The sequence below is a fragment of the Prionailurus viverrinus genome, chromosome A3, assembly GCF_022837055.1.
Source record: "Prionailurus viverrinus isolate Anna chromosome A3, UM_Priviv_1.0, whole genome shotgun sequence".
Taxonomy (NCBI): Eukaryota; Metazoa; Chordata; class Mammalia; order Carnivora; family Felidae; genus Prionailurus; species Prionailurus viverrinus.
In genome coordinates, this window is record NC_062563.1 from 11227787 (window position 1) to 11512971 (window position 285185).

At 50.5% G+C, this 285185-nt stretch overlaps 3 protein-coding genes and 2 long non-coding RNA genes across 13 annotated transcripts; 1 reads left to right on the forward strand and 4 right to left on the reverse strand.

Annotated features, from left to right (window-relative positions):
• Positions 1-4793: 4793 nt before the first annotated feature.
• On the reverse strand, positions 4794-20179 carry PARD6B (par-6 family cell polarity regulator beta). Its single transcript, XM_047853966.1, has 3 exons — positions 19795-20179; positions 15149-15371; positions 4794-7246 (listed from the first exon to the last, which is right to left on the reverse strand). The coding sequence occupies exons 1-3, from the start codon at positions 19858-19860 to the stop codon at positions 6423-6425; spliced, it is 1113 nt and encodes a 370-aa protein (XP_047709922.1). The 5' UTR covers positions 19861-20179; the 3' UTR covers positions 4794-6422.
• A 1824-nt stretch (positions 20180-22003) lies between these two features.
• LOC125162155 (uncharacterized) lies at positions 22004-36733 on the reverse strand. Its single transcript, XR_007150912.1, has 3 exons — positions 36614-36733; positions 22453-22618; positions 22004-22133 (listed from the first exon to the last, which is right to left on the reverse strand). It is a non-coding gene; the product is annotated as an uncharacterized LOC125162155 (long non-coding RNA).
• An 11952-nt stretch (positions 36734-48685) lies between these two features.
• On the forward strand, positions 48686-124910 carry RIPOR3 (RIPOR family member 3). 7 transcript variants are annotated; one of them, XM_047852786.1, is made up of 22 exons: positions 48689-49239; positions 92929-93047; positions 102129-102275; positions 105629-105707; positions 107273-107296; positions 107565-107618; positions 108213-108362; positions 108537-108600; positions 108956-108999; positions 109189-109314; positions 109392-109537; positions 111025-111154; positions 112484-113056; positions 116252-116382; positions 117302-117425; positions 118054-118189; positions 118827-118988; positions 119587-119748; positions 120254-120456; positions 121610-121693; positions 123317-123407; positions 123824-124910. In XM_047852786.1, exons 1-22 carry the CDS (start codon positions 49237-49239, stop codon positions 123925-123927), a joined length of 2856 nt encoding a protein of 951 aa, XP_047708742.1. In that variant the 5' UTR covers positions 48689-49236; the 3' UTR covers positions 123928-124910. The 7 variants fall into 7 exon arrangements, 6 of the variants coding, with proteins under 6 accessions (XP_047708742.1, XP_047708747.1, XP_047708744.1 ...); XR_007150910.1 differs by lacking the exon at positions 123824-124910 and having other exon boundaries at positions 48686-49239; positions 120254-121043; positions 123317-123344; XM_047852791.1 differs by lacking the exon at positions 92929-93047 and having other exon boundaries at positions 49217-49239.
• LOC125162154 (uncharacterized) lies at positions 84438-104552 on the reverse strand. Its single transcript, XR_007150911.1, has 4 exons — positions 104222-104552; positions 99150-99241; positions 91782-91992; positions 84438-88866 (listed from the first exon to the last, which is right to left on the reverse strand). It is a non-coding gene; the product is annotated as an uncharacterized LOC125162154 (long non-coding RNA).
• A 1028-nt stretch (positions 124911-125938) lies between the features above and the next one.
• Positions 125939-195771, reverse strand: PTPN1 (protein tyrosine phosphatase non-receptor type 1). Of its 3 annotated transcripts, none has more exons than XM_047852792.1 (10): positions 195558-195771; positions 150491-150581; positions 146892-146992; positions 141956-142054; positions 136404-136541; positions 133013-133222; positions 132437-132598; positions 131836-132059; positions 129331-129502; positions 125939-128065 (listed from the first exon to the last, which is right to left on the reverse strand). In XM_047852792.1, the coding sequence occupies exons 1-10, from the start codon at positions 195618-195620 to the stop codon at positions 128042-128044; spliced, it is 1284 nt and encodes a 427-aa protein (XP_047708748.1). In that variant the 5' UTR covers positions 195621-195771; the 3' UTR covers positions 125939-128041. The 3 variants fall into 3 exon arrangements, with proteins under 3 accessions (XP_047708748.1, XP_047708750.1, XP_047708749.1); XM_047852794.1 differs by having other exon boundaries at positions 150511-150581; positions 195558-195662; XM_047852793.1 differs by lacking the exon at positions 141956-142054.
• Between the last annotated feature and the right edge of the window lie 89414 nt (positions 195772-285185).

The following is a 285185-nucleotide window of genomic DNA, read 5'->3' on the forward strand; positions in this document are numbered from 1 at the left end:
GGGATACAGGTGTGCTGTTTCAAAGGGGCACATGCACCCTAATGTTTATAGCAGCACTTTCAACAATACCCAAATATGGGAAGAGCCCGAATGTCCCTTGACGGATGAATGGGTAAAGAAGATGTGGTATATCTATACGATGGAGTATTACTTGGCAGTCAAAAAGAATGAAATCTGGCCATTTGCAACCATGTGGATGGAACTGGAGGGAATTATGCTAAACGGAATTAGAGAAAGATAAATATCATGACTTCACTCATATGAGGACTTTAAGATACAAAACAGATGCACATAAGGGAAGGGAAGCAAAAAGAATATAAAAACAAGAAAGGGGACAAAACATAAGAGACTCATAGATATGGAGAACCAACAGAGGGTTCCTGGAGGAGGTGCGGGGGGGATGGGCTAAATAGGTGAGGGGCACTAAGGAATCTACTCCTGAAATCATTGTTGCATTATATGCTAATTTGGATGTAAATTTAAAAAATAAAAATAAAATTAAAAAATAAATTACATGAACTTAAAAATTCAGCATGTTGGCTGCATTCGGCACACGTCAAATGTGCAGTAGTCACGTGTGGGCTAGCGAGGACTGTTTGGAAGGAGCAAATATAGGACATTCCCATCAATGCAGGAAGTTTTATCAGGCAGCACGGCTAGATCATATCTGTGCCGAAGTTCCAGTCTTGACTTTTCAGCTATGTAGCCACTAAGTCTTGGTATTCCAGCAATTGGAGTTGTGTCGATTCATAATTCACAGAATCCAAAGGCAGAAGCCTCCAATTAGCATTGTCCAGACGCGTGTGACTTAGGTTTCATTGGGGGTGTTTTCTTTCCGTTCGGGTCAGTGCCAGAAAACAGAATCCCTGGGTCCAGAAATGTAGTCGGGCACAGGACACTCAGGGATACTCAGGCCATTTCATGTTTCTATCGTTTTTTTTTCAATTAGAAACAATCCAAGATGTACAGCAAACAGATGTTGAAAGCAGAGGTCTCTCCTAAGTACCCGTTCATGTTTATCAGCATAAGAATTATTAGAAGGAGGGCAACACAAGAATGTGAGCAGCTTCTCCCATTAGAAAGTGTTTTGGGGCGCCTGGCTGGCTTGGTCAGCAGAGCTTGCTTACTCTTGACCTTGGGGTTGTAAGACTGAGCCCTATGTAGGGTGTAGAGATTACTAAAAAAAACAAAAAAAAAAGTTTTTACGTCTGCAGTGTTGAAATCAACGGACATGTGCCTCCTGACGCGGTACGATGAAGCTGTAATATCATATACGCGGTTTTCTCGCCCAAAACACATACCGTGGATCTAATGATGAGGAAACAGACAAGCCCAAATTGAGGGACAATCTGCAAAAACAGTTTGTCTTTACTTTTCAAAAAAGTCAACATTACGAAAGACCAAGAAAAGCTGAGGAACTGTTTTGGATGAAAGGAGAGAGAAGAGATGTGTCATCTAAGCAGGATGCAGGATTCTGGACTGGATCCTGATCAAGGGAAATTTTCTGTAAAGGTTGTTTGGAGGACAATTGGTGAGATTCTAGAATGGCTCGTGTATTAGATATTGTTGTATCACTCTTACATGTTTCGAATTTGATAAATGGACTTTGGTTGTATAAAGGAATGTGTAAGAGAATATCCATGTTTTGGAGAGGGATGTGTTTGTCTTTAAGGAGTTAAGGGGCTGTGATGTCTGCAACCAAATCTCGGATGTTTCAGGAGAAACTACAGAGAGATAAAGCAAATGTGGGTGTACTCTGGGTGAAGGGTATAAGCCATATTTTCATGCAGCTCTTGCCCACGCCTGAAATTATTTCAAAATATAAAAGCGAGCAATACAATGCTCCTGCCAACTCCCTTAAGAAGAATACTAGTATTTTCTATGGCAAATCTCTTTAAGTGGAAAGCAACGTGCTTCACAAGTATTTTTCAAACTAGCGCATTCTGAAATTGTTTGGGGAGGTCCCAACAAACATTTTAAAGAATGGAATAGGAAATCAGAGCATTTTTCACGTAATGAAGTTTTACTTTGTGACACTTGCAATTATATATTTGTGCGATCACAAAAATCAATGCATTTCTTACTGTTACAGGTTTAAAAAAATGTTTGAAAGCCATCCTACTGTAGTATCTTTAATAGGGTGACTCACGTTACAATTTACCTGGGACACCTCCGGTTCACCCCTATCGCCCTGTCCATAGAGTTGATAGCACACTCAGTCACTCACGTGTCCCTATCTGGATTATAAATTATAGTCACTTAGGTTTTTTTTTTTAATGTTTATTTGTTTTTGAGAGAGAGAGAGAGAGAGAGAGAGAGAGAGAGAGAGCACGAGCAGGGGAGGGGCAGCAAGGGGGACACAGGATCTAAAGCGGGCTCTCTGCTGTCACAAACCATGAGATCATGACCTGAGCTGAAGTTGGCTGCTTAACGGACTGAGCCACCCAGGCGCCCTTAGAGTCACTTATTTTAAATGCTTGAAATCCTTTTTTATAACAAAGTATAGGATAGATAAGTATGCTTAGTGGCCAGAAAGGAACTTCAGCTTTTTTTTACAATAAGGAGAATGAATTTACCTATTATTCGTAAAATGAAAAAAAATTTTTTGAAGTTACCTTTGCTAACACTGTATTAAGTAACTCTGTTATCCATTCCTTGGGATTATAAGGAACTAATAATAAAGTAGAAAATAATTATTTCCTATTACATGAAGAACACTCACTGGTGTTGTAATGAATACCATTTCCAAAAGAGAGCTTCCTAAAATGGGAAAGCTAAATACGGATTGTCAATAAAATATGAACTCCACTAAATTTTAATATTAATTTATAAAATACACAAATTTTATACAATAACATTTAGGAAAAACATTATCTTTTAAAATGTTATCTAAATCTTAATGTTTTTTAGGGAACTAAAAGCTATATACTTGTTAGGACTTTGAAGTTATTGAATCTAACAAATTAGTTTTCTATTTACCTTCTAGTAGACAGTCAGACATCCAGCCAATTATAGCTCTTCGGTAGCACATACGTGATCTCACCGGAACCAGGAGGCACCAGTTACCCACAGGTAACAGCACCATCACTAAATGATACACTGTCACAAATACAAAGTCAAGACTTTCAATGTCTTCTAAGTAAGCACTCTGTTTGGGAGCTCAGCTGCCAAATCACGACATACACACTCTCAAAGCTTCATCACCCACAATTAAACTTCATCAATCCAAAAGATGGGAAAACCAAATAACCAGTTGTCGCTAACCATTAGCTCCAGCAACTTAACACACGCAATCAGAACAGAGGGGCTAATTTTTCCTTGCAAACTTCTATGTTTTTCCTTCGAACTCAATTCTTTACCCAGAACTAGAAACTTGGAAGGGATTTAAGAACCAACAGCACCGGGGTCATATTTTGGGGGGTTAAAGGGGTATTTTAGTTCCACACCATTGTTTCATGGACACGGACACCCAGAGATAAACATCACACATTGAATGAAATCAATCTGTACCAATCTGTAGCAATCAACGACGTGAGGAGATCTATGTATATGATTATTGAGTTTTTACTCAGAGGATTTTCAATGTTTTTAAGTCGAGGGAAGGAATCAGAAGGATGATACTCGCCACTGGTTGGCAGAGTTAGCACACATGATCAGCTAAGCTAATGACAGTGATGAATTTGGGATCAGAAAGGGCTCAGGAGGAGGGTCTGACTTATCTCAGGGTTCTTCCATGGTCCAGTTTAAACTGGAATGAATCCAATCTGTACAGGCAGTGGCATGCAGGGTGGTAATAAAAAGCGTAACTAAGTGAATTTCAATCTCAGAAGATAAACTGTCCCATTACAAACTACTTTTGTCTTGTTTCAAATAATCTCTAACAATCCAAATGATGACTCTGAATGAGTATCACAATCTCTCACACAATCCGAATACTACACTTTAAATGCTATCTTCCTATACATAATCATATGCTGACATGGTTGCGGTCAATGTGTATACAATTTGGTGTTTATCTTTTAAACATTAGAAGTTCAGGAAGCCAGAATACTGTTATTAAGCTTAGCATTTTTCTTCCTATTCATTTTATATAGTGAGTGCTTGGTAAATATTTGTTGGGGGACTATTCATATATTTGCAAACAAGAAAGTATCCTTTATACAAGTCTATCTTTATTTGTAAAAAATAATATACAACTAAAACTAATTTGATTTTTAAAATCAAAGTTCATTTAGTGATAATGTACATTTTATAATAAAATTGTAGTAAAATACTGACATTTGATAGTTTAAACAAAGTATCATTCATGTAAAAATCATGTTGCATGTAAAATTTAATTAGAAAATTCATAGTTCACAAAAGTACATATATTTTTGTTGATAGCTCATGAGAACATCATAAATTTACTCAAGATACAGAACAAAATTCACAGTTAGGCTTGACATTTAGTACTACAAAATTTTATGTGGAGTCCACTGGTATTTTTGTTAATAAGGTACACCTGAAATAATTGAGACTGCCAATGATTTGACATTTTATTGTATAACCAAGGTCTATACTGGCTTTACAATACGTCTAGTAATCAATTATGTCACCAACGATTTAAATGAGAAATCTAGCTAAAAACACCACTCATATATACCCTTAGCAGGATAATTAAAATAAAAAGCACTAGCAGCTTTGATTTCCATTTTCGTGAATACATACAAGACAAATCTGTACTTTATAGTTAAAATGTGTACAAAAAGTCAAGCCCTGAAGTATTTTTCCCAGGAGAGAAGTTCTGATGTTAAAAAAAAAAAAAAAAAAAAGGAGAGAGAGGTAGTGTGTGAAAGGATTTCTACTTAAAATGTTAAACCCCTGCACCGCTTAAAATATGCATGAAATTTAACCTATGTGTTAACATTTTCCCATTCGAGAGTCAAATTTATATCAACTCACAGAATGTTAAAGCTGGAATGCCGTTAAAAAATAGTGGTACAGAAGTGGAAGAACTTGGGTGACTTCAACGAAAAAGTAGTGTCACATAATGTTGTGCGGTTGTCAGTTTAGTGGTGCCGCGAGCAAAATACATGAAGTGTTCTGAGTCCAGCCACCTTCATCTAATCCAGACTTCTTCATATGTTTTTACCAGAGAGAAAATATCCTTCAAAACGGAGCCATTTAATTCTTCATTGTTTCAATAGCACACAATTGTTATAAAGGTATCCATCTGTCCTGGCCCTACCATAAAATTAATAATAAATAACTCAGAGAGGAAAATCCGTAAGCCACAGGGAACGTGTGCGCGCCCCACACTCTTCTTAGTTTCTATATACAAGCGGTGCTTGTGCACGTTGTCCAGTGGAATCAGGCGAGGGTTGGGAGCTAGCAGCCTTACCTTCAACTTGTCCTAAGTGGGTGCATCGGAAAATAATAAATAGCCTCATAAAATTAATAGCAATAAATGCTACCTGTCCAAGGTGAATACTATATTATTTCTCATAAAGTGTAGGCAGTGTCCCTAGAAATCCCAGTAAGGAAAACCCACGTATCTCATACAAAAAGTGCACAAGTTTGTCCTGTGTGTAAAAATCTCTTAATTTGGGTGCATTTTTTAATCCAAAATGATTCATACTACTCAAATACGTGAAAAGAGTATAAAAGCACGCCAACAAAACACTAACGACAAAAGGAATGATTTCAATGAGATGGGAATGAGACAGAAGAGATTAAGGGGGTCTCAAGTATCACCAGTTGATGGAACTGCCTTTTACAACGTTAAGTCATACACACAGGAAAGCTATAGGATGAACAAACTTTTAACCTGGACAACTGTTACAGTTTCTTAATTCAAGACCATGGCTTCAATGCTTTATGACCTAGGAAGCAATTCCTAAAAACAGTCAATTGGTTCGATCTCTTAGAAATTAGGGGGGAAAGAAGGCATTTGAAAAAATTACTTGTAACAATTAGCAACGGAAGAATAACATTAAAAAATCAAGATAAAATACAAGAAACATAGGAGCTGAGGTCCCCAAGGTACCAAGGGACAGAATCGGACTTCTTCACATTAGAATTAAAAAAATACATAGTTAAAAGAAAAAGCTAACTGGGCTCTGCACAGCAGGTTAAATACACAACCACTTTGAACGGAAATGATCTGGCCCTCTCGTAGTTCTGAGAACGTGCCCTAACATCCAGTTCTCTGTAGACAAAATAGCAAAAGCACATACTTTCATTAGCAAAGGCCCCTTTTAGACTTAAACTCACCTCTGACAAACCAAAGTTTGTATTAACAATTATCAAACTACTATTTTAATAACATTTTAAGCTTGCAATATTATTTTTCTCATGCCTACTCCAGGTCACTGGTTCAGAGGTATGTATGCTTTAAACTAGCCGAATTTACAAGTCCCTATGGTGACATTCAGACAAAGGTTTCATAGCGTTATGATCGTTCCGTCTTCTTCTAAGAGTTTTTGATCTGGAGCACGTGTTTCTGTACCTGTGCCACTTGCGACGGGGGCTAAGCTCACTTCATTAGAAGGAATAAAACCATTCTGTCCAGATTCAAAATTGAGTTCTATTTGCGTTAGTGATTCCAGGCTCTCGGTAGTGGGAACAGCTTTCGGAATCTGCTGCGGCACTCCGTTACCTTCAATAATAATGTCGTCCTCATCACTGTCTTCATCCTCTGGCTCAAAGCTCGGTTCTGCCTGCTGGGGATAGCCCAGAAGGCTGTTATCAGTGGACTGGCCAGAGCTGCCAGAAGTCCGACTGTTCCGGACAACATTGTTCCTCTGGTTTGCTGGTCTCACCGTGATGATGAGGTTGCGGCTGTTGGCGATCATCATGTCTGTTACTTGATCAAGACTCTTCCCTGAAACTTCTATGCCGTTGACTTCTAAGACTTCATCATTCACAGCTAACAGTCCTGTGCTTTGAGCCAGGCCTCCGGGGACAAGTCTGGATATAAAGATCCCTGGGACCTTCTCTAAGCCATGAGGTGTTACCCTGACACTGGAGCCATCCCGGATGTAGAATCCTAAGGGTTTCTCAGTGCCGTACTTGTAAAGACGAACCCTACGATGTGTTTCTGGGAGAATATCCACGTCTATAATAGAAGACACGGGTCTGAAGTCTTGGGGCATGCTAATGACTATATGTGGCTTTTTTCTATGGTTGTCAGGACGCAATACGTTGGTTAAAACATTCTTCTTCTTTATTAGTGTGTCTGTACCAAAGGCACTGTAGTCTGCTTCTTCTGTTTAAAAACAAAATACGATAATTATAGAGATACTGTAAAAACACCCATTTATCTACAGTTGAATCTATACAGAAGGGAGAACTCACATGCATTTGGTACACAAACAATTTAAATATTAGCTTCTAATCAGATCAAAATGTAGTGCAGTGGTAAGACTGCTGTACCAGAAGGAAACCACTAGGTGGCCCTCTCAAGTACACATCATAAAAGAAGCAAATGCTGAAGTTAAATCTGAGCAAGCTCAAAGGCAAGCATTAAGCATTAATTAAGCAAGCATTAAGAGGGCAAACACGATTCTGGTAAGTCTTACAAACCATTCTTAACCATCATTTCAGGGGCGCCTGGGTGGCTCAGTCGGTTAAGCGGCCGACTTCAGCTCAGGTCATGATCTCGGGGTCTGCAAGTTCGAGCCCCGCGTCGGGCTCTGTGCTGACAGCTCAGAGCCTGGAACCTGTTTCAGATTCTGTGTCTCCCTCTCTCTGACCCTCCCCCGTTCATGCTCTGTCTCTCTCTGTCTCAAAAAAAAATAAACGTTAAAAAAATTTTTTTTTTAAACATCATTTCAAATGCGTTACATAAAATGTATTTTCCCTTCATTTAAGAACCTCCAGTTTGCATATTTCTGATTCTCCTCGATGTAAAATGCGACACTTTTGAATCCCAAGGTAAATCAAGAGAATGAACCTGTATGAGAGGCTGACTGGGCAGATAATATGCATTAAATGATAATGTAATAAGAGGAATATAGATCTAGAACGTAGGGATTTTGGTCTTCTGCAAATGTTCTCTTCCAGCTTTCCAGGGGGTAATTCTTCATCTCCCATTTTCCCACTTTGAAAGACGCTGAAGTGTAAGATTGTTAACTTTTTTCTTCACCGTGTGTGAAACAACGGGGGGGGGGGGGCAAAGGAACCTGTCTGGGTGGTGGGGACACAACCGGCGGGAGGGAGGACCCTGGCAGCCCCGAGCTGCTGCTGCCTCATTTAACGTGTGCGGCACGGCCCCCTTGCTGCAGGCATCTTTCTTCCACTAAAGAAATCTGTGTGGCCAAATCCAATTTGCCACGGAGCCTTGTTTTTTTAGGTAAAAAATTTCTCATTTTTAAATGCTGATACCCAATTAAATAACAACAAAAACCAGCTTGAGCCAAATAACATCCGCGGGCTTGAATTCATTCTTCCAGCCAGCAATCTAGAATTCTGATGTAAACTAAGGGAAAACGCGGCGCCTAAAACCAGATAGGGATTCTTAAATCACACTGTTGAAGGAAGGCATCTACAAACAAAACATCTCATCAGAGAATGAGGTAGAAAAGGAAATGAGATTGACCACAGGTACGAAACTTGAAATCATGTTTCAAAAATAACCAATGAGAAGAAATTAAACAATCTTAGCCTCAGCTCCCGCTACAGAGAAGAGTATCACTGTACTGTGTGGGACAGGGCTTAGCCTCCATTCTTTCCCTGCACTCTCACCTTCTATTGATAAATATTTCCATCTTTACTCTATAAACCAGGAAATCAAGGGCACAAAATAACCATTAAGAGTACAAAATACAGAGAAAGACTGGACCTGGATTTTCTTATCTGGCCAATACCTTACGCATTCACATAATGAGTATTAAGTGTCAGGTGTGGGTCTGAATATGGAGAACTTGGGTATTTTTTTCTCATGTTGCTTGAACATTCTTTAAAAGCTAGCTGCAGAGGGGCGCCTGGGTGGCGAGTTGGTTAAGCGTCCAACTTAGTTAGGCACAGGTCATGATCTCGCAGTTCATGAGGTCGAGCCCCACACCGGGCTCTCTGATGTCAGTGCAGAACGCGCTTCAGATCCTGTCTGTCTCTCTCTCAAAAATAAACAAACATTAAAAAAAAAAAAAAAGGCTAGTTGCAGATAAATGTACAAGACCAGGGGTACCTTAATTTTTGGCATTTTTCCCCCTGGGGCAAATTCTGTCTTCATTTATAAAATATGCATACTATGTTCCTACAGAGACAAATTTATTTATAATTTGGCTTTGGAAATTAACCCAGTGACACAAGAATCTTTTTGGCAACACTTGGGAAAGACTATCAACAATAGTCTTCTACTGAATGTATTTTCTCAAAAGTATCTTTTCATTTTAAAACAATCAATTTTAAAAAACGTACATAATATTTATAAGGAAAATTCCACACTGTACACACTGGAACAAAATTAAGTTGCCTACATGGGAAACCTGACCCCCGCCCTCCCCCCAAAAAAGAAAAAACAATCCTAAATCTGCATAATTTGGCATTGCATCCAGACTGTTTGAATGCTCTCTGCTAAATTCTCAAAAGCAATATGCCCCAGTACAAAGGCACCTTTGTTCTCCCATCTAGCTAATCAGTTTCTAGCCACTGGGAAAAGAAATATTTTGGCAGGAAGCCAGGGTGCAGAGTGTTAGTTTAAAGTGTAAAGGTGACTGTCCACTGGGAACCGGGAGTTCATTTGCTACCTGAGTCTGTGTATCAAAGCACTGAACTCAGAATGAGATGGAAAGTTTGCAAACTTGGTTCACAGCAACCTCCCCGCCCCCACACCGTAAAAACCCGGGCTTAGGCAACAGTACATGATATAGGCTCAACACCTCCCTTATCCCAAGCCTGTCTCTCAGCCACAGCCTCAGCTAACTGCGATCATCACGGATCCACTTGGAATGCCTGCCAGGAGCCAAACTGCGGGTCTCCCTTCCTTACAGAAAGTTCCTGTGCTTTACTTAGAGAGGAGCCTTGCAGCCACTCCCCGGGACCTCTTACTCTTCCAACAGTTAATTCCGAAAGGCCTGGCTGTCTCATTCCTTAACGGACATTGAGTCGTGAGTCACAGATTCAGAACAGGGGGTAAGGGTCCACTAGTGACCTAGGGCAGGCACAGATACATGAAATAAAAGCCTAGGGTGTTAAAGCAAATCTGGGGGATAAAAAACCCAAACCCTCCTATAAACCCCATCAGCATCCCTGTAGAGTAAACACAGTAACAGTTCACAGTAATCAAGAAAGTTCACGATGACCCATCTGAAGTTCGATGAGAAGACAGGGAAGAAGGAAATAATTTCTGAAATTATCCTACGCCAGGGTTGACAAACTTTTCCCCAAAAGAGCTCTGGAGTAAGTATTTTAGGTGTTGCAGGTCATATAGTCGCTGCTGCAAAAGCCACGATCAGTACGTAAAGGAATGAGTGTGGCCGTGTTCCAAGAAAACTTTATTTACAAAAACAGCCAGCAAGCCTTGTTTGCCAACCTTTGTTCTAATCCAAAATGGTTAAATGAACTAGATCTGGCAGCTTTAAAAGGATTAAATATCACCTAAAGCAACATTCAAAACATGCAAATCCCTTCACTTCCTAATATAAGCAAACCAATCACCAAACACCGAAGCTGCACTAGGATGTAGCCAGGCGGATCCCGTGACCAAGAGAAGGTGGGGGCTTGTTCTCATGGTGCTTGCACTCCACAAGAGGGGACTCCACAAGAGGGGCCGGCAACCCGAATTTCAAACAATTACGTTATTAGAAGGAGCCAAGAACTGTGGTTTGTCTACAGTGCACCGTAGGAGCCTGGCCTGGTTTGCAGGGAGACACAAGGCTTCTCCAGGGAAGAGAGGTTTGTGCTGAGACTGGAAAAGAAGCCAGTAGCTAATCAGGTAGAAGGGAGGGAAGAATGTTCCAGGCACAGGATCCAACGAATATAGAGAAGGGCTGGATGGGGCAGACGAAGAAGTCCAAAAGAGAGAGGGGGGGAGGGGAGGGGAAGGAGCCAAGAGCCCAGTTAGAGGCAGCAGGGGCCCTGCAGACAAACAGGGCCTGGGGCGGGGGGGGGGGGGGGGGGTTGTTAAGGATTATGGACTTCAGCCTAAGGGCAATGGGAAGAAAACCAAAGGTTTGGGCTTTTCTACTAAGCTCACCCAGGCTGTAAACTGGAGAATGGCCCTGAGGGAGAAAACGGGGAGCCTCCGAAGTGATTTTGGATGGCCCCTGGCCTGGAGCAGAGGTAGTGCTGATGGGGAAACGAACGTGAAAAATAATTAGAACAGTTTTAATACTAATAGGCTCGGTGCCTGAGCAAAAGAGAGGCATGTGTCAAAGGTGACACCCAGGTTTCTGTCATGAGCAACTCGTGTCACAATTTCTTTTTATTTTATTTGACCTTATTTCTTGGGCCACACCTTTAAACCATTTTTTACAATTTACAATTAAAATGCATATCCTTTAGAGCATTTTTAAGTCAAACCCTGACTCACTGAAATGGAGTCTTAAAGTACATCTGCAGAATAATGTCGAGTGCACAGTTTTAAGAGATGAATGGGGTGCCTGACCAGGTGTCTGGGCCACAAGACCACGTCTTAAGTGAGAGAGTGTATAAAGGGAGGCCCTTCTAGTGTTTCCAGCAGACTCTTCTGAATAAATCCAAGATAAAAATGCATTTGTCTGAGATCATACAAAAACTGATGGTAATAGACCACGAAGTTGTGGTGTGGATATTCTGATCAGATCTGGGGAGGAGTCTGAGCACCACAACAGATCCCAGACTTGGCTGCCTGTCATGCGAGCTGGGAGGCTTTTAAACTCCAATAGGGGAAGGGGGTTGACAAAAGATCTGGCAATCTTCTCTGTGAATACAACTTTTAAGACACCAGAGACTTTATCTTCTTTTGGTTCTGCTTCCGATGATAATAGCCCTAGAGACGGGGTCTTTCTTCTAACAACAAATTATTACAAAACATAAAACCTTTCAAGATATGTAACAATAGTTTATGCATTCAACTGTGACCTTTCAATTCAAAGAAACTCTTAGTGGAAGCATCAGATTTTCAATTAAAGATGTACTGTAAAAGACACAGTTTTAAAATTTTAAATGGTTCTGAAGTTTGTTTTTTAAAATCACTTGGTACCATATCGAATGTAATCGCTGCCCTAACGATTCCTAAACTGGGATCAACAAGCCAAGAAAACAGAAAATGTGTTGTCATTAAGCAGTGAAATGTTACTATACGTAATGTCATGCTTTATATTAGTTTCCTGACTTTAATGCCGATTATCATTTACATAAAATCAGCTTTCTACTTATGCATCTGTTGATCTTTAAAAGAAAAAAAGGTATCACCGTGAATCACCGGGCACTGAGTAAGTCTGTAAGACAGTAAAGATAACTAACTTGCCCTTACATAAGGTGACTTCAGGTCTGATAAAGGTGGGAGGGTCAGGGGGCTTTGGCTAGGGTGGTCCAAAGAGACCCTTAGGAGAAAGTTATGTGTGTTAAGATCTGAATGATGAGGAGGGAGCCATGGGAGGAGCAAGGAAAAGGGGGAAAGAACAGCAGAAACACGGAGCAACGAGCTTTCCAAGTCGGAGCCAGAAAGCAAGCCAGCCTGGTGGGCTGTGATGAGGGAGTAGGGGAAGGGAGAAAGATGACGTTGTAAAGTCCAAGGCAGGAAGGATGTTATTCTGGGTAGAGTGGGAAGGGAGAGGGGGGGTTATGAAGCAGGAATGACTCGACCAGCTTACTTTTCTGCTTTCCTTAAGTCCTATTTGCATTACACTTGCATTTTTATTTATTTTAATTTTAATTTTAATGTTTATTTATTTTTGAGACAGAGACAGGATGCGAGTGGGTTAGGGGCAGAGAGAGAGAGAGAGAGAGAGAGAGAGGGAGAGCGAGCCCGAAGCAGGCTCCAGGTTCCAAGCTATCAGCACAGAGCCCGACGCGGGGCTCGAAATTACCAGCTGTGAGATCATGACCTGAGTCGAAGTCGGACGCTCAACCGACTGAGCCACCCAGGCGCCCCAAATTACACTTGTATTTTTAAAAGCAAAAATGTTCTGTTCAATGCACTACCTATTTCTAAATCAAATTCTAAGAGCTGTTCACTATATTGGACATTTACTTCTAGGGCAAAGAAAACTTTTGTTCACATAGAAACATATTTAAAAAGCAAATAGCAGAACATAACCACCCTTACCAGACATCAGGATTAATCCCACAATCGTTAAGTGTCACTATTCCAGTAATAAGCACACGTAGTGGTACAATCCAACTCCTAAAATCTAGCAAAAAGGATAATCCAACAAAATTTTGTCGGATGGCAGGAGTTTAAACATAGTCACTCCTCACTCAAATACACATTCCGAACAGCAATGAAGTTTTTAATGAAAATCACAATGGCTAACAAGGAAGGCCTACCACTCAACGATTCAGCTTCTTCTGCTTAACACAAGTTCCACTTGAATGTTTTGTCTTCTCTCCTCTACTGCCGTTCCTTCCTCTCCAACAGTCTCTACACAACCAGACAAAGGCCCACTCCTGTCTTCATCCCTGCGAGACCTGATGTCCACTCTCAAGAATTTCAACGATCACTTTTCCAGACTTTCAATCTTCTCTGACTAGCCTCTAGATTTCGATCATAAGTTCCAGTCTACTACTTCCAATTTCCTATATGACACAGTTAAAACTCATCAGCCAAATAAGCCCCCCCCCCCTTTTTTAATGTTTAGTCTATTTTTGAGAGAGAGACAGACAGACAGACAGAGCACGAATGGGGAGGGGCAGAGAGAGAAGGAGACACAGAACCCAAAACAAGCTCCAGGCTCCGAGTTGTCAGCACAGAGCCCGACGTGGGGCTTAACCCCACAAACCGCAAGATCATGACCTGAGACGAAGTCAGCACTTGACCAGGCACCCCCCCCAAATAAGCCTTTTTTGTTCCAAAACCAAATCCATTTTCTTTCCAAGTCAATGTCCCTCTTCCAAATTCTGCTTGTTTATGGCACTGTCCCGGCCATCAGACTCAAATCCAGAAACCCATTTATTCTGTTTGAGTCCTCTTCACGTCCCCACCATGCAGTGGGGAGCAGTGACTCTCAAGTACCAGATACGCCCCTTTCCTCACCTGCCTCCTCCACCGGGGCAGCTTCCCGGCTGTCTCTTCATGCCAGCTACTTGTCCTCTCCTCTAAGACTGCTGCTCACTCCATCTCATCCCCAGCAGCCAAATTAATCTTCCTAGGCTAATACTCTAATTGTACTACACCACTGTTAGGTATCTACGCAATCCATCTCAGGGGTCTCTGGGAAAATTAACGTGTGTGCTTCTAAGTATTTTGCGAACAGCGTAAATGTGACCCTCGGAGGTTTGTTGGTGGACTTCAGTTCCTCCAAACCTAGAAAAGCACAGCTACAAGACCAGTGCAGTCCCAAAGCCCTGGGAGTGGTCCAAGGCTTATCAACCGATTGGAAATAAAGTTTCACCTTCAAGGGTAAACCCCACCCATTCTCTCAAACTGCTCTCTGGGTTGGTTTATAAACATAGAAAGGCTCTCATTATCCCGCCAATACTGAGCCTGCTGCTGTCACACTGGCTTTCTAAACCTCTTCATTTACCAAAGACAAAGGAATAAACCCCACACATCAGGCCCATGTGCAGACAGGCAGACACACAGACAAGGAGGAGGCCGTAAGGTTTAAAAAAAAAAAGTTTTAAAACTCAAAGTACATTTGAAAATGCTTGTCCCACAGAATGGTTATTTCAAATGTTCTTTTGCAAGACTAATATCAGTGTTTAAATTCCTCCAAAATAATGGCTTCCTCTCTAATTTTCCAGATAACTAACTGACATTATTTCTGTGAAAAACATCCTAAATAAGTAACTTTCCTTCAGGTATCTATTAAGTAGTAAACACAGCATCTGAGAGTTCATTGCCACCAAAAAAAAAAAAAAAATTAGAATGTTTCTCTGATTTCAAAGTCATAGCCTTTGCAAAACATCTTTCTGAATGAACAAAACTCTATTCACCAAAGTGAATATTCAATGCATATCCTATCAATGAGGAAAATAAACTACTTCTGTTTCTAAAACAATTCTTCTACACAGTGGTACTTACCCTTTTTTTGTATAAAAATCCTAAGTAGTGGGTTGGCCGTTGAAACAGCTTTGTGATAATTATCGTCATTGTTTATAGGTAGTAAGTCTCCATGGATGTCTGCATAGCCTACTAAAACGTCAACATTGGGTATCTTATGAACATGTTGCAGTAATCCATAAAACTCCTCAAATTTTCCAGGTTTGGATCTTTCCAGTGAAAACCGACGAAATTCAGCTCCAAACTATAAATACAATGAACACATTAATTAAAAACAAAATAAGTAACAGGACCCGATTTGAAAATGCACGCCACAGGAAAATTAACAGGCATGGTACTTCCCTTAATAAACAAGATAGTGGCAGTGACACAGTCCTTGGTCGGAACCCTCACTATCTGGAGATAAAACAGCATAAGAAAGGCACAGGAATGTGCCTTCTCACCGCTGCATCTCTGAGGGGCACTCCCTTCAGGAGATGCAGGCTCACTTCAACCCCTGGGGTACGCAGGCCTCACTGGGGACTGTCCTGCAACGGTGACTCAGCTCAAACCGGTCTGGAGCCCAGATCTCAACCGGCAGTACTCTCCCCACTCAGGCCGTGCGTTAACAAAGATGCGCCCAAGTCTTTATTTTGGCCATTAGCAAAAAGTACCTAAGTTTCTTCCCTTATAAAAGGGATTATTACTTCGCAGGAAGTGTAAGAATTAACAGAAACATATAAAAAAGGGGCTTTGAGTTTCTTGGCATTAAGCTACCATACAAATAGAGGTATATAAGAAATAGGTCTAGAGATAAGGAGTATCTTCCCTATGATAATGCTGGAAAAAAGAAGCTTTATTAATACATAAAATGTATATCCTACAACCACCCACATAACACAAGAAGTGGTTATGTGCTTGGCACAGTGCTGAGCCCTATAGATGGGCTGGGAGCAGGAGCTCACCCATTAGTGGGTAAAGAGGACAATGACATCAGCAAGGTCTTAAGGGATCAAAGAAACACCTCTATCAGACCCAATATTTACCTTCACAATTCTGATTTTCAGGTATGTTTCCCTACTCTAGAATCACATCTCTGCTCTCCAAATGCCAGATGATTAAAGTGGCTGTTATTGAACACTAAGGACTGGCTTCATCTAGTCCCTGATAAACAGGATCTATGACTTAATATGGGACTACCTTCCTCAATGTGGAAACCTAGGAAAGGTTCATCAGCCTTCCTCAAAAAGTGTCCTGGCCACAGAAGTCTAGAAATGCTATGTAACTATAATCACACTCTTAAGGAATCACTGTGGAGACCGGATATTACAGACCCAGTTCAGTCCTACAGTTGATTTTTTTTTTTTTTTAATTTTAAACAAATGTTTGCCAAATATGTTCTACCACTGAACTTATTTTTCCTCTAAATATCTACTATTAACAAGAAAGATTAATGTATTCTAATGTAATGTAATGTAATGCTAACACAGCCTTAAGCATCATGCAGAGAAAGTCACCATCAGAATAATTTGAGAGGTTACAAATGTGTCAATTCATCTTCCCAAGGACCTATGGGATATCTGAAGTCACTGTCCTTATTGTATTTAAGAAGTTCATCTGCCTTACTAATACCCACACTGCTCACTAGTTTTAAATTAAGTTAAAAACTCCCTAAAGCTGACTCTTACCTCTAATAAATAATTTAAAAAGTTTCCAAAACACATTCTTGAAACACAAACACCAACATTTGTCAAGAATATAAGGTGACTCATACCTAAAACTCTCAAAAAGTTTAGTCACACCTTCATGTTTCAAGGTAAATAAAAACTGGGCAACACCCTTCATATCAGAGCTAGTCTTACGATGTTATCAAAAGTCACAGTTTCTCCTCCATTTTCTTTCTTCTGGTATCATAAGGCAGAGTTGCTAGTGTTTTCTGATTCATGCCAGGGTTATCACTTCTCCTGGTACATGTGTAAGAGCAACATCTAACAACTGAACATTTTAGGGCTCCAATGTCTTTGCTTTTGCTAAAGCTTTTGGGTGAAAAGCTTCTGCTTAACATTTTTTCTCTTCCTTAAATGTTATGATAAAAACAATGAAAAACTGTATGGCTTCACGGCAGCTGTGCCCTTTTGCAAATGTTAGCAGAAAACAAAACCAAACAAGAGAAACTGTTATGCTTGTTGCAGAAAAACAGGATCAAGAGAACGTTTGACTACATGAAGAAAAATACTAAGAGAGAAAATCAAGACCCACTCAACAACTATCCACTATGTGAACCATTTATAACTCTTTTTTAGCCCAGTCTACTTTGTCCTGGCCACACAGAATTTGGCCTTCTCCCCTGGGAGAATGGACACCTTCTCTCAGCATCTGTTGGTACATCCGAGAAAAGCAAAGTTAATTTTGATATTGTCTGCCCACGAATAACAATCAGAAAATGTACAGCTCAGGAGTTGTCCCAAGGTTATTAAAGGATACCACCTTCAATATTGATTAAGAACTTTCCTAGGTCCGCAAAGATAATAAAGTTGACACACTGTTTTCTCCGCAGAAGTAAGAGAGATCCCAAACGTGGATCTGCACATCACCTGGTCCTGGCTGCAACCTCTTGAGGATCAGTTTTGTAAAAAGCTCTGACATCACCAAAGCAGTGACAAAGGGAAATACTGTTTCAAACATCTGTCCAAATATTTTTTAAATGATAAGGAGGACAAGTGTTTAATTTAATCCACTAAAAATAAGCGTGTCAACAATATCTATTTAAAACACAAGGTGTCACAGACACATTAAAAACAGGACCTAATGCTCTGTCTATTCATCGACAGCTAGAACAATGACGGAGCCACACTTCACTTGGTGCGGGTTCTCAGAATGCCTTGACTCTAGTTAAGAGAGGAGGTTCACTAACAGGGCAGCCTGGCAGGTCAAATATGGAACATGTAGTAGACATACGTGTGGGAAAGATTCACAGATCAGCTGACAGCAGAGAAGGGGCAGAAAGCCTGAAATTCCAGTCCCCAAATGCTCCAGGTTTCTAGTCCAAGAGATAAATTACCACTTCACTGTATTTATCAGTGCACCTAGAATCTCGACTCATTTTTCCTAGGATAAGAAAATTAAAGACTTGCTACCAAGATTAGGACCACAAACTGAATTTTAAAATTATGCAATATAGTTAAGTGTTTTTCTTTTCTTAACCTCAACTCCCACAGGCGCAACCTAGATTTATAACAGGAATGCCTGAGAAAGTTCAACCACTGGGCACAGAACCACTACTGCCCCTATGCAGCTCAGGAAAAATGTCTGTATATCTGGAGTCATCTTAACCCTTAGCTTAAGCATGTCCCTCCAATTTGCTATGACAGTTCCATGGAGGACACAGGAAGAGTGTATTCCTTAAATTGCCGTAATTGCATTTCTGTTCCTATTAAACAACGGTTTCTGCAACTAGTGCCTATCCTGATACAGAAGTTAAGTCACAAACAGCATTGTTAAATGATGTTGAAAAAAATTCATGCCAATATTCTTGATGTCAGGATCTCAGTTACAGCAACCTACACAACTCTGCTTATCAACTCTAGATAATAAAACCATTCTATCCACAGGCTCCCTGATTTTGTATTTGCCCTAAGTAGCCTTACATTCAATGACGTTTCATTATTTTTTAAGTGGATACGTGCTGTACTGTTCTCCCAGGCTTGTACGCGCGTTTTGGTTTTCTCAACTCTATTTTAAACGTTCTCATAAACATTTGTATTCTATGGAGCGTAGACGTTACTCTGTAAAAAGGCTTTCAGGTTTTGTCATGAAAGCAGAGCTTGGCGAAGTCATCATCACCTTTCTGAGCCCTCTGTTTTCTCAGAGAAGCAAACTAGATTAAGCTCTTTTGACTCTTCAACTCATGGAAATGGTTTTGCTTGAAAATGTGGTTGCCGAACACCTCCAGGTTCCAGCTCGAAACCCCCTTTTGGAAAGCATGCTCTAACTAATCCCTACAGACTACCCTGCTCAGGGAGCCTTGCCGATTTAGGAATTCAGTGGACAGGGACGGAATCCTCAGCAGACTGGGCATACCGCTCGGTCAGGAATGAAAACACTTGATGTGAAAAGGTAGCACGATGGAATGAAAAGCGCATCCAGCCTCAAACTGTAAAGTGCTACTCAAACGAAAGGTGATAGTGTTAATTTTGTAGATTAAACGCCTACCAAAGTTAGTGCTGGAAAAATCCCTAGCAGGAAGCAAAGCTAACTTTAAAAGGGCTCTTGACTTCACTGGGCTCTCCCTTTCACCAACTCGATGCACCCTTGAACCGCATAAAGGGGTAACATTTTGTGGCCCCGCGGGTTCCAAATACTTTGGACTCACAGACCAGGAGCTAGAATTTCCCCCACAAAGATTTCCTACCACCCCGCGCTCCCATCCCCGAAGAGGAATGAGATTTAAGGAACGAGATTAAGTGCTCCACTGGTCTTCCCACCTGGGCTAGGGGCAAACCCAAGCCCCACCTTCGCCCCCTTCTCACCAAGTTTTCGCTCCGCTACCTCCTGCCTCCAAATCCCACTGCCGCACCCCCCCCCCCCCGCGGTTGCAGACAACGGGCAGCCCCCTCAGGCCGCCCCGGCCGCCCCCCTTCCCCTGGCCCCCATCGGCCGGCGGCTCCGCCCAGCCCGGCCCCGCGCACCTTGCTCTTCACCTCCATGGTGCCCAGGCAGCCGCTGCCCGCTCCGTGCCGGTGACTGCGGTTCATGCTGAGGCCGGGCCCCGCGGCGGCCTCCTCCGGCCGGGCCGCCCCTCGGGAGCGCAGGGAGCGAGTGCGCGGCCGGCGGGCTAGGGACGCGGCTGCGGCCCGGGCGCTTCCTCACAGGCACCTGCAGAGGGGGCGGCCGCGGCCCGGGTCTCCGCGCAGAGCTCCGCTCGGCTGGCTCCTCACGCGGCGAGACCAAGGGTCCGACTGGCGGCGCGGCGGGCGGGGACGCGACTCCCTCCCTCCGGGCCTCGGCGGCGGCCGCGACGGCGGAGAAGGAGGAGGAGGGGGCGGAGCAGAGGCGACAGGCGCCGCAGTCTCACTCTCGGCCGCCTCCCCCGCACGCCCGCGCGCGCGCACCCGAGCCTGGCCGGAGCGGCGGCGCGTGAGCGCGCTCACCTGCAGTCGCCGCAGAAGCCTCGGCGGCTCGCGCTCCGCCCACACCCAATAGGAAGCGCGCACCTGCGCCCGCGCCGCCAACCAATCGATAGCCGCCTCGCGAAGCGCGTGGGCGGACCGCCTTCTCGAAAATCCCGCCCACCGCCCTGCGATTGGCCCCGCGCTGCGAGGGAGGGGCGGGATCACCTGAAGCTTTGGGCCTCCTCCCCGGACCTAGCAGGACATCCATTAAGCGCATGCGCGGGCTCCGGCGTTTCCGCCTCGGGAAGGCCGGCCGGAAGCGCGAGCGCACCTGGAGAGGAGCTGGGGCGGGTGGGCCTTTTGCGCAAGCGCAGGCACGCGCCTGATCGCCCAGTCCCGGCGAGAGCGCGCCCGGCGCGGGGGTGTGCTGCGCGGCCCAGCGGGCTGCAGGAGTGGGGTGGGGCTGCTCGGTTCCCGCCGTCCCCCGCCCCTCGTCCGCTTTGGGATGCTGCACCCTGCAGCAGCGTCCCTCCACCAGCCGGTTGGGTCGTTTCGGCGTCCAGCTGCAAGTCTGGTTACAAAATAAAAGTTTTCTCGCCTCTGCAACAGTTACTAGGGGAGAGCATCAGGGCTCTTCAGGCTTGGTTTTGTCCGTAGAGATTTTTTCCTGCAATCCGTCAGGTCCCACGAGGTCGAGAGGGCGCCGTGAGGGAGGGAAAGAGAGTTGAGGACCAGGATGGCTCCCCTCCGGTGCGGCTTCCCTGAGGACTTCCAGACCGGCCTTCCAGGGCTTTCTTTTTTCCTTTGCTTATTTTGTACTTGTTTATTTTTAACCTCTGAAGTCTTTCTCTCCCTCCTCCAGCCGTTTCTTGGCCATTCGCTCTTTGCGCCAATGACAGCCTCTGGACAATGTCCTTTTCTCCCACCGGAGTGATAGAGCTGTGTCCCTGGTAAAAGACTGAACCCTTCTCTCCAAATGCCCCAGAGCAGGTTTCTTCTCAAAGCGACGCTGTTAAGCACTGGCCATGCCCAGGAAGTGGGGAGAAGACCCTCAATCCCCCCCCCCCCCCCCCCCCCCGCAGAAGGACCCACGGGGACCCGCTCACAAAGAGCTGTTGACCCCTCCCCTGCGCCCACCTGGGGCTGGGGGCAGGAACGTTGCCTAACCGTGGCCAGGACGAATTGCTTAGGGTGCTTGGTTCCACCCGAGTCCTCAGGGCCTTCCCCTCATCATCTACCTACCTCAGATCCCGTCTGACACCTTGTACATCCTTGCCAGCACGTGTGTGGCAGGTTTCGGGTTTTTTTCATGTTTTGGGAGTAATCTGGCCCCGCCCCAGGACGAAAGCAGTGAGGAGGCAGGGACCACATCAACCACGTCAACTCACTGTTGAGCAGGTAGCATGGTACCTGACCCAGATAGGTCTTTGCCCCGGGCCGGAGTGGAGGGAGTGTGGTTTCCCCGTGCTAACTTTGCCCCACCTGGGCTCAAAGGTGAGAAGCCGGTCTTTCCCCCTGGCGGTGGGGGAGGGGGTTCGGTTCACCATGTGTCCGTGAGGGAATTTAAGGTTTTTATGGTCACTTTGGGTAGAAGAAGGGATGGAAAGGATTCCAGCCCAAGCAGAATAGTAATAAGGCCTGCCACCTCTAATCTGTTCAGAAGCACCTGCTATGTGACTCAACGTGCGCTGGAAGTGAGGTGCGATGTTGTGCTGGGGCAGCTCCACAGTTTGGTCTCAAGACCCATTAACACTCTTAAAAATTATAGAGGCCCCCAAGCATTTTGTTTATGTGTGTCACGTCTTTTACTGTTCATCGATGTCCAAACACAGGAACACAAAAGCACACCTTCCAACAGTCATCAGGGTGATAATCATCACATGTCATGCCCCTTCAGAAAACACCACTGTATATACCTGTGAGACAACGAGGGTGACAAGAGGAAGTGACTGTGTTAGTATTGTGAAAATCGTGTTAGGTTTGAGAAATCCCCTAAAAAGGTCTCAGGGACACCCAGGGAACCCACTTTAAGACCGCTGAATAGAAAAACCTGTCACAGCCTTTAGGAACCTTTATTCTCAGCTGTCACCCTCCTCTCCCCAGTCGCCATGCCCTGGAAACCAGGGCCCCAGTTCAATGTGAGCGATTATTGGGTGGCTGGCTGAGCTTTACTCCTGTTATCCGTGCTGATTTATCAGGCCCTTTTCAAAAGGAAGTTCGTGGATGCCAACACACCTGCGTGGGCTCTGCATTCCCGGAGGTATTGTCACGTCCTCTCTCCCCTCCTCTGGGTGTGGCATCCCTCTTGGACTTTCCTTTCTAGAAGGGAGGGCCAGGCCAGAGCTTCCTGGAGCTCCTGAGCGGAATTTGCTCTGAGGCTTGCGTCATAGGTGCGCCTGAGCTGTGTAAGGAAGGAATGTGGAGGATAGTTTGAATTTGATAAACGTGTTGTGGAGGAGGGGGACCCCTTTCATTCCAAGAGCTGCTGTGGCCACAAGTGTGTTGTCAGGGCCTGCATTTCAGCCTTACTTGAGAAGCACGAAGCCCAGAGAAACAGCACAGAGGGTTTATATTTCTGTTTCTTTAGTTCCAAGACCGAACCCTAATCTCATTTCTCTCCATCATCCCTCCCCACCCCCAAATCCTCAAGCCAAAGCTGCTCAAGACTTACGTGTGGAATAAAAGCTAGTCCCATGCCTCGGAGAATTAGTACCCAGTGAGTTAGCAAGACAAGTAAGGTATGACACAAACTCGATAAATTATAGGTTCTCAAAATCATTCGTTGGCAATCGGCTACCGCTGATAATCACAGCCACACACTGTCGTGTCCTTCCAGCCCGTCTCTGCCCTCTGGAAAAACCAATGAGGGTTACATCTCTGTTGCATCTTCCTTTTCAGTACTTTCTGTCTTTAAGTCCGTCTCCAACTTAACACGACTGTTTTCTCTTGGAACCTACCTTGTGAGGTGGAAAGAGTCTGTACTTTTCCACGATTAGTTTTATTGATTCATGTTTTATACAGTAACACTTCTTTCTTTCCTTCATCCTCCAACTCTTAGGTGTGGGGGGGGGGGGAGAGGTGCCAAGAAATCATATATACTGGTGTTAAGATTTTATTCAGGGGGCGCCTAGGTGGCTCAGTCAGTTGAGCGTCCGGCTTCGGCTCAGGTCATGATCTCACAGTTTGTGGGTTCGAGCCCTGCGTCGGGCTCTGTGCTGACAGCTTAGAGCCTGGAGCCTGCTACTGATTCTGTGTCTCCCTGTCTCTCTGCTCCTCCCCCACTCATGCTCTGTCTCTCTCTCTCCTTCAAAAATAAATTTAAAAAAATTTTTTTAAATAAAAAAAAAGATTTTATTCAAGACGTTTCTCTTGCCAGCTCTTTTTCTCCTTGATTGCTCAAGTTCCAGTTTTGATGGAGAGGGAGCTGGTTAATAATTCTCTGAGAAAGAGTTGAAGTGTATGTTTATGAATCTCAGACTACTCACCAAAGCATTTTAAGCCTTTTAGCAGAGGTGGAATTAAGTCACATGATCGGTTTTCTGGTTACTAGCTTCTAACACTTTGGTACTTTGTGTGGGGGTGGGGTGGATGTGCTCAAAGCTCAGGAAACTGATGAATTATCTCCTGTAGCCTTTAAGAAGCTAGATGCCCTTCTCTTCAGTAAAAGCCCATCTTTGTGGGAGGTGCTATGTGCCAGGCACAGTGCAAGAGCCCTGCTCTTGAGAAGTTTGCCCTCTGACTTTTTCCCTCTCTAGGACTCAATTTCTCCATCTGTGAATGCAGGCACTGGATGAGCTCATCTCCACAATCCCTTCCAGCTCTTAACATTCTATGGCACCCCAGGGATAATGGAGATTGATCATCATTTCAACATTACCAGGGATGAACTAGAATGAAAAGTGTAATCTTTCCATCAGGCTCAACAGGCAGGCTGCAGTCATCAGCTAAAATATTCCAGTTCCTAGGAGGTGTTGAGAAGATGATCAAAATTAACATTTATGAGGGTCCTACCTGGTTCCAGGAGCCGTGCCCAGTGCTTTCCCGTGGATTATCTTATTGACTTTTAAGTAACACCGGAAGAGATTTCTATTTGGAAACACTCAAGTCCTCAGTTTTTCAAGTGATAGATGTTAACTTGAGCCCTTGCTCTGCTCCTCACCGGCTGGGTGACCTTGGCCTTCTTCCTTTAACCGCTCAGAGCCTTAGATTCCTCTTCTATGAGAGGAGACGGCAGTGGCCACCTCATCACATTGTTGTAGGGATCAGATGAGAAACTGTACGTGAACTCTGCCAACCATCAAATACAACATGTATACTGGTGGTTACTACTTAGCAAGTGATGATGCCTACCTACCAAAGCTTTTGGAGGAATTTCAAGAAATCCCTTGAAATAAAACAGAAATGTGTAATAAGCCACTCCTGTTTTCACACAGGGTAGCCTTTTCATGGATCTCTCTTAGAGAGGCTGGGATGCGGCCTAGAGTAGCTAAGCACGTGACTCCTAGGTGCCAACACTCAGATCCTACACTCCGCTATGTCCTAGCTGTGTGGCCTCGGGCCAAGTTCTTAACCTCTCTGAGCTTCCATTTCCTGATCTGTGAAATGAGGATCATAAGAGAGTTAGTTAATTGTCTTCATTCCTGTGCCTTTGTACACTTAGGACAGGGCCTAGCACAGACTAAGGGCTTCATAAATGTTGCCTATTATTGTCATTATTGCTAATTACTTTTACTACCTATGGCCATAACACAATTCATTAGTGCAATAAGGAAAGCCTCTATGTATAGGACACTGCTTCTCGCGTGGAGATAAAGGATAAAAAGTGAAGATACGATTCCTACCATCTAGCATTTCACAGTTCACGTACGGATTGGTTCAGCAAACATCCTTGGGCACCAACCACAGACCAGGCAAGGAAACACAAATATGAAACTCTTGCCTTGCCTCCAAGGACAAGGCAAGAGTTCCAAGGACAAGGCAAGAACTCCAAGGCAAGAGTTCTTGCCTCCACGTCTAACCGAGAAGTCAGAGATGGAGAGAGGTCTTCAGGAAGTGGTGGCCACGGCAGCTAAGGGCGGTGGTCGGCTGTTGGGCGTGGACCACCCAGAGATCACATTCGGCTCAGCCACCAACCCTCTGTGGGACTCACCTCGATCTCTGTAAAGGCCACTCCCCTTGGAAATAAACCGAAGATAGTCATAAGATCTACCCTCTTTGAATAAGTATTTATTGAGTGGCTATGATGTGCCAGGCACTGATTCTAGGCGGTAGGCATGCAGTCGTAAAGGAGACACGATAAAGTCCCTGCCCTCCTGGAGCTGACATTCCACGGGGTAGAGACAGAATACACAAATTAATTAATCAAAATGTGTGTGTGTTAGTGAGAGGAGTCAGGGAGAAAATTAAAGCAGGGAAGGGAGATGGGGAGGCCTGGGGGTGGGGTAAGGTGTGGAAAGAGAAAGAAAATTTAACATGGGGTGGCAGGGATGGCCTCTCAAGGAAGCTGGAGGGAAGAAAGTGATCCCCTGTGTCTGGGGGGGGGGGGCGCTGTAGGGGCAGGGGGGTAGGGGGGAGGCTTCCTTCCAGGCAGGGGCTCAGCATGAGCGTGAGGATTAAAAGCGATAAAGCTCACTCTGTGCCTGGCACACGGCAGGCACTCGGAAGACACCAGCTGCTATTTTGAGCCATTACTCACGGCTAAGGCCAGGGTATGAAAGAGGTGGGGGGGGGGGGGACAGAAAAGACTGAGTGACTAAGTCAGCCTGGGGGGCTCTGGAGTGTTTCACGGTGAGGTGACTTTGGTTAGAGCTAGGGCAGAAGAATGAGTAGGAGTTTGCTAGAGGCATGGGTGGGGGGGCGGGTGTGGGACGGGGGAGGAGGCATTCCAGGGAAAGGGAGCTTTCGCTGCAGGGTTGTGGGGGTGGGGAAAGAGCATGGTGTGTTCCCTGAGCCATTGCATGGGGTGTGGGCGTACTGGGTGATGGCCCTCTCGTGAGGTGGGGGCTGGAGAAGTAGGTGGAAACCAGATGAGAAGGGCCTCAGATGCCTCCGTGACAGCGGCAAGTTTATGCTTTCTCCAGTTGGTGCTGGGAGACTCCTCAAAAGTTTACAACTGGGCGATGAAAGGACCAGATTTGTGTTTTCATAAGCTCTATGGAGGAGGGAGGCACCGGGGGCAGCAAATTAATGAGTGATGCAGGGAAGGGGATAATTAAATGGCGAAATGAATGGTATGGCTTATGGGACACAGGGAGGAGGCAGGGCATCCATCCATTCATTTACCCATTTAATCAGTCGACGTCTAGTGAGGTCCAGCTAGGTGTCGGGCACGGGCGAGACGCTGGGGCTGCACCGGGGAATAAAGCCATCTCTCTCCACAAGGCAGACAGATGATAAGCAAGCGAGCCCAACTTGGGAGGGGGGCAAGGAAGTGTCGCAAAGGCGGTTGTTTGTGTCCCAGGCAGGTAACTGAACGCAGTGCAGGGCCTGGGCAGGCTTGCAGAGGCCTCCTGCTCCAGCAAAGGGCTCACCTCCACTCTGTGTGGCTGTGGGGGAAGGCGGGTTCTGTACGGGCAGCTCTGCCAATTCTTTAAGAGGCTGGACATTTTTATGTGAAACTTCCTGATTTTTGTTTTGTTTCGTTTTTTAATGAGAGAGAGAGAGAGAGAGAGAGAGAGAGAGAGAGAGAATGCATAAGAGAGAGAGAGAGAGAGAGTATGCATAAGCAGGGGAGGGGCAGAGAGAGCCTGACACGGGGCTCTAACTCATGAACCACAAGATCACGACCTGAGCGGAAACCGAGTTGGATGCTTAACTGACTGAGCCACCCAGGTGCCCCTGAAACTTCCTGATTTTTAGGTGTTGGCCATTGACTGAACAGAGTGTGGTGACTGAGAGTAAATGAAATGTGTGTGTGTGTGTGTGTGTGTGTGTGTGTGTGTGTGTATTCTACCTAGGATGTGTTGTAGGGAAAGCTCTGAGGGGGTGATATTTAAGTAGTATAAGGTGTTGGTCACGGGAAAAAGAGCATGTGTCAAGGATCCAGGCGGGGAAAAACGTGGTGTGTCTGAGGAATTACAGGGAAGCCCGTGCCTGGAACTTCATGGCCAAAGGAGAAGGCTCCTAATGAGACCGAAGGCCGGAGTTGGGCCGGGCCGCATCCCTGCAGGATGCAGAGTCTGGGTTTTACCCCGAGTTCACTGGAAGGCTGCCTTCGAATAATCAGAGACAACTTTTAAGGTCTGTGGCATCATTCAGGTTCTAGATTCTAGACTTAGAAGCGGGAGGAAATGCAGAGCAGTTTTAGGGAGGAAAGTGGCGAGGCCAGAGTCGTTCTCGAGGTACGGAAGCATCCTTGTGTAGGGGATGATGAGCAAGCTGGCCCATGAGGCACGCCGCACAGATGGCCTGGAAGGCCTTGGGAAGTGACATTCGGATAGGAGGTTGGTGCCATGGTGTGGAAATCGCTGAACCAAGATCCTTGATCTCATCTGGGTTTTATCTTGTGGGCCAGCCTGCCCCCAGTTGTGCCTGAGGTTAAGAATCATCTCGGGTGTTTATTAAAGATGCAGATTCCTGAGGCTCCCTTTCTGCAAGCCCATTTCTGGAGGTCTGGAGCCGGGCCAGGGAACCTGGAATTTTAACTACCATCTGTGGGATTCTGACCCTCAAATAAGTTCGGGAAGTGTGCTCGAGGCATTGGGTGTCGTTAGGTGTTTCTGACCCGGGAGTCGGAAGCTGGTGGGGTTTTTTTGGTTTTGCTTTAAAGATTTTGTTTTTCAGTAACCTCCATGCCCAAAGTGGGGCTCGAATTTACAACCCTGGGATCAAGCGTCGCACGCTCCACCGACTGCGCCAGCCGGGTGCCCCAGAAGCTGGTGTTTTGAGCCAGCCTTGTGGGAAGACAGACGGCAGGCAGGGAGACCAGTGAAGGGCAGGCAGGCCCTTGCATTTGTCAGGACACGAGCCTGTGAAGGTCTGGCCTTGGCTTGTGAAGTCCCAGGGCTGCCGTAACCAAGTGCCACTGACGAGGGGGCTTCCGCCAACAGAAGTCTGTGCTCTCACGGTTCTGGAGGCCAGAAGTGCAAAATCAAGGTGCTGCCGGGGGTGGTTCCTTCTGGAGGCTGGGAGGGAGAATGGTCCAGGCCTGTCTCCTTAGCTGCCGGTGGCTGCTGGCAATCATTGGGCGTCCCTTGCGTATGGACACGTCACTCCCGTCTCTGCCTCTGTCACCACGGAGCATTTTCTCGATTTTAACCTGCAAGTTAGATGCTGCCTGAGGGTTGAGGGAGATAAAGGTTTGCTAAAAAGCTGCTTGCCTGGCATATGATAAGTTCTCTTGAAGCTTATTCTGCGAACGGCAAGAAGCATTTACTGGGGACTTGGGGGGTGTGGTATCAGAGGTGTTGTAGGCACACAGAAGGCCCCTACAGAGCGGCTAATAAATAAACGAGGACCGTGGCAGCCGTGGCTGGAGGCAGCCGTGAACAGAAACTACTGGGCAGCCAAGACTATGGGGCAGCAAACGTGCAAGAGTTTGTTCCTAAGGCATTTAGACTGTACTCTCATTTCATCCTGGGGTGATCAACTCACCCTGGTCTGCCTGGGACTTCCCCGGTTTTATCCCTGAGGGTTCTGGGAAGGCCTCTCGGTCTCTGGTAAACCCTATTTTGTCTTCACGGAAACATGGGTTTAGGCACTGTTACTGTTATCACCCACGTTTTACAGATGAGCAAACGGAGTTACAGGGAAGTTAAGTAACTTGCCCAGAATCACACAGACAAGGGGCAGAAATGGTAGTTGGGTTCTGGGGCTCTCACCCTTCTCTGTGGCCTTCCTTCTATAGGGTCAAGTGAATTTCAACTGTTGGCCCAAAAATCTCTCTTCTTTTATGAAATACATAATTATGCTTGGAAGCAGAAAGCATGCCTGTGTCCTTTTCCCCTTGCCCTGAGATAATCCAACAGGTAAAAAGTCACTTAAGAGTCAGGTTGCAAGACTTGTTGCCTTCTAGGAGCCTTCTAGAAACTTGATACTCCCCAGGGGATCTGCCCCACAGCCCCGGCATCTGATCAGAATTCCTCATGGGATTTTTTTCAGCAGAGGGAGAGTGGTTCACTATGGAGAGGAGTTTCCAAAATGAAAATAAACCAACAAACAACTCAACTTGTTAATGGAGATCCAGTGACTTTGCCTTATTAAATTCAGCATTAAGAAGAGAACTAAATCATTGATCGAAACCTTCCCTGCCCCACGCCCCGGGGACATTTAAGAACTGAACATATTTTTTTAAAAAATTCAAGGGAATGCCAAGTTTTTGTAAAATCATACCAACGATGAAGGCTTGAGAACAACAACAAAGCCAGCCAAAGCCGATGCCCACGATCTCATCCCCAGGAAGTCAAGGGCATGAGAGCTGGGTGATGATCGGGAGCCTAGCTGGGGAGGAGCCTGGTTCAGTTCCTGCCTGGCTGCCTCTGGGCTGGTGGAGCTGGGCCAGTGGACCCTACAGCTGTCCAAGTCCCGAGTCCCCGTCTCTAAAAGGGGATACTGAGTAGCTACCTCGGAAGTTGTACCAAGAATCCCACCAGACCGTAAACGTGTCACTTGACATTGTTTCTGGCCCAGGGCCAGGGTTGAATAAATGGCACCTGTCACTGCCCAAGACTCTTTTGGGCTTGCACTTCGGTCTGTGATTAGAGAGAGCCCCGAGCTAGTGTTGAAGACTCGCGCCATGTCAGGCCTGAGCAAACTGCGCTACACACATTCTCTTATTTACTCCTCGCGTTAACTCGGGTCCTGTGATCATTCCATTCGCACATGGGGAGACCGAGGTGAGCTGGGGAAGATAAGGGTCTGTCTAAACATTGGCACCCACAGAGGAAGGGCTTAGGGCTCGGGGCCATTCTGACTCTGCTCTCTGCTGCACGAGCAGATGCCATTTTTCTTAAAAAAGTTTTTTTTTAATGTTTTTATTTATTTATTTATTTATTTTTTCAACGTTTATTTATTTTTGGGACAGAGAGAGACAGAGCATGAACGGGGGAGGGGCAGAGAGAGAGGGAGACACAGAATCGGAAACAGGCTCCAGGCTCCGAGCCATCAGCCCAGAGCCTGACGCGGGGCTCGAACTCCCGGACCGCGAGATCGTGACCTGGCTGAAGTCGGACGCTTAACCGACTGCGCCAGCCAGGCGCCCCAGAATGTTTTTATTTATTTTGGAGACAGAGAGAGACAGAGCACGAGCAGGGGAGGGTCAGAGAGAGAGGGAGACGCAGAATCGGAAGCAGGCTCCTGGCTCTGAGCTGTTAGCACAGAGCCCAACGCGGGGCTTGAACTCACGGACTGCGAGATCATGACCTGAGCTGAAGTTGGGCGCTCAACCGACTGAGCCACCCAGGCGCCCCCAGATGTCATTTTTCTAGTTTCAGGTCTCTAAAGAGAGTATAATGAAGATCTGTTTGTTTCTGGAGAGCGCCTGTGGGAAATTTCAAAATGGAGCAAGGTGTACCCGGCAGCCTTCTGGACTGGGCAGTTTTTGCCCATGTTCTGAAGCAAAAACTTCAGGCTGAAGTCGTTTCCCTCACAGTTGAGCCTGTGCCCCAGGGTGGCACCCTGCCCACTCCTCAATTTCTTTGCCCTGAGGTAAATGGTCCAAAAGTTTCCTCTTAAACAGCAGTGCTTAAAATAAGAGTTTTGTGCATGTGGCTTGTGTTTCCTGTTACTTGTTCAGGCTGGTAAGGAGAATGTTTACCTTAGTCTGCAAACTTCGTCTGACTTTATAATCATGAGCAGTGAATGCTGCTTTTTATTTGTGCGTGGCCCTCGCCTTACTTTTCCCTGGTGGGTCATTTCCATGCCCTGGGGAAAAAGATCTCCCAGCTCCATATTTAAAGTCAGGAGAGTGAGGGGCGCCTGGGTGGCTCAGTCAGTTGGGCATCCGACTTCGGCTCAGGTCATGATCTCACGGTTCGTGAGTTCGAGCCCCGTGTCGGGCTCTGTGCTGACAGCTCAGGGCCTGGAGCCCGCTTCGGATTCTGTGTCTCCCTCTCTCTCTCTCTCTCTCTGCCCCTCCCCGGCTCACGCTGTCTCTCTCAAAAATAAATAAACATTAAAAAAACAATTCAAGTCAGAAGAGTGAGCATTTAGTGATGCTCCTATCAAGTCTGGCCATGACCTTGAAGTCCTAAGCTCTCACCCTCTGCATGGTCCTCTGCATGGCCCTAAATGAGAAACCGAGATTCTGGGCATTTTCTTCCCTGTGCCTTATTATTGCTCATTCACACACACGTTCACTCAGCGATTTGCTCATTCAGATGCCAAACATGGAAATGCCTGTGACGGTGCGGACAACTCTCTTCTCTCCAGCAGCCCGGTGCTTCTCAGAGATATTGCCGAAGGATCAGCTTTAAAAAAATTTTTTTTCATGTTTATTTACTTATTTTGAGGTGGGGAGAAGGGGAGAGAGAGGGAGAGAGAGAGAGAGAGAGAGAGAGAGAGAGAGAGAGAGAATCCTAAGCAGACTCCTCGGGGCTTGAACTCACGAACCGCGAGATCATGACCTGAACCAAAATCAAGACTTAGATGCTTAACCGACTGAGCCACCCAGATGCCCCTAGAAGGACCAGGTTTTAAAGAATTTTCCAATCACTGCAGATGCATATTTTTGTAAAATATAATAAAAATGAATTGCCGGAAAAAGAATGAAATTAAAAAATCCCAAAGACCTATAAAATGTAAGCCCCAATTTTTTAGTTAAGGTTCGGCAGAGGCCCCCTTTTGAAGAGTGTTGCCCTTGAGCCCATGATTACCATACAGTCTGCTAAGTGTCCTCCTGGGGATGAGACCCCGAAAGATGGGAACATAAATGGGTTTGTAGGAATCCAAAGGGTGCAGAGTCCTGTGTGCAGTAGAAAGAGCCTCAAAAATCAGTCTGCAAATCCCCCCCTTCCCCACCTGTCAAAGAGGCCACCCCTCAGGTTGGCGGCTGTAGCTGATTCGTAAGGCACTGGGCACACACCTGAATCTGTGCAACACTGCAGATCTCTCCTCATCGGGTTATTCTGGTAGTTCAAGAACTTGAACGCTCACATGAGTCCATATGAGACTTCCCTTTTATTACATACACTACTCTACTGAGTAAAATATTTTAAAATAATTTTTATTATGAAAGTAAAGCATTCCAGGGGCGCCTGGGTGGCTCAGTTGGTTAAGCGTCTGACTTCGGCTCAGGTCATGATCTTGCAGTGTGTGAGTTCGAGCCCCGCATCGGGCTCTGTGCTGACAGCTTGGAGCCTGGAGCCTGGTTCGGATTCTGGGTCTCCCTCTCTGTCTGCCCCTCCCCTGCTCATGCCTCTGTCTCTCTTTCTCTCAAAAGTAAATAAACATAAAAAAAATTTAAAAATAAAAGAAAGTAAAGCATTCTGTAGGTGAAAAATAAGTTTCCCCTTTGCTCTCTTCCTAGATCTTTCGTTACACCAATGTGCACATACCATATTTTTTTGGACAAATCTTTCTTGTTTCACTCATGAATATATCATGGTGACACTTCATTATTACTTACATTCCTTCTTCCTTTTTTTCCAGGCTGCGTTGCCATCCAAGGTGTAGGTATGCTGTAACTCGTTTAGACAGTCTTGTGATGGTGGACACTTAAGTCATCATTACTCAGTGTTTCAGTGAACATCCTAAGCATCTGTCTCGTGCACTTCTGTGTGTATTTCTTAGACCCGTTTCAAGAAATCAGTGGGTGTGCACATTTAAATGTGTAGGGACTGCCAAAGTTGTCCTCCTGAGGGATAGTGCCCATCGTCATCAGGTTTTAAAGGCAGAAAGTGACCTGTTGAACTTACCCCCTCCTTTTGCTGATCAACAGGCCGAACCAGGGAAGAGCTTGCTGGAAGTCACACGTGAGTTCAAGACGAGGCCAAGAACATGGCTTCCTGACTCTCTGTCCAGCGAGGTCCCCAGGTTTTTTATCAGCCTCTAACGGCATTACAGTTTTTTGCCTTGACTGGTCTCGGGCCCTGCCCAGAACCAGGAGCAGAGGCTTTGAACAAGCGTATTTATCCTCAGAGTTGAACCTCGGTCCTCAAGACTGGGTCTTAAGTCGCGTAAGAAAGGGACTGTGACTTGGGTGCCTTGGCGGCCCCTTTGGGAGGAACGTCCGGTCCCATGTGACCAAGTCATTCTTGTCACCTCCAGGGGCAGCTGAGTCTAGTGAGTGAAGCACAGAACCTGGCCTCCAAGCTTAGCTCTGCTCCGACTGAGAATTGGGGCACGGTGCTCAGCCTCTCTGTGCCTCCGTTTCCCCACCTTGGAAACAGGAGTCTCTCACAGAGCGATCGCGAAAGTAGTCCGTTTTCCCGTTTTCCTTCTCTCGTGGAGTTCAGGGACCAGGACGTGCAGCTGAGGCGTCCATCAGAGGGCAGTCTGAGCTGGAAGTGTGCGGTCTGTCCACCCAGAGGAGCACTCGCCAGCCGCTCCCGGGGTGCTAATTTGTTCTCAGAGTTGAGATTTAATTGAGGTCAGAGTCATTTGTACTTATCGCTGGTGAGCTGCTCTGAAGAGGTGGTTTAAGGACAAGAGGTGGCCGCATCCCAAAATTCCTCGGACACTCCCTTTGCTCTCATTTCTCTCGGAATTCCTCGTCTCCTAAACACGATCATCTGTCTTCGCTTCTCTGACTTCGGCGCGCTCCGTTTCCATTCATGGCATCACTACCCTCTCTGGCCATCCGAGGCCATAAGTCTGCTGTGAACCCTGTCTCCCCGTCACTCCCCACCTCTACACGGCTGCCTCATTCAGGACGAGTAGCTAGAGGGGTAACCCCCAGGGCAGACCTTCTGGACAGCCTGCAGGCACTAAGCACCACACCCAGGCAGGTCTGGGAAGGCCCAGTCTGAGGGCTGCAGGGGTGGAGTCATCTGATCTGTTCCTCTGCAGCCCCGGGGCCAGAGACACCCCTCCCCTTCCTTCACACAGCACCAGGGCTCTCCGCCCAGCCCCGCAGACCCTCTGCCTTCTGTTCCCACAATAATGGCGGCCATTCAGGGAGCGTTGACTGTGTAAAGCCAAGGCCTCCGTAGGCCTGATGTCATTTCCTTCTGAGGAGGTGGCTAGGAACCCTTAGTGTCTCCCGTTTGTGGACCAGGAAATTGAGAGCCCGCTGAGTGCAGGGACCTGTCTCTAGTCCCACAGCCAGGAAGTGGTGACACAGGTCTGGAGCCCCGTGTGTCTTAACGCTTTCCCACACAGGGGGCCCTCACCCAGCCCAGGGGTGCATTACGAGGGTCCCATGAAATGTCAAAGATGCCAATGGCCATCTGTCCCAAATTCTACTTTAAAAAGAGGAGTAATTGTTTTTAAATTTCCCTTAAAAGATGAGTCCGTGTGGGACCTTCCACCTGCCCGGCGAGCACAGAAGTAACGGGCATGCGCACGGCCCGGCCCCTTGCTGCGTTCTAGTGACGCTTGGGTGACTGGCCCCCATTTCTAAATGCTGAGACCCCCAGGGCTCAGGCCTTGGACCTCTTCTCCTTAGGACTCTTCCAGGTCAGCCCTCAACGTCACGGCTCTAAACACCACCTACGCACTCGTGGCCTTCACGCTGTTATCTCCCCGTCTCTCCCCTGAACCCATACATGTATTTACTTGCCTGCCCGGTCCCTTCATCATTTCTATCTACTAGGCATCTCGAACTCCTGATCTCTCCACACGCCTTCTCATCAAGGTTTGTCCGCCCGTGCTTTTGGAGCTTCCAGGTGACTACTGCTGGCATCATCCTTGACTCCTCTGCTTCTCTCACACCCACATCCCATCCCATCGGCCTGACGTCCAAAACATCTCCGGAAGCCAACTGCTTCCCACCACTTTCCTATCTCCTCCCCTGGACCAACTCGCCGCCATCTCTTGGCTGGACTATTGCAGGAGCCTCCTCCCTGCTCTCTCTGCTTCTCCTCTTGCCCCTCTATAGTCTATTCTTGACTCTAAGCCGGAAAGCTTCCGGAACAACCTGGGACCACGTCCCGTGGCCGGTGGCAGCCCCCTGAAAGCTTCTTATCTCGCTTAGAGCCAATGCAAACTTCTCTCAATAGCCTCCAGAGAGCCTCTATCTTTCCTCCTTTCCCTAACCTTATCTACCAACACCCTTCCCCTCATTCAGGGCCTTTGACGGTCCCTCTGCCACTCCCTCCCTTCTTCCAGCTCTGCTTCCAGTAAGAAAGGATCAGACAGATTCTGGACCTATCTATTGGCTTTGTTTATTACTTGCCTCCCCTGTGACAGTGTGAGCTCCATGTAGGCGCGGACTGCGTTTTTCCTACTTTAATTCCGCAATCCAGAACAGTTCTGGCCCAGAGTGAGCGCTCACGGGGAAACGAGGGTGATCAATCAAAATCTATGTACAGTTGACCCTTGAACGATGTGGGAGTTGGGGGCACCGGCCCTGCGCAGCTGGAAATTCACGGATAGCTTCTGCCTCTCAAAAAGTTAACTACTAATAACCTACTGTTGACTGGAAACCCTTACCAATACCACAAACAGTGGGTTAATACGTATCTTTGCACGTTACAGGTATTATATATTGTATCGTAACAATGAAGTCAGCTAGAGAAAAGAAAACGTGATTAAGAAAACCGTAAGGAAGAGGGGCACCTGGGAGGCTCTGTCGGTTAAGCACCCCAGTCTTGGTTTCGGCTCAGGACATGATCTCACGGTTCGTGGGATGGAGCCCCGTGTCTGACTCTGTGCTGACAGAGCGGAACCTATGTGGGACTCTCTCTCTAAATAAATAAATAAATACACATTAAAAAGAAAAGAAAATCCCAAGGAAGAGAAATAAACTTGCAGTACTGTGCTATATTTGTTGAAGAAAAAAAATCCACGTTTAAGTGGCCCCATGCATGTTGCTGAAGGGCCAAGCTCAGTTCTCAGAGGCGGTGACCATCTCAGACTGAACCCAAGCATACAAACGCTACTCCCCCTGGTGAAGGGTCGGCCAACGGGATGGCACCGGCAGTGTCACCAACGCATGAAACGGGTGCGATGTACTGATTAAGGTTCGATCAAGATGCAGACTGGATTCTGCAGGGACTGCCACCACTGGGCACCTCTTTTTTTTTTTTTTTTTTTCAACATTTTTATTTATTTTTGGGACAGAGAGAGACAGAGCATGACGGGGGAGGGGCAGAGAGAGAGGGAGACACAGAATCGGAAACAGGCTCCAGGCTCTGAGCCGTCAGCCCAGAGCCTGACGCGGGGCTCGAACTCACGGACCGCGAGATCGTGACCTGGCTGAAGTCGGACGCTTAACCGACTGCGCCACCCAGGCGCCCCACCACTGGGCACCTCTTGAGATGGAGGTTAGAGAGGGCGACTTTGCAGAGTTGTGCCTTACCTGGAACAGAAAACGGGAGGTAAGCAGGTAACAGTGTGGACCGGGTGCCAGCACGCTGCTAAGCTCATCACCTGAATGCCGATTAAATCTTCACACAGCCCCACGGCTGAGTGCTCTTCCTGTCACTGCTGTAAGATGAAGAAACCGAGGCCCGTGTGAGTTGAGTAACTCGCCCATAATTGCTCAATTAACCGTCTCTCCTGGACATTCTGTCTCACCGGGTTTGGGATGAGGCCCTTAAACCTGCCTTTTTTTTTTTTTAAATTTTTAAGATTTTAAGTAATCTCTACACCCAATGTCGACGCTGTACCCAATGAGCCAGCCGGGCGCCCCAAACCTGCCTTTTTAAAGAGCACCAGTGGCTGTTTTTGCCGAGGCAGGTAGGGAGACACTGCACTTTCTGGAAAAGCACGGACTGACCTTGGAAGGCAATTCTGCTGTTGTTAGTGCCGTCACCCTCTTGTCCACTGCAGTCCCCCGAGGAGTCCTAGGGTCACTCCTGCCCCACAGACAGGCTCCCTCTGGGTGTCCCGGATTGTATAAACGCTCAAAGGGAAAGCAAGCTGATTTTCCTTCCCTTCAGAAGTCCTGGTTGCCTCCAATGAGGTTGGTTTGCACCAGTTCTTAGGTTTTGATAACTGTACCTTCGATCTCTGTCACCTCCCTCCTGCCCCACCTCTTTCCCTTTGAAAATATGTCAAGACTTTTTCCATGGCTGTTAAACCGTAAAGATTTAAGTACCTTTTTTTAAAAAAAAAATGCATCACATAAAAGACACGACTGTATCTCAACACCTGGAATCCAAACAGAATGAAACAGAACTTCAACAAATACGTATTTGTTTTTGGTACCTACTGCTCAGAGCAAAGCCAGGGAGTTTAAGCGGCAGAAGGAACACACGTCTCCTATTTACTATCGGGCAGCTGGCTGGCGTCGGCCCACGGATAGAGCGTTCACAAGCCACGGTTTCTCGGACGCTGAAATATACGTGCTGCACATCCCGGAGTATAGGTGTCCGGAGTCCTCAGGCGTCTCCTGTGCTGCAGCGGGTTACGTTCTCCAAACCACGAGCACAACCTCTCCCTTAAGGACACTCGTTATCAAAAGATTCGAGGGACTGGAATGTGTAATTCAAAACAGACGTGCAAAGACGACGAAGTTTTATGGCTTAAGAAGAGAAAGAATGACTTTATTGCCTATAAAATAAAGTCCACATGCTACAAGTTGGCTTGAACCCACCTTGGGCAGCTTCCCCCCCCCGCCCCCAAACAGACCCGAGATGAAAAGCCAGGCAGCCCCTTCGTAGCCGTGGGACTCGAGGGGTACGTCAACTGTCTGAACCTCAGCCTCCTGAGAGGAGGGAAGTTGGGAGACGTGGCCCGATTGTGCCCCGGAGGGCTGGATCATGTTAGGCAGAATTAGGACTTAGTCATTGTCTTTGTTAGGAAATTAAGCATGGTTTAAGGAGATGCACTTGGCTGTCAGGCTGACACAGAGCAGACTCACGATAAGAGATTTTTGTGTCTGCGTGATGGGGTAAGGGATGCCCAGAGCGCTGGTAAAACATTATTTCTGAGTGTGTCTGTGAGGGTGTTTCTGGAAACGGGGAGCACGCGAATCAGGCTGAGTGAAGATCGCCCTCGCCAGTGCAGGTGGGCACCATCCCATCTGTTTAGGGCCCGCACAGGACAGTAGAGCAAGGGCCCATGTGCTCTCTGCTTGAGCTGGGGTATCCACCTTCCCCTGTCCCCAGACATCGGCTCCCCCGGTTCTCAGGCCTTCGGACTCGGCCTGAATCACATCACTGGCTTTCCTGGTTCCCCAGCTCAGAGAGGGCAGACTGTGGGACTTCTGGATCTCCATCACCTCATGAGTCAATTCCTATAATAAATCTCCTCACATACAGATCTTTATATTTCCTATTGGTTCTGTTTTTCTAGAGAACCCGAATAATTTTCGTCTCCCTTCTTACTTGGCCAGATGCAACCACATTAAACCTTTGCTCATTTGCTTCCTTTTTCCAAGCGGTCCCCTTGAATTTCTGCATGGCCCTAAATCAACCCTACAGAGTTCTGCTCAGATGCTGCCTCTTCCAGAACCTCCTCCCAGATGCCACCTTCCAAAGCCGTTTCTCCCAGCGTGACTGTGCCTGTGACAGCGGTCCTCACACACTGCTTTCGGCACGGCTGCCCTCCACCAGCCTGCTCCAGCCTGGGGCCAGGACCCATTCCATACACTCGCTCTCCCTCGCCCTTCGAGGCCATCCCCTGAACCCACCTCCAGGTCACTCTTCACAGAGAGCTTTCTAAAATGCAAACCCAGGGGCGCCTGGGTGGCGCAGTCGGTTAAGCGTCCGATTTCAGCCAGGTCATGATCTCGCGGTCCGTGAGTTCGAGCCCTGCGTCGGGCTCTGGGCTGATGGCTCGGAGCCTGGAGCCTGTTTCCGATTCTGTGTCTCCCTCTCTCTCTGCCCCTCCCCCGTTCATGCTCTGTCTCTCTCTGTCCCAAAAATAAATAAACGTTGAAAAAAAAAATTAAAAAAAAAAAAAAAATAAAATGCAAACCTGAAGGGGCGCCTGGGTGGCTCAGTTGGTAAAGCGTCCCACTTCGGCTCAGGTCACGATCTTGTGGTCTGTGGGTTCGAGCCCCACATCGGGCTCTGTGCTGACAGCTTGGAGCCTGGAGCCTGCTTCCGATTCTATGTCCCTCTCTGCCTGCCCCTCCCCCATTCGTGCTCTAAGAATAAATGAAGCATTAAAAAAAAAACAACTTAAAATGCACACCCATGTTGCCATGCTGGTGCCCCAAACCTCCCGTTAGTCCGAGGCTGGAGACAGAAACTCCTCAGCGTGGGCCACAGTGCCCTGAATGGTGTGGCCCCATCTATCTCTTCAGCTTCATCTTTTTGTGTGCCTGAAATATAATTCAAATGCCATAAAATTCACCCTTCTAACGTATACAATTTAAGGGCGCACCTGGCTGGCTCAGTTGGTAGAGTATGTGACTCTTGATCTCAGGGTTGTGAGGTCGAGCCCCACCCTGGGGGTAGAGATTACTCAAAAACAAAATCTTTTTTTTTAATTAAAAAAAATTTTTTTTACATTTATTTATTTTTGACACAGTGTGAGCAGGGGAGGGGCAGAGAGGGAAGGAGATACAGAATCCGAAGCAGGCTCCAGGCTCTGAGCAAGTTGTCAACATAGAGCCCGATGTGGGGCTTGAACCCACAAACCGTGAGATCATGACCTGAGCCGAAGTCAGATGCTCAACCGACTGAGCCACCCAGGTGCCCCTACTTAAAAATAAAATCTTGGGGTGCCTGGGTGGCTCAGTCGGTTGAGCGTCCGACTTCGGCTCAGGTCATGATCTCGAGGTCCGTGAGTTCGAGCCCCGCGTCGGGCTCTGTGCGGACAGCTCAGAGCCTGGAGCCTGTTTCGGATTCTGTGTCTCTCTCTTTTTCTGCTCCTCCCCTGCTCATGCTCTGTCTCTCTCTCTCTCAAAAATAAACATTAAAATTTTTAAAAATATATATAATCTTAAAAAAATGTACAATTTAGTGGTTTTTAACATACACACAGAGTTCTGCAAGTCTTACCACTACTTAATTCCAGAACATTTTATTACCCACCAAAGAAACCCCACACCTATTACCAGTCACTGTCCATCTCCCCGCCCACCTTCACCAGCCCCAGGCAACCATGAGTCCGCTTTCTGTCTCTACCCATTTGCCCATTCTGGACATTTTGTATAAATGGAATCATATAATCTGTGGCCTTTTGTGTCTCGATTCTTTCACTCAGCGTCATGTTTTCAAGATTCACCCACCCTGTACTGTGGGTCAGTGCTCTGCTCCTTTTTCATGGCTGAGTAATATTCCACCGCATGGCCAGACCCCATTTGTTCATCCATTCACCAGTTGACGGACACTCTGCTTTCGGCTATGATGAATAATGCTGCTGTGCACATTTGCGTTCAAGTGTTTGTGTGAACATACGTGTTCCTTTTTCTTGGGGATACGCCTCGGAGCAGGATTGCTGGTTCAGATGACGTTCTAGGCTTAACCTTTGTGGAACTGCCAGACCGTTGTCCGTGGCAACCGCACTATTTCACATCCCCACCAGCACCGTATTGAGGATCCCGATTCCCCACCTCCTCCTCTGGCCACATCTTGTATCGCGCAGCCCCTGGCTCTCTGGGCGCTAACCCCACAACTACCAACGTAGTTCTTATGCTGGCCTGCTTCCCTGTCCTCCAGAAGGAAGGTCTTGAAGATGCCTGTGGTTCCCACCTTATCAGACTCAATGCCTCTTTGTCACCCCTGAAATGAAATTTCTCAATAATATAACCTACCTAGCTGTACCAGGAGAACATGTACACGGAATTCTCAAAGTGTAAAGTAAAGGAGAGTAGAGAGTAAGGGATAACAAAATCATTCCTGTCGTAAGGCTGGAAGTCCTGGTGAAGTCTCCAGGCACTGAGCTCACAGGTAGGTACACTGTGATGGTGACAGCTGCAGGTACAGGTGGATCTAGGTGTGGGGTGCTAGCCAGCCACGTGCCATAAGCATGCTGAGTTTGAGCTGTTGCCAGAGCTGTTCCTGCAGAATGGCGGCCAATGTGAATTCCCAGGCAAAGCGAAGTTCAGTCTTCTCTCAATTTACACGGTGAAAGCATCCCAGGAAAGTTCAGGATCATAAAAACCGTGTGAAAAACACTGTTTGTTTGGGGCGCCTGGGTGGCTCAGTCAGTTGAACATCCGGCTCTTGACTTTGGTTCAGGTCATGATCTCGTGGTTCCCGGGTTCGGGCCCCATGTTGGGCTCCGGGCTGACGGCATGGGGCCTGTTTGGGATTCTCTCTCCCCTCCCCTGCTCATGCTTGCTCTCTCTTTCAAAATAAATAAATAAACTAAAAACACAAACAAACCCCACTCTGTGTTTGTATGTAAAACAAAGTTGGGCTCCAGGATTACCTCACTAACCCAGCAAACCTTCTGGGCTTCCTCTCACCAGGCGAGCTCTCTTTCCGGGCTCCCCATGCTACTTCTTCACGGCAACGGACACCATTTGTGCCCATACGCTCACATTTTCTTTTTGTGAAAGTCCGTGGCCCCCGCTAGACAGGGACCCCACGAGGTCTGGGTTTGTGACCTTCTCATCTCTGTGCTCCCAGCCCCAAACGCAGTGCCTGGTACTCAGATGTTTCCTGAACGAATTCCTGTCTGATGGCGTTCTTGTCCACTTCCTCTGTTGTCCTGAAAGTTCTCAGAACACCGTGCCAAACTTATCTGTGTTGCCAGTGCTAATGAGGGTTCCTTTCTCATATGGAAAACAATGATCAAATATTTAAAATGCAGACAGAAGAGAAATTACCACCGGGCTACCAGCGTCCTCGTAAGTGAGCTGAGGACATGTTTCGACACACGCTTCCACGAATCTTCCAGAAACTGCTGTGCTAGAGACATGGTCATGGGAATACACTTTGCAGCTGTGGTTTCAGTAAAGAACTTTCATTTTAACTGTGTTAACAATTATTTCCACTCTAGCTGCTATGTAACAAACTATCCCGAAACTTAGTAGCTTAATGCAACAAGTAAGGTGGTCGTTTCTCCCCGTTCTGTGGGGTGGCGGGCTGGACAGCTGGGCCGCTGGCCTTCCCGGGCTCACTCGCGGGGCTACAGTCATCTGACAACTCGACTGGGGCTGGAGGGGCTGAGGCGGCCTCGCCCACACGTCCAGCAATGGTCTGTCAGCGGAGGTACCGTGATTCCCTTCCACATGGACGGCTGTCTTCCGGGAGGCTAGCCCAGGCCTCTTCGCTATCTGTTGTCTCGAAATTCCAAGCGAGTGAAAGCAAAGGCAGAAAGCACAGGGTGGAGGCCTGGTTCGAAGCTGGCGGACCACGACCTCCGTCTCATTCTGTCAAAGCAAGTCACAGCGCCGCCCAGATTCGAGTGGGTGGAGACACAGGCTTTTAGACGGAGTGGCATCAGTGCCCTGCAAAGGGCAGTGGACCCAGGGAGGCTTCCTCACCGGGGGCCCTTGCTGTCATGACCCACCACGGCGCTCTCCCCGGAGCGCACTCTTCTTGCTCCTGGCTCTGGAATCCGAAGGGCAGCGCTGGCTCTCTTACTGAGGGAGGTCCCCCGGGACGCCGGGTCCCCCCTTGGGACTTGGCACCCCCTTCCCTGGCCCTGGAGACGGAGGTGCAGCAGGTAGAGATGGGGCTGAACGAATTCTTTTCCAGATTTTGCGTGGTTTGATTTGGGGCGCGGGGCCTTATTTTTGCTTTGGTTAGGTCCTGATATCATTTTATTCTCTTGCCACTTGCCTTCTCTTCCAACTCAACGGAAATAAAAAGCTGAGTTAATGGAGCATCCTGGCTAGTGGTTCCGTGGATTTTACGACAAAAGTTACCTACGGGTCGAGAGCTCTGATTCCGGAGCAAGACTCCTCGAGTGTGAACCTTGGCTCTATTACTTGCTGTGGGACCTTGGCAAAGTGACTTCATCTTCCGATGCCCCGGTTTCCTCCTCCCTGACATGGGGATCATGACACCCAGGATGAGGCCGGGGCAAGGGTGGAGTGAGGTAGTCCGTGCAAGCCGCTGGAGAGCACCGGGTCAGGGCCCTTGCGCACAGGTCAGCCTTCTGCCATGGATGGGCTTTTTTGGGGGGGGTGTGGGGGAGGCGGAGGCCTAACTAAAAAAGCCGTTTATAATCTTAGTACGTCCACGAAAGAGTAAAGCCAACATGTGCATGCCTCCTGCTCATAACTGCGCCTCGTTTTAGCCCTATTACGAGGTATTTGTGCTTTCGGTATAAATTATAAATCTAAACACATGCAGGGTTTGTTTTTCCCCCAAAGCAGATTCCAACCAGCATGAAACCAGCCAACCCAAATAAATTGTGCACTTAAGTCCATTGTTTCCAGCAACATGTAAACTGTTGGGTTGTGGAGATTTGCTTTGAAGAGGGTGCCCCATTAGTGCGCCTAGCATCAGGGTTCAATTTAGGCAGCGCATATTTGAAGAGTTTACTAGAAGTTTGTGGCAAAGAAAGACACGCACGGTCGGGGAGGGGGGGCAAGGGGCTCTTATCAAATTGTACAGGATGCATTTAGGCGGTGTTGTCGTAAAAGCACAAAACAAAGCAACAGCCCTGAACTCAAGGAGACTCAGAGAATTCCTCAGCTGGGGAAGTCATTCTGGGAATGCAAAGATCGCTTTCAATGTTATGTTTGTAAGGAAATGACAGTCACCAAGTGGAGAATGTCAGGTCCTCTGAGAAACCCTGTGGGCACTCACGTGCAGAACACTGTTTACTTAACTGGAGTTGGTTCTGAAAATATTTGACTCTGGAGGGTCCCAAAGGGAGTGTGCAGGGTGTCTGGGATTCTCTTTCAGGTCAGGACTCGGCCTTTGCTAATCCCCTCAGCTGATAAAGCTGCAGTCTTCAGGGCGAATCCATTCCTCTGCTGAACCGAGGTTTATGGCCCTGGCCGAGGCCAGAGCAGGACCCTGTCATTCTAAAGGTTTCCCCAGCCAAACAGAGCCGCCGTCGTCGTCTATCTGATGAACTGGTAGTTTGTCACAGTGGAGCAGAGGTGCCTGGAGTGAAGAGGAGTGTGGAGAAGCCAGGGAATGAAGGATCTGGATATTTATCTCCAGGAACCTGACATTCTCATCAGTGCTAAAGGTTGACAGGGCTGACAGAGCAGGGGGATTCTGACGTCACTCTCAGGAAGGTGATGGATTTCACCAAGCAGGATGAGTCTGGGGGTTTGTTCTTTCTGTTAAGCTCACATCCCCACTTCCTGAGCGGGAGACCCTTTCACCACCCCAGATTTTGTCCCTGCTAACTTGCAGGATGCCGGGGCATTGATGGCAGTCATGAGTCCAAAAGGGCTCAGACAGGAGTGAGACCACCTGGGCCCCAGTCTGGCTTCTTCCTGAGACCTGGACAAATGGCTGAATTCAGCCCTGAGTCACTGAGCACCTATGACGCTCTGGGCACTAAGTATGTAACGGCACAATGGCTGTCCTGGTCAGGACGGACCAGGTGGAGAAGGGTGACGAGACCGGCAATCTACACACTTTCCGCATAGTGTCTCAAGCTTCCCAAGTTTAACACGCATGTGAATCACTTTGGGGCCCTGGGAAAACGCAGGATCTGGTTTGGGAGGTCTGGGGCGGGACGTGGGACCCTACTAAGATGCTCTAGTCTGCTGGTCCCTAGACTGCACGTTAGGCAGGAGGTATTATTTCATCTAATCCTTAGAACAACCCACTGAGGCAGTAGTGTTGTTCCCATTTTACAGATGAGGAAATAGAAGCCTGGGGAGGTTGAGTGGCTTGGCCAAGGCCACGTGCACAGCTGGGAACGGAGGAGCCGCGACTGGACCCCAGGGCCTGCGTGCTTCCATAGCTCTGCCAGAAGCCGGTAAGGATGGCACCGGGAGGGGCTCCGCACCCAGAGTGGGGGCTCAGAGAAAGCTCTGGGAGACCGTGCCTCTTGGCTGGGTGCCAGCAGGTAAAGGGTTAAGATACTAACTAGGTGACCACCAAGGAGGGCCGATGAGAGAAGCCCAAGGGGAGAGAGGGCTAGGGGGCTGGGGGAACCCGCAGGACAGGGCTGGCACCTTAAGAACTCTGATGTGTATTCTGTGTATTCAGGCACGGGGGCGAAGCAGGAGAGGGCTAGGAGGCTCTGCGGTGCGGTGCACCTTTTGGCTTTACCCGGAGGGCCCGAGAAGGAAGGTTCTCTGGAAAGATCACGTAACCTTTCTGTTTACTCATCCTTCCCTGGTGACACACTTCCTGGGGGGCATCCCCTTCTTTCTCAAAGGCACTGCCCCGCCCAGCACTTACTACCTGGGCTGAAATTAGCACTTGGCACTTGGGTTTCTATTTACACATCTGCCTCCCGCTAGAACATTTCCTCCTTATTCATCTCTGTCCCCGAAATACTCAGCCTGGCAAGTGGGATGGTAACACCTTGAGGGGAGCACGGACTCCTCGGGACTTGGGTCCGAGATTTTTCTGTAAGTTTACTTTTTCCCCTTTTCAAGTTGATTTATTTATTTTGAGAGAAAGCATGAATGGGGGAGGGGCAGAGAGAGAGAGACAGATAGAGCCAGAGAAAAAGAGAGAGAGAATCCTAAGCAGGCTACCCACTGTCACCACAGAGCCTGATGCAGGGCTCGAACCCATGAACTGTGAGATCATGACCTGAGCCGAAATGAAGACTCGGACACTCAACCGACTGAGCCACCCAGGCATTCCCCCCCCACCCCCCCTCCCCCCGTTCCATATTTTGAGAGAGAGAGACAGACAGTGCGAGCAGGGGAGGGGCAGAGAGAGGGGGAGACACAGAATCCGAAGCAGGCTCCAGGCCCTGAGCTGTCAGCACAGAGCCCGACGCGGGGCTCGAACTCACGGACCGTGAGATCATCACCTGAGCCGAAGTCGGCCGCTTAACCGACTGAGCTGCCCAGGCGCCCCACCATATGTACATTTTTAAAAACAGAATGGCAGAGTCGGGGTGGGGGCAGGCTCCTGGGTGGCTCAATCAGTTAGGCATCTGACTTCAGCTCAGGTCATGATCTCACGGTTTGTGGGTTTGAGCCCCGCGTCGGGCTCTGTGCCGACAGCTCAGGGCCTGGGAGCCTGCTTCGGATTCTGTGTCTCCCGCTCTCTCTGCCCCTCCCCTGCTCATGCTCTAACAATAAATAAACATTAAAAAAAAACCAGCATGAACTTATTTTTATCTGAGCCCATGAAAAATATTTAAATAAACTTAAAAAAATAAACTTTAAAATTTAGGATAGTATTAGATTTATGAAAAGGTTGCAGAGAAAGTACAGAGAACTCTTACCCTGCACCCAACTTCTGATTGTTTCCCTTCTCGCTGACATTCTACGTGACTCTGCCGTACATCTGTTCACAACTAATGGACTAATATTAATACGTTATTATTAACACTACTCCACGTCCTGTTAGGATTTTGCTCGTCTTCCGTTATCACTGGCCGAACACCATTCTAGCTAGATGCTGTTGGCTGCTGAATGACCCGAGCCTGAGGCCTGCCTTCTCTGTTAAAAAGGGAAATCAGTAAATGTTGGAGAGGTGGTCAAAGCTGAGACTTTCTCACAGGCCAGATGGGGTTGGAAGAACACTGCCAGAGGAGTAAAAGGGCTTTCCCACCGTGGGGTTCAGCATCGTGTCCTGCAGACTGTGTGTCTCCTAAAGTCGTCTTGGGCAGCCCCGAGCATGATCTCCCTATGCCACTCACTCTGACAGCCGGAAACGCCACGTCTGAGACCGCGGGGCTCAAACCTGGAGCTTCCTTCTGCACCGGAGGGTGACACCAGGGAGCTGGGTGCCCCTGGCTCGGAGATGGGCAGTACGTCTCACTCGTGTTCTCTGCAGTGACTCTGCTGAGTTCCCACAGCCAGGCAGGCACGTGACGACAATTCCACCACCAGCATGAGAGGTGCTCCCTGCATGGGACATGAGGTCCGCTTGCCTGTCGTGTCCACGAGACGGGGCCCTGCGTGTCATCGGTGATGGGGGAGGCGGCCGTCTTAAATCGACAACTGCCTGCTCAGCAGCCTTTTCTTTCCATAAGGTCTGGATTCATCCCCGTCAGGTGTTTCAAAACGGTTTTCGTGTTTTAGGAGTTGGAGTCGGTGACGTTGTTTCCTGAAGCCAAGTCCACACTTTCGAGTACTTTCCTTTCTAATACGTATCTGCTGTCCTCATTTCCAGGAGACCTAAGCCCCCTCCACACTCACTCAGCTCCTCTGCCCTTAAGGTAAGTCGCTGCTGGCTCAGGGGTCCCCGATCGAACTGGAGGTGATCACACTTGAGTGTTTGCAGAATTGCTGGGTTCGCTCCTCAGCACTGCCGTTCATTTCTCGGCTGGCGCATTATAGAATTTTGAGTTAGTCCAAGGGGGCGCGTGGTTGGATGAAATCTTCTCCGCATGTGGGTGTGGAAGAGGACGCTGCTTGGGACACAAGTAAATACGTGAGTCCCTTTTCACAACCCAGTTTGGTTCAAATCCTTTAAGACTGATTTTCCAGGCTTGCTATGTGTTTCTGTAGTAATCCATTTTCAATTGTTTCCTATGACAAACTTTTTGTTTGTTTGTTTTTTTAACAAACCTCTGCGTGCACGCCTCCGTATGCACCGGCCTAAGTTATGTTCCGGATGGCGGCTGTTTGCTTATTTCTGGTTTTTAAAGGTCTGGGCAAATCCAAATTACTCCTCGGAGTATGTGTGTGTGTTTGTGGGGAGGGGTGGCAGTCCCTGTTCTTCGGGGGCTGTTTACTCCCGGCTCCTCCTCGTCTGCAGTGGCTGCAGGGGGTAGAAAGGAGCCAAGGGGAGGCAGAGAGAAATTCATCTCTAGGTGTTACAGGCTGGATGGTTCCGCAGGGCCAGGCTCCTCTGCAGGGGTGGTCAATGGGGGCTTTGTTCCCGAGTCCATTCTCTGAGCCGAATCCCAAAGCTGATGTGCCAAGGTGACAAAAGGAACCCGCCTGTGTGTCTGTCGTGTTTGGACCCCACCCCCTGACCGGGACACCATCAAGTCTGTAGGAGTCGTATGTACACGTGTAACAGGGGCGGCAGGGGTGGGGGCAAACCCTGAAAATATTAGGCTGGAGGAAAACAAAAAAAGGAAAAAAAGGCAGTAAAAGGAACGGACCGCTAACTCTAAAGACATAAAGGGAAAGGGCCAAGCTAATTTGCACCCTAGGAGAGGCGGGAGGTGCAGAGGGGACAACGGGACACCCGGGAAACAAGGAGCACAGGAAGGGGTGTGTGCAGCATCAGGTCCGACAGACAGAGGGGGTCGCATGGGGAGGAGGGAAGAAAGGAGGAAAAGGAGAGAAGGCGAGGAGGGGACTTGAAAGTGGCAAGGTAAGAAGGGGGGGCAGAGGCAGGGGAGGCAGGGCAAGGCTGCGTCCCTGTCTGTTTGTGATTAGCACACAGCCCCGGCGCAGAACGGAGTAAACAGAAACTTCCAGGCGTCCCCACACCCCCCTCTGAGGCAAAGCAGAAATCAGATGCTCCGTGATTAATCGTGGAGAGTTCAGGACACGACCACAAGCGCTGTGCGGACTTGAAATTAGCTGCCTTTTCCCGTCCCCTTGCCAAGATGGGAGTGGGGGGTGGGACGTGAAGGGGTGGGGGCCCCGCCTGCTGGGGGCCAGCATGGAATCCTCCGTGGCAGAGCTCAGTGACACTGACGGGCAATCGGCTACATCCACGGCAGCAGGCAGCATCCGGGGAGAGCGGCCGGCCGGGGGGGCCCCGGGCGGGCTTCCTGGAACCCCGGCTCCCGCTGCCCGCACCCTGACACGGGCCAGATAAGAGCCGGGCCGTGCTATCGGAGCCCTGCAGCGTGCCGTCCCACGTCCTGCAGCACCACAAGGAAGCCTGGGGGACAGTGGGCTCCTCGGAAGCGACCTTCTGAGTGGCCAGTCTGGACTGGCTTCCCCGAGTCCTAGCTCGACTCTAGTCCTGGATGGGAACCGGCAGCCGACGCTCGCCTGGGCGGCAGAGAAAGCCAGGCTGCCTGGAGGAGGACGCGTGACCGGGCCTGAAAGTCCGTACCTGCTCCATGGTGAGTGCTGGCGTGTGGACCAGACGCTAGAGGGAGGTGAGGTGTGAGGAGGGCGGCCCCCCCTCACACTCCGCCCTGGTGCTCCACCGGGGAAGGGAGGCTGTGAGGAAGAGGCAGGATGGGATTGCAGGGGCCGCTGTGTGGCCTCGGGCAAGTTCTCTCCCTTTCCCGGAGGCGGGCCTCCGTGTGTGTGTCCTGTTGCTGACGCGGAGTGGGTCGACAGCTGACCTTCAAGGGGCTTTCACTAGGACCGTGTCTCTGGTGTTATCTGCCAACGTCAGGCGCCGTGCTTGGCATTTGCGAAGCCCCAGCCCAGGGAATCCCCATGGGCCTCTGGTGCGCCTGGTATTATTGCCCTCAGTTGTACACTGAGCAAAGAGAGGCTCAGAGAAGCGAAGTGACTTGCCCAAGGTCACACGGCTGGTCAGCGGCACAGATCGGAATCAGGTCTCTGTCTTTCTGACTTGCACTTTCTGCTTCCAGTGGGCTGTTTCCTGATCTAGCGTTCTGTGATCTCCCCAGGAAGCAGGGGTGGAGGAGGAGGGGGTGTCAAGGGGAGCATTCCCTGTAGGAGGGGGGCAGGGAAGTCAGAGGAAGCCACAGGCTGAGCAGGCTGTACCTCCGGACGGTATGTCCGCCCAGGGTGGGGGCCCACGTCCTGGGATGGGCAGGGGCCCCCGGCTTGAAGGAAGAGTGCCCGGCACCACCAGGCGTTGTGCCCGCCACCCTGCTCCCCTGCCGTGGGAGGCTCCTGGGGGCAGGACAGGAGGGTTAGTATCAGGCAGGGGTGGAGAGGGCTGGGCGTGGGGAGAGTGGCACATGCCTCTACTGGGTTTTGTTCCAATTTTATTCTGCCTTTCCAAAAATCTGTTTCGAATCATTCTGGGCCCCCACTCCTCCTCTGGACGGAACAGAATTGTGAAACACATTCAGCGCTTTCCACCGCCTCCCCTGGGGGAATCACATATTAATATTATCGGCGGCCATTTGCATAGACATCCCCACAGCTGTGGCAGCGGCAGCCAGAGATAAGACACAGATAAAAGTCTCCGAGCGTCTCCCTGGCACGGAGGGAGGGACGGAGGGACGCATGTTACAGTGACACAGCCGGCAGGTGGGAGATCCCACGGGGAACAGGCCTCCGGGCGGAGCTGGAGATCCCGGCACCGCGATGTGGCCTCCTCTCCTCTCTTCTCTTGGAAAATTCCATCTTGCGGTACCTCTGGCTCAGGCCTCCTTCCTTTCAGCGACTGGCTCAGGCCCTCTGTCTTGGGCTCCAGCTGAGACCTGGGTGGGGGCCCGGCAGTCCCCTCGGTGCTGGGCACACAGGGACGATAGGTCACCCTACCCACTTCTGCCCTGGATTTTTCTTGTAGCCCTGAGCAACTCACGTCCCGTCTCTGGGCCTCTGTCACCTCCCGTCTCTGGGCCTCTGTGTTTCCTCATCTACACAACGAGGGGGTTATTTTAGGAAATCTCTGAAATCTCCTTGCGACTCTAAAACTCTGTGGCTCTGGTTGGAGTGCACTTAAGTGCTCAACAAGCTTCGAGGAGAGGACGGTCCCCCTCAGAGCCCTGCCACCGGGAAGGCGCCGGAGGCTGGCACAAAGGCGGGCCTGAAGAAGAGACCGATGGCGCGAAGTGCCTCGTTACTGACGTCAGCGGTCACAGGCCTTTGGGAGCCGAACGGGTTGCTTTTGTGGGGAGCGATTGAGCCCAGATGCGTGCTGGCTGGGAAGCCGTCACCGACCCTGCAGCGGAAACTCAGCACCGCCCCCAGGACCCCCCAGATCTTTCTGGGGAGCTGCAGAGCGGTGTCTTCACATATGCCCACCGACTGGGCTCTTGCCCTGCTTGTCCTCTCCGGCTTCCTCTTGCCTCTGCCCCCAAGGCCACTGTCCGTCTGAGGTTCCCAGAGCCCCTACCCTTTCCGTACCCAGGCCGCTCTGGGTTCTGGGCAGAGACGGAGGGAAGAGCTTCCTCCCCAAGCCGGGACACTCTCTGCCACGTGCTCCCTACACAGCGGTGTGTTGGAGCCAGCTTGTACCGGCTCTGGAAAGCCAAGTGTCACATTTTCAGAAACCTGGTGAACTCGCCAAACAGAGCCATTATTAAAAATTAAGTTTCACGAGCTTGTAACCAAATAAACGATGCTGCAAAGGGAGGAAGTAATCAAAGCCCATAGCCTTCCGTTTCTGAAAGTACGCGTCGCTGTTAGGAATGTTCCCGCGGTACCTGTCTGCCGCTGCACGTCTGTCCCCAAGGCCGGGCGGAGTGACTTCTAGTCGGCAGCCTGAAATCGGCCACGGCGGGAGTCGTTAGGCCACGGGAACTGGTAACAGTACAACTCAGGGCTCGATCTGTCCATTGTCTAGATTTGAGAAAGGAGACAGGAGACGTTAATGACGCAGATTAGGCATAAAAGTGGCACCTCCGCGGCTGTTTCTTGTGCACTTGCTCCCTTCGCTGACAGAGGAATCAGCTCCGATACACTTCGTTGTATCAGTTTTGTCTTATTCCTTAAGGGGATGGAAGATCCCAACCAGCTTTCCTCATTCATCGGTTGTAACTGGTGAGTGTTTTTCCAGACGTAATTTCCAGAATTGCCCTCACTCATCAGTTGTGACCACGGGCTGATTACAGGTACGAGCGTTGGGGGCAAAAATCAACAAAACCACCCTGGGTGAATCAGTTGAGCGTATGAAGCCCACACATCTTATCTGTATTTGTAAATTGTGTGCGACTCATCCTTTACTTCGGTACAATCTGTAATAAACCTAAGTGTGTATGTGGGTATGTGCATCTATGTGCACACACACGCACACACACACGCACGCACACACACTCGATCTCCCCTGGAGGCTGGGTGTTCACCTTGACCAGCACACCGATGGCCCCGCAGCACATATGCTTGTGCTCAGGGTCTCAGAAATCCTGTCCTGGGCCATCCTCAGCCCTCACTCCGTAAGAGTTAAGACTCCAGACTCAAAGCCAGGACATAAATGCTTCAGCTTCCTCCTCTTGCCTAGAACACACCAACAGTCCAACTCCTCTCCTCTCCTCTGGGCGCTGGAACGGATGCAGAGACTGGGTAGGGTAGAAGGTGTCGTCTACACGGGCAGTGGCAAAGGCCCCGGGCTCCTCGCTGCCTTCATTGGCTCCGCATGTGGGGGCATTTCTGGTGACCCCTCATGGGTTAATTCCATCTGCCTAAGGGCTCGCCCCCACCGCACTTCATTTTCATGCGCAAAGCATGATTCTCTAACAGAAACGGCATCTTGGAACCAGTAGAAGGAACAGCGAAGCCAAACCTATAGGAAAGTTAAGACAACTTTCTATTTTTAGAAACCCTGGGAGCCAGGTGGGCCTTTTCCAGATCTCCCAAGCCAGCAAGGAGAGGAAAGTATTTCTCATTCCAGAGTTCCGTCTCTTACAGTCGAGGCCAAGGAGGAGGCCCAGGTGGGGTCATGGGCTAAGAGAAGCACAGCTCCGATGGCAAGAACAGAGCCATGCTCGGTGCAACTTTTTTTAATGTTTATTTGTTTTTTAGAGAGAGAGAAAGAGAGAGTGAGCAAGTGCGGGGGAGGGGCGGAGAGAGAGGGAGGCACAGAATCCGAAGCAGGCTCCAGGCTCTGAGCTGTCAGCAAAGAGCCCGACGTGGGGCTCGAACCCACGAACTGCGAGATCATGACCTGAGCCGAAGTCGGAAGCCCAACCGACTCAGCCACCCAGGCGCCCCTCACTGCAATTTTAAAGAGAATTAAAAGTGGGTTTTATACTTATTTTGTGTGGTCCGGAGGTCGATCCTGAGCTTAAATCCCAGTGGCCCCCCTTCCAGGTAACCACAGTGGAGAGTCATGTGTCTATTCTTCCAGACCATTCATTCAGCCATTTTCACATCGTTCTTTTTTTTGTAACTTCAATTTTCAAAAATGGGATCTTTCTATATATTCTATTTTGTATCTTCCTTTTCTCACCTGCCAATATATCCCGAGTGTTCATCCACGTTAGCTCATGGAGACCTAAAGCATGCCTTTCAAATTTTCTAAAGTTTATTTATTTTGAGAAAGAGGCAGGAAGGGGCAGAGAGACAGGGAGGGAGAGAATCCCAAGTGGGCTGTACGATGTCAGCACAGAGCCCAACGCGGGGTTCGAACTCATGAATTGTGAGTTTCACGAAACCAAGAGTCCCTCGCCGAAACCAAGAGTCAGATACTTAACCGACTGAGCCACCCAGGCGTCCTTAAAACATTCCTTTCAATGCCTGTGTATCGGAAGCCCCAGGAAGCTGGAAGAAGGGATCCATTTTGATAACCACATCGCAAACTTTCGTGACCCCAAAACACACAAGTAGAACCCAGCTGTTTCCACTTTTCAGTAAAAAAGAAATTCTATTGGCTTTTCCTTTAACCGCTTCCTGTCCCCACTCTGCCCTCACCCTGGTGCAAGAGGCCATTTGTCTCTGGACTCTGGTAGTTACCTCCCCATTGGTGTCTCTGCTTTTCTGGCTTCTCTGACAGTCTATTCTCTACCTGCAGCCGGTGGGGTCCTGTTAAAATGAAATCAGATCCCATCCCTCCTCTGCTCAGAACACCCTATCCCTCTCAGTTCTGGTCCCACCTCACCCAGAGTAAAAGGCCGAGGCCTCGCCATGCCCACAGGGCCCAGCAGGATGTGGGACTTACCCCCCTGCTCTCCTCCTTGCTACACTGAGAACTGTTGTTCTCAGTTGTGCTAGGCACAGTCCTGCCTCAGGACCTTTGCATTGCTTTCCCTTCTGCCTGGGACACTCGTTCTCCATACGGCTCACTCCTTACCACTTATCATCATCTACCATACGATATCATTTTCTTTTCTTAAATGTCCCCTACTGGAATGTGAGTTTCCTGAGGGCACAGGTTTTTGGGGTTTTTTTTTGCCTATTTTGTTCAGTGTTATATTCCAGAGTAGGCACTCAATAAAGGCACTCAATTAATACTTGTGGAAATACCTGCCTTGCTATGTTGCCAAGGGTGACAAGGCAGTCAGATTTTTTGGGAGAACCCTGAATTAGGGTCACCAGGAATCTCTAGTCACACGCTACATTTCATTTATGAATACCACATTCTAATAGCCTGTGCCAACTTATGCAGTGGCCGTTCATTTGCATAACAGTGAGAGTCAGCTGAATTGTACATCACTGGATGTGTTGTCAGACCAACCCCAGCTCACATTCTGGACTCTTCACGAGGCCCCTGTGCTCACCCCTCTCATCTATCTCAGGTGGGCACGGAGGGCCCTGTAAACAACACCATCTCCACACCCGAGTGCGGACATGCTGGGAATCAGGCAGGTTATGGGATTCTGTTGTGGCCAGGGGGCTGTCACCGGGCTATCCCCTGAGCTGGACCCACCATCCCTGCCCCCGTGTGGCTGGGAGCCCCCCTCTGAGGAGCATGCCCAGCACTGCCTTCCAAACGAGTGAGGGGACAGGAATCCCCTGCAGGAGGAAGCATGTGGCATATACATGCCCTCTAAATGCACCACCGGGTGCCCCCACCCACCAGGGACCAAAGAGTCCCACGCCTGGTTCACACCAGAGGGAATGGCTGAAGGCCTTGCTCACTGGTCCAGCAGCCGTTAGATCCCTGGTCCCGAGAGCTTTCCTCGACTTATAAAGCGGACGTCAGGTAGAAGCGAGTTAATCATAACCTTCTCAAGACACACTGAGAGAGGCCCTGGAACGGTCCCACCCCCTTCCATCAAGCAGTCTCACTACATTTATTTATAAAAACCCCTGTATACTGGGGCGCCTGGGTGGCTCAGTCGGTTGAGTGTCCGACTTCAGCTCAGGTCAGGATCTCACAGCTCGTGAGTTTGAGCCCCGCGTCGGGCTCTGTGCTGACAGCTCAGAGCCTGGAGCTGCTTCGGATTCTGTGTCTCCCTCTCTCTCTGCCCCTCCCCCGCTTGCGCTCTGTCTTGCTCTCTCAAAGATAAATAAACATTAAAAAAAAACACACACACAAAAACCCGTGTATAGCCACCATCCAGCCCAGGAACTAGAACTTCCACAACTATTTACATCTGCTTACATGCTCCTTCGCACTGCAGGAGGTATGAGCTTAAATTTTGTGTTTATCTTCCTATGGTTTGTTAAAAAAAGTTGTGGCGGGTCACCCGGGGGGGCTCAGTCGGTTAAGCGTCCGACTCTTGGTTTTGCTCAGGGCACGATCTCACCGTTGTGGATTTGAGCCCCACACTGGGCTCTGTGCTGACAGCTCAGAGCCTGGAGCCCACTTTGGATCCTCTGTCTCCCTCTCTCTCTGCCCCTCCCCTGCTCACACTCTCTCAAATCAACAGTAAAAAGGTTTTCTCAATTAGTGCAAAAATATACATAAAATTTACCACTTGAACCATTTTCAAGTTTATAATGGCATCGAACACACTCTCAGTGTCATACAACCGACACCACTGTCCCCTCGCAGAATGTTTTCATCATCCCGACTTCCCTTGTTTAGAAAAGAATTATATAGCTTCTGCGTTTATACAAAAATGATATATTGACTTTCACTAATTTTAAAGGTTATAAAAAGATATATGTTGTCTCGTGCCACTTATGTTTCCATAAAGCATCTGCCACTAAAATTTACCCCCGTGACGGCACACGGCTCCTCGTTTCTTTCTTTTCTACTGTCGCGTGCTAGGACGCGGCACGTCGCCACTTGTGTTCCCCGTCCGCAGGCATTTGGGGTGCTTCCCACTTGTCTGTCTGCAAAACTGAAAGGCGCTGCTTTGAGCATTCTTGCACCTGTCCCGGGCCGTGCACGCCGGCGTGGGTCTCACGTGCATTCCCAGAAGCGCAACCGCTGGGGTGCAGGGAACGGGAAATAACGTCCTGAACTATTTCCCAGCGTGGCTGCGCCAATTCACGCGAGCCCCCTGCCACAGGGCATTTGTCTGACGTCTTCCTTTTTGCCACGCGACCGGGTGGCACCTCCCCCCGCTCTTTACCACCACCACCGCGGACAGGCCCCGCTGCCACTGACTGTGCATCTCTGGGTCTAAGAATATCCAAAAGCCTCGACCGGGCTGCGGGTTCGTGATGTCTCACACCCTTGCGGTGTGGCTGTTCCTGGAAAGGAGCCGAGCCCGAGAGCCGTGCCACAGGGGGGACATGGCGGAGTAGGGATCACAGACCTTGCCCGGACACCACTGCTCTCGCCTTCCTCCCCTTCTCTAGCCGTCAGTCCGTCTGGCTCTTCCCGTGCGGGGGCAACAGAGTGCCGCGGGGTGGGGACAGATCCTCACTCCGTGACAGGTACGGTTGCTCACACCCTACGTGTACTGCTGTTGATCCATTCAACCCTCAGAGCCCACAGATAGAGGTGCTCTTTTAGGCCCCACTTCACGGATATGGAAACTGAGGTGCAGAGAGGTTAAGTAACTTGCCTGAAATCACACAGGTGGTAAACCGCAGAGATGGGTCTGCGTCCGTCTCGTCTGGCTTCCTCGCGAGGTTACGCCACCTCTTGGTAGAGCCTAGAAGTCAAATGTCAAAAGAACTCCTCAATCCTACAGACCTGGGTTCGTATCCTGGATCTCCTTCGACAATGCTGTGTGCCTCTGGGTAGGTCGCTTCAACCTCTCTGCACCTCTAAAAATGGCAAGAGCTCTCTTTTCTAGAAGCGTCACTAAATATTCCTTTTTGTACCTTATTGTTTCTTATTGGGGTGTGTGCCTATTCCTAAAAATTTCCTGGAATCTGTTCACTGGCTTACACCTACCAGGGCTCAGCCCCGGAGGAGAGAGGGGATGAATTCCACCCAAACCAGCGTCTGCAATCAGGGCATGAGGTATCCCAAAGCCAACTGCTGTTTCTAGGAGGAAGGAAGGGGTACGGGGCAGCAGGGGAGCAAATGTCCACTCCGGGCTGCGCTGGTTTGGGCCACTGGCCTTTGTGACCATCCCGTTGAGAACAAGGCTGACCAGGCTGAGCCACAAGCAGTGCAGGCCGCCTCTGGCCTCGCCTGTGTGAGCCGAAGGGCCGTGCAGTTGCACACAACATGTCTGGAATACCTATTCCAAAGGGTAATTCCCAGGGATCAGGCGTGTTTATACTTTTTGGGGGGAAAAGATTCCATTCCTGTTGCCAATTAGTTCTGCTTGAGAACAGCTTTTCTCAACACCAACACGTTGGCCGCCCAGCCTCGAGTTCCGTTGATTAGCTCAAAAGTGGGGAAAAAAAGTGATTTTTTTCTGTCCTTCCTCCACCCCCAACTGTGAAACCCGGCTGTTAGTGATGAAAGGGGTCCTGTGGCTCGTTTAGTTTTCCTTGTCATGACTCCAGGAAAGGCTATAAAAATAACCAGTGGGCCCCCGCTGGCCATAATTGACTGTGGAGAGAAGCTGGCTACCACCGCGTCCGAGTTATCACAATCTGTTGCAGACGCGGGAGGCTTCAGTCAGGCTCCTCTGGTTACACCTGCTCCCCCAGGCCAGCGTGGGCCGGGAGGGGCTGAAGGTCATCTGTGTGGTTCTCTCCTCTCCCAGGTTCTGGGGAGTTCCCGGCAGAGGGGCCCCTGGGACAGAGGAGCCAGGAGGCCACGTGGCAGGGTGCTTCTGAGCGGGGCTCTGACACGCACCGCCTGCACCAAGCCCAGCTGTGTTGCTCAGAGCCGTGAGCGGTGGGCAGGGGACTCGACCTCTTGGTGCCTCGGTTTCCTCACTTTAAAGTGATAACGGTCTCTCCTCCGGAGATTGACGTAGGGTCAAATGAGTTAACGCACTCGGGAGAGGGTCAAGTCCCTCATAAATGTCAGCTTTTAGGATTTACTCACAAGCCTCCCGCTCTTCCCCCGTGGACACCTGAGTCGTAGGTGATCACGCCAAAGTATCTTAACCTAGTCCCCTGCTGATGGACGTGAGACTGGTTCCAATCTTTTGTGATCGCAAATAATGCTGCATTGAATAACTTGTGGCTTTGTATACCCACCCCTCCCCTAAGGTATGTGACCCCCACGATAACCTTGGCTCTGATTTTCCTTGCTGGGGCCTGCAGAATGAGAGGTCTGTGGGTGAAGGGCCAGCCCTGGCCTGGCATGCAGACAGGCCTGTGGGAGGCGGGGTTAGGTGGGACAGATTCCTCTGCAGTCCCTCAGGGGAGTGAGGCGCCACGAAGTGAGTTTCAGAAGGTTGCGGCTGGGCCATCCAGCTCCCAGGTTCCTGACAGATGCCCTGAGGTGGTCTGGAGACAGGAAATCTGTGCCATGCAGGTTCTGCCCATCCTCTGCAATCCTCTTCCTCCAGGAAGCCTGCCGGGATCTGGATTCCAACACCCTTGTCTGTCTCTGTACTGATTGAGCACCAACGGAATCCAGCTCCCTTGAGGGAGGCAAAAACGAGTAGTGACTGAGAATCCGAGCTGCGGAAGAGGCTGGATTTGGTCCCGACTTTCTAGCACTCCCACCCACACAACCCCCTGGACTTGTGTGTCCTCATCTGTTTAAGCAGGATAATAATAATAATAACGGTAACAACTTCTCAGGAAGGTCTTGGGAGGTCTTAGTGACGTAACACCATGAAGTGTCTGACACTATGTCAGACATGAGAAGTACAAGCTTGTGTTAGGAATGTCTCATTATGGGTGGGTCTCATCGCTGCACTGGGCTGTGGGCGCCTGCAGGCAGTAATGACTCATTTGGAAGCAGGGTAGAAAGGGAGTCCAGACTAACCGTGTGGACTTGGGCAAGTCGCATTCCCTCCGAACGGAGTTTTCTCTCAAAAACCGGGGTTCTGATGACACTGTCTTACAGATGTGCTGCGAGGATTAAGAGAGGCAAAGCACGCAAGGCTTTGGATCTAGCAAATGCTCAATAAACAGTGGCCATTCTGACACTGTTAATCAACAGGGTTGACAACTGTGAATATCCTCCCGGAGACGGGCACGGCATCGTGCATGCAGTTGGGGCTTAGTGGATACATACGGACTGACTGCCAGGGTCCAGGCGGCTTGTTATAAAGTGGGGGCTGGGGGAGGCACTGAGAGAGGGACTCATGTCTCATGCGGTTGACCTCTTTGGGAGAACAAGAGGAAAAGAGCCCAAGAGGACCTTACCTGCAGTGACGACATCTGCTAGAGCTTAACTCAGGTGAGCTCAGGGACCAGGCAGCAGGCATCACCACCTCCATTTTACAGATAAGAAAAGCAGGGCCCAGAGAAAGGGGAGACTCTCTGGCTCCCCTCGGCAAGCGCGCAGCAGGGCGGCACTCGTCCTGACTCTCCCTGCAGGGGTCTTTGCCCTGACCCTCAGCCCCGTGCAGGAAATGGATCTCGGGGGCGAGATGCAGTGTCCCTCTGTGGCCAGAGCCCTTGTGCATTTCTCACATTTTTGTATCCTGGGACAAAGGGTGAACAAACTCACATGAACTGTTCTTGTTTCCTGGTGGAAAAACACTCCTGACCCAGCGTAGGGGATCTTTGCTGTCGGGACGGCACCATAACGTGTGGTCTGGCCTGCATCTCGCCCCGCTCCCCCCCACCCCCCGACCTAGCAGCAGCAATGACAGCAAATCCAGATCGCAGAAATCCAGGGGCGACCTTAGGGGTTGTTTGAGGGTGTCGAACGGGCCAGAAGATGCTGGTCCCGGGTGCCGGCCTCGGCTGCTGTTGGACTTGCCCCGGACGGGTCAACACATGAATAAGCATCGATTCACCGGCTTCACGTGGCCTTCTTCCCCTCCTAAGGACACCAATCATTGGATTTGGGGCCACCTCCATCCAGTGTGACCTCGTCTTTTAACTAACCACATCGGTAAAACTCGACTCCCAAGTAAGGTCACACTCCAGGTCTCTGGGTAGACATGAATTTCTGGCGGGACACTAGTCCTAGTAAACATTAGCTATTACTAACACGTCTCTTACCACACAGTTTGTGCAGCACATACGAGGTGCTGAGCACTTTTCTGTGCCCTTTTCATTCCTTCCCCCGTTTAGCCCGTGTCTACAACCTTGTGAAGTGAGTTCTAGGATTATCCCTGTTTGAGGCCAGAGAGATGAACTGCCTTGCTCAAGGTCACACAGCTGCTAAATAGCAAATCTGGGAGTAAACCTTTTCTTTCTGACTCCAAAGCTGGCAAGGTTCTGAGACCCTCCAACCCCATTCCAAGGGCTTCGAGTCACTGTACTCTCTCTCCCAGCCATCTGAGCTGTGCTGTCTTCTGGCCCACACCTCTCTCCACTCTCTCCAGACACATCTCCCACAAAGAGGCTATAAAAGGCGGGTGGGGGTGGGGGGGGTTGGCTCACGTCTTCACGGCGGCAAACGCGAAGTTGCGTTCTGCCTCACATCGCTAGTGCCCGTCTCTCCTGCGGGTAGGAAGCAGGTAGGAGGCGTGCGACCCTCACGCGTGCAGGAGCGTGCCGGAGGCATCCATTTCATCCTTGACATCTGGTAACATTTTAGGAGTCCTGACTTGGGGTTACAGGTTGAAAAATGGTCCATTAAGGTGTGATTTATTCGTCATCGGGACAATGCTGTTAAATGCTCACAGGGTGATTCACTCTGTCGGGTCCTCAACCCCCGACTTCTTGGGCCGGGCCGGGCCGGGCCGGGCCAGGCCTGGCGAAGGCCTTTGCAGGCAGGATGAAGCTGTTTCTTTGACAGCTAGGGGAGCGCGGGGTCCTGGCAGGGCCGGAATGGGGCCTGCCAGAGACAAACGAGTACACCGCCAGATGATGTAGGACAGTTTACCTTTTAACACGCCTGTGTCACGGCCACAGAAATAACTTGCTTTGGCTAATGGGAGACGGGTGCAATCAGGAGCCCCTCGAAGCCATGAGCTGGGAGCCACGAGGAAGGATTGTAATTTCCAACAATTGGGGCTTTGGGACCGGGAAATAGCCACTCTGTCAGCAGGAAGAGCCAGGAGCCTTCTCTTAGCCAGCAAGAAAGTTGGAGGCCCCTGGGCAGATCAGGGGCTCTCCAAGAACAAAGCCAGACTGCGGGGCTTTGCCGGGGGGGGGGGGGGGGGGTGTGTTAGCAGCTGAGAGAGTGGCTGGCAAGCCTGTAGGAGCCAGCCACATCACAGAGAGCACTGTCCCAAAGCCAGACTGCCTGGGTTCAAATCCTGCCTCTCCCACTGACCAGCTAGGCCTGAGACAGCCCCTCTGTAACACGGATTATAGCAGAACCTACCTTGGGGGCTTATGGGGATTTCTGGAGCTAATGGCACAGAGCAAATTCTCCTCTGCCAATCGCTGTGATGTATAGGACAGCATTGGCAGGGAAGACGCAAAATCAGGACGAGAAGGAAGGAGCCCTGTGCCTTCTGGCTGTGGGTCAGGGCCAGGCTCCTAACTTGCTCATGCACGCTGTGCAGGAGCTTCCTGCTAGTACCTGCCCCTCACTGGGAGACCAGGGCCCATACCCAGCTTGGCCAGAGCCACGTGCCCAGAATCTAAGAAGTGGGATCGGCTTGAGTGGGGAGGACCCGGGAGGAGGGATGGGTCACCACAAGCCACTACCACGGGCTGGCAACCAGTCTCCATGCCTGTGAACGCCAAGGGTCTGATTCGCATCCCCAGCTCAGGAGCGAGAGCAGGACAGACAATGGCCTTGTGGCCTCTGTGCCCCTTCTGCCCAAGTGGCTCCAACCCCAGATGAGATGGGGAACAGACGTACGCATCTCTGGGCACTCAAAACTGGGGTTCAGAGGTGGGTACCATGATGGGCCCAGCTCAGGTCTGGAGGTGACACAGACCTGGGACAGGGAGGGCTGGACATGATATTTGTTAAGACTCCCAGGCCCTGTGACATGTATCCAAGTCTAAAGTCTGTTCTGACTTGGAGTCAGGCATCCGTTGCCATGGGAAGGCTAAAGCCCCTGTCACCCCCAGGACCGATGCCCAGGAGCCGTGGCCAGCTCCTGGGACTCATGCCAGCTGGCTGCGGCTCTCCCACGGGGGTCAGTTTCTAGAGCTATCAGATGCTGTGGCTTGTTTGTCTCCACGGCGCCGAGCCTGGCCAGCTTTTGGGCAACAGCAGCCCCAAGGGGAACATAATCCCCGAAGAAGGGATGGCAGAGCCCAGGGTAGGGATGGCTGGGTGGAGGGCGAAGGATGCTGGGCGCCCCGGCCACAGGCACCCCTGAGCACTGGTCCTTTCGAGCCCCAGGAGAAACCCGCTGGGACAAAGTGAGGGTGGGGGTGGGGCTTCACTTTGGTGACGGACCTTCCTGGGGGCCCAGCTGGGCACTGGGCCTTGTGGCAGCTGCCCGGGGTGGGGGTGGGGGCTCTTTACAGCTTCATTCTGTCCCACCCCTCGGGCTTCATTTCCTGATTGTGTAAACTTACTGCTCCAGCCAGGTGTCCCGTTCATTCATTCATTCATTCATTCTCTTGGTCTTTACAATGAACCTGTAAGGTGGGGGTGCAGTTACGATGCCCCTTTTCGGATCAAGAAACACACATAAGGTTAAGTAGCTGGTTCAGGGGCACAGAGCTAATGAGGGGCTGGATTAGTTATCTACCCTGCGTAACACATGTCCCCACAGCTTAGCGGCTTAAAACAACACGCGTCTACGATCTCACAAGTTTCTGCGGGTCGGGGTGCAGGCGCGGCGGCCGGATCCTCGGCTTCAGGCTTCGTCACAGGCGCCTTGAGGTGTCGGCGGGGCTCCGGGCGTCTCAAGGTTCAGGGCAGGATCTGCCTCCCAGTTCGCTCGGCGGTGCGGGCGGTACTCACTTCTTCTCGGGCGCGTGGCCCTCCGCTCCCCGCCACGGCGTCCCCCGTCTCCAGCGCAGCGAGCCGGCCAGGAGGGCGCGTGCGTGCGCCTGCCCGTGGGCGTGCGTGCGGGTGCAGGTGCGCATGCGCGTGGGTCTGCAGGCGCACGTGGGCGTGCTTAGGGATGTGCACGTGTGTATGCGCCCACGTGGGCACGGTTGAGTCCCCAATGGTGGTGTCGCGTCACTTTTGTCACTTTCCCTCCTTAGAGACAAGTCGGTGGGCCCGCTCGCGCTGAAGAGGAGGGCGAAGGCCAGGCGGCGGGACCCCCTCTACCCCCTTCCCCCAAGGAAGCGAGAAAAGAGTTCCTCCTCCCCCACTCCCAGACACGGGCCACCTGTTGGTCGCCGGTCAGAGTCAGGATTGCATGGCACCCTCACTGATCGAGGGGGTGTTTATGGAACGCCTCCCACCGTTCCGACAGGCGCGGTTCCGCCCCCAGGAGCTGCATCCTGGGGGACTGACGTTGAGGCTGCATCTTAGGCCACTCTATCACGTGCCTCTGCAGAAAAAAAGTGTTCTTTCTTTGTATCCTGTAACTGAGCTGAGATTTCTCACAAACCCCAGTCCCGGGGCAACGAGGAAGAACGCTAGACTTAGTCTAATCTGGTCAATTGAATCTGATCCACTACTTTAGGTCTTTAGGTCATGCTCGCTCTCAGATTTCCTTCTCCATCCTCAGCCCCCCTAAGGTGGCACGGGGTCTGGAGTCCCAGGAGAGTCCCCGAGGCTCCTAGGCGGAGGTGGGGAGGCGAGGTCTCCAGCCACGTCTGTTGCCGGGGATCACTACTGGCCCTTCTGGCCCTTGAGGCTGAAGCTGGCGGCTGGAAGAACACACGGTCTAGGCCCCGAGCCCTGCCTGGCTGACTTGTCCCTTCCCTGGCTCAGAGCCCTCACCTCCACCGCATCTGGACCCTGCGGGGCTGCCCACGACCCTAACAAAGCGTCTCCCCCATGAAAAGGAACATCCCGAGTCCCAGCCCGGCCACGGGAGGACTCGTGTAGCCAGCGAAAGTGCAACGCTGGGGAAGGCTTCCCTCCTTGCAACTTACAGCATTTTCATGATCTCCCAAATTAAGCTGGTGGGCAGTGGCCTCCCCGCGACTTCCTCCTCCAGCCCCCAGAGGATCAGTGCAAAGCTCTGCCTTTGGAGCTGGCTCTACTTACATTAAACAAAGAAATAGAATAAGTAAATAAATAATAAAGAAGTAGCTGATACTTAGAAGCATTATATATCAGAGTCTATACTAAGCAGTAACTCATTAGATATGCCTAGCAACACTGTGAGGAAGTAGCCTGTGTCCTGTTTTATACCCTTGATCTTAGCCAAAAGGCCGAGAAGCGACGTGTCCCGTTTTATAGATGAGGAGACTGAGGCACGGAGAAGTGAAATAATTTGTTCCTGGTCACAGAGCTCTTGGATGGCGGAGCTGGGATTTGAGCCCCAGTAGCCCCTGTGTCCATACCCTGTGCCACCACCCTCCTACGTGCCTCTGCACTCGCTGGGCTGAAGCTGAGAAGGAAGCTGAGATGAAGTCCTTCATCCGTGTGTGTGCTCCTTCTGCGTAGGGAGCAAGCCTGGGGGCATAGGTAAAGGGAGACCTCTATTCTCTTGACAGTCTGGGAAAGTACTGTGCCTTTGCTATGCTAGTTGGTACCTAAAGGACATTCAATAAATGTTTTCTCACTGTGGTGGCCTTTAAGTCTACTGTCTTGTGGCAAAATCTGTTTTGATTTGTAAGCGACTGAATATCGCCACGATCCTGCTTTTTGTCCTCTGTATGGATGCACATCTTCCCCAGGCAGATGGATAGCTGAGGACAAAGGGGAAGGACTGTTTACCCAAAGAGGCAAAGAGGAAAGCACAGTCCCATTTCTCAAACTGTTACCTGTTATAGAAACTATCACACACTTAAGTCGTCAGACTTGTGGCAAATGTGCCGAAGGAGAAGCATTCAGAGCAGTGAGTGACAATTGTCTTAGTCTGTTCGGGTGCCGTGTGACAAAGTACCATGGAGTCGGTGGTCAGAGCCTCTGTCACATCTCAGTCCCTGTCTGTAGACTCCGGGACCTCAGATGCCTCCTGGGGAACAAAGATCAATCCCTCGCTTTTGAAAGAATGGGGCAGATAGATCTCCAAGGGTGACCAGGCGGAAAATGGAGAGTCTCAAACCGGGGTGGCTGAATGCTGCGGAAGTTGCTTGCCATCAGTCCCCGTCTCTCTGTGTCTCTCTCTCCCCTCCATCCTTCTTCATTTCTGCCCTGAGCCAATCTTGTTCCTGGTCACAGATCTCTCATATGGCAGAGCTGGGATTTGAACCCAGCGGAACCCACAGGAAGATGTGCATCCACACAGAGGAACAAAAATCGTGAGAATGCCACGACTACTAATACAAGCGCTCCCGTTGACGTTGACTATGTCAGGCTGTGCAAGCGTTAGAATGTCGAATTCTCCGAAACAGCCCTCCATAGCAGGTGGTATTATCATCCCCATTGTGCAGAAAGTTGAGGCTCAGAGAGGTTAAGCAACTTGTCCATGATGACACAGCAAGAATGTGACAGACTAGGTTTTGTCCCCGGATCTGTTCGGCACCAAAGCCTTTGCTATGTTCCCACCGCCGAGGTTCCTGAATGGGGAGGCGGGAAGGGAAGGGAAGAATTTGCCCCAGGAAAAAACTTCAAGAGCCAGACTCCGGAAATGCCCAGAGCTGTTAGTTCCCATGCCAAGGTCCCTGCCTTCCTCTCACTGTGGAGGGGCCCGGCCAGGAGGCTGAGCTGTGGTGAGGATATGTTAAAACTTACGGCAGGAGCCCAATTCTGAAATGTTCTAGGACAGGCAGGGAAGTTTCCTTTGGGGACAAGGTGGAGAGGTTCCAGTCCATTTAACTGGAGGAGACGGGTGGGGGTGGAGGGATGTTAATGTTGCTGGTTGCTGGTTAATGTTCTTTCCCAAGGGTATTTATGATTTATGCCAATGTGTTTAAACAAAATTCAACCAAGCTGGATTCCGTGCCCTAAGAAACTAAGGAAAAAGCATTCACGAAAACTACATTTTGAGGCGAATAAAAAGATATTCCAGACAACTCGCCCCCTTTTCGACTCTACTTGTCCAAAGCTGAGGCTATCTTATCACAAAGACCCCTCGGCAGGTGTCTCCCAGTCTTCTGCATTTGAAGAAGCTGGTGTCCTTTCTCGGCACTCGAGGCCTCTTGTTTGGGTGGCTCAAAGGAAAACAAAAGCAAAGCCCCAAACGTCCTCACTCTCATACTAGCCAAACCCTTTTTTGGTCCTCATTTTGGGAAAAGGAAAGAATCTGTGCATTAGGACCCTTTGAGTTACGAATGACAAAGCCCCGATTCATACTGCGGAAGCAAAAAAGAGAATGCGTTAGCTCATGTAACTTAAAAATCTAGAATTAGGTTTAGCATCAGGTGTTGCTGGATCCACCGGGGTGGGTGGGAGTAGGGGGTCGTGGGGCTGATTTTCAGTGACCCAGTTCAGTGGAAATTTCCTTGGTGGAATCCATCATCGTGGCTCTAAGGAAGTGGCGATCTGGACGGGCCTCGGTGATGGGCACTGAGAAGTGTGGTGCTGTTAGGAGAAAGGCCACATCAGCGGAGAGCTCTCCTGAAGTTTTTTTTGCGTGATCCAATGAGATCTTAAGACTCTGAACCATTTCGGGCTTTGAGGAACCTTACAGAGCCCCTAGCTTGGGGTGCTGACTACGTGCCACCAAATACACCCTCCCTTCTGTCCTTCGGGTCTTGGAAGACGTTGCTAATCGACCAGCACTCAGTGAGCCCAAACACAGCCTCAGAATCAATCCACCCCGAGGCTCCACCAGAAGCAACCTGTCTCCTCCGCCAGTGGGTGTTGAGGGGGTGTTTATGGAGCGCCTCCCACCGTTCAATTTCTCTAACGTGAGCCGAGACTTACCTGCAATTTCTGTTCTCGGCCGATGGAGATAAGGAAACGGAAGCGCTGGGGGTTGGCCAGTGTCATGTAGGAACTCAGTGACCGGACCTCCCGACCCTTGGGCAGCCTCCTTTCCTGTGGCGTTCTCCTGATTCTAGCACAGAGAGGAGGCCCGTCCCTGAGTGGAGATTTCCACTCTCGACCGCTGCTGCACAAGGCAAACAAAGAGACTCGAGGTCAGAGGAAAGCCAGAGAGCTTAGCCGCTGACCTCTCTTGCCGAGCGCTGTCTGGAGACGAGCACAGCACAGGGAGCAGCCGGGCAGGGCGAGTCCCGGGGAACCCACGGGTCAAACCGCGTGTCTGTCGCAGACGTCTCGCCGGGCTTTGGGATGCCCTGCCTTCAATGCCATAAAACCGGGTAACGTGCTCCACTAGGCTCACATTCTCAACCGGGGGTGATGCTGAAGGTGTCTTCCTTTCTGGGGGTGGGGGCGGGGCGGTCTTGGAGGGGAGGACGAGGGGCTGGCAGCCAGTCTAGGGAAGCCAGAGGAAGCAGAGAGAAAGTCTTGACATAGCCAGTTTTCTTCCCCGCTCGGCCGCGCCCAATCCGAGGAAGAGAATAGGTGCCCCAAACCGGCCGATTCTTTGCAGGAAGGTAACGGGTGTCCTGACCCCAAAGAGCCTGTTGTGAGATATGTGATGCACGAACTCAATTAGCAAGTTTAGCGGAAGCCAAGAGCTTCGTATGCTGTCTTAATTGAAATGCACAAGGCGGGGGCGCCTGGGTGGCTCAGTCGGTTGAGCGTCCGACTTCGGCTCAGGTCATGATCTCATGGTCCGTGAGTTCCAGCCCCGCGTCGGGCTCTGTGCTGATGGCTCAGAGCCTGGAGCCTGTTTCAGATTCTGTGCCTCCCTCTCTCTCTCTGACCCTCCCCCATTCATGCTCTCTCTCTGTCTCAAAAATAAATAAACGTTAAAAAAAAGAAAAAAAAGAAAAAAAATGCACAGGCGACCTTAGGAAGCAGAGGGGGTTATTTCCCAGGAACAGACGCTGAACCGGACGCTTGGAGAGAGGGACCAGAGCTTCCGTGGCCACATTTGAGTAAGGGCTTGAGGTCGGGTCCGCCTGACCCTGGTTCTGACGGAGCTGCACCCCACGGGCCGTGAAAAGGAACAGAACGGAGAGTGGGAGTCATTTGAGAACCATCAAGCGCGTCGCTCCCGGCGGCGGCTTCGTGCAAGGTGCTGGGTGGGAACCGAGAAGCACGTGGGCTTCCTGCCCTCGGATCATTCCCAGAGAGTGTGCACTTGGGAAAATGTCACGCTGGAGGCTGAGTGGCATACATCAATGCCTGTCACGGCTCCCTCGGTTGAGCCCCCGGCCCGCAGACAGGTGGAAACTTCTGGTCTACAACAAGCCCCCCAGGTGAGAAAACTGAGGCTCAGCAAGAACGGATTTCCCCCAAGTCACACAGCCCGTGAGCTGCGGGGCCAGGACTCAAATCCATCCCGGATTGCCGTGCAGCTGACTCCTCCGGGAGCCGGCGGGAAGCGCTAGGAATCGGGTGGTGGAGGCGGTGGGGCATCTGAGAGGAGGGTCCTGGGTGGACCCCCTGGACGGAGAGCCACCCAAGGGGGCTGTGCCCGGAGGCCTCCAACGGTTCCCGCAGGTGTAGGACCACCGCGATTACGGCAGCACCTGTGACGTCCACTCCCCGGGCTTCGACCCAGGTCCAGCGTCTGGCCCTTGAGAAGCACCCAGTTTCACAGATGTGGCCAATTTTTATTGCTTATTTCCTCTTGGAGACCTACTTTTAATTTCTCTGGCTTTTCCCTTCTTCAGGGGGTCTGGGCCTCATCAAGACAGCCCTGTCTGACGACAAAAGCAGAGGCTTCCAGGTAGGCTGGACGCACCCACGCCTCCGGTGGGTCTGGCAGAGGCTGGGAGGAGAGTGAGGTTTGTGGCCAATCCTTTTCCTCCTCAGCAGTCAGCTCCCTGGAGCCCCCGAGAGAGGCTCTGGAAGGGCTGCTGATGGAGGAACCAGCTGGAAGGGAAGTGCGAGGGCAGATGTGGCCGCAGCGAAAGCCCGCGGTCGCCAAGCCTCACTGCAGTGAGTTGGAAAAGGTGCCCCACTTGGAGCCATGAGACCCAGGCCCAGATTCCGGGGCCACCACTCACTGCTAAGCCCTTTTGCCTCGGTGAGACTCAGTTTATCCCCAGTAGTGCCTTGCGCCCGAGGCACTGCCTGTCCAGTGGATGTTACTTGTCCCTGTTGTTGGCTAACCTCACTGCGGACAACAGCTGTGCTGTGGGGGCCCAAGGGAAACGGAAGACATATTTCTGCCCCAGCCCCAGCCTGGCCCTTCTCTCTCAGGCCCCGGAACTGCCCTTAGCCTCAGGAGTTCCTGGCTTCACCCTTTGTCCAGGACCTTCGGAGAGATTCTGATAACAGCAGTTCGGAGGCTGAGAAGTTCAGGGACAGCATGTCCCTGGAACAAAGTCCTAACCTTCTTCTCCCTCCTCCAAGTGCTTCAGACCAGAAGAGGGGAACTTGTTACTTGGGACACGCAGGGACACTGCTTGGAATCCTAAACTCTGCCAAAGGCTTTCCGCCTGCTTTGGTGTGGTTCCGTGTCATACGTCTACTCTAACAATTTCAGGTAAAAATGGGACACATGGGAAAGTTATAGAGATGTTCCTTTTGGTCATAAAAGAAAAAAAAAAAAAAGGAAAAAACCCCAGACAACCTAACAAGAGTAATTTGAAGAAAGATTTTGTCGGCTTGTGTAATGGCAAAGTCAGTGGTAGGGTGGGTTTCAGATAAAGTTTGATCCAGCCACTCAATACTTACACTGGGATCCAGAGTGCCCCAGCACCAACCCCTTTTCTATATACATCTGTGTGCATATGCCCCCCAGAATGGTTACCCCGACCCCCAATATCCATGACCTTTCAGCTCAAGTGTCGAGTGTCCGAGGCGTGTTCAGATATCGGTGGCCGGACCACAAGGGTCACGTGTCTGTTCCACTTCAGTAGAGGCAAGATGTCTGAGAAGCCATCCCAATACCTCCTGGAGAAGTGGGGGCTCAGCCCCGGCAATGCCCCCCCTTGACCGGAGACTATCCGAAGAGTCTTGTTTTGTTCTTAATTAATAACTTCAGGAAAATTTTAAGTTTGGTTCTGGTTAGAATTTTCTTGTCTAGCTATTTCCTGAGGCTCTGTTTCTTGTTCATTTAGGAGGAGAAACGCAGACTTGGGCTCTGCTACGTGTCTGCACTGCCAGTGGGTCCAGGGTCACCCAAATGGCTGCTGACAGGTCGGGGGGGGGGGTGGCTTTTCCAAACAAATCTGCATTATTTTATTACTTTCATACCAGGAAGGAGGTTTGATCTTCCGCACCTGCACTTACGTCATCGATTAGGCTGGAAGAACTTGTTTGGCCAAATTTAGAACCCACAAGAAGGTCAGAGGATAAATTTAGAACTGAACTCTGAACTTTGAGGGCCAGTCTGGCACTGCTAATTCCGCCTGCCCCCTTGAGTTGGGTTGCTTTTCCCTCTGACTCCTGTGTCCACAGAGTGCTTGTGGCATCACAGGCTTGAAGAGTAAGACCTGGGATCTAGGCCTGTCTCTACTTCTCAGAAGCTGTGTGACTCTGGGAAAAGTGTTCAACCTCTCTGAGCCTCAGTTTCATTATCTTGTAAAGAATGAGGGTGGCAGTGGGTAATAAAAACATCTACCTTGGGGCGCCTGGGTGGCTCCGTCGGTCGAGCGTCCGACTTCAGCTCAGGTCATGGTCTCGCGGTCCGTGGGTTCGAGCCCCGCGTCGGGCTCTGTGCTGACAGCTCGGAGCCTGGAGCCTGCTTCGGGTTCTGTGTCTCCCTCTCTCTCTGCCCCTCCCCCGTTCATGCTCTGTCTCTCTCTGTCTCAAAAATAAATAAAGGTTAAAAAGAAATTTTTTTAAAAATCTACCTTACAAAATGCTAGGAAGATTAAGATTTTTTGTTGTGCTGGTGAAATATACATAACATAAAATGTACCACATTACCCATTTTTATAATTTTTTAAAAAGCTTATTAATTTTTGAGAGAGAGAGAGATAGAGAGAGTGCAAGTGGGGGAGGGGCAGAGAGAGAAGGAGACACCGAATCCGAAGCAGGATCCAGGCTCCGAGCCGTCAGCCCAGAGCCCGATGCGGGGCTCGAACCCACGGACCGCGAGATCATGACCCGAGCCAAAGTCAGACGCTCGACTGACGGAGCCACCCAGGCGCCCTTATAATTTTTTTTTTTAATGTTTCACATACCCATTTTTAGGTGTGCAGCTCTGTGGCGTTGGGAACATTCACGTTGCTGAGCAACAATCACCACCATCCGCTCCAGAACTTTTTCATCTTCCTCAGCTGAAACCCCGTCCCCGTTAAATGCTAACTCCTCAATCCCCCTTCCCCAGGCCCACCCTACTTTCTGTCTCCGTGACTTTGCTCTCAGGACGTCATCTAGGAGGAATCGTACAACAATCGCTCTTTTATGACCGGCTTGCTTCATTTTGCACAATGTCCCCAAGGTCCGTTCACGTTGTAGCCTTCCCTGTAGAACTCCCCTCCTTTTTAAGGCGGAACAGTATTCCGTTGTGTGGCTAGGCTGCATTTTATTTATCTATTCATCCGGTGATGGACACTTGGGTCGCTTCCACCTTTCGGCCATTGTGACTAACGTTGCTGTGAACACGGGTGTGCAGATGTCTGTTCAAGTCTGGGTACAAACCAGAAGTGTGATTAAAATATTGCCTGCAGAGCCCTTAGCGCGTGCTTGGCATATAGTAACCATTCAGCCCTGTAGCTGATAAAACTAGCGTTAGGAAAATAGTGGGGGAAGTGTTTTGAAATGCAAATTAAAGAATGAAATGTCAAGTGAGCAACAGCTAAAGAGTAACATTCCTCCGTGCAGTTGGGGTCTAGTGGGATGGACCCCCTGGACGGGGGATGTGTAATGACGTACCAAAATTATATATCTTCCTCCCATAAAATAGGTACCATTTATGGAGCGCTTACTATGTGCTGGAAACTCTGCTAAGCTCTGTATACATTTCCTCTCATCTCCTCCTCCCACCCAAAGGGGCGGGCCTATTACTCCATCTGACAGATGAGGAAACAGAGGTTCCAAGTGGTAACATGACTCTCTGGGTCACGTGGCCAGCAAGGGGCAGAGCTGGGATTCAAACACCGGCCCTCGGCTCCAAGAGTAGAAAAGCAATGGAAAAAAGTGCGCAGTAAAGGCTGATCGGCCCCGGGGAGGGATGGGAGTGCTTACTTTTCTCCTCACATTGGTGTGTATTTTTGCCCCAAACCAGGGGGGAGAAAAAGCGTGCATTAAATTGGACACACGCGCGCACGCACGCACGCACGCACACAGCCCAACACAGGAGAAGAGACAAAGCCAGCAGTAGCCAAAACTCTGCTCGATCGATGCAGACTGTTACAGGCGCAGCTTTCCAAAAAGCAGAGCTCAGTGAAATAAATATTTTTCCTGTGAGAAGAGGCTTAAGTTGGCGATCGTAACAACCCCCCGATTCATTCCAGATCCGCTCAGAGTGGCTGGCGTCAGGATGCCCATCTTGATGTACTTAGCATCACTTAGTAACTGCAGCGTGCCTGCGTGTCTGGCTGGTTTCTCCCAGGCAGCAGTGTGCCAGGGTGGCTGGGCAGGGGGGCAAGAAGGAGTTTGTCCCTGGAGAATGCTCTCCCCACTCCTCCTGAGCTCCCACAGCTCCTTGGGGTCCCTAACTTTCTTTCCCTGGTAAAGCAGCACCATTTGATCTAAAGTGGAGGGCCTGAGAATTCAGCCTCTTTTCTTGGCAAAGGCTCCGTTCTTTCGGTCCTTGGAGACAGTCTGTGGGAGGAATTTAGAATCAGGGACTTTGAAAACACATACACGTGAAGAAGCCTGGGTTATCTCAAAAGCTGGGAGCTTTACAACCCAGACAAAAATTCATTGATTGACGGAGCGATTCATTCACTCAGTTGCATGCTCAACAATGCTTTATTGGGCTACCTCCCAAGGGTTAAGATTTGGTACAAACTTAGTGTGAGACAGTACAAAGCTTCTGGAGGTACAAGGTTCATTCATTCATTCATCCATGCACTAACCGATTCGTTCAGCGGGTATTTACTGAATGCCTCCTAGGTTCCAGGTCCTTTCCTGGTAGTGCTGGTCCATTAAGAGCGTGCACTCTAGGTGGGGTGACAGGCCGAAGGCAAGGAAAATACAGTGAGTAGGATATCTGCTGGTGTTCGGTGCTAAAGAGAAAAATAAAGGAGTGATGGGAAATTGGGAAATGGGAGGGCAGGGCTGGTCCCACTTAGATGAGGGGCTGGGAGAGGCCTCACTGGGAGGTGATATTTAAGTCCCAAGCTGCAGGAGAGGAGGGAAGATGATTCAGGAGGGGCACGTATCACGTAACAGTGACTCGCAGATCATGTGAGTCCCCTTTCAATTATCTTTCAGTCCCGATTAGGCCAAAGAGAAAGTCTTCTTGTTGTTTGTACGTCCTTCGTGCCTCCCCAAGACCTACTAATCTCCCCACTTTGAAAGAACAGGCTTAGCAGGTAACGTGCCTACCTGCACTTGAACATGGCCCTGGGTTCGGTGTGAGTATTTCCCACTTCCTGTTTATGTTTTTGTTGATGGCAAATGATGCAGGCTCTTCTTTTACAGTTGTGATTCAATTGTCCTTCCAAAACAGCCTTCGTTTTTGAAAAGCGAGTTGATTTTTTAAAAAGTATTCAGGGGCACCTGGGGGGCTCAGTCGGTTAAGCGTCTGACTTCGCCTCAGGTCGGCGGTCTTGTAGTTCATGGGTTCGAGCCCCGCATCGGGCTACCTGCTGTCAGCACAGAGCCTGTTTGGGATCCCTTGTCCACCCCCACCCCCCCCGACCGCCCCTCCCCTGCTCTCTCTCTCTCTCTCTCTCTCAAAACTAAATACGCTTGAGATAAATAAATAAGTAGAAATAAATAAATAAGTACCACAGGTGGTACTGCTGTGTGGGGAAATCATAACGGCGGTAAATGCATGAAATTTGGGACACACTAAGCAAGACGTAACCCCTCTCCTCGAGCTGCTTGGAGCCTGGCTCGGGAAATGAGATCTTTTGAGTGGGATTCAGTCTGCCGAAGGGACTCTCTCTGAGGGCCTCCGGAAGAGGATGGAGCTTCCCATGGCTAGGGTGGATCGGGGAAGGGGGCTCAGAAAAGGTGCTGCTGGGGGCCTGCTCCGAGGCGAGGGCCAGCGCTCGGACCCGCCCACGAAGGGCCAGCAGGGCATTGCAGGAAACAGCAGGAGCACCGTAAGCCAAGGTCCAAGGTCGAGGGGGTGGAAGGATGAAGAAAACCAGCCAGGCAGCATGCGGATAAGGGAGCAGGGTTGCTTGAGGAGGCAGACTCTCCGGAAACCGCCCCAAATTTATGCTAGTCCAGTGACAAATCCCAACACGAATGCTAAAACGTCTCTTTACGGAGCACTGCTTTCTTGCGTTGTCTTATGCGATCTCAGCAGACCCGCGACGGAGTGCTGTTGTTATGGCCCCATTCTACAGATGGGGAACTTGGGGGCACAGGCCAAGTCACCTGCCCAAGGCCGCGCGGCCAGCAATGACCTGTCGAGACTTTTTTAAGCCCATTTTTAAAAATCGAACTAGAACTCACGTACCATGAAGTTCACACTTTCAAAGTGCGCTGCCCCCACAAAAAAACCCCATCCCCATTAGCAGCCACCACCCCCTCCCATCCTTCTCTGCTCCCAGCCTCTGGCAACCACTAATCTATGTTCCGTCTCTATGGATTTTTGCCTGTTCTGGACATTCCATAGAAATGGAATCATATATTATGTGGCCTTCTGTGTCTGGTTTCTTTCATTCAGCGTAATGTTTTCAAGATTCATCCACAGGGCGACATATATGGCTGCCTCATTTCTTTGTACGGCTGGACATTAGCCTGTTGTATGGATATACCATGTTTTGTTATCCACTCGTCGGCTGAGGAACATTTGGGTAGTTTTGGCTCCTGGGCCATCAAGAGTAAAGCTGCTTTGAACATTCGCGTGCAGGACTTGCGTGGACATATGTTTTTGTTTCGCTCGGGTGCACGTCGAGGAGTGGAATTGCTCAGCTCGGTCTTGTAACTCGGTGCTTAACCACTTGAGGGACAGCCAAGCTGTCTTCCAAAGTGGCCGCACGTCTTACGTCCCCGCCAGCGGTGTCCAAGGGGCCGATCTGTCCACGTCCTCGCTGGCGCCTGTTGTCCGTTGCTTAGGTTATGGCCATCCTCGTGGGGGCGGAATGGCATCTCACTGCGGATTCGATTTGCTGGGGAAGAAGCCAAGTGGCGTTTACTTAGAAACTTACAGCGTCCACTGCTGGTGCTGCCCAACCGGGTCTAAGGGAACAGAGAGGCAGGTGCACTGATTGAGTCTGGGCATGAGGGTGGGTGACCAGGGTTGGGGGCTGCTCGGAGGACCGGGCCACAGGAGCAGTTGGAGGGGTTGCGGGGTTCAGAGCCTAGGAGAATCTGGGGGTGTGGTGGGGTTGGTGAGGGCATGTTGCCAGCAACAGAACTGGGAGACTGGACCTTCCTGTCTCCCTGGGTCCCGGATCAGCCTCTTTTCAAGGAAGGAGGCTTGGCCCCAGGCTTCCTTTACCCAGAATGAGACAGGAGCTGAGTGGCAGATTTCTTCCTCGGAACAGCCAGCGCAGAGGGGGTCTCGAGGAGGGAACTGCACCAGGGCTCTCTGTGCCCCCCAAGGATGTCATGTGTTACCACCTACTGTCTCCAAAGTTATGGCTTTCCGGGTCCTGATTCCCCAGGGGAATCCTGTAACTCCCAGGACACTGGGTCAGGGCTCATTCCCATGTCCTTGGTGTAGGGGACAGGGCTCTGGAGACCACAGATGCGCCGTCGTTAGCTCTCAGCTCATTTCTAATCATTCACACGTTCAGTGCTCGTGTTTCTCGAGCATTTCCTACGTGCCCTTATGACGTACCCTGCTCCGAAGCTTCATGCCCCGTTTTACAGATGAGGAAACAGAGGTTCTGGGAGGTGAGGGAGATAGTGTGGCCAAAATCACACAGCCGGTGAACGGTACGGTCAGCATTTGAGCCTCGTCTCCAACCGCTAGGCGCACGGCGAGCCTTCCATTTTAAGGCTTCCCTCGGCAGAGTTTGTTGGTCTCCTACCGCCGTGGAACGGGCTGCCACAAACCCAGCAGTTTAACCCAATCCCCGTTTAGGAACTCCCGGTTCCGGAGGGCAGAAGTTGGTGGGGCTCGGGTCTCTGCGGAGGGCATTGCAAAGCTGGATTCAAGATACCAGTCAGGCTGGGTTCTTGTCCGGAGGGGTCTGGGGACGAATCCGCTTCAAGATCACTCTTGTGGGCGTTATTTGGCCCCATGTAGCTACAGGACTGAGGTCCCCGCTTCCTTATTCGCTGCCAGCTGGGGCCACCTTCAGCTTCTAGAGGCCCTCAGGATTCCTTGCCCCACGGCCCCCCCGGTCTTCAAAGCCAGCGATGCAGACTCTCCCTCACACCGAATCCCTCCCCTACTTTAAACATCGTTTCGGCTAGAAGAGCCAGTCCTGTTTAAGGGCTCACCTGATAAGGTCAGGCCCACCCAGGATAGCCTCCCTTTCGCCATAGAAGGTAACACAAGAGCCCATTATATTTACAGGGTCCATCCACACTCAAACGAGAAAGGATTATGCAAGGTCAGAGGTCACTGCGGGCCATCTTAATATTCTGCCTGCCGCAGAAGATCTTAGGTTCTAATAACGATGATCACAGTAGCTACAGTTATACCGATACATCTTTTCATTTGTTAGCGCTTCATGGCTCTCAGACCGATCCTACATCTGTAATCCCGTTGGAGCCCAACAGCAATGCTGTGGGGTCTGTGCTTTATCCCCATTTTGCCCACCAGAGAGAGGAGAACGCCTACCTAGCCCAGCAAGGGCTGACGTCCAGATTTCTGACCCCCAGCCCGGGGCTCTTGGCGCCCATAGCACCCCTGCCTCCCATTAGAACCCTCAGACCTCTTGGCTGTCCCTGGAAGGGACGAAGCATCATTTCCAGGCAGCCCAGCCTACAGGGAGTACTTCCTTGTAAACTCGCCACATTGGGTCATCGAAACTCCAGCTTTTACAGGAATTGCCACTGGGCTGGGCAAACCTCACCTCATTTAGCAGGAAAAAACCAATAAAGCCAGAGGGGCGCAGAATCAAAACAGCATGTGTGCAGGAAGGGCCCAGCTTGGCAGGGGCCCAGCCTCCCCGCGGGGGAGGCGGTTTGGCCGAGGCTGTGAGGCGCTGGCCAAAAGCGAGGGGCCACGCACTCCAGGGGACAATGTGTCAGGTAACAGCCATCACTGCCCTGTGTCAGCGGGCGCCAGGCATTCGGATCCCTCAAGCGTCAGTCCCCAGAGGCCCACATCTTCTAGACTTCCTGTGGGGTACCCCCTTTTATATTTAAACCAAGGCCCGAGACCCCAGTGAGAAACCCAGGACCCTGGCCCCTACCCTCTCCCTCACTGCCCCCAAGGATTCTTGAGGGTCTTAACATTTCTTCTAGGTACCTTTGTGCTGACATGTTAATTTTTAAAAATCCTCCACTCTTCCAAAATTGCTGTCTTTCCCCCCTTTATCCCATGTTGGACACTGCTCCAATTCTTTCGTTTTTCCTAAACTATTGCTGACACAAGCCTGCTGGGAGAGCGGACTCTAGAGACAGCTGCTGGGAGCCCGTGAAAAGAATCTGGTGGATTTGAGCCGAGGGGGTCTCCCGGAAGGTCACCAGGGGTGCGCACAGGCCTGGAATACAGTAAATGGGCAAAAACTAAGTCCTCACGGGGCCTGGATGGCTCAGTCCGTGGAGCCTCTGACTTCGGCTCAGGTCATGATCTCGTGGTTCATGAGTTCGAGCCCCACATCAGGCTCGCTGTCGTCAGCCTGTCAGTGCAGAGCCCGCTTCAGATCCTCTGTCCCCCTCTCTCTGCCCCTCCCCCACTTGCGCTCTCCCCTCCCATAAATAAATAAACAAGCAACTAAGTCCTCAGAAGGAAAAAGGGGTGCCTGCCATCAGGAGGAGAGAAAGTCTACAGAATTCGGGGTAATGGGAAGCCAGGGGGAGCACACTTGGAAGTAAATTTCAGAATCCCCATCCCAAAATTTCATTGCCTGGAGAATTTCATGTCTCATTCCCTCCCATCCCCCAAAGCCCTCCCCTTCTCCAGCTGTCAGTCACCAACAAGCACATTTCTGTGTTTTCTCATACTGAACTAGTGTTTTTTCTCCCACCCACCAATGCTCGGGGCCCACCTTGACACATCTAGAATCCCCTTAGCCTGCTGCATTAAACAAAGTGTTTTCTACCCGTTATGGTTGAAGTGTGTCCCCCCGCCCCCACCCCAAGAGATCCGCTGAAGTCTTATCCCCTTGTACTGATGCATGTAACTTTCTTTGGAAATAGGGTCTTTGCAGCTGTAATCAAGTTAAGATGAGGTCACTGGGGTGGGCCCCAGTCCAGTGACCGTGTGCTTAGAACAAGAGGGAAATGCCTTGTGAAGGCAGAGACCCCTGGGAGGAGGTCACGTGACCCAAGAGGCAGCGACTGGAGAGGTGTGGCTAGACGCCAAGAAGGCCCAAGGACAGACGACCACCAGCAACAGCTGGGAGAGGCAAGGAAGGACCCTTTCCTAGAGACTTTAGAGGGGACAGGGCCCTGCCGACACCTTGATTTTTGGACTTCTAGCTTCCAGAAGAGACCATACATTTCTGTTGTTTTAAGCTACCTGTTTTATGGTCCTTTGTTACAGCAGCCACAGAAAATTAATACACTTTCTCAGGTCTCTAACCTTGTCTGCTGCGCAAAGCAGTAGACAAAGCTATAAATTAGGGCGCCTGGGTGGCTCAGTCAATTAGGCCTCTATTGATTTAGGCTCAGGGCATGACCTTGCAGTTCGTTGAGTTTGAGCCCTGAACTGACAGCACAGAGCCTGCTTGGGATTCTCTCTCTCTCTCTCTCTCTCCCTCTCTCTGCCCCTGCCCATCCCCTCTCAAAAAAAATAAATAAATAAATAAATAAATAAATAAACTTTAAAAAAAGCTATAAGTTATAGTTTGGTTTTTCCTTTTAATAAAGAGAAAACTGTAAATGGAGTAATGTAAGGTAATGTCGATGATTTTATAGATGAGGAAACCAAGGCTCAGAGGTTAAGTGACTTGTCTAAGTCGCAGAGCCAGAAAGAGGCAAAGTCTGAACTTGAACTTGTTTTTTTTGGACCTCAAGACTTATAATCATCACCCTCCCTGTGGATCTGTGGATGTGTATCCCCTGGGTTATTGCAGGGTCCCCAACTCCTGGTCCCCAGATATCACCCTTCTTTATTACACGAGCTCAAAACTTAGCACTACCCTTGTCCTTATGGGAAGCACCTGTTCCAGCTACATCTTCTGTAACATGAGCCCTCTCTCCCTGGTGGTTTTCATTACAAAATCGGAGATGCGTTCCCACCGAACTCGTCTCCCAGTGGGCCAAGTAGGAATGTTTGGCAAAGAAGGAATTAATTGATAAACAGCCTATAGTACACAAACTCCAGAGTCTGCCTGGAGGGTTTTGCAACACTTTTGGAAACTCCAGGATTACAATTCCAGCACAAACTGTTTGTTTCAGGCTGTTACGGCACATCCATATCCTGTATGCCTGAGAATCCCCTGGCTTCTCTGTGAACATAGGGAACGGAGCCCCTCTCTTCCTTTTCTGTGGGCATTTTTAGTGGCTGGTAGAGCAGGGCTGCAATACCTGGGGAGACCAGTAGGGGTCTTCTTCCAACAGGAAATGGATTTAAGGCTGAAGATGCTTGAAACTGAAGGCTTTGGGTTCTAGAAAATAAGCCTGTTCCTTTGGGAGGAAATCCACTCTCCTTACACTGTGGGTTAACCACCTGGCATAAAGTCACTCAGTCCTGAGAACGGGGCAAGAAAAGTTGTGAAAACATCTGACTTTTCCTGCCTCCCTGTCCCAGGGTGGCACCGAGCTGGGGTCAGGGGGCCTGGGACAGCCTGTCTCTGCAGTTGGTAGCAGGGGGAAAAGGAAAGGGCGCATGGCGCTGTCGAAAGAAAAACCAAAACGGCAGGCTGGCTTGCTTTGTCTCTTGTAAACTGTTTACCTTGGGATGACCAGATGGCTCATCTCTCGTTGAACCCTTGACCATTTTCGGTGCTGTTAACAGCCTCCATCAGCAAACAGTCCCCGTCCACCAGCCCACGTGCCTGCACAGGAGTCCCGGGACCTGCTGGCGGGGGAGCTCGGGCATCCAGGAGGCTGACTCTGCACCACTGGGCCATGCATCTCAGCCAGACGCAGGGACTGGGGTTACAGGCAACCGTGGGGTATAGAAGGCGTGTGAACAACCGCAGTGAGTGGGCTTGAAATGTTCATACTCACCGGGCTCCTGAGTTACAGCCCCTCACCCACCCAGGGTCCTCCCGTGTGGTCCCTGTGCAGCCTAGCTCCTCACCTGTCACCACTTAAGTGCTCAAAATGTGTCTGAATGACAGTATTTCCCCCCTGCCCACCCCGCCCCGGCTGTGTGAGTTTGGCAAAACCCTTTGCCCCCTCTGAGCCGCAGCACTGCAGTTGTAAACGGGGTGGGGGGATGACAACTCGTCCCGCCTGCCCTCCAGGCTGGGTGGGAATGGGTGGAAATAGGAGGGATGGTGAGTGTCAAGGCTTTGAAAGTCCTCCCCCACCCCATCCCCAACCTACCCCCTGCCTTTTCTAGGACAAGCCCCAGTTGTGATTAATTTTTTAGGGCGCGAAAGGGGCACAACAGGTGCTCTTGTCTTCCTGGGCAGTGCGTAGGGAGCTCCTGACCATCCCGATCTGGGTTCCATCCTTAGGCACTGCTGAACGAGGCCTCTCTGCAGGCGGGTGCCTCTTCAGAGCTTTGTGGGCACAGTTCCGGGGGTGAGATTTTAGTTAGATGTGTCCAGAAGCTGCAAGCCTGGGGAGGGGTGTAAGAAACCTGATGGACATTTTCAGGTGGAGGCAGAGGGTGAGGTGGAGGCAGAGAGGTGATGGGGGCTTGGCCCAGGGGGAGGGGGATGCAAAGGAGGGGACGGATTCAGGGTGTTTCTGAGAAGCAGAGCAGACAGTGAAAGCTCTTGGCCAAGGGCCCCTATGGAGGAGGGAGATTCTCTTGAGGGCTTTACAGCCTGGCGAGGGAGACAAAATTCTCACCCAGGGAGCTAGACTTCAGTGGTCTAGAGAGTAGAAACCTAATCTTAGAGGTGGAGAAAGAAAGTTCCAAACTCTTAAAACATAGGACAATGTTGACAGATCTGGTCACATAAATATTTGAAGCTTCTGTCACACACACACACACACACACACCATTAGGAACAAGTTAAAAAGCACGTGAGGGGCTGGGAGAAAACTAGAAGTCACTAAGAATAGCTAGGTAGCTGGATAAAGGATTATGAACTGAGAAGTCGAGAAGAGGAGATTCTAAAGATAATGAGCATATAGAAATACTCGATCTCGTGAGGAACCAGGGAAAGGAGGGTGAAAAACCCACTTGCCCCCCCCCCCCAAAACAACACTCAGAGTGAGGTGGGAGAAGGAAGGGGTCCAAGTTGATAAGAAGAGGAGAATCTAAACAGTGCTCAGTGGGAGACTGGGGGTGGTGGTGGCCCAGAGGCTCCGTGACATCAGCCGGGCCCCTGCCAACTCCAGAAACCTGGCAGTTAGGGCCTGTGGATAAGAGGCTGACCTGGAAGCCAGGCTGCCTGGGTTTGGCCTTCCAGATCCCAAGGGCCAGAACAGGACAAAGTGGAACCCACGGCATCACGTTTTGGTGAGGGTCAAAAGAGCATATCGAGGTCAAGTGTAAGGCCCCGCCTGGCTGCTCTCTCAGCCCCTCTGCCTGGGCCAGAGGAGCAGGGAGAGTGGAGGGTAAACGAGAGCAGGGGGAGGGAGGAGAGATGGGCTCACTGCATCTGTAAAATAAGGGTGTGGGTGGGAAGGAGCTGGGGAGGGAGCCTGTGGGCTGGAGATGGCAGGAGTGTTCTGGAGTCAGACAGGTTCGAAGGAGGGCTAGCAGAGGGCAAAGGGCAGGGCCCGTGGCGACTTTCTTGAGTCCCCAGCATCTTGGCCTTCGCAGGACTCTTCCTGTATAAGAAATATGAAATAGTGTATTTACCACTGAATTGGCCTAAGAATGGATAAAATACACGCTATTAATATAGAAATAGTAACACATATACACTATAATATAAAACATTCTGTTTAACCTAAACATTCATTTCTTTTTTTTTCAAGGCAGTTTTTTTTAAGTTTATTTACTTATTTTGAGAGAGAGACAGAGGGAGAGAAAGAAGGGCAGGGGCACAGAGAGAGGAAGAGAGAATCCCAAGCAGACTCCATGCTGCCAGCACAGAGCCCAACACAGGACTTGATCTCATGAACCTGGAGATCATGACCTGAGCCGAAATCAAGAGCTGGACGCTAAAAAACAAACAAACAAACAAACAAAAAGTTGGACACTTAACCGACTGAGCCACCCAGGCGCCCCTGAAAGTTCATTTCTTATCTTCTGATTTTAAAAGTAATCCACCCATTTTCGTGGGCCCCGTGCACGAGTCCCCGGTGCTCTGGGAAGGGAACCTAACTGCAGAGGTGAGCAGAGACAGCAGTCGGGAATGGCATTCTTTCTCTGTCCTGACGGTTTAGGGGAGGTGGCTCTGATGTCCAGCTGTGCGGGTGAGTAGCAGGGAGCGTCTGTGTCCCTGACCATGGAGAATTCGGGCAGATCATCCAGTGCCCGAAGTGGAGTGGGTGACCGAGGCGGCCCTTGGGTTTGAATCCAAGTCCTGCCTGTGCTGAGTGGACCCAAGCCAGTGAGTGTTCATCAATGGTCGGGTGCTTTGGGACAAAATGAGTAGGTTGCCTTAGGGTCTCTGTTCGCTGCCGGGCAGGGGTTGCGAGGAAGGCAGGTGTCATTCAGAACTCTGATGTTAACAGCAAACACCCCGAGGGGGCCACCAACCTCTTCTCCGAGCTCCAGCCCCCGCTCTGAGGCTCCAGGCCCTTGTCCGCATCCTGGTGTGAGTGTGCAGGTGCGTGTGTGCGGGGGCTGGGGTGGCACAGGCCCAATGGGAGCTGCAGCCCCGGGGCCCCTTCTGAAGATGCTGGGCTGCTGGGCCCCCCAGATTCCTACCCCCATTCATGCGAGGGGGGAAGTATTTGCCACCCACGGAAGACCGCACCTTCAACGCCTCTACTCTCACACGTGAAAATTACCCCGAATGCCCGCGACGCTGATTCACGAACCCTCAAGAGTTGAAGAGCTGCTTTAACCCAGTGGCTCCCACTGGAGGTGATTCTGCCACCCAGGGGACACGTGGCAGTGTCTGTGGGCGCTCTTGGTTGTCACCATTGGAGGGCGTGGTGCTCCTGGTGTCCAGGGGTTAAATACACAGCCCCGCCCCGGCCAAGAATGCTCTGGCCCAAAGTGTCAGTGGAGCTCTGCCTGAGACCCTCCCATAACCACTCTGGAGTGAGGGCTTCTGATGGGGGTCCCACACGTGTTGCTCGGTCACCCCTAGGACGTGGATGAGGGGTACGCACACCTGTGTCACACTGCCCACACGCAAGTGTTCTAAGGCGAGACGTCGAAGATGGGACGCTGCCACTTGCTAGTTCTGGCCACCTCAGCTCTACGAGCCTCAGTTTCTCCGTCTGTAAAACGGGGGTGGTAAGAGCGCCCACCTCAGAGGCGTGCTGTGGGGGAGACGTGCCGTGTCCAGCTCTCGGCCCGGCGTCCGGCACGCTCAGAGCGAAGCCGAGGCCAGACCTGCCGGGGACCAGGAATGAGAGGAGCTGGTTCTCAGCACAGAACGTGGCAGAAGCCGGTGCTCTCGAAGTGCCGGTTCTCATTAGCAATATTGCCGGGTTCCCTCTTTAGCGTCAAACAGAGGCACCTGGCCAAGCACCGTGACCACCGTGTGGCCTCACCCCGACCTGCCGGGAGGGGTCCCTCTGCACCGTGGTGCCTCTGGCTCAGTCCCTCCGGCCCCACCTGTTTGAGAAGGGGTCTGGCTGCCCCCCGATCTCTGTTATCCCGCATCGGGGCTCCGTCTTTCCAGCCACGAGCCCCCAGCTCCACAGGCTCCACGCTCCCCCGCCCCCACGGCGGCCCCAGGAGGCCCTGTCCCCAAAGGGGTGCTGTCTCTTCCAGGTGACCCCCTCCACCCCCCGCGGTGACGTCTGTCAGGGAGCTCAGAGTGCTGAGGGGGGGCATTTATTTTATTTATTTTTTTATTATTATTTTTTTTTAATTTTTTTTTTCATTTTTTATTTATTTTTGGGACAGAGAGAGACAGAGCATGAATGGGGGAGGGGCAGAGAGAGAGGGAGACACAGAATCGGAAACAGGCTCCAGGCTCTGAGCCATCAGCCCAGAGCCTGACGCGGGGCTCGAACTCACGGACTGCGAGATCGTGACCTGGCTGAAGTCGGACGCTTAACCGACTGCGCCACCCAGGCGCCCCTGAGGGGGGGCATTTAAATCAAAACACCCTCTGGATATTTCACAGAGATTCATGAGTCATCTTTACCTCGTAAAAGCCCCCTGGCGTTAGCTGGGAGTGTAGATGATATTCGTGGACCTTTAAAAGTTTGTTTTTCCTTCTTTCTTTCTTTTTTAAGAGAAAAGTATCTCTTGTGACCCCAGCTTCATCCTGAAAGGCATCGTTCTCTAGGTCGGAGGACACACAGAGCCCGCTTGGCAGCTTGATTACTATGCAACACGTGTACAATCTTTCTGTTTTCTTCAGATCACCTTTTTTCTTTTTTTCTGATTGTGAGGGAATGCGTGCCCACGGTAGAACACTGGTAAGGCATTGATGGAGAAATAAAGCGGAGAGCGTGTCGTGTATAGTTCACATCTTGGTCTGTTGTCCTCAACATCTTACTTTCAACATCTTCTATCTTCCCGTGTCATTATTCCTCAAAACCATATTCCTAATTCCTGCCATGGAAATTTCCTCCGTGTGGCTGAGCCCTTTGGGCTCCCTCGCACTTGGCCGTTTGGCCGTTTGTGGCCTCGCGCAGGGTTTTCAGCTGTGAGATGGTCACAGGTGCATCGTGAAGCCTGATGAGATAGCCGATCTGTCCACTCACGCGACTGGTCCTTTTGTGCCTCCCGGCCTGAGCTGGGGCGGGTCGTGGACACCTCCCAGGGCTGCCCTGGGCAGGAAGGTCACAGGGGACTGTAGACTGTGTGATAAACTGAGGCAAGGGGCCCTCTTGGATCCTGGGTCCCGACCCCCATGCCTCGTCTTGAACCACCAGGAAGTTTCCACTTGCCCTGCAGCCCTGGGACCATGAATTCTGGGGGGACAGGTAGGGCTCCCCAAGATGCTGCTTCCTCTTCTTTTCCACTAGAAACCGGTGCTGTCTGCTCATCTGACTCCATCAGGCCATCTGCAGGGGCACACCTAGGTGTGCCCCTCCCCCCCCCGGTCTCACTTCCACGGCGGGACCCAGAAACGTGGGCTTCCAAGAAGCTGGGTTCCTACCTGCCCTACTTAAACCAAGCGTCCTTCAAATCCATCACCCTTTCACTTAAAGAAAACCACTCTATATCGTACACAAGACGGTTTGCTCTAAACGGAAGTTCACCTTAAAAGAAAGGCAACAAAACACCTGATGCGATCGGAGCGTGTGCCTGGCGCCAGCTCTGAACTCAGCTGAACGGGGGAGGGCGGGGGGGGGGACAAGTGTCATATGGCTGGGGAGCCAGGAGAGAAAGGGGGCTAAGGCAAGAATGACTCTCCTGCCAGGTGAATCACGGTGTCTGCTATGCATTCCTCACCTGGCTCAGATGGGCCTGTGCTTGGGGGACCCCGAATTCTAGCCCAGCCCTCCCACTTTACAGACAGGGAGACAGAGGCTCAGGGAGGAGGAAACTTGTTCCAGATCACATGCAGAGATCCCCTGGGCACGCTTTCCTGGCTGAGGAGAGGTGAGCAGATTCCTTGCAGCGGGTAGAGAAGCATCTGAAAGCATCTGGTAGGGGCGGGGCCCCAGGGGCTCCGCAGAGAGAAGGGGAGCCCGAGCTGGCGGGTGTCAGAGCTAACGTGGCTTCTGTCCTCTGTGGCTTGGCTGTGGGATTTTCCCTCTCAGGGACCATCAAATGTCTGGGTCTTGTCTATGGCGGAAGCAAGGGGTGGGTGGGTGAAGGATTGAGTGCAGAGGGCAAAAACCCAGGTCAAGCTGGGGTAGGCCATACAGGGTATCTGAGCTTGCCCCAGACGGCAGTCAGTGCTGGCCCAGGGGACATGGGCCTTGGGCCAAAGGGACAGAGGCGTCTCCAGTGTGACTGCCCCTAGCCCCTGGACGGAGGTGCGGGGTTCGACGGCCTGGCATGCAGCAGGCACTCATTCATTGTCTATGGAGACACAGCATTGTCTGGTCAGGTGTGCAGTAGGGGCATATTCAGTAAGTGAACGAACTCAAGGGCGCCATTACCAAATCCAGAGGGTGCTGGAGGCCTGTCCTGCCTACTTCTTCCTGGATGCAGCTTAAACCCCCGTCCCCATAGAGGCCTGGTCCCCACTCAGCCCCTCAGGGATCCTCTTTGGTACCTGATGCTCTAGCCACCCACACTGTACTAAGTTCATCTAATTGCATTTCATCTAGTTGACCCTATCTCTGAGCCTTTGCACATGCTGTTCCCAACACCTGGCACACTCTTCCATCCCATTCTCTCTCCCTGCCAATTCTTCCCCCTCCTTTAGATTTCAACATATCGCTTCCCCCAGGGGGTCTCCCCGGGCACTCCCCTTTGGCTGGGTGAGGGATCCTTGTCTGCCCCCCACGCCTCTAGTTCCCTATCACAGTCCAGCCTCATACCCTAATTCCTGTCTCCCACTGGACTAGTTCACAGCCGTATGCGCAGTGCCTGCATTCAGTAGGCACTCGATATGTGTGTGTGTTGAATGAACAAATCAAGTAAGTGAGCCCTAGACACAGGTCTGAAGAGATGTCCTTCAATCGTTCAGTTATTCAAGCAATCACTTACGGACCAGTACTTACCGGGGTCCCCTACTTGGTGAGGCCCTGGGACATACGGCTGTGAGCAAGACCAAAAAGTCCCTGTCCCCACGGAGCTTGGGACTCCTGTGAGGGCCACACAATTGCCAAGCACCTTGACAAGACAATTTGGGACGGCAGTGACTCCTCTGCAGGATTTGAAACAGGGTGAAGAGTGAGGCCGCTGTCGCCAGGGGGCACCAGAGAGGCCCTCTCTGAGGCGGTGACCTTTCTGCTGGGATCTCATGCCCGGAGGGATCCTCCCGGGAGACCTGGGGGAAGAGCGTGCCAGGGAGGGAGAGGACACGGCCTGGGCAGAGGCCTGGAGGTGTCTGCAGCCGTGGAGCTGGCAGGGGGGAGGGGCGTGGATTCTTCTGGCCCTTCCATTCACCTCTGGGTGATCCGCGCAAGCCACGTGACCACTCTGGGCGTGCTCGCCGGTGAACCGAGGGAGTTGCCCTCCATCTGGTGCAGACAGTAGTCTGGTTCCCAGAGCGGCCTCCGCGGGTCGCCCATCCCTCTTAGGTATAAACTCACATTCCTCATCCTGGGCTATTTTACCATTTCCTTTCGTGCTAAACCAAAGGGACTATTTTGGAAACTCCTATAAGCAAACTAAGCCCTGCCTGGCATTTGAGCGGATATAAAAGAGCCCTAAGTGAGGGACTCAGGCATAAAAACCACCCAGCCCTGAGAGCCCACGCCACTAAATTTAGAAGCATCACCTCCAAATGAGGTGAAATTGTAGGTTCCCTGGGCTGGCGGGCGGTTCTGGCCAGCAGTGAGCTGGCCAGATTTAGCGGAGTGGGCTCAGGCTCCCTCCAGCCGCGCCTCCGGGAGGAGGTCCTGGACGATGGTCCCAGTGTCTGGGGAGCCGCTGGCTGTGTGAGAAGCCCCTCCAGGTGTCCTGGCCCCTGCTGCACTCACCAGCTGTGTCCAAGCCGTCCGTCTAAGCGGGTGCTGCCCCAGGGTACCAAGCCAGCGAGAGGCAGCGAGGGACGCACGGGGACGAGGCAGTCCTGTCTGCCACCAAAGGTTTGGGACCTGCATGACTTCTGTGCCTCTCTCCTCTGCTCAGGGGCCCAGCGAGGTCTCTGGCTTATCTCTCTTGCCCCGCAGAGTGCCAGCTATATCCAGGGCTGTCCTGAGCCTCTGAGCGCCGACCTCTGTTCAGAGTGGTCAGTGCCCCTGCTGGGTCACTGATTTAACGTTGAGAATATCAGCCTTGGTCGAAAGTGACCAACATTCACGGAGTCTTGTCAGGGGCTGCCCAGTGAAGGCTCCTGAGATCTTAGGGGTCTCAGCCTGGCCGTCCCAGCCCATCTACCAGAAGGGAGATGTTTTTGCAGCAAGAAACCCAGCTGGGTGAGATCGCAGGGGGCCAACCAGTCAACAGCCAGGATTAACCCCATCAGGGCCTGTGGGGGAGGCTGGGGGTGGCCGCTGGCCTCCCTTTTGGAGCAGCTGAGCTGATTGGGAACTGATGCTGGTCCCAAGAAGCCCCCAGGGACCCGGGCTCCCACACCCTGAAGCCTGCAGGGGATGGGGTTGATTTTTCTTGGCCACCCCCAATGCTAGACTTCTAGCTTGGCAGGTCCCTTTCACGACCTGCTTCCATTCAGCCTGGGTCTGGCTCTTGGGTGGGGACATGTCCTCAGCACAGCCCCCCGGGGAACAGGTGCCACCTTGAATGAAGTGACCAGGCTTTTAAGGCCCGTTATGCCCGGGCCCAAATCCCAACTCTGTTGTTTCCTACCTGTGTGACCTTGGATGAGTCGTTTCCTCTGCTCTCTAGCCTCGGTTTCTTTATCTGCAAAATGAGGATAATAATCGTGTTTACCTGATTTAATGTCGGGAGAATTAAATGAGATTTTAAGCCCTTAGAGTCGGTAGCACAGAGGGTGCTGGGCACCCACGGGTCAACCATTAATAGCTGTAAGTACTGTTTTATGGGAACGTGGCCATGCTCATCATTTACATAATGTCTGTGGCTGCTTTTGCTCTAAAACAATAGAGGTAAATAGTTGTGGGTATTTAAAAGAGTATATGGCCTGCAAAGCCAAAAACTTTGGTATCTGGTCCTTTACAGAAAATGTTTGTCAGCCCCTGCCTTGGAATCGAGCACTTAGTGGAAATTCTTATCCCCATCCTTATCTTTATCCTTAGCCTGAGGCTTCCACTTATCTGGCACCATGGGCTGCACAGCCTGGTACGGTGGCAGCAGCAGGCCCAGCCTTTTAGGCACTGTTTCTGGTCCCATAAGGATGTGCTGTGAATCTTCCAAGCACCAGAGAACACTCTAGCCCCGCCTGCAGGTCCCTCTCTGTCTGATGGGGGAGCAGAGAAGTTGCCATCCGCAGTCTACTGTAACTGATGGAGCAGGGAAGGTAGGGGAAGGGTGTTCCAGCCCGCAGCCCCCGGCCCCCAGTCTCCAGCCTGCACCCCCAGCCTCCAGTCCCCAGGCCCCAGTCCCCAGCCTGCACCCCCCAGCCTCCAGTCCCCAGCCCCCAGTCCCCAGCCTCCAGCCCTCAGTCCCCAGTCCCCAGCCCCCAGTCCCCAGCCTGCAGCCCCCAGCCCGCAGCCTCCAGCCTCCAGCCCCCAGCCCGCAGCCCCCAGTCCCCAGCCTGAAACCTCCAGCCTCTAGTCCCCAGCCTCCAGTCCCCAGCCTGCAGCCCCTAGTCCCCAGCCTGCAGCCCCCAGCCCGCAGCCTCCAGCCCCCAGCCTCCAGCCCCCAGCCCGCAGCCCCCAGTCCCCAGCCTGAAACCTCCAGCCTCTAGTCCCCAGCCTCCAGTCCCCAGCCTGCAGCCCCCAGCCCCCAGCCCCCAGTCCCCAGCCTGAAACCTCCAGCCTCTAGTCCCCAGCCTCCAGTCCCCAGCCCGCAGCCCCCAGTCCCCAGCCCTCAGCCCCCAGCCCGCAGTCCCCAGCCTGCAGCCCCCAGCCCGCAGCCTCCAGCCCCCAGCCCGCAGCCCCTAGTCCCCAGCCAGAAACCTCCAGCCTCTAGTCCCTAGCCTCCAGTCCCCAGCCTGCAGCCCCCAGTCCCCAGCCCTCAGCCCCCAGCCCGCAGTCCCCAGCCCCCAGTCCCCAGCCCCCAGTCCCCAGCCTGCAGCCCCCAGCCCGCAGCCTCCAGCCCCCAGCCTGCAGCCCCCAGTCCCCAGCCTGAAACCTCCAGCCTCTAGTCCCTAGCCTCCAGTCCCCAGCCTGCAGCCCCCAGTCCCCAGCCCTCAGCCCCCAGCCTGCAGTCCCCAGCCCCCAGTCCCCAGCCTGCAGCCCCCAGCCTGCAGCCCCCAGCCCGCAGCCTCCAGCCCCCAGCCCGCAGCCCCCAGTCCCCAGCCTGAAACCTCCAGCCTCTAGTCCCCAGCCTCCAGCCCCCAGCCTCCAGTCCCCAGCCTGCAGCCCCCAGTCCCCAGCCCTCAGCCCCCAGCCTGCAGTCCCCAGCCCCCAGCCCGCAGCCCCTAGTCCCCAGTCCTCAGTCCCCAGTCCCCAGGCTGGCACCAGAGTATTCTTCCTAACCAGTGACCCCAGTGATCTCCCTCCCTGTTACCCCCTCATTCCCTTGCCCAGCTTGGCTGGGGGCTCTCAAGAGTTCGAGAAGGCCCCCGGTGCCACCCTGAGCACACACCGCTAGTGGTGGGGCAACGGTGTACTGATAGATGCTCACTAACCTGCAGGGGAAAAAAAAACACAAAAAAAGCCCAAATTTGTAGCACTTGCCGACATCCAGGGTGTACACATTCCTGCCGTGGCTGATTTCAAGCTACCAAAATTCCCAAGAAAGTAACGATTGACGCTCAGGGGCTGGTCCAGGCTGGCAGCAGCCTGGCACAGGCCGGGAGCGTGGGGACCTCCCTGTGGGGCTGGGACATCTAGAGGCGGGACGGGGACGTCTGAGTGCGCACAGTCGGAAGGGATGGCGTCTGCAGCCGCTCGCACTCAGGTTCCAAACCTGTCTCATTGCTTCCACGCGGGCTTCTTGGGCCAGTCTCGTCCCCTCTCTGGGCCTCATGTCGCCATCTATCCAAGTAGGTCAGCAACAGCTCCCAGGCCTCAGGGGCTGCGTAGATTTGCTAAGATAATTTCCGTGAGACATTTAGCGCAGGGCTGACTTAGTAACAGCACTCAACGGACGGTGGCTCCCATCAGGGCCGCTGTTCATGGATCCACAGCATGTGACGGTCCTTGGTGCTGGGGCTTGCCACACAGTGGGTGCTCAGCAAACACTCGCCAGCTTCCCCCGGCAGGGCTGGAGGGCGCTCCCCGGGCTCATCCGCCTCTGTAGCCCCCTGCGGGGCGGGGGCCTCTGTCGGCCAAGGGCACAGAGACAACCAGCTCTTTCCTTCCGCGTTGTGCACCCTCAGCGCACGGTCTCCTTGGTCCTCTGACTTTCCGCTTTGCAAACGTGACCGCCGGGGCCCGGAGCCAGCGAGTGGCACAGCTGGGGTCTGAGCCCAGGTCTGGCCTTTTGGTTTCCAGTCCTCAGCACTATGTACAGCGCAGTGTGGGGTGGGGATGGGGGGAGCCTAGGAGGAGGGGAAGTCTTGTGGGGGCCGCACGGATCTGCCAGGGAGGCCCTGGAGCCTATGGTGGGGGCTGACCACACATAAAATGCAGGACGGGACGCTGGACAGACGTGGCTCGAAAGAGAACGTTATTCCAGGGAGAGACCCAGCCCTGAGCAAAGGCGTGGACTCTGGCAGGTGGACGGATGTTGGGACGCGGGGGCCTTACCAAGCAGCGATACGAGGGAGGTGGTGCAGTGGAGCTTTTTTAGAGGCTTGGCTTCGGCAGTGGGGTCCCTGGAATCCTCGGACTGTCTCCACCCTGGCCGAGGAGCAACGCAGCAGGAGAGATTCAGGTCAGATATGCAGAAGAACCTTCGACTGTCGGTGCTGGAAGGCACTGGCGATACTCCCGAGGGTTACGGTGGCGTTTTTCCAACCTAGAGGCGGTTTGGAAAAAAGAAAAGACAGCCAGGGTTCTAGGCTGGCCTCATTGCAGCCTGGATCAGAGATGGGGCAACGGATCCAGGGATTCTGGAGCGCCTGGATGCCAGCAGCTTGGCCTCATGTGAGTTGGGCTTTGTCACCCCTGCTCAAAACCCTCTCATGGCTCCCAGTCACCCTTGCCCAATTGCAAGGGCAAACTCCTCCCTGGGGTTACCAAGGCCCCGCAGGAGCTGCACTCTGCTGGCCTCTCCAGCCTCCCCTGGAGTCACGGCCCAAACCACAGCTCTTCTTTCGGTTTCTGGATTACGCCGTGTCCTCCGTACCCCCGGGCCTTTGCCCATGCTGTTCCCTCTGCCTCAGATACCCTCCCCTCCCTCTCCCTTCTCCTTCTCCCCTTATCAGCCTTTCCTTCTCAGCAGTTGATCGCCTCCTCCATGGCTAAGTCGAGTACCCCCTGGGTCCCCCCTAACTGGTGGCTCATTAGCCTCCCTGCCAGACCGGGAGCCCTGGAAGGCAAGGACTCTGCCTGTCTTGCTCAGTGCGTGTCTCCAGCACAGTGTTTGGCACACAGCGTTCCATGAGTGTTTGTGGAGGGGGGTGAGGGTTACTGGCAGAGAGGAGTAGCTGAGAAGAGATCAGGTATGGTTTCAGGAGGAGCTGACTCCCCCCTGCGGGAGCCTCAGCATTGCTCAGCCATTAAGAACCTGAGCACAGAGTACAGAGACCTGGGTTCGAATCTCACTCCTGCTGCCAGCCCCAAACAGTTCCCTTGCCTCACTGAGCTTCATCTGTGAGCTGGGGACGGTACCAGCTGCCCCCTTTGTGGGGCTGTTGTAAGGACCTTGGGGACCGTGGTGAAGGGGGACCAGCCGCGACCCGCACTCGACAGGCGGCAGCGCGAGGCTGACTCTCCTGTCCTCTCCCTGTAGGTGACGGCCATGTCGGTGAGGTTGCGGTTCCTGTCCTCTGGGGACGCGGGGGCCGTGGGGGTCGTGGGCCGGAGCGCCTCCTTCGCGGGCTTCAGCAGCGCACAGAGCCGGAGGATCGCGTAAGTTCTGCCCGTGAGGAGGGTACAGGGCTGGCTCATCTTGTGCAGCCTGTGACCCTGAAGCTCTCTCTGATGCCAAGTCTGCAGCCCAGGACAGTGTGTGCGCGTGCGTGTGTGTGTGTGTGTGTGTGTGTGTATGTGTGCGCGCGTGTGACACTTGGTGCTGGGAGAAACCTGTAATTTCCTTGAGACCCGAAGCCGTCTCATGTCACATGCTCCTGGCAGTTGGTCCTGGAAGTCACCTGCGTGAGCTTATCAGGCCCACTTAGCAGATCAGAAAACAGGCTCAGAGAGGTGGAGCTGCTCACCCAAGGTCACACAGCAAGACTGGTTCGTTCAGCCCTGGAACTTAGTCTGGGGGCGGGGTCAGGATGGAATGTTCTTCCTGTTTGATAGAATGGGACGTGGGGCCACCTATCCCAGTTCTGTGACCTGGAGCAAGTGACTTCACCTCTCTGAGTCTCGGTTTCCTCATCCGTGAAACGGGGATCATGAGTGTCCCTCCCCGACAGAGTTGTCGTGAGCGTACGATGAGGTGACACAAGGCAAGCAGCCGGCGCATGCTGGCACACAGTAGGTGCTTGCAGGAAATTTTCAAAGGAGGAGGAACAGCAGAGATGGGGTCAGGGCTGCCCCACTGGACGTGAGTTCGTGGCTGTTCCACGAGTCTCCTTCGGCTGCAGGTACTTCCCGGGAGGAAGGTTCGTTTCCACTCCTGGGGGCCACAGACTGGTCCTGGCCTTCATGTCGGGCACTGTGCAAGCCTGGGGAGCTGCCCGCCCAGGGGTGGGGCAATCCCTCAGGCATCGCGAGTGGCCCAAGCCCGAGGGGCCCAAACATCTGCCTGGCTGAGCAAATGTGGGGGACAGGCAGGACTCCCAGCCAAGCAGAGTTGGCCAGGGCTCGTCATGGCCCTCTCCTGCCCGAAACCTGCCAGGGGTTCCCATCTGCTGAGAATGCAATCTGGACTCCTCACGCGGCCTCACAAACAGCTCCCTGTCACACTGGCCGCTCTCTCCTCCGGGCCCTCCACCTGGCCCCTCCTGTGACTCCTCCTTACCTGGCCAGGGGCTGCTTAATGTCCTTTGGGCCTTGGCTTCACTGCCGTGTCCTGAGGTGGACCACCCGTGCCCCAGACCGGGCCTTCCTGTGGCTCTTTCCCTGGGGTTCAGCTGCACACTCGCCCCCCCCCCCCCCCCCCCCCCAGTGATGCCTGGTCCCGGAGGTCCAGCTCTCCCAGCTCGCCCACTTGTCTCCTGGCCGCTCAGTGCCAGCACGTGCCCAGGAGGAGTGGGTCTCAGGGCCGAAATCCTGGAGGGTCTCAGCTGGAAGCATGCTTAGGAATCCCTGATTCGTTCTCCAAATATTTATGGAGCACCTACTCTGCCCAGGCCCTGTCCCGGGCTCTGGGGACGGAACCGGGCCCCGCCCTCCTGTCAGGGCAGCGAAAAATAAGCCAACAATAATCAAGAAGGATTCAGCTGGTGGCACGTGAAGGAATTAAAACGGGGATGTGGGAGGGTGGCAGGGCTCTCAGAGGAGGCCCTCAGTGAGGCAGAGGCACCTTTAAGGCCAGAGAGAAGACAAGTTGATGTTCACGTGCAGAGAGCATGCAGGGCTGGGGACGTCTTCCAGGTGGAAGGGGCAGCCAGTGCAAAGGTCCCGAGGTGGGGATGAGCTTTGAGGCACAGAAAGTGGGTGTGTGGCTGTCTTGGGGGATAGACGTGAGAGAGGGAGGGCTGCGGGGCTTTGTGAGCCACAGCAAGGACATGCAAGGTGCAAGGCGGGGGGGTGAGGCACTAAAGAGCTGAAGCACAGGAAAACACAGCCCCAGAGAGAGTGAGCACCCAGTCCCTCTGACGCCCAGCCTCCAAGAGGAGAAAGCGTGGATGCCACCGCAAGGAAGGCATACATTAGGCACTCCATAAGTGCGGCTGAGAAGGATTAAGTCAACTGGCCAGGGAATGATCATGTTCCTTACCAGAACCACTTTTGAGCTGCCTCTTCTGGGCGTCACCAGGCCCCCCCACCATGGGGTCTGTAATCAGGGCTGCTGAAGACAGTTGCACAGGTCACCCAGCCAAGGGGGCCATCCAGTCCACGTAGCCCTCCCAAGCTGTGTGCCCTGGCGTGCAGCTGGCCCACCCAGGGTGGGGTACCTTTCTCTAACTCACACAGAGGCACTATGGGGATTTTGTTACCATGGTCTGGCAGTGGGGGGCGCTGAAGGGGGGTTTCACAGACCCTGGCAGCCAAGGCCAGCTGCGTGAGTATACAATCTGTGTGCTCACTAGGGCCCTGTGCTCACGTAATACTGTGGTGTTGCCATCTAGAAATTCCTTTTTTTTTTTCTCAATGTTTATTTATTTATTTTGAAAGAGAGTGCAAGCAGGGGAGGGGCAGAGAGAGAGAGGAGGGAGAGAATCCCAAGCAGGCTCTACATTGTCAGCACAGAGTCCAATGCAGGGCTCCAGCCCACGAACTGTGAGATAATGACCTGAGCTGATCAAGAGTTGGATGCTTAACCGGCTGAGCCACCTAGGCGCCCCGCCATCTAGAAACCCTTACTACAGTTTGAAAAAAGGGCCCTGCATTTTCTTTTGCACTGGGCCTCATGAATTCTGTGCCTGGTCCTGCCTGCAGCTCTCCCCCTGCCAGGCCCCTGGGGGGCTTCTGGACTTCCTGCCTCCATGGGAATGTTCCCACAGGCCCCAGTCAGGAGCTCTGCCCAGGTAGTGTCCCAAGGACTCCTGAGGACAGAACTCTGGGTGGGAAGAAGACAGAGAGGTCTGACCCTGTCCCGCTATGGCTCAGTGGCCATCAGCAAAGACAAGATCACATCTGGCAAGGTCTGCATCCTGGTCTAAGACAGATGACCTTGATGGCTGTAAATATCCCAGAATAGCCACTCTCCTGGTGGCTCCTTCTCCTCCTGCTCTGAGAATTCTGGAGAATTCTGGAGCCACCAGCCTGGGTGGGTTCTGAGGTCCCTGAGTGGCCACCATCTAGTCTCTTCAGTGCCCTTTGCCAAGGGTAAGGAAGAAGCTGCCCACGAGGATGGGGAGGAGCGCATCTATTTTTAACTTCCTGTCTCTGGCCAGCTCCCAGGAGTCTGGACCCTTGGCTCTGGGGCTGGACGGCCTAGATTGTGTTTCAGACCTCACCTTCTGGCCTTATTTCTCAGGTAATCCAACCAGGCTGAATCACAGACATATTGCCAAGGCACCCAGTGGCTGGGGCAGGGCAGGTAAAAATAACCTCAGATAGGAGAGCCAGGGATTGAAGCTCATGGATGTCCCCTTTGTCCAACCTCTGCCCCTGCCCTGGCACCTGAAACCCTTTTGACTCTGGACATGGCTTTTTATTCCATAATCAAAGAATTCACCTGAGGAAGTGATCTATCTGGTGGGGAAATTTTATACTAAGGTGTGAATGATTGCTATGAATGATGCTGTCCCATTCTGCCCCGATTCACAGGCGTGGCTGCTCTTACCCCCTTCCGGTCCCTCCTCAGCCAGGTCTCCTCTCCCCCAGGCTGTCAGGAGGGTACCCTCCTGAGCTAGGAGCCCCTGCCAGGTCCTCACCACCTCAGGAATTCCTCTGCTGAGATGGCCGGCAAGTGGGGTGTGAAAACTAAGTAGTAAACCTTTGATTTTCAAGGAAAGGAGGTTGGAGAAAGAGGATATGGCAGAGGTGCTCTCCCTACCCTGCTCTGTTCCTCATCGTGCCCACCCATCCAGGGCCACCAGGCATAGAGACAGGGTTAGCTTACACCGTCGGCCCACTGAGTCCTCACGCGAAACGTGTCCAGTTGGTCCTCTCGTTGCCCCCCAGCCACACCCAGCCCCGCCTGCCCCCAGGTCCCGCACTTGCAGCAGCCGTGCACCGGACCTCCGACAAAGTGTTTCCCCACAACGATCAGGCAGAAAGGCCGTCCCAGCGGCCTCACGTGAGGGCTGGGGCCACCGGTGGCACGTGTCCTTCTGGAAGCTTGTCTGGCATGCCAGGGGCTGTTTAATATTTACTGAGTGCTCCCAGAGCCGGTGAGACACCCGCCCCCGGAGCTCGCTCTCTGCCCTGGCGGCTGTATCACCGGGCCAGACACGCAGCCCGATTTCGCCATCTGAAGGCTGCACTTCCCCGGCTGAGCCAGCAGCGCTCAGAGTGGCCACCGCGCCCGTCCCGCTGAACCTCAGACGAGAGCACTGAGCTCAGAGCTTCCCCGGGAGCCAGTGAAGCCAGGCGCGGCTGCAGCGGTGAGGGTGAGGAGGTCTCCGGGTAGATGGCAGTGGGGACCGGCCGAGGGTACGCACCCCCCGGGGGCCGGGGACCCCTGGGAGCTGGCAGGTGAGCTGGGCTCCTGCGCGGCACCCCCCCCCCCCAGAGTTGCTCGCGCACCCCACCTGCCAGGGGCCTGAGCCCATCGGAAACCCGCCTCTCTGAAGGCTGCAGCCCTGCCCGTCTCTGCCCGCCTGGCATGTCAACTTTGTGGACGGCCTGCTCGAGGAGGTGGGTGGTGTGGCCTCAGGCAGGGGGAGGGAGGAGGGAGCGCAGCCCCTTCGAGGGCCTGGATATTTATTATCTTACTGATTTATTTATATTTTAAATTTATGTATTTAGTTTGATGGGGCGCCTGGGTGGCTCAGTCGGTTGAGCGTCCGACTTCGGCTCAGGTCACGATCTCACGGTCTGTGAGTTTGAGCTCCGCGTCGGGCTCTGGGCTGACAGCTCAGAGCCTGGAGCCTGCTTCCGATTCTGTGTCTCCCTCTCTCTCTGCCCCTCCCCCGTTCATGCTCTGTCTCTCTCTGTCTCAAAAATAAATAAAAAAAAAAAAAGTTAAATTTATGTATTTAGTTTGAGAGAGAGCGTGAGCAGGGGGAGGGGCAGAGAGAAAGGGAGAGAGAGAATCCCAAGCAGACTCTACACTGTCCGTGCAGAGCCCGACGCAGGGCTCGAACTCACAAATCATGAGATCGTGACCTGAGCCGACGTCAAGGGTCAGATTCAACCAATGGAGCCACCCAGGCGCTCCTATTGTCTTCTTTAACTTTGACACATACATAACCCTTGTCCTTTGCCGGGCACTACTCAAACCCCTTTACATTTATTAACGCATACAGCAACGCTTTCCCTGGGCCCTATTTTACAGATGGGAAAACTGAGGCACAGAGAGGTTCGTTAACTTACCCAAGGTCACGTAGCTTGTAGGTGGGGTTACCGAATAGAGACACGGGCACCTAGCTCCAGAGCCTGTGCCGGCTGTCCCACCGCCTCCCCGAGCTGGCATGGCAGCTCGCGGGGACACGGCTTTTACTTGCTTTGGTCTCTGTTTTACCTCCAGCCCCTTGAATGCTGTTTGGTGTGCCGTAAGTGCTCAGTAAATGTTTGCTGAGTGAATGATGGTCTCATGACTGGTCTATGGGGTAGGCACTCTTATCTGCCCTTTACAAATGAGGAAACTGAGTCTCTAGGAGGTTAAGTACCTGTGAGCCCCGGGGCTGGGATTTGTCCATGGGTGGTTGACCAGGAGCTTGTGTCTCATGAGACAACATAAGCTCCCAGCGTGGCAAGTCCCCTGCTCCCCCCGATCCTTCCTTGCTGTAACCTCCCCTAGGACCCAGTTCTCAGGGCGCGGGCAGGGCCGGGGATCTCTATTTCTGGATCCTTGGCATGTAACATGGCGAGGATTCCTGGGGTAGGGAACCCAACCGGAGGGGCGGCCGGGGCAGCTCCTCTCTGCTGAGTCAACAGCAGGTGTCTGTATCTGTGTGTGGAATGTGCCACATCTGGCTGGGCTGGATATACAGCCTGGCTGCCCGTTCAGCCTCTTGGGGCGCCAGAGTGAACTTGTCAGGCCTGCCGAAGGAGCCGGAAGCTGTGTCCTGCCTGCCCCCTGCCTGGCTCTCCAGACCTCAATCCTCCCCTCTTCCCGGGGACAGGGAGTCTTCGAGGGTAGGACCCCAGGCCCTCGGCTCCCACCATGGTGCCTGATTCGCAGAAAGCCCCTCTGTGAGTGTTTGAGTGAGTCGGGGGGTCTGGTACCCTTGATTTTGGGCCGCAAAAGTGCAGCAAACTCTGAAGGGCTCCCGGGGAGATGCATACCTGGGTTTCCAGCAGAAGGATGTCCCCCGAGTGAATCCCCTAAGACGGTGGTCCTCAAAGCGTGGTCCTTGGACCAGCAACACTGGCAGCACCTAGGAACGTGTTAGAAATGCAGATTCTCAGGCCTCGCCCCAGACCTGCTGAACCTGAGACTGGGGCCTCTGCTGAGAGGGCTCAGCAATCTGAGCCTGGGTCCTCCAGATGATTCTGAGGACCCTGAGGGAACCCTGCCCCTTGCCCCCAGAGGGGTGGTTCAGATCCTGGGCTGGGAATCTGCCCATGTTTGGGTTTGGGTCCCAGCTCTGTCACTCACGTGATCTGGGGCAAGTCACTTCTCTGAGCCTCCGGTTCCCTACCTTGCAATGGGGTTAAAATCGATGTTTATTTAAAGCTCCTACAGCAGGGGTGGGAAGCAACAGACACTCAGGGGGCATCTTCTATCCGGGCACCGTCACGATGCTCCCAGATTGTCATCTTCCGGGTCTGTGAAGCTGGGAGCTGACCCACTCCTCCCCGCTCCCCCTCCTCGGCTCCCACAGGGCGGGAAGGGTCTCCTCACTCTGTTTCGGTCAAGCCTTCTCCTTGCTGTCCGCCCAGCATCACACACAGACTGGACCGCGTCCTCCCCTCCACCCTGACTCACTGTCCCCCGATTCAGAACACCCTTCTTGGGACGACCCTTCATCCTGTTCTTCCCTTGAGGTCCCGCTGCGCCCTTGGGCTCCCCCAACTCTCTCTTCTCTAGTCCCCACGACACGCTGTATTTCCTTCGTCCCGTTCAGCTCAGTATTTACTGAGCACCTCCTGTTTTCCAGGCTGTGGGCGCAGGGACAGATACAGATGGGACGTGACTATTATAACGGTAGCAAACATTTATTAGGCACCCACTGCCTCCATTGTGCCGAATGTTTCCCCTGGTGTCTCAGAGAATTCCCAGCACTGCTCTCTCATTTAGGGTCTATTGTTTTCCCATTTGACGGATAAATAACTGAGGCTTGGGTAGTACCTCAGTGTAGAGGTGAAGTACATTTGACAAAGAAACAATACTGGTTATTCCCCCCTGCTCCCCTCCCCCCTTCCTGCTCGTGCTCACTCTCTCCCCCTCCCTCCCCCTCTGTCTCCATCCCTGAGGAACCTTAGAGCACAGGTTGAAGCAGGCTCCTCAGTGCACCCGAGAGGAAGACAGGGAGGGAGGCAGCTGGAAGGAAAAGCTAGAAGCTTCTTTGAGAGACTGACCCAGACGTTCGAGTGTTATTTCCACTCGTGTTTCTCCCGTGAGAAGGGAGTCCTGAAGCCACATCTGGTGCAGGGATACCTGGGAAACAATGTCTTTAAGAGGACGGATGGAGGCAGCCCTGGTCTTGCACTTAGTGGACGAGGCATAGGATTCTAGAAGGAGCTTAGGTGCCAGTGAAACCAGCCCGGGACTGTAACGAGGATACCCTCACCCTGTACTACTCCAGTCAATCCTGAAACGCTGGTGTGCCCCTCAAGGGCTGAGAGACACAGCTGTCACTGCTGGGAAACATCAGTTCTTTTTTTTTTTTTTCCTTAAAAAAATTTTTTTAGTGTTTATGTTTTTAAAATCTTTTTAAGTTTTTTTTTTTTTTGAGAGAGAGACAGAGAGAGCGGGGGGGGGAGGGGCAGAGAGAGAGAGGGAGAGAGAGAATCTCAAGCAGGCTCTGCACTGTCAGCATGGAGCCTGACGTAGGGCTCAAACTCATGAACCATGAGATCATGACCTGAGCCAAAACAGAGTCGGACGCTTAACTGACTGAGCCATCCAGGCGCCCCAAATGTTTGTTTATTTTTAAGAGAGAGACAGAGTGTGAGCAGGGGAGGGGCAGAGAGAGAGGGAGACACAGAATTTGAAGCAGGCTCCAGGCTCTGAGCTGTCAGCACAGAGTCCGACGTGGGGCTCGAACCCACAAGCCGTGAGATCGCGACCTGGGCTGAAGTCGGATGCCCAACCAACTGAGCCACCCAGGTGCTCCTGGGGGACATCAGTTTTTAAGATCGTTCAGTCCCCAACCCCAACTCCAATAGTCTTAGGCAGAAAAGAGAACCAACTGGTTCATGTAAGTGAAATTCCACGGGCAGGTCTAGCTTCAGGCATAGCTGGATCCAGGAGCTCATGGTCGTGTGGAATTGGTCTGCCTCCACCTGCTCCTCCCTGTGTTGCCTCCATTCCCCCTACATGATGCAAAGGAAATGGCTGGCTGTTCCAGGTGTATGTTCCCCCGGAACAGCAATGTCAGAAGAAAGAATCCTTTTCCTATCTGTGAATGTGGAAGCAAACTCCCGGCAGGGTTACTGGACAGATTTGTGTCCTGTGCCTCTCCCTGAGCCAGGGAAATGGAGTATGTTGACTCCAGGCCTGAGACATGCATTTGCTTCAGAATGCCTGTGTATGTGTGTGCAGGTGTGTGTGTGTGTGTGTGTGCGCGCGCGCGTGTCTGTGTGTGTGGTGATTTGTCAAGCCACCTCTCTCCAAACCACATGCATGAGCAGCAGAGTTGGGGAGGGGCCCCAGAGGAAAACTGGGGTGTTACTAATAGAGGGAGAGGCGTGGGTCCTGTGCAGGCAAAGCCAACAAGTGCCCACCCACGGGAACGCCCCACGGCTACGATTTGGCCTCCCAAGTAGTTTTGTCCGGACGGACAGACCACACTGAGCCGAAAACAATGGCATTTGGGCTGCCCGACTGTACCTCCCACTGCGTTGATGTCTCATGTCAGGTTCTTCTTCGTCTTTTAATCTTCAGATCCAAGCCCTCATTTTGCAGATGAGGAAACCGAGGCCTGGAGAGTCCCGGCCACTTTCCTGAGCTCACACGGCTCGGTGGTGGCGGGGCGGGACTCAGCCAGGCCTCGTGACTGCCCCGGGCTCTGGCCACCGATCCCCCAGTGCCTGCCCCCCGCCCCCCGCCGGGGAGGGCTTTGTCCGGATCCCAGCTGTGCCCCTCATTCCTTCTCACAGAAAGTCCATCCACGGGAACTCCGTGAGAGCTCGAATGCCTGCCAAATCCTCCAAGATGTATGGCACGCTTCGGAAGGGGTCTGTCTGCCCGGACCCCAAGCCACAGCAGGTGAAGAAGATCTTCGAAGCACTCAAGAGAGGCCTCAAGTAAGGACCAGTGTTTGTTGTCCCTGAAACGTGCGTTCTCTGCCGCTTCTCCTCTCCGCCTCTCCCCAGAGAACACGGTCGGGTCTTGTCTGCCAGAGGCCAAGGAGGGAGCTCCTGCAGTCCACAAGTGCGTCCCGGGTGCAGCCACGCGCTCAGGCCCACCCTTCGGCGCTGGGGACACAGTGAACGCTGCGGGGGGGGGGGGGGGGATGCTGGCCTCAGGGAGCTTATGGTGGAGAGGGGAGATGGCCAAACAGAAGTGACGTAAGCAGTAACAGAACTCCCAGCAGCCCTGAGTGCACGGAGGAAGGTGATGCAGAGGCAGCACGTGGAGGCAGAGGAGACTCACCAAGGAGGTCCCGACGGTTGTGCTGGGCTCTGGGAGATAAGCGTCCCAGGCAGGGGGAACAGCGCGGGCAAGGGCCCTGAGGTAGGAGAGTGTAGGACAGGAGGCCCGGGTGGCTGGATTGGAGCGAAGGAGAGAGTTGGACTGGCTAGCTGGGCAGAGGCCAGAACAGGAAGATTCAGTCACTGACTCCACCTATGTTTTTTAAAGTGTATTTGTTTATATTTTGAGGGGGGTGGGGAGGAACAGAGAGAGAGGGAGAGAGAGAGAGAGAGAAAATCCCAAGTAGGCCCCACACTGTCAGTGCAGAGCCCCATGTGGGGCTCAAACTCACAAACTGTGGGATCACGACCTGAGCCGGAATCAAGTCGGACACGTAGCCGACTGAGCCACCCAGGCGCCCCACTCCATGCGCTTTTCTTGAGGGCTAACGGAGGGCCAGGCACAAGGTGTGGGAGTGACTAAAACACAGAAATCCCTGCCCCCGTGGAGCCTCCTAATGGGAGACAGACAATAAACAGGGCAGAAAATCAAAATACAGAAATAGGTCAGATGGTGGGAAGTACCATAGTAGAAAACAAATCAAGGTAAGGTGTGGGGCTGATTTTGAATAAGGGGTTCAAAGAAGGTCTCATTTAAGAAGGTGACATTTGAGCAAAAACCTGAAGGGGTGAAGGAGTGAGCCCAGCAGGTAATGGATAAAGAACATTCTAGGCCAAGGGAGCCACATGTGCAAAGGCCCTGGGGCAGGAGCATGATCAGAGCATTAGGGGCACAGTGAGCAGGCCGGCATGGGAGCTGAGAGAGGGAGGCAAGGGTTAGGAGGTCTGGGGGGCAATGGGGACCAGGTGACATGGGGCCTGTGAGCACTTAGTGTTCACTCTGGGTGAGCTGGGTTCTGCGCGGGGGGGCGGGGGGGGGGAAGGGTGTGGTCTGAGTTCAGTTTTAACAAGACTCTGGCTGTACGCGGAAAACGGGCTGCAAGGGGTGGGGAGGCCTGTAAGAAGGTCACTACAAGGGTCCAGGTGGCAGACGATGGTGGACTTGACCAGGTGGCAGCTGGGTGGGCGGGCAGGGGACAGGGTCAGTTTCAGGATACGTTTTGAAGGTGGAGCAGGCAGGATTGACTGAGGGAGGGACTGGGGGTAGAGAGAGGAGAGAGAGAGAGAGAGAGAGAGAGAGAGAGAGAGAGAGAGAGATCGTCCAAGTGGAGATGAAAAGAGGTAGTTCGGGCACAAACCCGAGGTTCATGGAAGAGGTCAGGGCTCGAGAGAGAACTGTGGTTTCAGTGCAGTGTTGCCCCGTGAATAAGTCACACGGGGGGCCGCCATGTAGCCCCTCCAGTTTCCTCGACTCCGTGACGCCCAGTCCAGGGGCCTCCTCCCTCCCAGCTGCTTGCTGCTGTCCCAGCCCCGTTCCCACCTACCCCTTTTCCACCTGCCACCCCTGCTCTGCTCAAGTCTCTCCCATGGCTCCCTACTACCCTCGGGGGGGGGGAGGGCATTCAGGGTCCTTTCTAACCTTCAACCTTTCTAGACTTTTCTATTATTCACTCCCCGCCTCCACTGGTTCCCCAAATGCCCCATCTGCCCTCCTGTACCTGTGCTGTGGCCCTTGCTGAGCAGCTCCCCGGGTAGGGGAGCGTCTGCGGAGGCTGCCGCGCCCCAGGTTCCTTGTTCAGCGCGCATGCGCGTGTCCTGAATCGCACGCCGTTCCTTCCGGCCGGGAGGCCTGTCCCGCCCTCCGCCTCTTGCGATCCTGCTCTGTTTCTCACTAATTAATAGCAGTGACAACAGCAGCAGCGGCAGCAGTTGCGGGCTTTCTACACATCTCGCCGTTGAATCCCTGAAGAACGCTATCAGAGAGCCTCCTCACCTTTTCCCGGAGAGGAAACTGAGTCCCAAAGAGGGGACACAGCTCGTCCAGGATCCTACGGCCAGGAAGCAGGGAGTGGGGCTCCGGGGCCAGTGCCGACCCGCCCTCTGTCCGCAGCCCTCCCCCACCCACCCCGGGCTCCGGGGAAAGGTCACCCCCCCCCCCCTCGCCAAGCCCTGACCGCCAGCCCAGGGGCCATCTGTCATCCGCCACCCACGGGGCGCACCGCACCCCCCCACCTGCACTGGCGCAGAGTGGGAGCTGGGGCCGGGTGCCTGGAGCCTGTCTTCAAGGGGCGCATCTCCCAGGACCGCTCTGGTGATTCCTGTAAGGACCTCACGTTGGAGACCGGTCTGGGCTCACTCAACAGCACCCCCTTCTTCCTGGGGAGCCCACGCCCTGAGTGAGCTGCGGCCTGGCAGATGGTGGTGCAAGTGGGCCCAGAGAGGGCGAGTCACCTTCCTGGGGTGGCCTAGTAAACTCTGATGAAGCAGGATGGGGCCTCACCGTGGCTCCCGAGTCCAGACCTCACGCTTCACGTCTAAGGCTCTTTGGCTGGAAAAGAACGTGAAGTGTCCCCTCCAGCCACACAGCTTTCTCTGTGCGTCCCAGAAATGGGTCTTCCAGCCCCTCTCTGGTCCTTGGCCCTGCACAGGTCGACAGCAGGATGGCCTGTCTTCGCCCGTGAGGGAGGCGGGCTCTCGCTGACCTCCCCGTGGGCTGGGGTGAAGAGAGCGGCCTCCGGAGGCCACTGCTGGTTTCAGACCCGGGTTCGGCCTCGTCCCTGCTGTGACTCTGCGCTTGAGTTATTTGCCAATTTTCAGGGTCAGTTTGCCCATCTCTAAAATGGGCATAATAACAATAGCACCTGTTAATGGAGAGGTTCCTCATTCTGCACAGCGCTGGGCACACAGCCCCCAGCGTGTGGGGTCTGCAGGTTGAGCGAGCTGGGGCCCGGCTTCCGGTGGGCGAGACGGCACCGCCCCTCTGACCGCTGAGCCGGCCCAGAACCACCGCTATTCTCCGAGCCGGCAGCTGGGGCCGCCTCCACTCCGGAACCCTGGGCACCGGGCCGTGTCTTTTCTTCTTCTTTTGCTACTTTGCAAACTCCTCTTCCTCGTTCTCCTCGCAGGGAGTATCTGTGCACCCAGCAGGCCGAGCTGGATTACCTGTCAGGGCGCCACAAGGACACCCGCAGGAATTCCAGGCTGGTGAGACCTCTCCCTGCCCCTTCCCGCCCGAGCAGCCTCCCTGGGGTACAAAGACGGAGTCCCCCTCACCCGCCCCTGCCCACATCACGGGTGTAAATCTCAGTCCCGGAGCTCAGGCCTGAGGAATGGACTGTCTTTGTCTTGTGATGAACTCACCTCACTTGGACCCTGAGGAATTTAACCTCACGGACTGTTGGGAAGCTTCTGCCCTCCCTCCTCCCCCCGCCTCACGATTCAGGAGTCCACAGTCTCGGGCAGGGCCCACCTCCACTCTCTGGCTCTAGAAGTAACTGTAAGGTGGGCAGCCGTATAAAGGCTCATCCGTTTTCGCTACTCCCATTTCACAGATGGGCACACTGAGGCAAGGGAAGGCATGGCCGCCCTGGGGCCGCGCAGCGGGCTGACGGACGTGGTGTCCTGCCTCCCTGGGTGCTGCTGCTTCTTGGCTTTTCCTGCACACTTTTCTTCCAAAGGCTCGGGAACTTCCCCATTTCTTTATTTCTAACACGGAGTTTTCCTCTCATAACCGCACATGTATCGTTTCTCATAAATGCATTCATGGGAAAGCACACACTTCTGGAGGGTTTGATCCCTCCCTCCTTCCAGCTTCATGCCGCTCTCCCCTCAGTCTTCTGTGTCCCACACTGTTCAACCCCTGGACAATCTGGTAGTTCACCTTCCACGGTTTCCTCCCTGGTCCCATCGTCATGTAAACATCCATGCGGAAGCGCATGGAAGGTTTGGGTCAGCGTTAGAAGAATGAAGTCACAATTCTCCCCGCTCCCCCACGTCTTGCTTTTTCTCCCCAATGAAGCTCCAACCTTGTGGAAACGCCTCCAGGCTCAAATAGAGTGATTTCAGCTACTCGGGCGAGCTAGGGCCTGTTTGGAAATAAAGTTCATCAGCACGGGCCACACCCATCACTGACATGTGGTCTGTGGCTGAGTTCAGACCATGCGGCCCCCAAAGCCAAAGTTTTATTGTCTGGCCCTTTACACTGAGATTTGCCTGGCTGGCCCCTGGCTCCTGGCGTGGCTGGACCAGTCTGGATTTGCATTTCCCAAAGCCTGAACCCCTAGGCTTTGGGGTGGTGGTGGTGGGGGGGACGCTGGCTGCCTCCTCCACCCCCACTGCATTCGGTTCTTCTGGCCATGGCTGAAATCACCCCTTAAACGATCAAATCACAGTGACCCCCGTTTTGTTGAGGGCTTACCTCATCCTTTGCCTTTCACAACAACCCTGCAGGGCAGGTGCTGTGTTCTATGGCCACTCCATTTTCCATGAGGAGGTAGAGGCTCAGAGACGTTGAGTAACTGGCCTGGGACACACGGCTGGGAAACCGAGCCAGGCCCAGAACTGCCTCACCCAAAGCGCATGCGTTTTCCACTCTTCCCCCTCGGCCTGGAACAGTCTGGAACCGGGCCGCTGACTGCAGGGCCCAGAGGAGGGAGTGGCTGCTGGTTTTCCTACCTCCGAGCTCAGGTGCCCCTGGGATGTAGCCACGTGGGTTGTGGAGGAGCACCCAGAGCTCTGACACCTGTCTCTCCCCACTCTCCTCCCCACAGGCTTTCTATTACGACCTGGACAAGGTGGGTGAGACTTTCTGTCTGCAGTAAGCAAGGTGGGCTCATGGGGGACTGATGTCATTGCCCGCGTTTCGTCCCCCAGGCCATCCTACAGGAGGTTTCCTCCCCAGTTGTAAAATGGGGAAACGGGCTCAGCCATGAGGATGCTGAGGGGCTGGCCTGGCTGGGAGCCCAGTTCTGTGTTAGGACCCGAGGAAGGGGCAGGGGGTGGGGCCTGGGGAGGGGGTGGCCCAGGCCACTTTCAAAGTACCTTCTCTTTTTCTGGGAGAAGCAAACGCGCTCTGTGGAAAGGCACATCCGGAAGATGGAGTTTCACATCAGCAAGGTCAGCCTGCCTGCTGGATGTCACAGGGCAGGGCTGGGGTTTGCCGGGCGGGGGTGGGGGTGGGGGGCGAGGAGGCCCAGGAAATGCAAGAGTTGGGCCCTGAGGCGGGGCGGGGGGGGGGGGAAGGGTGGGTCAGGGGGTGGCTGGGCTCCCCAGGATTGTGGGGTTTAAAAGACCGCATTCATGCTCCAGCTTACAGGGTGAGAGGCTGAGTCCAACCACCCCACTGCAAAGATGGGAGAGTACAGGCCCAGAGAGGGACAGAGACAGGCCCAAGGTCACACAGCAAGCCCTTCAAGCTTTTACCCACCAACTCTTCCATGTTCTCACTGGTGGCCCCCTGGCTGGGCAGGATATCACAAACCCACCTCCCCTGTTTTGCAGCCCAAAAGTGGGGCAGGGAGAGGGGAAGCGGTTTGTGTGCAGGCGTCCACCGGGCGCTGGGCACAGGAGTGGATGAGCGATGTGACCCCTGCCCCCGGGGGCTCACACTCTCCGGGGCAGGGGACCTAGGGCAGCGCGGCCTCTCCCGAGGGTGAGAGTGGCAGGCAGGCCTGGGGCCCCCGTGCCCACCAGCCTGCGCGCCCCCCGCAGGTGGACGAACTCTACGAGGGCTACTGCATCCAGTGCCGCCTGCGCGACGGGGCCTCCAACATGCAGAGGGCCTTCTCCAGGTGCCCGCCCAGCCGTGCCTCCCGGGAGAGCCTGCAGGAGCTGGGCCGCAGCCTGCAGGAGTGCACCGAGGTGGGGGGCAGTGAGGGGTGCAGAGGGCTACGTGTGTGTTGGGGGGGCTGGACCCCGAGGACCATTGCTATCTGCTCCCTGGGGCCTCCGGCTGGCAGGATCCATGGGCCCCCCTTCCCCCACCTCACCGGGCCCAGGGGCCGGCCGTGAGCCGCCTTGTGTGGGGCTTTGCAGGACATGTGGCTTATCGAGGGGGCCCTGGAGGTTCACCTGGGAGAGTTCCACATCAGGATGAAAGGTAACAGAGACGAGGGTCGGTGGGCAGAAGCCAGTTTGGTGGGGGGTTGTGGGGTAGCGTCAGGCCGTCTTGGGGGTCCTGGGACTTCTGCTGAGGTTGGGGGTTTGCTCAGGGTCCCAGGGGTCCAGGAAAACTTTGGGTTTCCACTCACATGACTTGTAACCTCAGCCAAGTCCCATCCCCTGAGGTGGACATGAGGGCCCGGGCCTGTCCGCCGTCCGTCATGACGATTTATCCCTCCCTGAAGGTGATACCCACACGTGGGCAGGGGATCCCCCAGGGAGGACCTGTGGTCCATGGGGCAGGGGCAGGGGCAGAGCAGGGCAGAGAGGAGATTAGCCTGTCTCTGTTCTAGGCTTCGTGGGCTATGCACGCCTCTGTCCCGGAGACCAGTACGAGGTATGGCCACTCGGGCGTCAGTCCTCAGGGCTTCCCATAAGGCCTTTGGGGGGTGGGAGCTGCTGAGAACCAGGGTCCCAGCTGGGCTTTGTCCCCATCCCCTCCCAGCTAGCAGGGAGGGCCTCCAGGCAGGTGGCTCGGGGGAGGAGCTCCCTGGGGCTGCTGACCCGCCCCTTCTCCGGCCCACAGGTGCTCATGCGCCTGGGCCGCCAGCGCTGGAAGCTGAAGGGCCGGATCGAGTCTGACGACAGCCAGACCTGGGAGGAGGAGGAGAAGGTTTTCATCCCCACGCTGCACGAGAACTTCGAGATCAAGGTGGGTGAGGCACAGGGGCAGGGATAGGGTGCCCGGAGGCTGGGCTCAGGCGTCATCCACAACTCCCACCCCCTCAGGTGACAGAGCTGAGGGGCCTGAGTTCACTGGCCGTGGGCACAGTGACCTGCGACATCACTGACTTCTTCACGACCAGGCCGCAGGTGATCGTGGTGGACATCACAGAGCTGGGCACCATCAAGCTACAGCTGGAGGTGCTGTGGAAGTGAGTAGGGGGCCGGCCTCCTCCCCAGGCCCCGATGTCCCTCCCCGAGGCTGGCCCCAAACTCCCACCTAGAGGGGACTCCCACCCAGAGCAGAAGGAAGAGGGCCTCGCTGGCTCCTCTGGTGGCCCGAGCACACCCTAGCATCCACTTGTGGGCATTCCTGCCCTCACTGGGCCCCACGGCCAGGCTAGAGCCTCTGCCCACCCTCCCTGCCCCCGCCCTTCTGAGTCTTAGTTCCCTTCTTTCAGCGAACCGCCTATGCTGGCCAGGACCCTTTCCGGTGACCTCCTGGGCTGGGTTCCAGGGAGGAGCCTTGCCCCTCCCCAGGAGGGCTCTCCTCACTGCTCCCACCACCTCATTCCCCGCTGGCCCCTGCCGTCCACCAGGCCCCCGTGGACCCCAGACCCCACGGATGGGGACACTCACGAAAACACGTCCTTCCCGGGTCGGGGGCTCTCCATTGGGCATCGCAGGTGGCAAGGGGCAGTGCCCATCTGGGGCGGCCGACTCGTCACCTTCTTGGGCCGTTCAGTGAATGCTGCTGGTCTCCAAAGGCTCTGTTTTTCTGTCAGTAGGGCTCTTTTGCCCCAAATGAAACCTCGTGTTTCGAGAGAATTCTCTTTATTCCCCGAGGCAGGTGCAGCAGGAGCTAAGGGGCTGGGGCACGCTTCTTCTGTTCTGGAGCTTGCTCTGCCCAGTCTCTCCATCCGGCCTGGGGCCACTAGAGGCCGCTTTCTTCCCAGTGAGCCGGGTGAACCCCCAGCCTCAGTGTCCTCATCCGTCCGGTGGGGGCTGCACACTATTCTTTCCAGGGAAGGCCCTCAAATCTATAGGGTCGCGGGCGGCCCAGCACCATCCGATGCGAGGCTGGGCCAATCCAAGGACGCAGGCGTCCTGCTGGCCTGAAGTGTCTAGAACCCACAGAGCAGGAGCCAGGCCTTTGTGCAAAGGAGAGCGAGCCGGTGTCCGTGCAGCAGGGAGGTTACCCAGACCTACTGGCTCCTAGGGAAGGCTGGGTGAGGGCCAGGCTGGAGCCCCAGCTCCCCTGTATTTCACACACTCATCATGGTTTCTCAGCCTTACGTGTGACCACGACCGACAGAGGTCCTTCCGTAAAAAATGGCACCCCTGTTACAGATCGGGATGAGAGGGACGGTGACGTTGTTTATCCAGAAAATGGCAGAACGGAGTGTCCACTGTGCCTCCGCTCAGCTTCTTGAGGGGCCCTCTGAAGGGGGTGTCATTCACATGTCTGGTTGCCAGTCACTGCCCCTTGCCATGTGGCTAAGGGCCCTCAGGGTGGTGAGATGTTCCCAGGGGGGTTGAGAATGTGCACCTAGAATCTCTAGGTGCTGTGACTGTGACCCCAGGCAAGGCCAGGCCCCTCCCGAACCTCCATTTCCTCTGAAGTCCCCCGAGGTCTTCTCTGTGCTGCCGCGTTCTCCCAGGCACTGACGACACCCTGGCCTTCTGTTCTCTCCTCCAGCCCGTTTGACACCGAGAGCTTCCTGGTGTCGCCCAGCCCTACGGGCAAGTTCTCCATGGGCAGCAGAAAGGGCTCCTTGTACAACTGGACACCCCCAAGCACGCCCAGCTTCCGAGAGAGGTACTACCTGGTGAGTGAGCCTCACCAGGGCAGGGATGCTGTGGTCACCCCAGGATCGTGGGTGGGCGCGACTCCCCCGGGGCCAGCACGTGGGGCTGGGATCGGCAGCCTGGCACTTCCGGTCCCCCTTTGGACTCGTGCTCCCTGGTTTGGGGATCATCCTGGGTGGTGTTCTGTCCTGTTTTCCTTCTTGTCAGCCCTCCATTCTGGGGGCCTCTGGACTTGGTTCGAGGCCTGGCTGGTTCTCCTGGAAGCCTGGAATGGGGTTCTCTGTATGGTGCTACCACTCCAGCCATAGTCTATTTGTTTCAAAATTAAATTTAATGTACGTTTCCAGTAGGTAATACCTTGACATAGTGTCTAGTAAAACATCTCTTTCCTGTGACCTCCGGGGATCTGGGCCCCTTCCTTAGCACCAGCTACTGTTGTCAACCTCTTCTGTATTCTGGCCATGGTGTGCCCAGCATATTACAGTCAAAGAAATCATATGTGGTCCAGAGTCTGGCTTCTGCAGCCGGAACGGCTGGGTTCAAATGCTATTTATGCCTCTCACCTGCTGTGTGACCTTGGGCAAGTCACCCAACCTCTCTGGCCTTCAGTTTCTATATCAGAGAACTGAAAATAACGGCACCACTCTGGTGAGGTTTTGCAAGGATTAAGTGAGTTAATGAACGAGAAGGCTTTCAAAGAACACCTGATAAAAACAGATGGTGCTTTGGAACATCAGACATTATTATTGGTCTGTCTGGTAAGGGGAAGGGAGGGGGTGCCGCAGAGCGGGGCGAGCTTGGTGTCAGCTGTTCGCTCATTCACAACTTTGTGCCAGGCTCTGTTCTAGGCCAGGTGGGGACAGTGTCCTCAGGGAGCGCCGGCTGATCAAGGGCCTAAGGACCACGGGAACGCAGACCAGGGAGGGAGAGGGGACTTCTGGGGCAAAGTGGGAGTTGCTATTTAAAACAGGGCGTCCAGGGCTAGGTCCCCAGAAAAGGTGCCATTTGAGTAAGGACCTGAGGGGCCAAGAGCATGACCACAAAGACATATGGGAAGAATGTTCCAGGAAGAGAGCACAGTCATTCTAAAAGGCCTTGGGACAGGAAGGTGTAGAGCCTGGAGGATGTGACAAGCAGCAAAGTGGCCTCAGGGGCTGGAAAGGAGGGGGTTAGAGGGGGGATGGGGCTGCAGGGTCCCGTCAACACCTCCAGTTCGCCGATCACCTTGGTGGACCCCAGTCACGTTGAGTGTGTGTGTGCGGGGCAAGTCTTTATGGAAGGAAGCCCCGCTGGGGTGGCAGGAAGTCCCTGGTGTGGCAGTCAGGCTGGTCCTGTGTCCCCCTCCCCAGTCTGTCCTGCAGCGGCCAGCGCAGCAGGCTTTGCTCCTGGGTGGGCCAAAGGCCCCTTCCATCCTCGGCTACCTGTCCGACAGCGACCTTCGGGGGTCCGGCCTGCGGAGCCAGAGTCAGGAGCTGCCCGAGATGGACTCTTTCAGCTCTGAGGACCCCCGAGACACTGAGACCAGCACATCAGCATCCACCTCAGACGTGGGGCTCCTGCCCGTGGCCATTGGCCCCAACACCTCCATCGAAGAGGAGGCCCAGGAGGACCCCCAATCCCTGGGCCTCCTGCCAGAGATGGCCCACCTGGTGGGAGGCTCATTTGTGGAGCAGCCTGGCTGGAGGAATTTGGGAATAGAGGCCCCCAGCCTGCCACGGGGCTCCCCATTCCACAACCATACAGTCCCGGGTAGCCAGAAAGACGATGACGAAGGAGAAGCCGAGGACGGAGCGGATGGGCCTGGGGTGACCCTCGAGAGGCCGCTGCAAGAGGTTCTGGATTTACTGAGGTCCATGGATACTGCCCAGCCCCAGCTCCGGGAGCTGGAGTACCAGGTTCTCGGCTGCAGGGACCGGCTGCAGGTGGGTTTCTTCCTGGAGGGCCAGCATCCTGGCCTCGTTCCCCTGTGACCCAGCTGGGCAACGTCTCCTCTCTGGGCCTCAGTCTGTTCATCTGACCAGTGGGGAGAACAATGGCCTTCACTGGCCGGGAGGACGATTAGAAGTGGAAGTCGGGGACCGGGGTAGAAAACCTGCTCCCCGTCTGGCCAGAGAACCTGGCCCCCTCTGGCATCTTCTGGCCCAGGCAGGCGGGGCTGAGGTTGGGCGTTCAATTCCCAGACGCGGGGCGTGTCTAGGGTCAGAGCTGGTGTCACAAGAGGCCGCGAGCAGCCACACACCCTACTCTGAGCTTGTTCCTCGACAGGGCCCGTGGCAAGAGCTGCCCTCGGGTGGCTCTCAATAGTGCTGGCCTGGGCAGATTCGATTTTTCTGATTACATAATTTTATTTTATTATTTAAAAAATTTTTTGAATGTTTATTCATTTTTGAGACAGAGAGAGTCAGAGCATGAACGGGGGAGGGTCAGAGAGAGAGAGAGGGAGACACAGAATCCGAAGCAGCTCCAGGCCCTGAGCTGTCAGCACAGAGCCCGACGCGGGGCTCGAACCCACAGACTGTGAGATCATGATCTGAGCCGAAGTCGGACGCTTAACCGACTGAGCTGCCCAGGCGTCCCTATTACATCATTTTAAATGTACGGACAACAAAATGTGCAACAGTGGCACCGACTTAAGCATCAGTTACTTGCTGAAACCGCTCTCTTGTGTAGGCCCCACTGGCGGTGGAATGGTTTTAACTGCTCTCTTCAAAAATTGGTTTCGGTTGTTTTGTCCTCACACCCACCCCCAACGTTCAGCACCAGTGACAGAGAGAAAGTTTCACTTTGTATCTTTAAAAACTGAACTTCAAAACAAAGTTGTTTATCACTGCTACCTTCTTTTGAAAAGGAGCTGCCGGAGAATTTCAAGAAAAAAAAAAAAAGTCACTTCTTTTGTATTTAACAGCCTTTCTGTGTGGAATGATTTGAGGCTGCAACATGCAGCTTCTGTCACATGGCTGTATTTTGAAAAATCATACCTCCTTTACATAAAAGCCTTAAAATAATATTGCAGTAAGGCAATACTTTTATTTATTTAAAACATTTAAAAAAATGTTTTATTATTTTTGAGAGAGAGACAGAGTGCAAGTGGGGGGCAGAGAGAGAAGACGACACAGAATCTGAAGCAGGCTCCAGGCTCTGAGCTGTCAGCACAGAGCCCGACGCAGGGCTCGAACTCACCAACAGTGAGATCATGACCTGAGCCGACTGAGCCCCCCAGGGGCCCCCCCCAGGCAATACTTTTAAACGTACTTGAGGAGCTTTTCTTCTTGTACCAAACCGAATTCGAAGAGTAAAAGTGAGCATAGGCCATAGTTTTTAGTTTGATGTGTATGTGTATAATGTGTGTGTGTGTGTGTGTGTGTATACACGTAGTCGGTCCTCACCATTCACGGATTCTGTGTTTCTCATTCATCTACTTGCTGTAAAGCTTACCTGAAACTCCAAAATCAGTACTTGTGATGTGCTCACGGTCATCTGTGGGCACGTGCAGAGTCGCCTGCCATGCACGTGCCTGGCTGGGGCTGAACCAGGGGTTCACTTGTTCACACACAGAGGGTTCACACACTCTGCCTTCGTCTCGCGGCCCTGGTCCCGACGCGTGTCCTTTCTGCTGTCTAGTTTGTGCCGCGTGTCTCACATTTCTGCCCTTTCTTTTGGTGATTTCAAGCTGTTGGATGGGCCCGACCGCGTGAAGTGCTATCCAGTGCTCCTGAGCCCAGGAAGGCTGTGCAGGGCCTCACTCACAAATTCCATGTTACATAAGCCTCGTCCAGGTGTGAGTTCAGTGTGAACGAATTGTCAGTGTAAATTAAATAAGGTGCCTTTGGGTGGTTCAGTCAGTTAGGCGTCTGACTTTGGCTCAGGTCATGATCTCACAGTTTGTGGGATCAAGCCCCACGTCGGGCTCTGTACTGACAGCTCAGAACCTGGAGCCTGTTTCCGATTCTGTGTCTCCCTCTCTCTCTGCCCCTCCCCTGCTCACACTCTGTCTCTCAAGAATAAACATTAAAAAAAATTTTTTTTTTTTAATAAATAAGGTGTCTTTAAACAGAAGTACACATGAAACGAGGCTCTGTACTGATGGGTTGATAAAAATGTGACCGGAGGCTAGTGGTCTCTGCATTTCTCTTAGGAGCAATGGTTTGGTACCACCTGGAATAATGAGAACTGGTGTGTGTGTGTGTGTGTGTGTGTGTGTGTGTGTGCATATATATACACCAACGTACTTTTTTTTTTTTGCTGGAGGAAAGATCCGCAACTAGCCATTGTTATTCTCTAACAAGAGAATAACAAGGTTTTCTCCGCGGGCTCGACTCTTAGGAGCCTAGTTCTGCTTCTCAAGGCGGTATCTGCTCAGGCTGTGCCTTGGGTGGCTTCGTGTGGGACGTGGCCTGGGCATGCCAGGGATGGGGACCGAGCAAGCCCTGGGGTCCTGCCCTGAATGGAGGGGAGACCAAAATCTCCAGCAGTGGATTTCTAGATCCGGAGGAAGGGACCTGCTCAACCAGTGGCAGGCCCTGGGGCACCAGCACTCTCCTCATCCCTGCCAGTCAGGGGGTGCCTCAACCATTCTCTCCTTCCACATCTCCCTGGGAGAAGAGACCCTGAAATCTAGAAGCTCACCGGGCAGCCTTTGAGCCTCCCGTTGAGCCTGACTCACACCCTATTTTTACAGTAATTTGGGATTAGCTTCAATGTTCAAAAACTAGCAGGTTCCTACAAAAATCTAGGTTTCCAGCTTTTCTGAGAAAAGTGAACAGTCTGGCCCCACATTCCCAAGCAGCAGGTGTCAGCTGGAGCAGAGTGGCAGCCTGGCCTCTTGGGGGGGGGGGGGGGACACATGTTCTCGGGCTCCCCCCCCCCCCCCAATCACTTGCCCGCTCACTCCTGTCTCTTGCCCAGTCCCTGTGAGCCCAGGAGAGGCTTTTCAGGTCTGTGTCCCTCGGGCTTTGGAGCCGTACCTACCAGGCTACTCGGGAGGGGCCTCGGGGGATTCCGCACCCCTGTGCCCATCCTTGATGTGGGGGGTTGCACTTGGGCTCCGAGGGGCGGTGCTCATGACCCGGACCCGGTGGTGACGTCTGTGGCCTAAGGTCCTGCCGCTCTGTCCACAGCCCCGTGGCGCCCGCCAGGAGCACGCCTCTTCCGAGAGCCTGATGGAGTGCATCCTGGAGAGCTTCGCCTTCCTCAATGCTGACCTCGCCCCGCAGGAGCTGTCCCTGTGTGGGGGCTGCCAGGGTCCCAGGTAGGCGCCCTCCCCTCCCAGCACCGACCCTGGCGACGGGCCTCAGTTCCGCGCTTCCTGTCGGCCCCTGTAGCCTCAGCCTCCCATCGCCCTGGTCCCGACTGGTACTTACTCTGTTCCTTTGCTGCGCCCCCCACCCCTGCATGCCTGCCGCTGGGCACAGAGCAGGGGCGTGCTGACCACTGAGTGCACGACCACCCCCCAGCACGGTCCCGAGCTGCGGGCAACGGCCTGGCTGGGTTCTTCTCTTACAAAATAACAAGGGACACAGTAGGACCTGTGTCCTCTACCGAACGGGCAGCAGGGACACGGGCTCCCTCTTCTGTGCAACCTTCCACCCCCACCTGCCCTGCTCACGCCCGGCTCCTGTACCCGAATCTCAGCAGCACCAGACAGGACACACAGTACATCTCGTCTTCTCCTCTCACGATCCCACCCAGCATCCCAGTGTCGCGTCCGTCCTTCCTCAGGCCTCGGGCTCGGCCTCCACCACGAGGCCAACGTGGTGCCGGGTGCGATGCTTGCTGGCAGGCTTGCCCTGACCCCTCACTGCCCGGAGCTGGGTGTGCCTGTCCCCACTTCACAGATGAGCACGCTGAGGCCAGGGGGGCAGGCCCGTCCAGAGTCACAGAGCTAAGGATTAGCCTGAACCGCAGCCTTCTGGCTTCAGATCACACATCCCGGAGGTGGCCCCCCACACCCCCCACCCCAGTCTTCAGGGCCCGTGCCACCCTCGTTGACGGCTTTTGCTGCTTTTTCTTTTCTCTTGGTTTTATCCTTGGTGTAACTCTTATCTGCCTGGGCCCTGGAGCGGGCCTCCCTGATCGGAGCTCCCCAGGGAGGGAGGGTCTCCTCTACCCGCGGAGGGAGCTGAGCCGCTAACTGGCACAGTCACCCAGTTCTTCTCAATCCAACTCAGAAAGGACAGGAGCCCGCCCCCGCTGCCACCACGGACAGCATCCCCTCGGGAGCTGACGGCCGGCACCCCGGAGCTGGACATGTTGCTCACCGTCCACCTCCATGTCTGCAAAACTCTGCTGCAGGTGTGGCCACGGGATGTGGGGGGCGGGGCGGCCTGCCGGGAAGCCGGGCTAGGGGGCGGGAGTCCTCTCTGGGAAGATCTGATCGTGCCGGTGGTGGGGAGCACGGTGCAGGGAAGAGAGCCAGTGAGACTGGGGAGGCTCCTCTGTGGAAGGTCCAGGCCTGGGTGAAAGGTCACGTGGCTCTCCTGAAAGTCCAAGTGCTGACCCCAAAGCAGCGGCTGTGGTTCTTTCCGCGGCAGCTGCCAGAGCTCCGATCCAAACTGGCTCAACCAAAGGGAACTTTTTGGCTCGTGGAACTCAAAGGCCCTGGGGTAGGCTTCAGGCCCAGGTGGATCCAGGATTTCAAAAAACATCGTAACTGGGTCTCTCTCAGCTCTGCTTTCCTGCGTTGGCTGGCTTCACTTTCAGGCAGGCTGGCCCTTTCTGGTAGCAGAGGAAGCCCCCAGAAGCCGCAGCCTGCATCCCATCATCTCGGCCACCTTGGAGAAGCAGGAACCCCCAGACGGGAGTCAGAGAGCTACCACTGGCACAGAAAAGCTGGGGGGAGGCAGGTGGGGGCCGCAGTCGTGATTGCCGGCCTCAGAGGGCATGTTTGTGCTAACCTGGAGCATCGTGGGTTGCTTCCCAGAAACTTGCCTCTCCTAACCTGTCGAGGATGGTCCAGGAATGCCTTCTGGAAGAAGCCGTGCAGCAAAAGCAGGTTCTGGAGATGCTCTCTGTGCTGGATTTTGAGAAGGTCAGCAAGGCAGCATCCATTGAGGAAAGTAAGTAACCGCCTGCTGCCCACGGGCTGCTCTCGTGTGGATGGCACGAAGCGATGGGCTCTGGAGGGCAGGGGAGCCTCGTCTCCCATCCTGATGCCCAAAGCTCACTGGCGCCCAGAGGGTACGAGCTGGGGTGGTGGTGGGGCTGTGCTCAGACGTACACGCTGTGGGGTGCGGGAGGGAGGCCACACGGCCTTGGAGTTAGTTCGGTGGGCTGTGCGGCTCTGGGCAAATGACTCACCTCTCTGGGCCTCAGCTTCCCCACCTGTCTAAAGAGGAGGCCACTGGGTAGTGTTGTTCCGTGAGGTAATCGCCAGGACGCGTTCAAGGCACACGGCACGCATTCCCAGAAACAGCTGTGACCCCCGCTCTGCCTCTGCCCCCCACGGAGCCTCCCCTTGCCCGTGAGGAGAGGCTAGTGGCAGCAGCCGTCCTAGCTGCGAGGACCGCGGTACGGGCCCAGGGAAGGCATCCACGGCCGAAGCCGCTGGTCCTTGGCGTGTCAGGCTGCGATGCGGGAAGGAAAGCTGCCCGAAACCCTGCCGCCCCTGACCTCTCAGGCCTCAGCGGAAGGAAATCCTGGGGCCACCCGGTTGCTCGGCCTTCCCGACAGTCGGGTCCTGACCCGGGCTTTCAGTTGTCCCCCAGGCCACACGGAGGAAGGGGTGCCTGAAGCTGTGGAGAGGGTGCACTGAGCCCGGCAGGGTCCTGTCCTGTTCCGGCACGACGCTGCTGAACCAACTCAAGAAGACGTTTCTGCACAGAGTCCGAGGGAAATACCCGGGACAACTGGAAATAGGTACCCCCTCCTGCCCCAGGGCCTCATTCTAGCCCCGTCTTCGTCTCTGTCTTCATGGCACCAGAGGGAGGGCGCTTCTCAGCTACACGTCACCGCCTCTTCCCGGGACAGGAAGGGGTCTGCGAAGCCCTGAAGTTGCAAACGTTAGCCTTTTGGCACATCTGTCTGGGGACAGACCGCACGGCTTCCACCCGAACCTTAAAGGGGTTAGGAAAGAACACTTCTAGAAAGGTGGGCAGGATAAAGGTGTCTTGAAGTGTTGGCTGGACCCGTCCTCAGAAAGCAGAGCATCTTTCTCTGTTGACAGCTGACAGCCGTCCTCCCTTCCAGGGGCTCTGGAAGCTCCAGCCAGCATCTGGCTGCTAGTTGGCCTGAATACTCCCAGTCCCCAGCCTCGGGCATGGAGTGCACCCCAAGAATGTCTACACGTGGGGCTTGCGGACCCCAGCCGCAGCATGCTCCTCTCGGGGACAGGAGGCACAGTGGGGGACACCCATCCGCATGCCGTTAGAAGGCCTTTAAACTGCCCCAGCCATGCCCGGCGGCGGAGCTCCACGGGGGCCCCGTCTATCCTCATGGCCTTCTCCTGTTTCGCCAGCATGCCGAAGGCTCCTGGAGCAGGTGGTCAGCTGTGGTGGGTTGCTCCCCGGAGCCGGGCTCCCCGAAGAACAGACGGTCACCTGGTTCCAGTTTCACAGCTACCTGCAGAGGCAGGGGGTGTCTGACCTAGAGAAGCACTTTGCCCAGCTCACCAAAGAAGGTAGGGGCTGGGAGGGAGGGCGCCTCAAAGCAACGCCAAGAACGAAGGAGTCTCTGTCCGTGGAACCCTCTGTCCTGGCTCTTTGGAAGCCAGGGTCTTCGAACCACTGCGTCTTTCCCCTCCGGCTGTCCTTTCGAGACCCCAGATGGAATTAGATTGTACACTCAGCCCACGCAGGGAGATGACCTCCGAGGGAAGAAGGTTTTACAAAGCACAGGGCAGAGGTCAGAGCTGGATAGGAGGGTGACGGGTGGCTGGCCGGAGTCCTTAAAAGTACGGGCTGAGGTTTTATTAATTTTCAGGGTGATTTGACCCCTTGCCGGAAAGCCTTCCTAGAGATTCCAGGAGGCACCCCCTTGAGGCCGATCCGGGCTGCGCCTTGGTGATGGTGGGGGCTTGCCCTGGGATCTGCTTCCCGAACATGAACACAGTGGTGGCCAAACAAACGCGCAGTTGTACTGCCGACCGCAGTCAGAGGGACCCTGGGCCCACTCCTCTCTTCCAGTAACACTTGCCGAGGAGCTGCAGTGTGCGGGGCAAGTCAAGACGATCAGGAAGCTGCAGGGGAAGCGGCTGGGCCAGCTCCAGCCCCTGCCCCAGACGCTGCGGGCCTGGGCGCTGCTGCAGCTGGATGGGACCCCCCGGGTGTGCAGGGCGGCTAGTGCTCGCCTGGCCAGCGCGGCACGGAACCAGAGCTTTCGGGAGAAGGTACGGTGGGGGGAGGGCGAGGAGGCGGCAGCCCCATGGCTACATGTGTGACAGCCAGGGGGGCACAGGCTTCCTCTCTCGGAAAAATACAAGGGATGTTCTGAAGGGGGTTGCCTTTGCTGCGAGGGTTTTTTTTTGTTTTTTTAAAGATTCTACTTTAAGTAATCCCTACACCCAAACTTCCAACCCAGTCACCTGCTCTACCTCCCGAGCCAGCCAGGTGTCCCAGGATGTTTAGATTTAGGGAGGTTCCCTGGTGCGTGCATGCATGCGGTCCTTCTCAGGCCATTGCCCTGGGCGACGCCAGCCCTGGAGAGGGACCTGGGGTTGCTGGCGGCCACCCGAGGGACCCACGGAACCTCTCGTCTTACTGCCTCGTGCATCTGTGCCGCCAACGCCAACATACCCGTTTGGTCTGAGATGTTGCTTGCACGGAGAGCGTTTCTTCCTTAGGGTTCTGACGGCCAGCCTCATCTCAGCTAGTACGTGTGGCTGGCTGATTCGTTGGGTTCAGTCCGTTTGAAAACCAAGAAACCGGACCCCTCTGCCCTTCAGGTTCCTGGGCCTGTGACTACTCTCGATTGACGGTACCAGCCCCCAAGGTAGAAGAGGGCAATACCGAGGCCTGACTGTAGTCTGGGCACCCAAAGGCCGGGTACCTTCTCACATGCTTCCTAATTAACCTGCAGAGTCTCGTGAAGCCCATGCAGCTCTTTTCTGGCGGATGTGGTGGAGGGGGCGGGGTCATCGCTGAGACCGGGGACCAGGGACCAGGGCTGAAGGGAAGAGGTGCTCGGCCTTCGGGCCTCCCTCCGCACGTCCAATTCTTTGAGTGGCCCCGGCCAGACATCGGATTGCTCCGATGCAGCATTTTATCTAGATTTGGAAAATATTATTAGATGAAAAGAGCTTTCTTCATTTTGATTACCATCAGCCCAGGGACCAGTGTGTTTATTAGAGAGAAACCAAACGCCGCAGCATACGTCTTGGGACTGGGTGCGCCTGGCCCAGAGATGAATAGATCACAGCCCGATTTTTGTTTAGAAAAGGGGAAGCAGGGCTCGAGGAGCCCTCCGGCATTAGAAGGATTAGCCACAGGCAGCATGGACTTGGCTTCGGCTGACCCCCCATTCACAGCAACCTTATTCTCCAGGCTCTGGTCTTCTATACCAACGCCCTGATGGAGAACGATGGGAAACTCCAGCAGGCCGCGTGTGTGGCGCTAAAACACCTCAGGGTGAGTCTGACCTGTCCTCGCCCGTGACGGAGGGAAGCCTGCTTATGGCTAATGTTCCAGTTGGTTCATTTCAAAATTATTCCACTGGGAATACCCCTCCCCTCCCCCCCAAACTACCACCAGCAAAAAACAAAACCAAACCAAAAAACCAAACAAAAAAAACGCCCCTGGAGAGCTCGTTTTAGAGCAGACCTCAGTGCTACCAGCAGAGGCCCCTCAACAGTAGTCGAGGAGCGTTTGCTCTGGCTCGGCCTGAAGAAGCAGGTGGCCCTAGGGACTCACTGTGGAAGTCTAGGATTGTGTTTTAATGGCCTCGATTTAATATTTTCTAGAAGCACAATAAGCTCATTATAGGAAAGAAAGTGTAAAATTCAGAAATGTAAAAGTTACCCTTCATCCCAATACTTAGTAGAAAGTACTGTTGGCATTTTGCTACACTTCTTTTGTGGGTGTGAGTATTTAAAATTGTCGATGGTGCTAGGGGCGCCTGGCGGGCACAGTTAAGCCTGTGACTCTTCGTCTCGGCTCAGGTCATGATCCCTCTGCTCACGGAGTTCGAGCCCTGAATCGGGCTTCTGTCTCTCTTTCTCTCTGCCCTTACCCCACTTGTGCTCACTCTCTTAAACTTAAATGCCTTCAGATTGTTGATCATGCTACATATATAGCTTAGAAACAGTGAGCAAAACAGACACTCTTAGTGGTAGACTGGCAGTGCTTTAGAAGTCTCTATGAAGGGGCCGTTGAGGGTTTACCTTGACAGATCCCCCCACTCTTGTGTGGTAGAAAATTAAGCTTTGTCATCTATTTATTACTATAAATAATATCATTATGAGCATCTTGGCACGTAACGCTTTTAAAAAATAGAGAGTTCTGAATTACTTCCTTAGGCTGGACTCTATAAAGTGTTACTTACTCCAGGCCAGAGAATATGAAACTTCTGGAGACTCCAGGTACAACTCACCCTCTTAAAGCAGATATGACAGGATGTCCATCTTGCCTCAAACCCACCTGTATCTGAAAGTCTCATTTAAAAAAAACCATCGCCAATTTGCTTGATGAAAAATAGATTAAACTCACCCCATTCATTCTGAAAAAACAAACAAACAACAACAAAAAAACAAAACCAAGGGAAGTTCTAGGAGGACCATCTGGTTATAATCAAACAGCCAAGCCAGTAAGGGGGTAGGGGTGCTCCGGAGAAGAGGCTGAAGTGCACTCTGGTCCTTGGCCCTGGAGAGCAGCCAGGGTCAGCTGTGCCCAAACCTGGGTTCCGACTGATGTTCTCACGGCCTGCCCAAAGAGGGTAGAGTTAGGAGAGCAAGGGGGAGGTGGGAAGGTCCAGAGGGAAGCAGGGCTTCCCATTTTTCAAGACAGACCTTCTAGAAGGAATCTATCCATAAAGCTCTGCTGATGGCCTGACTCAGCAGCAGGTGTCAGAATTGAAAAGGTGGGGGCCCTTCTGATGAACTTGAGGCTACATAAGAAACCTACAAGCCTTCAGAAAAGGAAGGGCCTGAGGCCCCAAAGACCATGCTAGGGCTGGTCTCACAGAGCTCATAAAAGTAGATTCCACCTGCTACCTAAAACGTCCCGATGGGTCCTCTTTCCCCTCACCTCAAACAGGGCATTGAAAGCATCGATCAGATCGCCAGCCTGTGCCAGTCAGACCTGGAGGCCGTGCGAACAGCAGCCCGGGAAGCCACGCTGTCATTCGGTAAAGTCCACCATCAAACATTCTGTGCGGTGCAGTGAGGTTCGCGACCTTTGGAAGGTTGTGCTAGAGGGGCCATGGTCAGCCCTCAAAGATGCAAAATGATACAGAGGCCGAGTGCGGTCGGTGACCCATGTAACTGCACTTGGCCAAGATGGGTTTCCTTCATGGTTGAGGTGGCATGAAGTGCCTTATTTCTGTCTTCAGCTTCAGTTTATGATCCTTGGGAGCGAGGCAGGAATAAAGTTCAGCAAATTCTGTCTTGAATGTAAGGGAGAGGCACCGGGTCCATCCATGCGAGTGGCCAGCAGGAGCTCCCCAAATGCCACCTGCCTCTGCCACTAAGGCCATCTGGGTTCACCAGAGCAGGAACGCGGAGGTGGGGGACAATCCAGTGACCGATCACCTTAATATTTCAGGGGAGAAAGGACGCTCAGCTTTTGAGAAGATGGACAAACTCTGCTTGGAACCAAGAGGAGAAGCCTTTTGCCAGGAAGCGGATATTGAAATCACTGTATTTTAAGAAGCCTCAGCTGGCACCTTTGTTTTTGCTGCTGCCTTGCCTTGACCCAGGGCCAGAGCTGTGGGTGGGGGTATGCTCTGTGCTCCCTCAGTCCCCAGACCAGTCACGCAGCCCAGGGGTACAAATGGGACGTGTGGCACTTTGAAGGCTGTTGGACTTGAGTCAAACGACCAGCTTTCAGTTTTGAGAATGTGTCTGACCTTCCCTGGCCAGCTGCACCCCGAAGGGGCCAAGGCCAGGCGGGTTGAGGCCTGGAATCAAAGTCTCCCTGCCGGTTGGCCTGCTCAGCACTGCTGGTTGAATAAAGACGGGCAGTGAAGAGACAAGCGGGCTGACTGACCTTGCTAAAGAGGACGCAGTGGGTCATTTCCATGGCAGCAAGCCGTCATCTTGGCAAGCCAGGCAAGGTGGGAAGACAGAGCCAGGGTTTCCATGATTCATGATCTTAACCCAAGCAGTAGTCCAAACGCCCCCGTGGAGCCTGGTGGCGGCCTGCAGACCGTGGACCTTATCGTCACTGTGTTCAACAGCACAAGGAAGAAAACGTCATTGGCCAGGAAACCTTGTGTCGTGTCAGTAAAAGCATCCACCGTGACCTCATCAAAATGGAATCGAACTTTTAAACGGAAGTCAACTTAGGGCCGATTAGATAAATTGTGTCAGAAGCCATCAGCCAGTTTGAAGAAAGATTTCACTGAAGAATATATTTAAAGAAAGAAGATTCGTTTCTTATTTAAGTCTGTTAAAAAAAAAACAAAACCCTCAAATGTGTCCTGAACTGTTTTTGTGTTGAGCCGTAGAGACAACCTGGGGTACGTGACTCCTGACAATGGCATTGGGGATTCTGGACTCTTCAACCTTCTCATGTAAACTTCCTGTATATATTCTGTGCTTTTCGGTTTAACTTCGTATTTATTTGCCTTGTTCCTATGTTCAGTTTTTTGAATTTCAATTAAAATGAATTTTATTGGTGTCTCACTTTACCTGAAAAAAGCACAAAGCAGTGGTTGCTTCCACAAACCTCCCAGGGAGGAAAAGAGCAGCCCCTCCTGCGCCGCGTGCAGCCCCGTGGGCCGGGTTCTCCCGCACAAGCAGGTGAGGAGGGAGGCGGGGGGCTGGGGCCCCCTATGTCCCCCGTGCGGCCGAAGGCTCCCTGAGCGCCCGCTCCTACACGGACACTGAGCCGCGTGGCCCTTCCTTGTCCAGCCTTTGGCCTCATGTGATTTCTGCACCAAAGTTACAGATTCAGCTTTTTCCCCTACCCTGGCATCCCACCGCTTCGTGACAGCTTTGATGCCATTTTTGTATCTGAAACAGACTGAGGTGACAGTGGGTGTGACACCGCAGTCCCGTGGCCACAGTCCTCTGTGGGTGTGCCGCAGGTCACATGACCATCGTCTGTTTTTACCCCCCAGTCCCGTGGATCCTGCTGGGAGCCCACAGCACGAACCGTTTACTCAGCAGCAGGCATCCAGTCATACAACCTCGAAGGACAGGGAATTCTCGAACGATTTTTGCAATATTTTACCAACATCTTAGGAGTCTGAAGTTACTTCACAACAGAAAGTGAACAGATCACTTTCGAGGAGATTTAAAGGCAGACCACATACATGAGTTTTCCATCCCGTTGCCTCTGCGTCACCCGTCCGTCACGCGTGGCTCACCAGAGGCACTGGAAGCGGTAACCGCTGGGTCTCCCAGGCAGCCGGACAGGGGACGCGTTCTTGAGCAGGTCCTGTGCACGTCTGCCATGGTAGCCAGGGGCCTGCACATTCAAAAGGTGGGTGGTGTCGCTGTCGAAGCAGCCGGGCGGAGGCCCGAAGTGCCAAATAAACTCGCCAGGAAGGGAACGTTCCCCCAGCCCAATGGCGCGCACAACCCCGGGAGGCCACAGTGACCCTTGGCCACCCGACCCACAGCACCTGCTTCCCGCAGGCGGCAGCAGAAAAGAAACAGGAGGTACCCGTCCTGCTTCGGGCCCCTTAAACAAAGGCATGGGAGGCACCCCAAATCCGTGTTCTTTAGAAAAAAAAATTTATTGTTGCAACTAAAACGCAAACCCATCATTTATATGGCAAGTTGGAAAACTGTACAGTCTGATAGTTCTGTGAGGTCACAGGACCCTGAGACGCGCCCCCTCCCTCCCCGCATCATGCAGCCGTGTATACACACACCTGAAAAGGTATTTTACCAGAACGCCTCGCTGTTTTCGTTTGTTTTTATTTTCGTACAAATGGTTTATTCCACGGCCATTGTAAAAAATAATGACCTGATGCGTAAATATTGACTTAAGGCATATAGCAGAGCAGCTCGCTACTTCTCTAACATACGTGTAACAAGATGGAGAGCCATCTGGTTTCCAAGGACAGGAGCTTAAACCAGTTCATCCACTTTGAAATGCTACTATATACACACCCAAACTACTGCACACATATACAGGACTTTAAAAACAAACACACAAGCCCAACTCAAAAATGCCGACAGCCTGGCATCTCAGCCTCACCCGCACCTCTCCAAGGCTCTGCACAGTGATGCCGCAAACGTTGCCACCACAGAATTTCTCTGCACGGGCTTCTAACACGTGAAAGGCAACACGTGAAAATGCTGGCGAATGAGCAGCTGGTGAGCTACAGCTGCCTTGTTTTTTGTTTTTTTGTTTTGTTGTGTTTTTCTTCTTCTTCTTGTTTAAAAAAGCCACTTAACGTGGAGGTCTTAAGTTCCCTTGCAGAAGAGTCGTGAGCACCATCAGTCCCCAGGGTTCAAGGGCGGGGGCAGACGTGGCTCTCAGCAAGGCCCCTGGACCGGGACGGCGGCAGGCGGACTCCGAGGGCCCGACACCCGGGATGCTTCAGGAAGTGCGGTTTCCAGCAGTTGCCTTGGTTCCGAATCATGGTCTGCTCGAGAAGAGCGTCAACTTCTGACAGTGGAGGCTGATCCCCAAGGTGTCGGGGCGGGGGGGGGGGGGGCGGGGCGGGGGGGGGGGGGGCGGGACCGTGCTTGCCTAAACGTCCAGAGCGTGAGGTGGGACTATGGCTTCCCATACCCTTGGAATGTCTGAGTTACAGTGGGACCCAGCTGGACAAGGACAGGCCGGGGCCTCACCAGGAAGTCACCAGAGTGCCATGCCAGGTATTAGGCAAATATCCGTTACTGGAAAACATCACCCCATTGCGGAATGGTGATTATTTCTGCAACAGCCTTAGGAACCACAGCCACGTAACGATCAGGTCATGCAAAGGTAGACTGGACTTGTACACGGGGCACATTAATAAGCAGAGAGCTAAGTATTTCAAGCACGTGATACTGGATCAGGACACAAGACGACCACACATGCATATCCTAATACACACAGGGAAAGCAGTGATTGAGAACAAGGTTCTAGCAGATAACTGGGAGGGGGTAACTGGGACAAAGTAATCTCACACCACGTATCTTAAATATCCAAGTGTTCGTTATATATTATCCCATGTCCTATAAACATATGCCAAACCTCTTCTCACGTTACCCACAATGCCACGAAATACGACTGCTTACAACCGTCCTCCTTCCTAGTACTGGTCTGACGCAGCAGGCTCATGGCAAAATCTAACGTTCCCAGCACTACCTGAGGGTTCATTATTGTACTTTTTGATAAAGCCCTTGATGCAAGGCTGACATCAAAAGTTCTTAATACATTATTGGTTTAAGAAAATGCTAGTGCACTACGGACGCCTTTGGGGAAAAAACCAAACAATAAATACGGAGTGGAGTCTCCGCAGAAGTCCGCGGGAGGACAGCGTATGCCCGCCCACCCGGACGCGCCGGCCACGCCGAGAGCACGCTCCGGGCAGGGCGAGCCTCGCGACCCGCATAGGCCACCAGCCCCGTACTCTCCTTCGTTCTCCTCAAAAAAAGGGGTTGTGGATTTGGTGCTCGAAGGAAAGGGAGGGGGGACACCGTCAAAAGGGGTAAGACCAACAGCCCGGGAAGGGTGGTTCTAGTGCAGAACAAACGTCTGTCCAGGTCACGGCCGGCTACGCTGTCCTCGGCCCTTACCTACCACGGCGTGCCTGCTAGGCGGGCGCGGGCTCTACGCACGGAGGCGGACAGTGGGGTGGAGGTGGAGTGGAGGAGATTATGTGCTGCTGCTGAACAGGAACTGGAATGAAACCAAACATTTTCAGATGAGCCCGGCCCCACCCCCACGGAGCTGCAGAGCCCTGCACGACCCCGGCCACCCCAGGCCGCCCCCCCCCCCCCCCGCCGCCACGCCACCGCCCCCAAGCTGGCCTCCAGGGAAGGGGGTTTCAATTTTCTTTTACAATGGCCCCCTTCCCAAAATCACCCCTAAGGGAAAAAATGGCTTGCACGTTGCTAAACCGTCTGATCTACTCAAAGACGGTCGCTGGGAAAGAGGATGTTTAAAAGGATTTGAAAGTGTCTAGGGAGGTGATTTCCAGGAGCAGTGTCTTGAGGTCAATCCTCCCTCCTCCCCTCACTTTATATTCCGAAGGAAGTGGAAATTGCTCCTTCTGGATCTCAAGGGCAGGGTGCAAAGCTGGTGGCCACCCTGCTGTGACCTCTGACCCTGAGGCAGGGGGCTTGAGAAACCCCGTCTATGGAGGTGGGGTGACGAGGGCAGGGCATGACCCAGATGGCTGGAACAAGAAGGGATCAACGGAGAAATGAACAATGGAAAACCGGCGGGGACACCCTGAGCAAAAGCAGAAGCTGGGTTTTGTTTTCCAGAGATGGCCTTTTGTTGTTTGTCTTCTTACGACAGGAAAGCTCGCGGGCACCGTCCAAGCTCAGTATGCACACAGCGGAGGAAGCGACTGAGCAAGATAGTGCCCTAAACCCTTAAACCCTCTTCTCCAAAGGAGTTTACATTCGGAAAAGTGTGGGAGACTTTCCCTGGAAATCAAATATAAACTGTGTATCTGGTTACACCACCTAAGGGTACAAGAAAGTTTTGTAAGTGCCTAGTCTCTTTTTTTTTTCCAGAAATAACAAAAGCTGCTTTTTATAAAGGTTAAAAACAACAATGTGTTGTAATTCTATTTTTTTTCAAAAACAAATAATAACACAAAAAAAAAAAAAAAAAGAGAGAGAGACAGAGAGAGAGACAGAGAGAGAGAGAAAGAGAGACACGTATTTGGCATTTTCTCTACTTACTCCTGAATAGGTTAAGGCCCTGAGATTAGACTCATATATTCTTGGGACCACAGGGCTCCTTAAAACCCCAGTGCATCAATCCTCAATTCTCTCGTTAGCCCTTCACAGTTCCAGACTTTAAAAACCTTTGCTCTGTTTCTTCTGAGACTGGCTCAGATCCTTCCACAGCACTGAATGCTAACGCCGGGCTGTCGGCCAGTGCTTTCTGTACACGAGGTCTTGCCAGCACGTCCATCAGTGAAAACATACCCTGTAGCAGAGGTACGCGCCGGCCGTGAGGACCGTGGCCATGCACATGTTGACCAGGAAGGGCTTCCAGGGAGTCAGCGCCTGGTCCTGCTCCTCCTTGGGCGGTGATGGCTCTCCCTGGGCAGGACCTGCCCCCATGACCCGCCTTCTGACTTCAGTGTCTGGACTCGTGCTGAGGGAGGAGAGGGACGGAGACTGGTTACTCACTCTAGGGAAAACAATGCCGAGGACGCTATTGTGACAGTTGGAATTCTAAGAAAAAACGAGCCATGTGTAAAGAAACCTTGGCGATGGGGACACCGACCTGAAGCCCACTTGGCACCCCCACAGCCACCCCCCCCCCCCCAGAGACCCAGGCGGTCTCCATCGCCAAGGTATGGTTCCGGAGACCAGTGGACTCCTTGGTGATGGGGGTGGGTAAGACTCCGAGGACAAATACAGCCACTGGTGCAAAGACAGGTGCTTATTTGTCCTGGGGTTTGCTTGGAGAACGTTCCGTTCTAGATCAGAGAAGGCAATGGTGTGGCCCACACTCTACCACCCTCTCCCCAGGAGCCTCTGTCGCTGCTGGCTGACGTGAGGACATCACACATCCCTCTGCCCCTCAGCCCGCCCTGTGCCAGGCTCGTGTCCCCAGCATCAACCCAATCCTGCCAGGAGCACTGCTGCTCAGGGATCCTGCACACAGGACCCTGGCTGCCCTTCTGGTGGCGAGCCAGAGACACCCTGCGGGGACGATGTGCACGGTGTTCTCGCTCCAGGGCTGTCTCAGAGAGGCCAGCAGAGGCCCCTCTTCTCCTCACCACCTCCTCCAGGCCTCCCTCGAGAGGCCCTGACCACAAGATGTCCTGCTTCTCACAGGCCACTCCAGGGCCTTTCTACCCCAGCAGCATCTTGTGTGACTGGCAGGACCACCCTGAGGCACCCCCTTCCCAGGAGACAGGAGGCGGCGGTACAAAGCACCTGCTTTCTGGGACGCAGCCGCGAGCTCTGGCCACGGGGCCCAGGTCTGTGTGCATGCGGGCCCCCACTGCGGAGGCACGTACGTTCTTAGCATGGCTGCGCTTCTTCCTGGAGCTCTTTGGCTTCTATCTTCCCAGATCCGCACTTCCCTCCTTACCACCTTCACATACACAGTGTGAAAGCCACCACTCTTTGCCAGTCTCAATCAGTACAGAACAGGTGACAAACTGGACACCAGTCACGTGTCAGCGCTCTCCTCTCTCACCCTCGACTCTCAGCAGGCCCTCAGATGCAGCACACTGGCCCGCCCTGAGAACGTCACCAGAGGCCCTTGGAAGCTAGGCACAGTCTCCCTGGGGGACCGTCACCGAGCTGTCGCTCTGCACGTCACCTGGACCTGCTCTGGGAGGCCCCGCTGCACAGACCTTCCTCAAGCCCTAGAACCAGATGTGACGTTGTTGTGACAGGGACCCAGCTGCAGGAGGACCCTGGTGACTCGACTCCATAGGTCAGGACCGGGGCCTGGCAACCAGCATTTAGCAAGGTGCCCAGGTGAAGATTCTGATGATCAACGTAGCCAGAGGACCACTGGGGCACCCACCATGTACAACCTGCTTTCTTGAGTATAATTCCCGATCCTGTCCCTTAACAGTTCCAGAACATCCCAAGGTCGGAGAAAGCACAACGTATCAAATCCCTGGATACATACTTGGCTCAGCTCTGATTCTTCACCATTGCAAACGATGCCACAACGAACACCTCCACCTGTATATCTCTTGCACACCTGTCTGCGAACTGCCACGCACTAAATTTCTAGACGTGGACAGATGCTGGGGCACAGCACGCACTCATCCAAAAATCAGGAACCAAGGGCACTGCCTCCAGAGGCTCTGGCTCAGGCCTGCCTCCCTTCGTTCTTCAAGCTTCCACGCCTCATGCGGGCAGCCTTCCTTGAGCACCCAGAGAAGGCTGAGCGTCTCGCTGCTAAGGCTGACCCCGCAGCTTGCACTTCCGTCTCCTTACTGTCCCCAGGCTCCCAACCATAACCTACGGTCTCTGTCCCCACAAAATCTTCTAGAACACAGACCAGGGGCCATGTTCTAGTGATCTCAGTACTTCACGTGTACCAATAAGGTACTCAATAATCTTGGTTAAATGGCATTAAGTTAATCAAGAGCACACGAAAAGGTGAAACTTCCAGATGGACCATCTGGGGGCTGAAAGTATAACCGTCTAACCTGGATATCACGTTTCAGGACTGGCTGGAAGCCTGAGGGAGGGCAAGGTCATTTCCGAGCAGGACTGTCCTGCGAATCTCTGGTTCCAATGGGTACCACAAGGTGGTGCTAGAGCCCCACCGAACTGGGTCACTTCACCGGGCCAACCTGTGGCTGGATGTCTCTGGGGCCTCATGCTTCAAAGACACAGAAGCTACGCTTGCCAAGAGGAGGCTGTGTCCACAGGGTTTCAATGGCAACATGCGTCTCTCGACTGGAAGGTCACATCCCCTCACCCCAATAAGCCAGGCCCTGCTCGCCTTACCTTTCCACGCTGCAAGGGACGTTTAAGGGGGTTTTGGTTTCTTCCTTGATGGGGCAGTCTTCTTTATCCTCCCCGGTTTCGTCCTTTACCCACTGGTGGTTTGGGAAGAATTCCTTGCACTTCCCATTGTGTGGCTCCAGGATTCGTTTGGGCGGCCGGGGAGGAGGGGGGACGTGTTCGGGTGGGGGCTCCAGGTCCTCGTGGGAGAGCTCCTTCCATTGCTCCTGGAGAAAGCAGCGAGAGAAAGTTCCATTCGTATTCACACCGGGCTGATGTGTCAGGAAATCTGCTCCCCTTTAGGCGAGCAGAGGCGAGGGGTTTTCTCTGCTTCTTGGGGCTGCAGACACATATACTCGGAAGGTGAAATCTTTTGAAAATAAAGTCTACTCTCCCTATCAACGTTCTCTACGTCAACACGTCAAAGGCAGAAACCGGAACGTGGTGAACGTTTCCGCAGCTTTCTAGCTTTTTAAACACGAAGGACAGCTCTTTCTTCTGACACGTGCTAGCGTTTGAACAACTTTTACAGCTGACAGCCTCCTTCTTCAGAGACAGAAGTTCGAGATCAACACACCTGGATGAAAGCGGAAGCAATGCTTACCTGTACTGAAGAGTCTCCCATGATGAATTTGGCACCTTCGATCACAGCTAGGTAGGAGAAACGGAGCTGGTCTGCTGTCTGGATCAGTCCCATCCGAAATTTCCTCATTTCTAACAGAACTTTCTTGATATCAACAGAAGAAGGATCTTTCCTCTTGTCCATCTGAAAGCCAGAGAGGAGACACCCCGAGTCAGCTCCAACTCCCAAGTACAATGTGATTTTTCCATGTTCTGGAGGCGTGCTCTGGTTTCTACTCAGCAAAAACTCGCCGTGGGGAGGCGGAATTGGAGACAATGTGAGTAAATGCAGCAAAATGGGGACCACCAGAGCACAGGGGACAGAATGAGGGAAGAGCACTCTTTGGATCTGCCTCGATCCTGCAATTCAACTGAAGAATATCCCTCTGAACAAAAGCTACTTAGGGTAGAGCTACTTTCACAGGAGGGCAAGTGTTAAAAATGGAAGATCGTTGCTAGTTCACTGCCGAGACCATGACAGAGAAGCCGCGGGCAGAGGCCACAAGAGACGTTCAAATGGGTTCCCTTCTCTTCCCAGGGTCTTCAGGGGCCTCCTCACCAGCAGGAGGCAGGTGTCAGCCAGACAGAAGGTCCCCGACCTGCCGATGCCCGCACTACAGTGCACCACGATAGGGCCATGCTCCGTGCTGAGTGACCCTGACTCGCGGACTTTAAAAAGGAAGTTCAGGAACGAAGCTGGCGATTCTGGGACGCCAAAGTCAGGCCACGTGGTATAGTGGAAATGTAGGATCTCTCGAGTTTCTTGAGACTGAAAGAAAAACAAAAACAAAAACAAAAAGACACCTCATGCCAATTCTGAGACAATCATCTGTACAGAAATCACTGCTTCTGAGTAGGCACGAAGAGTCGTCCCCACCAGGCCCACATCTCACTCTAAGAGCAGCTTCACCTCTCAGATTTCCAGATCTCCTCCCGTCCACTCGCCGAGTCAAGGAATACCAAGCACTGAGGTGCCCGACACTGGACACCTGCCTTGACGTCCCTTCCTTTAGCATGGAACATCCTCACCCACATCTTTCCTCCGGTGCCCCTATCACCTCTGCTGGCTTCACGGTTGCAAGTGATTTCTCTTCTCTCTGCCCCACGAGGCACAATGATGCCACGTCGCCGCCCACGGCAGTCCTGTCCTCAAGCCCTGTAAGGCTTCCCACGAAAGAGGGAAAACGTAACTCTGTGCGTGTGGCACCAGCTCTGGGTCATCCCGGGCTTCACGAGACTACTCGGGAGTCTCAGGGGATTGCCGTTTTAGAGAAAAAAAGGAACCAGCTCAGTCTCCAAGGCTTGGTGGCTGCCACGTGTGGCTCGATGACCCAGCTGAGGAGGAGGGTGTCGACCCCACCAGCCCCAACTGGCCCCACCGCGTTCTAGCGCCAGACGCATCAGCTCACTGAATTCTCACGTTAACCCTTTGGGGCGTGTATGCCCACTATTCCCCTCTTCTTGGTTAGGAGACTGAGGCTCGCAGGCTGACCCTCCATTAAGTGAGGAAGCAGGAGTTTAAGTTTGGACTCCAGAGCCCGTGTTCAGAGCCTGCGGCAGGAACTTTCGAAAGGAAGACCCTGGCCCTCGTCCCCAAGTGTTTCTCCCCTGGCCGGGTCTGCTCCCAGTGCAACAGCAAGAAGAATGGCCCTCTGGTGCCATTTTCAGCTCTGCTCCTCCTTCTGAACCTACGAAGAGTCCACCCCCAGGGTGGACACCTGGCCTCCGGCAGAAATGATCAAAACGTAGTTCTCAGTGGGAGGAGAGTACTCAAGATTTTGCTCGGCAAAGGGCACACCATTCACGGGAGCCAGTCTTACTATGGGGTAGCTACACCTGCCGGCCTCGCCAAAGCGGGCACAGGAAGAAGACATGCAGGCAGGAACCACACCGCCTTGAGCATCTATCTCCCTGCCACACAGTGCCAAGGGCCACGTCAGTGCCTAGGTCACCTGGAGAGCAGTTGGTGGCAAAATGCTCTGGGCCAGAGGCCTGCTCACCAACAATGCCTCCCCTCACTTAACAAAATGTGCCCAAAGTGCCTACCATGTGCCAGCCACGTGGCAAAGACACTGTCCATGCCCTCCCAGAGCTTAGCTTTAGTTGTGACCGCCTTCCTGGGGCTCAGTGGGATGAAAACGTATGAAAGAGCCTACAGAAAACCCCAGTGACTTCACATCAGCAACACATATACATATGTAACCCTGCACCAGCCCTGACACACAGGCATCCTTCTGCTGAACTGGAAGAATCTGCCGGTGACATGAACATGATTAATAGAACCACACTAGGCAATGCCATTTTCTCCCTCCCTAGAAAATGGTCTCCTTGTGTGGCTGAAAACGAGAAATGCCCTTTCTGGTTTTTAGGGAAAGAAGAACACTTAAAAATAGATTTAAAGATGGGGGTGGGGGTGGGGGGGGGAGAAAATATACCAAAAGCAAGTTCTTTCTTTCAGTCCTTAAAAAGGTACGGTTATCTCCTGTTCATCCCCTCCCGCACACCTGCCCACCATTCTAGACCTGTGTCTCAACAGACACACGGCTGAGAAAAGAATTTTTCAAAACAAAGTCTGTTAGAGCGACCAGATCTTCTCAACATCAAAACCTCCACACTGCTGCACGTATTCTGCAAACACAGCACGGGCCGCTTCTGCTCGGTCGGAATTCCATTTCCCTCAACAAGCCGGAGATAGCGTCTCAAGAGTTTACCAGAAGTCGCGCTTCATGTTAGGCTTGCAAAATTTAAAGAGCATGCAGAGGAAAGTCTACTGCATAATCCTCCAGGCACATTCCAACACGCTGCCAACATTATTCCTGAAAATCCTCCGTCAAACCCCTCCATAAATCACAGCCCTGGAGCCCGCGTGTGTGGCTGCAGCAGGATCACGGCTGCAGAGCCGTCACACAGAGAAGAGACAGCACTCAGGAAGTGCCCCGCGGTGCTCACGGAAGCCACGCGACTTCAACCTCTCCTCTGCTTCGTGGTCACCCACGCGGAGGTCCAGATCTTGTTTCAATTAGTAACACAACAACAGGAGTCATGTGCACTGGAAAGCAGGAAGTTGAAAACTGGCACGTGAATAAAACTCGGGGGCAGACTCACCTCGGCGCAGCCCGGCAAGCCGCGATCCTGCCTTCCCTTCCATCTGTGGGTGCGCGCTGCTCCCGGGCCAAACCCGTTACTTCGACCCCACGGTACCTGCTGCCCCAGTGCTGCTCTACCTCTTCCCCTTTGTTACCTTCTGAACCCTTACAAAACCCCCCTCTGAACGAAGGGGAAACGGAGACACGGGGAGACATGATGCCCCTCCACCCGAAGTCTGACAGTCTGACACGGCGGGGCCAGGAATCCACCCCACGCAGCTACGTTCCAGAAGGTGGTGGCTGGCCGCCATCGCTGTGGCCGTCCCGGGAGCTGCTGGGAGCTCCCGCCCGCGGCTGCAAGTACTGGTGGAGGGTCCCCACACGGCGAGCGCTCCTGCTGGGCTGTTTGGAATCCCCACGCGGGCCTTCTGCGGTACAGCTTCTCAGCCCCGCGCCTTGGCCTGTTTCAAGACCAGCTTCCAATGACAGCCAGCAGCTGGTGTTATAAATTCTTCCACAACGAGTAAACCCAAGACCTCATCGACCGTGAACTCAGCCCCAGAAGGGCCCATCTTCCCTCGCTTCGCGCTAAAGAGACCGTGGACGACAAAAGAGGCAGCGGCTGCTACGTAACGTGCAGGCCACCATTTCAGTCCCTCTGCGGTTGCAAAGACAGGAACAGAGAAGTTTTAGATGAGAAACCCCCCTTTCCCTAAAAACCGTGATAAACTGGTGTTCCGGTTTAGGGAGGGAGCTCTGTGGTGAGGGAGGGACCAGAAAAACCGGGGTTAGGTAGTATGACCCAGGTGAAAAGACATCTCAGCCAGTGCCCGTCTGAAGTACGGAACAGCACGTGATACTCACTGTGAGGTTTTCCAATTCTAGCTGCCGCACTGTGTAATACGACTTAACATCTTCAGAGATCAAGGTTAGTTTCAAATTTGTGTCTTCGAAGATCATTTCTTTTTCTTCTTTCTGGGGCCAGTACTGCGCACATTTTAACTAGAAGAGAAAAGAATGTATTACTGTGAGCCACGGACAGTTTTCCTATGAAGGGAGGTACAAAGTGCCTTCCACGCGCTTTAGGACAACCCGACGGGGAAACCGGGAGTTTTCTGACCTTGGAAGTCACCGTCAGCACAACCTGCCTCTTGGGGAGACGGGAAGGGGTGAAGACCCAAACCAGGACTAGCTGGGCAGAGAGGGCTCAGACCTCCAAACGCAGCCACTCCCTGGCTCTCCCCACCATGAGGCGCTCCAGGGGTCTGGTCCTTCCAGACCATCTATGAAGCAAAGTCAAACTGCACAGAAGTTTTAGTCTCTCACAGACTCTACTTGCACAGCCATCTGGAAGACTACCAAGAACCGGTCAGTGCCGTCGGCACAACGTAGACTCCTTACCCTGGGGAAAATAACCACGTCTAGAGGAGACAGTGGAACATGGTGAACAGGCTGGGTGTTTAGAGGAGGCAGGAGACGGGCTCCTCCGGGGCTCAGGAGCACCCACTGCTGTATGCCACCCTTTCATTCCGGTTTGGGTCGGTGCTGAAAAATCCTTTTGATTTTCTAGTTGAAGAATTTCAGGTCTTCATTTAAATGCAGCTCATGAACTTTTTCTTCAAAGTAAGCAAACCCCCCAAGTTTGGTTTTATATAGAGTTCAAGAAAAAATTGGAACTCAAATTTAGTGGCATACCTTCAACTAGGTTTCCACGGCAGACTTTTCTGTTTGCTGGTGAACATTTTGGACCAAAATAGCTGATAGATGGGGGCTAAGCTGAAGGTCTATGAACCACAAGGTCAGACAAGGTGCCCAGACAGAGGGAACCCCAAAGACATGATTTCCGCCACGTGAAGTACCAGTGGACGTAAACAGCTCTTCGGGAAATGGTACAAATCCAAGCGAGTTGCAACTGAACACGCACTGGCCCCCTCAGTACCTTCTCCGAGGCACAGGGTGCTGTGTCTGAAATGCCACAGGAGGTGGAAGGAACCCTGCAGGGCCAGCCTGCCCGTCAGGAGAGAGACTGTTCGTGCTAAGCAGTGACGAGGTGGTGTGGCAGGAGGAACCCCTGTGGGTGTGCCGTGGGAATTCAGAAGAGGGGAATAATGTTCCAGGCCAGCTGAGGTTACAGGAAAGAGATCAGGGAAAACCATACGGAAGAAGTGGCCTCTGACAGGGGTGCACTTGGAGGGGTGACCCAGAAGCCAGTGCCAGAAGAGCAACAGGGGGGCAGGGACAGACCACGGTGACTCTGGCAGAAGGCCCAGGAGCCCACGGCGTCCCCTGGGCAGCAAAGAGCCAGGATGCTCCTTAGCAGACCAGAGACAGAAGCACGAAGGCCCACCAGGCCTGCTCTGACGAAGCCGCAGGCGGCCCAGCTGCAGCTGTTCTGCAACCACAGAAAAAGGAGAAACACCCCAACAGACACCAGATCGTGATGTCAGCGTAGCATCGACGTCACAGTTCCGAAACAGAAGGCCCACACGGCTTCGAAAGAGCCCGGACAGGGCCTGTTTGAAAGACCCGGCCAGTTTCACCCAGATCACCTCCCTGACACCGAATGCCAAAGATGAACCCCCGGAACACGGCCAATCTGTCAGCCTCAAGGTAATTCTGCCCCTTGGGATGCAAAGCATCAGTGACATGGCAAGGCCCCGTGCTCAGCCAACGTGGGCAGGGCAGCCAGCACTGGCGACAGAAGAGGTTTAAAGGATGCATTTATTCCCACGCTTCCGACCATTAGGGCCATGCGGCTCCTGAAGACCCCAGAACCAAAGAGCCTGCCCTGGTGGGTGCAACACCACATGAGCTGGAGCACGCACCCAGGGCCACGAGCGAGCAGAGAAGCGGGAAGGCAGAATGGCCGGTCGCTACCAAAGAAGAGGCCAATGCTTTCGGGTCTCATGGGCAGGGAACAACGAGTCTTTCAAATTTCACCTCCACACAGCAAACACTCACTTTCAAAACTGCAAATGAAGCCTAAGAAACCTCCGCGATCAGGTACGAGCCTGAGATTCTGGACGCCTACTACTTCCAAAGAAAGTCCGCCAGAAGTGCGCAATCCTGGCACGCACGAAGTGTGCATCGAGCTCTTATTTATTTTTAAGAGCTCTCAGGCATTTGCGGTAACATGCCATGCTCTGCTTGCTGTCATTTCCCGTAGGAATTTTTGTTTTAACACAGAAAATAAAACAAAACAAAAAACTGAACCTCGAGATCACTACTTCCTGCCAGCCTTTAAACTGACACACACCAACCCGAGAAGGAGATTTATCTTACTCGAAAGCAGTCCTTCACCAGGATTCAAATCGTGCCACGTCCTGGGTCGGCACCAAACGTCACCGTGGCAGCACCAACAGGCCGGTGGCTGTTGTGGCTGCCGTTACCACCTGGGAGCTGGATGGGAGACAGAGGCCCCAGCCTTCCAAAACAGCTAGGCATCTTCAGAAAAATCCATGAATGACACCCGGGGTGACCCTGTGACGGAGGAGTCGGCTTTCCCAAGGAATGACAAGCCAGAGAGCTAACTAAGCAGACGGATGAAGCCTGAAGTTCCCGTGATACAAATCCAGAGCGTCTCGTGTGCAAAAGCACTGAAACCAAACAGCGCCTTGAGCTGCGGTTTCGGGAGAGAGATACAGGCGGTGCTTCTGGTTAAACAGCACCTTGCTTGTCCGCCCTGCCTAAACAGCCACCACCCCTGCCCTTCCCCACATACACACTCTTCACGCACATGTCTCCGCTCAATCTGGAAATCGAACCAAGACCTTCAGGTACCTGGATGAGCGCAGTCTAACACACATTTCCCGCACTGCTGTTTTCCAGGAAGCACTAGGTCCCAAAAGGGTTAACGGCCAGCTCTGCCAGAAATAAGAGGGGCATGTCCTACACTACGCAGAGAAGGAAGGAAACCACAAAACAAATACGCATCACATGGAAACGCTCTGCAAGCTGGTTCGTACCGTGGGACGGCTGCACGGTTTATAATTAGATTAGCTAAGCAAATAAGGCACTGCAACCTCTTACAATTTGCCCCAGTCAGCTCTAATGGGGATGATAATATCAACGCTGGACTGGAACTGCTGACCCCAAGAAGCTTTAAGAACCTCAAACCATTCATTCACCGCTTTCCACGTTGGTGGGCATGACCCTGAGCGGGAAGGACAGTTACAAAGGAAAAGAGAGACTAATGTCACACGATCACAGTAAAGTACGAGAGAATCAACTAGCCAGGTTTCCTTTTTTTCTTCCAATGGCCAAGGGGGAAACTTGTCAGAGGATGGATGGTCCACTTACGGTCAGCCTTGGATGGCGGGCAACCAAGCACAGGCCCGGTGAGCAGCACGCAGTGCCAACGTCATGACAGCGCCCCTGTGGGACTGTGCCAGCGGCAAAGAGGTTTCACCCAAACCTTCAGTACCAAATAAAAAGGAAATGCTACCATATCCAATGATTTCTGGATAAACAACTCGATTTAAAATTCCCTACCCTTCAGGGCGCCTGGGTGGCTCAGTCGGTTAAGCGTCTGACTCTCGGTTTTGGCTCAGGTCGTGACCTCGCGGTTTGGGAGCTGGAGCCCTTCATCGGGCTCCGCGCTGTGTGGAGCCTGCTTGGGATTCTTTCTTTCCCCCTCTCTCTGTCCCTCCTCCGCTCACACTCGTGCTCCCTCCCTCTCTCAAAAAACAAACTCAAAAAAATTTATAAAAAAGAAAATTCCCAACCCTCAATACCATCCAGAACAGTGCTTCGCAACTGGGGGCGATTTTGCACAGATTTGGACAATGTCTGGAGACCTTCTGATTGCCACCAGTGGGGCGGGCAGGCCAGCGGCATCTCGTGGGTGGAGGCCAGGGCCGCTGCCCAGCAGCCTCCCGTGTCCTCCCGTGTCAGCGGTGCTGATGTTTAGAGACCCTGGACGCTACCGAGTGCTGAACGTGTGGCCAGGCCACCACGTTTCACGTTCCCTTGCGGAGAGTGTATACTGTGGGAACCTAACGTTTGTCTCTTTATTCTAAATTGCTGACAAGAGTGGTGATGGGTGGGAGGTGGCTCCACATTTGTAACTTCACATTTTACTAATCAAGCCACTGAAGCAGAAAACATGAAAAACCACTTTCACTGAAAACAATTTTCTAAGAAGCAGGATTTCATTCTTTGAACGCTCAGGTAAGCTCTCCATCTGTTGTTATCGAGCAAATAAATACTTTAAGATTAAGAAAAGGGCGCAGAGGCAAAAAGCCTGACTTTCAACATGCGCTGTCGTGCCGTGGGCTGTAACTAAGAATGGTTCTCGGGGGGGGGGGGGGGGGGGCGGGGGGGGCTCCGTGGGGGGTGCTTCCCTGTGTCTCACTGCTCAAGTCCCCTTCGATGTTACTTCTCTGCACTCGTATTTTTACCCTCTAGGGCCACGAGTGTGCTTTCTTTGGAGGGTCGGCTTCTCTGGAGCCTTCTGCTCTCCTGGCAAGCCGGGACCCGAGGCGGCCAGGACAGCTGTGAGCGCAGTGGCCCGGGTGAGCCCCAGAGCACAGGGCCGGCTCCTGACGAAGCCTGGGCACACGCCGTTCTCTGCTCCTGGCCACTCACTCCCACTGGTGTCTGCATTCCTCCGCTCGCTTTCTCCCAGGGCCTCCACTGCCGAGGCTGGAGAGCCCCCGGCTGGGAGAGGAGGGAAGGAGCCAGGTAGCAGGGGTGCGGCGTCTATCCGCTACGTTGACGCCACCGTGCCCCGCACACCACATCACCTCGCGTGGGAGACGGGCCTCTAACGGGCAACCCACACAATGAGATGGGCAGGAGAGCATGAGCCGTGGCCGACTCGAGGGAAGCCACTGGAGATACCTGCAAGAGGGCTGGGGTGGGACAGTGACTCAGACTGGTCCAGAGAACTGAAACAACAGACGTGTGTTCTGGCTGGAGTCCGGGGACGGATGTGGGAAACCGGGGTCCCGGTTAACTGGTCCTGTAGCCACAACGGGCACATCCCAGGAGGCGGTGGGAGCCCCACAAGGGTTTTCAGCTGGGAAAAGGGGTGGTGACACTTGGTCTCAGTGTAGGATACGCTGAGGAGAACAAGTCGAAAGGCCAGGGCGGTGACTCAAGGGACAGATGCACGCAGGCTAGGGTGTTCCTGAACAAATATGAACACACTCTGGAGAGAGACTGACTGATGAGTGAGGGATAGGTCAAGGGCAATTGGGACCTTTTCCCCTCTTTTTAATTCATTTACTTTTCTGACTCGTTTACAATAAACATGTATGCGTATATCACTTCTTTAAATTTTTCTACTAAAAAGGACACTACGTAAAATAAATACAAAAGCAATTTCAAGAAATCGACTCAGACAAAAATGACAACTTCACGGACCGGTGCGCTTACGGACGGTAACGTAAAGAGCAGATAAATCCGTCACTTACCGAGCCTTTCTCCATCACTCTGTTGAGCATGACCACGCCCCTGCTTTTCTGCTCCCACACCATCTCCCAAAAGTGACCACACGTGTTAGGTAAAGGGCCCTGCAAATACACAATCCACAAAGTGTGCGTGATGTTACAGTGACTCGCTCCGAGAGCTCACCACTGGCGGTCGGCCGACGACAGTGCCCTTAGGCACAAGGGCAGCTGAGGCTGGGACAGGTGCCACCCTCCCTGCCTAGTGGTGGTGAAAGGTTGTATCTGCCTCTCAGGGCTGGTTCAGGGCTGACCAGCAGAGGACAGAAAATGCGGATTCTGCTTTCCGGTTTGAGCCGGCTAGCAGAGGGGCTCCACCGAGGCCCCTCTTGACGGTGAGTGGAATATGGCCACAAAGCTAGTGGGTGCTGGGAAGAGGCAGTATGGGGAAGTGATCATCGGTGACACTTCTGGTGGCTTCAGTTCAGCTCCAATCACTGATCATCCGCGTGACCTGGGATGAGTCACTTCACATCTCTATGCCTCAGTTTCTCCACCCAGCTCACTCAACCAATCATAGTCCTTATTCACAGGGCTGTGAAGGGAATATTAACTGTATCCATTCATGTAAAGGTCTTACCGTAGCACCTGGAACATGGTACACATCCAGTGGAATGTTACCTATTATTACTATTACTAACGACGAGGGGCGCCTGGGTGGCTCAGTCAGTTGGGACTCTGTCTCTCCCTCCCTCTCTGACCCTCCCCCACTCGTGTTGTCTCTTTTCTCTTTTTTTTCCTTTTTAACGTTTATTTATTTTCGAGAGACAGAGAGACAGAGCACGAGTCGGGGAGGGGCAGAGAGAGAGGGAGACACAATCTGAAGCAGGCTCCGGGCTCTAAGCTGTCAACACAGAGCCCGATGAAGGGCTTGAACTCATGAACCATGAGATCATGACCTGAGCTGAAGTCAGACACTAAACTGACTGAGCCACCCAGGTGCCCTTGTCTCTCTTTCAAAATAAATAAGCTTAAAAAAAATAAACAATGATGAACCTGGAGCACCTGGGTGGCTCAGTCGGTTAAGCACCCAACTCTTGATTTCAGCTCAGTTCATGATCTCACGGTTTGTGGGATCGAACTCCACGTCAGGCTCTGCACTGAACAGCATGGAGCCTGCTGGGGATTCTCTATCTCCATCTCTCTCTGGCCCTCCCCTGCTCACACATGCATGCTCTCTCTCAAAATAAATAAATAAGCTTAAAAAAAAAAAATGATGCCTGACTATGGACCACCTTCATCCTTGGACCAAAGAACATAAAAGATGTAGTCACAAATGATCAGTTAGGTAGCCCAAGGGGTCCAGTGTGGGCACCGGGACATGGCGGGGTACGGGCCAACTGGCAACAGGCATAGGGGTTTACTGGATACAAGAGTATGGACGCCTCCAGTTTGTCTCAACTGTTAGTACTGCCTGGAAAGGGTATCACCTCTCACCTCTGTGACAGAACGCATCACCTCCTCCGGCCAGCACCACTTCTAGAATGGTTTCCAGTCTCACTTATTTTCACCCAAATTCTCCTGATTTTTTGCCTCCTTTCCCTTCAAGTCTCACCACACCTTTGTTGACCACATGAGCCCTCAGTGCCCACTCACTTTCCTGAACTCCTCTTCCTCCTGCTGCCTAAACCGGACACATCTGCGCTCCAGCCAGAGCCTCAGGCAACAGCCCCAGGCCTCCCGGCTGGCCAACTAGGTCTCTCATCCTGCAAGTTGGGCATGAGGGCCAGGCCTCACAGAGGCGGCTCCCACCAGGTCCCAGCCTGCCACCTTCCCCACCTCCCATCACCTTAGTTTAGGATGGGTCTCAGGGACTGAAAAATCATGTAAGTGGGGCACCTGGGCGGCTTGGTCTGTTGAGCGTCCGACTTCGGCTCAGGTCATGATCTCACGGCTCCTGAGTTTGAGCCCCACGTCGGACTCCGTGCTGACGGCTCAGGGCCTGGAGCCTGCTTCAGACTCTCTGTCTCTCTCTGCCCTCCCCTGCTCATGCTCTCTCTCTCAAATATAAATAAACGTTAAAAAAATTTTTTTAAATCATATAAAATCTGAAAGGAGACACAGCAACTTAGCCAACACTTCACTGTGAAGGTAACAGAGGCACCTTTGCCATCATTCTCTATAGTTCCACATCACTGGCTTAAAAAAAAGACTATAGACTTGTATTATTTGCATCATGAACACTGAAAATAAAAAATGGGCAGGGTTTTCTTGGTTTTGTAGTTTGGAAAATGTTTCACTCCTACTGTCTAGAGGTATAACTTTGGGGCCAGGTTACTTCAGTCCCTTTTATAAATCCCAGGGCAAAGGGTGACGTGCAGGCAGCTAGATATGTCCATGGTACCACCTGACAAAACAGAGAGACCTTCAGATGTGCCAAGTAATTGCTAGGGCACGGGGGTGGGGAAGGCAGTGGTGTAAAAGTTTCCATGGTGATATCCTGGCGCTCCATTTGACTTTATACCCCTATCTATCTTTGCTTTGGACTGCCTAACCCCACACCAAAGTTGCACGGCTGAAATCAGGAAGTAAAAAACTTGACTTCTTCTAAAAAGAGAAGTTACCAAGAAGCTGCTTTTCCCTCAACCTCTTCCCGCCAGCTTGCCACCACCAGGATCTCCTTCCTTATCACTCTTCCCCAACCACCCCAGGGGTGCTGGGAAGACTTTGACCTGAGGCCTTGTAAAGGCCCGCCCCCTGTGCATACACCAAGAACTTCCTGAATGGGTCCCAGGACTGAACACAGCATGGCTGGTGTTCTGTACACTGGGAGGCACTCGGCTGACTGTCCTCATGGACAGAGAGGAGGGGAACAGGACAAGACAGGGCAGTAAAGCAGGGCCACGGCAGATTTGCTCTGACCCAGCTCCCTGCCCTAAAGCAGCCTCTGTTCATATGCTTTCTGGCTTCACCGTTATTTTAACCTCTAAATGTTAAACAGAAGTACGATGTTCAAAATCACCCTATACGCCAAAGCCATATAAAAGAACGATAAACTGGGACTCCTGGGTGGCTCAGTCGGTTAAGCGTCCTACTTCAGCTTAGGTTATGATCTCGCAGTTCGTGGGTTTGAGCCCCGTGTCAGGCTCTGTGCTGACAGCTCGGAGCCTGGAGCCTGCTTCTGATTCTGTGTGTGTGTCTCTCTCTCTGCCCCTCCCCTGCTCACACTCTGTCTCTCACTCTCAAAAATAAACAAGCACTGAAAAAAATTTTAATAAATTTTTTTTTAAATGATTCACTGTTTTTTTTTTTTTCCCCAACGTTTTTTATTTATTTTTGGGACAGAGAGAGACAGAGCATGAATGGGGGAGGGGCAGAGAGAGAGGGAGACACAGAATCAGAAACAGGCTCCAGGCTCCAAGCCATCAGCCCAGAGCCTGATGCGGGGCTCGAACTCACAGACCGCGAGATCGTGACCTGGCTGAAGTCGGACGCTTAGCCGACTGCGCCACCCAGGCGCCCCTAATAAAATTTTTTTAATGTTTATTTATTCTTGACAGAGAGAGACAGAGCATGAGCGGGGGAGGGGCAGAGACAGAGGGAGACACAGAACCCGAAGCAGGCTCCAGGCTTTGAGCTGTCAGCACAGAGCCCAACGTGGGGCTTGAACCCACAGACTGCGAGATCATGACCTGAACCGAAGTCAGAATGCTCAACTGACTGAGCCATCCAGGTGCCCCCCAAAATTTTTTTTAAAGAATGATAAACTGATATAGAACGAGAAAGCAAACATTATGATTAAAAAACACAGAGAGAGGGGCGCCTGGGTGGCTCAGTTGGTTGAGCGTCCAACTTCGGCTCAAGGTCATGATCTCAGCAGTTCATGAGTTCGAGCCCCGCATGGGGCTCTGTGCTGACAGCTCAGAGCCTGGAGCCTGCTTCCGATTCTCTATCTCCTTCTCTCTGCCCCTTCCCTACTCATGCTGTCTCTCAAAAATGAATAAACGTTAAAAAAAAAAAATAAACACTTGAGTAGTTTCCCCTTGCTGTTTGATTAAGACAGTGAGTAACATAGGGGCACCTGGATGGCTCAGTCAGTTGAGCATCCAACTTTGGCCCAGGTCCTGGTCTCACAGTTGGTGGGTTCGAGCCCTGTGTCGGGCTCTGTGCTGACAGCTCAGAGCCTAGAGCCTGCTTCAGATTCTGTGTCTCCCTCTCTCTCTGCCCCTCCCCCGCTCATGCTCTGTCTCTAAAAAAAAAAAAAATGAATAAACATTAAAAAAAAAATTAAAAAAGAGAGAGAAACACAGAGTGTTTAGAGCAACTTACAGGTAACAGACTAAGACTTGAGAAAATTAAGTAAAAAGAAATTTCTTTATCGTCTTTCTTAGATACCCGTGGTCTTGGGGTCATATGCCAGTAAGCATTTCACAAGAAGATCAAGTGTTAGATCATTTTTATGATTTGTTCCCATAAAAATGTCAAAAGCCAATAGGAATTCTGAATGGTTTTGCATGCTTGTCCACATAATCTAAGGATGCTTTTTTTTTCTGGGCCAAAGAATGAGGACCATGCTGAGAAATTCTGAGTAGCTACCTGGGCAGAGATTACTGGTCTACTGCTAACCCTCTTCAATTATGGAATCAACACAGGTAAGGGCGCTTCTCTTGCCACGGCTCTGCTGCCTCTGTCAACAGACCACAGGCAGTTCTGGCATTTCATGCTGTTTTCTAGAAGCCCAGCAAGTGGCATACTTCCCAGAAAAGACGCGGGTGACAACCAACCTGAATCTCTGAAGGAAGATTCTTTTCCTTCCTCGTTGCTGTTTTGGATTGCGTAAAACCTGACCTTTGAAAGGATGCGGTGGATCTTATTTGAGGTATAAATGACAGTACTCTAAAGTTCTTAGGCTGATATCAAGTAAGGCCAAGAGCCATTAAAAAAATGTGGACAATCCATTCACCTGCGTAAGAATGTAACTCCTTTGGGCTTCGTCCATCTTTATCAAACTGGCATTGATGTAGTCATTATCTTCTTGATGTAGTTTAATCCGACTGTGGTCAACTGAAAGGCAAACCAGAACTCAAAGGTTAGTCCTGGAGGACCAAAGTGTCTACACAGGCAGTGCACCCCATGGGGAAAGTGAAAAAGGTGAGTTGGTGGCATTAAGGGCATTCACACTGGCTGAGGCCATGGTGTTTTAATTGAGATTAGTCATCACTACGGGGACAACTTAGTATTTTGAGAAAGGTTTCTGGAAGTGTTTCAAAGCTAATGCTAAATAGTAACAGACAAACTACATTAAAACATGGGTTATGTCCTAACTGGGCAGCCTGTTCTTAGGTCAGATCTTCCTTATCCCTGTGCCACAAATCAGGAGATTATGGGGAGAGGGTGTCAAGGCATCTGTTCTCAGATGCCGAATATATATTTTTATTAGGTAATCAAATATAGCGGCTTCAATCTTTAAGAGAAAAAAATCCACCAAAAATTTCACCTAGCCCCTACAGCTCTAGTTGGTACAATGAGCTACAGTTGGTAGGATTTATGATCGTTATTTCTTTCTTAGACCCTGTGTCTAATGGATTGAAGATGAAAATGACCTAAATATATAGTGGTGTGCAAAGTGATATCTTTAATTCCTTCATATAAGGTTTTTTGTTTTTGTTTCTTTTAAGTTTCAAGTGTAACATATACTTAAGTGATTCTAAATATTTCAAATTCAGAAACCGTCATGACCAAAGACATTTAAAAGAGAGTTTTTCACTGGAAAAACTAAACCCTGAATCCAAAACTCTGAAGGTACATTAAATGTAATTGTCAGAATAAGTTTTTTTCTCATTTAATTTTTTTTTTCTGCTGGGGGGGGGGGGGAGAGAAGGCAAAGAGGGGGAGGGGGGCAGACAGAGAGAGAGAGAGAGAGAGAGACAGAGAGAGAGAGAATGAATGAATCCCAAGCAGGCTCCATGCACAGCGCGGAGCCTGACACAGGGCCTGATCCTACAACCCCAGGATCACGACCGAGCCAAAACCAAGAGTCCAATGCGCAACTGACTGAGCCCCCCAGGCGCCCCCCCAGGATGGTTTTTAAAAAGAAATTCTCATTTGGAAATTCTGCCCCAGGTTACTGAAAACACATGGCCACTTTTTCCCCCTTTTACCATGACTTTGTCCCAAAAGCAGTACTTCCCTCAGGCCACTTTCCTTATCCTGCCAGTGCAACTAACAAGAGCAGGTGGGCATTTTTATTTCTGGTTTGACACAAGGGATGATGAACTCGGGTGACCGCTCATGAATACTATCTTTTCTTCCCTAGCCCAATGGGAAAGGACAAGTTAACGGGGACACATGGTTTGGGGCTTTTTGTTGTAAAAGATTTCAAAGAAGGGGTGCCTGGCTGGGGTGGGGGGGGCGGGCAGTCGGTTAAGGGTTCAACTTCGGCTCAGGTCGTGACCTCACGGTTTGGGAGTTTGAGTCCCGCATCAGGATTTCTGCTGTCAGCACAGATCCTCTGTCTCCCTCTCTCTCTGCCCCTCCCTTGCTCACGTACTCTCTCTCTCTCAAGATTAAATAAACATTAAAAAAATTTTTAAAGGATTTCTAAGAAATGTTTTGAAAAATTAAACACCACTTGGAAGAATGTTTCTATCAGAGAGGAGTAATACAACTTGGGATAGTTCGGTAGTATTTAAGTCATGGAGGTAAAAGATCCCCCAAAAGGCTATGAGACCATACAACTCCTTGGTGGGTTAGAAGACTGGGCTCCCACAGCACCGGGTGACCCTGGAAAAACAACTCCTCTGAGAGCTGCTGGGGCTTTTCCAAAGTTGCCAAACGGAAGACAGACGACAAGGTCACTTTCTACCTTGACTCATTCTCCCCCGATCCCCCATGGCCCTAAAAAGCCAATTATCTGTCCTGCTGGATAATGGAGGTGGGGGAAAAAAAGAAAAATTGGGAGGGACACCGGGGTAAAAAAGCTGCGAGTTGTTTCCCGGGAAGAATATTTCAAATGCTGTGTTTTCTCTGTGGAAAACTGGCTCAGGAATCCATTTAGAGGAGTCCTGAGGAGAAAGCAGAAGAGGGGCATTAAGACGACATGACTCCCTACCGCAGAGCAAAGCTGGGGGGGGGGGGGGGGGTAGGTGTCCTCGCTCCGCGTGAAGGATGCCGACAGGACTGTTCTGTGAAACGTGGCGCAGCCGGCCAGGACCTCACAGCACCGTCACCGGAGGAGAGCGTTGTTTCTTTAATAAACCCCACTAGGTGCCACAGCCACGACATGCTTAGCCAAGAGCGTCGGGTGCTGGAGCGCAGTCGCGTGCCACCTGACGTCCTCCACTGCAGACGCCCCTGGCGTGCACCTTCTGCTCACCCGTTAACAACCGCCTTGACTGCAGCCAGCCTTTATGAGTGAGACACGGAGCTAAGCGGCTCATGCTATTCTAGTTCACCTTCACGGAGTCCTGAGATCCGCGCGGCTCCTGCTTTACTGAAGACCAGAGAAGGGAACCATTCGCCCGAAGCCACAAGGCTTGTAGGCGGCAGGCTGAGACGCACCCCCGGGCAGGGAACCAGGGCAGCGCTCACAGGCGGACCGCCTGGTGCCAGCCTAGGCGCACCTCCACTCCCCTCCCCGGAACCTGCTGCTGTACAATTGGGGGGCGGGGGGGGGGGGGGGGAGTGCTGCCAACTCCCCTGGAAAGCACTGAGCAGCGGCACCCACTGCCACGGGGCAGGCGTGACTTCGCAGGCATGCGGGAAGTGCCAGTGTGAGGGATGACGGCCGGAGTCGTCCGTGTCCCTGGCAGATGGAAGGGACCGCCACGGGGGGACGGTGGCAGCTACAACCCTCCCTGACGGACAGGGCCTAAAAACCCTGAAGGGGAGTCAAAAGGTTCTGTGGGGCCTAGAGGAAATGGCAAAGGTCGTGCTCTTTACTCAGCTCCAGGTTTTCTCGCTTTACCCAAATTCGAACACGGTTCGTTCTTTCCTTTTGGGAGAGCAGCAGATTCAGAGCCGGTCACTCCGAAGGCGGAGGTTGTCAGAGGCCGGCAGGCCCAATGAGAGCTAATGGCAAGAAAGGGCTAGAAGACCGGTGCTGGCGGTAGGGGTGGGACTTGAGGAGCAGAGCTGTCTTCAGTGGAGGGGGACCGCCGCTCCGGCTCCTTAATGCCCGGGCGGGGCATCGTCACAGTTCAATATGACGCTCACTCGGGGTCTAATAACGCTGTTGCTGAGTCATCCAGAAAAGGTTATATTGTGCCTACTCTACTCTGCTTCAGCTGGTAGGAAAAGGATTCATCATAAAAATAGTCAAAGCTAAAAACAGTGCTTTGAACTCAGCTGCATTTTCCAGAAACTGAAATCTTACTCCTTCTACAATCGTGGAAAAAATGAACCATTACTGTAAGTCTCTAATGCCTTTATAATAGGAAACAATCAAGTCATAAACCTCTACTGCTATCAATCTGTTGCCAAACCCTGGGGCTCAAGGGGTCCTGACTGAGAAGCCGACGCAGTGGAAGCAGTGAGACTGGTAATGGCGATGTGAATACTTACAGGGACTGACATCTCTGTACCTGTTTCGGTTTTTGTTCTTAGGAAGCTTGGCCACTCTACATGGGAAATCACTGGCTTCGTGTCGGATATCCTACAAAGAAAAAAAAAAGGAAAAGAAAAAGATAAAGAGTTCTCTTTTGAACTCTCTGGCACCAGGAATCCATCCAGACATTTGACCGAGCACGGGCTATGTGCCAGGCACTGAGAAGACCCAGTAGAGAAACACACATCAAAGAGAGCTGGGCAGTGTGGGAAACGCAAGGTGATAATTCAGAGGCACGTACAAGGTCATGAGAGGAAAACAGAAGAGGAACAACCACATGGCCACAGTGGGAGGAAGGCGTGGGGCTGGGAGCTGGAAAGACGCGGAAGACAGCAGGGAGATGCAAAGGAGTGGGGCGGTGAGGGGAGGGGGCGCATTTCGCTCGGGAACATGCAGCCCAGCGAAGGCTGGAGTGCACATCTTCTGCAAGGAACAGTGTGAGTGGGCTGGCGGGAGCAACGACAGACGGCTGGAGCACGTGGGTGGGTAGGCCAGATCGCGGAGAGCCTTGAACGTCATGCCTGGGAGTTCCATCTGTAACCTTGCGTAAAGCTACAATTCTTGAGGGCAGATAAAATGCACCTTTATGCCAACAACTATTCGATTGCTTTCCCAGGAGACAGACAAATCCCATTATACCAAACGGGTCAGAAAGAGAAAGTGTCTTGATTAACAGCAAGCGTCTGGAGTAACAGAAGACCCAAAGTATGCCTCCTGCTGATCACACACATCTAATTTTGCTTTCCTAAAACACCACTACACTCCCATTTGGAAATCTTTTCTTCTTAACTTGTATTTTATGATTATTAAAAGATAAGCTCATACAACAATGTAAACGTACTTACTGCCACTAAACCGTATACCTAAGAATGGTTACAATGGTAAATTTTGTTAGTATATTTCACTACAATTAAAAAAAAAAAGACAAACTCACAAGGGAGAACAAGAGAAGACAGCAACAACAGAATTTTGGAAGCTGGGAATCTTATTAGTAGCTGGCAGGTCTGAGAAAGCTCGATCACAAGCCAGCAATGGGGAAAAGCAGAGAACCACCCTGATTTCCAGCACAGACTCCTGCAGAGGCTCAGAAGTGCCGCCTCTGGATGGAAGGATGGGATTCGCCACAGGGCTCAGGGCTGGGGCCGTCTGGGAAGAAAGGGATCTCCACCATCCCCGCCGCACCCCTTCCGTGCTGTGCTGCTGGGTGACTTGCCACCACGCACCACAGAACTCTGGAGAATCATTTCTTGGAGGATGTAAATCAGGAGGCAGAGTGCTTTCTAGGTGATGTGAGCAGACAAGAGGAAGGACCGGAAGATACTCTCACCAGGGCACATAACCAACAACCAATCAACAGCCCCGCTAGAGGGCTCGCGCCTAGGTCAGGGATGATGAGCCCCTTCCACCTGTCAGAGCTCTGAATCTGCCCTGTGAGCCCCGACTCTTCATCACACACAGACAACCACTGATTCTAAGATTTAAGAGGAAAGCCTCTAATATCAAAGAGATTTACAAGAAAAATGACAGGGAAAAAAGCCCCTTGGAAGAAATAAACTGCAGACAAAACAAACTTTAAAAAAGAGATGAATATATTCAGTAAGATAAGAAAAGATATTGTATCCATGAATTAAGAACAAGATGTTAGGTAAAGGTAGAAGAAACTCCTCCCAGAAAGTAAAGCACCACCTATCCCCCAAAAACCCCCAATAGAAAACTAGGCAAAACAAAATACAAAGAAAAAAAAAAAAAAAAACGAATAGTTCAAGGAAATCTTCAGACCTATCAAGTGTTCATCATAATAAGAACAGATCTATACTAGGCACATTAATACGTGATTCCAGAATCTCTCAAAGAAAATGTCCTGTAAGTCCCTGAAAAGAAAAAATAATGCACTTTCAAAGGATAAGGTCATCAGAATGACTTCAGACTTCGTCAGAACACTGAAAGCGAGACAGCAATGGAGCAATGCCTTTAGAATCTGAAGCAAAATGATCTCCAACCTAGAATTCTATATCCAGCCCAACTGTCATCAAGTGAGAAGGTGTAATAAAAACATTGCACAGAGGCAAGATGTCAAGCACCTTACCACCCATGCTTCTGGTCCTCAGCAATCCACTGAGCATCAGGTCTTCCATGTGAGGGAAGAAATAAACCAAGAAAGAGAAAAATAGAAGATGTGGTAAAGAAAAAACAAAAAACAACCAAAAACCTGACACAAGAGCAAAGGCAAAGGAAATTTCCAAAGAAACTGTGGAGGGAGGTGTTCGCAGGATGACGAGTATATACCAGACCTCGGAGCAAGGGGGCCAGACTGGAGCAGTGTGACTCGAGAGACTGAAGGGGTCAATGACATGCCTTTGTCCACTGTACCCACCATGACTGAATGAAACCACCAGAGAAAAATAAGGAGAAGACCTGAAATCCAGGAAATAGAGAATCCAATCAAGAAAAGCAGAAGGAGTTCCTAAGATGACAGCTGTGTGTGTCAGGCCCAGAGACCAAACAATCCAAGAGAATGGAGGTGTCTGTCCAGTACAAAAGCCTCTAAGCCAAAAACTAAAACCAAGAAATCAGCTGAAATTGCTCTGTCCACTACAGCAGCCACTTCCTGCAGGTGGCTCCTGAGAGCATGTAAGTAGTAGCAGTCTGAAGTGCATGCACATCAGATTTTGATGACAGTATTCAAAAAGGAAACTCAAGTATCGTAAATATTTTCAGTGGTGTTCGTTAAAACAACATTTTGGACATCCTGGGCTAAATGAACTACTATTAATCTCATCTTCTTTTTACCTTTTTGCCACTAGAAAGGGTGAAATTATACACGTGGGGTGCACTCCTACCGGCCAGTGCTGACTGACCTGGTGGAAAACTGTCCAAGAGACTACAAGAGGTATGGGAAGAATCAACAGGCAGAAAGAACGCCACGCGAATCAAAGTACATACGGCAATTATTAACTACGGGAAAACTTTAAAGAGGAAACTACAGGACGATGCTACCTGTGACTATGTGTGTAGGCAAATGATGGAAATGAATATCGTTTTAACCAAAAGGTGTAAGATACTGGGAAAATGGGGAAGGGGAAGCAAAGGGGAGGAAAAAACAGAAAGGACGGCTGTTCAAGAAAATGAAATCCTCTCTGCCTGTGTAAAGGTCTAAATGAATGAATCAGAAAATAAACATTTTCCTTGGAAATAGGGAGACACAGACAAATGAGACTAGCAGAGTTGAAAATGGTTTCGAGCAAAGAGACTGCGGTAATGGGCTGAGGTGTGGACAAAAAAGCAACGGCTTTTATCACAGACCTATTATGGTCCCCTTTCACTTCTCAGATCACGTGCAGATCAACTTGGATTAAAAAAAAAAATCCCCCATTCTGCTAGTCTACTTATTTAAAGAACTGCAAAATGGCGGGGAGGTGTTTTTGACTCACACTACAAATGAACTAATAATTTGAAAAGGCATGTTTACAGATTATAAACCTATCCGAGATTAAGCAAAATAACCCAGCAGAACACACTCATCACATCATGTGTGGATGAAATTAAGCTTGCAGGGAAAGGCTATGCAACACAGACAAATAACTCAAAGGAATAAAAATCTAAGTCTCAAATCTGTTGTTCTCTTTAATTGGAAGCACTTAGCAGATACAAATTCAGCCTTGGGCGGGTGTGTGTGTGTGTGTGTGTGTGTGTGTGAAAAAATTTGGTTAATCCAGCTGGTGCGACTGAATAAAGACGGAAGAAATAACTGATACAGTTACACCACTGAACCAACAAATATTCACTCTGAGGAAATAAGGGCCAAGATATGAGTAATCGTGGGCAACTGATTTTATTCAGCCAAAGGATTATATTAATATATACTGTTTTGCTGCCTGAGAGAGGAAGAGGAAGTAGAATTTGGAGTGGTCATTTGGTCAAGATGTTGAGAAAATAAGAGGTATTCATACAATACTTTTTTAAAAATTGATTTTAAAATGAAGGTAAACTCATAAGAGTGAAATGCACAGACCTTAAGTGCAGTAAAGTTTTTCTAACCAACTTTAACCTACAAATAAGAAAATATACCCATTTAAGTGTTTCTCTACATTACAGTATCATATGGGAAATACATGCGTGTTCTGAATACAAGCCATTTATGTTTCATTTAGTAAAATAAAATGCCAGGATTACAGTCTTAAACTTGAGGAGTGATAAAGTACCTTTAAAGTTAAAGGCAACTAATAACAGCAGTTTGGAAGTAAAACGGTCTGTACCAAAAACCTTCACAGAATTAAAGCAAAATAAGATCTCTGTAATCTAAAACCGTAGTGAAGGTAAGCTAACTTTCCAACAGTTGTAGAAAGAGCAGAACACTGACTAATGAACAAGTTTAAGGAGACTCCCATCGCTAGCATAAAATATCCTTACATCATTTACTACACTGACCGAGATTAAATAATCTTAACAAGTGTGTAAAATTTCCACAGAGAAAATAAAATGAAATGAAATGAAATGAAATAAAATAAAATAAAATAAAATAAAATAAAATAAAATAAAACCCTTAAAGTGGATGATGAGAAGCTGAATGCCAGGGGAAATGTGGGAGCCAAGCCAAGAGGGAAATAAAAAACTTGCCATTGAACAGGTTTCCAGAAGCATCCCTTAAAGAGAAATGCCAACATTCCCAAATCAAAGTGTACCTCAGCATTTTAAATGAGACAGGATCTCATTTCATGAAATATACCAACGCAGAACAAATAGATTCTTTACCTACCCTCACCCTCTCCTAGCCAGTTCTTTACTGGCTTTTCAAGAGCCTACTTCATATTCTTAGTGTAGATTTCAGAAATGTGACAGAAGAAAATAGCATGTGTAATAGATGTCCAAGGTTCATGCTCTCCTAGAGATAATGCGATAATGGGTTACTGAAGCAGGCTCAAGTTTGGTCAAAGCTTACAGGTAAATGACTGAAATTACATTATCATTTTATACAGGCACTGGGCACTCAAATTGATCTGAATCATCTCCATAGTGAACTATTTTCATGAAGAAAATTAAATTTTTCACGAGAAAAAATTAAATTCTTCCAAAAGTATGATTGAGCTGGGCTAGAAAGTTGTGCTACAAATGCTTGGTAAATTATAAACAAAACATCTGCTGAACCAGAAATTCTACATGAGGCAAGGAAGGGAACAGGACAGAAAGTAACATTACCTGAATAATTTCTAAGGCTAGTTCTTGATTCCTATCCTGCCCCACTCATTTAAGGAGGTAACCAATAACCTCCCAGTGAATACGAAGGACTCATATATTTAGAAAGCTCCAGTAACAGAACGAATTAGGGCCCAGAGTGAATTCATTTCTGTATGTACTCATGAAAGCTCACCATCCATTATTCAAATACATCCAAAATCCAATTAGGTGAAGTAAAACTTGGGTGAAAAGCTGACATTATTTGAGATTTCTAATTTTTATCTTAAAACACACAGGCATAAAAGCCAGCCCAGCCTTGCAGACATAGTTTCATGTTTATAGTAAGCACATCATTGCGTTAAGTATAGGTTTGGTTTTAACACCCTTTTGTCTTCAGTCCCACAACTGGGTGTCCCTTACTGGTTCCATGGTAAAATGCATTAGTCACTTTTAAACTATTTGACATGTGACGAGGTAGACAGCATGGCATCCATCAGCAGCTGGGAGTCTGACAGAAGTGCCTGGATCCTTGCCTCTCCACCCCTCCTAAGCCCAGGCCCAGGCCCAGAGGACTCAACTAGATTTTGTGGACTGAATTAACGAATGGCCCCAAAGGCTCCCAAAACTCAGAGTCCTTGCTTCTACACCAAATGCTTCATTTCATCATGGGACAGAAATGTACCTGAAAGGGAGGTTGTTTAGCAAATGTCTGATCCAATCCTATTTTCAATCATCTGTTACAAAATGGAAGTTACTAGAGTAATAATAATTATTATTATTTTGCTTTGCAATTGGGACATAGAGTCTTACGATAAGATAGCACTGGAATAGCTACTAATACATGGATTCAAAGCAGAAAGGGCTAGCTTTTAATGGTTCTGACAGTGATCTGTTTCAAAAGCCTAAAGGAAGAAAAACCTCCAGGAGTACTGTGCACTCACCAGGACTGAGGTGAACTACCAAGTCCCTTAGCACCTTCAACATCTATATGCCCCCCTACCCCCACTGTACAAACGGTGGCCTAATTTGATTTTTCAAGCTGTTACCTAGTACTTTATGGAGGTCCTGGCTCTCAGAGATGGACAAAGCAAGCTAGATTGAAGGGAAATGCTGACGTACAGTAAAGGCAAGAATTTAAAATGCAGTAAGTGAGCATACAGGGGTGTACGTTTCCTGGACACTTGCTGCGGCTGCCAGCTGAACAGGGAGATATATATAGAAGCAGAGGGAGGGGGTGCTAGCCTAAAATTTTAAATACCAAATCTTCAAAGGAACATGTGGGACAAATCTTGTTAATCATCAATCTCATTATTAAGGAGAACATAAGATTTCTGTCTGACAAAGTATAGCGTTTCTGTATAACTCCAAGAAATATAAAAATCATCCAAGTCAGAGGCTAAGGTATTTCGAGTTAAAAGCAATACAGTATTCTTTATATATGGAAGTTACTAGAACAATATTATTTACTACAAAAACCTTAGGAAAATGTCTATTATATTTACCTTTATATAACTGACATACAAGAAACCATATACTCAGTATCATTAAATTTAAGGACAAACTACAACATTTAGATAACAAAGAAAGAGCTTAAAATTTAGCTAAACAATACCAAGGCTGTTTTGGTTTAGGTTTTAAAATGACGATGTATTAGATAAAGAAAGATGCTGAAAAGTAAACCCAGCACCTCCGAATCTTCAGTGGTGCCTGAAAGAGAGCCAGAGAAAGGAGGGAAAACTGGTCAGCATGTAAAAGGCAGCAAGATACACAAAAATCATCCCTGCCAGCATCTGAGGCAGTGTTGGGTCATTCTGTACGCTGGTCTGGGGCAAGGTTAAAATAATGGAGCTACAAATCACTAACAGAACAATTATGTCCATCTGGGAAGTGACATGGAAAAAAGCAGAATCAAACTGCTTTACAAACCACCACCAGCTCCCCCCCCCCACCCCCCCAGCAAGGGGATAAGGGATGGGGGGTATGGAATACCCTTCATGAAGTTGGCTAGGGGAACAATCTGGTGGAGAAGGTGGAACAGATTCCACGTGTTGATGTACACCCTCTGCTCCGAATACAAAACAATGGTCAATTACATATAGAGAAAAACACAAAGGCAGAGCTTGGCTCAAACACAGAACAAGAATGAATGCAAAGGAAACAAAAGCCCTCCCACTCAAAATGGCCTGTGCCGCAGTACCAAAAACACAGAATAGTACTGGTTCTGAAAAAGATAAACCAACAAATCGGCTAGAAAATAAGTCCATCCCACGTGAAATTTATTATACACCCTGTCAGGCACTTCATAGATAAACATATTTGAGATCGGGGATAAATGAAGGAATCATTTTTTAAAAAGATGTCATGAGGGGCGCCTGGGTGGCGCAGTCGGTGAAGCGTCCGACTTCAGCCAGGTCACGATCTCGCGGTCCGTGGGTTCGAGCCCCGTGTCGGGCTCTGGGCTGATGGCTCGGAGCCTGGAGCCTGTTTCCGATTCTGTGTCTCCCTCTCTCTCTGCCCCTCCCCCGTTCATGCTCTGTCTCTCTCTGTCCCAAAAATAAATAAACATTGAAAAAAAAATTAAAAAAAAAAAAAAAAAAAAAAGATGTCATGAGTAAAAAGAGGGAGAAATGAAACCAGAAGAAGTAGATAGGAAAGAACACATGAGAAATCTTAGAAACGAAATTTAAAAACAGAAACAAAACACAAAACCTCAACGGACAGTTAATAAACGCTATATTGAACACAGCCAAAGGAGGAGTAAATTGAAAGCCAGGAGGGAGGAACAGAGTATGAGAAATAGGACACGTGAAGAGCAGTTTAGACAGAGGAGAACGGGCCACAGGGCAACCTGAACAGTAAGTCAGTACCCAGACACGGCAGGGTCGGGGTTAAGCTGCAAACTATTAAGGATAAAGAATCTTTAAAATAAATTAGAGTATCTTTTGGGAGCTTAACAGAGCTTTAACATTATCACTCAATTTTTAACAACTCCGTGGTTACATAGCCATTTAAAGTAAGAGATCTTAAAAACATAGAAAGGGACCGCTGTCACTGATGATGACCCTCGGGCATTTACAAAAGAACAAAGTCACTTTATGTATTTGTAGTTCATAGCTATTTTTGATTCTGTAAGGTCTTATGCAGTTTCAGAACTGAAAATTATTTTCCAGCTGCAGTAATAGGACTCATTTAGAAATGAAGGATCTTACCTTTGAGAAAACCTTGTGATTAGTGAGAGCATATTGACATGGTCTTCTACCACTGAAAACTTTTGACGCAGATAAAATTAATTCCGAAACAACACTCGGAGTTCATTATAGGAAGCTACTGCAACCTTTACGTTATTTGTACATGAAATAGAATCATTAACAAAGAGGTATAAAAACTGCTTTTTTAGGTGTCACGGACTCTAAACTTCATTTCACAGTCCTAAGAATACTTTTTTTTTTTTTAATCACTTACGTTTTCTGTTAAATGTCATGACTTTCACCTTGGGCAGAAATCAATAGGCAGAAAATGAATCAGACTTACAGTAATTGATGTCAATAAAACACACTGGAACCAGTATCTTTCTAAATGCTGAGAACCACAAAGCCATTCCTGTAAGAGAACAGTCTCAAAAACGGAACCTACTTTCGCTTCTGTTTTGTTTACCTTCTGCTTTCCATAAGGACAGTTTAAGTACTTCACTCAGGCCCTGGGGTTCTGGCACTCTGCTGGAGGACAGTGCTACAGTTGAGTAAGGACACAAGTAGCTGCCAGATACACGAAAGTGGAAGGCTCACACCTTCCTTTACAGGGAACCAGACTGCCAACCACCAGCTTCCTCCCTCCCTGGTTAATTTCCCTAAGCTCAGGGGTCACAGGGAGGGACCTTAGGAACCCAAACAATATCCCCACTCTGAAATGACGGAGAACAACGCTTGTAAAATTGCTAGGATACTCCCGTGGATAATTGAGGAGTGTGAACAGGAGGCAAACACAATATCAAAATGAGAACAGCGTTGGTTAAGAATTTCTTTAATATTCCAAGTTTCTGTTGCCCGAACCAAGGCTTCTGCATTATCATCGCCAAACAAGTAAATTTTCTAAATACTTTCTAGATGTAATATGCTTTTCTAGACACCATTATGAGGATCAGGATGAAGAAGGCAGGCACTACCAATGCCTAAAAGCACTATGAAGTGATTAGTTCTTCAGTGAGGCCATAAAAATAAAGTGAGAATTTGGGGAAGAGAGGAAGCAGGTAACCACGCTCTTCCATATGGCTTTCCAAAGAACTCTGTGTTAAGGATTAAGGAAGCAAGGCTTAGATTCACTATGAGTCCCTTCACCTCATCTAAGTATCTACTGAGTGCTGATTATGTGGCAGTGCATACAAGGATGTACTAAGGATATAAAGAAGAACAAGAGAGGCAAAGTCCTGCCATCAAGGACCTTGCACTCCCCTAGGGAAGACTGCCAGATAAACAGATGCTCAATTCCAGCTAGGTGCTGTCATGTGGACCTCTCACAAACACATCTGGGACGACTCATCAGGGGTATACAGGATTAACAAGAACACAGGCAGATTAAAGCCCCCAAGCAATTGGATGTTATTCTACCTACCCCCCTCCCCACCATCAGGGTCTGAACACTCTTGGGAAGGCGGAACGACTGGTTCAAAAGCCCCTGCCTCTACGGACACCTGCATCTTTCTTTGTTGCTTCTTCCTATGGATGAAGTTTAGGGTTCCAGCACTGAAACGTGCCTGAGAGCAACAGTACCACACTACAGGTATAAAATCACACGCATCAGACATTAGGGGCAATTTAAGGATAACCTGATCTAAGCACAGATTTCTCATCTTTTTTTTTTAGACCTTAATTCATAAGTGAGATGTAACCCTACAGACATAAAGCTAATTTAAGGATGTTGCTACACAAACAGCAAAGGTCCCCACAACTTCAGGGCTTTAGGAGAAAATCTCCTCAGGCCAATCTGTTGAGAGAGGACCCACTGACAAAAACTGAAGTCATCGGTTTGGCGTCTGTTTATTGTTTACCATATCAAGACAAGCCAGTCTTAATATGGGTTCCAAGAGACAAAAACCCATGTGAGCCCACAGCCCGCAGTTTTGCTTTTGTACCATGAAGTCATGCAACACTCAGAGTTACCTGAAATCATCACCCAAGAAAGCATATCTGAATGCAGCAAGTCAAAGTAACACCAGGGGAATGACTTTACAGCCACCTTAACGCAGTTATTTTAAAGTCCCTTATTCATTACGTCAGCACTGAAAAATCGTTCACTAGTGGCACGCGTCACACGCACCTACTCCCAAGACATCTGGACAAGGAGCAGCACTGGCACAAGAGACCATTGCTTCAGGCCAGAGGAGCCCTTGAAGCGTTCTTGGAGAAAGGTGCACTCTTTGCTTTGAACATTCTAGAAGTTTTGACAAATGTATGATGGCATGCACCCACCATTACGATATCAAACAGTATTTTCACTGCCCTAAAATCCCCATGCTCTCCCTAGTCAGCTGGCCCTCTCTCCCCACAAACCCCCGGTAACCACTGATCTTGTTACCGTCCAGTAGTTTTGCCTACTGCAGAAATGTCACATAGTTGGAGTGACATCCTGTGTAGCCTTTGTCCACCTCACTTTATTAGGCTGTCTGTTTCTTAATAATATGCAGTGTTCCTGATGGACTCTGGGCACAAGTCCCTTGGTGGTCATATAACGTCACAAGTATCTTCCTCTGGATCATCTGGCTTTTGCTGTGGATCAAACTACCCCAAAACACAGGGCTTACAACAACTGCTTATTTGCTCATGATTCTAGAAGTCAGCCATTTGAGCTGGGATGGCTTGTCTCTGTTCCATGTGTTACTGACTGGACTCAAATATGCACTGGTGGTCAGCTGGTACATTAAACCAATGGCCTCACTCACATACAAACCTGATGCTTGGCTAGCTGCTGACAAGGGTGATAAGCAAGAAGTAAGCCACATGTCCTTCATCATCCAACAGGCTAGCCCGAGCTTGTTAACACAGTAGTGATTGTAGAATTTTCAAAAGCAGCAAGAGAGGGCAAGGCTCAATATTCAAGTACTTCTTCAGGCCTCTGCTTGTGTTGTGATCACCAATATTCCATCGGCCAAAGCAAGTCACATAGCCAAACACAAATTCGAAAGTGGTTCTCTGCCTCTTTATGGGAATCACACTGGGAGGGGCAGGCAGACAGGGGTGGGAGGAATTTGGGGCTACTTCTGCAACCTCATGGTCGCTTTCAATGAACAGAAGTTCTTAATGTCACTGAAGTTCAATTTATCAATCTTTTCCTTTTTATGGTTCGCTTTTTGGGCTGTCTTAAGAAATATCTGCCCATCTCAAGCTCATAGATACATTCACCTACCTTGTTTTTTGAAAATCAAATGAAGAAGAAATACGTTGTCCACTCATTTTAATTTGTATCTTGATTATGCCTCAGAACGTTGGCATAAAACATACAGACAACAATGTCACAGGTCTATCCCTTGCAGCAGCTGTATGCGCGCACAGCTCTCACAGCAGGTGCTAAGTGTCCGCTGGATGATGCACACACAGTGATCTCTGTCTTTTGCCTACCAAGCTTTGACAATATTAGCATTTTTCTTATTCATACAACCTCATTGCAGATTTCATTTTTTTAATGTTTGTTTGAGAGAGTACGTGCACACACGCACATAAGCAGAGGAGAGGCAGAGAGAGAGGGAGAGAGAATCCCGAGCAGGCTCAGAGCTGTCAGCAAAAAGCCCGACGTGAGACTCGATCACGTGAGATCACCACCTGAGCTGAAATCAAGAGTTGGACACTTAACCCACTGAGCCACCCAGGCGCCCCAACCTCTTTACATATTTTAAAGCCATCAATTCTGTCAGTGCTGGAAACCACTTTTCCAATTTACTTGTACATTTAAAACTTTTTATGTATGGGAAATGAAATTTAAATGTGGGAGGATGATCAGAAAACTGTCAATATATTAGCAACACAGCAGCTAGTGCTAGTTGGCAAGATGATGAATTTTTTTTTTTTCCTATTGCTTTCCAGTATTTCCTACAGGGAATATGCATTGCCTGTGCAATTAGAAGTTTAAAAGTAGTTTTACATTTGTATGCATTCCAATCTATTGACCTTTTCCTGTGCAATTTCCTCTACTGCTCGTAGCAGTAGAAAATCTTTCTTCCTCAATATGGTAATGTCACTTTTTAAAAAAAACATTTAATCTTAATCTATCTGAAGTTTATTTTCCTGCTACAATTATCAACTACACCCATTATTAGCCCTTAAACTTCACACTGAGTCTGGTTCAGTCAGCTTACCAGCTGCACCACACTTAGTGCAATCTGTGCTTGTGTATTACAGCAGCTCAAATTGTATATTACAGAAAGCTCCTCCTTCCTCTCCCTAAATTCAAACAGTAACAAAACACAGCTGCATTTGATAATTCTGACTTCAGAATGAACAAATCACTATTTTTCAGAAACAGACGAACCATTACAATTAGGTAGAGTTGTTCTTTAAAGATGATGACGCAGCCTAGACTCATTTTTTGCAACTATTTAGCAAACTAAAAATCAAAAGGAACATAAGAGATTAAAATAATAGGGAGTTTTTAAAACCTACAATAGTAGTTCTGTAGTTAGAATGAATACTGTTACCTCGTTCTTCTTCTGTAAGGAAAGAATGGGCAAGACGGCTCTGATACAAAAATCCCCCCCTCCCATATTTACCTAGTATGTATTACCATGCATATAAACTTGTACCAAATTTAACAATTTAAAAAGTTATTTCTATTCACCATGTTCATAAGCAGTTCTATCACAAACAAAATGGCAAAACATAGCTCATCATGTCAGCTGCTTGACTTCTAACTTTGGTCAAAGCAAATTTTAGTTTATTTTACTTTATTAAGTGTATTTCATTAAACTTTCAGATAATATCCAAGTAGCACTATCTTAGCAAATTAAATTAGTACATCTTCCCACCTTTTCAACATATTTAGTGAGATGAGGTGGGTTTTTTTTTGTTTGTTTGTTTGTTTTTTAAGGTTCTATCCCTTCCTCCTCTTCAGTCAAAAGCCTTGGGCTTTGGGGTTCTCCCTTCTTAGAGCTGAATATATAAAAAGTATATTCTCTACACAATGGAAAGAGGCAGTAAACCTTTGCTAATAACATATGATCAATTTTTAGAAGCTTTTGAAGGCTGATGGATGCCAAACCATTCCTCAAGAGGGTTTGCTCAATATCTTAATGCCACAACTAAAACTATACAGAAACCAAAATCCATATACATATTGCTAGATACAAACTGGAGTCACTATTATTACATACATAACTGAAAGCTACTGGACAGGTAATATCCTTTAAAGATATTACAATTAGCTAGATATTCTTTCTCACAAAATGACTAGCAGGAAAACAAATCCTAAGGACCAAATGGATCAAACAATCAGGATAAATAAAGAACTTTAGGGGTGCCTGGGTGGCTCAGTTGGTCAAGCGTCCGACTTCGGGTCAGGTCATGATCTCACGGTTCATGGGTTCGAGCCCCGCATCGGGCTCTGTGCTGGCAGGTCAAAGCCTGCTTTGGATCTGTGTCTCCCTCTCTCTCTCCTCTCTCTGCCCCTCCCTTGCTCGTGCTCTGTCTCGGTCTCCCTCTCTTTCTCTCTCTCTCAAAAATAAACAAACATTAAAAAAATTTTTTTTTCAAATAAAGAACTTTAGAGACACTGAATCTAGTGACATTTTCATGTAATAGCACTATATAAACTCAAGCACATCACTAGCAGACCATTTGTTTCCCTACTGTGCCGAAAAGCAACCTTGGCAAGACTACTCAGAGTGAACAGTATAAAATTTCCCTAAGATACATTCACTAGATGGCAGGATAGCTAAAAGGCCAGAACCGTAAAGTTCTTTTAAAGGTAATTGGCTTTGCCAAACAAATCTACTCCTTAAAGCAAACTCTTACACAAGACACCAAAGTCAAGTTTTGACAACGACTTTCAGGATCAAGACCACAATATATCACTGTACTTGCAAGCCCAGTTTTGCCCTTCCATTTCAAGTTGTGCCAAATGTTGATGAGGCAGGTGGTTAGGTCGAGGTCCCTTCCTCAATGAGTTTCCCACTGAGTGGGGTTAGAGCACCTGTAGTCACAATCAAATACTGTAGAAAGTACCGATCAGACAGGAAATCTATTCCAAAGGAAAAGGGGAAAGACACCAAGGCTGGCTAGCAAAAATGGGAACAGTAAATTCAGGAGTAACTAACGGCGGAGCGGCCAGACCTGGTGCCGAGGGAAGAGCTTGCCCTGGCTCTGCGGACCAGTCGCTTCTCCTTGCAGGCTTGGACTGGCGTCAACTGGAGGAAATAAATCAGATGGTTATATCTCAGCTGTTTTGCCCAGTATGTCCCAGCGACGTTGCTTGACAGGAAACCTTGGCAACTGAGGCCTGGGGTGCAGAAGGGATGCCCATTCTTCCTCAGAGCAACCTCGAAGTTCGCTGCCTGGGCCACTGACTCGGCTCCTGTAATCACAGCAAGGTCAGAAGGAAGAGGAGGCCTGTACCACACTACAGCGGCCTGTGCCCCACATCGGTGTGCCCAGGGCACACACAACACTTCCTAAACTTCCTGCCTGCATTCAACGGGGCTGGAGAGGCCTTCCGGGAAAGATGATACAGAGGTCTCCGCCACTCAAAGGAGCAGACACCAGGTCGAGCTTGTTCACCAGCACAGCACAATTCCTGCAGCGGGCCCTCAATAAAGATTTACTAGCTGAGTGTGCTAATAATAAGCAGGTCAGAACCACCAAGGGAGAGCTATGAATCCGGAATTGAGAAAAGAGCAACAGCATGAGGACAACCGTGGAATACAAAATAATGACTGCAGTAAGAAAGTACTGATGACCCAACCAACTTCGAGAATTCTGCTCTCTCTTTGACCTCCTCAGCACAGGGCGCAAGGGTGGTTTTCCAGCAATGAGTAATTTCCTGCTAGGATACCCAGGGAATGGCTGGGTGTGAGAGAAACATTTCTTGGAAGGATGTGCCTCTCCCCCACCCCCACCTCCATTTCTCCTGCAGGCAGAACCATTTTCTGATGGGATACATTCCCGGAGAAGGATACGCTCCATCAGAATGTACACCCTTCCCTCAAATCTGGGATGCAGCAGGGTCAATGGCTGGGATGACAGGAAGGATTTCACAGGGAGCTGCCAAGCCAGGCTGGGAGGGACTCAGTGCAAAGCACTCCCAAATCACGACATACGGGGACCCTCCGCTACCAACACTATTCAGGCAGGAATGGGAAGCACTGTGTTGCTAGCCCTGTGCCCAGCAGAGCTTGCCACCGTGACCAGCCCCCTAGAGGCTGTATTCTGAACACATTTCCAGGCCGACGGGCATCTGGCCCAGACTCCGGATGCTATCATCGTCTCCTTTCACTGACATTTCATCTTCCTCTCCGAGGCCAAAGGAGAGGTGCTTCTGGCTTCTCCTATCCCTGAGTACTCAATTTTTGGTCTTCTTTTTAAAAATTTTTTTTAACGTTTATTTATTTTTGAGACAGAGAGACAGAGCATGAACGGGGGAGGGGCAGAGAAAGAGGGAGACACAGAATTGGAAGCAGGCTCCAGGTTCCGAGCCATCAGCCCAGAGCCCGATGCGGGGCTCGAACTCGCGGACCGCGAGATCGTGACCTGAGCTGAAGTCGGACGCTTAACCGACTGAGCCACCCAGGCGCCCCGGTCTTCTTTTTTAAAAGAAGTATTTGTTATGATGCTAGGACTTACTTCAAAACATATCAGAGCTAGGAGGGGTTAATGGGGTGGGGGGTGGGGAGTTTAGATGAAAGAAGACAGGCCCTGAGTTTGTAATTTTTCAAACCAGGTGACGGATATGTGAGGGTTCATTATACTCATCTCTCTTATTCTGTACGTTTGAAACTTTTCACGAAGAAGGTTCTTAAGACTCAGTTTTTCCAAGTAGGGGGATGACAGGCTGAGATGCAGGTTTCTGAGTGCTTACTCTGGTTTTACGATCTGGGAGGTGGTAGCCCCAGTGACACAGTTTTCCCTTCCTCCTGAGCCCTCCACACAGAGACACGAAGCGACAAGGGCAGATGACTAACTTGGACAACTAAGACAAAACCAGTGGCAAGGTGCCCTTGCAGTCCTGAAAGTACAGGACGTAGGGACCAGACACTGAGAGCCACAGTGGCATAGCACCTGTGTGGGAGGAAGGAGACTCCAAGACCCCAGAGGGTTCTGGGATCAGCGGAACCCCCAGGTCACCAGCAGGTGCTCACCGCAAAGCGTGTCGGCCAGTCTGTGTTAGCGGCCAAACTGGAAACAAATTCTGCGGGTTCCAACTCCCAGACTGTGCAAGGCTCTTCCTCCACCCAAGGCGCTGGGGCATCCAGGTCCCACGGACTCTCAAAACTGAGCACAGAAAGGCCCTTCTAGGACAAAGCCCTGCACTGAGAAGAAACGTCTAGGACTAGAACAAACTGAGCAAGATATGGGGAAAAGGGGCTAAGGAAAGAGAAGGCTGAGATAAGGTAAGTCAGATGGGAGGAACAGGGGAAGATCTTAGAGAAAGTCCAAGGTCGGTTTAAAATAAATTCACAGGGGCGCCTGGGTGGCGCAGTCGGTTAAGCGTCCGACTTCAGCCAGGTCACAATCTTGCGGTCCGTGAGTTCGAGCCCCGCGTCGGGCTCTGGGCTGATGGCTCAGAGCCTGGAGCCTGTTTCCGATTCTGTGTCTCCCTCTCTCTCTGCCCCTCCCCCGTTCATGCTCTGTCTCTCTCTGTCCCAAAAAATAAATAAATGTTGAAAAAAAATTTGAAAAAAAATATGATTAGCTCAAGAGAAGATTTAAAAAAAAATAAAAAATAAATAAAAAATAAATAAATAAAATAACTTCACAAAGGCATCTCAAGAGGGAGCCGGAGAGCCCTGAGCTAGAGCATCTATGGGACCCACCCCTTCCTTCCTCAAACTACAAGGAAACCATTCGCTTAAAAATGATCTGAAGACAAGGAGTAGTTGAGCTTCACACACAGCATCACTGGACGAAAGAGAATAAGGGACACAGCAGTATCTCTGCAGAAAATAAAAGCCAGCTGGAAAGACGCCCAAGACAGACGAAAACCAAGCCAACAAGCTAACAGAGATTAAGAAAGCAGTAGAAGCTATAGAAGAACAATATAGACGAGAGTGAGGAGTCAAGAATCAAGGTGGCTGGAAAAAAGAATGATTTGAAAAGAGAAGTAAAAGAAATCAGGAAAGAATTAAAAATAAAATAGAGGTATAGTTTCAGAAATGAAGACACAACAAGGAGGACCAGGAGAGCGAACATGTTTAACGCCTTAAAAGAAACATCAGGGGGACTTGAATACAATTTTTTTAAAGAAATAAAGAGAAATAGGTTGGTTGCACTATTACTACAATTTTTTCTGTAAAACTTTTTGAAATAAAATTTTAAAAATTAAAAAATTGTATTTAGTAATTTTTTTTTAAGTAATCTATACCCCTAATGTGGGGCTCAAACTCACGACCCTGAGATCAAGAGTCACATGCTCAACTGTCTGAGCCAGCCAGGAGCCCCAATAGTTTTTTATTTTTTAAATAAATGATGAAATATTTTAAAAGTTTTTAAGAGAGAGTGAAAGAAACAGATGATGGGCAAAGAAGATCAAACAGAGACATAACAGGCTAAGTCCCTGAAAAAAGAAACCAAAGCAATGTAACAAAATACTGAAAACTCTAATTCAAGGCATTCGCAAGGTTTATTTAAATAAAGGAAAGGTTTGAAACTATACATTGAAAAAACACATAGATTTGGGGGAAGAATGACCGAAGTAGCTACCACCATGGCATGACTTAATAAATGAATCAGACTCTGAAATAAAAGGTTAAAAAATCCTTTGAGAATCTAGCAAAAAGACCCAGTTACTTTTAAAGGAAGGCTAATGAGGCTGTCAAACATCCACAGCAATGCTTTTGCTCCAGAAGATAATGGAGTAACACGTTTAAGTTATGTAAGGAAATAAAATGTGATCCAAAGATTTTTATATTCAAAGTGGCCTTCAAATATCAAGGCTGCAGACACACTGTTAAGAACATGCACCATTAATTCCATAAACCTTTCCTGAGAAATCTGGTAGAGAATGAGCATCAGGCAACCAAACCGAGGAGGGAAGCTTAGGGAAGAACTGATAGTGAGCATTAGTATTTACTAGATTTCAGACACAAGGTCAGCGGTAAGGAGGACAATGTACTGTGTAATAATGTAGAGAACAAGTATCAAAAGGGAATGGGGGAAGCAGAACAGGAAGAGTTTTTATCTTTTTTAAATTATTTTTTTACATTTATTTATTTTTGAGACAGAGACAGAGTGTGAGCGGGGGAGGGGCAGAGAGAGAAGGAGACACAGAATCCGAAGCAGGCTCCATCCAGGCTCCGAGCTGTCGGCACAGAGCCCAACACGGGGCTGGAACTCACGAACCGTGAGATCATCATGACCTGAGCCAAAGTTGGGCGCTCAACCTATTGAGCCACCCAGGCATCCCAGGAAGAGTTTTTATCTTGCTGATCAGTTTTATGGGTATTAACTGAGAATCTTCAAATATCAACTGAGAGTACCTCAAATCAGATGCTGGGGAAGAAAGAAGAGAACAGGAATGGCCACTACATGATGTCAATGCTGCTCACAGAAGGGAAACCCAGTAACAGCCAGACACTAAGGGTACATAATAAAGATACTGGTATAGAAGGAAACATTACAAAACACAAAAATTCTTAAATACCAAAGGACTTAAGCATTTATAAAGTCCCTCCTCAAAAATTATAAAAATAACATGTCCAGAGTAGAGAATACAAAGCTATAATTAAAAAACTTAACCAAGGTTAACAATCTAGTAGCGTCTGCTCTTCCAAACTTTTCTTCAAACACATGCAAACACAAATCATGAATTCTTTCTGCTAGTTTTTACACACAGGCTCACACTACACATGTTATCTTAGAATAAAGAGAATCTCGTAATCCAGCCATCTCACCTGCCTTCATTTACTCGTAGTTTGTTTTTTTAAAAAACTGCGTTTTCTGGGCATAGCAATCACATTAGCAAATAGACTAAATCTGCTTCCCCCAATATTTTTGCAATAATTTAATTTTCTTGTCTTATTACTTTACCTAGAACCTCCATAACAAGGTTCAATAAGAGTTGGATTGATTAAAACAAAACTTCAGCACTTTAACAGGTTTGAGATTTAGGTTCTCGTAGCTTTCTTCTATTCTTATGCTATTACATTTTAATGATTAAGAGCTGCTGAACAAGGCCAGCTAGAACTCAATAGTTATTTTTCACCAGGGAGAGCCTAACCTCTGTCCTTCTGGACAGAAAAAGCTCTCTGCCTTCTCTCACTGCCCAGACTCTAACCTCACAATCATACCTAACTAGTTTTTCTCCTCAGGCTTTTCCCGTTTGCTTGGATAAAGACGCTAATGGCTGTCATCCCCTGCTTTTACATTTTCTCGAGTCAACCATCTGCCCGATGTGCTTTCGAGCTAGCCCATACAACTGGGCAAGCAGTATCAACCATCCCGATGGCTTCCCTCCTGCTCTCGTCATGCTTTCTGAACACAGTCACTCTAAAACAACTTCCTTTTCACCCATCTACTGTTTCTTTCCTTTTGACACCCCACCATTGAAAAATCCTCATTTAGAAAATCTGAACAACACTGAAAACCAGATGACACGTGAAAATCATATGACCACTGAAAGTCAACTGCCCGTATCTGTAACAACGCGGGTGGTGCATACCTTTTGGGTTATTTGTCCCACAGAGCAGCAGTCATGGATCGTCAGATGATCTGTTACCACCTGAGAACATTCACTCAAGAGTGACAGCAAAGATTCTCAAAGCCTCCTGTATTACTGGTACTTTCCCTATATGTTTTCTCTTCTAATGTTTTTTTTAATTACAGGCAACTTGACATTTCTATCACTGTTGGGCCTTTTTCAGACATGTTGACTTTAGTCCATTCCGAATGGCACTAAATGGTTCTCTCTCGGTTAGAAACAATCCAGAGTATCTTGCAGCAGCCAGGTCAGAAACTATAAGCTAGCTTAACAGTCCATAAACAATCAGCAGGCTAGTAAAGTACAACCAGATGGACAATTCTGTTTCCGACCTATTTATTCCTCTCACAGGTAATTGCTTTCTTAAACAGGTTTAGAGAAAACACATGAGCATGACAGGAATATAAGATTAGGGGGAGGGACGCTCTTAAGGAGCAGAATAAAAAACTAGAAGTAAACCATCAAAAATAGCTTTGTGCTAATACAAGAGTCTATGGAAAACAATATTAACTGAGTACAAGTAAAACTGAGGAAATCTGAATAAGATGGGCAAACTGTATCAATGTCACTATCCTGCTGACTGTGACATAGTTTTGAACAATGCTACCTTTTGCAGGGGGTGCTGGACAAAGTGTACAAGGCGTTCTGTATTATCTCTCACAACGGCACACAAATCTACAATTATCTCCATAAAAATGAGAATTAAAAATATGACTGACAGGGTGCCTGGCTGGCTCAGTCAGTAGAGCATGTGACTCTTGATCTCGGGGTTGTAAGTTCGAGACCCACATTGGGTGTAGAAATCACTCAGAAATAACATCTTTAGAAAAAAAAAAAAAACAGCTGACAGAATTAGAGACAAAATGTTTATAGTACTTATATTGTACAGTGATAGGGATAAAGATAATTCTTACTCTTTTGTTTGTTTTCCATAGTGAACATATTACTTTATAATGGAATCCAGTATAAATTAGAAATATAATCATTCTTAACAAGGCTAAAAGGAGATATTCAAGACTTTGGACTTTTAAAAAATACTTTATGGGGTGCCTGGGTGGCTCAGTCAGTTAAGCATCTGATTTCGGCTCAGGTCACGATCTCACCATCTGACTTCTGCTTAGGCCATGACCTCACGGTTAGTGAGTTCGAGCCCCACATCAGGCTCTGTGCTGGCAGCCTGAAGCCTGCTTCAGATTCTGTGTCTCCCCGCTCTCTGCCCCTCCCCCGCTTGCACACGCTCTCTCTCAAAAATGAACACTAAAAAAAAATTTTAGGGGCGCCTGGTGGCTCAGCTGGTTGAGCATCTGACTTTGGCTCTGGTCATGATCTCGCGGTTCGTGGGTTCAAGCCTCGCATCGGGCTCTGTGCTGATGGCTCGGAGCCTGGAGCCTGGAGCCTGGAGCCTGCTTTGGATTCTGTGTCTCCCTCTCTCTCTGCCCCTTTCCTGTTCACACGCTGTCTCTCTCTCAAAAAATAAACATTAAAAAAATTTTTTTCACATACCTTACAAAATCTCAAGGAGTAGAAGTGATATAAGACTTCACAAATCACAGGCTTCTAGTATGAAACAAATCCTTAATTTTTAAAATCTGTATAATCCAAGGGACTTTCTAGCAATAAATAAACCTCCAGGAGTCATTACCTCAAGAGATGACATACTCTAAAGACCAATACCCTGGCCACACATGCCTTCCCTGTGTCCTTGCAAACCGCTAAGCCACTTCTAACCAAAGGGCTCACCACCCCTTCTTTCAGGCCTCGCTTAAGCATCCAGTGACCCCTTCAAACCAGCTGAAAGCCCCAAGCTTCAACACTCTCCTGGCACCTCTTACTTTTCTCTCACGGCACTTCCTCCACAAGATTAATCATCGGTGTGACTGTTACATGCCGTCTACCCCCTGTGACCATGAAAAAGACCACAGGTCTACGTTCCTGATCACTCCTGTCCTCGTCAGTGCCTAGCATACTGCCTGGCAACTAGAGCTGCCCAATTAGGCTGTGATGAATTTCGCGCCAGCATGACTTATACAAATTTGCAGAAGACCGTCGTAATGGTTTATAGGGAAATTAGAGGACCCTTCTGGGCAAGAATAACTGTTAGGTAGAGTACTCTCAAGCGCGGAGTCCTTCATATGGTTTATTTAATTCCACAAACATTTCTGAACAGCAACTAAGTTCTATAGTTAGCAAGAAGCAAAAGTGCATGCAATTAAGGTTGACCTTGGAAAAAATACCATAAATTGCCAGCATGGAAGCCGTAGATATTGTAAAGCTCAGATCTTAACCTCTTTTGTTTCTCTTTCAACTGTGGCCTCTTTCCCTACAGAGGATATCACGGTGTAGTCTGACGGACAATGTGGCATTTAAAGGAGTTTCTCCCTCTCTCTCTTCTTCCACGGGGGGTGTGGAGGGTAACGCTACGTACGGTTTAACTACGGAAGGTTAAATGTGTGTGCGATACAAGTCCACGAGGCGATGTGGGCCACACACGAGTACTTTAGGTACTGAGGACACAAAGATGTGAAGACTCGAGCCCAATGTTCTTAGAGGGCTCACATGCTAGCTAAGAAGAAAATAAATATACATGAGGAACAAGAACATTACTTCATATAAAATGTTGCTAAGTATAAAAAGGAATAGCGTGCTGCAAAAAAACCACTACTTGGCACACCAGAAGCTGATGAAGTTCTTTCTAGTGGCTTTCTTTCTATAACCAAATCCTGAACTTCCCCAAGGCAGAGGATCCCTCAGGTGGACCGGGACAAAGAGAACAAGAAACCAGCTGAAGGCCACTGTGCGAGGCCAGAGACCAGGAAGGCCCGGATGCCGTCAAGGGAAGAGATGAGGAAATGAGGGCGGTTCAGACAATCGCGTAAGAATGAAGGCAGAGGGGCGCCTGGGGGGCTTAGTCGGCTGAGCCTCCAACTTTGACTCAGGTCATGACTTTGACTCAGGTCATGGTCTCGCGGTTCGTGGGTTCGGGCCCCACATCGGGCTCTGTGCTGACCGCTTGGAGCCTGGAGCCTGCTTCGGACTCTGTGTCTCCCTCTCTCTCCGCCCCCACCCGCACTCATGCTCTCTCTTTCTCTCAAAAATAAATAAACATTAAAAAAAAAAAAAAGAAAAAAAAAGAATGAAGGTGGAGTACTGGGCAATCAGCTGGATGTTAAGGGCAAGTCAGAGAGCTGGAGATCAGGTTTTGAGTTAGTGTGACTAAGGACAGATACTTGTAAGTGTAAGTATCTACTGATTTTATAATTACCCAATGGATTTCTCAATGCAGAAACAAGAATGCTTAGTGGTTAGAAAAATAACCAAGGTTACAAGACAAGATAAAGCAGTCATTCTATATCGCAAAACATATCCTCAAAAGGCATGCAAAAGTCTACAGAAACCTATTTAACACAAAAAAAACTCGAAAATGTATAAAATCTTAGGGGTAACCCATGGCTGATATATTTTAAAAGAATGCAGCATATCTGCACAGGTAGAAAAAGACTTAAGTGCTTGAGTGATTTTCTGGCAAAAATAATTACACATTTTCAGAACTGCCAGTAAATTAGAGAAAAATGTAAAGTCTCATTTGGATAAAACTTGCTAAAAGCAAGATGTGCTATTTAAGAGGACAGCCTCTATGACCAGACAACCTCCTCCCCCTCTTCTCTGCCCATGATTTAAAAGAAAAATTTTTTTAATGTTTATTTATTTTTTGAGAGAGAGACAGACAGAATCTGAAGCGGGCTCCAGGTTCTGAGCTGTCAGCACTGAGCCACCCAGGCACCCCTTTGCTCATGATTATTAAGGGGGAAAAATAATGCCAGAAACTTCCACCACACGACACCAGAACGCACTTGTGACACAATCTGTAGTTCTGGGGAACACCCACGTTCCTCCTGCGGCTCCACCTGACCCATCGTCTTGATCACAATGATGCCAGACTGCACCTTTCAGAAATGGTACATCAGGCCTTCCTTTCTGGGTGTGCACGGTGTCCCTGTCTGCTGAGAAGGGAAATGGCAGCCATCAAATCGGGACAAAATCTGTGTGTGAATAAGCAGGGAATCTCCAGCTCTGGTCTCCACAAGCCCATTTAAAAGTGTGAGCTGTTGGGGCGCCTAGGTGGCCCCGTCGGTTGAGCGCCCAACTTCGGCTCAGGTCATGATCTCACAGTTCGTGGGTTCGAGCCCTGCGTCGGGCTCTGCGCTGACAGCTCGGAGCTTGGAGCCTGCTTCAGATTCTGTGTCTCCCTCTCTCTCTGCTCCTCCCCCACTCACGCTCTGTGTCTCTCTGTCTCAGAAATAAATAAACATTAAAAAAAAAAAAGTGTGAGCTGTTAAAGGGGGACACTCAGGCTCACCCTGTCCTCCAGCTAACAGCCAACCCAATGGCATCCTGGCAGTGTTTGGTTGAGGCCAAAAGCGAGGTACAGGTTGAGTGACTACGGGATGGGGGGCGGGGGAGGATATCTGCAGGAGAGGAGAGCTCTGGAGCAAATGCTTTTCCACAACACTGCCAGGGCCAGGCCCTGCCATGCCATTCAGTCCTTCCCTAGGCCCGGCCTGCACACCGCCTTACGCTGCCAGTCCCTGCCCAAAAACATCAACTGTCTTTACACCTTAGGAAACACAAATCAAGCCCTAAGAGACCCCGGACAAGGGGCGCCTGGGTGGCCCCGTCAGTTAAGCGTCTGACCTGGTCACGATCTTGCAGTTTGTGGGTTAAGCCCCACATCGGGCTCTGTGCCGTCAGCGTGGAGCCTGCTTGGGATTCTCTCCGTCTTCCCTGCTCTCTCCCAAAATAAATAAACTTAAGAGAGAGAGAGAGAGAGAGAGAGAGAGAGAGAGAGAGAGAGAGAGACACACACCACAGACAAGCCCCACCCAAGGTTTATCCCGTCCTGGCAGCAGACAGCTTGGACTCTGAAATACTGCAGCGGACAGTTTTAAAGGCCGCAAGTAGGAAGTGCACTGCACAGTGTCCTGTCCTGTCCTGGCAAGGTCTCCTGTGAAAACGAATCAGAAATCAGAAATACAACCAAGGGAGGCAATGTTAATTATAATCTTTATTATTTTTGAGAGAGAGAGAGAGAGAGAGAGAGAGAGAGAGAGAGCAAGCAGGGGAGGGGCAGAGAGAGAGGGAGACACAGAATCTGAAGCAGGCTCCAGGCTCTGAGCTGTCAGCACAGAGCCTGACGCGGGGCTCGAACTCACGGACCGCAAGATCATGACCTGAGCTGAAGTCGGCCGCTTAACCGACTGAGCCACCCAGGCGCCCAGCAATGTTAATTATAAAAGCCGTTATTTTGTGCAATGGAATACACAATAGAGGAGAATGAGACTGAAATACATGTAGTTTATGAAGTTTAGTCATCTGGGATTCTATAATTTCTCACAGCAGAAATAACATGTGATAACTCTGCCACAACATTTAATTTAGAAAACCTCAAAAAGACTATAGATTTCTTTCAAAAGCAGGAGACGGACAGGGGATTCAGTTATAGACCAGAGGCAGAAACCCTGCTCAGAAGCAAAAAAAAATGGCAACCAAAGAAAAAACAGGCCAATGCCTGGGGACCCCAGAGGAAAAAAAAGGGTAAGGAAGAGATTAGGCCTAAACTCCAGCCTAAGTGTGTTCCTCTCAGCTTTCATCTACCCCTGCAACCTTGAATCCAGTCTGCCTCCAAAGGCCACAGGAGTCCATACTTACATGGAGGTGAGGAGAAAAATCACTCTGAGTGCCAGCGTTGCAAGGGAAAGGATGTATCAACACATACCCATCCCCACCCTCCACGCGTGCATGCGCACACACACGTGCGCACACACACACACACACACACACACTACCCCCTAGATGGAATCCAGAATGGTTTTTTACTTGTGAAATCACTATTATGTGATTTTAATCTTAAGTAGTATGTAATCATTATCATGTACACTAATTCAATGGGGAAATTATCTGTTATATTAATAGGAATATTTCAGATGTACTCCAGGTTAAAAAGGTTCCATGGGTGAGCTTGGAGCTTAACCCCTATTTATAACACAGCCTCTACAGAAAAATATGTTCAAAGTCCCAGACAACCAACTTTCAAACTTCTGAAGCAGACACATTTGTGCATTAGGGACCGTCTGTCCTTTCATGCTTGGTTACCATTTTGAGTCTATGCCAGCCAGAAACAGCCATCCGAACATGGTTCCTGCATACTGACCCAAATAAGACTGAAGGGGATGCTTCGGAGAGGAACACATTTCGAGGCACTCTCTAACGCATATGACTGGCAATGGCTTTTCCGTAGGCCTGTCGACTTAAAAAGGACTCTACGGGGATATTAAACAACCAAAAAACAAAACTCCCAAAATTCGGCCACAGACGGACCCTGTTCTTCTCGACAGACATCGCAGTTAATTTTCCGGCTTTTGATGAACACCCCTCCCAACCTGCCGAAGCATGTGCTTGCTCCTATCATCTTCTTCAACTGGCACCGGCAGATTATAGATGCACCCTAAATACAGAGGCAGCAAGCAACGACAGATGGATCAGATAGCAGAAGAGGCCGTTTATTGCTAGCTTGCAGGCAGTCAGACTCACGAGGTACATAGGAGAGAACCCACAGAGCTTGGTTACCATGTCGGAGCCAACACCACAGGCCCTGTATCCTTATAGGGAAGCGGCCTCAAGATCCAACATGTCGGTAATTGCTAGTGGTGGCTGCGGCAGCCATGGGGGGAGAGGGTGGCGAGGAGGGGAAGCAAGGAGGGGGAAAACGAGACAAAGAGGACGACTGTGGGTGGGGACTCAGCAACACACAGCCCTGCAACATGGGGACGGAGTAAGTATGCTCGAACCCAACACAGTGGAACACAAACGCTTACTGCTTCCCACACAATCTTCAACACGTTTTGTGAGACTCCTGCCCACAACCCCGTCTTTAAAGCTATTTCTATTCTGCTCTCAACCGTTCTACCTCTGGCCTTCAACCTTATTTATAGGCATTTTCACATGTAACAAAAATCTCAGTAAATAGGGGTGCCTGGCTGGCTCAGTCCGTAGAGCCACTCTTGTTCTTGGGGTCGTGAGTTCAAGCCCCACGTTGGCTGTAGAGATTACTTTAAAAAAAAAAAAATCTCAGTAAATAACACTGACGGTTCGGATCTGCTGCTCTAACTGAGATAAGCAGAATGAAGGCAGGCAAGTGCTATAATCTAACAGGAAATCTCCATTCTGTTTAGACTCAGTTACTCTGACAAAAGGCAACCCCGGGGCTCCAGGAAAGTAACACAGTGGACCAGGAAGAACAGGATTCCCTTCTGGTCAGGGTCAGAGGTCTGCTCTGTGACCAATGAATCACACTGGGTCTCAGCTCACTAGACGAACAATCCTTGCCCCAACCCGTTTACCATAATGACCGTGTTTTAAAATAGGTGCTCTGCGGGACACCTGGGTGACTCAGGTCACGATCTTGTGGTTCACAAGTTTGAGTCCTGTGTGGGCCTCTGTGCTGACAGCTCCGAGCCTGGAGCCTGCTTCAGATTCTGTCTCTCCCTCTTGTTCTGCCCCTCCCCCGCTCGCTCGTGCGCTCTCTCTCAAAAATAAATAAACATTTAGAAAAAATTTAAAGTAGCTGCTCTGCAAAAAGTGCTCTGGAAATTACAAAACTAAGTGCTTTTATTCTAAATTTGACTACACTCACATAAAAATTCCAGTTTAAAAGACAAACCTAAAAAAAACCCAAATACAATAAGAAGCCAAACCAACCCGAAATACCCCTGCTTCACCAGACTAGGATGTGTCATTGCGCTCCAAGCTATGAAGCCAAGCTTGCCTAGGCAAGAACAAGACTTTCACACTTATTTTTATTCCCTTCCTCCTCTTCTCCATTCAAATAATACCACTCGTTTCATAAGATCCAGAAGATGAGGGAAAAGTTGAGATCCATAAATAATAGAATAATCTTCAGGGCTGAGCCAAGGATAATATGTTAAGAAAAAGTTTTAAAAACAAAAACAGAGATGTCATTTCAAATGCAAATGCTTCACCTGCCCAGAATTTTTTTTTTTTTTTTTTGCTATGAACTTTCTGGCAAGATCAACATCTCAGGAAATTCCAAACAAATGAAACTCTAAAGGCAACTTACTTAGGAAAAAGGATCTAACTTTAGAGACCCAAGCACACAGCCCCCATTCTTGCCTCCTTCTTTACTTTTACAGAGTTGCACCAAACCAACCACAAAATCATATGCTAACAAGAGCTCTGCTTCCTGCAAGTTGACAACTCTCTGGCTTTTAATAAATGCCTCTATTTCCTGTCAGCATTGGTCAGTCTCAGCTCCCAAACCTATGAAGTTTGAATGAGGGAGACTTTCATACCACAGCTGTCGCTCATACTTGGCCAGCATGCTGGAACACAGCAAGCTACTAAGCCACAGGGAAAGTGCCCCTCCGGAGTGGCAGGGTCTGGGCACGGCCCAGAGGCAGGGCCACCCGAGGAAGACAAGGACGGATTACAGAAGGGACTTCGTTCCATTAAGTGTTCCGCATATACGTACGTACGTATTAGTACGTACGTATGTACACGGGATCAGGCCCAGTGAAATGAAGTCCAAGGACATACAAGGCACTGTGAGGGGGACACCAGGAATTACACACAGTTGTCACTCACAAGGGGCTTCTAATCTCACTGGGGAAGGGGGGGTATGTCAGGCGCAGAAAACTAACATAAAGCGTAGTAGAGAAAACAAAGTAACGTGTGGTTCATGCGATCCTATAAACTCGATGTCTCCCTACCAAGCAGTTTCGAATTCATGAACCTTCTAAACAGCATAGCTCATCTGTTGGGTCGGGAACTACTTTTGAGTACTTTCTATACATCAGGTGCTAAAATGGGTATGAAAAGATACAAATGACTGAGACAAAAGCAGTCCTGCCCCTTTGAAGACTTGACAGATTACAAGCAATAAGCAAGCAGCTACAGAACCATGGATATAGTTACAGTGCAATCACCCAAGATGCTATGAAAGGGAAATACAGGGGCCATGCGAAGACCTATGAGAGGTTCCTAACTTGGATCCGGGGAAAGGGGAAGTCAGGGAAAGCATCCAAAAAGAGGATGCCCAAGATGTGACTGAAGGGAAGAAGTAGGATTAGCAAGGGAGAAGGTTCTAGGCAGAAGAAACAGTGTATGCAAAGGCTCTGTGAGGGACAGAGAGCGTTACCATTTCAGGAACTAAGGGGGTTCTGAAAGGCACACCAGAGTGCAAGAATGTGTCGTGCATGCCCCGAATCAAGGGCCATTACTACTTCCTGACTGAGACTGCCCACGGAAGAACAAGAGTCAGATGAAGGCGGGGGGGGGGGGGGCGGGGGGGAGGGAGACACGGGACGACCCCCTGAGGAACTTCCCCAGCAGAGGATAAGAGGAGCAGCCCCAGAGGGAGAGCCAGGACTAGCTAGAGACAGAGAAGCTATTAAAAGGAGAGAAAAAGGAAATAAGACAGAGTTACGGAAACAGGGATTAGAGAACATTCCAGAAGCAAACAGGTCAGCCATGTTAAACAGTACTATGATAAGGATGCAAAGACTCCACTGGATTAGCAACAAAGAAGCTAAGAGTGACCTTCTCAAGAATTATTTTAGTGGCCTGGCAGGGTGGAGCCCTAACTTCCCGGAGTAGTAGTGCCTGGAAGGTGAACAATGGACACAGTGACCTATTTATTTCAAACATTTCCACTGGAGAAGGAAACTAAAGAGCAGTGGCTGGAGGGACAGTCCCAGCTGAAGAAAGCCTCAGAATGCTTAAAAGTAAGAAGAGCAATACAGAGGGAGGGCTAAACTGTGACACTAGACTGTTAGGGCAAGATGCCTTGACCAGGTGAGAAGGGAAGGTGTCAGAAGGTGTGCAGAGCACAGACACGAGGGTGGCCTCAGATAGGAACAAAGGCTCCTTCACCTCGTGAGACAAATGAAGTAGAGAGGATGGCAGGTAAGTCTCAGATCTGATGGCCCGGAGCTGAGAGAGACAGGCCTGAGGCTGAAGACAGGATTTCTAGTGGCTCAACCTCTGAGACCAGGACAGTTTCCCCACACAGATTTTCTTCAGTTAGCACTTAGGAGCCCGGGCACAGGGAGAGAAAAGCTGGTCCAGGGCTACAGCTGGTCACGGATGCCAATGGAGAGCAGACAGGCCAAATTGGAGCGACAACTCCAATAATGACAACTGTGTAAGAAGGGAAGACAGGGCTTGGGGCTGGGGAGGAGCACCTGGAACCAGATGAAGGAGAAAACCCAGAGGCAGAGGGTGTGGAGCACAGGAGGCTGTGACTGCAGAATGGAGGGTCAGAGTGGAGGCTGTGACCCCCAGAGGAGGGTCTGGGTTGGATGATACGTCTAAGGGAGAGCAGATCCCGAGGCCCAGGACCCGCCTACAAGAGGAAGGCAGTGACAGGAGAGGGACATGCAGTCCCCAGGGATGAGGTGGGGATGTTGGGGGGACTGCCCAAATGAACACTGACATGGCCCAGGGGAGACAGCAGCCTTGGAACGGAAGGCATGTTGTGACCCAGGTAAATTAAGGGGAGGAGGGAGGGATGCAGAGGGACCCATTTAAAATACAACTAGCATAATAAAGGCAAGTAATTAAACAATTCCCCAATATGGCCATTTATTGACTAGGAGGAAAAAAGCTTGAAGGACTCCTACGATTGATTAAGACACACACATGGGGCGCCTGGGGGGCTCAGTCGGTTAAGCCTCCGACTTTGGCTCAGGTCATGATCTCACGGTTCGTGAGTTTGAGCCCCGCGTCGGGCTCTGTGCTGACAGCTCAGAGCCTGGATGGACCCTGCTTCGGATTCTGTGTCTCCCTCTCTCTCTGCCCCTCCCCAACTTATGCTCTGTCTCTGTCTCTCAAAAATAAATAAATGTGAAAAAAAAAATCCCCCCCCCCAAAATACACACACACAACCCCCCCGCCCCCAAAACCTCCCCTCCAAGTCAAGTGTTTTCACGTTCCTCGGCAAATCTGAAGGCAAAGCAAAATCAACGAACCAGGGGTCACATCCAGTGTCTAGGCTTCTATATAAAGAATGCCTTTTTATAATTCTTTCTCATTCACATCTATCTTAAAAAAGATTGCTTCCCTCCCCCTGCCTTTCAATATTTTGGTCATATAATGGCTAGATCTTAGTGATTCTGTTGAGAGGCTTGTGAACTATTCTTTTCATATTCCATACATCTACTTCTGCTCTGTACATTCTACATACATGTACGTGATTCCAAAATAAAACAAGAACGAACACACACACACACACACACGCACACACACACAATCATCCTGCTCACAGTTAAAGAAAAAATAGCCAAAATGTCTTTTTATTCTACTTTGCCATCTATTGATAAAGGAAACGCTCTTCTTCTTTAAGAAATCAATAATTATTTTTTTATCAAATCCAGGACTACTTCTGCACGTAACCTTCACAGCTAGAGTTACAAGAAGGAAAAGAGGGAAAAGGTTTCACAACCATAATGGTTTGCAGATACTAATTCTGACCGCTTCTATAGAGCAAGAAGGGTGTAGTAAGTATGTGAATGACAAACAGGCAGCAACCAGTAAATCCCCAGAATTTCTCAACATGATCGTTTTCATGTTTAAATTTAAGCAATCGTAGTCTCACAATTTGTAATCACGTCCAAAATGTTTAAATGCCTAAAAATTAAAGCCTACCACTTAGCCATTTAAAAGGAGGATAATTATCAGCAAATTTATGTTATTTTATAAGGTACTTGACTTGAAAGAATCACCCAAAGCCATCTGTGTACCAAAAACTGCTAATAAATAGACCACATAATGGGATGAGCCAGCCAACATCATTAAAAATATCCTTTAAAATTCACAGTGAATAACTGAGACCTTTATTCTCATAGTATCAGCTGCAAATCAGGGGTCTAACCACGTACTTTCCGTTCATTCTTAGTGAGTCAGGCCCAGACTTAATTCTTCTGAGGAAGCTTTATTATGCCTGTTAAAATATATAATGATTCTGCTCTCTATACAGACTGACGAGGCTCTGCATACACTCTTTACACCAAAGTTACCCATCACTGCAGTGAACACTGCGTTGACCTGCCCACTAAGCGCAGCACACTGAGGCCAGTGCTCTCGGGCTGTAAGCTGATGGCAGGCAAACCCCACCCCCACCCCGAGGAAGAGGACTTCACTGCACGGTGGCATGTGGTCAGTGGCATGATGTAACCTCCACTATTCCACCCTATTAGAAGGGTTCAGAGGCGATCAGCACAGTCAAGGTAAGAAGTAATGGCACAGGAAACAGAACAGAAGGGAGAGAGGAAATATATGGGGGGGGGGGGTGGCACACAAACACACATGAATTGTGTGTTGGAGATGGAAGGAGGAGGGTTAAAACCGAAGAGGAAGAAAGTTAAACATGTTCCCATGCTTTCAAATGTAGGTAATGTAATACTGAACGGGAAGGAAGGGCAAGAAGGAGTATGCCCAGATTAGGGGTCGGGAGAACATACGGGGCTCACTCCTGCCTGCTCTTGGGATCTCCACTTAGACATTACTTTTATCTTTTATCCTTGCCTGACAGCTCCTCCATCTGTGTTTTCCTGCTCTCGGTCTGGACTGGCTACCTCTTCCTGAGCGTGGCCTGGGCCTGGGTCAGCGAGAGCTCTCATCCCTCTGAACTGGGATTGTCCCCATTCAGCCCCTTTGCTGGCTGGACTATTAAGCTTAAGGGCAAGAACCAACTGTATCTTGGTCAGTGCTTATCCTCACTGTCTAGTGCAGGCCCTGGCACCTAGTAGCTGTTCATGTATTTGTTTAATGACTGAATGAATGGACTCTGCCTGCAAGGAGCTTACAATCTAAGAACAGAAGAGGAAATGAGGGTGCATGAAAAGCTTTATGGAGAAATTGGCCTTCGGGTTACTGATTTTCATTTCACTAATACAGAGAAGTATAAAATGGCTAATGCCATCACGTCACATGATTTAGGAGTGCTAAAACACTGACCTGGTCTTGGGATCTCCTTTTGGGATTCAGCTTTGTGGGGGAAAGGTACAAAACTCAGAACAAAGGCCTTGACTGTTTCCGAATGGTAAACAATCCATTGCTTGCTCTCATTTGGCCTCTACAACATACCTCTACGGAGTAAAAAAGATGCTCAAGATGGGTCACAGAAAAAGCATGACGTACTATACAACCTGTCCTGCTGCTGCTGAACAGGGCTAGAGCCCTTAGCAACACACGTTCTTTGTAACCGGTATATTTCTTTTATTTTTATGATGGCTACCATTTATTTCATCCCTTGGTAGAGAAACCATCTAATCATGAGTTCAGACACATGATAAACGGTATCATCCCTGTCCAAGTCACAAAACGAGTCATTAAAAACACTTCTTCGATTTCTCAATGCAAGCATATTTGGGCAACTCATTCTTTTTATCAAGTCCCATAGGAACCACCCAACTTCCAAGTTGCTCATCAAAAATAGTTCGTGGAAAGAGCTGAACATGGGACGAAAATACACTTACATTCAGTCACCCAAGGTGGAAAAAAACGGTGGCAGCTTCCAACTTCCTCAAAATAGCAGAAGGGGGCTAAAGATGAAAAGGGAAAGAGGAAGGGTAGGATGAAGCACCTGGTTTAAGATTTTATCCTTAAAAGATTTTAATGTCAAGGGCACTCTCCTGGGCATTTTCACACTAGTCATCAAACTTTATCTCTGGCTAGCCTTCCTGTGCTTTGATCTGTACCTAATGATAATGTACCAGCTACTTGGCAAGGCTAAACTTTTTAAATCATCTTAATTCTAATACTAATATCAAATGCCAAGAGAAAAAAAAAAACCAAACCAACTTGGACTAGAGGTCGCAAACCCAAGCACCTCCAAGGACTGGGTGGTTCATAGAAGGGAGGACAGCGTGACCTGCCGTGGAGCTGCGGTCATCTGAAGGACACACACGTCTGGCCAGCGGGAGTGGTACCCCTCAGCCCAGCAGGCCACGGCCGAGGTAGGCTCAGACAGTGTAGTCTTCAGATTTTTCAGGAGAAGACCAGAAATTCAGATTTGTATGTGACTTCTCCTGATTTAGAAATAATGACAAAAATTTTAACTTTTTTAAGGAAAAAACCACTGTGTGGACCAAGCAAAACAGGGCTGTGGGTGGCTAGTCTGTGACAGGTAGGCAAGAGGACAGAAAACGGAGTAACGGTCTAAATCTACAGACTATCTCTTCTATGTCCTAACAGATCAGGAAGCTTCGCACAATTCCTCGTCTCTCGTGGCAGCTGTGCGCCAGCGTGAGCGTGGCCACAAAGCTGCTGCCAAGCTGGATACGGGACACGGGAGATCCGGCAGAGAAGAACATCAAGGCTCCGACACCTAATTGTCCTCCGCAAACGTTTCCTGCTATTAAAGACCAATTGGTGGCGTGCCACGTACGGGACTGCACGTAAAGCACTTTGCACGCTGCCTGGGGCACATAACGGAACCCAGTAAATGTTGGCTATTTACTGGGTTTTATTGTGAATGAGGAGAGAACGTGGATCAGACTGTGCGCTTCTCCCTTGAATGGGCGATGTTAGGTCCAATTACAAAACCCAATAATCCTTTTTAGACACAAAAAGAATTTCTAAGGAAGCAGTTTCTAAAGAAACGACATTCATCAACGTGGTAAGCAGCAATTTTAGAAAATAATCTGATTTACGCTCTCACAGGGCGTTTCCATTACTTTTAAAGACGTAATAGTGGATTTTTGAAGTTTTAATTTGAGCAAATATGAAAATTTAAAGATCCATCTCACCGTTAGGTAAAGGGGAGCACATAACATATAAAGCTGCCAAATCCGGCAAGAGTAGGACACGAAGCCCCAAGTTTTCCGGAAAAGCTGCCCCATTCTCCTGGCTCCTCATGTGACTGTGCAGTTGGAGAATGCCAGCTCCCGGTCATGCTGTAAGGCCATCCGGTCTAATCACCACATTTTACAGATTCTGCGTGTACCTCTGTCAAGGCCCCACAACAGTCAAAGGCCTACCGAGAACCCAGACCCAGGCGTCTTTTTCCATTACCTCACAAATCCCGGGGGAGATGTATGTTCAGGGCGGTTGGTTAAGGGTGGGCAGCAGGGCAGCTTGGGACTAGAGCTTGGAAACACAACTGTTCTGTGTGAAACCGACCAGCACGGGAGGCAGATCTAAGGCCCAGCCCTTAGGAGCAAAACATCCTATCGACCGCGGGGGCAGGGTGGGGAAGGCTTCCGACAAGCAGCCACTCGGAGCCGTGCTTGCCTAGCACATCGCACAGTCCGTCGTGGTCTCTTGAAAATCCTCTAACATTAACTGTGCCCTTCTGGCCACCGGCTTGAAGCAAGAGCCCCAAGCCTCTACGAAAGAATCTAATTCACTCACCGGAGAAGCAGAGATGTATGTCCCTAAGCAAAGGAATCAATGATTTTAAATAATGTTACTAGGCTTCAAACTGTCCAACTTCCAAAGTCCTGAGAAAATGTTTTGTGAAATGCAGGCCAGTGGAGAATACAGACTGTGTCCTACATTCAAAATTTGTCTTTCTAGAAAGCATGTTTTAATGTCAAAGGATATAAAGCAAGCTGTGAACAGAGACTAAAATTAGCTCAAACCACAAATAACCTAACATACTTATCACTTCCTTATGATCAACCTACAAAAATCAAACACTAGAAGCATTTACAAAACTAGGGGTGTGATGCTAATTTACCCCTTTAACTCCAGCTGTATCCTTTCCTCCTTCTAAAACAGCCCTGACTTGTAAACACGACTAAAAAATGACATTTTATTAATTTGAAGGCAAGTACGAGGGAAACCATTAGAGCTAAGTTTTGCCCTGTAAATAAAACAGCCAAGTACCGAGCTGTTCTTAAGTGGTTAGAATGGTAACCACCTCCTCAAACTGAAGATAGGAAATTTTAGATGACGGACCACACCCATCTCCAGCTGCCTTTCGCACCGAGAACTAGGGACACACCAGCTCCTACTTCAAACCAAAGCCTGCCTCCATCTCCTAAAACCACTTATTTCCTACTTTCAAAAACAACAGCTTCCAACAAACAAAGTCGGTTGGGAAACACAAAAGTTTCTTGTCATCAAGTAGTGGAACAAGTTGCAAAAGGAAGCGTAGTTGACAAATACACATTCGCAAAAAAAAAAAAAAAAAAAAAGGACTCGGTTACACTTCAGCTTCTTTTCCTGTCATCCTCTCTGCACGATGACTATGCTCTGGTAAGTTTTCTGGGGAAAATACAAGCTCACAAAGGATGGAAACAAGTGGTCAAATAAAGGTGAGTGCAGGACCTGCCAACCGCCTCTGTCTGAGGCGCACTGAATACACTGTCACCCAAAGTCCCAGGAGCATTCTCATTAGCAGGCAGGATGACAGGGGAAAGACCCGGGCAGACCTGCAGCAGGGACAGATGAAATAAAATACCACTGGTGATGCTGATATTCCCAGGGTATATTGAGAAAAACTGTCAGTAGGATGTGAAGGAATACTTAATACACTTAGAAACAGTACCCTGATGGGTACACAAAGGACTCATTAAAACCCAGCATCACAGGGACGTGGGTTCTCAAGGAAGCTGTAACAGACATGACCAGCTTATCCCTCAGTGTGGCTACATCACCTGGAGTACTAGGAAGGGATTGCTCCGGAAATGTGGCTTTGGGCTGAAAACCTGACCTCGCACCCCTGTGCTTCACCCCTTCACCCCACCTCCGAGGACGATCAGAACGACCCTGACAACGTGGGTATCCACGTCGTGGAGAAGAATAATGGCAAGGCTCCTAACTTTAAGACGCTGTTAAAATGCAGTTCAAATCAGAGGAAAACCAACGGGAATCAACAGCCAAGAAGCATCAAACAAAATCTCCTCCCCTCAAGAAGACCACAAAGTGTCTTCTTAGAGGCACCTTCTCTCCAAGCCACACAAATATCTACGATATTTATGGATATTTATGACCGAGTGAAGGCATTTCTTTCCTTCACCCGTGCGGAAGCAAACGAAGCCCTCTTTGAACACTGAAGCAGTACAAAATCTAGAAGATAAATATAACCGTGACAAATGTTTAACCATCAAGGGAATTTAAAGCTGATTTACCACATTATGTTAAATGCAGCTTGCCTATTTGCTCTCTTGAGTGAAGTTATATTCAGAAATGATTTCACCCACGGACATTTTTAAGTAACCTCCTGTGCTTAAGAGAACTCCAACTTTTTGGAATAATGACTTGATGTTTGCTTTCCTGTAAGCCATCTAAGACAGTGTATCATTTTCTGAGTAATCAGTCCTCATCAGAATAAAAACTAGCTAAGCTGTTTAGTGAAACTTACTGTGGCAATTTTAAAATGAGATTCCTCAAAAGGAAGAGATACACCAGTAAGAGATCCATTAGGTAAGAAAAGTCGGGGGTGGGGGGCCATTTCATGAGAATAACAGCGATCAGGAGGATTTTTTCCTTCTCCAATCACTAACTAATACGTTTTAAAAACACAATTTTGGAAACCTAGTTTTGCTATGCTCATCTTATCTTTGCAAGTGGTGTCGCTTGCCCACAAAAGCCACAAACACAGTCGAGGCTTTTCCTTCTTCATCTGTAAAAGAAAACATGTCTCACCCAGTCTTTGGGAAGAAGCTTCTGCAAGTAAGAGGAGGAGCCCAGGACACAAGCCAACGTGGGCCCGGAGGGTTACTTCAGCAAGTGGTTAACCCTCAGTTAGGATCCTGAATTTCCTGGCACAGTACCAGATGAAGGGTAGTAAGGAACACATGTACGTTTCCGGAGAAAATACAGACCTTAAGTGTCACTTTGCTAACAAGCCATGTGTACTTTGTCAGTCCACATGGCAGCTTGTTGAAGCACCAATTCTATCTAATTACCAAGGACTATCTGCGAAACCTACTGCCTTGCTAGAATCATAGCATTCAAGAACTGCAAACTAGGGGCGCCTGGGTGGCGCAGTCGGTTAAGCGTCCGGCTTCAGCCAGGTCACGATCTCGCGGTCCGTGAGTTCGAGCCCCGCGTCGGGCTCTGGGCTGATGGCTCAGAGCCTGGAGCCTGTTTCCGATTCTGTGTCTCCCTCTCTCTCTGCCCCTCCCCCGTTCATGCTCTGTCTCTCTCTGTCCCAAAAGTAAATAAATGTTGAAAAAAAAAAAATTTGAAAAAGAACTGCAAACTGAATCATGTCACAGTTTTTTTTTTAATACCAGAAATCATTTATTAAGAGTTACTATTTTGTCTGCAGTGTGACTCGTCCGCATCAATCAATGGATTTGGGGAACCGGACTTTTCCTTGGCTATTTATTTCGAAGAAAAAAAAAATCTACCATGTGAAACTGGAAAGGTCCAGTTTTCAGACATTCACAATTTACAAACTGTAAGACACTCGTGATTATGTCAAGCTGCCTAGTTAAAAGGGCAGCAGCTAGGAAACTATGAAGCCCACTTCTACAAAGAATTATTTCTAAAATGCTGGAGACTTAGGTACTTTCTTCTCAAACATGGCAGCTGTGTAAACGATCATACTATTCAAATGAAGTTTAGACCACATGTAGGTTTCTTTCTAAAATTACATCATAAAGGGCAGCTACTCTTCGCATACCTAGCTGGGGTTGAATCTTTCGTAAATTCTCAAGAATCAGTTCCTCTATCTCTTACAGGAAAAACCACCCAATCGCTACTTAGAGAAAAACTGCAAGCATATCTCTTGTGTCAGTGCTACTCTTTTTCCCACATCACTAGTCAGACGAACCTTTCTTATTAAAAATGCTTAATACCTCTTGGGAAAAAAACAAAGACTGAATTCTTCTGAATCTCCAGCTATGCTAACAAAACTCCTATAAATTTTTGAGCCTAACTGTGCTCACCAACACCCACACACCTTACAAAACTGAGTAACCACTGCAGCGTTTACAAGGATTACTTCAGGAACATTAAATTCTCTTTGTGAGTACACTGAAGACTTTTATTACTTGACATGCACTCAGATCAGTTAGGCCAGGATCATTTTTGACAAAGGAACAGATTAAAGAAGAAAGGAACGAGCCCATTTAGCATCTTAGTGACAGAGCTGGGACCAAACAGAAAGCAAAAGATTAAGCTACTCTCCCGGGCAGAAGGGTGGTCTGATCAAAGACCAAGAATGTTTGCCTTTACCATTTACACTTTGAAAAAAAAAAAAAAAAAATCAAAGACTTCATAAGGGATGTTACTTTATGGAGAACCGTATTTGGTATGCCATAATCAAAAATACTTTACAAACCAACTACACGCACAGCCCTTCTAGAAGGCACATGAGAACAAGTCAAGAGGGAGGAGGACAGAGTAATTCAATAAATCTTAGATATTAGCACCCCCAATTTTCCCACTAAGTTTGCCTGAGGGCAAGCGCAAATTCGTTATTAAATGTAAAGTTCCTGCGAAAGAAGCTGGCCGAGTCCGCTCCTCCTAGGGAAGAATTGAAGCCTTTCTTCCAAGCCACCACCACAGGCAGTACTAAATTGCCTCAGGAGGCCGTACCTCAAAACTGGTGATTTTCTCCAAGAGTGACCTCTGCTCCTAGTACTAGTGTGGATAATCTAATTGTTTCTATCATTCCTTCCCCACCTAGAATGGGAGTTGGGAAACATGTGTTGTTCAGCTTTATATTTTGCCAGGGCCTGGCAAAGTGCTGCCAACCAATTTAATCCCAACATTTCTTAGGTACTTGGTGCCAGGTACAGACGATGCCAAGATGAGTGAGAGAGGGGAAAAGCTGACCTCAACAGCGTGGACTCCAGAGGACACAGGCCCGGATAGAAAGAAACAGTGGCTTTAGATGAGGCACGTACGGAGCTGTCTGGAAACACACACACACACACAGGTGAGAGAGCAAAATCCAAAGCAAGGAGGCACACGTTTGAGCCGGGCAGCGCAAGCCAGACTGTGGGAAAGGCAGCCTGGACAAAGTGGGAAGTCAAGACGCACGAGCGGAAGAGGAGTCTGAAGGACGCTGCACTCCTGGTGTGGCTACAATAGACGGTCCAGGGAGAGGATGGCCGGAACCCGGCTGCCATGCTACGCAGTCTGGACCTTACAGGGGTCAAGAAAGCCCAAGAAGCAGTTATGCAGAGCGACAGGCTAGGGTCTGTTTTAGACACAATTACTCTAGTGATAACTGCGAAGAACATACACGGTCGGGACAGGGGCGGGGAGGAGGTGCAAGCAGACCATGAGGGGACCGTACCAATTCATGACTGGTTTCCCTCATTTCTGCAGGGTGAAACTAGAAACGACAGGAATTATCATAGGCAAAATTTGAGAACTCAGACCACTAGGATAGTAGGAAGGACGCCATGGTGACCAATCCACGCGATGCGGTAGAGGGAATCGAGAACTATCCCCAGCATTCATGGATATTCAAAACACGCACATCAAATGACTGGTACCAAACTACATTGTCTTGGAAACAACAACCCAGCTAGACTTCCCATTTTCCGGAAGAAGGACCCAGAGAGGCTTCCCATCTTCCAGAACGTGGGCAGCCGGAGGAAGCACACCCAGCCTACTTGTCGGTATTGTTGGTTACAAATTAACAATTTGACAAAGTAACAAAAATGAACAAATAAACATGAACACGGGGGAGGACTGCCAGCTCGTGCAAAGATATGCATGGGCTCAGGCAGGCTGACAAAAAAGTACCTGCAATTCAAACCACAGCACAGGACACAAATCGCCAAAAGGATTTAAATTGCAATTTAAAGGTCAGAAAATAGGCCATTCAAAAAGTGGGGGGAAGGGGGGGCGTGAGAGGGGGGAGAAAAGGCACAATTATTTCAACACTGGATAGTCTGAAAATGTCTTCGAAGACATTTTTAAATGTACCTTTATCATGAAATGCAGTATACACTCAATTACATTATTCAATCCTAGGCATTTTTACAGGTTTGGGGAAGCTGCTCATGTCGAAATGCAAATGCGGTGCCCTCCCTCTCCCCACCCATGAGAGATGCGGCAAATGAAATGGCTGTATTACCGCGATGGCCCAGCTGCCTTTTCAGAGCCTCCTGATACAGTTGACATACTTCCCAAAGTACCAAAGTATACTTATAAACACGCCAGGGATGCCAAAGAAATAATGATCACAAAGCGTCCTCTCCTCCACTATTTCTACTTGTGCTCCCCGTTAATTTGAGTCCAGACAATGACAAAGGTTTTCACACCATTTCCAAAGTGGTGATCAGACACCTAAATTTAGTTCACTCAAACCAGGGCTACACGAGGACATTTAGATCTGATGGGTCACTCAAGATGACTAGAACTTCCCAATCTCTCCGTGTCACTTCCGTTTGTCTTTTTTTTTTTTAAGTGAGTCATGGCATATAGATCTTTCTCCTCTACACAAAATACAGTTTTTCTCTGAAGAGAATGGTATTTACATAAAAATTATTGGCAAATTTTAATATTCATCATTTTTGAATTTAACAATATAAGCTGCATACGGCAGTAGGAATTTTAGTGAACTACTGTTATAACATGGTTTTAACCTAGTCAGGCATTAGATCGCATTTCATAATGAAAGCAGCTATAGAAACAAATGTCAACTGAAGAGTGGCCCATTTTACAAAGCCTGCCTCTAACATGGAATAAATCTTGACTTCAAGTCACGAGCTACTGTTGCAATCTTCTTTATCTGAAACAATCAGATCATTCACGCCGGAAAATGGTGAACAGAAATGGTGTCAGAGAATCAAAGAACGGGAGAAAAGACACACGGCAAAACACCTGACCCAAACCTTAAACTACACACGGAGGACCGCTTATTAGCTGTTTCATTCATTGCAGCCCTCTCCCCTCTCATTCGAGCTCCCAATACCAATCCCTTTTCCCCGTCTGCAGTCTCTCTGCTCTTCCGGCCAGCCAGCCCACCTCAAACTCCGGGCTCCCTAAGTATTACGTCCACTGTTCAAAACAGACAATCGCTTAAATGACAGACAACACGTTTTAAAGCCATCTGCATAAGCGATCAAAGCTGATTTTCTATAGACACTAAATGCTTATTGGTACCTGTGCTGTCAGGATTGACAATTAAACACTCATTTCTGCTCAGTTTATCAGGTTGAGCAGCACAGAATCCTTGCCCGAGCGTTTGTTCTCTGAGCAGCCACATTCCTCCACATTCAAAAGTCTACTTCGCCCTTTGTTCTTTTCCCAATTGCTTCCAAGTTTTTGCATCTTTTGTTTTAGTTAGGAAAGTATAGTGAGAAATAACCGCACTGCCTCCCTTACAAAGTTTTAAGCCAGAATTGCATATTATTTTTCTCATCACAACAGACCAACAAGCAAGCTCAAAATGACTTCGTGTAAGGCTACCCTCATTGTGCCATGCTGTAAAATATTAATTTTTTTACTTCTATTTTCTACCAACAGTAAATACATTTTTCTGAATGCTTGAAAATAATGGCTTTTGGTAAACTGACACATACTTTGGGAACTTTGCCACTTGAGACTCAAGGTCATTTGTATTCTATGTTTTTAAAAATGCTACAGTTGCCCAATAAAGAGCCGCCTCCAAACTCGAAAAGGAGCGAAGATTCTGATTTCAATTTTAGAAAAGAAAAATATCTGTCTGGTATACGTGAGAAATCCTATAGCAGACAATTCTCTAAAATAAAAAGAAACCACCTCTGGGGTGCCTGGGTGGCTCACTCAGTTGAGCGTCCTGAGACTTCGGCTCAGGTCATGCTCTCACAGTTCGTGAGTTCGAGCCCCGCGTCAGGCTCTGTGCTGACAGCCCCGAGCCTGGAGACTGCTTCGCATTCTGTGTCTCCCTCTCTCTGACCCTCCCCCCACTCATGCTCTGCCTCTGTCTCAAAATAAATAAAAACATTAAATTTTTTTTTTTTTTTAAAAGAAACCACCTCCAGGAATGTGCAATCCACGAAGATGCTGGGAGAATCTCCACACACTGCCATTTGACTAACTCCTGGTGTTCAAAAGTGGTAGACTAACATACAAACAGGGAGGGAAATTAACCGAAGACCATCATGCTTCAAGCTGGTGGCACGCATAACACAGTACGGACAATGCTTGGGTGATGGGTTTCCCACTCTGCCCTAAAACAGTAAGAAATGAAAATCAACCAAGAACTTTTTGTAACATGAATCTGTCGTTGCCAACCCAGTTCCACTACAAAAGATTTTCCCCAGCGCTTCCCGGAGGCCACCTCCACTTGTCATGGGCTGTGTTACAATCAACACTTCAAACTAACAATTTTTTCTTTTAAAGCCCCTTGGGATTCTACTGCATTAAATGTGATGCAGAAAACCTGTCTACACATTCTTGAAGTCACTAGTGGAATTCATTCAATTAACTCAGAGACCAGACAGAATACAAATTTTCTATATTGATTCCTCATACTTATATAGATTACAGTGGTTATAAATATTGGTCTATCAGAAGTTAGTATCCATTACAGTCCTAGTAAGAAGAATCCTGTCAAATAAGCTTGATGCAAATCCACATGAAGCCAAGCCTGCCAAAAAAAGGCTTTTGTTAGTCAAGCATACCAAAGCACTGCTTAAAGCTTTTTTCCTTTTTAAGTGGAGCTCAAAATAGATTTTAATACTACCAGCTGATGGATCTTACAATTTGCCCTTTGAGCCTATAAGCTGAAAGCAGAATAAACTGCATTCTCCCTTTACACGAGTAACAAAATCTCTCTATTCTGTCCATCGCTCACTTAAAATGCCAAGTGTGGTTTTGGTTAATCCTCGCAACCCCCGCAATGACATTTAATCGGGAGCACGTATTTTCCTTACAGGATTTAGCTGCTTGCGGAAGCAGGCCCTTTCGTGTTGTCAATGGGATGCTGCAGAGGCAGGTGAGATCCCACCTTCCTAACTTTCATTTATGAACCACCCAACCCACAAGGAAACGAGGACTGGGAAGACTCAGCCATGCCAAAGAGGAGAAGACGTCCGTTGGGGAAAGAAGCGGTTTTAGAGAGGGCAACAACGCTGCCCTTCCCTGCCTGGAAAGGTATTTTATTTTGGCCCAAGAGGAGTGGGTATTGCAGGCCTTCTGGCTGAAAAGCGCTTTAGCCAGATAATCTCAGGGTTTGCCGCTGCTTCTCACTCGGCTCAAAGCTGGTCTGCTCCTCGGACAGATCCCCCCTGATCCCCTCGGAGGTAGCCCACCCACCTTCCGTGCAGCGGCTCTACCCCCGTATGCGGTGGTGTTTCCTTCACAGCACTGGCCGCAATCCGAAATTATTTGCTCGTGTGCCTGACGGCCCTATTCGACTCTAAGCCCCGCGAGAAATAGGGTCTCGTCTGTCTTGTTCTGCAAATACTACTTCCAGGGCCATGCCCAGCATGGAACAGGCACGCCAATTCATGTCCACTAAATGAATGAACGGGAAGGGGGAAGGGGACTGTCATCCGTGGGACCTGCCACACACCGAGACCAGGGGAAAGGAAATGCGAAGGAGGGAGGGGGGAGTAACCCTTTCCCCCCGGGAGACAAAGGAAGAGAGCCTGGGGTGGTCCAGTCTGGAAAAGGAAGTCGTGGGGGTGTTCTACCAACCCCAGGGGACAAAGAGTGGCTAAGCAGGGGGGCGGGGTCAGGGTGCGAGGGATTCGAGCTGAGAACACAGACCGGCGGCCTCCAGGCTTGAGAGGTCAGCCGGGCAGGAGGATATGAGGTGGGTGGGGGGGATCAAAGGGGTTTGTGAGGCCCGGGAGAGACGCAGGCCCACCCGAGGGACAAAGAGAGGAGGCCGGCCACCGTCGCCGCCGGACCGAATCCTCAAGCGGCAGGGCCGAGGCGGAGGGCGAGACCCAGAGGGAGGACGGGGGCCGGGGGTCTGAGGGGAAGGTTCACGCGGCCTAAGCGAGGGGCCTGCCGCGCCCCGGGGCGCTACCCCACCTGGTAAATGGCCGCCCAGCTCCCGGCCTTGTCGATCTGTTCGAACTCCTTTTCCATCTCCATGACGGGCCAGGGCGGCTGCTGCGCCTCCTCTTGGGCCCACTGCACGGTCTGCCGCTCTAGGCCGCGCCGCGCTCTCAGCTCCGAGCCCCGCGGCAAGCCTCGACTCCCGCCGCTACTGGCGTCCTGGTCGCCGCTGCTTCTTCATGTCAACCCGGCAGCCGGAAGTACGCACCGCTCCGCCGCAGGCTCCGCCCCTCGCGTGAGAGAGCCAATCAGCACTCGAAAATCTCGGCAGGCACTTCCGCGGGGCGGAGTCGGGGGGAGGGGCTGGGGAAGTGGCCTCAGCCCCGCGAGATATCCAGCAGCGTGCGCTCCCTCCTTCCCCCGCCCCCCCGCCTCCAGACCTGGGGCTCGGGGCTTGGGCGTGGCGTGCGCCCGTTGCCTAGGCGACCCCGGGAGTCCCGCCCACGGAGCGTGCGTTTGCGTTTGCGAGGCCCCAGTGGAACTTGGGTTCAAGTCTCGACGCGGCCGGTTGAGTCAGAATGACCTTGAAGTAGTCATGCATCTTTCCTGCAGCGCCAAGGCCCTGGCCTTAGTGCTGCAAGCTGGAGTATGGGCCGAGGGCTGCATGCCTTCCATCTCTAGGCCAGATGTCTGCCCCTTTTTCTGAGGGTACGCGCCTTGTCTGAAACGCAAGATTTCTATTTGAAGTCTCCTAGCCTGGGCGCTACAGAAATGAATGGATTGGGGTCTTGGAATGATTGTCAGTATTTCTCAAAGTAGCAAGGAACTCCTGCTCGAACTGGACTCAGTGGAGCACAAATCCCATAGTACATTCACGCGTTGAATAATGTAGATTTCTGGAATCACCTGAAAAGGATTCAGATACCAGGAATCTGTATTATTCACCAGCAACTCCAGCTACTGTACCTGTGATCCTTGAAGCACATATGAGAAAGACTTCTCAGGTTGCCTTCCCGTGGGTTCTACTTTAAGTCCTCCATTTCTGAGCTTGGCACATTATATGAAGATGGTGAACTCCATGGGGTCAGAGAACCTAAAGAACCAAATCATCTTTTGTTCGTCGTTCCCATCTACAGCCTGCCCAGAGAAGCTGCTTGATATCATTGGTTGAATTCTAGCTCCTTCCCTGACTGCTTTGTGGCAGGCACTGTGTGTGGCATTCCAAGTACACATTCTCATTTAATCTCTACAGTAATCCCACAATGTAGGCACTATTATTATTCCCATTTTAGAGACGAGGAAACTGAGGTGCACTGAGGCAAAATCACTTGTCCTTAGCAGCGTTGCACATTGGCACGGAAGCCAAGGTTCTCACCAAGTCTCCAGGGGAGTGTTTGCTTTGGAGCCAGGCTGCCCAGGTCCAAATTCCAGCTCTACTAAATCCTTGCTGCGCAATTTGGAGCAATTATCTAACCTCTCTGCTTCTGTTACCTCCTTTGTAAAATGAGGACAATAGGGGTGGTGTGAAGACGGAATGATATATATAAAACACACAGTATAGGGGCGCCTGGGTGGCTCAGTCGGTTGAGCATCCGACTTCGGCTCAGGTCGTGATCTCACGGTCCGTGAGTTCAAGCCCCGTGTCGGGCCCTGTGCTGACAGCTCGGAGCCTGGAGCCTGTTTCGGATTCTGTGTCTCCCTCTCTCTGACCCTCCCCTGTTCATGCTCTGTCTCTCCCTGTCTCGAAAATAAATAAAACGTTAAAAAATTTTTTTAAACACACAGTATATACATTGCTATATATACCGCTTTTAGTATAGTGAGTGGATCAACAAATAGCCCACGTTATTTTATACTTACGAAGAATAACAAATGGGGGAGGTAAACGAGTGGTAATTGAATAAATGCAATTGATTTGATAGCCAATGTCTTTAGAAACTGAGTATTCCATGGGGGAAAATTAATAGAAGATGCCCATTCTGGTGAAAAGTTTGGGAACCCGTACATTTGGAAACTGCCTGATTTAAATCTTGGCCGTTTAGGTGACTCTCCAGGCTCCTGCACTCTCCCTGCCCTTATTTATTTGAGTGCTAGTTTGTCTGGAACTCAAAGAACTGAGAGCTTCTTGGACGCACAGAGAACAGAGCTGGTTCATTCCTGTCCTCCCGAGCTGAGCTAAGTAAATAAGTCAAATATCAATCTGGAGGCTAGGTGGCCCAAGTGCCTGCAGGGAGTGCCAGCCAGTTACTGGAACTGTCTCAACGTGGATGGATCCAAAACTATGTACAGGTTCTTTGTTGGGGGGGGGGGGGGGGGGGGGGGGGGGGCGGGAGGGGGCTGCAAGAAGCTAACATTAGCAGGGTCCAAGTTTGGGCTGCTTAGTGGCTGTATTAATTTCCTAGAGCGGCCGTAACAAATGATCACAAATGTGGCGGCTTCAGACAACAGAAATTTATGTTCAAACAGTTGTGGAGGCCCAAAGTCTGAAATCAAGGTGCTGCCGGTGGTACTCCTTCTGAAGCCTCTTGCAGCTTCAAATGTTCCATGGCTTGTGGTGCCTCATTCCAGTCTCTGGCTTCATCTGTACATGGTTTTCTTCTCTATATCTTCTCCTCTTCTGTCTGTCTAATCTCGCTCTGCCTCATTCTTACAAGGATACCCATCATTGGATTTAGGACCTACCCTAATCCAGGATGATCTAGCAATCCCAGGTAATCCGAAACAATCTCATCATAAGATCCTTAAATTAATTACATCTGCAAAACCCCCTCTTCTGAAAAAGATCATATTCTAGATTCTGGGGGTTAGGACTTGGACATATTTTTTTTGGAGGCCCCCGTCAACCTATTGCAGTGGCAGAGGGTGAAACTTTGTTACAAATATTGATCCTGAACGAAATCCCTAATTTCAGGTATCTGCTAATCCCATTATATCCATTCATTCACAAAGAAGTAGCCCGATAGAGCTTTTAATGTTTGGATCATAAAGCTCTTCTTGGTAAAACCCTCCAACAGTTTCCCATCCTTCTTAGAAGGAAACCCAAATAAATCCTAACCCTGACCCATATGACCCGTGTGACCTGGCTGCTGCCCACCTCCCCACATTCTCCCTTCTTCTACTCCGGTCCAGTCCTTGATACATCAAACTAGTTTCCACCTCAGGACCTTGGCACCAGCTATAACTTCTGCTTGGACCACTCTTCTTACAGATCTTCTCACCCTTCAGGTCTCAGGTCAAATGTCACCTCTGTAGACAGGTCTTTTCTGACCACTCTCTGACCCATGCACCACGGCATTCATCTCTGTCTAAAGTTCCCCTGTTTATTTATTTGTTGGCTTGCTTCCCTCTCCTGCCCACCACTATAATGTTCCATGGGGGCCGGGACCTTGATTTCTTGTCTGTGTCCTAAGCACTTGATATTTGGTTGGGCGGAGGGACCCAAGGTCTTCTGTGGCTCTCTGAGGCTTGCCTCTCGTCTATAAAGCTCTGCCAGTTCCTGCCAAGGCCTGGCCTAGAACCAGCCAAGTCCTGGTATCCCTCAGAGATTTGATGGTGATGATTGGGAATCTTTTAGTGATGACTGTTTAGAAAATAAACAAATGACCATGTGTCAGGACAGCTAAAACCTTTTCCCAGCAAACATACCTGAGGAATGGGCTCACACAATTTCTTGGGCCTTTCCTTTGTGGATTTAGCTAGTGAAGGAAATCAATGACCCAATCAGCTTTTTAAAAAAGTCCTAAAGAGTTGTCAGTGGAGAAGGATGGTTGTTTACCAAGCCCTCCAAAGGATCATTTGCTCCTAACTTGGCAGTGAGTTTCCTGATAAAATCTGTCCTGGTCATTTTTCTGGGAGATAGCCCAGGGTTAAGAGCTTGGAATCCAGAGCGAGACCAAATTGTACTCTGATGAAATGTCACTTCCTCAGAGAGGCCCTTTCCGATGCCTTCTAATAAATGATGTCTCATCACTCTATCACTTTTCCCGCTTAGCACTTACTAGGCATTTGAGGACATATTTTCTCCCTCTGCTAATGTGTGGTTTTATGTTCTATATTTGTTTTATGTGTTTTATGTGTTAAATGTAAACATCATAAGGTAAAGAGACTACGTTGATTTGGTTCAATACTGTCTTTCTTGAGCAACAGGTCATTCCCACATGAACACACAAATCCTTGGAAGGTTCCGGAACAAGATGTTAGGGCTTATCTCTACTTTACAGACTCAGAGCTCAAGAGTCCTCAGGGGCACCCAGGTCCCTTTGTACACCAATGAGGACACAGGGCCAGGAAACCAAGTGGTCCTTCTGCCTGAAAATCACACAGACAGTTGGGCACCTAACACAGTTGGGCACCTTGACTGGACGTATGGCTAAACACATCCCTGAGACTGAAGAGCTAACTGGGAACAAAGTCAAGGTCCACGCACTGGAGACTGGATGCACAGCGTTTCAGTCTCCAGCCACAGACAGCACTACATAATAGTGTGATCTTGCATTTTATATTTCCCAGCAGCCCTGCAAACCTGGCATTTTCCCATTTTACAGATGAGAAAATGGCTGCTCAGGGAGCGTAAAGAGGCAAAATCAGTGAATACCCAAATACAGAACACTGGCCTGGGCACAGCAGATTAGAAGCTTTTAAATGCTGCCTCTCCTATTTACTGGCTCTCAGGCCTTGGGCAAGTTGCTTAACCCCCTGGTGTCAGTCTGGATGCTTTCCAGTGAGAAAAACCCAGCTGAAAGCGGCTTTCACAAAATGGGGAGTTATTGGCTCATGAAACTGAGAAGTCCAAAGGTGGCTTGCTTCAGGTACAGCTGTATCCAGGAGCTCAAGCCATATTGTCATGGCTGTCTCTCCAGCTCTCTTATCTGCTTCCTGCTGTGTTACCTTCACGTTCAGACTCTTCCCCTGAGGTCATCAAGGTGACCCAGCAGCTCCAAGCTCACTTCCTGCCGGCCCAGCAACTCCAATGGAAAGAGTACTTCTTTTCCCTGGTGGTCTCAGCACAAGTCTGGTCTTGAATCTCCTTGGTCAACTGAGTCTCACATGCTATCTCTACATCAGTCTCTCTGTCCGAGGGAAATATTGGCAAATGACGAAACTGAGGTCCAGAGAAGCCAACTTCTTAACCAAGGCCACACCGCTATCAATAGTGAGGTGGGATTTAAATACAGGCAGACTGGTTTCAGCACCTGTGCTGTCAGCCATTGATGCTGTCCCGTCTCTCAAGAACTCCCGTGAGCTCTAAACAAATAATAATGACAACGAAGAGGTAATTATAACGATAATAATTGTCACTTACGACAAGACAACATGGTGGCGTGGTTACGTGGCTGAGAAAGGGTGGAGCCAGGATTTGAACCCAGGTTCATCCTCTAGATGCTGATCCCACGTCTGAAATTCTGTCAATAGATAGAAGTTGTCCATGGTTTCAGAATTCGGAGCAAGGTTCGCACTCCAGAAGCTCCTCACTCACATCCTTACTGGGCTCTTCCCCACCCTTATGAAGACTCCCCCCGGAAAATATTTTAGACTTTACCCCAAGCCATTAAAAATAAAAAGAAAAATACATAAAATACATAAATACATAAATACAAAATACAAAATACAAAAATACATAAATCTGATCTGGAGCTGCCTGTCCGGCAAAGGGCCCCTGCCCAGCGGGGGGAGGGAAAGGCGCTCAGGGACAGCTAGGGGAATCACGTGTGTTCTGGGAAAGGAGGGTCAGAGGCAGGGGGGAAGGTTCCAGGAGGGAAGTTAGACCCAAGGATGGAAATAGACCAGGCCCCATGCTTTCAGCAAAGGAGGAGTCGGAGAGGGTTTCCAGAGGCCACTGTAACTTCCCCTACCCTCCAGTTTAGAGGGGTGGAGGTTGGGGGGGGGGCATTTTTATGGCACAGGTAGTGGTTCTGGGCGCAGGTCCTGGAATCCGGCTGACTTGGGCTTGTGTGCCCTTGGACGGGTTCCTTATCCTCCGTGATCCTTGGATTTCCACCTTTGCCATCAGGGCAGGGATGTCACGGTCAGACGAAATGGTGCCAGCCCAGCCTCCAGTTCACAGCAAGGACTTAATGAACGTGGCTGCTGCTATTATGACTGTGTTGCTGAGTGGAAAAAGCAGGCTGCCACGGGCTTCGAGATGTTTTCGCACCATGGCTTCTGCTTTCTTCCATCTCTAGTTTTTGTCCTGCTTCGGGGGGGTGTGTGCAATCCGTGTCCATCCTTATGAAGATTTTGAACTTCCTAATACTTTTTGAACAAGGGACCCTGTGTATTCATTTTGCACTGGGCCCCCAAATTATGTAGCTAGTCCCGGAGGCGAGGTCTAGATTTTCAAAGTCTTTTTTTTAATGTCTATTTATTTTTGAGAGAGACAGAGACAGAGACAGAGACAGAGCGCAAGTAGGGGAGGGGCAGAGAGAGAGGGAGACACAGAATCCGAAGCAGGCTCCAGGCTCTGAGCTGTCAGCACAGAGCCTGACGTGGGGCTCGAACTCACGGACCGCGAGATCATGACCTGAGCTGAAGTCGGATGCTTAACCGACGGAGCCACCTAGGTGCCCCTAGATTTTCAAATTCTTGAAGTGGGTTAGAAACAGTTTCTGTCTTTGAAAATGGGAATGGTCTTTCCCGTATATTCTGGGAGGAACCACTGCACTTGGGGGAAGTCCTAAAACCGTGACATTATTCAGATACAGATTCCCCGTATTGGATTGTATACTACTGTTTAGTAACAGAAATTAGACTAGCTACGTGTATTGGGTGTTAGCTATGGGTCCTGCTCTGTGCTAAGCTAGTACTTTACCTCCACCATCTCTCTTGACCCATCAACCCTCTGGGAGGGGCTGTCATTAACCTCATTTCAAGATGAGGAAACAGAATGGTTATGTAACCTGTCCACTGTCACACAGCAGGATTGGCATGAGTGGGTCTAAAGACAGCAGCCTTTTGGAGAAAAGGAATGAAGTTCTAAGCTTACATTTAGATAGGAATGTTCTGGGAATCCTTGGGAGAGATGTGTGTCTTCTGATCAGGCTTTTGCTCTAGTAGTTTCTGTAACTGAAGATGGAGTAGCCTTCCATTTGAGACCCAACTGTGCAGAGAGGGAAGAACTGGCCCCAACTTTTCTTTCCCCTTTGTTGGAGGGAGACATATGGACCCCTCCATAGGGAGGGTCCAGTGGGCCCACCCTTGGAGTGATCGAATGCAGAGGGACCCAGACTAGGGGCAATGTGCTCACAAACTCTGAAGCTGGCCTCACCTAGCTGTGGGAGACCACACAGTGGATGGAGCTCTCCCCGCTGCCCATATCTGGGGCAGGTGAGGAAGAGGAGGGTTCTAAAATTCTAGAAAGAAAGGATCAGGAAACCTCTCTCCGTGAGAGACAGGCTGGCTCCCACATCGTGATGGCAGGCTGGAGAGAAGGGAGGGTAAAGACTGGTGGGAGGGGAAAGCATGATCTAGGTACATGGGCTGCAGGAGCTATTTGTTTACAGTTTCCTTTTCTGTGTTCCTTTTCTGCATTGCGGCTCCCACCTGTTATCTCCAAGGCTTCAATAAAATTTCGTTCCCTGCTATGAGCTCGTCTTAGCTTTTGGGGCAGATATTAGTTGTCACCAATATCATATCTCCCCTTCTTTTCTAGAAATAGGATTGTAGCCAGGCAAATGGCTACCCAGCAAAAGACTACATCTCCCAGCTTCCCTTGCAGCTAGATATGCCATGCGACTACATGCTGGCCAATGGGACATGGGTGGAAGTGATGTGATCCACTTTTTCTAAATAATTTGTTTAAATGTCCATTTATTTTAGAGAGAAACACAGAATGTGAGTGGGTGAGGGGTAGAGTGAGACAGGGAGACACAGAATCCAAAGCAGACTCCAGGATCTGAGCTGTCAGCACAGAGCCTGACACGGGGCTCGAACACACGGACCACGAGATCACGATCTGAGCTAAAGTCAGATGCTTAACCAACTGAGCCACCCAGGCGCCCCTGTTGTGATTCACTTCTAAATCACACTCAGGAGGTCCTGGGGGTGGGTGGCAGGGAAGTTCTTTCTCTCACATTTGGCCTCCATCTTGCTGCCTGGAATGTGGACATAGTGGGCATTCAAGGGCAACAATGCAAGGGAAAGAAGAGAACGAGGTAGAAGAAGCCTGGACCCTGACTCAGTGGAGCTGCCCTATCATCCCCAGACTGATCACACACAGATTGTTACATGAGAGAGACATAAAAAAAAGAGCTGATATTCCATTGATACATATGGGTCTGGTTATCCTGGTTGCTTAGAAGCATCATTCTTTTTTTAAAACAAATTTTTATATTTATTTTTGAGAGAGAGAGAGAGAGAGAGAGAGAGAGGTGAGTGGGAGAGGGGCAGAAAGAGAGGGAGACAGAATCCAAAGCAGGCTCTAGGCTCTGAGCTGCCGGCCCAGAGCCCAACACGGGGCTCGAACGCATGAACCACGAGATCATGACCTGAGCAAAGTCGGACGCTTAACCAACGGAACCACCCAGGCGCCCCCTCATCGTTCTGATTGTTAGAAATGAACTGCTTTGTTTAAGCCACTGTTAGTGGTGGTCTCAGTTACAGTAGTTGAACCTATATTCTAATTAACCCAGGCATGATCTTGGGGTCTGTTAGGGAAGAGAGCTGGGTGCTGCCGCTGGGTCGGGATGGTGCCAGCTAAAACATGGCAGATGGGGCTGTAGAAGTCCTGAGAGAGGTGGCTCACTGTGATTGCCAAGCAGTGCCAAGGATGGTCGGTGAGACCTGTGAACATCCCGCCAGAGGCTCTGAGAAAGAACCTGATAAAAGTGTGGTCTTCCTATAGTCATGGGGTCCTATTGTTAGTTAGACACTAAAGGGGACGCTGGAACTCTGGGGGATAGCTGGAGTCATAAACAGCGCCCAACCAATGTTAATGCTCTGAAGTTCACTGGCCTCACCTGGGCTGTGGCAGAAACTTTTGGTTGCCTACCTACCCATCGTTCCCATGGAACGATTTCTCCCTCTTGTAAGAGAGACACATGAGACGAAGTGTGCCTCTGCCAGGCTAAGGCTGGAGGAGCACAGAGATAGTCAGCACCCGAATCCTTGGCAACCCCGTTGGGTTCTTGAACCCAACGTATGGCCCTTTGTAAAGGCCATACGTGTCTTTGTTGTTAAAGCCACTCGGGGTTGGCTTTTTTGTTACTCGCAGCCTAAAACACGCTAACTGATCCACTGCCTTTGTCTTCTGTCTCCGCCTTCCTCCAGCCCTATGGGTCTCAAGTTTTACCGCATTCCTTCTCCGGAGCACCAGTTTCTTTTGGAAGTCAAGATCTCTTGGAAACCACCTGTGTCAACTTGTCACCACTGTCCTACATAAGAACCTCCCGCCATTCCTTCTTCATTTCAGGAGTGAGATCTGTATCGGGGTGGAGTAAAAGCAGAACCTCAGCCTTCGTGCAAACTTCTATTTTGGAATGGATCGATCCTCTCGTATTGGTCCTATCAGGCCCCCAAGTGTCCCTCTCAGCTGACTAGGAGCCCCTCACAGGTATGGACTGTCCGGTATTCACCCTGGCACATCTCCAGGGTAGCTCAGGACCTGGGCAAGAGGAGGTGCTCCCCGAATGCTTGTTGAATGAATACATGAAAGAATGAATCATCTAAACCCAATGTTATCACCTCCCTGAGCAGAGCTGATCTCCCTCCCCACTGTCCTCCTACGCTACTCTGGGACAAGCCAGTTCTTGCAGAAACAGAGCCAGGAAGAAAAAGTTAATCCAACTCTCCTTGCAAAGCAGCTTCTAATCCTCTCCTTAAAATCCCTTTAACCCACCCACGGTCAGCCTCAGCTCTGATTCAGCACTGAGCTGGCTCTGACCCAGGTCTTCTCAAAAAAGGGGAAAAAGAGAGGGGGGAGAGAAGTTAAGTCACTTCCAGAAACATGGAAGTGAGGACAGAAGCAATCCAGAGCGGGCATTCTCTCTCCACTCAGGGTTGTAATTCTAGCATTGGAGGTGGGGCGTTTTTTCTTTTTCTCAATTCTTTTTTTCTTTTCTTTTATTTTCTTTTCTTTTCTTTTCTTTTCTTTTCTTTTCTTTTCTTTTCTTTTCTTTTTCTCAATTCTTTCTCTAATCACAAAAGTAATACACATTTAATGAACAAGTCTTGGAAAGCGCATGTGAAGGAGAGAACACTTACTTCTTTGTCTCACCGCTTATGAGGCTCACTGTGAACGTTTTAGTGTGTGCGTCTTCATGTGGCTTGAGTTCTCCGCCTCTTCCTCTCTACCCTCCATCTCCCCCACCTCACCCCCTCTCCTCTCTTCCACTGTCTCTCTCTGTCTCTCTCCAGGTCTCTGACACTTTCTCTTCTTCTCTATCAAACTTAACTGTTTCCAAGTTCTTCACCCTTGAGAGGGGGTCATTTCCTCCCTTTAAGAACCAATCAAGTGTGGTGGCTCAGTCGGTTAAGCGTCTGACTTCAGCTCAGGTCATGATCTCACGGTTCATGGGTTCAAGCCCCGCGTCAGGCTCTGTGCTGACAGCTCAGAGCCTGGAACCTGCTTCGGATTCTGTGCGTGTCTCTCTCTCTGCCTCTCCCGTGCTCTCTTTCTTTCTCTCTCAAAAAATAAACATAAAAAAATTAAAAAAAAAAAGAACCAATCAGTGTGGCCTACTTCCCATCTTATGAGGCAGCTGGAAACCAAGTCACCTTGCTCCATGGTGCTTTCTAGAAATCCAAATGCAATGTCCTCGAACTCTGGCTGCCGCTGCCTCTTCTTGGCTCTAAACCATTGCTTCAGTCTCCTCCCCAGCTCCCCCCTGCCCTTCACGTACCGGTGTGGGATGCTTTTGGCCACGAGGAACACCCGGTCTGACTCATGCTTAAGCCGGTCAGCGTTTGTTTCCTCCGCAGAAGAGGTCTGGGGGTAGGTGGTCAGCGGTGGTGCTGACGACCTGCCCGCACGTCCACGGCGCACCGTGTGCGTGCCTGCAGCTCCCCGGCTGGAGGCTTTCTCTGGCCACAGGAGCGGGCTCGGCTCCCCTCAGGGTCTGGCCGGGAGTGCTGGGGAGCTCGTGTCTCCAGAGACAGCCCTCAACCAGTGACAAGTGGAAGCCAGTGAAGAAGTGCCCCAGCTTCTCGTTCCTCAGGTGGGGCCACTCAGAGGCGGGTTCTGCAAACTCTCCCAGTGGTCCCCCAGGGGCGGGAACCCCGCTAACGTCCCTTCCCTTCCCCATCTCATTTCCCCACTCCTGAACTGGTGCCCTCGGAGATCGCCTCTTAAATAAGGTACCTGCGTTCAAATCCTTGCCTCGGAGTTGGCTTTTATTTTTTTTTTAATTTTTTTTTCAACGTTTATTATTTATTTTGGGGACAGAGAGAGACAGAGCATGAACGGGGGAGGGGCAGAGAGAGAGGGAGACACAGAATCGGAAACAGGCTCCAGGCTCCGAGCCATCAGCCCAGAGCCCGACGCGGGGCTCGAACTCACGCGAGATCACTCGAGATCTCGCGAGATCGTGAACTCCCGGACCGCGAGATCGTGACCTGGCTGAAGTCGGACGCTTAGCCGACTGCGCCACCCAGGCGCCCCCGGAGTTGGCTTTTAGAGGAACTCAGCCTAAGAGAGAACACTTTGACTTTTCCTTTTGTCTAACAGACAGGTTTCAAATAGAAGCGACCTCTTTGACCAACTCGGACTCCACGAACCTCTCTAGCCTCTTTAAAATAGCACTGCATCCCAGCCTCTAGTCCTCAAGATGTTACAAATATTGGGTTTCCATCTAGGGTCCCCAATTATATCTGCTTTGTGCCAGGCTCTTTTTGTATACAACCAAGTGATGTTAGGAGCCCTCTGAATCACTCGGCTAAGTTCGGAGGTCATCCAGCAGTTGGGGACAGCCGCCTTTCTTCAGGGCTCGCTGTACAGCCGTTTCAGTGAAATGGCATATCGCATCCCATTCCTACCTGGCCCCCGGTTCCAAGTCCCTAGAGCTGTGAGTCTAGCTCGAACTGAGCGATGGAAGGGAAGGAGGGTGTGAAAGGACTCTGAATTGAATCTGAGATGGAAATTATTTCAAGTGCCCCTTGTTGAAACAGAACGCATACGCAGAAGAAGAAATACGTTGTAAGTACACAGCTGAAAGAATTTCCCCGAACTGAATATGCTCCTGTACCCAGCGTCCAGACTAAGATACAGAACTCTACCAGACCCCCTAGAAAGCCACCTTGCACCCCTTCCCATCCCTTCCCCTGCTCAAGGACGACTATGATCCTGACATCTAACACCGTGGAGTCATTTTGTCTGGTTTCGAACTTTACATAAATGGAATCATGCAGCGTGCACACTTTCATTTCTGCCTTCTTTTGCACAACATCACGGCCTGCGATTCATCTGTGTTGGGGGTAGTTGTGGCTCAGTGGTGGTGACTACTAGTTTAATTTGAGGCATTTTGATTTTTTTTTAAGTTTATTCCTTTTGGGGGGGGGGGAACGACCACAAGCAGGGAGGGGCAGAGAGAGAGAGAGAGAGAGAGAGAGACAGAGAGACAGAGAGAGAGAGAGAGAGAGAGAGAGAGAGAGACAGAGAGAGAGAGACTCCCAAGCAGGCTCCATGCCATCAGCACAGAGCCCAATGCAGGGCTTGAACTCACGAACCGTGAGATCGTGACCTGAGTCGAAATCGAGAGTCAGACGCGGAACCAACGGAGACACCCAGGTGCCCTGAGGCGTTTTGAGCTTTAAAAGCTGAATTGAACCACCAGAGCCTGACAAGTCATGGAATTGCAGAAAGGTAGGTTAAGGAAACCCAACCCAAGAGAGCTGCACGATTTGGGGCAAATTACCTACCTTCTTGTGTCTCTGTTTCTATAAAATGTGAATAACGTGGGTCCCTACCTCCTAAGGTCATTTTGAGTGTTCTCCTCTCTGGGGATGTGTCACTTAGGGTGTTTGGGCTGCGGGTAACCGAAAACTCAATCAAACTGGCTCACGCAGAAAGGAAGTGCCTGGTGCCTAGGGGGCGCTCTGTGAGAGCCTGCTGCTACCTCTACTCCTATCTCTACTGCCAATGCTAGAATACTGGGTGGTAGTTATCATAAAAAGAAAACGATTTCATAGTTGCACCTCAACGAGTCGGGACACATCACTAAACCGGTCTGACGTGTCATCTCAGTGAACGTGCACAGCGACCCTGACAAGCTAATACAATAATGCTCATTTGACAGACAAGACAGCTGAAGGTCTGAGGGCGAAGCAGCTCCTCCACAGACGGGGTTGATGGTGGAGCCAGGGACTGACTCTGACCATGGAATCCTGCCCTTCTCTTTGCCCTTTGACCCAGTTCTCAGCCCCTGCTGGATCTAGCAGTCTTCCGGATGCTCTGGGGTGACTTCACCGGGCTGCCTTTGGCACGAACCCTGCTGTGTGGTGTTGCCTTTAGAACTTACCAGACTGTTTTCTGTGTTGATTTGCCCATCAGCCTGATCACACGAGGCTCAGTCTTTCTGAGGTCTCAAGAAATGTGTGAATTACGAGGTGAGTGGGTCACACTCAGCAAACGGGTTCCAAGGTAGCTCTGTGGTGGTGTTATGGTGGCCGGGAATGGTGGGAGGGGGGCGGGTTGGGGCTGAAATTAGTCAACTGAGGTAATAGAATTCTCCCACTACAACTCACGAAATTGGTTCTGGCCAACAGGAACAGAAGAGGAACTTGCTAGAAGGACGCAAGGCACTTTGTAGAAATGGAAAGAGAGAAAGAACTTTCTGGAGGGAAAGCTCCCGAAGCAAGTTTGGAAAGGATTGGAAAGAGGATGCCCTGGGCGGGGAGAGGGGTGGGGTGGGGGGTTGGTTGCATTAACTGGCTAGTATTCTCTTCTCTGAGGATGTGTCACTTAGGATGTTTTGGCTGCAAGTAACAGAAAACTCAAACTGGCTCAAGCAGAAAGGAAGTTGGTAGGCAGGGCACTTCTGGGGCTGGTTGACTCAGAGGTTTAAGCATGTACTTGGGAACCCAGGTTCTCTTTCTTTCTTCCCTCTACCATCCACATATTAACTTCCTTTGAAAGCTCGTTCCCTCGTGCCTGCAAAATGGCTGCCAGTAGTAATCAGGCTGTAATGTTATTAACATCCAATAAGGGAAGAAAGAGAGAAAATGGCTTCCCTGGCTCTCTCTTAAGAGTAAGTGAGGATTGCTGCCAGAAGTGCCCAGGAAATCTATCCAGGTGTCTCAGTGGCCCAGCTGGCTTGGGCCTGTTCACCCCTGAATCAGTCATCGGCAAGAGACACAGCGGGCGACTCTTGGCCCCCCAGAGGACATTTGGCAATGTGGAGAGACATTTTTGGGCTGTGTTAGTGGCCTCTCACGGGTGGAAGTCAGGGAAGTCAGGGAAGTCAGGCAGATCCCTTGTTCCTACAAGGCCCAGAACAGCCCCTACCCTCTTCACACACTACAGAAAATGATCTGCTCCAAATGTCAACAGTACAGAGGTTGGGGAACCTCTAGATAGACTAATCGGGCCCTCTCTGCACCTGGGGTACAATAACTGGTGGGGAGTCACCTACAGTGTCCATTGCAAACTTTTTTCAGAATTTTTTTGTCACTCCATTTGAGATGAAAATTTCAGAGAGGTTTGTTTTTTGTTTTGTTTTTTGTTTTTTTTTTGGTGGTCCAGGTCACTTGCCCATTCAGAGGCTAATAGAGTGCAACCCCCCCCCCCCCGCCGCCCCCCATGAGTTCCCCCACAGGAAGATTGGGATCCTGGGACAGGAAGTGGGAAGGGATACTAAACAAGCAAAACAAAGCGAAAAAGCCCACCTCAATTTCTCAAAGAGTACTTGACTCTTGATGCTGCTGGAGGGGGCAAGTTTCATGTCTTGTCTGGAAACCCACAAAACTGTGATGTACTTCCTCAGTGGTATTCCCCTCAAAGGCGAAGAGGGAGACACCCCAGAATGATAGGGGGAAGGGGGATAGCATGTTACCTCCTGGGATGGTATGGGGGAGGGGTGGGTTGAGGAAGAGTAAAACAGACATTAACTTGCCTTCAAAGATGGCTGCCATCAATTCTTCCCTTGAGACGTGGGGTCTAGTTTTCCACCCCCCTGAATCTGGACTGGCCACAACCTTGTGTCTCTTTGGACCAATCAAACACAGTAGAGTTGATGCTGGGCCATTGCTGGGCTTCCTGTCTCATGTAGCCCTGAGCCACCGTGGATGAAGTCCAGGCTACTCCAGTGAGAGAGCACTGAGACGCCACCTTGGACGTCCCATCCAAGTCAAGGTAGCATGGGCCCTGGTTTCCATCAGTCTGCAACTGGATGAGAGACCCCAAGTGAGAACCGCTCAGCTGAGCCTCGTCAACCCACAGAACTGTGAGTGATCATTAATTGTTTTTAAGCCACTGAGTTTTGGGGTGGTCTGCCCTGCATCAGTTGACCGCCAAAACAATACATAATCTACCTAAATATAAAACAAATACACATATAATTAAGATTTTTCTATTTTAATGTTCACAAATATTCGATCAGAAGACACCATGACGTTGGCTTTGAGGACGGAGGGTGTGCCGTGAGCCAAGCTGGTCTGTAGAGGCTGGAAAAGGCAAGGGAACAGGTTCCCCCCCGAGAGCCTCTAGAAGGAATGCAGATCTGCCAACACCTGGACTTGAGCTCCTTAAGACCCATTTTTTGGACTTCCGACATCCAGAAGTGTAAGATCATAACTCTGTTGTTTTAAGCCACTAAATCTGTGCTAATCTGTTAGAGCAGCCACAGGAAGCTACCATATCGCGCCCTGAGCATCTTACACACAGAATCTTTCGGAATTCTCCCAACAACCCTATGAGGCAGGTCTTACTACCACTTTAGAATAGAGGAAGCTGGTACTCAGCGGGGTGAAGGGACTTCCTCAGGCCACACAGCTATTAAATGGCAGAGCCGAGGACATATGCTGACCTTGCCATTTATGGTTATGCTCACAAATACCACGAGTCTACGATTTATATTTCTTTTAGTTGTTCCAGTGCCAACACTGAGAAAGTCCCCATGAGCCATAATACGAAAACTGCAGTTTTGAAATTGCAAGGGTCATTGACTCATTCGTCTTTATTGTTATCGGCACCGAAGTATCTCATTTGAAAAGATGAACTTCGGGGCACCTGGGTGGCTCAGTCGCTTGGGCATCTGACTTCGGCTCAGGTCATGATCTCGCGGTTTGTGGATTCGTGCCCCACATCGGATTCTGTGTCTCCCTCTCTCTCTGTGTCCCTCCCCCGCTCGTGCTCTGCCTCTCTGTCTCAAAAATAAACATTAAAAAAATTTTTGGAAAGATGAACTTCGCTTGGGGTTTGGGTGGGCCACAGGTACACCTGAAGCTGGAGTTCCTGGGCTGCCCCTTAACCGCCAGGCCACCGAGAGCAAGTCCCATCACCTGTCTGACCCCGTTTTCTCATCCGTAAAATGGGAAGTGCGCTAAGGGATGTCAAGTGTTCTGAACTTTGTCCGTGTTGGTTTTGTGCCTTTTCCCCCCTCGTCTTGTGTTTCCTGGCCAAGCATTGGCGCCCGTTGACCCCTCCACCGTGGAGGACTGCCTGCAGCTTGTTGCTTATGGTTTCCAACCTCCAGCATCGGCTTCCCTGCCTAGGGCCTGTGTGCTTGGCGTGCACACGGCAGGTCACAGGAGAAGCGCCTGAGAGGTGATGACGCTAGCCACAACCTTCCACCGTGGAGAGACGGGCGCTGTTCCTAAGTGTCCCGGCTTCCTTGCTGCTGCGCTAGACAATTCTGAAGGACGCTCCACATCGTCTCCCAAAGGTCCCCCCCCGGGATTTGGGCCCCAGGTGCCCAGGAAGTGAACCAGCTCATTGACATGCCCTTTCCTGGCGGTCCTCCCTTCCCCATCTCCCTTTCCCACTCCCTGAGATTGTCTCCTGAAACTTGCATCTCGGGACCAGCAGTTACCATCTGTACGCCCTGGGTCTTACCATTTGCCCAGCTCCATGTGCCACCTTCCAGTTGCTAGCATCTGCATTCTTTGGCGCGAGTTTGCACACCTGCCCTCCCCCCATTGTTGGAGTCGAGCGGGCTAGAAGTGCTGGAGAATTCGTGCTCCCTCCCCCAGCCCCCAGCAGCCAGCCATCAACCAGCGCCTGGAAGGAGGTGCTGTATGGATATCCCGGTGCCCTGCTCCCTCAGGCACAGTAACTCCTAGGCACATGTTCTACACTGGCAGGATTAGACTTCAGCTGCCCACAGGAGTAACTGTCTTGATAACTTGCTCGACTTCCTTTGCCCTCCCTTCCCCGGTTCACTTTCCTCTTCCCTGTTGGTGTATCTTTCGCCTTCCAACTAAATTACTTGTCCTTGAATCTCTGTCGCGGAGGGTTCCTCTGGGGAAACCACAAGGAAGACACAAGCTGGGCTTCTGGGGGTTTCCAGACTAAGATACCGATGGGATCTGCATTTGGAGCATAGGAACTGCATTTGGAGCCGAAGCTAGTGGCTCATTCACTGGGTGGAGAGCCCTCATTCTACCCGTGGCATTAACAAGCCTCACACCCTCCCCTTGGGTACATGATCGCCTCCTGTATTTCCCTTGAACTCCTTTGTTGAGTTTCACGAAATTCCGGAAACACGGGGGATACTCTGTTTGCAGCTTTGGAAATGCCCCTTGGGTCTCTAGCCAGTCTGGCTCGATACTCTCATGTGCCAAAAACAAATCTTGCAGAGCGGCTGATGGGAAATCCCACAGCAACTATTCCCGCCACCATGACACTTTAGGTTATTTTCTAGATTTTCCTTCTTTTCTACAGGTGACTATAAACGATGTTGGCTACTTGGGACTCTCCTGCATCCACCGCGGTCCCTTCTGGGCCAAGCTCCCTGCCATCCCGGAGCCCAACTACCCAGGCCTTGAGGGTTCCCCGTCCGGGAGGCTCCTGCTACACCCCACGCCCACAGAGCACGTGACCTGGCACCAGCCAATCAGAGCAGTTGAAGTCCAATGGCCATCACGATGGGTTCAGGGACGCCCGCAATACATCGGTGCAAGCTGATTTCATCTCAGGGTTTGGTTGGTAGCTGGCGGGAGGGAGCTCTCTCCTGGGAGCTTGGAGTGGTTGGGACCCTGGCAAGTGAGCTTGACTTACTGACCATCTCAGTTCCAAAGGAGTTTTTAATGTCCTTTTTTTTTTTTCTTCACCAAACACTGCCCCCTACTGTATTATTTTGCATTTCCCTGGAGAACAGATTCCTTAATGGTACTTTTGAGTAGAGTCGGTAACTTTCCAGTCACTTGTTGTTTTAAAAAGCTCAGCCTAAAATAGTTCCAAGAGCTGAGCAAATCCCTGATTTCAATCTTGTACTACTAAGGATATCAGTTCAGCTGCTGTAATAAAAGCCAAAATAACTGGCTTGAACAAAATGAAAGTTTAATCTTCTCTTGTGAAACAGTCGAGGGGTTAGTGCCCGGTAGGCCTTGGTGGTTCTACCTGGTGAGGGTTTCAGATTCTTACTATCTTGTTCAGCACCCTCGACACGTGACTTCCACTCTGTGGTCTAAAAGGGCTGCTTGAGCTCCCGCCATCAAATCCGTATCCCTTCCTACGAGTGAGAAAAGGAGAGGGAGAGGCCATTTCTGTTCCCTACAGTTGCACAACCCAGAAGCTTGCGGTCACACAGTAGGGGATGCAAAGCCCTGGTCTCCAGCCTCCTCCTCTGTGCACTCCATTCAGTGACCTGTGTGGACAACACCAACGGGCTCTCATGCCTGCTGGCTTCTGATTGGGTTTGACCAATGAGAGACATTGGCAAGAGATAGGAAGAAGGAAGCAGAGAAGGTCTGGGTATTTATTGCCCAGCTGTCCTGTTGGGTCACCAGGGGCTCCTGTGTCCCTCAACTGAAGGTCACAAGTCCTTCAGACTCCCTCTCCATAGGGCTCCTTCTCTCCAGATCTGGCCCTTCAGGCCTAAGTGATAACAACTCCACCGTTTCTATCTAGGGGTTGGAGCCCCCCCTCCCCGCCAGTTACTACCTGGTGGTAACATGCCCTCTGTTATTAGCCTTGGGGTGTTGCAGTGTCCCTGCGGGTTCCCTACACCCCGTCCACACCTTCATTTACAGTTTATTCTTACAATTCTACTCCTGCCAGGACCCTGGCTGATGTGAGTTCTCTTAACAGTCCCAAGCAGTAGATGCCTTTATCATCATCCCGATGTTCCAGATGAGACACTGAGGGACAGAGAGTTGAAGTGAGCTAAGTCACAGAGCCGGTCGATGGTGGCACCAGCGTTTGAACCAAGGCAGCGTGGCTCTGGCAACCACATTCTTTTTCCTTTTGCTTTTTCAAGTTTACTTATGTATTGAGATTGAGAGAGAGAGAGAGAGAGAGAGCACAAGCAGGGGAAGGACAGAGAGAATGAGAAAGAATTCAAAACAGGCTCCATGTGGTCAGTGCAGGACGTAACAGGCTGAAGTCAAGAGTCGGGTGCTCAACCACCTGAGCCACCCAGGCGCCCCTCTGGAAACCACATGCTTCACCACTGCCTGAGACTTGCTTTCTTAGAAACATGAGGGGAGAAGGACCAGGTTGTGGCTTAGCCCTCAGGTCACCAGAAACTTGCTAAGGGTCTCTGTTCCTCATATTTTTGGTGAAGGGGCCGGACCCGTCGAGGCGCTGCAAACCCAAATGCTGTGGGGGCCAAAAAGTGACGTCAGTGAGGGAAGTGGGCTGGGTCATGGCCACAGAGAAAAATGCTTCCTCCTTTTTTTATTTTAACTGTAAAAAAAATGTTTATTTATTTTTGGGGGGGGGGAGCATGAGTGGGGGAGGGGCAGAGAGAGCGGGAGACACAGAATCCGAAGCAGGTTCCACACTATCAGCACAGAGCCTGGCACGGGGCTCGAACCCGCCAGCCGTGGGATCATGACCTGAGCCGAAGTCAGACACCCAACCGACAGCCACCCAGGCGCCCCTCCCCTTTTTTTATTGTAAACACTCGGCCCCTTGTCTATCTTTCCTCGCCTCGCTAGCATAGAGAATCAGGCACAGAGATACATACATACATCATGTAGATTCCGCCCTTGGCTGACAGTAACAGACAGTAACAGAGACTTGACTCCAGTGACTTAAACAAATTAGAGATGCATTGCTTTCACATAGCACCAGGCTGGAGGTGAGCATCCTGGCAGGTGTGGAAGCCCCGTGATGTCGTCGGGGCTATCATTCTTCCACCCTTAGCACGGAACTCCCCTCCTTGAGGTCACAAAACGGCTACTTGAGTTCCAGCCACGTTTGCGTCGTAGGGAAAATGGAGGAGAATGGCAAGACCCCAAAGGCCTTTCTTGGAAGCCCCACCGTCAGCTTAACTTACAACACACTGGCCACTCCACTGCAGCACTAGGGACGTGTCATGTCGGACTGAATAATTCTCCAGTATGGGAGGCTGTCCTGTGCCTTGTAGGATGTTCAGCAGCATCCCTGCCTCTACCCACTAGATGTCAGTAGTCTCCCCCTCCCCAGTTGTGAACTAAAAATCATCCCTGATTGAGAAACATTAGGGCATGGTTGATGGGGGGTGGGAGAGAGGGGAGGGTGGGAGGGAGGGGAGGGTGGGCGATGGGTATTGAGGAGGGCACCTGTTGGGATGAGCCCTGGGTGTTGCACGGAAACCAATTTGACAATAAATTTCATATTAAACAAAATAAACCTAGCTAACTCTAAAAAAGAGAGAGAGAGAGAGAGAAAAATTAGGGCACTCATGGAGTCCAGAGAAGCTGGGCAATGTGATTTTTTGTGATTTTTTTTTTTTTTTTTTTTTTTTTTTTTTTTTTGGGACAGAGAGAGACAGAGCATGAACGGGGGCGGGGCAGAGAGAGAGGGAGACACAGAATCGGAAACAGGCTCCAGGCTCCGAGCCATCAGCCCAGAGCCCGACGCGGGGCTCGAACTCACGGACCGCGAGATCGTGACCTGGCTGAAGTCGGACGCTTAACTGACTGCGCCACCCAGGCGCCCTGATAATCACATTTTTAATGAAATCGCCTTGCTATTCTCACACCTGCCGAAATTAACAGGGAGATCTTAGTTTCGACCAGATGATTCTTTTTTTTAAATTTTTTTTTCAACGTTTTTTATTTATTTTTGGGACAGAGAGAGAGACAGAGCATGAACGGGGGCGGGGCAGAGAGAGAGGGAGACACAGAATCGGAAACAGGCTCCAGGCTCTGAGCCATCAGCCCAGAGCCTGACGCGGGGCTCAAACCCACAAGTGGTGAGATCATGGCCTGATCCCAAGCCTGACGCTCAACCGACTGAGCTACCCAGGCACTCCGGTATAAGTTTATTTTATTTATTTATTTATTTATTTATTTATTTATTTATTTATTTATTTATTTATTTATTTATTTATTTATTTTTTAACGTTTATTTATTTTTGAGACAGAGAGAGACAGAGCATGAACAGGGGAGGGGCAGAGAGAGAGGGAGACACAGAATCGGAAACAGGCTCCAGGCTCTGAGCCATCAGCCCAGAGCCCGACGCGGGGCTCGAACTCGCGGACCGCGAGATCGTGACCTGGCCGAAGTCGGACGCTCAACCGACCGCGCCACCCAGGTGCCCCTCGACCGGATGATTCTCAAGGGCCCTCTGGCTTTGCTCACTGATCCTCCTCCCTCTCCTCCTCCTTTTACACAAACAGACGCACAAACACCAAAACACACACGAACCAACTCACATAACATCGCACAGGCATCCCGGCACACAGACACCCATAGAAACACGCACACGCACACACTCCTCAACCGCCTCTTGTGGGGAATAAAGCAGCCGTCTCGAATGCAGACCTGCCAGCATTTTAAACTGGGCTGGAATCCGTGCCTGCCCGATTCCCACCCACATCCCGCCGTGTCCCTCGTGCTAATTTTTGACCCTGAACTTGTTCACTCACCCAGGCCTTCATTTTCTTTTGTGCAAAACAGGGACAGCCATTCTAACTTGCCTCCGACGAGGATGCAGGGAGGGACGTAATTAAAGGATTCCACACTCCAAGTTTTAAAGTACTTAATCTATCACAGTGACAATAGCAGCCACGATGAAAGTGCAGCGTAAGCAAAGAGGCCCAGAAAGGGCTCTGATGGTCCTCGTCTTCTGATTCCAGACCATCCGAGACCAACAGCCCTCCTGTCCCTGAAGCCTCACGCTTGCTGTCTATTAATACATGAAAATGTGTTGGCAGCCTGGCAGGGGAAGAGGTTCAAAATCCAAATTCTGAACTCAAGCCATTAAGGGAGACAGATATTTTGTAGCTCAGTTCCTAAATTAGAAGGTGATTTCTGGGTGTTTAAATATCTCCCTTTATCTCTGTACTGTTTATGCTGCTGCTGACACAGCGCTAGGCCCCGGGTGGGGCTTGGGGTCAAGGGGAGGCCGGGTGATACATTCTTTGGGTGCGTCCTTGGAGATGTCCAAAGAGGCCCCGGGTTCCTGCCACGCTCTGCCGAGGACACTCCCAAAATATCCAGGGACAGACGCTATTTTTGAGGTTCAGCTGAAAGGCCGCCTGTGGCCCCCACGTAATCTGGTTTCACTTTGAGCTTGCTTTTAAACAGCTCCTGACTTTGCCTTTTGTTCTTCTAGGAAACTCGGTTTCTCTTGGGGTTGCTTGAGTAAAATGTGAATTAGGTTCAGTCCTTCTGGCCTTTTCTGGAGGACCAAACCTTATTTTGATGTTAAAAAAAAATTTTTTTTTTAATCCTTTATTGTTTCTTTCCTATGACTGAGTAGAGAGGACGGTGGTTAAGTGCTTAAGATAAAAACTTCAGATACTGGCTTCCAAAAATCTAACTTTTCCCGAGAGGGTATGAATTTATCATTCCTAAAGGTCGGTTTCTGGCCTACAGTCAACAGAAAAGGAGGAATTTTCATTTCCTGTTGTTCTGCTGTTTAAATACATATTAGAGGTCAATGCCCCTTGACGACAGTTTCAGCTGTAAGATATTCTGAAGTTAAGACGTGGCCATTTTTACTTCTGCAAAGAGAGCAAGATAATGAGGACGATGTGGGAGCGTAAGCGCTGCCTTGGTTTGGACACCGTGTGCCCAGCACTGCGCTGAGCTTGCACGCACAGATCTCATTTAATCTTCTCCACAGCCCTGTGAAATGTGCGTAGTTGTTATCCCCAGGGCGAGGATCGCCGCCTCTTCCAGGAAGCCCTCCCTGACGCCAGCACCGTGCCCTCACTCCAGGCTGCATGCTCCGTCCTTTGGGCCACTGGCCGAGGGCTCTTGCCATGCCCTTTGAAAATGACTGGGTTTCATGTCCTTGAGAGCAGAGCCCATGTCTTATTCCGCGTTTGTATCCTAAGAGACCAGCACACAGTAGGCATATAGTTAACACTTCTGGAATGAATTGAATGAGACCTTGGGCAGATTCCCTAATTTCTCTGAGCTTTACTTTTCTCCTCTCTAAAATTGGGCTAACCACACTACTAACAGTGAATATTTATTGAGCCTTCATGTGCCAGATGGCTGGCTGCTCTCTCAGTGCGTTCCCCATTAACAGACCCCGATTTCCTTCTGGGCAGTAATGTGTCTCCCATGCAGCTAGGGGAGAAGCAAGCAGAAGTTGGTGGGTGGAGCTGATAGTTGGCAGTACACCCTTGCTTCCTTCTTCATCCTGCCTGGAATGTGGACCTGATGGCTGGTACTCTGGCAGCTGTTCTGGTTCATGAGGCAATCTTGAGGCTGGTGGAGCAAAAAAATAGAAGTCTAGGACTCTGATGACTGTTCATCATCCCAACCCTGGACACCACACCTTTTGATTTCTTGCATACGTGTGTACAGGGACAGGGAGGGAGAGAAGGCGCTCCACCTTGTTTAAGTCACTTATTTGGGTTTCCTGTTTTATATAGCCAGATCTAATTCTAACTGACAAGATTTGGTCCGACCCCTGTTAAGTGCTTATTATGCGTTCAGTTAATCCTCACAATGACACTTTCCATCATTCTTATCACTTTTATTTTATAGATGAGGGAGCAGTGGCTCAAAGCGATTTGAAATAGGCATTCTGCCTCCAGAGCCTGTACGCATAGCTACCATATTATGCTGCCTGTTTTACGATGCCCTTGTGATGGCTGTGGGAGTGCTAAGGACACCGTACTCACTGGACACATATTCACTCTCTCCTCACCTACTGATTCACTTATGAATTCACGTATTTAATTAACAAACATTTACAAGGAGCCAACTCAACAGACTTATGTTAGACTTGGGTGTTACGAAACAGCCAGGGTGGTTTTCTGCCCTCCAGGAGCCCCTCAGCGTGGGGTTCTATTGTCAATACTTTCCAGGGACAGGGTCCCATATACAGTGATGCACTGGGCAACCCCAAGGGTACGGAGCTGGGATGCAGATCTCGGACTCTGGGTTCCTCCCTGGGGGCCCTTTCGTCTGCTCCCTGCGACGTCTCCGTTTGTTCCCAGACCCCTTTTACTGTTTGTTGACGCTGTTCTGTCTTTCATGCTAGAAGTGTTTCTCAGATGTCAGGGACTCTTTGGAGCTCTTTTCATATTTGAGGAGAGGCTCTAAGAACTGTCTGGAAGCTGCATGTGTTTCCCTGTAATGTGGCTGGGCAGTGAGCCAGCTTTTTCACTCTGGGACCCGAATGTCATTATCGATCAGACTTTTTGCTGAGTGGGCCCACTTCTACTTCTCCACAGAGGGCTCTCCAGGGTTCCTGCTGGAGCCAGGCTGCCTGTGTTCTAGAAGCTGAATTAGGAAAGGGAGCTGGGTCTGACCCTTTTGTTTTTTAGCTCCTTGCCTCGTCCCTAGCTTCAGCAATGGCTGATGTCCCAATGCCCACCTCTTCTCTATCCCCGTGTCTGCAGAACGTGGCCCTCAGACCTCTGCCAAGAGGGAGGGGCAGTCGCCTGGCTCTACAGACTGGCTGGGGGATTGGGTGCCTTACACCAACTTCTAGCCGAGGCCCCTATGCTCAGTCTGGCCCTTTCCCCCTACCTTCAGAAGCATCTGGGCCACCAAGATAGTATTTTTTATTTTTTATTTTTTTAAAAAATTTTAACGTTTATTTATTTTTGAGACAGAGAGAGACACAGCATGAACGGCGGAGGGGCAGAGAGAGAGGGAGACACAGAATCGGAAGCAAGCTCCAGGCTCTGAGCCATCAGCCCAGAGCCCGACGCGGGGCTCGAACTGGCAGACCGCGAGATCGTGACCTGAGCTGAAGTCGGACGCTTAACCAACTGAGCCACCCAGGCGCCCCAAGATAGTATTTTTTAAATGGAAGACATGACTTATTGAAAAAAATGTTTAAATTTAATTTTGTTCATTTAACAGGAGAAAAAGAAATGACAATGAAGGAATTTTCAAAATTCAAGTCAAACACACTTTTATCCCAGGGCGCCTGCATGGTTCAGTCTGTTGAGCATCCGACTTTTGAGTTGGGCCCAGGTCATGATCTCATGGTTCATGAGATTGAGCCCCGTGTCGGGCTCTGTGTTGACAGCATGGAGGCTGCTTGGAATTCTCTCCCTCTCCCTCTCTGCTCCTCTCCTGCTCATGCTCTCCCTCTCCTCTCTCTCTCTCAAAATAATAAACATTAAAAAAATCTTTTATCCCTAGAAGTATTTAGTTTTTTTTCTAAAGTTGAGGAAAAGTGATATAAAAATAATAAGATAGTTGCCGCACTTTTGAAATTATTTCTGTTTTGAAGTGAATTATGTTGATTTTTGCTAAGATGATAATGCTGGTCCACTTACTCTTCAACAATATTTAAATATTTTTTAATATTTTTGAGAGAGAGAGAGAGAGAGAGAGAGACAGAGCATGAGCATGAGCAGAGGAGGGGCAGAGACAGAGGGAGACACAGAATCTGAAGCAGCTCCAGGCTCTGAGCTGTCAGCACAGAGCCCGATGCGGAGTTTGAACTCATGCGAGATTATGACCTGAGCTGAAGTTGGATGCTTAACTGACTGAGTCACCCAGGCGCCACCCCCCCCCCCCCCCCACTTTTAAGATTTTTTTTTTTTTTTTTAGTTAAAATTGAGGTATAACATAACTAAAACACTTCTTACATAAATTCGCACCTGGGTAATCACCACTCATTTCTAGAACATTCCACTCCCACCCCCCAATTCCCCTTGCTTTTCTAGTCTATTCCCCGTCTCTCTCCCACCTGACATAACCCGTGTTGTGACTTTGATCACTAGAGATTAGTTTTGCTGAGTCTCGAATCCTGTATAAATGGCATTATACTGTATGTATTCCTTGGGCCTGGTTTCTTCTGCACAGTCTGTGAGATTCATTCATGGCGTTGGGTGTGTCAGTAGCTTTCTTTTTCACTATTTTAGCCTGTATCTCCTATCTATCATCTCTCTCTATCTGTTCTTTCTCTGTTATAATTTATTTATCCATCTGCTGTTGAAAAACAGCCATTTCCAGCGTAGGGCTGTCGTGGCTAAAGCTGCTATGAACACTCTGGAACCTGACTTTGGGTAGGTATGCGTCCACCCTTGTCTAGGGTAGGCATGGGGCCCCAAATTGGAATCCACGCAGGGTCTGCCCTTGTTATGTTGTGAAGGTCGCATCAGTTCTTCCTGGCTTCCCCCATTGCGGGCTCAAGCACCCAACTGCCCACTCGATGTCTCCAGTTGGACGTGTTACCGACCTTGACATCTCGACTTTAACATGCCCCATCCTGGAGGGCACCTCCATCCCAAGCCAACCCTAGCCCCCTTCCCAGCCCAGTCAACACTGTCACCACCTACACGTGAGCCAGAGGTCAGGCTCCAGCCTTCCCTTGGCTTTACTGCCCCTTCTGGTGCCACATCCAACCCCGGATTCCAGCTTGGAGCTCTCTTTTAAGCCTGTCCACTCCTCACCATCTCCATGGCCACGGCCAGGTCCAGTCCACCTTCTCTCTCCTGGAGAAAACTGTCCAGTCTCCTACTCGGTCTCCCTGCTTCCAATTTGCTTTTCTCCAACAATTTCTCCCAAACGATCGCAAGATGTTCTTAAAATCTGAATTGGATCGTGTTCTTTGGAATGTCTTCCCACTGCATTTGGACCCAAGACTAGTCTCCTAAATGGTGGTCTACAAGGCTCTGGAGCATCTGGCCACCACCTGTAACATATGTCATCTTTCCCAGGCACACTCTTAATCCTTGGAATTTACACGCCCCCATTTTTTTTTTTTTACCTTGGGGCCTTTTGTATATGCTATTTCCTCTAGCACCCAGTTATTAGACCCTTCCTTGTCCTTTTAATATGTTTTTTGCATGTATGAGCAAATACGAATATATATTCTTTTCCCCTCCACTCCCTTAAAATGTTACAAACGAGACATGCCAAACACGTGGTTCTGAAAGTTGTTTTGTTTTCTTAGGAGACCCTGGCATGAGCTTCACTGACCCGCTCACGGCCACCTCCTTCTTTCATACCAGGGAACACTGTCTCGGGCAGACGGACTCTCATTTATTCTACTCTCTATCAGTAGGCAGTTTCCTATTTTTTTTTTTTTTGCAATTAAAAGCAACATATATATATATATATATATATATATATATATATATATATATGACTATATATATATATATATACGTCATTTAGTGTATGTATCGACGAACCCGTAAAATAAATGATTAAAAGTAGAATTGTCAGGGTAACAGATATGGGCATTTTACATTGAATGAATATTGCTGAAGTTTTTTGTTTTTTTTTTTTTTTTAATGTGGAGTGGCTCATTTTCTTTTTTAATGTTTCCTTGTTTATTTTTGAGAGAGAGAGAAAGAGCATGAGCCCGGGGAGGGGCAAAGAAGGAGGAGAGAGAGAATCCCGAGCAAACTCTGAGCTGTCAGAGTAGACCCCAGTGTAGGGCCCCATCCCACAAACCAGGAGATCATGACCTGAGCCCAAAGCAAGAGTTGCTCACTTAACTGACTGAGCCACCATTTTCTGATCCCAATACAGTGGATTGTCCAACTGGGATTTTTGCTAATCTGATGGGGAGGAACAGGATATCTCATTCCTCTTATTATGCATGAAACTGAACATCTTTTCATACCTGACAAGCCATTTGTTTTTCCTTCTCTGTGAACAATCTTTTTTGCCCATTTACCTACTGAGTTGTCTGTGGTTTCTTTCTTATTAATTTTTTGGAGCACTTTGTATGTTAAGCAAATTAGCCCTTTGTGATTAGCCCAAAGAAGCCCAATTTGTCTTTCGGCATTTCATCTAGTAAGGTTATTTTTAGCCATAAATATTGTTTTTAACAGTTTTAGGCTGTTAAATTTGTCCATCTTTCATTTTAGGACATTTGGGCTTTGCTTCATTGTACATCTGTGGTTTCACTTTATATGTTCAAGTCTATGATCTACTGGGAGTTCGTCCTGGCTGAGGTGTGAAGTCAGGAATCCTCCTTGATTTTTTTTTTTTTTTTCATCTGTGACTATTTGGTTGTTTCTTCTGATCTGTCCTGTCTCACTTCCCCTCTGACCAACCTAGTCAAGGTATCTTCTAACTCAGCCCGTTGTCTGTGGCTTTCGCAGAATTGACTGCAGTCTGTAAGTTGAAAAACATCTGGGTGCCTCCCCCCCCCCCGCCGTCTCTCTAAGATGTTAGCTCCTTGAGGGCGGGGACAATGTCTGCCTTGTTCACCACCACGTCCCCAGCAGCTGGCATGGTAGGTGTCTGCGGCGGTGGAGGCGATGTGGCGGCAGAGATGACGTTGCCCTTGCCTTCCAGCATCTGTCGTTCCTTCTGGCATCAGCACGCCCATTTTCCTTTGGGCGAAACCCGCACAGCCAGGGTCCCCTGGTCCACCTGGTTTGGGCAGTGTAAACTCCACCTCCGGCTTCAGGAACGGGGTGTGACCAATCAGTGGTCCACTCCCTGGTGATTGGCTGGGGCGGGCACATGACCCCAACTGAACCAATGATATAAAACCTCGGGACTCCCAGGCAGCATTGAGAGGGAGGCATCCTTCTCAGATTCCCTTCCAGTGTTTCCTAAAGCTTTTGACTTTATGGGACAAAGGCACCAGGCTCCTCACCTGGAAAAAAAAAAAAAAAAAAAAAAAAAAAAAAAAAAAGAAAAATCCCAGGCGAGGCAACTCCAGTTTCTCTCTCCTGTTGATCTTAAAAATAAAAGAATGGTGCAATTCCACATCTGGGATCTTTCAGTTAAAGAGAAGCTTCCATTTCTTTCGATCCAACACATTTTCTTGAGCACTTATAAAGTGTAAGACTTGAGCTGAATTCTGGGGCCGGCCTCAATTCCTGATGGTGATTCTTTGCAGATACAGCGTGCTTCTAAAAATTTCTTGACTTAAAATAACATATATTAGAACTTTTAAAATAGAAAAAAATATAAAGGCAAAACAAAGTTCAAATAACCCTTATTGACATTTAACAAAAAATATAAGTAATACTTGTACATGGTTAGAAAAGTGATGTCATTCAGAAAGGCTCAAAAAATAGCACTCAGGTGTAAACAAATCACCCTCAAATTCAGGGAACTGAAATAACCTTAAAAAAATTTTTTTTTAACGTTTATTTATTTTTGAGAAACAGAGAGAGACGGAGTGCAAGCAGGAGAGGGGCAGAAAGAAAGAGACAGAATCGGAAGCAGGCTCCAGGCTCTGAGCTGGCAGCACAGAGCCCAACGTGGGGCTCGAACTCGCAAACTGTGAGATCGTGACCTGAGCTGAAGGCGGAGGCTCAACCGACTGAGCCGCCCGGGCGCCCGTGAAATAATTCACCTTTTTAAAGCTCACGCCTTAAAAAAATGGCATCAAGTTTATTCCCTTCTTAACACTCTCCCGTGGTTGCTTGTGGCAACCTTTTATGCGTACACAAGAATATTTACATGTGTATGCCAAAATATTGCTTTGCTTTTAATTTACCACAGTGATTCCAACATGCGTTCTGTTCTACCCCTTCATTTTGTCATTTAATAATGTCGGTAGGAAAATGGACAAGGGACCCAAACACACAGTTCACAGAGAAGGAAATACAAATTGCGCATAAACATATGAAAGGGTGTTCAACCTCCTTTACAATGAGAAAAATGCAAATGAAAAGTACACAGAGAGATCATTTCTCACCTATCAGATTGGCAGAAATCCAGAAGTCTGATAACACCCTGTGTTGGCAAAGCTGCGGGACGAGAATCACTCTTGTACCTGTCGGTGGAAGTGAAAACTGGCACAATCCTACGGAGGGCGATTGGACTGTATCTATCAAAGTGACGAATGTATGTCTTCTGCAAATGTTTCCTTCAGATAATCTTGCTCAAGCACAAAATGGTATATACCTGGAGTCATGTTCAGAATAGAGGTTTTTATAAGGGAAGCTCTGTGTAGGCTGGGACCCTCCTGGTCTTGCTCACCTCTGGGTCCCCAGCTCCCACAACAGTCCCCTGTAAATAGATATCCCAGAGACGACACTCACTCAACATCCATACTCTCTCTGTTTTCTTCAGCCTCCCTTGCAATTAGGTTACAACCGTGCGGCTCGTTTCTGTCTAACGGGATGGGCAAAAGTGATGTAAGCTCCCGGCCCGGTCTTTAAAAACTGCCATTAGAAGGGTGCCCGGGGGGCTCAGCTGGTCGAGCCTCCGACTTCGGCTCAGGTCATGACCTCACGGTCCGTGGGTTCGAGCCCCACGTCGGGCTCTGTGCTGACAGCTCAGAGCCTGGGGTTTGCTTCGGGTTCTGTGTCTCCCTCTCTCTCTGCCCCTCCCCTGCTCATGCTCTGTCTCTCAAAAAATAAAACGTTAAAACAAATTTAAAAAACATAAAAACTGCCATTAAACCTTCTAGCTTGCTCTGCCCACTGTGTCCACCTCCAAGACCACCTGTTCTAGACGGTACTCAGCCTGCATCATGATGCGAAAGCAAGAAATAGACCTTGGCTGTATTAAGTCACTGCGATTTGGGGGTTTGTTACTGCAGCTTTGCCTCTTTCAACCTGACTAAATTGTGGGTGCTCAACCCACCCTCGTCGAGTAAGTGTGTGCTGTGTACTTGTGCACGCAGATGGTGAGAGTGATCGCAGGCTAAGCTTTCAACAGGTAGACAATGCAAATGGGCTTCCAGAAAGTTTGCATCGATTTATACTGCCACCAATGGGCGTAACGGTAGGTCACACATGTAGCTCCCACTCCGTTCCAGCTATTAGGCTAGGTGTTTGGTACCCGGGACGTACACATGCCCTCACGACAGCTCTGCGGTGGCAGGCACGATTACTGTCTCCCTCCAACTGCCAAGGGAACAGCCGCACAGGGAAGTTAAATAACTCGCCCAAGGCCACACGGCTAGTGAGATGGGGAGTGTTGTTAAGATTACAAATTCCTAATATTCCACGTCTTCAAATGAATTGGCCAAGGCCCAGGAATCTGTATTTCTAAAAGACAACCCATATGCAACTGGAAGCCGGCCAACTTTGGGAATGAGGAGGCGGGAGGACTTAAGTTAAAGGTCCCAAAGCACAGTTTTGTTACAGAAGCTAAGTTATAGGGAGACCCCGGGCAGGGTATGTCCCTTGAGATGGTGTTAAGCACGTACTGAAAGTATGTATTACGTATGTGTGTATTGAAAAGGAATACATTGGTACACGGGAATCAAAGCTGTGTGCTTCTTTCTGTTCCTTTTTTTCTTTCATGTGTGTATTTTCTGGGCTTTTCCAAGCCAGACCAACTTCTTTAGAGGTGTATTATTTTGGATACAATTTCATCTGTGGGGTCCAGAGACATGAGACAGAAATTACAATACAAGGTACGTTTTCCCACAAAAGCCTGCGTTAAGGTGGTGGCTCTACACCATGAGGTTGTCAGGGGCTTGGGCCCCTAACTTGCTGTCCAACAGCCGCGGCATACTGTCCCCATCCCGAAAGCCAAAATGGTTGACCGCCATGTTTGCATTTCCATGTTTTGCTCACATCCCATTGGCCATGCCTCAGTCACATGGCCACTCCTTGCTGCAAAGGAGGCTGGGAAGTGTAGTTCATTCTGAGCAGCCATGTGCTGCTTTATAATTATAAAAGGGGAAAACTGATATTGGGGGACAACTCTCAGACTCTACCACTGGAGACATTATTAAAGAGCTCAGAATTTCGATGCTGGAACAAAATAGATTACTCATTCCCAATAACAGCACGATGCCATATGGTTTCAGAATTTCAGCTGACCATGACTGCCAATTTCAGGAGGCCCCACTTGGCTGGTTGTGGGGTTTGTGGTTTGCCTTATGGTCATATCATGCAATAAGCACATGTGGGTTCTCAAACTAATCAACAGTAACAGATTAGAGCCAACAATGTCTATTTTTAAATTTCTTCTCAAGGGTGTCATCCTCAGTGTCAGAAGAGAGATTAATATTTGTTGATTATGTAAGAAGTGCATGCAGAAACCTAAGATTACTTCTAGATCCAAACTTCTAATCTCTTTCAACAATGTTTTAATGCCATGGATATATTGGCATCTAGGGGCTGCCGCACTCACCTGCTCCTTACTCTAGCTCTAGCTCTGGTATTAACAGAGTTTCTCCACACCTATCCACCCCCCACCTGACTACAACTTTATCCCAAATAAGGCTACTCATTCACAGAACCCTCGCTAAGTCCGAGGGGGCTCAGCCAGGTGAATAATTTACCTTTTTGGTTTTGCCTACCCAGCATCCCTTTCCTCTTTCTCCGACAACAGCATCACAGTTTTCATAGGTAACACTCCTGCTTCTCCTCAGTCCCAGCCTACTTCCGGACTGAACTATGGGCATTGGACCTAGGCTTGGCCAATCAGTGTATTCCATTCTCTTGGGCCGTGGTGATTGGTTCAGGGAGAGACATGTGATCTGAGGTAGCCAATGAGACTCAATTCTGAACCATTAGCAACAGGAGTTCTTTATCAGAGGGATTTGGAGCTGGCGCCACGGGCCTAGCACTGCTGGTGTCCACCTTTGCCAACTTGTATTCATCCCTTCATTCAGCAAGTACTTACTGAGCACCTGCTATGTGCCAGGTGGTGTTCTAGGCACTGGGACTACAACAGCAAAAAAACAAACAAACGAGCAAATGACAACAAAAACCAGACAAAATGCTTGCCTTCAAGGAGCCAATATTCTAATGGGGGATACAGACACGAGAGAAATACGTAAAATGGTCAGAAGGTAATTGGTGATATGGAGAAAGAATCCAGAATACGGAGGCAGGAGAATAAGGGATTGCTATTTTTTATTGCATGGTCTGGAAAGAACTCTTCAAGTAAATAATATTTAAGCAGACACCTTACGGAGTGTGGGAATCGTCATGTTCCTATCTCCAGGAAGGGCATCACAAGTGGAGAGAATGGCAAATGCAAAGGCCCTGAGGCAAGAGCGTGTTTGCTGTGTTTGAAGAATAACAAAGAAATCAGTGTGGCTAGAGCAGAGAGCACAGGAGGGAGAGAAGTAGATGAACGGACAGACTATGATAGGCCTGGTACGCCATGAGGATGACTGAGGACTTATCCGAGGGCACGAGGGAGCCATCAAAGAAGTTAGAGCAGGAGAGGAAACTGATGAGATCGGCGCTTTAGAAAACTCATTCTGGCTACGTGGTAGGAGGCGGATGGGAGTTTAAAATGTGAGTTGGGAGGCATTTGGGGGGCTCTGGAATGAGCCACCTGCAACCTAGGGTAACAATTTTTCACATTTAAAACTCCAGCACCGGTGTTTTCTAAACTTGAGTCATCCACCCACCATCTTCCTCATGCATGTCACCTTATCTACTTAATGTTTTTCTTTAAATGAACATGGTAATTTTACTTAAGTGTATTTATTTTCAATGGAGACATTTTATCTCTACTGTAGCAGGCAACTCAGGTTAGGTTCCGCTGCAATAACAAACAGCCCAGAGGGCTGTTAACCACAAAGGTGTGTTTCTCGTGCATATTTCATTTCGGTTGCAGGTTGGCTGCAGCTGTGGTCCATGTGTCTATTTTACACTCTGGGAATCAGGTTGAAGAAGCAGCCTGTCCCTGCCCTCCCCCCTGCCCATCTCTCTGACAGACACAAAAGGGCAAATGCCAGAAGCACATGCTGGCTCTCAGGACTTCTGCCTGGAAGCTGAACGCACATTCTGTTGGTCAGAGCGTGTCACGCAGCCAAGCCTGACGTCAGTAGAGAGTCACCAGGGAACTGCCAGTAGGAAGGACTGATAAACATTGACCATAACAATCTACCACATCTATTATAAATGGAAAACCAACACCACTTGCCCTCGGTAGAAGGTGACCACAAAAAATAAATATTTATGAAAACATTTACTTTATTAAATTGTGGCCAAACAGCCGTGCCTTCCGAAGGCTCTAAGGCCTGCTCTCCTTTCGTTCAAAAGGGAGATGGGTGAGCCTTGGAAAGGCATGAAGGCACACCAGTATCAATCTGACACTGTTGCCGAGATGTAATCAGAAAGATCGAAGGAAAATGGAATGTTATTTGATGGGGGCAGCTCTGTACCCACTAAAAACCTCCTGCAAAGCACCGTTGGTACTTGTCCACACTTCGGGCGACTCCGCTTTAGAATCACTCTGGGGGGAGGGTGGAAGGAAACGAACGGTTTGAGGGACGATGATCTCGAAGGCCCCACCATGGGAGGTGCTTGCTCTGTTGTGCAATTTCCTGAATGCCCACCCCTCCCCCAGGGGCCCGCCCTAAGTTGCGTGACGTAATGGTCCCGCAGACGAGGTCTGCGGGTTACCTTACTTAACCCTCACCTCTGCTCTGCCAGGTAGGCAGCATTATCTCCATTTTCCAGCTGAGGACACTGAGATCCAGGGAGGTTTAGGCCCAGCTCAAGACCACGGCTGGAGGGGACTGGGAGCTGCTCCGGGGAAACCTGCCGCCTGAGGGTGTAGTTCCAAGTTTGGCCACTTGGTGTCACTCTCTCCAAACTGTCGGGAGACTGCCCCGCGGAATTGGGCCGTGTACTGGGGACTCCGGACAGAGCCAGTAGATGCAAACCGATCCCCAGGGAAGCAAAGGGCCTCCATCCTGTCATCCGTCCTGTCGCCCTTGCGTGCGCAGAATTCCTTCCTGTTCCCTGTGTGCCCATCGTGCGTGTCGCGCTGCGTACACCAGGATCTAAGTGCTTGACCGGCTTTGTCTCCCACAAGCCTCCCGGCACCCCTAAGGTCTTCCCATATCAGAGCGGAGGAAACGCAGGTCAAGAGCGTAGAACACGTGCTCAGCTGAGAAAATGCCCATTTGAATTCGGCTTGAACCCAGATTTGAGTTAGAAGCTTGGGTTTTAATATCTAGCAAGTGCATGGTAGGAGGGCTGCATTATTTCTCACTTTTTTTTTTTTTTCAACGTCCATTTATTTGTGGGACAGAGAGAGAGACAGACATGAACGGGGGAGGGGCAGAGAGAGAGGGAGACACAGAATCGGAAACAGGCTCCAGGCTCTGAGCCATCAGCCCAGAGCCTGACGCGGGGCTCGAACTCCCGGACCGCGAGATCGTGACCTGGCTGAAGTCGGACGCCTAACCGACTGCGCCACCCAGGCGCCCCATTTCTCACTTTAAAAAAAAAAGCTTGCTTACTTTGAGAGAGAAGGAGGGGAGGGAAAAGGAGGGGGAGAGAGAGAGGGAGAGAGAGAATCCCAAGCAGCCTCCATGCTGTCAGCGAAGACCCACGACCCTGGGATTGTGACCTGGGCGGAAGTCAAGAGTTGGACGCTTGGCCGACCGAGCCATCCAGTCGTCCCTTTGATAGTTACTTTTAAAAATTAGAAAACTATCGAAGTAAAAAGAAGAAAATAAAGGTCACTCTTAACATCAGCCTCCCAGAGATACTTTGGAGCACATCCTTCCAGGCCTTTCTCTCTTTCTCTCATCGATTGGTGCACTAAACATTTTAAAACATAAATAAGGAAACATATTCATATGAAAAATAATTGAAAGGGTACCAAAGATTTGTAGTGGATAATCTCATAATCCTCACCCCCCTCCCCTGCCCCCACCAGCAGCTCCAAAACTCCAAGCTCCCTCCCCAGAAGCCATCCTGGTTTTGCTTCTTGGGGATCATCACAGAGATATCCAGAATGTAGATAAGCAAACATGTGCATGAATTCCTGTAGTTGTTTCTTTAAATAGAAGCATACAACACACCCTGTTCTGCGTTAGTTTTCTTTCTTTTTTTTTTTTTTTTTGAAACTTAACAATATACCTTGGAGATCTTTCCAGATCAGCAGTAGGAGAGCATTCTTCACATAGTCCATTGTCTGAATATAATCATTTATCTAAACAGTCCCTGGTGATAGTCAGGTCGGCGATTCCAGTCTTTTGCTGTGCAAACAATGCTGCAAAGGAGTCTTTCTATGTATGTGGATCTATTTCTGTAAGATAAATTCTTAGTAACTGAGCTACCCAGTCATAGGGCAAGTGCATTTTAAAATTTTGACACTTATTGCCTAAATGCTTTCTAAGGTCATACCTACCAATTGACATTCAGACCAATAACCTACGTGAGCACTGGTTTCCCCACACTCCAGCCAAGGCCAGCTATTATCAGACTTCTCCATCTCTGCCCTGCAGAGGGGGATAAAGGCATTTATCATACTTCCAATGCACATAGTCTTTCCTTTTGTGCTACATTCAGAATTTAAAAATATATGTAAAGGCCATTTGTGTTTCTTTGGTAGCAAAGCATTCACGTCCTTTGCCTGGTTTTCTGTCGCGTGATCATCTTTTTTATTCATCTGCAAGGGCTCTTTCTACACTAAGACAATGAGGTCTTTGTTTCTCATATATGTTACAAATGTACGTATTTTAAAATATGGATTCATCGGGGCGCCTGGGTGGCTCAGTCAGTTAAACGTCCGACTCTTGGATTTCAGCTCAGGTCATAATCTCAGGGTCATGAGATCGAGCTCCACACTCAGCATGGAGCCTGCTTAAGATTCTCTCTTGCCCTCTGCCCCTCCCCTCTGCTCGTTTCTCTCTGTCTCTCTCTAAAAGAATAAAAATTAAAAAAAATATGGATTTATCAAACAAAAATGGGGTCCCACTGTGCACAATGCTTTTGAGGCCTGTGGGTGTTTGACAATATAGTGTGGATCCCTTTCCATATCAGTGGATGTGTCAGTGGCACCAAATTTACGTACTTGATGCTTACTTAGAAGTCCCCTGGGTACCTTGTAAGTTTATCAAAGGTACAAGATCATGGATTTATGTGAACACAAGTGTCAGAGAGGAGGCTTAGGAAGCATGTCATATGTGCCATCTATTCTGTCACTTAATCTAATCTTCCGTGGTGAAGTAAGTAACATCATTCTTGTCTTACAGAGAGGACCTGAGGTCCAGGGGGGCGGTGGGATGTGTCCAAGGTCTCCCTATTGGTCTGTGGAAGAGCTGGGGCTCAAACCCATGTCAGTTTGTCTCCCAGGCCTTGGCTGCCACCTTCCATTACTTTAAATCCCCATATTTCCAACTAACCTGGATGAAGGTGGCCCTGGGACAAGTTCCTCTCCTCCCTCCCACTACCTCAGGCTGGGGAGTATCATGCAGTTCAGGGACGGAGCCACCAGGAGGCGCCAGGGACACATCGCTCGCCCAGTCTGTGGCTCTGGGAACAGGCTGGGTCCAGGCATCCTGGAACGGGCCCACCCTTGGGGTCTGACGATCCTGGAGGCTGGGGTGGCTCAGGGCCAGAGGGAATATCTCCTGCTACCCCCCAAGGCAGTGGGCTCAGCCTTGATCTCCCTTGAGGGAACCACCGCTGGCAGCCCTAGGGCCTTCCACATGTCTGACCCCAATTTGGCCCCTTTGGGTCCAGGAATCCTGCATAATCCTTTGCTGCTGTGAGAGTCTGTCCTGTGTGATGTAGGATGTTTAACAGCATCCCTGGCCTCTACCTACTAGGTGCCAGTAGCACCTCCCCTCAAGTTGTGACAGCCCGAAATGTCTCTAGGTATTGCCAAATCTAGACATTGCCAAATGGCCCTCGGTTGAGAACCCCTGCTGTGGACCCATGGGGCCCAGGCCGTTCCCATCAACGACCAAAGCCAGTGGTGCATAAGTAAGCATGGTTCACACACAGAGAGCCTTACATATAGGAACTTATTCATTAACATCCTGGGAGGTGGGGACTGACACCACCTTTGCTTTACAGAGGAGGAAACTGAGGCCCAGAGGGATTCGGTGAGTTGCCCGAGGTCACGCAAGCAGCAGTGCGTGCTGGAACCGGGGCTTGAACCCATGTTGTCGGTTTCTGGCATCTGTGCCCTTAACCACTGGCCTCCGCTGGCCCTCGGGAAAACAGGCATGGCTCACGGGTCAGATTTGCAGGAATATCCTCTACCTCTCCAAAGAAAGACTTCTTTCACGTTTCCTCTTAACCTGTTTTCATTTCCCCACTTTTCAAAACAAAAAAAAAGATTATTTATTTATTTTGAGAGAAAGTGAGAGAGCAGAGGAGGGGTAGAGAAAGACGGGAGAGAGAATCGCAGGCAGGCTCATGCTGTCAGCGCAGAGCCCGACGCGGGGCTCGAACCCACAGACCGTGAGATCATGACCTGAGCCAAAAGTCGGATGCTCAACTGGCTGAGCCACCAGGCGCCCCTCATCTTCCCACTTTTGATGGAGAGTCATGTGCAAGGGATTTTTCAGTCTCCTTAAATGATAGACAGCAGGTGATACTGAACCTCAAGATCAGCGATGCAGTGGGGACCGGGGGAGCCTGAGGTGTCCTAAAGGGTGCGGCCCCACCAGCACCGGCCCTGGGGTCCCTAGTGTATGCACTGGCCTGATTTTTCTTTTTCTTTTTTTTTTTTATGAAGTTTATTGTCAAATTGGTTTCCATACAACACCCAGTGCCCACCCCAACAGGTGCCCTTCTCAATGCCCATCACCCACTTTCCCCTCCCTCCCACCCCCCCATCAACCCTCAGTTCATTCTCAGTTTTTAAGAGTCTCTTTGGCCTGATTTTTCAAGAGAAGCCAGACATCTAGATTTCTAATGTGAACTTTTCTGATTTTTATATAATGGCAATTAATTTAAAATATTTAAAACCCTGCAACAACCAGACAGAACACGTCTGGAGCCTGACTTGGCCTCAGAGTTGACAGCTGCAACCTTTTGGAAGGGCATATTCGATGTACAGGAACAAACATTTTCATCCTTTTAGAGTCCTCTGCCTTTCATCGTCTTTTATGTAATTAACTCTTTTTCATATTCAGCCATCCATTCATTCCATCCATCATCCATCCATCAGTCACCTATCTATTTGTTGGTTCATTTACTCAACCATTATTATTAGGCCCTCATTGTGTGCTCGACCCTAGGCCAGGCCTTGGGGACGTAGTGAAAACTGTGACTCAGTTCCTTTCCTCTGGAAACTCATCATCTAGTTCAGGAGAAATGAGAGGGAAGCCGATCACAGACGAGGATGGAACCAAACGGTGTTAAGTTCAGACATTTACCAGCAGGGCAACCTTGGGCCAAGTATTAAACCTTTTGAGCCTCAGTTTCTCCCTCTGTGGAATGGGGCTAGCAGCAGTCACCTCCCACTCGCTCCCCGGCAGGCTGTCAGGACTAGGGGAGGTCCGGCAATGCATGTGGAGTGGGGCACGTGGCAGGCCCTTGACAGACGCAGCGGTAGGCGACGCCTTAAGCTGCAGGGAAACGGGGCTGTGGCGGCAGGCGCGGTGGCTGCCCGGTCTGGGGAGGCTTTCTGGGGGCAGTGGCGTCCAGACTGTCCCACGGTGCCCCATGCTGGGAGACGGGTTGCTGTGTCCTCCTTCCGCACAACTTCCTCCTGGTCGGCCGACACCCTCGCCACCCCGAAGGCGCTGGTTTCCCACTCTTGCTTCACTTCTAAAGGGCAGCCCTTTCTCGGACCGCCCCGCCCCGCCCGCCCCGCCCCGGGTTTGTGGGAAAAACTGTATGGAACAGAAAGGGCTTGCGGGCTCTCTCTTCTCCAGATTTGTTGTTATGTTTTCCCCTTTAAATTGAAAACATGCTTATTAAAGATTAGAAAAAAAACACATCAAACAAGAAAGAAGAAAAATTGTTCTTTGTCCTCTCCTTCTAATTCAACCACGCTGAACGTTCTGTTTTTTTCTTTCTCCTACACCGGGGTATGGGCGTGTGTGTGTGTGTGTGTGTGTGCACGCATAGTTAGAAAACATACTGCCCAACTATTCGGTGTTGTGTTTTTAGAAACTTCTCCATTCTATCCCAAGTATTCTCCCTCCATGGCTCATCTTTATAAACGTATTTGAAGGGCTGCGTTTATTTTTCCAGCAAACGTGAAGCGAGCACCAGCTACGGGCTGTGGAGGGGGACAGTGTCACGATCAAGCCAACCTTTACCCAGTGCAAACTCTGTGCCACGTACTGTTCTCGTCACTTGCGTGATCTCCCTTCTTCCTCACATCCGCCCTGTGAGGTGCGTCTCACCATAATGCCCATAGCTCCAGATGAGAAGGCTGTGTCCCGACACAGCACAGCTAAGACCAGCAGCCAGCATTTGAATCCAGGTGGGCCAGTCACAGAATCCAGATTTTGCCCATGCTGGGCCGCTCTGTCACCCACAAACAGGTGACCCCTACCCAGAGTGATCAGAGCTGGAACAGGGAATGTACAGGAACACGTGTCAGCCCCGAGGAGGCTCCCAGTCTGTGCAGGAACATCACGGAAGTCTTCCTGGAGGAGATGACACTCTGGTGGAGGACGTAGGAGGGGAGGGCGCTGCAGGCAGAGGGCGGCTGTGACACGAGAACCTGAGGGAGGGGCGTGCATGGAGGGTTGACAAGCTGATGGCACTGAATCTGGTTGGAGAGGTGGGCAGGGTCAGATCGTGCAGGAGCTGTGGGCCCTGGGAACCCCGGGGAGCCGCGGCGGGGTGTGAAGCCGGGGTGTGGCGGGACTGGGGAGGCCTTCCCCGACCTGCTCTGGCCCCCACGGCCAGTCTGTCCCCCACTGCAGCACAGAGCCCCCTGGGCACTTCTTGCCTGTTTGTCGCCTGTCTGCTGTTTTAGAGTGAAGAAAGTTCTGGAAAGTGGGAATCTGGACCGATTTGTTTGCGACCGTGGCCCAGGACCGAGATCAACGCGGCGCACGTCAAACCCTCGGAATGAGACAATGGCGGACAACACGAGGTGTCTCAAGATAGTGCCAATGTTCTCTGCCACAGCCGTGGAGACAGGGCCCCTTCTGTGGCCCCCTCGGGGTGCCAGGCCTCTTCAGGATGTACCCGGGTCTTGAGGTGTGCCAAGACTTTGCTCTAACTTGCCCACGGGTCTTGTTGGGTTTAGGAGAAGCCCGGGAGAATAAGCCAACCTTTGCTGGGCCCTCTCCGTGCTGTTCTCGGAGGTCGCAAGGAAGGGGTGAGGAGTGGGCCTGCGTGCAGCCACCTTCCCACTCCTTCCCCTTCCCCAGGCTACCTGGGACCTGGCTGGGGCTCGGCCTCCTCCCGTCCACACCACCCACTGCTAGAGGTGGGGAGGGGCTTTGAGGGCCGCGGCCCCTTCCTCCGCTCGGGCCCAGGGCCTCCAAGGTAACTATTTACTCCAGTCCCCCTCAGCCAAGCACGCTATCTTATCAGCTCAAACACTTCAGAGTTCAGGCCAAGAAGCCAAAGTCAATTTTGAAAAAGGCTTTAAAAGACCAAACACAAACACCGGGGAGGGTGGATGCAGGGGGCAAGGGTGGAGGTGAGGGTAAGGAAGGGCTCCTTCCTCCTTTTCCGGGCTCAGGAGGACGCCAGGACTCTCCTGCCCAGATGCCTGTGCCAGACGTTCACCGGAGCGCTGCTCACGTTGGCAGAAGACCGGCCGCCCCCAGCGTCTGTCACTACGATGGGTCAATAAATAATAAAGTGCATACAGCCCTTAAAAAGAACAAACCACTTCATAGGCGGTGATATGGAACTAGGCTGTAAAGGGGGGGGGGGGAGCAAAGCCATAAAGCCTTGTGTATAATCAGATCCTTTTTGTATAAACAGAAAAGGTGGGCACATATATCTCTGCATGCCTGTTTATGCAGAAGAAATTTCTGGAAGCATTTACGGGATGTCTGGAAGTATTAGCTGCCTCCAGGGCAGAAGTCAGAGGGAGACAGACTTCTCGTTATACACTCTTTGTACCTTTGGAATTGCTGAATACCATGGCAACGTAGTGTTATCTAAATAAATAAACTAAATAAGAGTATTAGTGATTTTTATTCTAGGTAAATGGCCAATAACATCAAAGATGAGGGGGCGGGGAATGACTGCAGAAGGTTTAGAGACTTTGCACAGATCAAGTTTAAAAAAATTTTTCTTTTACATTTATTTATTTTTGAGAGACAGAGCGTGAGCAGGGGAGGGGCAGAGAGAGAGGGAGACACAGAATCCGAAGCAGGCCCCAGGCTCTGGGCTGTCGGCACAGAGCCCGATGCGGGGCTTGCACTCACAAACCGTGAGATCATGGCCCGAGTTGAAGCAGAATGCTCAACCGACTGAGCCACCCAGGCGTCCCTGCACAGATCAGTTTATTGAAGGTCTAGCTCAAGGGGAAACCTAAGCCTCATTAGATTCCCTCAGTGGCAGGAACCACATTCAAACAAGGCTTTCAAAGCTCTCTCGTGCTTTCTTGCGTTTTATAAACCTAGCTGCTTAAGCTGCACTTTCCAAACCTCATCTCGTTGAACCTCTTGAGGATTCTAAAAGTGGAGTCAGATCACTGTGTAGACTGCTTAATTAATTCAACAAATATGTTGTTTTAGGTGATGAGGACACAGCCAAGAACAAGCTCATCAAGATGCCTGATCTCGTGGAGTCGATGGGCTTACAGGGAGTACTGAACAGTAACAAGTAGATAGAAACAGCCACACAAAAAGCAAATATGATGGTTTCAGACGGTTAGAACCTCTGAGAAGAAAACGAGACCAGGGAATGTAGTTGAGGATGGCTGGTGTGAGGAATGGCCAGGGAGGGGCTTTCTGAGGACGGGACCCTTGAACGGAGACATGAATGAGAAACAAGAACCATCTACGGGACAATCAGGGCGAGAGTAGTTCCAGTGCAAAGGCCCTGAAAGTAGGCTTTGCTTGTGGGAGGAACAGGATGACGGCAGGTGTGGCCGGAGCTTAGAGAGAGCCGGAGCCAGACAGGGTGGGGGATCCAGCTGGGGGGTTGGGCAGAGGCCGATCCTTTGGGCCTTGTGGACATGGTAAGGGGTCCAGATGAAGAAACTGAGGCTCAGAGAGGTTAAGTAATTGGCCCACAGTGACACATTTAAGAGTGGCCGAATCAGAATTCAGACCGGGCTTTCCCAACTCCATATCCAGTCCTCTAAACATCCACATATGCATTCGTGTGGCAAGAACATGAAAGATGCATTTCCAGATAGCGCAGCCCATATTCTGAGAACACCATGTATGTGTGTGTGTGTGTGTGTGTGTGTGTGTGTGTGTGTGTTTTCTAAGTGCACAGAAAAGTGCACACATCAAACAGCGATTCCTTACCAGGTGGACAAACTCAGCACCCAGATGAAAACACAGAACATTCCAGAAGCCCCCTTCACGTCCCTTCCCCTCAAATCCCCCTTCCCCCCACAGCTAACCACTGTACTGAATTCTAACCCCATATATTAATTTCACTGCTTTTGAACTTTATATAGAGGGAATCATACAACATGTGCTCTTTTCCTGTCTGCTTTCCTTCACTGAACACTATGATGGGGAAATTCACGGTATTTCAGTAGAATTTTACTTTTACTGTGTTCCGGGACGGACCAACTTAGTGCGTGAACACAGGAAAACTTCCCTCTTTGCAAAGAAGGCCGGGAGAAAGTAGCTAACACAGGAAGCAGCTCAGAGCATGTCATTACAGCAAAAAGGCAGGTACAAAATTATACGTGTAAAGCGATCCCATTTCTTGGCGGGGTGCGGGCGGGGGAGGTCTCTTTTCATGTCGAGTCAAAGTGGTCCTGGGAAACGAATTTTCTCTCAGCCATAGTGCTCTATGATCTCTGAGCAAATCGAAACAGCCACTGCGTGTTCTGTGTTTGCAACTATGCTGAGCAAAAGACAGGCTTTGTCTGCTCACGCGCACTATTTAGATCCGTTCTCTCTCCCCCTCCCTCCCTCTCGTTTGCCCCCCCCCCCCCCTTTTCAGCCCCATATGCAAGGTGACATTGTGTGAATTAAATGCCTGTATGTTATGATTCTACCACAGAGTCAACGGTTTCGTGGAGACTCTTCCTGCCTGGTGAGGATGACCGGTGGACTTTGTTTTTCCTTATTTGTTTATTCTGGATTTTCTACAAAGAATAACCATTCTTGTGTACTGAACAACAACCATGGCAGCAGCAACAAACTGACACGCGAAAGGAAGACGTTTCTGGTCAGCTTGAGACAGGGGATATCTGTCACCAGGCACACTGAGGTCAGGGAAGGGAGCATTGACCTCCTCCTCCCGGCCTGTGCTGTGGGGTGGTACCCATCGGGTCACCAGCCGTTATGGTGGTTCAAGGGGCGGCCCTGAGGGCAGAGAGACTGGGGATGGAATCTGACCTTGCCCCTTGCCCGCTGTGTGTTTTGGTTACCATTGCTGCCTAACAAACTCCCCAAAACTTAGTGGTGTAAAAGAGTCGTCCTAGTCTCACGGATTTGTATCTCTCAGATTCTGCGGGTTAGAAATTCAGACGAAGCCCAGCAAGAGGGTTGGTCTCTCCTCCCTGAGGTCTGGAGTCTCAGCGGAAAGACTTGAAGGCTGGGGATGACGTGGTGACTGGGGGCTGGCATCCTCTGGAGCCTTTCCTTGTATGACTGGCAATTGGTTCCTTGCCTGGGCCAAGACAGACACCCTATATGTGACTTCTCCGCGTGTCCCTTTCACTCGGGCTAGTTTGGGCTTCCTTACAACATGGCGGCTGGGTCCCCAGGGCAAGCTTTCCAAAGAGCAAGTTGGGAGTGCAGGGTGTTTTTACGGTCTGATCTTGGAAGTCACCTAGGATCATTTCCACTGTGCTCTGTCAGTTGATGTGGTCGTAAAGGTCACCCCAGGTTCAAGGGGAGGAGACAAGTAGGGAGGGAGAGACCTCACCACTCAAAGACACTCTGTACGAACAGCAGGAGGAGGATGTGGTGAACCTGGAACCCCACACACGACCAGTGGGATTTTAAAATGGTGCAGCCACTGTGGAAAACAGTCTGACAGTTCCTCAAAAGGTTAGACACGGAGGTACCCTGTGCCCAGTCAGTCAATTCCACTCCTAGGAACACACACACACACACACACACACACACACACCCACCCAAGAGGAATGAAATGGATGTCACACAAAAACAAATCAATGGAAAAACAAAATGTGGCATGCCCATACAATGGAGTATTATTTAGCCCTAATAAGGAATACCTAATGAGGTACATGCCACAACACGGACAAACTACAAAGACACGTTAAGTGGAAGAAGCTGGTCACACACACACACACACACACACACACACACACACACACAGTACTATATGCAACGTCTACAAGAAGCAAATCCACAGAGACAGAAAGCCAGTTAGCTGTTGCCAGAGTCTGGAGAGGGGGAAATGGGAAGTGACTGCTAAAGGCACAGGGTTTCTTTTCGGGGTGATGACAGTGTTCTAAAATTAGCTCGTGGTGATGGCTGCACAGTTCTGTGAATATGCCAAACCCACTGGATCGTATACTTTAAAAGGATGAGTCCTGCAGTATGTGAATTTTATCGCAATAAAGCTATTGAAGAAAAATGAAGAAGAAAAATGTCATGAGGGAGAGGAGATGCTTTCGTGAGTCTCTTTAGAACATACGTGATGTGTACAGGAGCAACTTTCCTACGCCTCAGTCTCCTCATCTGTAGAATGGGACTATTTAATAATCAAATGAACTCATTGTGTCTTCAGGGGATTAAAGGCCTCATTATGGAAGGACATTTGTGGCTGGAGCAGAGTCAGTGAGGGAAGTTTCTGACAAAAGCCAAAAGGGGGCAGGTGGGAAATAGTACGTCCAGAATCCAACCTCTTCTCCCCACCTCCGCCATCTTGCGCCTGGATGATTACAGTAGGTCCTCACTGGTCTCCCTGCTTCTGCTCTTGTCCCCCACCCTGCCCTCTACACACACACACACACACACACACACACACACACACACAGAGTCCATTCACGTCATGCAGCCAGAAGGAGTCTGTCAAAACCTAAGTCCAACCATGTCCTCTGCTCAGAAACCTCCGTGGCTCCCACCTCACTCAGAGTAAAAGTCAAAGATCCTATGAAGCCCTTCAAGAATCACACCCCTGTCACCTCCCTGACTTCTCTCTCTCATTCACCTCCTCTCTCACTCCTCTCTAGATGCACTGGCCTCCTTACTCTTCAGACCATACAAGGAACAGTCCTGTCTCAGGGCCTTTGCACATGCTATTCTCTGTGGCAGGAGCATTCTTCCCACAGGTCTCCTCAAGACTCACCTCCTTATCTCTTTCAGGTCTTTGCTCAAATGTCGCCTTCCCAGTCAGGCCTTGCTTGGCCTAACACTTCCTCTCCACCTTTGCTGTATTATTTTTCTCCATAGAATTCATCACTGTCTAGCATTAAATATACATGTATTGTTTCTTCTTTAAAAAAAAAAGATTTTATTTTTAAGTAATCTCTACGCCCAACATGGGACTCAAACTTACAACCCCGAGATTGAGAGTCACATGCTCCACTGACTGAGCCAGCCAGGTGCCACAATTTCTTCTCTTTTTTAACTCATTGTCCGTGTTCCCTTTCCGCCTGCTCTTCAACTGGATTTTTGTGCATTTTGTTCATATCCGCGAACCCAGTACCTGACCCACAGTACTCAGCGAACGAAGTATAAATGAAAAAGGAGCAAGGGGAACCTGGGTGGCTCAGCCATCCAACTCTTGAGTCCCGCTCAGGTCATGATCCCGGGGTCGTGGGATCAAGCCCCACGTCGGGCCCTGCGCTGAGCACAGAGCCTGCTTGCTATTCTCTCTCCGCCCCTCTCCCCCACTCTCACGTGTGCTCTCTCTCTCTCTCTCTCCCCCTAAAAAAATTAGAAGTAAATAAAAAAGGAGTCACTGAAGCAGTTCTGATGGAGGGCGATGGGGAATGGTGGGGACGTTGGCAAGCTGGTGGCCTTGGTCCTATCTGAAAGGAGCCACTCCCGCCTGAGCACAGCCTAAAGTTTCCATGTGGTGGGAATGTGGGCCCAGGTGGCTGAGCTCCATTTCAGCGGAAGCCAGAACCTCTATATTTATGTGACATGTCTCGATAAACCATCGCTGATCACAAATCCACACCTGTTGTTCACCTAGGTGGGGGGCTGCCTTTCGTGGTCTCGCCTGGGTCAAAATGCTTCCACATGAACTTTCGAGAACCTCGAATTTCTGGGGAAGCTGGCCAGAGTCCCAAGATACGGCGCTGAACGAGTAGACTTGACCTCGAAGTGTTTTTTGGGAAACAAATGACACTTTCATATTTAGGTTCTTGAGATGATCTTATTTCGGGGCGGGTTCCTTTTTCTTCTCAAAACTCCTGATCCCACCCTCATATTTGTACGGGGCCCCGGGCATCTCTCCTCCACTCTGGAGCAAAGATCAGAAGAGAACATTGCCAGAACATTAGTTTTACTGTGGCCCGGATGAGGAACAGTGCGAAACGGAAACGGAGAGATTTTATTGATCCTCCTCCCGCTTCCACTCCAAATCGACTCCCACAATATTCGCTCATTAATTTTACTTGGTACGAATTCTCGGTGTTAATGTTGTCGCCAACAGGGCTGCTATGCAGGGTGGGCTTTGCACAAGTCTGGTGGCTCCATTCTAGGAATGACCTGCTAGGTGGCGCCCCCTGGAGTTGTGCTGTGGCCTATATAGGTGTCTATTTAATTTTTTGCTAATGTTTATTTACCTTTGAGAGAGAGAGAAAGAGAGAGGCAGAAAGAGGGAGAGGGCAGAGGATCCGAAACGGGTCTGCACTGACAGCAGAGGGCCCGACGCGGGGCTCGAACTCGTGAACCGTGAGATCGTGACCTGAGCTGAAGCCAGACGCTCAACCGACTGAGCCACCCAGGCGCCCCTGTATGTGTCTATTTAGATCATTCCATTTTCATTGATGGCGCCAGTGGAATCCTGTTTTGCTTTGGCAAAGTCTTTCTGCTTTGCACAAGGAACCAAGCACATGGAGAAAAGTCCATACAGTATAAAAGGGCTGAGGTGAAAAATGTGTCCTTCCTACGTTGATCTGACCTCTCCAAGATCCTCTCTCGAGAAGCACTTAACTGTTGCCAGTTTCTTGTGTGTCCTTAGATATCTAAACAACTCTCTCCTCCTCTTCCTCCAAACACACACATCACACACACACGTGTATGTGCCGCAGTAGAGCACCCTACGTTTCCTATGTTTCTTTATCATGTCTTTTTGCACCATAAAGGTTTATACTAGGGACCAGCAAACCACAGTCCTCAGGCCAAATCTGTCCCGCTGTGCGCTTCTGTGGAGTCTACAAGCTGAGAATGGTTTTTACATTTTCTTACATTTTTAAACGGTTGCAAAAAATCAAAAGGAAAGTGCCATATGACGCATGACAATTATATGAAATTAAAATCTCAGCGTCCGTAAATAAAGTTTTATTGGCACAGGGTCCTGTCCGTGTGTTTATGCGTCGTCTGTAGCTGCTCCTGGGCTAGGAGCCGTAACACTGTTTCTGTTGAGCAGTGGCAGCGGGGACCACATGGCCTGCAAAGTCCCAAGTATTTACAATGTGGCCCTTTCCAGAAAAAGTTTCTGGCTCCTGGTGTAGGCTATACATCTCGCTCTCCTTTTTTCCACATAACCCTGGGGGCCTGGAGATCTTTGGTATCAGCGCACTGATATACCTCATTCCTTTTAACAAAAGCTCTTGCATTTCTCACTGTAGTGCTGGGCCATGCTTTATTTATCCGGTTCTTACAACGAAGCCCCAAATTCTTGTTTAAGTGGAAAGGAGTTCGTGTTGTAAGAAAGCTTGACAATTCCTGACAAGAACAAGAAATCTCAGGTGGTCAGCTTGTTTATTATTTATATCTCGTTCTTCCAGAAATAGGATTTGCTGCAGCTTACAACAGGAGGGGCAGACCCAGTAAAACCATAAAACCACTAAGGCAGAGGTGAAATACCAGCAAAGGATGGGAGTCAAGAAGCCTGCCCTTCCCGGCCGAGGAAGCCTGGATTAGATTTGAGCTGGAGGTTTCATTTGAATCATATTTGCAGATGATGCAAAAATCTTTGTGGGTGTTTATTTTCCTCAAGAGGGAGGTTGAAGGCTGCAGGCCTCTGAGAAGCTGGAAAAAATGCCAAGCAGGCTAACATAGAACAGTGTTTCCTCCCCTTCCAATTGTCAAATCTTGAGGTAAATGAACTATTATTTACTGAACATTTTTCTTTAGCGCATATATGTATATTTAAGACCCTTAGATACAGTTTCATCTGGAGAAGTGATATCCATGAATTCACGATTCTGATGAATTAGTTATATATGTAATTTTTCAAATGCTCGTAAATACTTAATAAATACTAAAATTAAAACACAGACACACACACACACAACATCATCCATGTACCACCTACAATAATCTTGCAAACCAACAGTGGCGACTGTCCTAAATATTTTTTAAATGCTGGGGTATCAGACACTAGGGGTTGCCTTGCCAACTGCCATTTCCCCCTTCCTTCCTGCTGACAGAACCCTGAGGAAGGTACTGCCCAGCACTGGGGAATTAAGCCACATTTGGTTTAAGCCAATATGGCCAACCTATTCTCCCAGACCTGACATTGGTCTAGGGGTAGTCATATGACCCCGTTCTGGCCCAAGGGAAACTCTGCTGGGGACTTCTGGGAAAGAATTTCCTCTCTGATAAGAAAGAGGTACAAGAAGAGAGACCTTCCTCTCCTTTCCTTCCTGCTTTGAACACTGGTGTGTGAAGAGGTGATGAGTGAGCTATGGCAGTCATCTTGTGCCATTAGGTGACCAGCCTAAGGATAAGTTGCTGACTTGATGTTAAATGGGGGGTGGGGGGGGGGAGAAAGAGGGCACAAAGAGCCTTGGTCCTTTATGACAACCTTAACATGGCAAATACACCCTAGAGTGTCCAGATGTCTTTTAGATAAACAAAGTTTTTATAGTCTCACCTGCTTTAGTGAGGTGTCTGAACTGCCCTAATGGGTCCAATTGGATTCGTCTTTAGAGCTAAACCCTAGGGTCAAATACACTCATGGTCACCTTCCAGTTCCACCAAATACTCCTAGCTCTGTTACCCTGGGCAAATGACTTAACTTTTCAAAGCCTTTGTTTTCTTGTCCATTAAAAAAAAAAAAAAAAACAGTAACGATACTTATCTTAGTGATTTCTAATGAAAAAATTTTAATGCATTTAAAGTGCTTCAGGGGCACCTGGGTGGCTCAGTTGGTTAAGCGTCCGACTTCAGCTCAGGTCATGATCTCGTGGTCCGTGAGTTCGAGCCCCGCGTCGGGCTCTGGGCTGATGGCTCAGAGCCTGGAGCCTGCTTCCCATTCTGTGTCTCCCTCTCTCTCTGTCCCTCCCCCATTCATATTCTGTCTCTGTCTCAAAAATAAATAAACATTAAAAAAATAAAAAAGAATAAAGTGCTTCAATATAGTCATTGTCATTATTATGATATTGATTTCTCTAGTATTCATATAATCCTCTAAAAACAGGGGAAAGGCAACATGGGCAAGGACAGAAAGTTGACAGCCCCTCACTAAAGGCCACCAGCTGGGCACAAGAAGAGCAGAAAATGATCTGAGCGTCAGAGCTGACCGCAAGCTGCAGATGAGTCAGTGCTTCAGAGAACAGGCTCAGAGCAAGTCCCGGGGACTGGACCACCAGTGTGATCGGCAGAATCCTGGCTGTGAACTCTCTGCTCCGTGATTCATGACTCACACCTTTCCAGGAGCATAGGCCCTACATTTGGTCATCTCATCTTTTTAAAGGAAGTGGGAAGCTGTCCTGGGTCCAAAGGCATGGTGACAGTGGCCTGGGGGCTATTTATGTAAGAGACTGGAAGGATTCAAGAGCAAGGTCATCTCTGCCTTATGTTTACTTTACCAAGCAGCTGTTGGTCATGTCTACGGCAGCCTGAATGGAAGGAAACAGAACAGGAGGTGTGGCGTGAACAGAAGGAGCGAGCACTAGACGGTGAGTCAGTAAGCTTGTGACTCCACCATGTGATCCGAGCAAGTTTTCTCTCCATGCCAGACCTCAGTATCTCCATATCGATTGCGGGGACCCAGGGTGACCCACAGTTCTGAGGAGGTGGCTGAGACCGAGAGAAATGCATCTGGCTGCAAGGAACTGGAAATCCAACTGACTGTGGCTCAAACAAGCCGGAGTTTACTTTCCCCAGATACTAAGACGTCCCGAGGGAGGCGGTTGTTGGTCTCGAGTTAGCCGCTCCAGAAAATGAGGGCTCTTGCTAGCGTCTCCGCAATTCTCACGCCTTCTCCTCCTGGCTCCAGGACAGCCGCTTCAGGCCCTGTCGCACCAGGAGGAGGAAGGACGGCAGCGCCACCCACCCCGGCCCCCTTGACGCCAAAGGAAAATCGCTCCCCGAACCCTGGGAAGGGCTCTCCTCGCGTCTCATTGGGCAGAGCTCGTCACATGACCGATCACATGCCCGCCTCCGCTGCAAGGGATGCTGGGAAAGGGAGGACGTGGGCGCCGCTGCGAAAGGCGAGAGGTGGGAGGAGGCGGTGGCTGTGGGCTTTGCCGACCGCAGGGTCCCAGGGCAGCGAACCCCACATTCTGGTCCCCCAAGGTCTGGGCATCTGGAGCCGCCGCTCCACCTGTGGGCCTCCCGGGTACAGCGTTAAGTTGGGAGAGTTAAGACCTGAGTTTGAATCCCGCCTCCGACGCCTCGTGTCTCACTTGTACGGAAAATAAAATCCGACTCCTAAACCGTGACTCCAGGGCTGACTTCTGGGGGGAGCGGCCCGATCGTCACGGCGCCCCACGCTCCCGGGGCCCTGCGCTTGGGCTAATGCTCTGCGAGCGCCATCTAGAAATTCTTCCTTGCGGAGCCGAGGGCCCTGCGTGCTCCTCCTGCGCCGGGGGGCCGCACGGTTCACCAGGCCTTGCGTGAGCCGCCTCCTTGCTCCTCCCTGGCCTCGTTTCCTGACCTCCCCTACTTCCCCCTCGCTCGGTTCCCGCTGGACACCCTTCTAAATGTTCCGAGCGGTCACCTCCGAAGGGCACGATCCGGGGTGAGGTGGCACTCCGCAGCCGGGGCACTCCCTGAAGGAGCCGGCACTTGCGTGCGGACCACCGTCGCCATGGCTGAGCCCGCAAGGCCTTTCCTGCAAAGGGCTGTGGGTGACACATCTCCATGCCTACTTTATTTTTGCTTCCAGGTGTCTGTTTCCCACCGCTTGGTAACACGTTTGGGGGCAGAACTTTAGACTGTTGGCAACGTGAAAATGGAGCAGGGCGGCAGAGGGGCGAAAAGCTTGGGCTTTGGAGTCCGTGCTTCCTCATCTTGCTGTGTGGCTTTGAGCAAGTCACTTCACCTCTCTGAGCCTCAGTTTTTGTCTTATGTAAAACAAGGACAGAGGTGTTTACTTCACGGTGCTTGTGAGGATGAACAGACTGGGAGAAGCCTCAGCACAGGGCCTGATGCCTGGTGAGCCATTCAGCAAAGGGTCGTTGGTAGGAGAATATCAAAACTCTGAATGAATTATACGTTTTTTGTGGGATGAAAACAAAGGGCTGTCCCTTGCCTGAAGCGTGTCTAGTTTCCTCTCCTCTTAACTCCCAGAGCACTTTACATGGATTTCTCATGGTCTGTTTTTGCTGTAGCTATTTGTTTTCCAGCCTGGAAATAGCTTTTTACCCACTTGTACAGCCTGGATCTTTTGGTTGAAAAGCAACAGAAACCACCCCAACTCAAAGTGACATAAGAAAAACAAAAACGTGTGTATGAACGCATTGGTTTTACACAAATGAAGTTTAGAGAGGGCTTCAGCTTCAGGAATGGCTGGATCCAGATGCGTCCCTCTTGTTTTCATGCTCTCTCCAGCTCTCACCCCTTCTTCTTTCGTGTCAGGGTCACCCCACAGGGTGGCAAAGATAGTCCTCGCATTCCCTGGGCTCCCACTCTGCCAGGTCAGCCAGCCAAGGAGACAGAAACAGACTTTTCTGTGTTGCCCCAGCACATGTCTAGGGGTTGACTCTGGTTGGCCTGATGCGAGTCACATGTCCTGTCAGAACCAATCTCCGGGCTCTGGGGATGAATATGCTCGTTACCCACGCCTGATCCGTCCTACTGCTCCTGTCGTAAAGAACGCCTGCTCCCTCTTGAGCCACGTGGAGTGGTAGTTGGGGAGGAGTGGTTCTCCGAAGGAAAACAGGGCGCTGCTCCAGAAGATGAGGGGATGGACGGTGGTCAGGCACAAACAACAGTGGAACACCCCCCTCAACTGTCTATTATCTCTACTCCCAAGCCTCTTTCAGACATGCTTTGAGCTCAGTGTTTGTTAGATGAACGAGTGATTGTGTAAGTAAACTACTAAAAGTCCATCTGATTTATCAGGAAGGGCGTGCTTTTGGGGATAAGTTCCTCGGAGGAGCAAGGCACCTTCTGATTGCCCACGTCCCGTTCGTTTTTACTCTTTTTTTTTTCTTTTCTTTTTTTTTTTATTCATTTTTGAAAGACAGAGAGAGACAGAGCACAAGCAGGGGTCGGGTGGAGAGAGGCGGGGACACGGAATCCGAAGCGGGCTCCAGGCTCCGAGGGGTCAGCACACAGCCTGATGTGGGGCTCGAACTCACGAACCTCGAGATCGTGACCTGGGCCGAAGTCAGATGCTCAACTTACTGAGCCACTCAGGTGCCCCTGTTTGTGGTTATTCTCAATGCACAGGTTGGCATCATTCCAAACTGCCAAGCCTGGACTCTGCCCACCCTGGTGCAGAGCGCCGCTGTCTCACAGCCAGTCCCACAGCGGGTCCCCGCCCGCCGCAGGCCCGGACAGATGTCGGTGAATCAGGAGTGGCTCACTCTGCCCCATGGGAAGCGCACGGGAGCCTCTCGCCCGGGGAGGTGATGAGCAGGGTCTGAGAGAGCAGCCGTCACCGGGTCTCTTTCCTCCTCGTTTTCCTCCCCACACTCGCATCCCGTTCTCTTCTACACCAAGAACTTCTGAAGGATCCTCTTTGTGCCTGAGTCACGGGCAGGGACCAGGCAGGTGACGCCTGGAGGGAGGCGGGCCCCAGCATACACACTCCATCTAAGGGGGCAGCTGGGGCTCGGCCCTAGCCCACTGTGGCCCCATGACAATGTGGGAGCAGGCAGCCCGACCTTCTGATTGTTTTAAGTAGACTTCATTTTTTAGAGCGTTTTAGGTTCACAGAAAAATGGAGTGGAAAGTGCAGGGAGTTCCCATATACTCCCTGCCCCCCACCCCCCCAGGCACAGGCCCCCCCACAGTGAACATCCCCCATCAGGCTGGGACCTTTGTTACAATCGGTGAACCCACACGGACACATCATTATCACCCAGAGTCCCTGGTTCATGTCAGGGTTCACTCTTGGTGTCGCACATTCTGTGGGTTTGGACAAAGGTACAATGACGTGTAGTTTCCCTGCCCTACAAATCTCTGCTCTGCCCATCCATCGTCCTCTCCCATTTCACCCTGAGCAGCAACCACTCATCTTTTTATTGTGCCCATAATTTCACCTTTTCTAGACCTTTTGATTTTTTTTTGTTGTTGTTTTGCTTTTTCTTGCAACACCCACAGCTGTGACTGGACGGCCAGTGTCCACGCTGAACAGCCGATGCCCACACCAGTCTGGTTAAATATTTTGAACACTCTTCCTAGAAATATCCCTTTCTTTAAATGCTGATGAGAAGTTCTAAATTTATGAAAACACCATGCGGGCAAATCAGATAGTTTGCAGGCTGCATTTGGTTCACGGGCTTCCAGTGTGAGAGGGCAGGCACGGGGATTAAGGAGAGGCTGGCGTCAGGTAGGTCCCTTCCAGCTTTGCCGCTTCCTACCTGGGTGACCTTGGGCTAGTCTCCTTGTCTTTCTACACCCGTCTGTCAGGTGGAGGCCTTATGCACGTGATTATGGAGGGGGACCCAGCCAGCGCCGGGGTCTGAGGTCTGAGGTCCTGGCATTTTCACACGTTTCCTTAGATTACGGTATGTAGAACAAACCAAAGCACAGATGTATTGCTCTTGTAAAATTCAAAAACAAGAAAAATATCAAAAATCCCCAGAAATATGCAGACTTTTGGGGTAGAGAGAAACAAAAGACCGACTGAGACTTGACGCCTGCCCGGCCGGGCAAAGGGAACACCAGTTTCCCTGCGTCTCAGAAACCCGCCATGACGACAACCGTCTTGATGGCCAATGGCGATTCAGGGTCAGGAGCCAAGCTCCGGAGTCCCGGTTGAGCTGTACATTAGCTGTGGGACCTTGAACAAGTCACTCAGCCTCTCTGTGCATCGGAGCTTCAGGGGTGGTGTTCTTGTCGTGGTCTGTGTGATCGGTGCCCCCTGAGCTGGGCGGGGCATGGCCGGCCCTGGCGGCCCTGAGGTCCTTGTCTGGAAAACGAGGACAGTCTTTGCAAGGATGAAACGCGTTAACACGCACAACGCGCTTGAGGCGGTGCCTGGTGCAGGGCAGTGGTTTCCTGAGTGTCCACCAAGAGGAGCGTTCCCATCTCTGTTCGGTGCCACGTGCTTTGCCTGCATCTAGCCCTGCTGTACCATGATCAGCCCATTTTAAAGAAGAGAAAACTGAGGCTCAGAGAGGGCCGTGACTCGCCCGGTGTTGCCCAGCTAGTAAGTGGCAACAACAGTAACACTAACAATGAAAGCGGTAACGTGAAAAGGTTGGGAACATCTAATACCGACGTAGCACCCGAGCGGGCACACGCTGGGCCCGCCGCTTTAAGTGCGTGATCCCCACTTTGGCTCCAACACCCTTGTGCTGCTGCCCGCCCCCCCCCCCCCCCCCCCAGCCCCTGCCCTAAGAGGGTGTGTTTCCCGCTTAGGACCTGAGAGAGGGTCAGCTCCAGACAGGCCTGAGAGAGCATGAGTCCGGTCCTCAGACTTCAGTCCTGGCTGGGTTCCCAGCGGGCACCCTGGCCCTGTGACCAGAGCTTCACCCCTTCCTCCCTTTCATCCTCAGATTTCAAAGCACTTTCCACACACACTCTAATTAGAGAAGACACCTTCCTGCACTCCCAAGAGGCAGGTATTTGTAATTAACTGCCTCTGCAAGGCCGCAGGGCATGGGGCTACAAACGCCTCTAATTCTGGGATATGCTCACAGGATGTGGCCAGGACAGCCTTGACCGCCACCCACTCGGAGGCCCTCCCAGACTACCTGATCCAAAGCAGTCCCCTCCTCTTCCTCTCACCCTCCTCACCTCTCGCGCGCGCACCTGCTCTGTTCCTGTGTGGCACTTAGCAGTTTTTTAAGTCACATATTTACTTAGCAGCATGTCAACTTACAATGATACCAGCAGCTATATTTATAAAGCGGCCACGGTGTGCTGGTCTTGCCTTTCGCTCGTATCAATCCCGGGGGCACAGAGAGGTTAAATAACCTCCTCAAGGTCACACAGCTAGTGAGGAAGCACTGTGCTTATTTGTTAGTTCATTTGTCTGAATGTTTATTGTCCCATCCATCCAATCATCTATCCATTTACTCAATACATTAATTTAACGAAAACTGTGTACCTGGCTGGGCTTTAGGCCCTGAGGACACTGGGTGATCTTGTTCACTGCTGCGTCCCCCGTGCCCAGAACAGTGCCTGGCACGTAGCAGGCACTTGGGGATTGAACTAATTCAGGATGCTGTGTTGAGCCTGTGTGAGAGCACAGTCTTTGTGTAAATACAAGTGTCTCTGTGCCTGAGGGACAAGAAAAACCACATCGACTCTTCCCTAATTCTCCACACTCCACATCTCCGTGCCTTCGCTCAAGATGTTCCCTCTGGTGTCTTTCCCTTTCTCCTCATTCAGATCAGGGTTTAGTGAACTACAGGCCGGGGACCAAATCTGGCCCGTCACCTGCTTTTGTAAATAAAGCTTTACTGGAACACAGCCACATCTATTTGTTGACGTATTTATCTATGGCTGCATTTGATCTACAACAGAAGAATGGAGTGGTTGCAACAGACCTGATGAGTCTGAATATTTACTCTCTGGCTCTTTACAGACAAGGTTTGTTAACTCCTGATTTAGCTGACTTTTCCATATCCTTTCAAAAAATGTTTATTTATTTTGTGAGAGAGAGAGAGAGAGAACGTGCACGCATGAGCAGAGGACGGGCAGAGAGAGAGGGAGAGAGAGAATCCCAAACTGGCTCCGTGCTATCAGCACAGAGCCCAACACAGGGCTTGATCCCACGAACCATGAGATTGTGACCTGAGCCGAAATCAAGAGTCGCACACTCAACCGAGCCACCCAGGTGACCGTCATATCCTTTCAGAATGGGTTGAAATGCCTCTTCCTTCAGGAAGCATTCTGTGATTTCTCAGGCTGGATTAAGAGCCCCTACTATGTGCTCCCATAGCCCCATGCTTCCTTCTAAAATAGTGTTTCTCAACCTACCCCCACTCCAGGAGCCTTTTAATATACTTTTTTCCTAACTGCCATCTCCTCTGCTGCAGTGAAATTTTAATACACAGAAAAACTATGTACCTGCTTATGTGCTCTGGTCCTTTGGAGGGCCACAAGCCATTGTAATATCCCATTTTTTTTTTTTGCCCCTATTGAGAATACACGCTAGTATAACTTATTGTCCTGCATTCACCCAGTTGTACAGAATGCGTCGTGCTCCCACCATGTGCTGGGCCCTGCTCTAGGCACAGAGGACACGTGATAGACACAGCCCCTGGGTCTGGTCACCTATTCATGGGATGGTCCCGCACTCTGAGCAATTTGGAGGCAGGGACTCAGCTAATTCAACTTAACATCAGAATTGTTTCCCAGAGCCTGGCACATAGTAGGTATTTAACAAGTTCAACAACTTGTTGACATAAGTAGTTATGGAAATGCAAAGGCACACGGTTGACAGGGTGACTTGGAAAAGTAAAGTTGCGTTGGAATAGAGATGGGGATTGTTGGATTGATGGTCCCATTTCAGAGATTTTCAGGGAGCCCACTGCCAGTCATCAGTCAGTCAGTCAGTCAGTCAACAACCATTCATCCAATGCATAGTCTTGTCTGGTAGGCTGTGGTGGGACACCATCCTTCCCAAGGCTGTGAGACAGATGTCACACACTGCCAGTTCCAGCTACGGACGCGTATTTGGGTTATTCTTCACAGTGTTGAAAAACCACATGCACAGGGATTAGATTGACTGACAACCTTTAGAAATTGGGAGACTTCCTATAAATATCTGAATTTCCGTCTTCTCTGGAACAAAAGGGAATGATCTGGCAGCCATGGGCCTGCATTCCTCACTGGCAGGAGTCACGTGCAGCTGGGGAGGAGCTGCCCCTTCAGATGGGACACACGCTCACCAGTTTGCCCCAGTCTCTACCCCTCCCTGCTGTCTGCTCCACCTTGAGATGAGAGTCAGCTGCTGTTCGGTACCACGTGGTTTCTTTACACCCGGCCCCCTTCACTCTTACCAGGCTCCTAAAGGCTTTTGAGCTTTCGATCCCCAGGATATGCTGGTAAGAAGGTCCAGGGTGGAGACCTGAGGAGCATGTCTATGGCAAGCCCTGCCCTCTGGCTTCCTCCGGGGTCTGGCCTGGGGGAGGTGGCATTGGAGGGTGGGAGGGGAGGGGAGGAGAGAAGCCAGGGCATTTCTCCACCACCCTCCCCCCCCATGCCTCAGGCATCAGACATGCTCCTTGGTGCCTGCAAACTCTCCTAGCCTTCAGCGGCCCGCTGGGTTCTGAGGTTCTGTCTTGTCTTCTGTCTCTACAGTCTCTACATGTAACCAGTTCCCATGTTAAATTCCCTCTGTTGAAGGACCTGAATGTGTGGAGGCGAGTGACTCCTCCTCTCAGGGAGACAAAAGAAAGTCAGGCTCGATGGTCTCAGAGTCCTCTGGTCCCTGCCAGTTGCTGAGCTCCCTGGGGAAGAGACAGCATCTTTGATCTCCAAGCCCACCGCCGGCAGACTCTCCTGGAGGCCCCAGTGAGGCAGGGGGAAAAGTCCCTTCTGGAGATGCTGGTAATGGACACTCGGAGGAAATGGGGCCATGGAGTGTGGCCAATTCTGCTGTGGCCGCACAGGGGAGGGGAGGCCTGATTGTCCAGCTGGAGCCTTTTTCTGGCTGCTGGGAGGGGCAAGATGTGGGCTCCAAACTGGGAGGCCAGGAGATGGAACCTGGCACCTTCCCAGCTCTCCATGTAGAACCCATTAGGTGACTGGGCCTGGCCGTGCCAGACTGGAGGGCGGAACTGGAGAGAACGTCTGTGGGCATATGCCGCACATCTAAACGGTATAGACCTGTTTCGTCTCTCCTTGAACTTAGGAAACTGCAACCCCGTGTTCATGGTGATCGCACTGGTGCAGGATGATTAAATGACTTACTAAAATGAAGAGGCACTATGCGCGATACTTCCTTTTGATGGGGAAAACTCAGGGAGTTCTTCACTTGTTGTGTGCGTGTGTTGCTACATGTGTTTCTATACAGCGTCTAGCTGGGTGTTTTACAAAATGAGAGTCTACACTGTGATTTCACCCTGCAGGGCAACTCCATCTTTGGGAACAAACATCTTTCCAGCTCTTTGGTTGTGGTCTGCCCTCCCCGCTCGTACCTCCAGGGGCAGAGCAACAGGCTTGCTTTGCTCCCCAGGTACTCCCGTGTGTAGGTGTGAAGGGATTAAGAAAAGTCTTGGTACACCATACACAAAAAATAATTCCGGCGGATCGAAGGCTTGAATGTAAGACGCGAAACCATAAAGCTCCTAGAAAGAAACGCAGGCAGTAACTTCTTGACATCAGCCCAGGGGGTGACGTTTTAGACCTGACACCGGAAGCCAAGGCATCAAAAGTAAAAATGAACACGTGGGGTTCCATCCAACTAAAAAAGCTTCTGCACAGCAAAGGAAACCATCCACAAAATGAAAAGGCAACCTACCGAATGGGAGAAAATACTTGCAAATCCGGCATCCGGTAAGGAGCTAATATCCAAGCTATATCGAGACCTTACACAACTCAGTAACAAAAAAACAATCCGGTTCACAAATGAGCAGAAGATCTAAACAGATATTTTTTCCAAAGGAGACATCCAGACGGCCGATAGGTAGGTACACAAAAAGATGCTGGACATCACCGACCGTTAGCGAATCAAAACCACAATCAGGTACTGCCTCACACCTGTCAGAACGGCTCTCGTCCAAAAGACAAGAAATAGTAAGTGTTGGCGAGGACGCGGAGCAAAGGGAACCCTCGAGCACTGTTGGGGGGAATGTAAACTGGTGCGGCCACTGGGGCAAATGTATGGAGCTTCCTCCACAAATTCGAGTAGAACTGACCTATGATCCAGCAGATCCACTTCTGGGTATTTATCCAAATAAAATACAAACACTAATTAAAAAAGATATCTGTACTCTCATGTTTACTGCAGCATTATTTACAATAGCCAAGACATGGAAACAACCTGTCTACCAACAGATAAGTGGATAAAGAACATGCGATAGAGGGGCGCCTGGGTGGCGCAGTCGGTTAAGCGTCCGACTTCAGCCAGGTCACGATCTCGCGGTCCGGGAGTTCGAGCCCCGCGTCAGGCTCTGGGCTGATGGCTCAGAGCCTGGAGCCTGTTTCCGATTCTGTGTCTCCCTCTCTCTCTGCCCCTTCCCCGTTCATGCTCTGTCTCTCTCTGTCCCAAAAAATTAAATAAACATTGAAAAAAAATTAAAAAAAAAAAAAGAACATGCGATAGATATAGATATGTTTCCATAGATCTATGGATATAAAGATGTTTCCATAGATATACATCTATATGTATATATATACATCTGCATATATAATAGAATATTTCTCAACCATAAAAAGAAGGAAATCTTGCCATTTGTGACAATGTGGATGGACCTTGAGGACACAATGCTATACGTGAAATAAGTCAGACAGAGGAAGGCAAATACCATATGATCTCACTTAAATGTAGAATCTTAAAAAAAAAAAAAAAGGCTCATAGATACAGAGAACCGATTGGTGGTTGCCAGCAGTGGGGGAGAGAAGCGAAGGGGTCAAAAGGTACAAACTTCCAGTTATGAAATAAGCTAAGTCATGAGGATGTCATGTACCGCATGGTGACTATAGCTAATAATTCTGTTTTGCATGTCGTAAAGTTGTTAAGAGATCTTCAAAGTTCTCAAGGCAAGAAAAAAATTTGTAACTATTCCTAGTGACGGATGCTAATTACATTTATGTGGTGATCATTTTGCAGTATATACAAATATTGAATCATTATGTCGTACACCTGACACCAATATATTGCATGTCAATTGTACCTCAAACAAAAAATTAAAAAGTCCTGGGTTATATTTGGTTTGTTACCTTGCACAGCTTTGATGTCACCTCTGAGATCTGCCTCTGGGCATCTGCACACACTACATTCTCTGCCTGGGTAGTCTTTGCAGCCTCTTTGGCCCAGTTAATACCCCATCCCTGTTCATATCTTAGCTCCAGTGTCACCTCCTCAGGGAAACCTTCCCTGATTTTCCGAACAAGATTTGGTCCCCTTGTCAAATGTTCTCATGTCATTCATTCATTCATTCATTGTTTCTTTCCATCACTTCAACATTCAACCACTTACCCAATGAACAGCACCTACTCAGCCCTAGGATTCGTTCCAGGCACTGGGGACACCACCTTTGCCCTCACGGGGCTCACATTTAGGGATTATCCAATAAACAAGTACACAGACATGTGCTGAGAAGGAAGCCGAAAGGGCGATGCTGTGAGAATGACCGGTGGGAGGGGGTGGAGACCTCTCTAAGGAGGTGATGTTTGAATCAAGATTTGAATCAAGAAGCAGCAGCTGGTCATGGGAAGGTCTGGGGAAAGCATAGCAGTGAGAACAGCAAGTGCAAAGGCCCTGAGGTAGAAACACTGAGAAACAGCTAGGAGGTCATTGTGGCTGGACCACTGCGGGGAGAAGTGGGCCCAGAAAGGTAAGGTGGTGGCAGGTTGTGCAGGGCCTTGGGCCCTCAGTGAGAACTCTGGGTTTTGACCTAGAGCAGAGGGCTGCCATCAAAGGGTTTTAACAACGAGGTCTTGTGCTTCTTCACAATTGCAACCTTCATCATGATTTGTAATTCGACGTCTGCATAACTGTTGGGGTGTTGTCTGGGTCTCCTTCTGAGTTCCCAGATGGGACACACATGTCCCTTCTGATCCCCAAGTTAGCTGTGTGTCTGACTCATAGTACATGTAGGTCTCAGGCTGGGTGCCCCCGGAAACAGACACTGAGGCAAGGATTCAAGTTGTCTGTTTGGGAGGTGATCCCAGGAAGTAAGGGAGTGGGGACAGGAGACAGAGAAGGGAAGGAAGCCAATCCAGGGTACATTCTGAACAAGTTACTGCTGGGAAATGGGCTCTATCCCACTGGGGAGCCCTGGAACCTGTGTGAACATGCTTCCATGGTATTCCCACCAAGAGGTGAGGAAACGGGGGTTTCTATCCACTATCTCCGACCCGTCATTGGTGGCTGCCAGACGCATGAACCCTTGGGCATTATCTGCTCATCCCGCATGAGCTCCAAGGGTTTTCTGGTGGCCCAAGGGAGTCCTTAGCAAAGAGACGCAGGCACTGGTGACCGGGAGCCATTGGGTCGGTGCGCAGAGGGGCACAGTCTATATTTAAGTAAATAAACGACTACTTACTGATGGACGAACAGAGAGAAAAGTGCCTCCGAGCACATCAGCGTGGGCACCACTTCCTCTCGAGTTTTCGGTGAATCCTCAGAGTTCCTTGGAGGGCTGCTTCCTGCTCCAGTCTCTTGATTTTTGTGTGGCCAGGATGGAAGCTTCTGGAAGCCTGCCCCTCCCAACTCAGGAGGCTGGGCTCACCACACCCCGGGAAACTGGGAAGAGGAAATCTGCATTTTTCTCTAGGACACAGTTTCTCCAACAGTCCACAAGGCTTTCTCAGCGTTCGGCCCTCTCTTATTCGGCTGGGCCGGCCTGATGGTGTGGGCCCTGCATTCGAGGAGCAAAGCCCTGCTCTCTTTCCCCCAAATGCTGGACCGCACTTGGGTGGTACCGTGCCCCCTGCCCACCACCCGGAAACTGGCCTGGGTGGCGATGGGCAGGTGGGGAGGAAGGCAGGGTTTTGAACGTGTCCCTCACCGCCTTGGGAGAGGTTGGGGACGGCGGGGGTAGCTGCAGAAGTGTGATGCGGTCACAGTCCCTTGGGGTGTTGCCCTGGTCTCTCGGTGCAAGATGCCCGGACCTCACATCCACATTCCAGCCAGTGGGAAAAGCAAAGGGGGAAAGGCACTTCCCTCCCCTGTATACTACAACCTGGAAGTTGGCCCCAGATCTTAGGATCACATCCCATTGGTCACATCTAACTGCAAGGGAAGCTGGGAAATGTAGTCTTTATCGAGGCAGCGCCAGGATCTGCTACAAATCCATTGCTAGGCGACTAGGGGAGGACAGATACTAAGTGACAACTGGCAGTCTCCACCACATCCCATTTCATAGATGGAGAAAGTAAGGCAGAGAGCGGTTGAGTGGCTTCTTCAAGGTCCCACAGAGAATAAAGAAATAAAGTAAAAACATGTATATAAAGCGTAGGTGCCTAAAGCAAGCCTTAGCCTTCAACCCCGTTCACGCACATCCTTTTGGTATCACCTACCGCAATTTATCAGTTTCAAGGGTCTCCTTTGGGGGACGATGCTGGAAGTTTCCCTGCACCTCCCGGACCGATGAGTTTTTTTTCAGCGTCTGAAACCCACACCTTTCAGGTCATCCAGGTGTGACCTCGTTTTCAGGATCATTTCTCAAGCAGAGCAAGGGACTCATGGCCCTGTTTTCTTCTCCATTCCCTAGTAGGAGATGTGCTGAGGCAAATTCCCAGCCAGAAAGATTCCCCTGAACCTCAAGAAAACTGAAGCTCAGAGAGGGGACGCATCTTTCCCCAGGCTGCACACCTTGTTCTTGGCAGAAACAGGATTAAGACCCCCGGATGAGGAGCCCTGGAGAAACACTGTCATCCAGCTTCTAAAACCTGGGCCACATCATTGCTCGTTCACCTTCTCATTGCCTATTCTCTACCCTTGTGTGTTTACGTCCTCTTCTGTTTTAATGTCTTTACTGTGGTGTTAGTGGGATTTCTGGCAGAAGCTGAGGTTTACATGCAGACACTCTGATTTTATTTAGGGATGGGAGCGGATAGTTTCGGCCCCAGAGGAGGGATTAAGATTGGGCTAAAACAGTCACGTTACCATTGCTATCACACCTCCCGTTTGCTAAAACTCACTTTCCCAGCCTCCTTTGCCGTGTGGAGCAGACACATGACCGGTTCTGGTCAATTACATGTAAGGGGAATCCCTCCAAAAAGATTGCGGAGAAAACTTTCCTTTCCAGATTGAAAGAGCTCAAGGAGAAGGGAGATTCCACTGTTCCCCAACCCTTCCTTCGTGTCTCGAACTTTTTAAATGATGTGACACTTGGAACTGCAGCAACTATCTTGTGACCATGAGGCAACAAGACTAAAGACAAAAGCTAAAACCCAGGATGGCCAAGCAGACGGGTTGCAAATGGCTGGATACTGGATGACATAGATGACCGAGATAGACGCTGCCTTGACCCTGACACCATCTACTTTCAGGCTTTTCATCCTCTGAAATAATGAAATGTCTTTACTGTTTAAACCGGTGTTAGTGTAATATTCTGAAGTTTTCAGACGAAGGCATTCCTAACTGGTACACTTATGTTTTGCCCATCATATTTTGGTCCTGGAGTTTCTGCCCAAATCCCAGATGGCAGGACTGTCCCTTATTTCCGTGAGTGGCCAACACCCTACCCTTCCCTTGGAAGCTAATGGAGAGCAGCCCAATGAGTCTGCTCGGATCCTCGCAGGATGAACGACATATAAAGAAACCTACATAGCATTTCCTGGGAGGACGTTCGACATTTACTCAACTTCAAGGGGTACAACATTTGCTTATACGTTGAAGCTTCGATTCTTCGAGGAATTATCAACTTGGAGTGGCATAGCATTTGGAGGATTTTTGACTTGGGTTCTGATACCAGAAGAATCACGATGACTAACAGTGACATGCTTGGTACAGCTTGCCACGTACTTTCGCAGGCACTTCGCTTACACTAACTCATTGCATCTTTACAACAGCCCCATTAAGGAGATACTTATCTTTCCTCCATTCTTCAGATAGGCAAGTTGAGGCACAGGGCAACTGGGGTGACATAACTGGAACGTGACGCCTGGTACCTGACTCCAAAGTTCAAGGGGCAGAGAGAGAGGGAGACCCAGAATCCGCAGCAGGCTCCAGGCTCCGAGAGGTCAGCACACAGCCTGATGCGGGGCTCAAACTCACGAACTCTGAGATCATGACCTGAGCCGAAGTCGGACGCTCATACGACTGAGCCATTGAGGCGCCCCGATCTATCATTTCTTTTAAAAGAAGTTCGGTGTGGTCAGCCACGGAGCCCTCCTACCTTGCCCTCTGCCATCCTCAGCACGCTGGCCTGGTGCCACGTCACTGGCATAAGATGGCAACCAGGGTCAAGCGTCCCCTTCTCCCACAGCTGCGGCCAAGGCAGGAAGAGTGGGGCGGGTCAGCACGGCCACTCCTCCCCGGCGGAGAAAATCTCCCGGGAGCACTCATCCTGCCTCCGCCCCCGGTGCGTCCTACTGGTCAGAACCAGGTCACATGCTCATCTCGGACCAATCACTGGCAGGCCAGAATGGGCGTGTCGTGGCGGGCTAGACCAATCACATCCATGACCTGGGGCGGGGCACAGCGTGGTTGGCACAAACCGGGGTTCGGCCAGCCAACAAGAAAGGGGTGGCTGTTGGGTAGGCACCAACGATGACGAGACGGAAGCCGACGTTTCCGGAGCGCGTCCAGGGAGCCGGGCTTCGTGTCAAGCTCTTCGCATATATTGTCTCATTGAGTCTTCACGCTGTTATTTATGATGCACCATTAGAAGCCCAAAGAACGTCAAGGGCTTACCCCGAATCACCTAAGCAGGAGACGAGGAACCTGAACTCAAATGCAAGCCCCTTAGACTAAGCCACTGTCAAAGCATGTGGGTAGGGTTACCAGATAAAATACAGGGTGCTCAGTTAAAGTAGAATTTCAGATAAAGGAAGAAAATATTTTAGTATAGGTATGTTCCAAAGGTTGCATGGGGCATACGTATACTAAAAGAAGTTTATTGCTGATCTGAAGTTCAAATTTAACTGAGCATCCTATATATATTTTCTGAGAGGTGGGGGGAGGGGCAGAGGGAGTCCGGGAGAGAAAGAATCCCAAACAATCTCTGCACTGTCAGTACAGCAACCCCCCCCCCCCACCCCCCCCAGGGATCTACCCCATGAACCGAAAGATCATGACCGGAGTCCAAATCGAGAGTCACATGCTTGGGGTACCCGGGTGGCTCAGTTGGTTAAATGTCTGACTCTCCATCTTGGCTCAGGTCGTGATCTCACAGTTCGTGAGTTCAAGCCCCACATCAGCTATGTGCTGACAGTACAGAGCTTGTTTGGAATCATCTCTCTGCCCCTCCCCCCCCCCATCAAAATAAATAAATAAATTAAGAAAAAAAAGAGAGAGTCAGATGCTTAACCAACTAAGCCACCCAGGTGCCTCGAGCATCCTGTATTTTTATTTGCTAAATTTGACAATCCTACTAGAGTAACCGAGAAAGAAATCTAAACAGTGGTGTGGGGGCTCAGTCACGTTTTGCTTGTATAATAAACACCAAGGAATATTCCTCAGTTCCACAAAGAAGTATGTGTTCCCCCATTTTTCAAGACCCTGACCCTTCTTGGATTATTGTTTTCCTCTTCTTGAGAGAAATATGGGTACTGAGAAGACTTCCCAGCTCTCAGGAAAACAACTGTGTTTGCACTGTGATAAAGGCAACTGGCATTTAGCCTAAGGGCCAGGGAGGCAGTAGGGAGAGGTGGGGAGTGTGGAGAACTGGGGCATCCCTTTCGAACATTCCCACACCCTGTTGATTTTTGCCAGACAGAACACGGGCCCAGCCCAGTCAGATCTCCCAGTGTTCTAAGGGAGGTTGAAATCTGGGTTTTCATGTAAAAATCCCTTGATTTGTGAACATTGGCTCTGATTTTATTAAAATGCCACACGGGCCAAAGGAAACATATCTGTAGGCTTGTGGACAGCCAGGAAAAGTCTCTGCTGTGTAGCTTTGAAAGAGGAGCCTGCAACCCTGTGAGGAGGGGAGCAGAGGAGAGGCAACTTTGGCAAGTGGGGAGTGCTGGGGGCCAGGAACTGCAGCCAGACCTAGGTTCGAATCTCTCCCCTTCCAGATGACTGCTTTGTGATGACAAGTGGATTGCAGAGGCTCTCCGTTTTCTAAACCATCTTTAAATGTTGCCTTTATTTTTGAGAGAGAGAGAGAGGGAGACAGAGGATCCAAAGCAGGTTCCATGCTGACAATAGCGAGCCTGATGTGAGGCCCCGACTCACAGACCGTGAGATCATGACCTGAGCTGAAGTTGGACCCTCAACCGACTGAGCCACCCAGGTGCCCCTCTGTTTTCTAAACCATTTAGAAGACATAATCATACCCATCCATCTCACTGTGTAGCTGTGAGGTTTCCACAGAACAAGCTACAGAGGTAAAGTCACTGCCTGGGACCAAGGGACTGGAGGCCAGTCTCTTTCCTTTCCCTGGGAAGGGCTCACGCTAAGTTCCATTTAACCGTTACTTTTTATCATATGATTTCACAAACAGATGAAACAAAACAGATGAACCTAGGGGAAGGGAAGGAAAAATAAGATAAAAGCAGAGAGGGAGGCAAACCATCAGAGACTCTTCAATACAGAGAACAAACTGAGGGTTGCTGGAGGGGAGGTGGGGGAGGGGCGGACTAGATGGGGGATGGGCATTCGGGAGGACACTTGGGATGAGCACTGGGTGTTCTATGTAAGTGATGAATCCCTAAATTCTACTCCTGAAACCATTATTACACTATATGATAACTAACTTGGATTTAAATACAATTTTTAAAAATGTAAAAAAACCCAAAACTGTAATGATTAAAATCATAAGGCATTGCAGTCACAGTCCTTGGGTTCAAATCCTGGCTCTGACACTAACTGGGTGACTTTGGGCAAGTTATCTGATCTCTCTAAGCTGAGCTTCCTCTATCAAATGAGGGAAAATAGTTGTCCCTTAAAGCTTTATGGAAATTAAGATCATTCATGTTTGGAGCTTACACGGTGTCTGATATCCATTACATGTTTAATAAATGGCGATTAGGATTCAAAAAATAAATAAATGTTACTTTTTCAAGTTCTTTCTCCCTTCCTCCTTCTTTTCCACTTCCTCCCCCCCCCCCCCCCCCCCTTCTTCTTCTTCTTTTTAAAAGAGGTTTAGGGTCAGGTGTCAGGAGGCCTGGGACGAGGCCCTGGCTCCCTTCCAACCTTGGAGTGAGACATTGGGGGAAGGGCCTCTTCCTTGTGGGGGTCTCAGTTTCTCCCTCTGTGAAATGGGTAGGTTTGATTGGAGCTGGAGAATCTCTTCCGAGTGCCAGGGTCATGCAGTCCTGTGGAGCCTTAGCAGGGAGGGATGAAGGGCGAGATGGTGGCCTCGGCGGTGATGGGAGGGGTGGCTGTGGCAGGAGGCTGAGTCAGAGGCACTGTCAGGGCTGAGAGCAAGGGAACAGACCTGCCTCTAGTGCCCGGTGACTTGCAAGCCACAGGAGGGGAGCAGCCTGTGTCATCAGCGAGCCTGTAAACACCCTCCAAGGACAGCAAGGCCCCTGCTTGTCTTGGATCCGACCACAGGCCCATCCCAGGGATTTGGGGTCAGAGCGCTTAATAAATCATCCTGCCCAGCACATGCAAGCCTGGAGCCCTCCTCCTGGCTTTCTGAGATCTGACCTCTGCTGACCTCTCCCACCCACCTCCCTCTTGCCAGGCCAGAGACCGGTGAATTTCTCGAACACGCAATTCTCTTCCTGCCTCTCCAGGACTGTGCACAGGCTGTTCCCTCCACCTGGAATGTTCTCTCCCTTTCTCCAGGCTTCACCAAGATAATGCTTCCGGCTGGTTCAAATTTCGGCTCAAAGATCACCTCCTTCTCTGTTCTTCCAGCAAAGGTAGGCCCTCCTGTGGTCCTGTTCATCTTTCCCTCAAAGCGCTCAGTGCCATCTGTGGGCTGCATCTGACGTGCTCTGTTGCTGGATCTGTCTGCCCTTCTCCTGAGAGCGGAGACTGGGAGGGCCATTCCGGCCACCACAGCCCGTTCACTGAATGACTGAATGACCGAATGATAAGCTCTCAGAAGGGTTCCAGGTAAATGTCACAGGCCTCGGGAGCTCAGCTTCCTCTCAAAGGGATATCGTATCAGGTCTCGTTTCTCAGCCTCAGCCCTCCAGTGTCTCCCCACTGTAGTCGGAAAAAAAGTCCCAGATGCCACACTGGGCCTCACAGCTCCCCCCCGGGGTCCAGCCCAGCTGAGCTCCCCTGCTCCAGGCCATACCCGCACCCCCACCCTAGCTCCACTGGCCTCCTGTTTCTTCACCACACGGGGCTTGTTCCTGCCTTAGGGCACACACTTTCTGTTCTGGGTGCCTGGAATGCTCTCCCCCAGGCCTTCCTGTCCTTCAGGTCCCAGCCCTGTGGCCTGGGGCAGACCCTTCCCATACCCGTTCTCCCTCAGCTTGCCCTGCTGTGTTCCTTCACGGCATGTGTCGCTGTCTAAAATTATCTCGTTTATTTACAAATGTTTGATCAACCTTAGGCTGAGTTCATGGCCATGCAGAATACAGACAGCTTTCCCCCGCTTCCCTAGAAGCTAGGGGCAGCCCTATACTTGAGTTCCAGTCAATGGGTCGTTAATAGGAGTGTGCTTGGCAGTTTCTGGAATCCTTCCTAGAGATTTAGCTGTGGCCCACCCTTTGCGCATCATCTTTCCTTCTCCATCCTGCCACCTGGAAGGCAGACGAGAAGGCTGGCGCTGTGGCCTCCACCTTGGATCATGAGGAGGGTCCACACCCTAAGGATGGCAGAGTTGTGACCAGGAAGGAGCCTGGGACACTGAGAGCTTTGTGGAGTCTTCAAACCCGCCCTGAACTGCCTACATCTGGACTTCATTCACACGAGAGAAAAATAAACTCTTTTGTTTATTGTTGATTTTTAAAATTCAATTTATTATATGTTATTTTGACTATACTTGTATGTCCTAACAGTATGCTCTACTGCAAAACGTCAGCTAGAGTACATGCTGCGTCTTTTTATCTTAAAATGTGCTCGATATGTCTTTATCTACTTTGTCCAGAGGGTTGTTTTTTTTAAGTGTATTTATTTATTTTGAGAGGGACAGAGGCAGTGCGAGTGGGGGAGGGGCAGAGAGAGAGGGAGACAGAGGGTTCGAAGCAGGCTCCACACCATCAGCACAGAGCCGGACGTGGGGCTTGAACTCACGAACCGTGAGATCACGACCTGAGCCAAAACCAAGAGTTGGACGCTGAACCGACTGAGCCACCCAGGCCCCTGTCCAGAGTTTCAGCTGGAGTTACAGGAGGAACCCTGGGCCAGAGAGGGGAGGCCCCTTCCCTGAGGCCACACAGCAGAGGAGAGGCAGAGCTGGGGTTTGCCTGCAGGGCCCCAGATCCTATCCCCCAACCCTCATTTCTAGAAGCTCCCAACTTGAGGTATTTTGCCAGGCTTCTTCCTGGACAATGGGCGGTAGGGGCTATACCTGCTCTGCCTTATTTCTCAGGGGCCAGAGCACCCTGGAAATGTGAGAGAGAGGATCCCAACTGAGGGACTGGTGGGCGCTGAATCCCAGCTCTGCCACTCGCAAGCTGTGTACCTCGGGGAAGACCTCAGCCTCTCTGAGCCTCAGTTTCCCTACCTACTCACACCCCGGGCCAGGTCGGGTGCCCCGAGGTGCTGTACTAAAGACGTCTGAAACCTCAGGAGGGAACCAGCACTATACCCACAGAGTGGAAATTCCCGGACTGCAGGCAGCCTCACTGGGGTTGGGAGGCAGGCTACTTACGCAAACTTTGGAATTTGCGTCCTGGTTCAGATCCTGACCCCACACTTAGCAACCGCGTGACCCTGAGAGTGTCGCTTCCTTTGCTATAGCTTTCCTTAGTGTCCCTCTTGGAAAATGGGGATTCGTTCATTCACTGCACACACTAGTGTCGGTGCTGGAGAAGTTGGATGGAGTCCTTCTCATGGGCCGACCACGGAGCACGGAAGCCAGCCAGCAAAGAAACAGGTAGCACACAGAGTGACAGGAAGATACACAGAGCAAACTAAAGCAGGGGGAGGGAGAGAGAGCAGGAGGGGCTCTCTGAGACAGGGTGGTCAGGGAGGCCTCTCTGAAGCCGGGACACCGGGGCAGAGGCCTGAAGGGTGTAAGACGAAAGGTCCTGGGGCAGCCGAGCCCGGTCCCTCCCATCACCTTGTAACTATTCCTGGGCCTCGTGCAGCTGAATCCTCCCTTAGAGCAGGAGCCACGCGGGGCCAGCTCTCCATCCCGGGCCCCGGCCAGGGGATGACTGAGGGAGCCAGAGACCCTGGCTCTCTCCTTCCTGCCCGCTAAGTGTCCAGTCCGTCAGCAAAGCTGCCCGTTCTGGCTCCTGGAGTCTCCCTCGGATCCCGCCCCTTCCTTGGGTCCCTGCTCATTTCCTGCCTGGACCATTGCAGTAGCCTCCAAGCCGGGCCCCCTGCTCCGGCCTCACCCTCCCGGGGCTGTCCCCCACACAGCACCCACATTCATTTCCTCTGGCCACGGTAACAAATTATGACAAGCTTCGCGGCTTAAAACCACACACATGTATTCTCTTACAGTTCTGGAGGTCAGAAGTCTGAAATCTGTCTTGATGGGTTAAAGTCAAGGTGCTGGCAGGGCCGGTTCCTGCTGGAAGCTTCCAGGAGATGATGTTTCCTTGCTTCTCACAGCTTCCCGTGATCACCTGCATTCCGTGGCTTGTGGCCCCTTCCTTAGGTCTGCTAAGTGTGTCCCTCCAGTCTGTTTCTGTCACTCTCTCTCTCTTTTCCCTGCCTTCTCCTCTTCTGTAGTCAAACCTCCCTCCCTCAGCCTCCATTTAAAAAAAAATGTGTATTTATTTATTTTTGAGAGAGAGAGAGTGAATGCACAAGCGGCGGAGGGGCAGAGAGAGGGGGAGACACAGAATCCCAAGCAGGCTCCAGGCTCTAGCTGTCAGCACAGAGCCCGACGCGGGGCTCGAACTCATGACCTGGGAGATCATGACCTGCGCTGAAGCTGGAAGTCGGACATTTAACCAACTGAGCCACTCGGGCACCGCCCCCTCACCGCCCCCCCCCCCCCCACCAGCTTCCATCTTACAAGGACTCCTCTGATTCTACTGAGCACACTCAGATAATGCAGGGCAATCTCCCACCTCAAGCTCCGTAACTAAGTCACAGCTGTGAAATTCCTTTTTGCCTAAGAAAGTTAACATTCACAGGTTTGGGGGATTAAGATGTGCGCAGCTTTGGGGGACATCATTCAGCCGACCACTGCCTCTAAAGGGATCCTGTTAGAACCTAACCTGTGTCCCTTCTGCTCAAAATACCCCCTTGACACCCCCCCCCGCCCCCCAAGTACATGCAAAGCCCTGACACATCTTCTACCTCGTCTCCTTTTCCTCTCCTGCGCCCTCACCTGGCTCCAGCCACAGGCCTCCCTGCTGTGCCTCAACGGTCCATGCAAACTCCTGCCTCAGGGCCTTTGCACACACTGTTGCCTCTACCTAGAACCTTTCACTCTGCCTCTTCCCAAGGCTGGTTCCTTGTCACCCTTCAGGCTTCACCTCCTCAGAAAGCCCCTCTCGGACACCTCTCTGTAACAGCCACATTTGCCACCGTCTGAAATGACCCTGGTCTTCTTTCCTGTTTATGGTCCACTTTCCCCCATTAGAGTGTTAGCTCCTGACGACCCAGGAGGGGCTCGTGCTCCTCTGCTGGACCTCGGCACCAAGGACGGGGTCTGGTACACGGTAGGTGCTCAGAAAAGACTTGCTCCGTGAATCCGTGGGTTGCCAATTTCAAATGTCCCTCAACGCTGCTGTGAATAAAATACACGTTCATTTAAAGGCATTCTGACCTTCCCAGTGACTTTTTGGTTTGATTTATCTTCCTAGTCAATGATTAAGACACTGCCTTCAGTGTCAAAAGTTGGTGAGGCATCATCTATACTAGGCAAGCAAGGACTCATGAGGGCCCAGAAGAGAGCCAGGGGTCTCCTGAGGACAGGAGCCACCAGGAGCAGCAGTGGCTTCTTCTGATGGAGAGCGGGAGCACGGAGGGGGCCACCTGGGCAAGAGGCGCTTTCTCTCTGTGCCTCAGTTTCTGCCTCTGTAAAATGGAGAGCACAACAGGGCTTACCTTGTGGTGGGGACCTCGGTGCTGGGGACACTTGGGACCAGATAATTCTGTGCTGTTGGAGTTAAGCAGCATCCGTGGGTTCCATCCCACCCACGGCCAGTAGCATCCCCCCAGTCGTGACAGCCCCAAATGTCCCCAGATAGAGCCTAACGTCTCCTGGGGGCCAAGGTCGTCCTCGGCTGCCTCCTAGGGCCCTCCTGGGGGTTGAGAGGTGACGTGGGCACAGAGTCTGGCACAGGGCCCGGCGCTCAGCAGCTGCTCGGGGCACGGGAGCTGCTGCTGTCTGGGTAAGAGGGTGGCCAAGCTGGAATCCTGGCTCCGCCACTCCTTAGCAGGTGGCCTCGGGCAAGGGACTGCAACCCCTGAGCCCAGTTTCTTCATCTGAAAAATGGGATAATAATAGCACTCCCTTTCTTGGGGCTCTCAGGAGGGTTAAAGACCATGCCCAGCAGACAGTAAGTGCTCAATAAACGGGAACTCTGACAAATAGGGCGAGGGGTGAGGAAAATGAAGGCTCTTGGAAAAAGTGGGAGCAAGAGAAAAGGCACTTTGCAAGTTCCTCCTGGGGTCTGTGCCCCTGACTGACGGGCACACAGAGGCACAGCTGCCCACACCCAGGAGGCCAGCTGGTTCAACCCCTCAGCCCTGCTGGGCCATTTAATAATTAAGCTGGGAAAGGGGGTGATGAGGCTGGAAGGCCCGCAGTGACCAGGCCTGGCCTTGTTTGGCTTTGGTGACGTGATGGCCCTGGGATCATGGCCTTCTTGAGCCCATAAACAGGGGGCTGGGCCCCGAGACAGGCAAGGCCAGGCCAAGGTCTGTGCTGGTGGCCTGCTGCCCGAGTCATGAACGGAGTGGGAAGAGAGGTGCTCGGCGGCCGCAGGAAAGGGGTCCCTGTGGAAGGAGGGCTGTTTCTCACAGGGTCGCTTCCCTCCCTCCAGCATCTCTCCTTCCCTGCCCCACCCCCTCTCCTGTCACTCCCACTTTCTTGTGCACTTACTACGCGCAGGGCTCTGCCCAAACACTTTATGCGGATTGGCTCCCCCCGCCCCCATCAGGGAGGGCGCTCTGCCCCCTCCACAAGCCAGTAAGGCTCCCATTGCCCAGGTAAGGAGCCAGAGGCTCCAAGGGCTTGAGTCACCGGGTCTGGAGTCTCCCACGCTAACCTCACGGCCCTGCCCACTGCCCTGCCGCCCCCTTCCCTGTCGTTCCCTCTCTCTCTGTCTCTCTGTCTCTGTCTCTGTCTGCGCGTGTGTTTCCTTCTCTCTGTTTCTGTATTTCTCATCTCTGCTTCTCCCCTCGCTCTCTCCCTGTGTTTCTCTCTCTCCTCTTCTCTCCCCGCCTGGCCTGCCTCTCTCGGACCGCCCCGCCTCGCGGCCCTGTCTCCCTGCAGCCAGCACATTATGTCCCTGGTCAGAGCCTGACGTCAGGCAGGGCCTGGCGGGCGGCCACGGGCCGCTGCCGGGCAGGCGGAGGGAGTGCACGCCTTCCCGGTCCCCACTGCGGTGGCCGCCCGCCCGGCTCCCAGCTCCCGGCTGCAGTCCTCCCGGCCTGGCCTCAGCTGGCCCAAGAGCGGATGGCGCTTGGTGGCCACCTGGCCCGAGGGCCTGGGGGGCTGCGGCCTCTCACATCCCCCTCCTTCACCCAGACCCCACCTGCTCAGTCCCAGCGAGCATTCCTCAACCCGGGGAGGTTCGGAGAGGTGTGAGGGGCGGTTCCGGGTGACAGATGTGGGTGACACAGCTGGGGTTTTAGGGGCAGGGACTTGTCATGGGGGTACAGCCAGGCACGATGGAGGAGTGCCCCGCCTGAAATGTAAACAGTGCCCCTGCCGAGTTGGTCTCAGGCCCCATCAGAGCTTGAATAAGTGGCTTAAAAAATGTAATATTTCTTGTCTGGTTTGTTTGGTTTTCCCCCTCGGATTTTCAAAGCAATGCCATTTCCTTGAAGGACATTTTGAAGGGCATCTGAGCACCCTGGTTTAAAAACAGACTTCGGGGTTAGACCAGCCTCGCCCAGATCCAGCTGTGTGACCTTGGGCCACTGGCTTTACCTGTTGAACCTCAGTGTTCTCATCTATCAAATGGGCATGATAAACATACACGCCTTAGACAGCAATGGCGGGGATGAAGCAAAACCATGTTTACAGAGAACAGTCACCTTTTCTCTTGTCTCCTTTATTCTTCTAATTTTAAATCTAGGAAATACAGAAAAGTACCGAGAAAAAACAAAACAAGACAAACAAAACAAAAAAAAAAACCAAGGTCACCCAAAGAGAACCACTCTAAGATTTTCGTGGAAATTCAGCTCAGTTAATGTTTTTATATTGAGATCCTGCTACGGCCTGCATTTTCACTTTTCATGAAAATAGAACCTGACTTGAAGTTTCATTTCAAAAGATCTTGGCTTATTTTATTATCATTTTCAAAAAACATACACGCACATTCAAAAGGTTCCAAGGGTGTCCAGCGAGGAGAGAGGCTCTTTCCCACCTCAGCCCCCGGGTCCCCTTTGCGGAAGCAAACACAGTGGGCAGTTTCTTGTGTGTCCTTCCTTCCTTTCCTGGTGTCAAATCACCTTTAGACCCGTGATTTCTAACCCCTCTCTTCATCTGGGTTTTGTTTGTGTGCTTTAATTTACGCAGTCGCAAAGCATGACGTTACCAAAAAACGAGAACATACGGACCATCAAAAGGAAAGGGAACATAAGGAAAGAGAATTACCTGAAATCTTACGACCCCTTCGACATTCTGGAGTCTACCCTCGCAGGCTTCTTCTATTCCTTGACGTCTGGGCACCAGGCATCTTTTCTTCTTAGCCCTGACCCACGTTGGTGATGATGTATTTGTGTACTGATCTGATGACCCTCTGCCTTCCCCCCTGTGTCGTGAGTTCCAGGAGACAGGGCTGGCCATGCCTGGGTCCCCCACACCCAGCGGAGTGCTGGCACACAGTAGGCCTGTAGTGGACAATTTCCAAATGAGTGAATGAATGAGTTTACAAAAGGGATTGTACAATATAGGGCACTACCCCGTGACCTCTTTACTTACTTATTTATTTATTTATTTATTTTACTTGACCTACTGGGTACATCTTCCCACATCTCCAGCTAGACAGCAAATCTCCATTTTTCATGTCTACACGGAGACACCACAATAAACATCTTTTTGATGCTGGCCAGAAGCTTCTGCCCCTAACTGGGAAATTCTTTTTCAAAAGCAGATTTGTTAACAAATTCCATATGATCCTCCTGTGCCCCAGCCCTTCGGCCATTTACTTTCAGCCTGACACTTCACTGGTTTTGTGGGCCCATTGTTTTCTGGGACAAGTCAAGATTTACTGTCCGCCCCCGACATCATGTTTTTCCAGAGAGGCTTAGGAGTCAAGAACTCATCCCACCCCCACCCCACTGTTTCCGACCGTTAAGGGCTCTGTGGATTTGTTGAAGTTGGGAAATGGTGTAACCCTTGCCTCCCTGGCTGTCTCGTTGCAAATAGCACACACCTCGCTCATTCGTACCTCAGGGCCTTTGCACTGGGTGTTCCCTTGCTTCCCACGGATATTTACTCAGCTTACCTACTTCAGGCCTCTGATCAAGTGTCACCTTCTCAGAGAGTACTTGTGCAACCATTTTTTTCTGAATTAGCATCTCTTATCCAGTTTTACACTTCTTCACAAAACATTTATCAGTATCTGGTATCCTATCCTATCCTATTAAGTTATCTCAGTATTTTGGGGTTTTCTTATTCACTGTTCATCTCCCCCACTTTGAGGGAAGGAACTTAGTTTTCCTTCTCTCCTACAGTATCCCCAGGACCTAAAACAGGGCACGAGCCTTGTAGGTGCTCAGGAAATACTGGCCGCATCAGTAAATGTTAATTTCCGGATTCCAAGCTTCCTTCCGAGGCTGAAGATTGATGGCCATCATTCATTCATTCATTCATTCATTCAAGATTTATCTCTTGAGCACCTAGTGTGTGCCAGGGCCTGTCTGGGTGCTGGGAGTACTACCCTGGGTAAGGCAGACGGGCCCTCCTCTTGAGGGATGTGCTCAGTGGTCTGGGAGATGTACTTACATCAGGTAATGACATCCAGGTGGACTTGTGGGTAGCGGGCCGAGGGGCGAGAACCAGGCTTGCGTTCTGATAGATGTGGGCCCCCGGCTCTGACGCATCCCTTGCAGAGCTGGGTAAACTGCCAGGGTGACGCCAGTGGTCCTCTTTAGTTCTGCCTGCTGTCCTTTCGGGATAAGAGGAGGACAAATCAAAAGTGATGGCAGAAAGCTTTCCGTACTCCTCCCCAGCCTGGCGGGTCTTTGCCTAGTGAGCTCAGCTTCGCCCTGCTTTCTGGCCACACCTCACCTTGCGTACCCGCCTCAGGGAAACTCCTTCCCTAGTGGCCACACTCCCGGAGGGAGATGCCAGAAAACTCACTTTCCCAGCCTCCCTTGCAACTTGGGGCAGGCGTGGGGTTTGGCCTTCACCAGGGAGACAGGGCTCCTTGAGATGTGCCGTTAGAAGAGATGGGTTGGGGGGCGCCTCGGTGGCTCAGGTAGCTAAGCGTCTGACTTCAGCTCAGGTCACGATGTCACGGTTCCCGAGTTCGAGCCCCGTGTCAGGCTCTCTGCTGTCGGTGCAGAGCCTGCTTTGGATCCTCTGTCCCCCCGCTCATACTCTCCCTCTCTTTCTCTCATAAATAAATAAGTGAACATTAAAAACAGAAGAGAAGGACAGGAGGGGAGGTGTGGAGGAGAACGCACCGTGCACCTAGCAGATGCAGTGGGAGGGTCCTCAGCAACAAAGCAGGCTCCCTGGGCAGCTCGTACCTGGCTGTGTAGCCTGCCGTCCTGACTCGGGGGCCCACCTGGGATAATGGATATGAGTAGCAGGAAGTCAGAAACTACCTAAATGCTCAATGACCAGGGAACGGTTGAGCTAATTAGGTGGTAATTCCTAAAAGAATTAGAGACAACTCCTCCAGCAAAATATTAGTGCAATACTCAGGATTAGGTTCCTCTTTGAGCAGCTAAAAGCCCAAGATGCCAGGGGCTTAGATGAAACAGAAGTTTGTTTCTCCCTTATATAAAAGAAGTGTGGAGGCAGCAGTCCAGGGCTGGTAGGGTGTCGTCATAAATTCATCAGGGATTCGCATGTCTTTTCTCTTGTTGCGCCACCATGGCCCAAGATGGCCACTCAGAGGCTGGCCATCGCATCTGCATTCCAGGCAGCAAGGAGGATAGGAAGAAGAGCAGGCACCCTCGCCCTGAGGACACTACTTAAAAGTTACTTATGTCTCATTGGCCAGAACTGAGTCACATGGACACAGCTGGGAAACGTAGTTTTTTTTTTTTTTTCTTCTGGGTGGCCACGTGCCCGGCTAAAACTTGAGATTTCTATTATGAAAGAAGAGGGAGAGGTCAGGGCAACGGAGGAGAAACTGGGGTCTCTGCCACAATCGGCAACAATTACAAATAACGTCCAAGAGGATTTTGTAACAACACGAAAAAAAACCCAGCTTCGCAGTTTGGGGAATGCAGGACTCTCAGTTGTATATATCGCGAGACTGCAACTTTGTGACAAAACTTCAAAACGGAGGGAGCTACTCAGAGGAAGAAGCTGCTAAAAGGTGGGCCTCTGTGGGAAGTCCGGTGGGACATTTTATTTTTTTCTTTGTATTCTGCATTTTCCAGGCCGTGGATAATTGAGCAAATTTAACTTCCTAAAAGAAACAATGCTGCGCACGTCACAGAATCTGCTCGAGCCAGTATTCGTGCCCCGCAAGTCTGTTCTCGCACGTGCCAAGGCAGCCAGATGGGAAAAGCAGAAATGAGACGACATCCAGTCCCAGACAACATGATTGGGACCGGGGGAACGCCCAAGGAACCCGCAAAAATTGGCTCGGAAGAGAGGGGCCTGGGACTTGTCACAGGTTCAGATCACAGCGCTCCTGGGGCGTCCGCGCCCCGACCTTGGCCAAACCGCTAATCTCACCTCTGCACAGTGGAACCGTCTCCAGCTGGGAGGGGCTGCAGGAGGAGGCGGCTTCCCTGAAGTGTGTGCACCAGGGCCCTGCACAAAGCAAGCTGTGGAGCCCAGCTTCTCCGCCAGGGGAGGGGTTTCGCCCCCCAGGGGACACGTGGCAACCGGAACGGGGGGGCTGTGCTACCGATCCCAGGGATGCTAACAGTCTACAATGCGCGGGTCAGACTCCCGCTGCAAAGAGTGATCCGGTCCGAGTGTCAATAGTTCTGAGCTGAGAAATCCTGTTGTAAACACACATCAGCTGTTACCGTTATCAGGCTTGTTTCCTGGCTTTCGCTGTCGTGAGCTGCACGGCAGGGGTCAGCTGTGTCGCATACCTGTGGACACGCGTGTTTGTGCGGGACGGGTTTCTGGGCAGGACTTTGCCACAGCACCCCCGCGCTGCACCCGCACGCTGTGGCCTTCGACTGTCCCCGAGGGGTCTTCTGCAGCGCACCTCAAGCTCTGTGCTAGGAAGCCGGGGACTTGTCTCTCCCCCCGGGAGCTGGGAGAGGGAGCAGGGTGGCCCCCGGCCCTCAGTCCGGGGACTAACAGCGTGGCCGCTGCTGGTACCTGTGGGATTTGCAGGACGTGTCCCCAGAGCTTGCTCTCTGGTGGGCACGCTGCTCAGCTCATTTCCCGCTCCTGAAACCCGGGGGGCGGGGCAGGGAGTGCTACCCCCTCCGTGTCAGAGATGAGGAGGAGGCAGGCCGCAAGGCGGTGCAGGCATCGGCTGGCCCCAAAGCCAGCACACTCTTCCCAGAACTCACTGCCCCGCTCAGGGGTTCTCCACCTGGCCGCTTATCAGAATCACCTGGGGAGCGCTGGCCCGGTGAGGCCAAGCTTGGTTCTGGAACCAAACACATCTTGACTTGAACCTTGGCTCTTCCTCCTCCTGGCTGTGGGACCTGGGGTCAGCGGCTGCCTCTCTGAGCCTCAGGTTTGTCCGCTAAAAAAGAAAGATTAGTATTAGTGACTAGCTCAGAGGGTGGCCGGGAGGTTCAGTGAAATGCCCTACATCATAGGCTGCCCATGGGGCCAGGTATACAGTAAGCACTCATTAAGTGTTGGCTTTGATTTTTATTTTTGGAGCAGGGCTGGGGCACGTGTGTGTGTGGGGGGGGGGGAGCCATTTAAGCTCTTCAATTGATTCTAATGTGTCCAGCTAGTCATCTATCCATCCATCCAACCATCCATCATCCATTACCTACCCATCCATCAAACTATCTATCCAATCATCCATCCATCCATCCGTCCATCCATCCATCCAATCATCTATCCATTTAGTTACTCAACCATTTATTTAACACAAACTATGTGCCTGACTGGGCCCTGAGGACACGGAAGTGATCAAGATAAAGGCCTGCCGCTCACGGAGTTGACAATCATCAGTGCTGGGAGAACAGACAAGAAAATAAGTGACAATAAGGGAGTGAAGTCACGGACTATAAACCGTTGCACACATAAGTAGGTAGGACGGTGCCATCGCGGGGGACGATGGGATGACGCTTCTCCTCCAGATGGGGTGAGAAGCCGATATCTCCCGCCTGCAGTTCCAGACCTCCCTGCACCCTGCTCTGTGTCTCAGAGCAGATCTGGGGGGACAGCACCCACCTTAGGAGCCCACGCTTCCCCGAGGTAGATGCCAGAAAACTCGTTTTCTCAGCCTCTCTCGCCGGATGCAGGCGCGACAGCCAGGAGGCCGGAGAGGTAGGGGTGGGAACTGAGGTTCGGACAGGGCAAGGGGGTCGTGTGAAACCAGGCAGCTGGGCAGCGGGGGAGGCTGGATTTGAACCCACGTATCCTGGACATCTCAGTCTGATCCCCTTACTGGTTCATGGCCCTCACTGTGGGCGACTGCATTGAGTTGACGGGAAGAGAGATGGGAAAGTTGAGAAGTTCAGTCAGCATCACGCACGGAGGCCCGGCTTACTGTTTACCAGCCACCTACCGTAGTCCAGACCTGACTCATAAGCACGGGCTCACCACGACCCTACAAAGCAGGGCGAGCAAACCAGGATTCAGAAAAGTCAGGTAAATCACCTGAAGTCACACAGCAAAGGAGTCAGTAGACCCCATTTACAACAAGAGGACCCACTGAAGGGGCGTATGTCTGACTCGCTGACCACACTGGGAGCAGCCCAGGATCAGAGTCCACATCGGAAACTTCTTTCCACTTCCAGACCAAACCCCGGGGGTGCTACCTACGGCAGGCTTTCAAGAAGGAACGGGAACGTGCAAGAAAGCATGGCCAACTTACAGGGATTCGCTTGCACGTTTCAGACGCTCAGAGGTTCCTTCTTCTCCCGTCTTTTCTCCTCAATACCTTTCACTTGGAAACTCTAGCTGAGTCATTCTTTGGACCCATTTTAGCTCTTCTAAAATGGCGGCTTGGTGCGTGCGTGGAGGGGGCAGGGCGTAGAAAGCACCATTTCCCACACTCTCAACCTGGACGCTAGTCTATCCACACATCTTCCATTTCTCCATGTATCCATCTGCCGCCCATCCACCCACCCACACTTCCATGCACCTATCCCATTCATCACCCCAGGCAGCCTTCCATTCTTCCATTGATCAGTCAATCCAATCCCCACCAGCCCATCCCTCCCTCCCTCCATCCATCTACAAACACCCACCGAGCATCTCCCTTGTGCTAAGCCCTAGGCTGGGCTCAGAGGCACTAGAAATCAGATTTGCTCCTTGACCTCCTGGAGCTCCCAGCGCAAGAGGCAGCTCTGATGGATGGGAGGAAGGGCTTGTTCATTCATTTGTTCCACACCCGCTCCCTGCTGCCTCTTACGTGTCAAGCGGTGTTAGACCCTGGGGAACAAAGATAAAGGAGACGGGCCTTGGGCTCCCATCCTAGTGGAGAGACAGTAAATATGTGCCTAGACAGGAAGTGCTTATTCAATAACAGTTTTGTTCGTCTGCACATGTTTGCTGATGCCTCCCACATGGCAGACCTTGGCTTTGGGGATATCGAGATACAGAAGCTTTATTTCTCTTGTCCACTAGGGGCACGGTCCAGTAGAGAGCTTCCACAGGCTGTGATGTAAGCTGCTTTCAGGGTGTGAGGAGGAACCCAAAGAAGCAAGGACGTGGCCTGGGGAGCTTCCTGGGGGGGGGGAAGTGGGTCCTGGTCTGAGCCTCAAGGATCAGCTGGGGTCTACCAGTTAGCCCCGCTCCCTGGGATCCCCGCAGGCTTCTTTCTCCCCTTCTGTAGAACGTGAAGGTCAGACTCAGGGGCCCCCGCAGACCCCCTCCCTCCCACCCGGGCAGCCCCCCTGTTTTTTATTTAAAAATTTTTTTAATGTTTATTTACTTTTTGAGAGAGAGACAGAGAGAGACAGAGCATGAGCAGGGGAGGGGCAGAGAGAAAGGGAGACACAGAATCCCAAGCAGGCTCCAGGCTCTGAGCTGTCAGCACAGAGCCCGACACGGGGCTCGAACCCACAGACTGTGAGATCGTGACCTGAGCCGAAGCCAGACGCTTAACCGACTGAGTCAGCCAGGCGCCCCTCGGGCAGCCCTTCTGAGGCTGGGACTCAGACCCTGTCTTAGGGCAAGGCCCTGGACAGCTAGCCGGACGAACCTTGGAGACTGTCCCGCAGTGACCAAGGTCCACTGGTGACATTGAGGTTGTTTGTACGAATGTGCCCCATTCTCCTAGGGACTCTTGTTTACAGAAAAAACCAACTCTGCTGACATGACTGATGGTGTGGTGTGAAGGGGTGGCTGAGAGTGTCCAGCCGTGCACGGTGCCCTGGGGAAACAGAGACACTGGTGCCAGGGGGAGGGGAGGGGCAGAGGTGAGGCTGGACTTGGGAGGCAGGGGCCAGATCACGCGGGACCTCCCAGGCCTTAGGAAGGGCTCAGGGTTTGATGTGAATGGTCACGGGGAGAATTTGAGCTGGATTCCAGTGGGTTAAAACATAAGCATCGAAACCTCCAGATAACGAGTCTAGCGATTAACTCATTCGCTCATTCATTCACCCAACCGGTATCTGAATACCTACTCAGTTCCAAGCACCGTTCCAGGCACTGGGGAATCAAGGGTGAACAGAGCAGCCACAGGCCTTGCCTTCTTGGGACCAGAGGGGACACAGACCCTGAATCAAGTGGCCACACAATGAAGTGCAGACAGTGAGGAGTGCTATCAGGGAAGGCTTCTTCCGGGTGACACACGAGAAGCTGGCTTAATACTTGATTCAGCCAAAGTGTCAGGTGCTGTGCTGGGTGAGCAAGGAAGACGGAGTCCCTGCCCTCAAGGAGCTGACGTTCCAGTGAGACAGACACACCCATAAACAAACAACAGCAACTGGGGCCTGCAGAAACAGGGAGGACTTCCTGGAGGAAGGGGGATGAACAGGAGTTAGTTAGGTGAGGGACTGTGAATGGGGGTGAGGGAGGGGCGGGTAGCGTGTCTCTCCAGTGACCTGCTGGCCTCAGGGGGCAGGGGGAGGTGGGAGAAGGTGCCACGGCTTTGGGGGAAGGTCGTGACTCAGTGGATCGAGGGCCAAGGCCGGGGACACAGGGAGACGCAGGGTATTCTCTGGGGCAACCTGTCTCTCCATCTCCGTCCCCGTCTCCTCGTTCTGTTTCTCTCATTATCTGTCTGTCTTTCACGGTCAGATACTAACTGGTCTTGGGAATCTCTCAGTGTCTCTTGGCCCGTTTCTCTTTTTTTTCTACGCTCGGGTCATCTTCGTGAGATGTCAGTAAGAGACAAGGATACTGGGAAAAACCCCGAGCGGGTGGGCAGGAAGCGAGGTCAGGGGCACAAGGACAGCTGAGCACAGGGACAGGCGGTGACTGAATGTTCTGTTTTGGAAAGACGGCTCTGGTCAGGGGCGAAGGTGGCTGACCACGAAACCCGATAACCTGGCCAAACACTGCTGCAGCCAGCCCTCTGGCCACAAGCCCCGTGACCAGTGGGTGCCGTGCAGAATTTTCCCGGAGGGAGGGGAGGAAGGGGGAAAATGGCCCACGGGCAGCTTGTCCTCGGCAAGTGGGCCCAACACGAAGGGGTTGGAAATGAGGGAGGAGCGAATTCTCAAGCGAGACCTCAGTGCGGCTTGTCTCTACACGCTCTTCGAAAAGGGTCAACGCATCCCGAGGCACTTACTGTGTGCCAGGCATTCAGTCCCCGCTCACTGTCTCCAGCAGAGCATTCTGGTTCAAGACCATGGACTCTGGAGCCAGACCACCCGAGTCTGAACGCTGGTTTTGCAAACTCCTAGCCCTGTGACCCTGCGTAAGTTACTGAGCCTCTTTCTTCACGTGTGAACCGGGGAGAAAATAGCACCTGTCTCATACGTTCGAGGTCAAGTTTAATGTTAGTTCATACGTGTAACAAAGTAAGTGCTCAACAAAATGCAAGCTGTTAGCATTTCAGCCTTGTGACTGCAGAGCTCATGCTAAGGGGGCAGAGGGAGTCACGTTCAAACCCCTGCTTCACCACTTCTTAGCTCTGTGGCCTTGGTTACGGCTCATAACCTCTCTGGCCCTCTCTTTGCTTACCTGTTAAGGGAGCATGATCTTAGTTCGCACCTCAGCAGGTGGTTGAGAGGGTCTGTGTACCTGCAAAACAGACGGGAAGCACTCACTCCACAGGCGAAGGTAAGTCCCAAAGAAGTTCATTCTTTTCCTCCATGTGTCCAGCAGGCTCCAGGGCCCCCGAGCACCTACGATGTGCTGGGTCCTGTGCTCTTTCTGTCCTGGAAGGCAGCACTGGGCAGCTGGAGAGGGAGTGAGCCCTCCTGGTGCACAACTTTAGACCTAACAACAGCCTTCTGGTGCAGGCAATATCAACCCATTTCACAGAGGTGGAAACTGAGGTCTGGAGAGGTAAGTCAGCTGCCAAGGCCAGAGGTTTGTGAATATGGGCTCCTCGGAGCTGCTTCTGATCCAAACTCCTGTGACAACCCCACCCACCACGTCCTCTGTCATCACAGGCAACTAGGACCTGAACCTCTCTCACACACTTGGCTGTGTCCCCTGCCTTGGAATCTCCAGCTGGCCCAGAGCTCACCTCAGAAATGTTGGGTGTACCAGACAGAAACTGCAAACCCGAAGGGTTGTGCTGTCCCCAAATTAACCTTCCCCATCCCTGGCTTCCTTATCCTATGCCAGCCAGCTGGAGGAAATCGATGCGGCCATCAAGTCCCTGAGCACTCCCCTCACCACCAAGGCAAGAGGCAGGTGACATGTGCAGAAAGGGACAGAAGGGGGTCTCGGGGTCCAGAGCCCCAGGTGCTCATGCCTGGCCGTGTGACTTTGGACATGGCGCTTCCTCTCTCTGAACCTCAGTCTCCTGGTCTATAAAATGGGCACATAGAATCCACCCCTTCGGCTGATATGCAGAACAGAGAAAGCATGGGGACAGCATGAGTCACGGGGCAGGTGCCCAGAACATGACAACCGTCCTTACTATGTGGAAGGGGTGGCTGAAACTCTTTCCCCCAACCCGAGTCCCTCAAGCCCAGTTTGGCTTCTTACCGTCAGTGGTGAGCTCCTCATGAGACTGTAGAGTAGTTAAAAGCACGAGCCTTGGACTTGACTGCCTGGGGTCAAATCCTGCCTTTGCAGCTTGCCTCCGTGTGATCCCAGGCAAGTGATTTCACCTCGATGGGCCTCAGTTTCCCCATCCATGAATAGATGTGATAACAGTTCCCATCTTTCTGCGATGTTGTGATGATCGAATGGGTTCGCGGAGGTCAAGGCTGGGACCCTGCCAGGCACACAACGAGAGCCATGGAAGGGTTTGCTGCTCTTCAGACATTGAAGGGAGAATCGATCTGGTGGCTTGTGCACAATTTACAAAGCACTCGGGGCCAGGGATGGATTAGGGAGCTGGAGGAGAATCCTGATCCGAACCAGGAGATTCAGATTTTACGAAGCAAGGTCCATCGTATCGGGGAAGGGCTCTGTGCAGGTCCCTGTGGCCCGGGGAAGGGCTGCCCCACACCCATCCTCCCGTGGGTGCCTGTGTTTGGGCATCTCCGTAAGGCGGCAGGATCACCCTTCTAGTTGCTCGGCCTGGAACCCTAGACTTGTCTCCGATTTCTTCATTCCTGTCACTTCTGCTGGAACAGCATGTCCTGTCAGGGCTACTTTCTGAACAAATCCAGAATCTGAGGCCAGGAACTCCCCCCACGCCCGCCCACCTCCACAGCCACACCCTGGGCCCGTTGCCATCTCCTAAAGCCCGGACCATTGCAGTCACCTCCTTCGTGATTGTCCCCCTTCCCTCCTCGTCCCTGACGGTCCATTCCCCACATGAAGCCAGAGGGGTTCTTTTAGAATCTGGAACCTAGATCGTGCCCTCCTCCGTTCAGGACCCTCCATAGTTCCCACGTACCCCAGAGAAAAGCCCGAGTCCCTCCAATGATATGCAGGGCTCTGCACAACCCGGCCCCTCATCTCTCTGCTCTCACCGCCTCCCACGCCACCCCAGCCACACTGGCCTTCCCCGCATCCTCGCACATGCCAGGCACGATCCGGCCTCAGGGCCTTTGCACCTGCTGTTTCTTCTGCCAGGAACACTCTTCTTACAGATATCCTCCCCGCTTAACCCCGCTTCATTTCAAGTCTATCTTCAAATACCTGCTCAGTGAGGCCTCCCCTGGTCCTGGTCCTGCTCCTGCTTCGGGATTGGTACCCGTCTGAGGCTCTCCACAACCCTTCCCTGCTTTACTTTTTCTCTTTAGCACTTATCACCACCTGAGACACAATATAGTTAATTTACCCATTAACGTTTTGTTTTAATGTTTATTTTATTTTTGAGAAAGAGAGAGAGAGAGAGAGAGAGAGAGAGAGAGAGAGAGACTGTGTGAGCAGGGGAGGGGCAGAGAGAGGGAGACGAAGAATCCCAAGCAGGCTCTGCCTCTCAGCCCAGAGCCCTGACAAGGGCTCGAACTCAACGAACTGTGAGGTCGTGACCTGAGCCGAAATTAGGAGTCGTTGGCTCAACCGACTGAGCCACCTAGGTGCCCCCTTACCCATTAACGTTCATCCCCTCTCCACCTCCACCTCCAGAACGTGCGCTTTGTTCACTGTCGCACCCTGGCACAGACGGGTGATCAATAAACACAAGTGAGCGTGTTACCTTCGCCGCTGCCCGGGGTGGGGGTGGGGGGGCGCAAGGGGGCAGCCGGGACCAGAGGAGGCTGGTCTGAGAGCCTGGAAGGATGGAGCTGCCACCGAAGCGACATGGGGAACGGGTGGGAGGAGCAGGTTTTGATTCGGGACGAATCAGACGAGATCTCGTGTCAGACGAGAGCTGCCGCTCAGGGTTCACTAAGGCCCGGCCACCGTTTCAGGGCCTCGGGACCCAGCAGAGTGAAACGCTGAGCCCCTGATGTGGCACCTTCTCGTGAATCTGAAGGCTGGAGCTGCCGTGAACTTACCAGGAAGCCTTGAACCAGTGCAAGGCATCACTCTCCGGCCTCGGTTTTCCCATCTGTCAATGGGATGACAGTCCGTCCCTCCCGAGGCTATGGTGAAACTCAGTGATCTAATGCCTCTGAGGCGCCTGGCACCCGGTGGGCACTTGACCAGAGCTCATTTGTTCCCTGTCCAGCCCCCACGCTGGCTGTCCCCCAGGGGACTGTGCCGCGAGCATTATTTTTAACCGTGGCTCCAGCGAGCTGGGCAGTGGCTCTGAAGGCCGCGGGAAGACCACAGGGTGAGCAACATCCCGGCTCCCTCGATGCCAGGAGGTCGTGGCGTGGAAACATCAGGGGAGGCCACCCTGTATCCCTGCCCGGTAACCCTTCTGCGAAATTATGTCACCCGGTGCTGTTTATAAACAGCACTGACCTGTCCCGAGCAGGGTGCCGGGGGAGGGGGCCCCGGCCCAGTCTCCCCGCCCTTCACCCCGATTCTGAGCGGGTGGGGGCCCCTCCCATTAGCCCTCATTCACAGAGCAAAGTCGGGGCAGCTGGCCTCTGGCCAGACATTGCCTGCTTATTTCAACACCTCTGAGCATTTTGCAGCTGACCAGCCCTGGGGTATTTTTAAACGCTGGCCTCGGCCAACCTCTTTGTCACATTCCGGTCGGGGCTTGGATTCAGTGCATGTCCCAGTTAGGGGAGTGGGGGGGGGGAGTGGTGGGAGGGATTCGTTGACAAACATTTAATGAAATTCCAGGACCTGTGGTCCTACTGTGCGCTGGGCCCCATAGCGGGAACAGAGGCCCAGGGGACCTAACGTACACAGCTTGTTCTCGACGTGGCCCTAGTCTGGCAAGGACACTGTGACAGGCGCAATCTACAAGGCCCAGTGGGTTATGTAAATGAGTGAAGGGGCCCAGGGAGAGGTGACAGGAAGGGGTGGGGACTGTGGTGGACCCCTCTGGGGCGGGGGCGGCTGTTCCTCAGCTCTGGCCTCTGTCCTTACAAGAGAATCGGGACCAGTGTGCCCAGAGCGTCTGACTTTTCAAAAGAAGCTGCAAATCCAAGTTTATGTGGAATTTCCTGCAAACATTTCTTGACTTTTAAATGTTGGCAACAATTTTTTTTTTTTGTAACGTTAAAAACATTCTGAGAGCCAAATGAAACCCGTTTGTGGGCCGGACTCAGCCTACAAGAGTCAAGTCCACGGAGGCAAACAGTTTGCGTTTTCTGATGCAAACAGATGCATTAGAAAATGCTCAACAAACCCAGGCTGAGCACCGGCTAGGAGTTCCTTCTACTGTTCTAGGCCCCAGAGAAACAGCAGGGAACAGGATGGAAAACATCCCCGTCCTCGCAGCTTAGATCTGGAGCCAGCCTGGGCTGGCTTGTGAGTTCTGCAAGCTGGTCGTTAGGCGCAGCCATCGCTAACAATTCAATGATACGCACTTACGGTCAAATAAGTCAGCATCGAAAACAAAGGTAACAACTCCTCAAACTCATCACTCTAATTATTTCACTATTCTCCACATTCTCAAGACTATTCACCTCTATTGTATCATGTCACGCTGTACGATATTATGACACTATACGATGGAAATAGTACATAATGCATATATGCCACCACACATCTCTTCTCACCCCCCAGTTCTGTGAATTCCTGTTGCAATTGGTCGCGGT

Excerpts from the sequence above, each read along its gene's own strand:
- RIPOR3 (XM_047852786.1), top strand. Across the intron at positions 111,155-112,483 it reads TCCGAGAGAGGTACTACCTG|TCTGTCCTGCAGCGGCCAGC; the intron begins GTGAGTGAGCCT and ends CCCCCTCCCCAG. Across the intron at positions 120,457-121,609 it reads ACCAGAGCTTTCGGGAGAAG|GCTCTGGTCTTCTATACCAA; the intron begins GTACGGTGGGGG and ends CTTATTCTCCAG.
- PARD6B (XM_047853966.1), bottom strand. The coding sequence starts at position 19,860 with ATGAACCGCAGTCACCGGCACGGAGCGGGCAGCGGCTGCCTGGGCACC. Across the intron at positions 15,372-19,794 it reads CCATGGAGGTGAAGAGCAAG|TTTGGAGCTGAATTTCGTCG; the intron begins GTGCGCGGGGCC and ends TTGTATTTATAG. Across the intron at positions 7,247-15,148 it reads GATTTTTATACAAAAAAAGG|AAGAAGCAGACTACAGTGCC; the intron begins GTAAGTACCACT and ends GTTTTTAAACAG.
- PTPN1 (XM_047852792.1), bottom strand. The coding sequence starts at position 195,620 with ATGGAGATGGAAAAGGAGTTCGAACAGATCGACAAGGCCGGGAGCTGG. Across the intron at positions 150,582-195,557 it reads GCTGGGCGGCCATTTACCAG|GATATCCGACACGAAGCCAG; the intron begins GTGGGGTAGCGC and ends TTTTCTTTGTAG. Across the intron at positions 133,223-136,403 it reads TAGAATTGGAAAACCTCACA|TCTCAAGAAACTCGAGAGAT; the intron begins GTGAGTATCACG and ends TTTTTCTTTCAG.